A 288358-nucleotide genomic window follows, 5' to 3' on the forward strand; every position below is an offset into this window, starting at 1 on the left:
CAGTTACTGTTAACTGCAAATTCTAATGATGTTTGATTTATTACTGCTTCATTTTATGTGGTTTATTAGATGAAGTATGTTTGCAGATAGTGAAGACGATTTTGGCTGCGCTAGTCAGGTAGATCTCACTTATAATGACAGTTGAAATAAAAAGGGTTAATAAACATTCCATTTGTATGGATTTTTCAGAACCTTTTCTTCCATGAATATAAGATATAGCACAGCGTAATCTAGTTCTTTATATAAATAATGCAATTGTCTTGAGCAAAGATTTACAAATTCTTCTGTAATACACGACATCTAAGATTGGCATTGCAGTTTTGCCAAAATACTTCAGCCTGTCCTAAATTTACATTTAATATCTGTGGGGGAGGAGGACAGAGCACTGCTTCCTTCACTGGTAGCTGAATTGTAGAACACTTGAATCTTTACTCAGGGAATAGGTAAGCAAAAGGATCTCCACTGCCTCTGATCAGGAATCCTTAACTGTAGGATTCTCACTGTAGACACCTTCAGTGTCTCCTGGAATTCAATGAAACTTTACAAGTTTATGCTTGTAAGTGGGTCCTAATTCTGTGGTCTGAGCTGGCAGACTCAGTGTTCTGTAGGTAGCTAGGTCCTGCTCTGGATGGATAATGTTCTAAGAGAGCACAAAACAAGTGCAAACAGGTGTGCAGACATGTAAAAAGGCATAGATCAGCAAATAGAGTCTTCAGTATTACTGTTCTAAATCTTCCAAACATACTGTCTTTCCTAAGTTGGTTCCTTACACAGGACTACCTTTGGTTTATGGCTTCATTGTTGAAATATGTATGGAAAAACCATGTAGTGCCTGTGTATGCTAATGAAAGCACTGGTCTCTGTATATTGTGCTGTCCTATTGCCCATACTCTTTGCACATCTTAAAGTATCTTGACCTCTGGCAATCATTTGGAAGTGACTTTCATTGTGCAGTGCTATTTGATCTGAAGGGATGCTTAAGTAGCTGAGTAACTGGATAAACAGGAACTGAGCTGCTTGAACTAAACTTCCTTGCAGAGAAAACGGATGTGGCAGTGAAAACAGAAGTTCACAGAAATTCATTAGCTCTACCACTCTGGAAAAAAAAAAAAAAAAAAGAAAAAAAATTCAAGAAAAAAGAAAGAAAGAAAGAAAGAAAGAAAGAAAGAAAGAAAGAAAGAAAGAAAGTCTACTAACCTGAATACTATTTTGAATAATTAGGTACTGTTTGTTACTGATATTTGACTGCTCTAAAGTAAATATAAAGTTGTTGCTTATCATGCTTGTATTTAATTTTTGTACTTGATAGTATAAATGCTGATGCCAGCCCATACTCATATTTATGCTCATCACTATTCTCTCTAAAACAGTAGGAAGGCTTATGTAAAGGCAGAACAATGTTGCCAGGTATTTCTGCAAAACCTCATGCATTGTTTCAAGGACAGTGTTTCTAGTCAACTTCCACTTTTCAGAGATCAGCAAGTCACTGGTTTTCTTAGAACATTTTAGCAGGATAAGAAAATCAAGAGATACTTAAGTGTATCTCCAAAATGGGTACTGTACATGACTAGAGAAATAAATCAACTTCGGTTTATTCATAAGTGTCTTTACTGCACAGCTGCTATCAGATTTTCATTTAGAGATAAATGTTAAATCAGTTTAATTTTGGTGCTAATAAGCAGTTTGCGTACTTGTTCTTGAGTAATAAAAATACAACCCTTTATATGTGATTCTAACTACTTTTAGATACCTCATTCATATGCAGAAAAAACTTGAAATTGAAAGATTTATTATCAGTGATGCAACTGCTTATGAAATGATGTCTTTTATTTGACTGTTTAACTAGAAATTTATGAGGAGGCTTTGAAATAGAAGCTGGCACTCAGGATTTCCCCTTTTGGAATCGCTCCTTCTGGTGCTCCCTCCCTCTGACTGCATGAATTCCTGCACTGCACCTTGTGCAACTTGTGGTCTGAAGAAACACTTCATATGCAAAGGCAAAGCCAGTTTATTGTTAGCCTAATTAAAGCCTTGATAGTCTAATCAAAGAGTTATTATTAGCCTAAGTATTTCAGAGAGAGTACTGTTGTAGGAAAAATCTAAGTCATTATATACTTAAACTTATTATTCCATGCACCCTTGTATCTACTCCTTTTTCCCTGCTTTTTTATTTGCCACCCTTCTGTGTCCCAAGGTCAACAGGTGCAGCTTTCCTTGACAAGGAATGGGAGGGAAGTGACAGCCTGGCAACATTTCACAAGAATGAAGCTGATCCTGATGATGCTGGTTTTGTCTTCTTTGTAGAACCCTCTTGGGGCTAATCCTGTTTTTAGTGCATGCTTACTCCTTCATCCTTCTTCATGTGTCTGGAATTCCACATTACAGCTGAATTTCCCAAAAGTAATAAATACTGCATAAATATGTATATTGGATGCTTATTCTTTGGTTTTTTGTCATATCTAGTTTTGCCCAGCTCTGAAACTTGCATGCATTTAAGGACCAGTAATCAACTATTCATGAGCTGAATGTGGTTGAGATGTCTTTTAATTTCCTGTGCTTGTACTTGCAAGCCCTTTATCTTCTTGTGCCTGAGTTACTCTATACTACATTGTTATTCTAGGGTTGTAAATAGTTTATTCTAGAATGCATAACTACCTGTTATTATGCTACATTAATTGGAGGAATATCTTGCAGTTACTATAAACAATAGGTCTTAGACCACACAACTGCACAAAGCTAAGCTGTAACTAAAACCAGCAGTAGCACCTTCCTGTTTGATCTCCAGACAGACCAAGACAAGTCCAGACCTCTCCTGAGGCTGGAAAGGATGGGTTCATAAGAAGCCTGTTTTCTCTGGCTGGCAGTGGCAATATCGTGTTGGTTTTGCTGCAGGCCAGCAGAATCTTGCTGAATATTGTTTTGAGTTCAGCTCAGCCTCTGGCCTGGCACAGAGCTGCCCCCATGGCAGTGGGAGGTGTGGGCTTCATCCTGACAGCTCCAGTTTGCTGAGTGACTGCTCTGGGGGTGCTTTCCCCTGCCTGTCTGGGGTGGTTGGAGACAACCAAAATTTAAAGGGAGGCTGATTCCAGTTTTCCTGTATATCTCAATAACAGAACCCCTCCCCCAGCCTCAAATCCTCAGGCTCAAACACAAACCCCTGAGACTCAGTATGGAGTGTGCCAGTACATTTTGTAGTGTCAGATGCAGAAGACAATAAAAGTACCTTTTCCCTTAAAGTATGCAGAGAAGGAACAGTCCATAAATAGTTTTTGCATCTTCTTGTTTATGCTTTTTGTTTTCTTGACATCTCTGTTCTGATCTCCCTATTAATTTAATCTGGACATGCTAGGAGCTTTTTGAAATACAATTGTGATTCTTCTGTGTTTTCCTTTCTTGAGAGCTTGTTCAGAGATGCAAAAAAAGGGATCTCAATTTTAGGAAAAGTCTGAATATTTTATTTTTCATATCTCATTAAAAAAATGCCAACCACTCTTGAAGACCTTGGCAATCCTTTTGATACAAAGTTAATTATATCCTTTCTTAATGTGCTGTGAGAAGAGAATAATGCTTTAATGTTTATGGAAGAACTGCAGATACTGTCTAAAAAACTGGTAGTGAGGCAGTTTTCCAAAAATGTTTCACACTAGAGCTCGGTGTTTGTAATAGGCTATTATAATAAAGGATAAACTACTTTACAGGATTTAAAACTGTAATTAGTAAGTGTGCTGCTGAGGATTTGGTCAGCTAAATGAGTGAAGTGGGTATTAAAATTCCTGTTGTGCTTACAGGTCAGTGAAAAACTGACTGCCTGCCAGCCTCCTTGACTCATCTTAATGCCTCAGAATTAAAATAAAGCAGTTAGTTTATAGATGAACTTGCTGCTCAAAGATTGAAGCTAAAGATGAGGTGATTGATGGGAGGCTGGACTGGAGTTTTGTGGTGTAAAAAGAATTGCAAGGAATAACAAGTTAATGTTTTCTAGAAGGAAACAGTGGCTGCTTGGATTATTTGAAGGTATGTCAGGAGGGTTTAGTTGTGATAATGTACTTCAGATCATGGGAGCAGTAGAGATGCTTTAATTTATCAATGAAATCACCTTAGAAATTTTCTTCTATCCATTTTCTTTTCTGAGCAGAGGAGTTCAAAGCCTTCAGACATTGATTTTCAGTGGTTTTTTGATGCTTGGAAATCATTCAAAATATTGAGGGTTCTGGTTTTGGCCATTTTTTTTTCAATTACTACATTCTTTGCCTGGGTTTTGATTTTGCTACGAAAAAGTAAATTTATTGACAGTGATTGTGGAGTTAACCATTGTGACAGAAATTCTCTTGAGATGAAATAAGCATTGAGGCTTTACTATTGCATAATTTGTAATGTCTTTATTGAGGGTTCTGTACTCCAGATTCCAGAAGTTGATGTAGCATGTGCCATCACTGTAGCTTTTTAACTCTGGCTACACTATGTAGCATCAGTTGTTGGAAGCTCACTAGAACATCTGGAGGTTTTTTTAAGGCCTTTTCCCACTTTTTAAAATAACCACCAGTGTTAAGAAAATTTACTTTATCCAAGAAAAGGAAATCAAATTTCCAAAATGTGTGTGGTGTACCTTTTTCCACAGGCAACAGGGCTACTTTTATGGCATTTGCACAAGGCTCTAGAGTTCCTTTGAAGTGTGGGTTTGTGGGTACAGGGACAAGAGGAGGAGGAACATGTTTGTGAAGGATGTTGATTTTTACCCCTTACTAAAGATAACTGAAAGTGCAATTCATTAAATGTTTATTTTAACGTGTCTGATATTATGTGCCTTTTCATACCAATATAAAGCATCTGATTAAAATACAAAAATTCATTGGTTTTACATCTCATGCATGGCTCAAATGCTTCAGATGAGACTGTAGTTTCTGACATGCTTCTTAAAGGTCTTGGTAAAACATTTGGAAGAAGGTCACTTTATAATTACATACTTAAATGTGAAAAATAGCTAAGCTGTAACTAGCAACAGAATGAAGCATGTGGAATAAAGTAATGCACAGTAGAGAGAGGCAAGTTACTAAATTTAGACAGGCTTTCAAATTTGAGGGCCTAGCCAAAAATATAAATTATTACTTAATTTCTTAGACTCTGCATGATTTTATAATCAGGGTCTCTTGAATATCAGTGTTCTTAACTGATGTGAGTCCAAGCTTTGTGAATAACTTGAGTAAGCACTGGTGGAAATCTTCACTGTTCCTTTTATTGAAATAGGTGAATATCAAAATTCCAAACCCAAGCAATATCCAACTCCCACCCTGGGCTGAAAAAAAAGAAAAAAAAAAATCACAAATCTAATAATGACCCAAATAAGGTATGGCCTGAAAAATACATAAAATTTTGTTTTGTAGAAAGGCTGTATAGAAAGCTTAAGGTGTCACATTTCAGTTGTTACTTAGGTGAAATCTATATTGAATTTGAGAAGTAGCTCTGATTTGAAATACTCACTTCTACTGCCTTACATTGTACATAGCAAAAATAGAAACACTACTAAGTGGTGTTCCTAATATTTTTTGGTCTGGATGGGTATGAAATAGAGATTTGTGCTCAGGTGTCTCTTGCTTTATCAGTTACTGCAGAGCTTGACTGTAGAACCTGTAATATTCATGAACCTTTTACAGAGATTTTGCTTTATTGGTACCTCTGCATAAAGGTAAGTGCATCCAAGTGAGAGGAGAAGTCAGCTAGGGAGTAAAATCCTTGGGCAATGCAAATTAATTCCCTCTTGCTTTATTACTTGTCCTGTGAATAAAATAGAGAAAGTGCCCATTAGTCAGTGGCAGTTTACTGTGTGTGTCCCTTGCATTGCACAGAAGCAATGTAAATCCAGCTGCAGAATGGGCTGTGGTGTGAATCATGTAATGCTCAGCACCACCATTCACTGAAGGTCATCATCCTTCTTTCATTCTAAAACATAATTTCAGCTGTGGCCATTAGGACAGGATATTAAATGTAGGTTGGAAATTCTTTTAAATTAATTTAGAAAAGCTAAAGAAATCATTGAAAATGAACTCATTCAGAGCTGGAAAGTAAACCTTTGAAAATGCTTTATCTATGTTGTAGTGATGAATAAGTGTTAATTAAAATAGTTCATTATACCTGTCTCCTAACTGCTTTAGTGGTAAATAAATGTTTTCTAGTGCTGCTTTATCAGTACTGGACCAGGAATGTGTATAGCAGTCCCAGTTACCTGAACTGACTGCTAACTGTGACATTCATGCTCTGCAGTTATGAAAATCTGAGCATTTAAATTTTCAATATAATTATTAGTAAATGTGGAGACGCAAGTTGGGTTTTTTTTTGTAATAGAACAGGAACATTTTTCCTTTTGTAAATGACTCTATTAAAGGGAAAGCACTTACTCTTTGCTCAAACAATTAAGCAGAAAAATCAAGCTCATGTTTTGTAATATAAGGTATTACTATTGATCTTGGCCAGATTCCTTGCAGGTTGCAGGGCATTAGTCTGTGACTCTGTGTTGGTCTAATGCCATTGCTGGTGGCATGAATGAATGTATGCTGGCTCTTTTTAAACTTAGTTAGTCTCAGGAGGTTTAGTTGCATTGTCACTTAATTTTGCATGGAATTGGGCTGATAGCCCAGCTGATGACAGAAATGACTTTGGTTTTAAGTGTGTGGCAGATTTGTCTGAGGGCAACTTGTGATGCAAAATGCAAATATGGAAATAGTAATCTGCAGCTCGTTTGATGTATTTATAATTATTTGTATATTAACTTTATAAATATGTCCTAGAAAATAAATTTCTACTTAAGAAAATTCATAAAATGCATGTAACAAATAGATGCAGTACATAGGACATTGACGAGGAAGGCAAGAGTGGGATTATAGGGAGACTTGCATGAGTCATTAGTGAAGACTAAATTCTTCCTGACTGTATGGGCTGTGAAGAATGTGGATTTTGATTATTCCCTCCTAGATCCTCCTTTTTTCTTCTCTTTTCAATTTATAGTTCTCTGTTAGTATAGCAAGACAGGAAGCTTTCTCATTTTGCATAACTTGATTCCAGACTTTGATACTTTTTTTCATGTTCTGCATGGAGATAAACCATTTTCTTCCAGAGCTCTGAAACTGGGAGCCAGGCTCTGCAACATTGTGTAAATTGAAGCTTTGAGTCAGAGGTTTTGTATTTTAGGTCAGTACTGTAAAAGTGCTTTCTTTTTTGGGCCATTTACTCTTTCTGATTAGAAATTTGGAAATGTGGATTATGTTTGGGTTTTATTTTTTAAATTAGAGCTGGTATTCCATGTGGAAATACTTATTTTCCAGAAGAGCTGCCTTTTGAGAAATTTCTGGTATGTTCTTTCTGTTATCAAGTGAGAAGGGTAGGTAGATACTGAGAAAGCCTGGGAGAAGAAAACAAACCAAAAGCAACATGAAGCTGGTTAGCTCATAATGAAAACATGTTAGGGAGTTTGAAAGAAATGCATTTAAAGTAAACAAAGCAAAAAGATGATGTTTGAGTGGGAGGTGAGAAGATGCTTGAAGTAGGGTGGATGGGTTTTGAGGTTGTAAATCTTGAGAGGGAGGAGTTATTTCATCCAGATCTGCAAAAAAAGGTGTGAGTGGTTGGAATAAAAGAAATTAAAAAAGATAGAAATGGCTTTTGGCAGGTAGTGCTGACTGCCTGCATTGTGAAAGAATATTACTTCTTGGCTTTTGGGCAATGCAGCTGTGGGACAAGCCCAGCTGAAACACTTTATTGAAGTGTTCAGTGGCAGAAATCTCTTCTGCTCCTGCAATTGCCTGTGCTCAGTGGATTTCATGTGCTCTTATGCTGATTGTTCACAAATGTCACAAAGACATGGATGAGTTGTTTGGAACGGAATAAACGATGAAATCCTGGGAGAGCAGGTTGCCTCACCAGCTTGTTTGTGTCCACAACAGAAGGCCACAGTTGCCTTTGGCAGGTCCACCAGAAATTATCCATCTTTTTACCCTAAACGGTGGCTCCTATGGGTTTTTCAGACGGAATGAATTCATTGGCCAGAGTCACTCTCCAATTTATTCTTTTTTTACCAATGACATTTTCTGACTTAAAATTTTAAACAACAAAGCAAGTCACTTTTAGTAGAATAAATATTCATACTTGAAGGATAAGCAGCAGTTTAATAGTGATTTCAGTGCAATTACCAGAAGGAGAAATAAAATGAAAATAAAATAACCCCATCCCCCTAGTGTGAATTCCCTCAGAGTATGTTTAATTTGGGAGATGAACAGTTTTCAGTCAAGTGAATGGATGGTACATGTTGGCTGCTTGTATTGAAGCTGGAGTGACAGAATATGTGTTGTCTTGGAAAGGAAAAAGTTTTATTGTTTAATTGTGCTCATCCTTTTTATCCTTATCCATAATGAACATGATGAAAGTAGAAAAGAACAGAGGCACTTCTAGTGCATTGCCAGGAAGCAGGTGTCCCTACTCGGTTATTTATAGACCAGGAGAATGCATTGCATGGAAATGGCTGTGAATGGCCAGTGACCCATCTGTTTTATCTGCTGGGTATTGGGACTGAGTGTGTGGAAACTGACTTTTTTTAGCTGATGAAATTTGTGCTTCTGAACGAACCATTAGATGAGTGGCTTTCTGCTATCCTGTTCTGAAAATTAGTCGTATGTTGTTTAGGTTTTTTAAACAAGAGGTTCTTGCTGTAGACCTTTTCTCATTCCTGCTGAGCAAAGAGATTTCTTCTGGCCCTGAATGCAGCATTCTGGATTTTAGCTATTTAGTACAGCTGATTTACTGGTTTTGCCTGTTTTTTCATTACAAGTCTAGTGGTTTTTGTGTTTGCTCGTTGTCCCTTTTGGTTTCAGATTAGCTGGAAGAAATATCATTACCTATTTCCCAATACTTTTCTCCCTTCTCTGCATTAATCTAAGCTTGTGTCCCAGAATTGTGGCTGTCACTGAGAATATGTGAGCTCTGGATGCTTGCTTAGAAATATCCATTTTTTAGGATCTAGGTCAAAAGCTGATTCAAATGCAATAATTTATAATAATGAAACTAGGGCAAAACAAACAAACAAAAAGCCCTAAATGCAGCTTTTCAAGTATGGAGGGGGGAATAATCCTTTACAAACAGAATAGCCAACACCTCAGGAGTTGAAAACAAATTACTGTTCTTTACCAAATGAAGCTGTACATACCTTCTCAAGCAGCTTTAAGCACTGGTAGTTCCTTATGGCTCAGTCTTGCATTTTCAATTTGTGCAGGATGGTGACATCTACAACTACTGTTACAAACATGGCAAAGAGAAACTGTCTGACCTCCTTCAGTTTGTATTGGTCCATTGTAGTGTCACTATAGAAAATGAAAATCTGCTCATTGGTAGATGAATTTCTTGTGATTATACATCACAACAATTGAAAATATTCATTTGTGTTGTCAGTATCCATGATAATCTTATAAATAAACTGATCTTGTGCCCCCTCTGTAAATATGAGGTTATTGCATCTTAGAGTTGCTGGTATTATTAGGTCTCTATTAAAAGTGTATATATGCTGATTAAAAAAAAAAAAAAGCTGAATTTCTTTTCCCTTTGTTAACTTGCTTCAAAATTTGAACTTGCTATGGTGACATTGCTCCTGTTGCTCTGAGGTTTTTACATGGAGCTCATTGTGTATTGAAATTCTGTACAAATTGTGCCTTCTCTCCCTGGGACATAGGATCTGTCATATTAATTCAAACTGGATTTATTGGGGAATATTTTTATGATTTAAACTAAGTTCCTTATACATTTATAAGTGCAATTTTGTTTATTCCTACTCTCTGATATCAGAGGTAGTGGTTAACATTCCCAACAATATATTGATGTAGAAAGGTATTTAAGAGTCAGTGCATAGAAATTGCCCTCCCAGGTGGTAAGGCTTGTAAGATAAATGCTATGGTGTACTTTCAGTGGTTAACACAGTTAATCCTCTCTCTGATCTCTCCAAAATACTCAATGAGGAAGGCAGAGGAGCCTTCTCTGGAGGTGCTGGGATCCTACAGGATCTGCACTTTCCTTGAGAAGTCAGGACAGTAAAAGGGGTACATAAAAAGTTTTTAATGTGTTCTACTTATGAGTAGAACTAGGACATACTTTTTTTTCTGGCCACTTATTTATTCAGTAGATACAGATTTGGGTCAGCCAAAGGTATTATATTGCTATTTAATCCTATTTAAATTGTCCAGTTGTGACATAAATAATTTTCACCCAATGCTTTTGAAACAATTTTATCTTGCTTAGATAGCCATTTAAAGGTTAACATCCCAGCATTTCCTTCAAAGTCAAGTTTTGGTTTAAAGTGTACAAAATTGTTTTCCTGTCTTGCATTAACCACTGAACTGAAAATATCCTTCATTTACACAGCAATATTTGCAATGCTTCTTTTGGGGGAAGCTACAAACAATTCAAAGCTTCAAAGTAAATCTGCTTTAATGTGTTTAAAAACATGCAAGATATTCCTTGATGGGAAATAGAACACTTCTATATTATTATGTAATATTATGTAAGGATAAAGAAGCTGAGGAAAAAAGGAGACTGACTCATCACCAAGAAAGCTGATGGAAAAACATTTGCTCCTTTTCTCCATCCCAGGAGTTTTGTGGATAACTGTATTAAGAGACTGTGAGATGCTGAAATACAACAAGTGGGGAACATATCCCTATTTGGAGAAAATTCCACACATAATTTTTTTCTTTTCATCATCCTGACTTTTGCACAGAGCTCACTTTGCTTCTCTGAGCCATAAATTTAAAATGTTTTTGTAAAGGCAGGGTAAATTGGGTTCACACTGATTGCACATGCAGAAATGCTCATCTGCTGGAAGAGAAGGAAGTGATGTGGAAGAGTTAGAAGTTATAGCCAGGTTAGGTTCTGGGCATGTGCTGCCTTCCCTTCCACTCAGTGCCTTTTCACCTATTTAAAGTGATGGCAATTTTCAGGACTGAGGAGCAAATTCAAACCCATTGAAGTTAATCCATGGTCCCAGTGCTGAGGCAGTGGCATAAAAGCGATTGGTAAAAAGATTCTTCTGTTTGTGTTGTCATACAAGGAGTTGGTTCATCACAAGCAATTCCTTTTCAAGCCTTTCTTCAAAATCTCATACAGGAAAAAATCACATGAATTTAAAACTTATATAGGAGAATGAAATTACAAACTCAGGTATGACTTTGGGAATGGCAGCCAAAACCTGAACAACCTTATTTGAGCTCTGTGTGGAGAGGAAAGGAGAGGGACATTCTTTCTGTACCTGCTTTCTCTGCTTTGTTTTTACTTCCCTCCAGAAATTTGGAGGCAGGCTGTGACAGTGATGTAATTGTAAACTTTTAAAGACCAAAACAATACAACTCTACTTACAAACTTAGAATGCTCTTAAGTAGATGATAAGGGTCAGAGAATATGCCCACAGCTCTCACAAACTGGTTAGAAAAGCATCAGGAGAAATAAAGCAATCCCAGTGCTGCATTTGACAAAGCAAAACACTTCACAACTCCAGGCAGTGAACTGAAATGTTGGTCTCTATTCAGAAAGGGTTTGAGATGTAGTTTTTCACCAGGGTAAGGGGAGGAGGGAAGCATCATGTGTTGTGTGTTTTGCTTGTGTGTGCACTTCAGAGCACTTGAAGGCAGTTCATGTGCACATATGCTGTGACTGCATGGCTGTTATGTTCTATAAATGTCCCCATGCCCCAGCAGATTAGTCTGGTAAAGACCTAAATAAGGGGATTTCTTCAGTGCTATCTATGTTCTGCCTTAATTTATGTTTGCTGCTTATTGTGACTGTCTCTGAAGGGTTAAATGTGCTATTCTTAGCTCTGTTTCTTTCCCTGCTTGTTCTACCTCTGATGCAATGCAGTGCTGGAACGGTAATGCATTGTCAGTTTACATCACATTACACCAGTAACAATTTTTAAATCAGCACGAGGTAATGTGATTTGTTTTCCCTTCCTGTGGTTAGATGCCTACTAAGTAATCAAGGCTGCATGCTAATGACTCAAGAGTAGTTACAGATCATACCTTGACAAAGTAATTTGATGTGGACACTATGTAGATAGCTTCTCAAATAGTTTTTGTGTAAACAATATAAATATATCTGTGCACTGGAAATCTTCAACCCAGTTTTGAATGTAGTTTCCATGCAGAATCAAACTAAAATAACTTGCTTATGCTTAATGTAGCTTTGGACTTTTTCATGTAGGATAGATTTTATTTTTCAAAATAATGCAGTTGACTAGAATAATCTGTTTTCCTTGATGTTCTATCCAACTGACTCTCTCAAAATATTAGTACAGATGGGGGGAATTTTTCTATATAGTGGCTAGAATTTTTCTCTGAGGACAAATATGTCCCAGTCATATGTTTGGTATCATTCTGAACTTGCTTTTTTGACAGTTGGACAGAACCACAGAATTTTTTTTCCTTAGTTCATGCAACAGGATTTAAAATGAAATGTCCAGGCAGGAAATATTATAGATGAGTGTTCTAGATCCAACTGAGAAACTGCAGTACAGTTGCAGGCCTGGATTTTAAACTTAGCCTGAGACAATGTTAAGTGCTTGATTTGAGCGCAATTTAAGGTCTCAGTGAATCATTTCACTGCTGCCTACAGAAGTGTAAGAGACTTGAAGAGTGGCATTTACACCACATAGGAACGGAAGGATTCTCACTGTGTGGAATTAGTTCCAATGAATCTATAAGCAACCTGTATGGAAAGGCAATTTTAACGAGCTTAGTCATCCCTGTGCTGCAGTTGGAAGGCATGGTAACTGCTGAAATAGCTGGCTGGAGTCGAGTTTACTTCTCCTATGGAACAAGGTACAGCATGCAGTTGCTCTCTGCTTATGCAAGACTGCTGTTCTTGAGTGACATGCAGCATTTGTTAGGTAATTACCATGCAAGGCAATGTATGGAGCTGCTTTTAACAGTAGTTTTAACATCCATTGACTTTTAGACCGTCTTCCCATCCATTTTAGGGAGTGGATTATATCCCGCTGTTCCCTTTCCTTTTCTCCGAGGGAGGTCGAACGCTGGGATGCTGTTCAGCTTGATAAGAGTAGTCATAGAGGAATTTTGGGATTTAGCCAGAGCTTTAACTATTCAGAAGCTCTTGTGAATGAAGTAAATTATCCTGAGCATATGACACTTCAAGAGGAGCATTTTACACAGTGACGTGCTGGATGCTAAGAATAGCCATGACTTCATGGAGTTAGATTAACAATCCCGTGCTCCAGAGGTGATGGATGTACAGCCCTTCAGGGTGCACGTCCTTCTGGAGGATGTGCTGGGTTCTCTGCATTCCCTGGAGTCACTGGAATGTATCTGTGTGTGACAATTGTTAGTGTGTTTATTTACCTGCTGCAAGGCATGGTTTGAGACGTGGCTTTGTAGGTTGAGTCTGCATCTTGGTCTAAGTGAACAACTGTCAAATCAGAGCTTATTTTAAATCAGATTGCAATGACCCGTGCCCTTTTCTGCAGGAATACACAAAAAGTAATTTCAGTATGAGAAATATAAGGGAAACAACTGCTTTCTGCAGTAAACCTCTTGGTGCAGTTTATCACTAAAGTATCTACTGAGTTTATAGATGATGAATCATTTGGCTTTTAAAGAAAAGATTTATTACCTTTTTAGTCTTTCTTTTAGAAATTGAATGCTTCATACTATAATGTTTATAAGTTCAGTTAGAATTTTGACTTAATGTTCTGTCTTATTATAAGCTAGTGTCTTTTATGGATCTATATATAAAATCAAAGGCTCCACATCTGTGCTGATTTGTCAGATCTAGTGTGTGTTTATTCCTCACATTTATAAAATTAACTTATTTGGAAAACAATCTGAGAAAATACTATTCACTTATCCCTAGAAACTGAGCTTATTCCTGCTTATGCTTTCCTCTCTCAGCAGTCTAAGTGTCTTAATTGATCATCTTGATATGACGTTTAACTCAGCAGTCAATTGAACTTCAGGGAGTGAAATACACTTTTGTTTACTCAACTGCTGTTGTGCTGGTGAAGACATTGGACCTGCCAGTGCTCTACTGCATTGAGTTAACAATTCACAGACAAAACACAGGTATAGAAGGTAAAATGAAGATTATCTCAAAGATTCTAAGATAAATATGAAGATTCTTGGAGGACATTTCTCTTGGGGGTCTCTCTATCCTCCTGTAGTCTCTTCAGTAATACTGAAGTCAGAAGTGCTTGTGTAAGTGATGATGGTGATGTTTTAATGACTCTAAATCAAGAGGAACTGGCTATGCTAAACAGCAAAGGATTGTCAGCATCAGGGAATTTTGTCTTTTTCAAATACTATAGTGTTTGTCAGGACATGGATCTGGAGTAAGTGAAACAGATGTTCTAGATGAGCTAAGATGAACATCTGGAAGTGTCCTTATGCAGCTGTATACACTGATGACTGGTGGAGTTGATAAAGGTTTGCAGAAGGTAAGGCACCAACAGAACCCTTGTAAATTATAGGAAGATGTTTTCAAAATAATGAAGGGATAAAATGACCTGCTTAAACTCCATGCCTCCCGTCTGAAAACTGACACAAATCTTAGTTCAGAGCATTAAGATGTCCCTGTCCCATCCCCAAAATGAGACTATTTAGAAAAAAAATTCACGCCTTTCCACCTTATAACTTACTCCTGGAGTAAACAGCAGTGTAGGAATTAATGTTATTAAAACACATTTTGTTCAGCTGGGGTAAGAATGAAAGCTGAAAATTCTGCAAAGAGTAAACACCGAGTCTATTTTTCATTTTGTTTTTGAACCTTGAAATGTTTAGGATGAACAGCTCTGTTCAAGGATGAATGTTGATAACCAGCACAGATGAGAAGTCATTTGGTAAAAAATATGATGTTTCAAGTTTTCAGACTTGCGTCAAGGAAAATTTGGAACCATGAAGCAAATCTGTGAGCTAGGACGACAGTGAGATCACTAAGGTTAAGTGGTTAGTACTTTAACACTGGGAGTGAATATAAACCCAGCGTGTTTTGAAATTTTTAGAAGAATATAAATATTGTATTCAGTATCTGCTCCTTGGGATACTGCGGAAGAAAATGCTGTTTGTCCTGCAAATGCTAACAATTTTTGGATTTTGATAGGAGAGTCTGCTTAAAGGTGAAGGCAATACAAGGTAAACACAGATGGAGTAGCTCCTGAACCCTTGTCCTGTGTTGTGTACCTTGGAACAGGGCATTTGTTCTCCACTCAGAAAGGCAGTCTAAAAGGAAAGTCTTATCTTTTTGGTTATCTTCCATCATTTTAGCTTTCTGGCTAAAATCAAGAAAGCAAGAAATCTGTCTGATCTTTGCAGATGAAAGATAAGATCTGGCAGGCTTTAAACTGGAGCAATATTCTTGTTCCTACATATATCACAGTTATTTTGGAATCTGTGTGATAGAAAGGACTGGTGGGAACAGAAATAGTTGTGTGAGGGTAGATAGCATACAGCCGTCTGCCGAGTGAGATTACAGTTAATTGCCTTATAAAAATTAAGCAATTGTGTATTAATCCCAGAAAGTGGCTCTGGGACTGATTTTTTTCAAAAAGTTGGTGAAACAACTTCAGATGTTTACATTTTTTAGTTTATTCTTATATATAATTGTTGCTTAAAAAACTCCAATCCTGCACGTGTTTGAATGTTGCTGAATGTTTGTACTGTATGTAGATGGTCAGGTAAAACAAAACTATATTTATAGTTCAAAATATATACTTGAGAATATACTTGACTGACTCATGAGTTTCAGAAGTTTAATACTTGTGTTGATATATCAGATCTGGTTTAGCAGATTGGTAATTAAAAAAGTAGTTGATCTCAATGCAAAGAATGTCATTAATGTAAGCAAAGATTTAATTTGTATCCATTTAAGTTGCTCTAATGAAGTCACATTTATGAAGTTATTCCAGGAAATCATAGAAGACTCTTTATTTGGATTTTTTTTTTTTTTTTTAATATTTCTTAATGGCTATTATGCAGTTCATCAGAGACGATGCACCAGTGTGCATAAAAATTTAAAATGCATTTAGGTATCTATATTCAAATACCAAAACAACACAAATCTTAGTGCAAGTTACTTATGTCACTGAATGTGAGTGGAACTGTCTTGAATGTTGACCCAGCCTGGAACAATGAGAGAGCAGCAACTCTGCCAGCCAGGTCTGCAATCAGCATCCTCTTCCCAGGTGTAACTGAGGCTCCCACCCATAGGATCCACTTAATCTCAGCCTCTGAACTCCAATTCTTTCTCAAAGCAATTTTGAATATATTCTGTGTCACCTGGAGAACCAGGAGCTTCCCAGTCCTTGACCTCTCTTTGCAGAATTCATACAGGACTTATTTTCTTTTGTCCCATTAGGAGAAAAGGGAAGAATAGGATTCTTGACATAATGTTTTTGGGGAAAAGACCTCTTTAAACATCTATATTTTGACTGTAAAGAAACCACCACAAACAAAAGCCTTGTTTCCTCCTAAGGATTAACTCCATGAGTAAGCTTGCAAGTAGAGAAGAGAGCAGACAACTCCTGTGCAACCTCAAAAAACCCCCTTGAATCCTTCCTTATTCCATCCAATTTGACTTTCCCTGCCCTAAAAAACAGAAGCCAGTTCTTTTAGGTTTCAGAGCTACCCATTAGTCAGACAAGAGTTTAGAGGTAGGTGAAATAGCATTTTCTTTTCTGGGGAAGACATTTCAGAACTATGGTAATTGATTTGGATATCAGTTCCTAGAAATGTGGTCATCTGGGTAAGCTAAGCCTGCATTTTAGGTAGGAGACAAATGTGTTTTAATATGTAATCTTATTTTAAAAGCCCTTTTGACTTGCTCATTGTTTCCACCAGTGAGACTAAGTCAAGGTTTGAAAATACAATCGAATGAAACTAATTAGATCTGCTAGTAATCACAGTTGTGATTATTATCACTGCAGCCTGGAATTCTCCTTGGGGAGGGAAAAGCAAAAGGCACTCTTTCTACATAAAGCAAAAAATGGGGTTCCTTTGGAGCAAGAGCAGATAAAATGCAGGACCAAGAATCACCATGATAATTGCACTTTAAAGAAAACTCATACTCAAGTGGCTCAATAGCATTTCTGTATATGAACAAAAGCCATGTAGCCTGTATAGCAGAAAGAGATGACAGAAGGCTCTGACTCATCATGTGGAACTGTAATTTAAGTTCAAGGGGGATTTTTCTATCTTGGATCTATTCCTACTGGCTCAGATGTCTCATAAGCCTTTAGCACCTAGTTTTAATAGAGCCAGTGCCTTCAATTGAGAGATGGGTTGGATGCAGGGAGCAAAATACTATTCCTCTTAAAAATATCTTCCAGCTAGAGCTGAGGTAACTTTGCGCTGATCAGAAGCTTCCACTGACCTTTACTAAATTTGATTTTCTAGATTTAGAAAAGTCTCAACTCCCAAAGAATTTGCTTAGTGAAGCACTGAGAAGCAGATGCAGTGTAGGCATCTTGGTGCTTCCCACTCAGTACAACTTTCTTTTAGCAAACAAGTTCTGCCAATGAACAATGTGTGAGGGGTCACTACTGGCTCTTATCAGTCATAAGGAGTAATTTTTTTCATGTTAAAACAAATTTTATATAAAATAACATAATATTCCATGAAAGTTTGTTTTACAAATAATACTAATATTGGTAAAGAAAAGTAGCTCACCTGTCTTAAAGATTCATAGGCTATTTTTCTAATTATTATTTTCAAACTTAAAAAGTCTGTCCAGCCCCTTGAATACCTAATACATGAATATTGTTTCATCTAAAGATCAAAATTATAGTAATCTCTAACTTCAACTAATTTTTTGTAAATTTTTAAAAATATACATCAAATATATATTGACACAGGGGTCTTTTAGGTATATATAATCTATATAAAGGTAGATAAAGGTAGACCACCTCAAATGTGGGGGCACATAAGACATTCCAAGTGAGGCAAGAGCAAAATTACTGTTGTCATTATACACTTCCAAAATCTGAGCATCCTTTAGGTATCCTGATACAAGGCAGTAACTGCTTGTCTGGGAGGCTCATCACACTCTCCATAACAGATACATGAGGGAGATTTGTATGGCTTAGGGTGACTGAAGAGGAGGCTTCAAATGGTATTTTAAAAAAATCTGGTTTGTAAAGGCTTACTGCTTTAGTTACTAAATTCAGTGAGGGTTAGGAGATCATATTTTGGCCCTAAATAAATAGTGGCAATTTTTGACTGTTCCTTTTCTGCTGTAGGCACTAATGAATAAACTGTACTGGCCGTGCAGTGGTCAGGTGTTTCCTTGGGTGTTCCTAGAAAATTTTATTAGAAATACACTAACATTTCCCAATTTTTGATGGGGGAATGCGGTGGGGGCAGAAGAGAGGTAGTTTTAAACCAGTATTTACCTGAATCAGTTCCCTGAAGCCCAGGCCTTGTGCAGGCAGTTCAGTGTGTAACAGGACTGGTACTGACACAGTCTTCACAGGGCTGCTTTGCTGTGACACAGATCTTTGTTAATAGAGCTGCCTTAATTAAAAAGTACAGAGTTCATTATGAAATTCTGGTTTGACCCTTAGAGTTAGATTTGACTAAAAAATAATTTCTCTTGGGAGCTGCATAGAAGAGGTTGGAAATACATCAACTTGATATTTAATATCAATTTGATATCAATTAATTTGATATGGGAAACTGATTACAAAAGAGGCAGAGACACAATCCTGGTGAATCCTGAGTAGCTCTGATAATCAGAGGTGAGGTGGAAAGGGGCAATTCTGGCTGAGCAGTCCCTGGGGTGTTCCCTCCTTGCTGGGGGTTGTTTGCAGAGAAGCTGAAGTGCTGTAACAGCCTCAAGCTCCACTCAGTGATGTTGCCTCCTCTTTTTTTCCATGGCAGCTAGCTCATGTCCTTTGCAAAACTGAGAGTAGCTTAAGGCCATCATTTCATGCATGACTTGGTAAATTGTGCAAGAAAGAGCATTGCCAAATGAGGAGCTATGCCAGTTTTCAATAAGAGGGCCATCTGTGACAAAATGTTTTAGCAACTTTGAAAACAATTGAGTTCTTTCCCATTTTTACTTTGATTTCATTTAGCATGTAAGTAACTTTGCAGCCTCCCAAGATTAAATTTATGTTACTGTATCCTTGTTTTCTGTGCATTAAGGTTTTTTTTTGAGTCAAGTGGTTTCATTTCAGACCTGATCCTGCGTGGTACTGAAAAATGACTTTGCATCAATGTCAATTTTGATTCCTGTTGGACACATTTGTCAGGGTAGGTGAAATTCAGATATTGATGGATGATAAGAAGCATATAAATAAATTGTTAGTAGCTACAGCAATAGTACCTAAAAGTAAAAGTACTTTTTGGTGAAATTAAAACATTTTTAAATTTAGAAAGAATTCCAAGTGAGCTTCTCTCCCTTAGCCTAGTCTATAATATCTCATTACCATTTTGTTTCATTAAACTTAGGAAGTTGTTGTAATGGAGTTTTCACATAGCAAGGATTATTGAGGAAATCTGCCATTTGAGAGATCTCTCAAATTGTCTTAAACTAGAAGACTACCTCTATTGATAGTAGACTGGCAATAATGGGACCTTTAATATAGTATTTTTAAACTAATTTTTGTGTAATTTCATTATAAGAGTTTTGGTTTTTTAAAGAGCATGCTCATACTTAGCTTACTTACCTGCACTTTCTGAAAGTAAGAGGAAAATTATAGAATTGTTTTCTGGAACCTAGAGGTTTAATTTGACATTTAATTTAGCTGTCTAACATCCTGAGGTTAAGCATCTTTCAGCTGGTATAGTAAAGCAAATAAAGAGCAAGTTAGTGTCACTCACTAAGGAGAGAGAGACAGAAATCTGCCTTGTGCCCATCAGACCCTGCTTTGGAAACTCTGATTGTGCCTGATAATTTGGCTGCTTGTTTCTCTTGGCAAGTGCTCTCTGCAACAGGTCATTTTCAGAAAGAGGAAACCTTTTTGTAATTTCACATTATTTTAGAAGGAACAGAGTATGAAGAAAGTTCCTGACCTTTAAATACGTGTTTATGTAGGATGCAGGCCTGATAGGGAAAACTTCAGGTGGAATATATCTTCAGAATGCATGATTCCAAATTTCTTGAACATGTGTTGTAGCTGCTTTTAGACAAGTGCAGAGCTGCCCATGTGGAGAGGGCAATCATTTAGGGATAAATCCACCTGCCTTCCAGAATAAATGTTGCCCATGAAGATGCTCAATGCTCCATGTGCAGGGATATTAGTGTTTCTTACAGAACTTTTGAAATAAGTGTCCCCCTTACAAAACAGAAAATTTACAAGAGTTAGACACTTAAATGCAGATTTTGTTTTCTTGTTTTTGCTTAGTGAAGTTGACTTCTTATCACGTTTGCAGCTCTTTAATTTAAAACTGCAAATATACCTAGAGATGGAGTGTGAATGTCTATTAAAGCAGCAGTCCTAACTCTGCAGCATTTGGTCAATTCTGTAGGCAGTAATCTGCTTGAATTTGGCGAAGCTTTTGGGAAGGCTGTGTATGTACTGCCAAGATTAATCCCACTGTGTTTGCACAAACTTTTAATATGTTTTATTCTAATTCTAATTTGAAAATTTGGACTGTTTTATTGTGATATTTCACAAAATTTTATGAGAGTAATTGAGGAAAAATATTTGGAAATAACACTAAACTCTTTCTAAATTTAGATTAATTAAAATCATATAGCCCTGAAGTTAGAAAATGTGGGTATTTCTTGTATTGGTCTTTTACACCATTAGACTCAGTGTAGTGTACACAGTATGTTGTATACCAAGTATTTCTCCAAACCACCATGTCCCTTTTCATATTTTAAACATAGATTAATGTTAGAGCTGCAATTTTTCCCCACTGTGAATTTCACTTGCATTTGAGGATTTTTAATCTGTTTTTGCTGCTGTTCCAGTAATTCTTCTGAATGATAACACTGAAATAACCCTTACACAAAGATGGAACTGCAACCTCATCTCCAGCAACCGTGACAAACATCACTGTAATATTTACAGGGGGAAAATGTTCAGCCAGGGTGAAATGCAGAGATGCATTAAAACATCAAACATTAAAAAAAAAAAAAAGGCAGTTGAAGCTGCTTAATTGCTTTGCTTAGAAAGACTAATGTAATGTCTGAGGAAGTAATCCCTAAATAAGTTAGGAGGTGAGATCTTTCAAAGGAGGAAAAAAACCCAGGCACAGACCTATCAGGGAATTCAATGATGAGACTGTCAAGAGCAGTAAAGCTGATGTGTTGTTAAATGTCTTTGAGAGAGATTTCCTGGTGCTCTGTGTCTTAATGCAGTGAAAAGCAACCTTCAGAGGGTGAACACTTGGCATTATCCTATTGGAACCCAAAAGTTTCCTCTGGCATAGGAGTGGGGGGTCTGTCAAAATGTGTGACTCTGAAGTATTCCGTGTAGGAAGGAAGGTGGCTGTGAAGGATGGAGCAGGAGGAGGCCATCCCTCTGTGGTACTGAGCTGGCACATTCATTGGTGCAAAACCAAATCTGTTGTGGCAGCTGGAGCAGGATGGTGGAAAGGAAAAAGCAGGAGAGCAATGGAGTGAGGGATGGAGGGAAGGCACAGTCATGTGTGGTGAGGGAGGTTTAGGCGGGCTCTGGTGTGGGCAAAGAGGCAAGAATTGCCCTAAGGGCAGGTGGGTCTGATACCAGAGCTGGGAGAGGGGAATGGGAGATGGGGAAACAGGCTCCAGGCTTTGAAATGGCAAGGAGGATGGAACAGCAGGGATACCCAGATGGAGCCAACTTCGACAGAGCTTTTTTGTGATATTTGGCTGCTGTCTGGAGCTTTTAGGGCTGCTTTTAGTGTGTAAGCTGCTGCTCCACATTCATTCCCCTGAGCCCCACGGCAGGGATTTCTGGCTGACAGCGCCTGCATCAAGGCAAAGGAGAACACTCTGGGGTTTCCCGGGCTACCAACCTTTCCCTGGGGATGTCACCGCGGGGAGAGCGCTGGAGTTCGCCTCTCCCGTGCCCCAAGCCCGGCGCTCTCGCCGCTCCCCCAGCTTCGACACCCCCTCCCCCGGCTGCCCGCGTCTGACTCATCCGCGGTGCTTGTGCAAGCGCAGCGGGGCGGGGGCTGGGATGGGGGAGAAGCCTTCAAAGTACCGGCGGCTGCTCTGGGTTTGACAGGGCGGCCCCTGCAAGGGCGGCGGTGCCGGGGGCGGCGGAGCGGAGCGGGCCGGGCTGGGCTGAGCGGGGCTGAGCTGAACTGAGCCGAGCTGGGCTGAGCTGAGCTGGGCTGAGCCGAGCTGAGCTGAGCCCGCAGCGCCGCGCAGGCGGCCCCGGGTGGAGCCACCGCACCTCGGGACTCCGCACCGCCAGTGCCCGCCGCGTCCAGGAGCCGGGAGCAGCGCGGGGGCTCCGTGCCTGGGGAACTGCCGCGGCAAGATCGCAATTTAAAATTAAAATAAAAAAAAATTAAAAAAAAAATAAAAAAAAAAAAGAAAGAGGAAAAAAAAAATTGAAAAAAAAAAAGGGGAAAAAAAAAAAAAAAAAAAAGAGAGAGAGAAGATGAAGACGCTTAAATGCCTCCTGCCAAAAGTAAAGAGCGAACCTCAGTTGCAATGGCTCCGCTAAAACTTGACCATGCGGGATTTCAGGCGATAAAGAGCTGCCGGGCTGCTGCTGCTGTTCACCGCCGCGGGAACAAGTTGCAGGATGAAATCCAGGCGTTAAGGGACCTGTTTTCCACTTGGCTGTTTGCAGAGGAATCTACTGAAATGACTTTGAGCATCTTTAAACTGGAACTATGTGGAGGGAGAATGCAGTAAGTATGGCCTGGGGGGAGCCCGGGGGGCTCCGGGGCAGGGGCGGGGAGCCCCCGGGACCGCTCGAGGCTTTGGGTCCCGCTCCGGGCTCTGGGTCCCCCCCGGTACCCGGGTCCAGTCCGGGGATGCCGCCTGGGCTGCTTTGCCCGTGTCCTACATACAGCCGGGGCTGCTTGAAATGCCTTCGTGCATATTTGCTGGGAATTGTGAATGAAAAAAGCAAAGCAATCGGGGTTTCCCGTGGCGGCTCCGCTGTAGTGTCTCCCCGGGTTTGTTTATGGTAAATTGGGGATGAAGCGGTTCCGTTTCAGGAGGGGAAAGATCTTTAGCCCAGCAGCGCTCCAGGTTCTGCTTTGCTCTGAACCTGCCGAGAAAACTCTTGCCCTTGCTGATGTTAATGAATTAGTTCGCTTTGAGCTGCGCTGTCCGGGCTGGATGTCTCTCCCCTCAGAGCCCAAACCCGTCCATCTCACTGGGAGGCAAAGGGGCAGTGGGGATTTTCCTGACCTGGATAAGATGAGGGATGTGCCCGGACCGCTGTGGGCTGTCAGAGCTGCTCTTAGCCGAGAGCTGAGATCTGCTCCTCAGTGCTGGGGGGAACTTTGAGCGCAGTCACTTTATTTCCGTCCACACACCACACGGGACTGAATGTGTATGATCTGCCACCCAACCTGCCCCCGACTAACGCCTTCTCCTGGTCTCCTCCTGTCCCCCCGCTGTCCCTCCCCGTGTCCAGCCCCCCCTTGCCTGTCTCCCTGTCCCCGTAGCCTTCCCGGGATGCGATGTGGCTCGCAGGCTGCGGCGGGGACCACCGGCCCTGAGCCCGGGCAGCGAGGGGCGCGACATGCCCGCGGTGGCGACATGTCCTGCAGCGACACCGGCACCGACAGCACCGGCCCCTCCGGCAGCCGCCGCCGCTCCGTCTCCTGAGGCGCTGGGTACGTGCGGCCCCGCCGCCGCCGCTGGGGGGCGCCCTCGCGCCGCGCCCGGCCCGGCGATGCGCGTTCCCGCGGCGCGCTCCCGCTGCTCTGAGAGCCGTGCCCGCGGGGGGATCGGCCACGGGGAGGGGGGTCGGGGGAGCCTTGAGCCTTCCTCTGGCTCGGCTCAAGCCGGGGCGCCTCGGTTTGCTGTCCCACCCCTGGCCCGCAGCACAAGGCGCGCTGATGTGCGGTTCAGTGCTCTGCCCGGTGCTCGCCCCCAAAGGAGGTGGTGGTGCTGCAAGCCCGTGTCCGGCTGGGTGTTCCAGCAGCGGACGGCTCTCACTGAGGATGGGGATGGGGCTGGCGGGATGAGAGGGGAGATCTGTAAAATGCCACCCCTGATTGGACAGCCCCGCTTGTGTGTTCTGTGTGACGCTTTGCAACAAGCCCGGCTTGATGTGGCACAGGGACTCCCTTCCTGCAGCCAGCACAGAGCCAGCTATGGGGGTGGAAATCCCTCCGGGCACAGAAATAGGGGGAGATCTTGCAGAGTCAGACCCGCTCTCCTTCGCCCTCCTTCAGATAGTTCAGATCCCTTCTGTGGCTCATCTCTCTCCCCATCCTACTCCGTCTGTATTCAGCCCCTACAGAGGTTCAGTGAGACATGAGGTAACCAATGCAGTGATGCTCATTTATGGAACACCCTCCCCTTCAGCACCAGGGACAACTCTGTGCCCGAGATCAGCACTTCTGAGATGCTGCATGAGAGGACAGGAAAGAATTGAGATAGAATATTGTGCTTTTGAATCTGTTCCAGAAATGCAGTAGGATCCCTTAAGCAGCGGCTGCCTAGGAGAGATCTTCAGAAATAAACCAGCATGGGTTTGGGATGCTGTGAGATGTACAGAGGACGTGGACTGGGGTTTCCAGCAGACCTCTGGCTCACTTCTCTCATTTTGAGCTAAAATACCTCTCTCTGCTAGACTGTGACTAAAGTTTAAATAGATGTCCAGGACGAAGGAAAATATCCCGGATGGAAAAAGATTTCTTTTACCTATTTTAGCACAGCAGGGTTAAAGAGAAGGATGATCATGTCTTTTTTTAAAATGATGAAAGTTGTTTTAATTTTGTTGGCTATCCAGGAAGAATGTTAATGGGTCTTTTCTCTGAACTTCTACAGTTTTTGCCTTGCTCATGGAAGACCAGCTGTAATACTGTCATTATCATACCAAGTTTTTGATAGGATATAAGAAGCTTGACTTGGAACTAAGGTGAAGGATGTATTATAAAAAGCTGCTAAAGTTTGCATTATGCCCAGAAGCTTTCTGTTTAAAACCTTCTTTGAAGATATACAGTATATATATTTTTCTCTATGTTCTTCTTATACATTGTGATCACTTTTACAGGGGATAAAGCTGGCAAAGATGAGGAAAATTGGCTGTGCTCTCCTGGTACTCCAAGCTCTTCTGGCACCTTTGGATCTTGTTCGTGGAGCAGAGAAAAATTATCCCATCCTGAACATTGCAGTGATTCTGGGAAGGACCAAGTATATAACAGAGAGAGATATCAGAGCTCTCTGGACCAGGGAAATGTCAGCAGACCTGGCTGTTGATATCAATGTAGTGACCCTTCTTGTGAACCAGACTGACCCTAAGAGCATCATAACACATGTTTGTGACTTGATGTCAGGCACCAAGATCCATGGAGTGGTTTTTGGAGATGACACTGATCAGGAGGCAGTAGCTCAGATTTTGGATTTTATTTCATCTCAGACTTCTATTCCAATTCTTGGAATTCATGGCGGGGCCTCCATGATAATGGCAGATAAGGTAGGAAAATTTATTAAGAGGTGTTGCTATTCTAATGTACTTCATTGTGTTGGTCTCTATCATGAATAATTGCTACAAGCAGCTCTTAATTATCTTTCTGTACTTAAAAAAAAAAAGAAAAAAGTATGCATAGTGGTGTTTTTCTTGATGGCTCATCAAATATTCAGAAATATTTTGGGACTTGTGCCTGAAACTCAACTTTTTTACACTATAAAAGCAGCCCTAATGAGATATTACTCCCCAGCACATGGAATGATGGTTAAAAAACTTTAATAGCTAATATGATCAATAAATGTAAAAGCAGCCTCATAACAGTAAGTTCATAAAATGCTTTTGAGGATAAGATGTAAAACTATAAGCAGATGTTCTGTGGTGCTTATAAGAAATAGCAAGTAATAGACCTGAATGTATTTGGGTGCAACAGCAATAACAGGACAATAATAAGCCAGACTTTAGTGATCCACTACAGTGTCTGAATTAAGCAGTCTCTCACACTTGAACCAACTGCATTCCATAGATTTATTGAATTAGATTTTTGCTAATTGGATACTTGTACTTTTCTACTGCAGTTCATGAAAATCCAGTAAGGGGTTATCTGAAATCTGGAGATAATGACAAATGGTTTTGTTGGAAAACATATTTTTATATAATCTTTTGTGAGACTGGAAGAGCAGAAGTGACTCATGTCTCAAGTTCCTTAATCCTGTAACAATGTTTAAGAACTCCTGGCTGGCACTGCAGCATTGGTGTGGTGAGGGGATCGCTGCTGGTTCTGGAACAGGCACTTAGTGCAGGGCTGAGCTCTGCTGGGGACTCTGCCTCCCACTCTGGTGTGAGAGAGGAGAGCTCAAAGAGGAAGTGCAGATGTGGGAAGTCACTGGTTTGCCAGCACATGAGGATCTTTAATGTTAATTGTGACTTATTTCCTGATATTTCCATACTTTAGTGATCTTTATTCATTGACTGTTATTTCTTATGAGTGACTTTTGAATAGTCAAGGGCTCTCTGAACTCATCTGAAAAGGAAGTGGTCCAGATACATTATTTTGTGAAGTAAGGGGGAAATAGCAGCAGCATTAGTTATGATTGAGAAATCAGCTTTGAACTTTGGAAACTTCTTACCTTTGGAAAAGACTTTTTTCCATTTGGGTAAGAGCTCTGTTTCTCTTGGCATTTTCAATGATCTTCCTTTAGAACGTGTCATACAAGGGGAGGACAATAAGTGCTGTCTCTGATAGCAGAGATCCTATAATAATGGCTTTGACATCTTGATTTATACAGAAAGATCATTACAGTCAATGCTGCTATCTTAAATGCAATTGCAGTGACCAAATTACAGAGGCAGTTATTTCATGTGCTTTTAAATTACAGTGCAGATTTACTTGTCTTTTAAAGCTGGGTTTATATGTACTTAGTGCTTCTATTTGATATATATTTCACTTAACTGTCTCTGCCAGTGTAAGAACACTTGAAGATCCCAGCCAGGGCTAAGTGATGACACACTGGAAGAATTCCTTACAGAATCATCTTCACTGTCAGTAGCAGATGCGAGATGTCACTGATACAGATGTATTTTTACTTTTATATAAGAGCCTCTAGAAAATGAAACAGTCTAATTTTTTTGCCTCAGATAATACTGCTAATATTATAATTACTGTATCACTGTCTTTTGTTTTAGGGATTATCAAACTTCCTGCTGAAATTTAGCTTCTTAGATTTCCATTTGGGAAATCAAAATTGTCTTTTGTGTGTTAAAACAATCTAAGAGCAGCCTTCAGTAGCTTGAATTGGCTGAAGGAATTGTTTGTTCATGTAACTAATATTGCCTTAATTTTTAACATGACCTTTCCAATGTGCAATGTCTTGCAATGGGGTTTGGAGCATCACAATAATGAGACTTGCCTGTGTCACTCAATTAACCACTTATTTAGGAATGAATTCCTGGGAGATGAAATTGAAATTCACAGTGCTGTCATAAAGGCAGAGAGATGAAATCTGAGGGAGAAGGATTGCAAATACAAAATCTTTCAAGTCACTGTCAGGATTTTATCTGGCACACATAGGTGTTGCCTGACTTGTGAAGATTATTGTAAGTCTCCTGCTTTGTCTCATGCATTGAGATGCCTGGTTATGCAAAAGGTGCTTGGTCCCACTCCTGCTTGTGGGTGTAGTGCTCTGGGTCTCTAATAACGCCATTTCATCTATGTCCTTATCATATGAGTTCTTAGCCAGGTGGTTGTTATGTGATGCTGAACTCAACTAAACTGAGGGCACAGGAATGAGAACTCATCTATAATGCTCTATAGTGCTGAAGGTTTCACTGAATGACTCAGAGGAGATAAGCTGCCATATTCTCTGTGGCTAATAAATATTATGTCAATGTGAATCTTGACTGAAGAGCCATATCTATAAAAAAACCCCAACAACTTGTTCTGTATTTCTAAGGATGAGGTATGGCCACATTTTGAGTTTGCAGTGATTAATGCAGGACATACAACTTTTGAAGCTCTGAGTCCTTGTCTGAACATCTGGGGTGAGTGGTGTGTTGTCTAGACTGCCTCCTTTGCCAGCCCAGCCCTGCTTCAGTTTGCTCAGAGTTTGCCTGCACCATCTGAGGAGAGATTTTGCATGATTCAGACATGGAAAATAGACAGGCATGTGAAGCCAACCAGACTGGAATGTTTTTTGAACCTCACTGATCTATTTTCACCTGACATCGGCTGTCCAAACCCCACCAACAAACCAATGGGACACCTGGAGGTGTTTTACACTTACCTGATCCCAACTGTGCTGCAGAGATACCCTTTAGACAGTGCCACATGCTCTGCTCTAGATGATTTTATCACCTGCTCTTGGCAGGAGCTCTCCTGCCAATGAACTGCTCCTTGGCTGTGGTCCCCAGTTCTGCCACACACTTCAGACATACTCAGATGTAGGATGGTCTACTGAAACAAGATGAGAATTGTCTGGGGCATCTGTGCCAGCCTGCTGTGCATCACCATCCCTTGGAGGATGCTGAAAACAGGCTGGCTGTCTATTCATCTTGTATCTCTTGACATTTGAGACATCTCTATACAAACATTACTTAGGAACTGTTTTCTGACTTGAGCATTTGGTTTCAAACATAGTTACCTTTGTTTCACCACATGCTGTGATTATGATAGTATTTGTGATACTTTTTTTTAAAAACAGAACGTCATGGTTAGTTCTGTGTCAATGCTAAAAGACTTGCTTCTTCACGTGTGGGAAAAAATATCTCTACATATTGTAAATACATCCAGGAATATTTAGTGTCTTTGAACCATACTGCTTTTGCCTATTGCAAACCTAAATCGTTCTAGAAGTCTTTCTGAAAGACATAATTTGAGGCATTTTACTGTTGTGGAAGCATTGACAGTTATAACATAGTCAAGAAGTGTTACAGGTGAGGGTAATATTACAGAAGGGTTATCACAAAGTGATGCTTCTTGAAACAGATGTGGAAATGTTATGTAAAATAACTAACTGCTTTTCCAACAGACAAGTACTATATATTATTGCATAATGATTCTGTGAGAGCCCTGGAGGTTAGAGTGGGTTGCTGGAGGTTGTCTAACCCAGCCCTGGCTCTGTGATGAGCTAATATCGAAATCAGATCATCCAGTCAAGTTTTGAATATCTCCCTGGAAGTAGATACCACAGCCTCTCTGGGCAATCTGTTCCAGTAATTAACCTCTCTCACCATGCAAATATTTTCCTTTTATGTCATTAGAATTTCCCTTGATGCCACAGGCCTTTGTTCTTTCGCTGTGACTCTGAGTCCAGCTCTGTCTCAGTGCAGTTGTGGGCTGCAGTTACCGTGCTCCTTACCTGTCGCTCTCCTGGGGTGGAGGTTCCTTCAGCCCTTGCACTTGCAGTGCTTTGGACTTGCTTGGATATGTTGGTGTCCTGTATGGGGAGAGCCCAGACAGGACAGGGGAGTGCAGATATGGCCTCCTGAGTGCTGTGAGGAGAACATCCCTCTCCCTGGAGCAGCTGCTGTGCTGCTGCTGCTGCCGCAGCCTCGTTTGGCGGTGCCACCGAAAGGGAGCACTGCTGACTCATGTTCAGCCCATCCCATGGGCCCCCCTTGCCCTGGAGCACTGCCGGGGTAGCGCATGAATAAGGCATCTAATTGCTAGTAAGCACTGAGTGAAACTGTACCTTGAAATCTTTCATTTTTTTGGTGGTGATTTTTTAGGTGCTTTAGTGAAATACTTGCAGATGTTTGCATTACTTGCCATTTTCGTCTCATTAGAAAGTATAGCTGGAATTGCTTTGTTTTAGCTCATTTGAAAGGCAAAAAAGTATGCTGCACTTGTGCAAACCAGAGCTCTAAGCAGCTGTGATCAGAGCCCACCACGACTCCTGGCTCTGGGGCATTTATGCTCCCTTATCTGTACGTGACTTTGTTGACGATCCTAAAGTCCCTCTACACATCCTCCAGTTCTTTGCCAAATGTCTCAATGGCACAGTGATTCTCTAAAGGACCAAAAGGGTTCAAGAGCCACACTTAACTTTTGTACTATGTGTGAGTGTGCTTCAACTCTTAATGCTTTCAGAATTGTCTGATGGATTGCAGGGGGTTGTATTTGGTTTTTTATTGTAGAATCTTTTCTGGAGGTCACACTACATGGATGTGCTCAAATTCATATGTCTGCCATATGCATATGCAGATTTCTGTCCAGCCTCTTTAATTGGCTTGTAAAAGCAGTTTTGTATTTCATTCTAGAAAATGGTAAATTTTAGATTTTTCTATAACAGCAACTTTTCTGATGGCTGATGTGTATGGCACTATGTGTCTGAGCATATTTACTTTGGCTTTGTTACTGTAGAAGACTGGAAGATTAAACCATAGGTTGATAAATACTTTAGTGCAAAAATAGCAGTATTCATATAACTGCTGTTTCAGGTCTAGACATAGTAGCTTGCACTACTACATAGTCTGTTGCACACAGTATTTCCAGCTTCTGACTCATTTAAAGAAGCAATTGAATTTGATTTTCTTTCCTTCTAGCTGTATGAAGGCCCCTATGGGAAGAATAACCTTCAGATATTCTAATTTTTATTTTGAGCTGCAATAGAAATGTAGCACTGACCTCCTTGCAAATACTTTACTTGTTTACTTGTTCATATCCATGAGAGCCAATCTATATGTTCTTTTAAGAAAGTCTTGCACATCCATGAGATTTTTAGACCTAGAATGTAATCTGTGGTAGTACCTTTTGCACACCATGCATAGCATGCTGTGATCAGTGGTATTAAATGATTAAAAACGTGCCTGAGATTTGTCCTGCTGAGGTGAATGGAGTGAGTGGATACAATATCCCTGCTTTTCCTCCTCAGGAGGCAGTGCTGTGCCAGGGTGAGGTGGTTGGGGTAGAGCCTGCTGCTTTAGGCATTGCTGTTCCTGTTACTGGCATGGCTGGGAGTGTTTCCTGCTTTCAGCTGGGTCTTGCAACTCAGAGGAGCATTTTATTAATGATGTGAGCTTTGCTTTCTTGCCCTCTTTCTCCCACTCCTTTTTCTAAAGGCTTTTCCTAGCAGTTTCTCAGGTGATTATGTTATTCCTCATTCTCTTGTCCACGTAAGTGTATCCCTCTTAATTCAGTGAAGGAAAAAATGGATGAACTTCTGGAATACTGCAAGAGTAGACTTGAACTGTCACTCTTATGGAGCTCAAGGGAGGGATATTTAGTTTCATTTTCCAAAGTAGGAGGAAGGTAGTTTTGAAAAGATTAGGAATTTTGGTAAGTAATGAGCAGGTTATAGAAAATGGAAGTCACCTTGAGTTTTCTTGATTTTTCATGCAGTTTAGGTGTTGGTAATTTCCTGATGTTTTAGTTTGCTTAAATTTCCAGCTACAGCTGAGCTGAGGGTGCAGCATTGGTTTCTACACACCACTCATTCAGGAGAGAGGAGTGTTTGGCTTCACTCTAGTCTTTGCTATGTATTTTCATCTCAAAGGTACTATTTTCTTTCTCTTCAGACTGTTCTTGCAATTCTTGAAAATAGAAATCGTTAAGTATCTTTGTTTTGGGCAACAGCATCTTAAAACTGCTGTTTTAAGTCCCTGTTGTAGAACACCCATGCAATCTCTCCAAACTATTGCCTGCCTATGGGTAATTACAACACAGCAAACTCCTGGGCTGTGAAAGTAGGACACAAGACCTTCAGCATGATTTTCTGCTTGCAGAAATTCCTGGTGGCATCTCTGGAATTTTTCCCCCCCCAAGAACATTCTCAGATACAAAATGAAAAATGATTCCTTTTAAGCTATAAAATAATTATAGATGATTACAAAATACATAGCAGGTTTCTGGCAATTAGAATACATCCAGAGAATGCACCTGTAAGTATAAAATTATGCAGTGTACAGAACAGAAGGGCTTTGATATAATGTCAAACACATTCTTTGTGTTTCATCTATTAATTATTTTTGAGGATGCTTAGATTATATGAATAGACAGTTCATTAGTGTGTTTTGTCACTTATTTGAACTAACAATTTAATTTGATAATAATATTTTTTTTTGATCTTGCTTGGAAGACTCTGGGATAGATCTGCCTAAATGATGATGGTGCAAAGGGCTTTATATGGATGCACAGAAAAACTTTGTGGGCTGTAGCTTTTAATTTTTACAAATCTGTGGTCATCTGGTTTGTGTGTACTCTTTCTCTTCCCCTCTTCCCCCCTCCTTGCTCGTCTGCCTCTACTCTTCCCTGGAGCTATGAAGTTGTGTGGATTTTACTGAGGGAGCCCAGCCTGGATTGTCTCCATACCATCTGTCACCATATTGTTTGTTTAAATCCTGGAGATATTTTCTTCTGTGCTTCACTGAAATAAATACATAAACCTGCAGCAGCATCATTGGCTATTTATATTAGATTTAGACTTAATGTCCTTAGGAGAAAACCCCTGTGCTTGCAATTGAGGTGCATAAGCTGGAGGCACAGTTTGTAAAATTGCACGTGGTTTAATTCTCTGAGTGCAGAGCTCCAGTCCTGCAGTGTGTTCACTGCCCAGTCCAGGTCTCCTCTGGCTTCTCAAGGGGAAAACCCAGCTGGGGCTCTCATGGCCCTGGGAGACAGTGCTGCTCATGGGGTATGCTCTGGTCTCCCCACTCTTTCAAGGAAAACACTTTGTGCCTTTTGGTAACTGCAGGATGTATCTTCCTCTGTCCTGAGACTTGATATTCCGAGTCAGGAAAAAGGTACAACTTGCAGGCTCTGTAAAACCAGAGCTGGAGATAAGATTGGTTAGTTAGAAGGGGGGATGTTTTGGAGAGAAATTGAAGCATGCAGAAGAACTGTAGTACAAAAGCTGAACAACCAACAGGAAAATGAGTTTTGCTGATACACAAATGTGATAACCCAGGTTGCTGATGGGGGTTGGTTGGTGCCCAGCAGCTGTAAGTCTATGATATGCAGTTAACATTGACTCCTTTCCCTACAGCAGTTTTTCCTGTACATTCCATCCACATGAAGCTTAAGTGATCAAAAAGCCTCAGTATTTGAAGGCAGGTTCCACGTGTACAAGTTGTCTCTTATTTGGGGAAGAGGAAAATTTCTCTGGAGAAATTCCTCTGTCTGTCCTTTCTGGGACTCAGCCATGAGGGCTCCTGGGTTGAGGGGTAAATGGAGTTCCCTGAACAACCTTTGTGAATGATTTAAACCTCTTGAAAAAGGAACAGTTTCTAGTCCAAATTTGTGACTAAGATTTTTTTTTGCATACTGATTCTTCCAGCTTCATTTGCAGATTAAAGAAATCATTCATAAATGTACATATGTAGATGGTTTGTGTAATCCATTTTTCTTTCTCCTCTTCTACAGCTACAGAGACTGAACTAAAATCAGGAAATCCAACAGCATATCTGAGGTCAGACTGGTCATAAACTCCTAGAGTATGGCAGTAACTCCATTTGGTTGTGTATTAGTCAATATTGCTTAGCAAGATTAATATGTTTTTGGACAGGGGCAAATTCAAAGCCAGGGTACACTTCCTTCTGGCTCTAACACACTGAGAAACACATCAAAGGGCTCTGGATGAGATTTGACTGAAACACTGTAATATTCTGCATACAGCCCCAAAACAATCTCCATTTCTTTTGTATGACATCTTTTGTTTCATATTTGGGTGTGATCAGACCTAAGAAATCAAGGTCTGTTTTTTTGGTGTACAGGCAAGTCCTTCTCCCTGCTTTCTTCTGGATTCCCTTGCTGAAGGTGGAGAAGGAAGAGTGAGAGAAAAACAGGTGGCAATCTTCATGCTTTTAATATTTTTCCAGGACATTGATATACCTCCTCCTGGGGATGGAGCCTGTGGTCAGTGGTGCTTTGCTGTGCTGCATTGGCTAACAGTAGTGTAATTTCCCAGCAGGATCACATCCAGCCATTTTGGAGTAGCTTGGATAAAGTAGATTTTTTTTCAGACCAAGATCATGTGTCTCTCAACTTTGTGCATCCCTTGATTTGGGTTTTGAGTAAGCTCTCTTGGAGAGGTGCTTCATTACCAGATGACTCCTCAGTCAGTGTTTTGGGCTTCCTGCCCCCATCGTAGGTTTAGGAAAGTAATTTCCTTCTGGGCTTTTAATGAAGATAGGCTGAATGATTTCCTTGTCACAAATTCCTTGCTGCAGCATGACTGAGAGCACCAGTGCTGGTCTTGCTCCACAGCCTCTGCTCAGTGTTTGTGACTATTTATAACCTGCCTTTTGTGCATGTTGCAGCAAGACATTTCCATAAACATGTTTCATTCAAAGGATTGCCTGGTGGAAAGCTGCTTATCTTTTTTTTTTTTTTCTTTTCCTTTTTCCTTTTCTTGACAGTGGTGGTTTGTTCTTTGTGTCCTAACTTTTGGTTCAAGATTTCTGTAATTTTATTGATGGAAAGTTTTGTCTGTTTGTGCTGAGCAGTTTCCCTTCCCACGTGACTAAATTAGCAATAGGACTGCTTTGTTTTCACTGCATTGATTTTGTGTCTAGTGGAAACACACTCTGTGTGTAGAACTACTGAGAAAGAAGAAAGGGCAGGGATTTTATAGCCACCTTTCAGCTCGACAAAATTTGCAACACAATTAGGTATGACAGGAAATAGAATTAAGGTAATCTGTTCTAAGTAACAAGTTGCTTTTAGGAGTTACAGAAACATATAATTACCAGACAAATTGCATGTTATTTTTTGTGTGTGAGGCTAATTAAGAGTTCTGAGTAAATTGTGTTGGCATAGGCATCAGAGCTATATGAAGTACCTAATTGGGATGAGATAAGGCTTGTGAATTCATCATAAGAAAACAGATGCCAGAATTATGAGAAGTGTCTGTATTCTAGTCAAGTACCATTTAGGATGGTCTGGTTTATTTTCAGCAGTCACATTATTTTTGTAAGAAACAAACTAACCCTGGCCTTTATTTTGCTTTGATCTGTTTGCCATCTTCTCCTCTCTCCTTTATCTGCATTTAACTACTGTTATCTGCAAAAAGGCTGACATTTCCTTTTGTGGAATCTGGGTTCCAGAGAAAGATGTGGATGGCTCAGCTGCTGAGCATGTGAAACTTTAAGCTCTGTCCCTTAACTGTGTAAGAGCAAACTGGTACAGAAGTTGTAAAAAGAAATATTTGCTGTCTTCACCCTCTTTTAGACTGGATTTTTCCTTACCCAGTCCATTGTCTGCCAACCTCCTTCACCCACGAGCTGCTTCCAAAAACCCTCCTCTGATGGAGCCTTCAGCTGCCCCCCATCCATTTGCTATTCCACTTTATACTTGACTGTCGTGGTAGATAGGATGGCTTTTCTTTTTCCATTTATTGCCTTTGTTCACTTCTAGCAGAAGCAAAGGTGGGTAGGAGGGAATACACCTTTCTGCTTAAAATTCTGTATCCCTGAATTTGAGGAATACTCTTTCCTAAAGTTGGAACTCTTTCAGTGTGCACAGAGCACAGAAGACAGTTGCTAAAATCATCTTAATTGGAGCAAATAAAAATTCCCAAGGGGTCTCAAGAACAAAGTAAAAGGTATGAATTCAAGCCAAACATATTCCTATTTAATAAGCAGGAAATAGAGGAAAGGAATATAAACTGATCCAGGTGAGCAAGGGCAGTGTTGCTGGGGAATTGAGGTGGTGATAAAACAGAAATAAAAATTACTGATGGAAGTGACCTTTTGTGAAGAAAGTATGAGAAAGCCAGAATTATTCAAAATTCTGAACAGTTTCCATCTCTATCTCTTCAGGGTTCCTGACCTTGGGATTTTGGGCAATCCTTTTCAATCCTAATTCATTCCTTCTGCATTCATTGACAGCTTTACATCCTTGTACAGGGAGGTGCTTGCTTTTCCTCTTGCAGTGTGGGGAGTCTGGGCTGTAGTTAACCATCTGGAAATGGATGTATTGGAGAGTCTACTTGTATCCATTCTAATGCAGTTTAAAATTCCCCTACTGCTCTTGGTTTTTTCCTTTAGTATAACCTCTGAGACAGGGAGTCTATTATAGGCTTTCCTGAAATAAAATCCTCCCCTTTGCACTTGGCTGGCTACTGATGCTGCTCTGTGTAAGCATTCATTTCTATAAAAATGGAATTCTATAAAACTTCTCTGATTTGTAGTAATACAAGTACTTTTTTCTATGCATCAGTGTTCACTCTGTTCAGGTGCTTTGTGGGAGTGCCTACTATCTTGCATTTTTTATGAACTGGAGTCTCAAAATTCATAATTTCCTTTTATAATTTAATTCAATTCTGAATTTTGCATCTCCCTTTAGAGTACTTGTGGAGAGGACAGACTGACAGGAAAGAAATATGAAAGCAAATTTCTTCCCACTGTATTAGGTGATGGCTAATTTTGCAGTCTCCCCCTGTATGTGAATGTGTTGTGCTGTTACTTTAAAAATACTGTTGTGAGAACTCAGGTTCACTGGCCCTTAGTACCTAAATTGTTATTATGTGCACTGAACAAAGTTCTGGGTCCTGAATGACATGAATCCTGATGTTGTCTAAGTGACTAGTTGGATCATGAGGATGAAAATGAGCATTGCCTGCAGAGATCAGAGCACAGGGAAGAGCCAGGCAAGGACAGCCTTGGTGAGATCACTTGTGGAGGGGAAAATACAAGTTACATGATCCCCTCCACGCTTTGGGTTAGGTAAAACCAAAAATGATCTTCAAGGATTCATTTCCAGATATACTTGTGCTTTAATTTTTACCAGTAATGTCACACCTTTTCTGACTTTTCTCAGGCTTCAGGCTTGCAATCTCTTGTATTCCTGTTTTCTTTACTATCCATCACTATTTTATACTGTAAGAGTCACTGAAATATTTCCAATGATCAGTGGAAAAATTGCACTATATAGATGACTTAGAACAGGTGCAAATAATAAAAGAAAAATCGTGTTATAATGTCCTGAACTGTGTATCTTCTCACTATATACAGATATTTTCAGATTCCCAGTTTCTCATAAAAACACTTCCCATGATCTCTGAATAAAAAAATTAATTTTAAAATTTAAAAATGCATGTACAGGAAGTTTATGTGGACCCAGCTGTCACCTGCAGTATGTGTGTCATTGAAGCCTTACCAATCTTTAGTGTGCTTGTTTAAATTGTTTTAAGTTGTTCTTTCTGGTTCCTTCCTGGTATGGGATGACTCCTGAGCTTCCTTAAGAGAAGCTGGTTTTTGATTTACCTTTTTTACAGTATGAGGCAGAGATCTTAAAATAGGGGGAGATTTCAGGCAATAATTAAATGTAACAGTCCACCTCAGCAATCCTTATTCCAGTGTGGGTCCTATTGATTTGTACAGCAGCAGTGGAGCCCTCAGTGGACACTGCCACAGTGGGAAACCTAAGCTAAAATAACAACAAACTTTGCTCATTTCCCACACCCTACTGCATTTCTTAACTGTATAAAGTAGGTTATAGGCATGTAAAGCCTTAGTTTTAAATAAGTTATGCAGAAAAAAGCTCTCTAGGTCAGCAAAGACATTTCTAAAAGCTGGGCAGAAACTGCCACTAGGAAAAGAGTGCAGGGCATATACAAGTCCACGAGGAAAGCAAAATTCCTGCTTGTGGCTCTTGACTTTGGTGTGATTGATTTCATTGGGAAGTAAAGGACGAAGAGCAAGTGCAAAGTAAGTAAATGCTTTAAATAATTAGTCCTTTAATGCTTATTTAAGTGCTTTTCCTGATTTGAATGCTGCCATGTAAAGAGATAATGAAGGAGGTTTTTCCTTTCTAATGAGGGGCTTAATATGTTCTTTATGTAACAGCCATAAAAGATGCAGACATAGTCTTGTAATGTCTGAGATGGGAAGGCCAAGCACACAATAGACTTACAGCATGTTCTGCTTAGAAGAGCAATCTCTAGTTAAAGGAACAATTTGGTTTGTTAAAGGTTGCACTTGGGGTGTTTTCTCTCGTGATATACTGAATTGGTGGTGAATGACCCTGTTGGCAAGCTGGTTGGTTTTATTTGAGTTAAACCCGATCACTTATTTTAACTTCATTTTGATAGTTAGGTTTCTGCCTCACTGGGTCATTGTGAGGTTTCATTTGCATATTCCACTCAGTTAAAAATTCTGGTATTTAAACAGCTTTTCTAATTCAGCTCAGATGGTGGAATATTTTCCTTCTTAACAAGCATTCTAGTTTGTATTAAAAAAAAAAGAATGTCCTTCCCTTAGTTTCTTTTTAAATCAAGTATGTACAGTAAGCTTGGCTCCCTATTGAGCTGGTTTAATCATTTGTTTTTTCCATCTGCAGAGAGCCAGTTCCCAAAGTAACTTCAAAGAGCCTTGCCTGAGTAAAAGCTTCCAGCTTTGGAGCAACAAAGATTACAGAAATATGCTTATGCAACTGCTTCAAACCTCTGGCTATCCTGACATGGAGAAAACAACTGAATATTTCCCTCTATTATTCTGTTACCGTAGATCTTAAATATTTGTAACTGAGAGTTTTGCTGCCACTTTGCTCTTGCCTCCCGTGGTGCCTGCACAGTGTGATGTGTTACACAAGTGCACAGACGTGGCATTTGTAGGCTCAAGGGGATCACTGGTGTTCTGGGGCTTGGAGTGATCTCGTATGTAACTCCAACAAGAAAACAGCCATAAAATTCAGCCTTGACGTAAATTGTCTATAGACAAGTCTGAAGACTTGCAGCAGCAGCAGCAGCAAATGCAGGCTATTTGTAATGTTTTAGATTTGTGCAGGCTTTAATCAAATGATGAAGAGGCTTCAAGTGAAATGGCTCCTGGGAGACTGGTAACCTCTGTTCTTCATTTTTAAAATTTCCTGTGTTGACGTGTGTAATCTCTCAGTTTGCTGAAAATAAAGTCAGTCCCCTGTCCAATACAGGTAGATAGATACAGGATGCATATTTTATATCTAAGGGATATGTCATGTTTTTGAGTGCAGTAACAAACTTAAAGTAGTTGCAATTTCCAGCATTGGTAAGAATCTGCTTCATGTTAAGGTCAATATAAGTAATTGTCTTTATTTCCATGGACTTCCTCATTGTGAACTGTGTTCCTTATTCATGACAGTCCGATCCAGTGATTGTTGTCATCACTTTGGAAAAAGGCTGATTTTTTTTTCCCCCCCCTTTTTTTTTTTTTTTTTTTTTTTTTTTTTTTTTTTTTTTTTGACAAAATGATCTGAAAATCAGTGTGTCTGGGATTTGTCCCAAATTAATTTCCTGTGGAGAGAAGAGTTATGAGTTTGGTCTCAGTACAACGACTCTTCTGGATTATAATATCTGTCAGTGGAAATGCACTACTTTGGTTTTAACTGAAGGTATTTCAGATCTTAATTTTTGGCTTAATCAAATCCTTAGCACAAGCAAATCTAATTCTGGCATACTATTTCAATTGCACAGACTTTCATTTCTGACTAAGGATTGGAAGGATTAACCCAGATTTTAGCAGTTCTCTCCATGACTGGGTGGATAGGATTAAAATCTCTGCTGCTCACTGTGGCTTTTTTATTCTAGTTTTTGATTAGTTATGTCTGCTGACCAGGGTGGGAAATGTTCTGAGGTTAAGACTACAGCTAAAAGAAGTATGGTGAATTCAATGGATTGCATTGTATTTTGCGTAAAAATACAGCCCAAACATGCTTTGCCTGTTTACAGGACCACAATTTATACTTTAGTGTATTCTAGATTAACTTTCTAGTTTGAAGTATTTATATATATATATAAATTTATCATCTTTGAGGCTGCAGAAATACATATTTTAGGAAAATATAATTGGATAAACCAGGATCCAACTGTAACATCTTGTTAAGGACTGCCTGAATGCAGCAAAAGTTTTTGGGCCAGAAGCTGGAAGGATGTTCTTGTATTTAATTTTTATCAGTGCAGCTATTAGAAATAGAGATGATTTCACTATGCAGGAAATAGAGAAATTTCTGGAATACTGTCTGCAATTAGTCTCCCAACTTCTAAAAAGCCCTGATCCTGTAATGAGCTTAGAAATTAGTTACTTCAGTGACCAGGGAATGAAAGTCTCACCTCCAGGAGGTGAGATGAGTTGGTTTTGTTTAATCCAGTAAAATGGAGCCTGGGAGGAGGATATGGTGGCTGCATGCAGGAAGAAGAAAACTGATTAAACAACATAAAATGACTCAGACTATTGAAACTTAGGTGGGAAGTTGAAAGTGGTGAATGGTATTTAGATGGAAAATGAAGAAGCTCAGGAATAGCAAGAAGCTGGCTGGTGTTGTGATGGAAACTGGTCAATGAAGAAGGATGAGCATGTTCCTTCAGCGTGTTCTTTCTAATTCTATATTCTTTACAGAAAGCTTGAGATTGAGAAAACCATGCAACACTATAATAACATTGCCTCCAAATCCAGTCAGGCTTATATAAATGTTAGATTTGGTAAAGGTGAAGTGGGAGGAGTAGGATCCTGATGTACTCCTTATCAGACAGGCAAAGACTGTGCTCATCATCCTTGGAAAAATACTGGCCTTGGGATTCCTGTTGGAATATGGCAAACTATGCTCTAAAATTTTTTAAAGCCTGATTTCCTTGAAAAGAACATAACATTTTCCCAGAAATTAGAAGTATCTTTACATTTTTATATGAAGCAGGAGAACTTGACTTTCCTTCGGGTATTTCTGCCTTTTTGTATTTTGCTCTTTTGTGCCTCAGGCAGCAACAGAATTCTCAAGAGAGATGTGATGAAGATGTACTCTCCACTTGGAAAAACGATGCTGTTTTCTGCTTGTCATCCTGGTCTGTTAAGGAGAGAACCCATTTCCAGCCCTGTAGCTACGTGGTGGGAAGGTTGCAGTATCCATAACAGAACCCTTGTGTGGTCTAGTCTCAGCCTAAGCTGGGAGTGATGATGTCTGCGTGTCAGACAGGCTGTGCAGTGCTTTATAGGACCTAAATTTGTGGCCAGTCTGGGTTGCACTTGCAGCTGGACACCCAGAACATTCCAGGATTTTTATGGCTGTGCTGGATGTTCATTGCCATTGCGTGGTGGTATTTCTGTCTGTAAATAATCAGGTGTTCTAGACCAACCAACTTTTTGATACTGAAAAATGTCTTGGTCAATATTCAGACTCTCATTTAAAACTTTGCTTCATGGACTAAAATATTTTTAAGATTCTTTCTTTTGCTCTGGAGAAAGGGTTCCTTGTGATTGCCATAACACACAGGGGAGTGTGCCATGGGCTAATACATATGTAGTGAATATAACAAGGTGATGAAAATGTGATTATTGCAAGTAATCTGCTCAAGGGAGTGGAAATTGCTATATAAGTACAATATTTTCTTTTCAGTACTGTCCTGATGATCTCAGGTGCCTGTTCACAGAGCTTGTAGAGTCTTCAGCTTTGAGGTTTTCTTCAGAGACAACACACTTTATCTGGTCTTGTTGAGCAACTGGAAATGAGTGTCACTATCGCTGAGAATTTGATTTTATTATTGAAGAGCTCTTTAAAAAGGCTACAGAAGGCAATGCATTTCAGCATCTGTAATTATTGTGCAGATTCAAGCTGTGGAAGGGTGGACTGTCAGTACCTGAGAGAAGCTCTAGGTGATGATATACAGCAGAACATTAGGAAAGGAAGACTGTAAAACTTTAGTTATGCTGCATTATTTTCTTGCCATTTTCTGTGGCTGTGTTTAAAGAATTAAAACTATGTCCTTGCAAGAATGGAATATTCTTCCTAAAACACTTTAATGAGGTGGGCAAAATCTTTTTTCTGATGATTTGCTGTGGCTGAAGAGGAAGGTTAAAATGATGTGCTAATGAATGCTACATATGGTCTACAACACATGGTTAGAACTGTTTGCATTTTTTTCCTCCAAAAAAGGTTGAACAGCAAATTGGATAAAATTCTGTTTCAAAATGACCAAGCCTGTTTCTTCCCTGAAGCAAGTCACACTTTTTCCAGACTTCATTAATACTGGAATTCTAATCTCTTTAGCTCTTACAGCTGTTTCATTTTCAGGGATCTTCAGAGGCCAATTACTTTGTTAAAAAATGCTTGTTAATGAAAATATGTTACCATGTAGAAAAAAAAGGCCAATGCGGGTAAAAAAAAAAAGAAGTGCTTCAGAAAGTTTAAGGCTGTTCTAGCTGTGCTTTTGGGAGAGCAGAAGAAAAGAAATTGAAATAGCATACTTCATTTTAGTGTTTTGAGTGTTTCCGTGATGGCCATTTTTTACTTTTTTTTATTTTATTTTTTTTTTTTTTTTTTTGTAGGACTGATGAAAACAGGATACATCTGTTTCTTGTACTTTTGTCATTAAACAAGGAGGTATTAAACCAGGAGGTGCTGGAAAAAGTTAGTGTAGCTTTGTGAGTCCCTTGCCTGGCAGCAGTTTGTTTTTGAAGCTCATGCCTTAACCTCTGGGTTAGCAAAGGCATTATCACTCAGTGTTCCTGTTCTCACTGGATTACTGATGAGACCAGGTGCAGTCATGAAACAAAGTTGTGTTCTACCACAGCCAAAACTCCTGGAACTGCTTCAATGTCCACCAACAAAGCCACATTTGGATTTGTTCTCCTCTTGTTTCTTTTACTGACTGACTTGCAATATTTGATTCTGACAGGACCACCACCTACTTTCAGCTTTATGTTTGTCAAGTTGTGTCTCGATTCCCCTGATGCCTCCCCTGTGCTGCCACTCTCCCTGTTCTGGACCTACTTTGCTGGGAGAGCTTTGGAAGAGTATTCTGAGTTTAAGTTGTCTCTTCCATTTCTTTGCTCTTTTGCTGCATCTGATCTAGTCTGACTGGCACACAGGAGCCCTCAGGGCCTGAGGAGTTGCCTATGCTTTGCCTCAGCTTTAAAAGTTGACTTGGCCTCCTGCCTCAGTTTCGTTGGAAATGCCTTGGAATGGCAGCTGTGCTTTGTCTGCTGTTTTGGACAGAAAACTTGCAGAATTTGCCCCGTGTTTTTTCCAAAGTGAAGATCAACATGCTGCAAAGAGAGCAAAACATTAAGAAACATCTAGCAAATCAAGAAATGAGCAGTCTGGTCTCTTATGTTCAATGGCGCTTTTGAAAAGACCTCCATGCATTCATAATTGCTAATTTTAGTCCAAGTTAAACATGATCTCAAAATAAGACCCTGATTTTCAAAATTACCTGTTCTCTGGAGGCCTGTAAGTTCATAAGTAACTGTCTGAATGGACAGGCAGGAAAATTTGTAGTCCTTAAAGGACTTAAGTACAATACAAGGCAGATAAAAGTGTGTGAATAGCTCTTGCTCATATAGGAACAATTGCTACATCAGTTGCTTTCTTTGGTGTCATCTTCTATTGAATACTTCTATTGAAGTATTTATTTTATGCTCTTGTCTTTAAGAGGTGATCAATGAGCCTGAAAGGGATAAATTTACTCAAAAATTTATTTTTGAGTGTTGCTGGTGATATCAAGGCATTTCTGTGACAGGGAGGAATTTGAAAGGTTCCAGGTGACTCCTAGAGAAGGATTATGTGGCGCAGGTTCCTTCACTCCTCCGGGTACCAGGAGATCTGAAGTTCAGGCTGGGACTTTGTCCAGGGGATAAATCAGGTAAATCTGCTTTTCCAAACTTTATGTGAGGCTTGGGAATTACAGCAGTTTTTACTTTATCATTATTTCAGACATGGATGACAGAACTGTGCTGCAGTGTTGCCTTATTCCATGTACTCTCTGCTCAGACACAATTTTTGTGTATACTGGTAATTTTTTAGGGTTGAAACAGCAGACATTAGAAGACACACAGATTTGGAAGAAGAGACCAGCTAAAGAGTTATGACAAAATGGAGCAGAGGATGCTATTACTCAGGCTGTCAGAAAAATAGTTTCTGTAAATTATATGATTTTAGTCTTTTCAGGGGATGAGGGGAAAAGAATAAATGACCTAACATATTCCCCCTCTAGCACTTAGCAACTTTGCCCATTTTCTTTGGGTGCAGTGACTAGTCTGTTATTTACCCTACCAGGTATATCAAAATCTGTATTTTCCTCTGGCGTGTTGCCATGTTGATTAAAATCCCACTGATCTCATTCTCTTTGGGAAGTGCCTTGATTGAAGTTTGATGAACTGTGAACTGTCTTCCACTCAAAAAGTCTTATCAGGTAAATAAGTTAGAAATCCCCAATGAGAACAAATGCCCTAATAGGATACTGGGCTTGAATATTAATTTTGTTACCAACTATTCCCACTAGACTTGTAATCCACTGGCTGTTCAAGTAACCTAATTTTTCAGATCAGAATTCTCAGAATGGCAACAAGTACCTATAAAATAATGTGTGGGTAATGAAATCCTTCTCTAACTTTTATTCGCCTTTCATTGTGGATAATGTAAGACAAACACTAAACCAGATAATGTTTATTTCTCTTTAGTTTAATTCATCAAGTTCATAGTTGATTGTCCATTGAGAAGAAACTTAAAAAACTTATTTTCTCTGCAGGGATACACTTTACTGGGGTGGATCAGTTGAGCTGAAATGTATTGAAGTGATACCAGTATGGGTGCAAGCTATTCAGGAAGTGCATGCATGCTCCTCTGTGAAAGAGCTCTGGATGGTGCATTAATCCACTGCAAGTTCAGTTGTAACTGTGCATGTCATTCAGTAAAGCAGAATGCACCTGGAATCCTGAGTACCTGGAATCTTTTCTAAAAAGAAAAGATGCCACTGGCCTATGAAAGACTAGAAATAAATCTCATTTCGGATCTCCAGTTACTATCCTTGCATAATACCAGTTTACCAAATTGTTTAGGGGAAGTTAAGACATCTTGTGTCACACAAAGTGATATTAATCAGAAAATTTTGCATTGTCCAATGCAGTGCAACAACAATCACATCACTGGATTCTGTTCTTTAGTTTGAGAAGGGTGAGCAGAGCACAGGACAACCACTGGGCAAAACCCAGTGTGGGGAAAGATCACTGCTTTGAAACCTGAAACAAAGCAAACAGCCTTGGAAGGAGGCTTAACAAGCTGAAGTTGGCTGATGCAGCAGTGGCTGTGTGTGAAATTGAAAAGCAAACAGAGCTGGCCATATCTTTCAAGGAGAGAAAATTTGTGTTCCATCTGGGAATAATAACAGAGTGTGTCTGTAGAAGAAAGACAAGAAAGACAAAAGAAGAGACAGAAGAAAGACAAAACTGAGAATTTTTGCTGTGTGCCATTGTGCAAAGTAGATCCTGCGAGCAGTGTGCTATTGAATGAGTTGGTTTTAGTTCAGAAATATGTATCTTATTGCCTCTTTTTATTGGATGCATTATTTTCCCCTGTAAACTTGCTGTTTGTTATAAATGATAAAATTAATTTGCCCTGTAACATCAAAGTTTAAATGGCAGCATTGGTGAGACTAGGGGAAAATATTTGGTATTGGGGGGAAAAATGGATTTGTGAGGTACTGTTGAAGAGGGGGCAAAAGCACTGACATTTATTATATGCATATATGCATTTTCTGATTATCACATGAATGGCATAATTGCTAAGAGAAATGTATTTTATATAGTCCATGCTATGAAATCCATTATTTAATGTAGCTGCATGGTGTGTGTCTGTGCAAATGCACTGAAACCTAAGCAGCACTTTCCATTTTAAGGATATTTTCTTCTGGTCATGCTAAAACGTGAAAACAGACAATGTCTACATAAAAGAACATTCAACAACTACTTACCAAAGAAGTTCTTGAACAGGGATCTCAACTGATACCACTCCTGTTTGTGTCCTTGTGGAGGAAATTTAGGTCTTTATGAAAGATCCTTCTTGTCTGGGATACCCTTGAAGTGGTAGGTACAGTTAACTGTCCCTCTCATGGAATTTAGAATAATTTCTTCCTTAAAAGAGAGCAGAACAGTGCTTTGTTTCAAGATAACTCATAGCTTGCCTCTTCCAAATTGTGAATAATGTCAGGATCCTCATCTTGGCATGCACTCCTGAGCTATTTTCAGGAAAGTGCAAATAAAAGCTATAATTCCTCCTGGCACATCAGGGGTGTAATGGAGGTGTCTGGCAGCATTTCAGTAAAACAATTAGGTTTAGTGGAAAGGATTCCCTCTAGGCATGACTGTCAGTCAAAGTACAAACAGAGGGTGAGAATCCACTACCCAGCCTTGGTCTCTCCTGGACAGCAAGTTCCAAGCCCAGGTGATATGTGATCTTGTCCCAAGGCTTTTGGATTTACACCTTGCACACTGACAGGCAAGATGCTTGAAAATGAGACATGTTACAGTCTGTGAGGTGAGGCAGAACTTCAGGTATTTCAGTGTTCACAGTTTGTAACAAGGTACGTGGCAAGGGAAGGCAGCTGTGATGTGGTTAAATTTTGGGAAGAATTCTGAAATGGAACTATGTATTAGAAATAAGTTTTAGAAGGAGATTTGAAGCTCCATTTGGCTCTGGTTGCCCAGGAGTACAGTGACATGATGATTCATTTGCTTTGTTTAAGTGGACAATTGTCACTTGCACCTCCACAGCTCCCTGCAGGGAATGTAACCAATGACACAGAAACCAGTACTTGATGCTTCCTTGAAAAGATGTGACCAGGGACATTACAGAACCTGGCCAGTAGAAATTTGCTTTCAAAGGTTTCATAATAAAGTGTTCTTCTGCAAGCAGAGTGAAATTTGCTTTCTCAAACTTTTATTTCTGGCAATTCAAGTTGGTGAGATGTCAAAAGCACTCGTTACAGTGACATTAATGGTGACAGTTCCTTCAGAGTGATTGCCTTCTTTTATCAGAGAACACAGGCAGGGCTGGTCGACATGGAGCTTGCCTTGGGGGCACAAGCTGCTGCTTTATGCTGTGGATGGGTATCTGGAACTTTCCTTGCTTAATTATTTAAGATACGTAACAAAAAAAGGTGAGGATTATTATGTTCCTAATTGAACTTGTGAAACTTAATATGAGAATCCATCCTTTTGTATATGGGAGTTGGCTTTTTAGATAGGATGTATAAAACAGGACATGGAAATGGTGGGTTATTATTTTCTTCTTTTTGTGTTACAGTGACTTTCCTTAAAATTCTTCTGCATTTCTTGTTGCAGCATTAGAAATGTTTTCATTTTTGCTGCAAAATGGAGAGCCTCAGGGCTCTGTACTGCACCAAATTCCTTTGCCAAGGTGCATCAAAGTGGGGAAAATTCCAGTATTATTCCCTTGTGGTTAGAGTCCACCTTCATCTCAGCCTCCAGTGCTAAGTTTTGCTGCAGTTCTGGTAGTGCCCTACCTCCCAGTTACACCATAATGCATTTGAAGAGGTAATTTGGGCAAGAGATCTCTTCCAGTTGACTCCCATTTTACCCTCCTGCTCCAGTGACAGCTCTTGCTGGTGGAGATTTCCTGCAGCAACATCTCTGAAATTCCAGCTGATCTTCATGACTATGTAAATAATTGGTTAAAGCTGCGAGGTCCCAAATCCAGAATAGAACATGCTGTTTCATTCCAGGCAGTTGCCTGTAGATTGTGGAATATTTAGCTGATGGCTTGAAGACAGATTTTGTGGAAAAGCTCCTGCATGCTTTAGCTCTCTGCTGGAGATTACGGGGCGAGATTGCTTTAAGCGTGTTGTGTTCAAGCGTTTTACATAACGGGCAGTACAGGGGAGGCACGCAAGCATCAGCAAAGTAAAACTTTTGATGGCTGCTTTTCCTGGTTCCTGTTTCTTCAGGATTTCAAATTTTTTTTTTTTTTTTTTTTTTTTTTTTTTTTTTTTTTTTTTTTTTTTTTTTTTTTTTTCATTTCAGAAACACATTTTGGACCCGTGTGTCTGTGGTATATGGGACAATTTTTCTGGGCTGTTTGTTTTTTTGTGTGTGTGTTAAGATATGTAAATAAATCTTCTTTTTTTTTGCCATATGCAGCTACCCTGAAGATCAGCCAGACTTAGACTGTTCTGTGGCAGGTGTAGGGTTTAATTTTTAATGTGAATTAAGAATTTGGGTAAAAGTAGTTTAAGTTTTTCTTTCCACTAGTCCACACTATAAATTTTTCTAGCTGTGTTGTGTGCTATCTAGCCTGCTTTCTCCACTGTTATCTGTTTCCATATTTGGCTAAATGCTGGTATAAAGTGAAGAGATTGTATGCAGTCAAGGCTGGTTTTTATAAAATATGTGAGTTCCTTTTCAGATGTTCAAGGTTTTGGGCAGTGTATCAAGATGTGCTAACGTTTTCCTTCAAGTGGAGGGAGTGGATTTCTGCAAAAGATAATTCATGCTTTAGTTCAGAAGTATTTTTGGTTTAAAAAGCATTTTTCCTTTCTCATATTTAACAAGCAGCCTCTATACTTAAAAAGTGGAAATAGAAATTGAGGGTGTGGAAGAAGAACATCAAGAATAACTAAACATTGTGGATCAGTTATAGGTTTATTTTAAAACAGGGGGTTTAAAATTGAAAATAGATGTTACTTTACACTTGATGTCAAAACCTACCTCATATAAACTATTTTTGTAGGAATAAATCCCATTTATTTGATATTTTTAATAACTTTGGTTTCCTTTATGCTATAATTAATGTTCATGCATAACTGCACCACTGAAGAGATAACAAGTGAAATTGGAGGCTCCAGGAGTCATTTGGGAGATGACTTAAGCCGTGGGATAAACATAATAGTTGGGTATATTTGCTGGAATGATCCATAGTGGTTGGAAGTTACAATTTAGAAATGAGACCTGCACTTCCTAATGGTCCCTCTGAGATGAGAAATTCTGATTATCTGATCTCCTGAATATTCAGGAAGATGTGTAATATCATTTTACATCTGCTTGAAGTGTTTAAGGATGACTGTTGGTAGGTGTGATGCTAACCATAAAACTTCTTACAAAAATTGAAATCTGGGACTTGGCTTCAATATTTTGCAGGAAATAAATTTTGGGGGCAAAAGAGTTCCCCTTGCCAAGGGGATGTTTTGCATCCCTTTCTGTGCTGAAGGTGAACAAAACAAATCCCCTGGTTTGTTACACTGAGGACCCAATTTAGAGTTCATTCTTTTGCAGACTGCATGAGGTGTGTCAGAGGAGTGCTGTGCCTGTGCCTCCTGCTTCTAAAGATGATGACTTAGTAGCCATCATTTCTCTGCTGCAGCATCATTTGCTGCCTGCGTGAGGCTTCCAGCTGCAGACTTCAGGGACTGTCAGAACTGCTTGCCTCATGGAAAAACTAAAGTGCTCTCCAGCAGGAACATCTGAACCAGTCTGTCTCTGTGAAGTTGTTCCTACTGGAGCTGTGGCAGCTCAGGATGCTTCAGAGCCATGGGATGTTGGTTCTGTGCAGCTGATCCAGTTTGTGGGTCTCATCCTTGAGCTTAAATAAGACCAGAATGGAAGTCTCCAGGTGTGGGAGCTGCACTGGTACTGTTGGCACCAGATTTTCATGTTGGGGTCCCAGTGCTGGCAGCCCTGGGGTGTGTGTTGGGGCAGGAGCTCAGTCTCTGTCACAGTGCAATTACAAGGGAAACTCTTGTTGATCTGTTTATACCAAGTCTTGAGGGTCTCCTGGTTATTTCTAAAACTCTGTGATTCATAACTTCATCAGATCCATGCCCCCAGGAATTCTCTTGTGTGGGAGTGTGCGGAATAACCTTGGGAGGAATTGCAAAAGTTTTTTATTTTGGTCTGTTTAGAAGAATGCAATAAGAAAAAAAGGACTTGTAATTATGATGACAATTATGACCACTGGTTTGCTTCAGAATTTAGCAGCAGTAAGATGCATCACTTATATAGGGCAAGCTATGAGTTGTGAAATGACAATGCAGCTTTGGAAGTTCTAGGTCAGCATTGATGTGCATTGGATTTCAGGATCTATGAATGTCAGTCTGCCACATCATTTATATTTGGGTTTATTTTTAGTTTTTCTAGCTGAGTAAACTCCGAGTTTGTGGAGGTGCTATAGACTTCAAATGCCCAGGAGACAGAATTTCAGCAGTTGCAATCTTGTGCCTCACTAAAGAAGTAAATCTTCCTTGGCAGAGTGTCGTGACTGTATCAAATGCTTCTGCTCAGAATTTGTTGCTGATGAATGTTCTTTTGTCCTAAGACCACGAAGGCTGTTCCTGCAGAATATTACAACTTGCTGCTTGGTCCAGGCTACATGTGGACATCCCACTGATGGAGTGAGATTGTTCCTGAATGATGCCTGAGTGCAGGGGTTTTGTTCAGAAGGGGTTAACTCACTGAGTAAGCATCCCAAAATGCTCAGTCACTGGAATGCTTTGCCAAATGAGATATTGGATCCAAAAAAAAAAAAAACACAACCCAAAAAAACCCAAAAAACAAAAAAAAAAACCCCAAAAAACCAAACCAACACCAAACAAACAAACAAAACACCAAAAAAACCAAACCCAAGAGGTCAAATGTATCCATGTCAGGGTAAATCACAAATGCCATGAATCCAAGCTGGATTTCCTATCCCTAATCCTACCAAACCTGGGACATACCTGTTTCTCCAGTATTATATCAATTCTGCACATGTTTGGTTGCACAATCCCTCCTTAAAAACTTCCTGGCAACCTTGCAGGGGGCATGATATTTTACCTTGGGAAGGTGGGAGGCAAGACAAAGATCTGTGGGGGTTTTGGATTGGGTTTATTCTGCAGGCTGATTTGTGTGTGTGACAGCCTGCCTGGGGGCAGCCTCAGTTCTCCTCTGCTGAGGTAGGAGCCAGCTCAGGGAATGCTCTGTGTGAGCTGCAGTGAACCTCCCTGGGCACTGGCACTGGCAGAGGGAGCAGAAAGCTCCACTGCAAAGTTTTTGGGAGACTGGGCAATGAAGAAATGAAGGAATGTCTGCCAGTGGTTGGGACTGACACTTTTTTGGGGTGGAGTAGGGACCAGAGATGAGTAGTGTTGCTGTCTATGACAGGATTGTTGTCTGAGGCAGGCCACAGTCACACAGTGGAGTTACATGTACATATATGATGAAGGGAATGGGATGAGGAAGGAGAAGAGGGATGAGATTGTTTGGTTTTGTAAAAAAATAATTCCTATACTTCTAAGCAAATGCTTTTCTTTGGTCAGATCCATTGCAGTTCATGCCTAGAGCAGTTTTTTCCTCCCAGCTCATCTGTAGTTCTTCTCCTCAGTGCACCTTTTCCCATGAGAGGAGGGAGAGCAGCTTGCTGCTGCGGGAGGAGAGCATCTGTGAATAACTTATAGTCATGTTCCATTCTGAAAAATCAATACAGCTGGGAGATTTCAATCTGAGGCAGTATGCTTGTTTTCATCTACAGCTCACATGAAACCTAAAATTTATGTGCATATTTCTCTCAGAAGCTCCCATCTGTTACCTTAGAGCATGTTTTCATATGTATAAATAAGCTTAATTTGCAGTTGAGAGAACATAAAAAATTACCTATAGGGTCTGTAGGTATCTCAGGGATTGCCTTCTGCAGTAATGTGGTGAAATGAAGACTGTCCAAGAGTTAGTATTAATGACACAGTAACTCTTGTGACGAAGGATCAACTTAGGTTGAGATTTTATTTTACAGTTTAAATTAAGAAAGGAATTTTTAAGAACATCTTAGTAACTCTTGCTTTTGCTGAGAATTTGGAACTAGTGCAAACTTATCTTCCTTGTCTAGGACCCTAGTTCCTAAACTTTCTACCCCACAAATACATATTCCATTACTGTAATTTTACTTTTTGTGTGCAATTTATATTGCAGATGAAGAGGATCTATGCAGGTGAAGAGGGTCCATAGCTTTAAAGTACTTACTATGCAATTTCTCATGAGATCTTCAAGTTTTACGAACTCCAAACCAGAATCAAATGTCATGCAGGAGAAATCATCTCCTTTCAATTATCTTGTCACAAAGCTTTCCTGCAGTTTCCTAAAATCATCACAGTGTTCCTGTGTTAAATATCAGAGACTTCTGACCAATAGCCAGACACCTGTAATCAACTGAAGTCCAGGAAAGTGAATTGGTCACTAATTCTGTTTGTATTTCAGAAATGGGCATCAACTCCAGGCTGGGGGCAGAGATGGGTGGACTTGCAGAACACTCTCAGTGCCAATCTGCTTTGTGTAATCCTCTTGATTAGGAAGTTGGAGCCTTCCTGGAGAGAAAGCCTTGAGTTGGTAGATTGAAAGCCTTGTCTAGGATTGAGCAGGAACTGAATCCTAGTAGGGCAGAGAAAGCATGTCTGATTCTAGGAATTTCACCTCAGCTGAAGAAACAGCAAGAGAAAAGAAAAACTATCTGACTGCAGAAATACCACAGTGGAAGGAGGAAGGTTACTGACTGAAACCTGTCACTGAAGGGTTTTGCAGTAATAGTCCTCAAAGCCTCTTCTGTTCCTTTTGCATGGCTCAAAAACATCTTGTCTATAAAGAAATCCCCATTTTTCTCTGTTATTTAACAACAGCAGGTAGTATTTTCTCCAGTGATGCTCCAGTAAAGGAGAGACCCTGCTTTGCTCACTGCTCTGACTGGGGCTGTGCTGGGCAAGCCTCTGACTCCACTGGGCAGCATCCCAAACATTGCAGTGCCAACACCCACATCTGTCTGAGCTAGAAACTAGTTCATCTTGAAAACTTACTGGGATTGAGAAATGGTGGCCCATTTTGCATGAGAGAGCAAGTAATGAATGTTAATGTGCAGTGAATTTGTCAAAAAGCATTAATAGGAAAGGAGTGTGTGTTGGGAAGCAATTAAACCTGAGCTGATGGAGGAAGCTCACTGTACTGTGAGATTACCTGCCAAATATGCTTAGACAAACAAAATGTGCATTGTAAGTAACATTTCATGTCTTAGCTGTGACCTGAAGTGATATTTTAAAGGGGTATTTATTGATAAACCTCATGTTTTTGTGATAGTTATTCCTGAGTGGGCTTTGCAAGCTTTAAGAACTAATAGAGGACCAGCACAAACCAGGTTGAAAAAGTCTTTTTCCAATATATCACTGAATTTGTGGGGTTCTGTTATATAATGAGTGATCTAGATTAAAGTTGCTGACATTCAAATAAAGGCACCCAGTGAGAAAATCCCGGCAGTTCTCTCACTGGTTCTTCTCACACTTCTAGAATGTATTTTACACTTTCCTGAACAGATGAGACTGCGCTCTCTCATAGTGCTTTCTTTACTCTATAAAAAAGTGTGAAGCAGCCTTCTGTAGAGAAATAGGCTAGAGTCACTAGAGGTTCTCTGACACATTCTCAGTCATCTCAATTTTCGTGACTCTACAGCAAGAATGCCTGAGGCCCATTTTCATAAATACAAGCTATGCACTGTAATTTTAACTTAAGTAATGGTTCCTCATAGAGGAAATGTTCAAGTGACTTTATAAATATATCAGTGTTGGTTAAACATCCATTAAAATTGCCACGTGGTCCTGTCCAGTTTGTCACTGTAGATAGGAATAAAGCTCTGAAGACTGCTAACCTTGAGGCTGCTGCAACAGATATGGAACCCAGGGTGATTCTGATGATTTTTTCCTTAAACTCTTTGCAGTATAAGCTGCATATAAGATGATGGCAAAATGGTCAGGGATGAAAAGCCTATCCATTATCTCAAGAAACATTTAAAGCTAATTTTAATTTCATTCTTTTGGGGACAACTATCTGGATAGGAAAAAGCTCTAGACATGTTAGATATAAATTTTTATTGAGTTCCTTGAAACACTTTTCTTTTTCTCTCAACTCTTGTGTAAAAATAGACAGGATAGTAAGCCAAGTAATTTTTTATCTGAATCCAATTCCTTATGTTTGAGCTTTCAGTGCAAAATTTCAGCATGATCCTTTGAAGAGAGTGTTGGGCTACTGAACTTGTGCAATGACTGAGGAAAAAGAGTTGCTGACAAAGAAAGCCTCATATCTTTATAGCAAAGGAGCTTATGAAAGTCTATGTTGGAAATGAGTTTAGATCTTGCCTGTAAATAGAAACTGTATTTTTCAAATGAAATTTTGTTTGTTTCTGCCCTTTGCTCTCTACTTGTGAATAAGACATGAGTCAAGCATTAATCCACTTCTGCTTCTGAGTTATGAAGGTAAAAGAATGAGGGGATAATTTGAGTGATCCAAGGAAAATGATTTATTTTTCTATTAAGTCTGCTGCTAAAGGTAGTTTATTGTATTAGATCACCTCAGCTGGTGCACATGAAGTTCTAATTCCTGTCTACAAACTTCACCAGTGATGCTTAACTGCATCCATATAGCATGGCTTAACCAGCTCAGTAAATACTGCAGCCAGGCTGGCCTTGGCTGGATCCTGTGTGTTTAGATACAGATACATTTGGGAGTGTGGTGAGTAAGTCTCCCTTTCCAGTGTTATTGTCTGGAACTTGGCTGTGTCCAGAGAAACAGAATTCCCCAGTGTTTTGATCTTGGTAATACCAGCCATTTTTCTGATAAATCCTGTATGAAGAAAGGATCTTTTCATGCTTCTTGGAAGTCTTTCTTCTCCTTCTGTCTTACCACGCGTACTTATAATCTCTTCTAGTCTTTGTCCCCTAGGTTGGCTTTGTACTTGGAAATTCACATATCTGCACTATGAAAGAGATCTTGAAATAAAGTAAGCTTCAGGACTATGAATTTAAGGTCTAACGAATATTTTCAGTTTCTTTAGTTATTTTTCTTGTGCTTAAATTAAGAATTCCTGTTCCCTCAACAGCTATTGAAGAGCTGAAGGCCATTCAGTGGACCTAAGTCAGACTTGGTGCAGTATCTGGTGGAGATGTAACCACTTAAACTAGATGTTTATATCTTTCTTTCCTGATCCATTTCATAAGATAATGTACATATCCTTTCTACCTTGTATTGTGAGATCCTTTCTACCTTGTATTGTGAGTTAAATTTTTAATTCTGTAACTGCATTGAAATGCAAACCATTTCTTTTCAAATTCAAGTCCTTAAATGATGTTTTTCCAATTCAAATATCATGGTAAAATATATTCCCCCAAAGGTTTGGTACAGTGTGAGAATGTGCGAATAATGGATACATGTGCAGTGTACATCTTCCTACCAGATGGCAGTGCTCAAATTTATAGTGTGTTGCATAATTGCTTTAGAAGAGGCTGAATGAATTTGCTTAATTTTAAAATTTCTTTTGTAAATGTTGAAGGATTTTTCCTGCAATGTGTGATGCTAGTTCATTGCCAGTTTTGCCACACCACTGATCTAAAGCACAGACACCTGAGTTAAAAGAAGACACAATTCTATCTGTTACCAGTTGGAGGGCAAACAGTTTTTGATTTTTAAAGAACAAGTTTAGCTATTCATTCTGGCATATCAGTAAAAAAAGCCTTTTTACCTTTGGATCTGCAATTCATGTGAGTCAATGCATTGGTACTAGGAATGATTTTGGTTGATTATTATAAGAAAACTTGTAAAACTTCCTTGCTGCTTCCCTCAGGTTTCTGTTAGGACATTTATTGAATGTCCAGGCTGTGGTCTTGCACACCAGTAGCTGTTAGAGTACAGCATTTAGCTACTTGTAGTGTGCATATTTCCTAGTGAGTCAGAAATTCCTGTGCAAGCTGAGTGATGTTAGTGTTGGCTGGGGATGATATCTTAATGGAACATATACTCCTTCAAATGTGTTTAACAAATTTAGAAAAATTCTCATGTTTCTTAACATTGTGTAAATGCAAAGAAAACCAATAAAGCTGTCTGGGAGAGAATGCTTGCAAAAGTGTGCTGGGTGAGTCACTTTGTACAAGCAAACATCTTCACTGCTTAAAATGAAGAATACTTATAAAACATACACTCAGGGATGAATTATCAGCATCTGCCATTCTTGACCTTGCACAGAATTCTGTAGATGACTAACAATCCATTTACAAATATAATCTGTGCATGATTTCTGTTTAAGGGCAGTTTGCATTGGAGGAAGAAGGAAGCAAAGCTGAAACACTTGTGGTAAAATCAAAAGCTTTGTATTGATTTTCTGTGAAGCTCTTTCTGCCATTTTCTAGTGAAGTAGAATGGAATAAGATCTTGTTTTGTCACCTGTTTGTGTCCAGCATTTAATTCACTTTTGGTTTTGATAAGAACATTTGGATCCCTATAAGTCTGTGGGATCTGATTGGATCCACCCAAGAGTACTCAAGGAACTGGCTGAGGCCTCAGTGGCTTTTGAAAGGTCTCAGGAATCTGGAGAGGTACCGGTTTACTAGAAGCTGCCTAATGTCCAAATTTTCAAAAAGGGCAAGAGGGATAGTCCTGGCTACAGGCCTGATGATGTCACTTGGATGCCTAGTAAAGTTACAGAGATGATCATTCTGGGAGTTATTGAAAACCTGAAAGACAGGGCAGTCGTTTGTCACAGGGAGCACAGGTTCACGAGAGGGAAGTCCTGCTTGACATATTTAATTTCCTTTTCTAACGAGGTAACTCATCTAGTTGATCAAGGGAAGGCAGTTGATGTAATCTTTCTGGGTTTTGGTAAAGCTTTAAATACTGTCTCTCACAGGATCCTTCTGGACAAGAGGTCCAGCCCACACCTGGATAAACACATTGAGTGATGGGTGAGCAACTGGCTCATGGGTTGGGCAGAGGGTTACAGTGTCTGGGATGACCTCAAGCTGGTGACCTGTCACTAGTGGGGTACCACAGGGCTCCATCCTCAACTCTGTGCTCTTACCAAGCATAGTGAAATACTGGTTTGGTTTTTTTTTTTTAAATGAAAGTTCTCTGTCTTTTATTTGTATTTCAGGTTATTGTACAAAGCTTTTAATTTTTCACCCTTGTGTTTAATATGTCTTCCTCTCATTGAATTTGTGATTAATTTTTGTTTTGCTTTTCCATGAATTCTATTGCTGCCACCACTTGTCTGAAACTGAATGAGAACTGAGATGATCTATTTAAAATGCAAACAGAAAACTCTAATATTTGGGTATTATTAAATTACACTCATCTGGTTTGAAATCTTAAGTATAAAAGCCCTGAATAGTGCTTGACTAGCTGTCCAGTAATGTTGATTGCTGTGAATGTTCAGAGAGGCTGACAGCATCTTTGTAGTTTTTCTCTTTATAGATGAGAAAGAAATGTTTTGGTTGGTTTGGAAAACCTTGAAGTGTGGCCATACACTCAATACAACCTTGTTTCCAAGTGGGCTATGACTTACAGTGAGAGTACCTCTTTGCAAAGTTACCTCTTCACATTTTTACTTCAATACTTACCACCAAATTTTCTTTCCTGTTCACAAACTCCACTCAGCTTCCATCCCAAGAACTGCGTAACAAAATTCCTCTCATAAACTATGCAAATATTTCAATAAATACTGCTTGGTGCACACAGTATTTATTTGAAAAGGATGATGTGTGATACACTCTTTATTTTCATGGTTACAACCCTTTCACTGTTTTTGAGCCTCTTCAGGTCTCTCTCATACAGGCTGTGGCTCCATAGGCAGCACTCCTAAATACACTGTGGTATTGCTCCTCTGTCGTCGCAGGACACGAAAGATGAGAGACTCCAAATATTTCAGAAGGCAAAGAGCATAGAAAAAAGGCTTTATTGTCTAATTCTTACTACTTTTAATAAGGTGTTCTGATACAGATTAACATGGCTGGTGAATAGGAATGACACCTCTCTAATGCCATTGGTTAAACTGGAGAAACAGCAAAACACCACCTGGAGAAAGATTGTTTTGAGAAAGGAGAGTTGTTTGCCAAGATTTTTTTGAGAAGAAACTTTCTTGAGAATTTTTTCCTTGGGAAAAAGTTAGCAGCTGCTAGCAGGCTAAAAATCTCTCAGACCCAGAAATATCAGCCCCAAACTCCTCTTCCATCCTTTACACACAGCAGACAGGAGTGTCCCTGTCAGCCTTGGCTTTGCTTGGCTAAACCAGACTGTGGGGTGGGTTCTTAGAGTGCCTTGTTGTTCCTTTAACTTCTCTCCTATTGTTCCTGTGACCTCTCTCCTGTTGTTCCTGTAGCCTCTCTCTGTGCTTGTACAGTTTCAAGTATCTTTGCTGAGTGTGGGTGACAGGAATTGTACAAACCAGTGTTTCAGCTGTGTGTTCATTGGTGCTTTGTCCACCAGCACTAACATTTCTGCAGCTGAGCTGCAGATACGATCGACACATCCTGGGATGAACTTTTCACATCACATAATGATCAATGATTTAATTTAATTCATGCCAGGTTATACATCTTGGGAGTGAAATAGCACACTAGTTCAGTGATAGGTGAGGTATCTTAATATTATCGACCTTGTCTACCAATACACAATATTTATTTCTGCAATAAATGTTTACCGAGAACAGCTTTTATACCACTTAAAAAAGCATGATTTTTCAAGGTTAGATAGTGTTGAATCTACATTTATCTTCTGAATTCAACATGTCACCCAAGAAAATGCTCATTGTCAGAGACTCTGGATTCTTTTATGTGCTGGAAGCAAAGTGGGAGCCTGGTTCTGCTTCAGATTGTCCTCCTTTTTTTTTTTTTTTTTTTATAATGTTGTTCACATCCTTAATTTGATAAACCCAACAAAACAGCTTTCAATGGATTTTGAGTGGTATCCAGAAGATTGAATAAAGAAAGCCTTAGGTTGAGACATCGTGATGACCCCATTTAAAATACTGTAAATTCGTGGCACCTACATGGTTCTACCTGAACAGCTAGAATAAGATGATGGTTTAAAAGCACTAAATGTAAACCATTCAGTTTCCTTTAGAACAACGAAAGTTTGTCTGTTTCTTTTTATAACTTCTGAGAAGTTTCTGGGACATGCTCTTTTCCATAAGGTCTGTGGGTTTGTTCAAGGGGGATTTGTCAGGGCTATAAAATTAGCAGGATTGTGTCTGTCTAGATGATGAGATGTAAGTTCACATTATTTAAAAAAGCTGGTTAAGATGTATCAAGAAGAGGTGATTGCTTTGTTCATTAGAGAAATGACAAACTATTTTTAAGGCCATTGAAAACCAATTTAAACTTTATCAGTTTTAATTTCTTAGAAGGGAATCAAGATGAACCACTTTGGTTCTAAAATGTTGACACAAAAACACTACTGAAAGGGGCAGAATATAAATTACATTAAAAGCACAGTGGTGACAGCAGCCACTACCTTGCTGCAACTGATTTTATGTATTTTTAGTATAATAATTTCTTCTGTAAGATTCCCTAGAGAAATCTTGATATGTAAAAAAAAAAAAAACCAAACCAACAAACCACCAAACCCCAAATCTCTAGAACTGTGTAAAGGTTGCAAGAAAGAAATAAGAAAGAAATAATTATATAGCTGCTTTGATAAACTAGTGTTCACATTCTGGTCTAGACAAGATCTGTCAAATTAAACACTCATTAACACCAAATTAACCCTTATTTTGAGCAGTATCTCTCTTGGTCAAACTCTGTCATTGGAGGCCAAAATGCTGCTAAATGACTGTATACTGAGAATCCTGTGAGGACTACTTAAAACAATTCTGCATGTGCCAACACTTTCCAGCTTCCCATGATCTTCCTGGCATGCTGATAAGTGTATAATGACTGAAATGATACCTGTCATTCAATTTGTCTGTAATTTGGTAATTGCACAGCTTGCTGAACTTTGTTCTGAATCTGTAATTAGCTACTTCTAGCAGAAAAATGAGTTACTATTCTAGTCTACCCAAGACTCATAATTGACTAAATTTGGATCTTCCAGGAGTCAGTATGTCTGTCTGTGTTTTAGCCTCATTTATATCTTCATGGAAGACTAATCTTTGCTTTGTACTTCATGGCCCATTGTGCTCCATAAGGTTAAATGTAGCCTACTCTGTATAACTGTTTTATAGATCAAAAATAATATATTTGTTTTACTAATGGTTAACTTTTAAGACTTTCAGACATGCTTGCTCCTGAACTCCTGGCATATGGGTTTCAGACTAAAAGGTTTGTACTTAATTATATGGACTTTAATAAATCTAGCAATCAAGCCATGCAAAGTAGAATGAATGTGTTGGCAATGTAGCCAGACTGTCTAGAATTCAAAGTGATTTAGGGAGAAAAGCAGGACCTTGGACAGGGGAAGGCTGTGCTGTAACTTTTCAGCTTTCAGATGCAAGATTTATATATTCTTCTTTTCCTTTTCACTGGGGGGACAAAAGAATAATTTTATTATTAAAGTAAGAGGCAGTGGGTTTAGAGAAAATATTTTACAGCTGCACAAAAAGAGCAGGTTACATGCATTAGTTCTGCTAGTAACAATGCCATGCTGGATTTATATATGGCCCTAGATATTTGTGATAATTTATGCCAGAATTTCCTATCTGTAAAACAGATACTATGAAGGATAACTCTTTTAATGAATTTTTTTTCTGTGGTACTGGTTATTTTGTCTTCTCTGCTCAAGATTTTACTTAGCGGAGGGTCGTTGTGTATAACAGAACCTTCACTGAGTTTTATCTTTTGGAACATTACAAAATTTCCTTGTTACTCGGTACAGAAATACTTTAGTCCAATCTAGAAGCAATAAAAACAGAAGTCACAAGGAAAATCATGTCCTAAGGATGTGACAGTTGCCTTGAGAAGTAATTTCCCAGTGTAGGGAAGTTGTGCACTGTTTTGATGAGCTTTGTTCACAAGTCAAAGGATGTCTTGAAGTAGTAGAAAGAGGGCTTGGCACCATTTGTTCTTTCTTCCAGACGGTCCTGGTGACAATATAGGTTACATCTGTTTGTCTGGACATGTGATGCTGACTAGTGGTGACTTTTTGAAGTCTGGCATATGCGTCAAAGCAAAGTGATGAAGTGCTGAACAAGGCCAAACCATTTAAGGACTTTGGTGCAACCTGGAACAAGGCCTGGACTATTTTGGTTCTTGGCCTGAGTGAGATCTGCTGTGCACGTCTGCACCTCAATCAGCATTACCAAAGTGTGAGAGAGAGCCAAGAATAAATGAGTGAGAAACTGGTTTTTTTCCAAGGCTATGGGCAAAGCTACTTTGGTGGAGAAGCAGCTGGGACAGCTGTGGTGGAAGGAGCACTGTGGGCTGGGAGGGCACGTCCTGCTGGGCTCAGGCAGGTCCTGCTCCCCTCCCTCTGTTCAGCCTGAGCTCCATGTCTGGGGCTCTGGAATGGTTCCTGGAAGCTCGGCACGCTGCAGTCCCTGGCCGTTGCTGAACCTCTTTGTAGGGAAACAGTGAAGAAGGCAGAATGAAATGTTGCTGGAAAGTGTGTGAGTGTGTAAAAATCTGTATTTGTGTGTACACACCTGTGATTAAAAAAAAGGCATGACTTTGACATGACATCGACAAATGTGAATATTATGTATTTGGAGCTTCCCATTATGATTCTGCCAGATTTGCAGGGGGAATGTCCAAGTCAACCTGAGGCAGAAAAATCAAGAGCAGTGAGTTTCTGGCTCAGTGGAGCATATTTCACCTCCTCCCCAAGGGGAACTGTAGAACATTTCCTTATAATTCAGGTGTGTAAATGAGAAGCACTCCGGGTGCATTATATCAGTCTTTTCTCGTGGCTGCAGCTTACTTACAGAATCATTTTTTCAGTGATGGTATTTAATCTGTGGTCACTCTTCTTATAAAGTTAATTTGGTAGTTCTGATTCATTTACATCTGATTTAGATGTCAAATAAGAAATTTTGGTTATAGCTTGGTCATTTACATAGTTTTGTATACTTTAGCAGTGTGACCACCAGTGTATAAAAGATATTTTTGGAAAATATAATACTATCTATGAGTGTATTGTCTCTTTCTTTAGACTTCTGCCCTGTTCACTTAAATTAATGAAGATGCCTAATTTATTAGATAACAAAATATTGTTGATGCTTACATTTCTATAGAACCCTGTAAGGTATATAAAAAGTGAGTTTTGATCCAAGCTGAAATGACAGCACTGTCCTACCCATTTATTCATCAGATACTTTGAGGAAATAGCCTTTGACACATACGTCTCAGAACAAATGTATTTTACCCTATTATTGACAGGCTAACAGCCCTGTATAAATCAGTGTTTCCTGCAGTTCAGCTCTTAGCCTAATTTGCTCTAATAATAAGGTGCCCATGGGCTGAGGTTGCTGTGCAGGGGACTGATTCCTTCTTCTGGTCTCTTAAAATGGCCTTTACCAGTTGCAGTTTCATTATTCCAATACTGTTGCACCATTAACCAGGGAACACTCATGGGTATTGGGAGAGTTTCTTGGATCAGTGAAACAAAATCTCAGAATATGTTGGAAGGAACCTCTAGAGGCCACCTGGCCCAAACCCCAGGCTCAGGCAGGGTCACCTAGACCAGGACTGTGTCCAGACAGCTTCTGAATATCCCTGAGGATGGAGACTCCACAGCCTCCCTGGGTGACCTGTGCCACTGCTTGGTCACCCTCACAGTGAAAAAGTGTTCCCTGAGTCCAGAGAGAGCTTCCCATGTTTCAGTTGGTGCCCTTCTCTTCTGACCCTGGCCCTGGGCACCACTGAAAGGAGCCTGGCTCTGTCCTCTCTGCATCCTCCCTTCAGGAATAGCAGAGAGTGACAGCAAGGAAGGAAATTGGAAGGACAGAGGAAGCTGTCATAGCACTTGCAGCTAATTCAGAATTGATGTGGGAAAGTGTTCAGCTTTTCAGGTGAAAAAACATTGCCTGCCTTGAGGTGTTTGTCTGGATTTGTCTTTGTAGCTGGTACAGATGGCAATACCTTCCTTAGATTTTTAACATAAGAGCTGAGTGTATTTTTATGTTTCTGCTACTCTGTTTGTATTGAGATGATGATATGGGAATGATCAAGTGTTAGAGTTGTCCTGGTTTTCTTGTCCAAGCATTTTCAAGGATGATGGGCTTTCAATGAGAGACAACACAACAAAATGAGGATTGAAATATGGGGAGTGCTGTAAAGCAGAAAAGAAAAATCATGCAACTGCCTGGAATAAGGTATTTGCATTCACTTCCTACTCTTGCCTGAAACAAGACTTTTCTCCCTTTGCCTTTAAAACATTTTCTTTGAAAATGGTTTTATATAAACCAGGATTGCAAATACAGTGGATTCCAGGTGACTCTGATAAAGATTTTTGAGTCCTGGGGATATTTGCTTATTTATGTATTTAAATTTGAAGGTTTTTTAATACACTTTTCCCTTTTGAATTCTGAAGAACCTTAAATTGTCTGGAAAACTCTCCTTAAATTCAGAGTGCAAGAGAAATTTGCACTCTGAAGAGAAATTTGAAGTTAGATGTGACTTTTGTACAGTGATATAAACTGGGACTTATTTGCATATCTTGTGCCAAAAAGTGCAGAAATGCAGTACCACAGAAGAAGAGTTAATATTTTAAATATTTAGATACTAGAACATGAAATTAAAAAGGAAGAAAAGTAATGTGCAAGACAATCCCCTAAATCTGATATTTTACTAATAACTTAATCTAAGTATATTTTTGAATGGTAATCTTACAAATACTAGAAAAGTTTTGGATGAAGATGATACAATCTTTGAGGGGGTAAAAAAATTCCAAGAAACCACCTGCTTTTTAAAAGTAGCTTGGATCATCAAATTCCACTCATGTCAGCTTACTATTCCATCAGGCTCTGCAGGATATGCCAAGTGAAGATAGTCTGCATATATGTGAGTATCTGTTAACAGAAACAGTAAAGAAAACTCTGCTTCCTTTGTTTTACTCCATGGAGATCTTGAAATCCCTTTCTAGTATGGCACAAAAATTCTCGGATTTAGCTTCTGAACTTCCTTCCTTTCTCTCACTCCACTGATGTGGAAGTTTCCTAAACTGTAAAAAAACCATGGGCTCTGGATATACTTAATACAATTTTAATAATTTGGAAGGTGTGAAGAGGTAAATATATAAATAATCACAACCCCAAGCTGAACTCTAAATTTTTTGAAACAAGGGCACAGTATAATAGGAATTCAGCAACTGCAGGGTGTTACTGTACTTGATTACTGAAGCACAAAGAAAATCCAGTAATGTGCCAGAATCTAATTCAGTGTTTTAAAGTTTTATTAGCTGCTAGTTTGAATATGATTGCAGTGAAATTAATAGTGGGAGATTCATATTATCTTCTTTTCACTGTTTATGTTTAGAAATGCTTTTTTGTCTTCTCATTGTTCAATATGCAGCTTGAAATAATTTTTCTCTGATTATCCAGTATGGGTTTTTTCCTAATAGAAGGTTGCATTTTGTAGCTTTGATAATGATCAGAAAACACTCAGAGAAGCTCCATTTGGTTCTGCAGTGTAGTACATGAAACACACTGAGATACAAAAAGCAGTTAATCAAATTTTAGTTCCCCCTTGGCCTTTTTATTATCTACAGAAATGTAAAAGTGCTTCTTCAATATATTCATCATAATTCAATTTCTTTAGTCATTTAGGTAATTTTCTGTTCTTTAAGTGTCCCTTTTTGTCTGACTCTTGTACCAGTGTTTTGAAATTGCAGACAGTTTTATAGGTGAAGTCTTAGTGGTGCCTCACAGAGATTGTCTTGATTTGTGCCAAATCTATAAAAGTGGCACAAAATTATAATGGCTTTCTCCTACCTTTGGTGCATTCTTTTATAGCTGGTTGAAAAACAGAAAGCTGCTAAAGTAAGAACTTTTCTCTGACTGTCATTAATATTCAGATAATTCATTTTTTTATGCTTTCAGCGGTAATTTTCTGATGGGCCACTGTTTAAAATGGCTTGCACTTGCTTGCTTTGCCAATCCTGCTGCCCATTGAGTTGCTCATTGCCCATTGAATTTTATGTTTTAATCTCACTGCTGGACTGCCCTGGAGCTGTTGTCCAGCCTCTGCTGTTCTGTTCCTGTCTGTCAGATCTCCAGTCAGGTGTCTTGACTTGTGCAAAGGTAATGCTTGGGGTGATACTGTTGGCTTTGGGTCTAACATGAAACAGCTACTAAAACAGTCCAGTTTTCCCAAAGCTAGAGTTTAGTCTTTACACAGTGTTGAGAAAGCAAGAGTTTCATTGCACAGCTGTTGGCCTGATAATCAGTGTGAACATTGGAGTCCTAGACCCCAAACAAAAGGCACATCTGTTCTCTCTGTGGAACTTTTTAACATCTCTCATTGACCATTCAGTAGACTTATCTGTCTTGTTGGCCAAAACCAATAATGACGTCTATGAAAATGTTTCAGTGGCACAAATCTGAACAACCCTTTACTTGAGCCAGGCCACCTTCTATAGCCCACAAGCTACCTCAAAGCTTTTGAGGTTAGGAATACATCAAAAGGTCTTTGGTCAGAGATGAAGGTTAAAAAAAAGCTTCATTAAAAATTCACTTAAAATAGGTAAGAAAATAATGAGACACCTGACTAAACTCATTATAAAAATACTCCTTTTTTGTTAAGGCCAGTATCCAGAGCTTGTTCTAGCACTGAAAAAACATATGTGAATGCACATTTTGGATGTAGTGTAGCATTTGCTTTTGTCACAGGCTGCAGAAATAGTGGCTGATATACATCCACAGCTGAAAGAAGTCAGACCTCTGGATGGTCTTCCAGGATATTTATTATTTATTCACGTCCAACGTGAAAACTCAATAATCAGCAGTCAAAACCCCTCTCAGTTCTAGTAACTCAAAAATTTGCTATTCATTTTAGAGAATTTATGTAAGTCTGTTTCCTAGTGTCGGTATTCCCATGATTCTGCAGTGTTCTCATTTAACTTACAAGTTTACAACCTGCCAAAGATTAATCTCTCTGTGCCAAAGGTAGCAACATCTGCCAGGATTTATATCAAGAACTGGGAGAAAATTCCAAGTGTAGAGGTGTTATAGATTTCTCACAGAAAGGACAACCATCACCCGTACCCAAGCACGTACACTGGTGCACATGCAGCCAGTTGTGCACAAGTAAGGCTCCATTTGTGAAGATGCCATTTCCAAAGCACTTGACAATGCAATTTCACTTAATCTTTAAGCTGTCTCTTGGAATTAAAACATTTAACCTCTAAAGCTGCTTCTGTGAGGAGCAATCCCAGAGATTTGCCTAATTGTTCACAAATGTTAGTCATTGTTTTTATCTTTAAAGATAAGTAAAAGGACACAAATTATTCTGAAGGAGATGCAGCTTTTCTACCATCCTTTTCTTCTGAAAAATTCTTACTTTTTCAAAACTTTCCCTGAAAGCTTTGGTTTTACCAAAGAGAATCCGTATGGGAAGTATTTTCCTCTTAGAGATGTATCCATTGATATTTTTTAAGTGCTATCCTTGTTTATGGTACCTGGGCAAGGCATTCCAATTTACATGACAAAGGAATACAGCTGCTGTGTGCCTAAAACCCCTGCCACAGATCGAAGACTTCTGGGTGCACCTAGTGAGAGGTCGAATCATACATTTATCATACATTCATACAGTACAGCTTTTAGAGAGATCTCTGACCCTTCCAGAGAGAGACATTGCTGCAGTGTCTCCTGACAAGGGAGGAGTGTGGTTCAAGATGTTTGCAGCTCTAAGGAAATCCAGTAGTACTTCAAGTAATGATAAATGAAATATGATATATAAAATATGAAATAGAATCAATTCCAATTCGTATTTCAATTGGAAGATCCACAGGCTGTAACCTGGGGTCTGTTTACAGCACACAGACAACAGGGTGGGATAGATGTGGTCCGTGGTGAGAGACATGGGAGATGTGATCCTTTCTGTGATCCTTTCTGGGTGGATGTGAATGTACCTTCTATTGCAGAATGCATCTTTTCAGTCACATTGGTGGCTCATAGTAACCTTGTTGATAAACCCTGTGTGATGGGCTGTATGCTCTATATGCTGTGTTGGCCATCCATACAAAAGCTCTTGGTGCAGAAGGACATTTGCGCAACGCTTGACTGTTGATTGAGAAGGAGAAAGTGAAAGGGTGAAAGGGTTCTCTCTGCTTCTGCCATGTGACAACCTTGTGACTCTTGTGCTGGACTGGCCTGAGGTTGAGGGGCTTCAAGAGGCCTGGGGGTTACAAGCTCTTGTAGCAGTGTCTGCTCATTCCTCTGTGAAGTGAAAAGGAGGGACCAGGATTCTTTCTCTTCAAGTCCGTAAGACAGCAGGCAGCTGTTGCTGTAAGCAGACAAGCCTTTTCTGAAAGACATAGGCTGCTCTCTGGTTTTGCTTTTCTTTTCTGGTCACACTACTTTTTCCACCCCTTGTCCCTTATGCCTTTGAGTGTCCAGTACAGCTTGAGTTAGAAATAATCACAAATCAAAGGCTTAGCATTTGATTAACAGACAAAAAAAAGGAGATGTTTAAGACTAAAGGGTTTTGCAGGTCTTGAGCCTAGTTCAGGAATTCAGTGGTGGAATTTTTATTTTAAGGCTGAAGAGTAGGGACAGACATACATTATTCTGAACCTGTTTCCTGCCTGGGCAGTAGAGGCAGGTGGTTAAGCCTCATCCTCAGTTCTAACTTGTGGTGTTCTGCCACCCACTGTGTTAATACTCAGTGCACGCTCTCAGTGATGAAATATGAAAACATTTTGATGGTACTTAGGAACAGGACACAGCCATAAAATGTGCTTTCCACTGTGCTGTCTGACTGCTGTCTCCTGAGCAGCATATGCCAGTGCTTTGCTTGTTTGCTTCATCACTGCCTGTGTGTCGGGCAAACAGGTTGTCACAGGTAAACCTGCAGATGGTTTTCTTAGCTTTGATCCAATTTGTCTAATTTGTAGGTTCCTTGTGACTTCCTGCTTCTCCCTGAACTGTGAGACATTGCAGTATTGGAGCCACATGAAAACACTACGCGGCTCATTTTCAACTAAATTACCCCGAGCATGTAATTATAGCAATTAGTAAAGATCCCTCTGTCTTTCAGCCTTCTCCAGAAAACACCCTCCTCATGCCAGTTGAGTAAAATGCCCCAGGTCAGTATCTACACAGACAAGTCATTTAAGAATTGTCTTGATGTGACCACGATAGGGTTTACTGCGTGTAATAAAACAATATATCAGCTTGGCAAAAGATGTGTAATGTTTTTGTTGTTTGGGATTTGGAACTGGAAAAAAACAAACTCTTTCTTTTACAGTTTTTATAGTTACCTTTTTGCAGCGTCCTCATCCATTTCAGTACTGAGGAAAGTCATAAACACCATTGGAGACCATTTGGGATGTTACTGAAAGTATCTCTGAAGACAGCATAATTCCAGGGATATGGTTACTTGTCTACTTCATGCTTTGAAATATAAACATCTTTTGTTTGGTTTTTTTTTTCTTTATTGGTAGTTTTTGTGGTGTGGATTTTTTTTTTTTTGTTTGCTTGTTTTCATTTTTTTTTTTTTAACATTTTTATTTTAGATTTAATTTAATTTCATTTATCTGCAAAAGCGGAACACTAAAATGGTTAAATACACAAACCACTGGGGTTTAAATTTTGTAAGGAAACAAAATGTATTTTTATGGCTGATTCCATAATGTGGTGTGATCCTTCTTCCCTGTTGGCTTAGCTGACAGTCAGAGTTCAGCACTGTTGAGAGTTGGCTTAATTTAGGATTTTTGAGGAAAAGACCATTCTGTGCCCCAGGAAAAATCTGTCCAGCACTATGGAGAAAACTGAGAACACCGAAAAATGCAACCATATAAATTACTACAATTCAAGACCTGTGTTATTTTCAACATTATCTCTATCATGACTTGGTTCAACTATTTTATTGCTTTAAACTCTTTTGGACCAGTTATCTTATCTGTGGGTTTTGTGGAGGGCTGGTGAAGAGGGTGCTCCATGGTGTTCTTCTAGAGTAAATCAGAGATTTGTGAGTGTTGCAAGAGGTTACTGGATAGAGAATTGGAGACTGCCTCTCATATTTGTATCCTGCCTGTTTGTGTATATATATATATATATGTATGTATAACTTTTTTCAAAGGGATTTAAAGCAAAGTTTAGTACTGCAGCATATTTCTTGCAAACTCTTGGCTTTCTTTGTGTGTCTTTGCATGAGATGATAGGGAGTGGGCAATTTTCTCCAGCAGGATATTTATATAGATGCCAGCTCTTGTGGCATGTAAGCTCGTGTATATTAGTTCCTTCTTTTTATAGACTGGTGATCTGAAATAGAAGTGACTGGCAAAGAGAAATGTCTTGAGGCACTTGAGCATCTTCACAGAATACAAAATAGTCCGTAATATATATTTACCTACCTAAACAACAAACTTTTTTCATGAGTCCTCTCTGAGGCTTAAGTGGAATTGTTAATGATTCTCACTGATTTTCTGTCTCCAGATTTTATTTATCGCATCACCTTTGCTTACAAGTTTATTCAAGACGATCATTGCATAGCACAGGTCTTTTGGTATATCCAGCATGTCAAGAAGTGTTTATGTAATCTGCCAGGCAGTGTGTCATCCTATGCACCTGGCCTGGTGTTTTTTTACGAATCTCACCTTTTGAACTCAAGCTTGTAATAGAAATGTGCTTGTCTCTGAAGGTGCAGAAGTTCATTTCCCTCAGTGGTAGCAGAGGGATGGTCATTGTAGAGCACTTGCCACCTGAAATATGGTATGGAATGTGAGCATGTGGTTTTTCTGCAGGGGGTTCTTTCTGTAGTTTAAAGACCCAGAACAGGCTATCAAGCAGAAAATAGAAGCAGCTACCCAGGTTGAAAACAAAAAAATTAGTTTGTTTAGCAGGTAGGAAAAGGCTTGCCATGCTCTGTCAATGCAAAAAAGAAAAAAATTATGTGCAAGGAATTTAATCAAAGTTTGTAGTTTGCAGAACAGTGAATAGCTTTTCTGCAGCACTGCACTTGCTCCATATTTGCTCCTATTCCAAAGTGCTGGCCTGAACCTGGGGGTTTTTTACTTGTGTGCTTGATTGCCAGTCTTCAGAGCATCTTGTGTATCCATAAATACTGTTTTTATTCCTTATATCCTTTGCATGATTTGATGTACATGGGAGCTTTATCTGTCCTAAAGTCCAGGATAGGATGGTGCATGCAGAAACCTCACAGGTAAAGGATAAATTAATGCTAATGATTGAATTTATAATGTAATTTGGAAACATTCTTGTTCAGTTTTTTTTTTTTTTGACAAATGAACCTATTTTTACAACTTCCTTCATCATCTTCTCTTTGTCCTTGCTCCATTGTTTCTTTTTTCTCCAAAGAGAAACAAGTCACATATTTTAGCAGTTTTCTCCTGACCTTTCCTGCTCAGCTCCTCAGCAATTGTGTGTTTTGATGTGTTTATTCAACCAAATCTCTAAACAGCCTTATGACTTAGAAGAAATATATTGTCTAATTACCTCTGTGAGCCATAGGCAATTGAGAATACTTACTTGGGTACGTAAGTGGCCAAAATATTTTATAAGCATCCCTTATTTCTTGTGCTGAGCTTCACTACAACAAGATAGAATCTAAATGTTGTAAATAAGTCATTAAAACAATGACATTCATTACATTTATAAAACAGATAACTCAGTTTGCGTCTGCTTTTGCAGCAAAGCTTGACTTGCTGAACTGGTTGCATCACATATTCAAGCCACACACAGCTTTCTTGCCATAAAAAGTATGAACAGCATCTTTCCAAACCATCTTTCTTTCTCTAAGGTTGGTCTCTGAGGTATCTGCAGGGGAGGCCTGTAGCAATGTGTCTGTATAACAGGCCATTCTGATGCACCAGCCAAAATAGTTGTGAGTAATATTATCAAACCACCTGCAGTTTTGTTGTTAGAGCTCTCAGGAATCCATCAAGGTTACTGAGAAAACAACAGGATCAAAAATAAGAAGAGAGCCTGAGAAACTGTCTGCAAAAAATGTAAACCCTGGATAGGGGAAACAATGTGAGGATGGACATTGACCAATTGGATGTCCTGGAGGATGTGTGCCTGCCTCATGGAGAAGCAGCTTGGCCAACCCAGAGGTGTGTGCTCATGTGGACAGTAGACCTCGAATCTGTATCTGCCATGTAAAGTAAACAATAAAGGGCTTCTGTTGGAATCATATTGATTCTGTTATTCAGTGGCCCATTTCCCCCTGCAGAGGCCCCTCCTGTGCTGAAGGCAGCAGCAGAATTGCTCCTTTCCCAGGCTGCCTGTGCTGGGTTTGACCCCAGGGTGTGGTTTGCCCTCCAGGCTGCCAGGACACACTGCTGACTCCTCTGAGACCTGCTGCCCACCAGCACCCCCAGACCCCTTTTTCTGGGAGCTTTTAATTGTCTGGGTTCTGAGAAACCATATGGTAAATGCCTGAGTGATCTCAGAGCTCTGTCCTCCTGTGCCCAGGCATGGCCACTCACCCTGGCTGTCAATGGAGCTTTCTTTGCCTGTGGATTGTTCCTTGACCTTGAATGAGAATTGTGCCTGTGCTGTCACCATGAATAGCTGTGAGGGGGTGCACACAACCTTTTCATCAGCAAACTTGACCACAGGCAGATGCTTCTTCAATGTAAACCTTAGTGACCTCAGCAGGTCTCTGTCGTTTTGAATTCTATTCACAGTGGTTGTTTTGGTCTCTTTTAAGGTCCTCTGTACCAAAATAATAGTAGGATCAAACTAGTCAGCAGCTGCAGTGTACTTGTGTTATTCAGATAGATGGGAAATGTGCAGAGAGCTGTGCAAAGTGTGCACAGAATCTACTGGAAGTAATTATCAGGAGATTCTTGGTCCAAAGCCACCATAATTATTATTTTATTTTCCACTATCAGGATTTAAGCTGTGTATATTGTGCTGAGCAGGTGGAAATTTTTGGTTTTAAAAAAAGGAACTTAAGAACAACAAGAGTTAGTTCTTGATGTTGTCATCACCTACTTTTCCAAGTCCTCTGGCTTTGTTACATGTATATCAGCCACTGAAAAAAATTTTTTTTAAAAAAATAGAGTTATGCCAGGGCCAGTTGTAGTCTGGTCAGAATCTATCTGCGGCAAAATATAACTAAAGTATTTGGTTCAGTAAAGAATTCTTTCTATAGCTGGTCACTTCTGTTGTTGCTGTCCTCTTGAAAGGAGTTTCTGTTCTGAAATGTGGGTTTCCATGTAGGGCTGCAGCAAAGTTTTCCTGCTCAGGATAATGATATGACAAACCACTAGTGGAATGATGCTGTTGGGTTTTTTAATGCAAATTTGCTGGTGTGATCTCTGCGAGAAGATCAAAACTAATCATGCTGTGTTTGATAAGCTGCAAATGTAGTGAGCAATCATAACTGTATGTTTTCTTACTTCAAAAAAAAAAAGGTTGCTATTACAAATATAATTGACTGGGTTTTGAGACTCCAGATCTCTAAGATCAAGTCTTCAGGATTACACAAAGGTTTTGCTCCATTTTGTCACCTGATAGAGATAAGAGACACCTTTCTATTGATGTATCAGTTTGTGTGTGTAGGGCAAAATGTACATCCATAATTAGGCCTACTGTATATGGGGTTTTCAATGGCTTTTTTTAATACGTAAATCTTGCTGGAATTGAAGCCTCTGGGATGTTTGCCTAGGCCACCTGGAAATCCTTGGTATATCCACTGAATTGTGCAGATGACCTGCTCCTATACACTAAAATAATCATGTTTTGATGTGTTGGATTTCCTGTCCCAGTGGATAACCTATATATCACGTGTACAAGTTTGGGAAATTCTAGAATATCCTGTGCTCTCCACATTAAGAAGCTAATATAGAAAGGTCAGTTGGGTATTATCTCTTTTTGCTGAACTGGGAGATGACAATTTCATTTCAAAGCTTGTTTTTCTGCATGTTTGTAGTTAATTCTCACATTGTCTGAAAGACATTAAAGATCTGTTCAAACAACAGCACAGATAAAAAAGCAGGAGAATGATTATAGAAACTACATATGCCACACAAATGTATGGTGTATAAATGTTATGCAAAGAGAGGTATTAAATCTTTTATTTTCAAGGAGTTCACGCAACGGTGAAATGTAGAAAGTTTCCTAAAAGTCAACACTTTAAATGAGGTGATTTTTTTATTCAGTAAGCCATAGCTATTAATTATATAGCAGTTCTAGTAACCTTGAAAGTTGTGTGGAATGTTTTTCTTTGTGGGTTGGTTGGTTGTTTTGGGCTTTTTTTTTTTTTTTTTTTTTTTTTTTTTTTTTTTTTTTTTTGAGGAGGGGGGCTTTTCTTTCTCCTTATGACAGAAAGATAGAGAACATGGTTATCTCAGGAAAAAAGAAATGATTAGACAAGCATGATTGGAGATGAGGGAACACCCAAGGGACAACTTCACAAGCCTTTGCTCAGTCAACCGTGCAATGAAGTGCAACCTTGTGGAAGTAAAGGCACCCCAGAGGCACAGGCAAGGCATGGCCCAGAGTCCACAGTCCCTAAGTCTTCTGTAGGTGCAGCTTCATGCTAAAATACTTTAAAAGTACTCTAGATACAAACTGTGATTTGTTGCTGAGCTTGCCAAAGCATATATATATTCTGCTTGAAATCAAATGCAGAAAGATGAAAGTATATACAATTAAGATTATTGAGTTTCATTGCTCTGGCAAATTAAAGCAAGGAAGGCCTGGTCACTAGACTGAGCTAAATCTAACACTTTACAAGGATCACTTTATATGGTAAAAAATGAAACAGTTTCTAACAGAAGATGTCCCATTTCATATTTCCTTTATTTCTTTAACTAACATATAAGGAGTTGCAGACTAGATCAAGTAATTTTTTTTTTTTTAGTGTGTCACATAAACCCCCTCAAACTATTTTCTCATTAGAAAGACTATTTATACTGCATCTATTTTAAATAAAAGACATTGATATCATCTACCAGGAAAATGATTTGTTGAAACTTGGCTGGATTCTAGCAAGTGTATTTTTATATTCTTTGAGGAAGTGGGCAATGTGAATGTGACAGTGACTTGGAGGAGTGGTGGTTCAGTGAGTGCTGGTGGGATCAGTGTGAGGCAAGTGTTTGGTAGATCTTGGGTATGCAAAAGGCTGTTTGCTCACTGTGTTTTCCATGTGGGCAGTGATCCCACAGTGAGTCCCTTCTTGTGTGCCGATGTTTTGGGACCTTTGAGGGAGCTGCAAAAGAGTGGGAAGGATTTGGCCTTACTCAAGTGGTGGGCAGTGATCCCACAGTCCAGAGCAGAACTGAGATACATCCAGCTCCAAGGAGAGGCTTCAGCAGTGTCAGCAGTGAAAGTCCATCATTCTGCAGCGATGCTGCTGTGCATAGTTGGCTACGACTGAACAATTATAGGAGTTTCACACTGGATGTCACACTGAATCCAGCAGTCAGCCTGAAATGGCTGTAAGTAGCCAGATTCCCACTAAAACAGGTTTGATGTTACCCAGGGAGCTCCAGAGGCTGCTCTGCACCTGGCATCCCACGCGTGCCGAGGGACTGGAGCGCCTCGTCATGCTGCGTGCTCACCTCGTTGTGCATTGGGGCATCAGCCATGTCTGTGCAAACTTTATCTCTGCAGGCAGATGGTAGCTCAGCAATGTCACAGAATTCGTTCATTAATTGGTGCTGATGCTCAGTTTCCTGAAAAAAAATGAGCATTTAAATTTTTATTTTCAGAAAGAGTTAGATGCAGGTTTTCAGTACCTGCTTGAGATGTCATGGGCTGTTTTGATGTTATTTATATTCCACATAGGTTTGGGGTTTTGGAAAGGTTTAATAATTTTAATTGAATTTTTTTAATGTCTTCTCCTGTATCCTGCATTGACTAGTGCACCCAAAACTTAATTGGAAATTCAGCGAATGCTTGGGAGGTGGATCAGAAGTAGCATTCAGTAAAACACAGAAATCCAAAACTGGTGGTTTTGCTCCAGACTTCCAGCAAAAAGATCTGCTTTTGCAGCTTCCTTCACAATTATAGTCTGATATACAGATGGAACAAAATGATTTCACTTTTGCTGTTGGTAACTATTTAAATTCCTGTGCTCTAAGCCTTTTAAAGGTTAAGAAAGATTGCACATGTACTTGTGTGGGGAAGTCTGTGTTTGCTCCGAGGGATGAGCTGCCAAAGGCCATCCTTTGCTGTGAAATTCAGCAAATGAGTATAAGAATGGCTGGCTCACTCTTGTAGTGGTTTGTATAGTTAGAGCTATTTTTGTTTTTCCTTTGTGGTTGAAGATAAGAAAAGGGAAATATTCCTTCTTATTGAGCTGTTTTACATAAAATAATTCCCCAATGGCTTTCATTAGACGTTCACATTTTTAACAGTTTTGCAGGAAGCAAGTAAGTAAAAACACAAGGAAAAGTTGAGGTTTTTGACCAACAACAAAGGTGAGGTCAGTTTTTACTAAGAGATTTTCTCTAGCAATGTCTGTTGTATATATAATGTTTGATTAAAGAATTAGCAGCCATGCCTTTTTCAAACACCTGCTCCTTTGATCCATGTCACGTCTCCATGTCAGTTGAAAAGTTCTGGCAGCTTTTCTTCTTACATAATTTTTTGGACAGGTACTTGCTGTCTACAAGAACTTGCTGGTGAAAACTGTCTAATTAAAGTGTATCCTCTGTGCTGGTAATTTCAGAGCTGGCCTAGCCAATTCTGCTTTCAACAGATTTTGTATTTTCAGGCTCAAGATAGGCTGCCTAAATCTTTGGCTTGTAGATAACTGTCGTCTTAAAAATAAAACTAAAGTATTTGAAATTCATATGAAGCTAGAATAGAAACAGCTTCTCCCCAAACTATGAGTTGTACAAAACTTCATAGATAAAATTAAAGCAAATGCATTTGAGCTTGCTGACATGTTTCCTACATGGTGCCTGGTACGTGCTTAAGGGAGAACATGTTCTGCACTCCACTGTGGCTTGTGCTCTCACATCCTTCTATCTCATGGCACAGCAGGAATGCAGGGACATGGGCTAGAAATGGAGGTTGAAAGGGACTTTATCTTGCATTTCTTGTTCCATGTTTTCTGTAAAAAATGGGCAAATGGTTAAAATCTGTTCAGCACCTGTTCAGTTCTGTGGTGAGGTGGAGATCCAGCTCTGTGTGCCAGCTGGGTTGGTGTTTGTTTGCCTGCACCGTGTTCTGCAGAAGCACCTCTCACACAGGCCTGGGTATGTAGTGCTGCAGCCAAATGGTAGAAAAATTCACCTGATAGACAGTGTAAGTTTTCTTTTTGCTAGAAACAGTGGGCAGATATCAATGTCCAGTGGCTCAGAGTGTGTGACAGCAGCATTAGGTTTTGGTGTGTGGGAGTACCTCAGGTCCCTGCCCTATGCCAAGGTCTCATTGCTGTACAAAAGTGACTGGAATATTGCTGCCCAGTGGCTGAAATTTGTGAATTACTGAGCACGAGCTTTGAAACTATATAGCTGTCATTGTCACTCTTTTTGTTGTCAGGTTCTACTCTTGACTGTCATTTTCTGGAAACGCTGGCCACTGAGAGGGCAAGTGTGTGCCTGTAAAACCACTGCCTGCCTGCTGGGTTCACTTATATTGTGCATTGTAGGGGCTCTGCCAACATTTCCATAAACTCTTTCAGCTTCTGAGGTACATGTGCTCCCTGCAGCACCCTGCTGACTTCCCTCTTAGAATGGATTGATGTGGAAAATCGGGGGCATTGCTGTGTAGGCAGTTAAATCTAGAGGTACATTTGCAAGGGATGCTCACTATTAGCTGTCAGCTCATTGTCTGCTTAAAATGCCGGGTCAGCAGGGGAATGTGAACTTGCTGCTATTAAAAGACCCAGTATTGGGTGAGGAGTGGGCATGGTGCCCAGAACTCAGATGAGATTTTTGGCAGATCCTGCATGGTCCCGTGACAAAGCATCATCATGACCGTGTTACATCTTGAATACCAGAGTCCCTCATGGTGGCAGTGCAGAGATGGTTGTCCTGAGAAGGTCTGTGAGGAAGATCAAGAGCTGGAAAAGGCAGGGCCCTTTTTTTGGAGGGATCCCCTGGGCAGGTGTAGTAGCTGCTGGTGGAGAGGACAGAGCCAGGAGAGCCACTGGGGGTGCAGGAGCTGTGGAAACAGCACCGAGCTCTTGTGGCTGTGCTCTCCCAGCAGCATTCAAAAATGTTTTATTGCAAAGGCTTCGTTTTCTTTCCTGGTTCGTAACCTGCTCTGGCAATGTGCACAGCTTGAATAGCCAAATACACATTATCAGGAATTTCAGACAGAAGGAAATGAGCCCTTTCTGCATTCAGTTGCCATTTCTGTAACGGACTGGCAAGGTGTTGGAGCAGGGCCAGCTCTCTCTGCCAGAACAAACAACATTTCTGGGGCTGTGGAGCTACCCTGGCACTGTGTATTTAGTTAAGGGTTTAGCACTGGTAATGCATGAACAATTAAGACTTCATTTCCTAAATGGAGTGCATTTTGTGATTACAGAAGAGAACACACCAGTTGGGATTTAGTGTATTTGGGGCTGAAAAATGGTCTTACACTGTGAAACCTGCTGTTTACGGTAGAGCTGACTGAAGACAAGATAAAGCAAAGTTTTCCCCGATAATTGTAGTTACAAGAGTGAGATTTATCTGTATTAAAAGAAGTTGCAAATTTTGTAGCAAATGTAATTCAGAACATGCTTTCAAATTATAAAGGTTATTGCCTCCGTTGTAGAGCAAGACACAATGTTGCTGTAGAGATAATTTTATCTACTTTCATGTGCCTTTTTTTTTTTTTTGTCATACTCTTCACTTAGATTTTTCTATAGAGAGATTTCCTTATCCCTTCTAAAGCTGATAATTATGACATCAAACAGTTGTAGTGGTGGATGAAATACAGAATGTTTCATTTTAAGATGGAATGCATTTATCACAATGAATTATTTATTTTAATCGTATCTTTATTTACTTTTGTGAGGAAACAAAAGAAAGGTTAAAATCATTCTGAATACACAGAAGGCTTTTTTTAGTTTTATTTCAGCTGTTTACGTGCCAATCTTTCACTGTTCTCTCTTGATTTTTATCTTCCCTGTAAAGTGCTGAAGGGAATGGTGCATTACTACTGCAGGTGACATTAGCCACAGCAGTGTGAGCAGATGTATCTCTGAAACTGTTTGGATATCACTGTTATCCTCTGGCTATTCCCCCTGCCCCCCTCCCACAGGCTATAACTCTGTTTGGAACTGCTGCAGAGAGGAACTGAGGTGGAGAATATTTGGATTCTGAGCAGTTTATTATGCAAAACCTCAAGGTCTTTATCTTCCTAAGAGTGCGAGTCCTTCAGCTCTGGAGCAGTGCTCTGTAGATGGCAGCATTGATAGGGCTGGCTTCCCTCTGCTCTCCAGTGCAGAGCACACAGTGGGTAACTGCAGGCGTGTTCTCTGCTTCTCTACACAAATATAGAAGTAGCTCTTGGTATTTTACTTACGTAATAAATTGAGGTTGCTTCAAAGTCCAGTGACTTAGGGCTCAGTTCCAGGCTATACAAGTGTGCAGAGATGTTTTTTGATAATTTATACTTTCCCTTTTAGTGGGCCACAGTTTTTTTTTTTTTTTTTTTTTTTTCAACCTGTGCTCATTAAGCTTTATTTGTGAGACTGGAAGCAGGAGTTAACTAGACCAGTTATCAGTTCTCTTATTTGGTCAAATATGTATTTTGTGGCTTAGATTCCTTACATGTAAGCCACATTCCCTAAATGCTCGATACAACATGAACAGAGACATCACTATTGCTGTGTCCTGCTGAATTACTTTATACCTGGTGTTTTCTGGCATTCACACTTCCAAATTTTTTTTTTTGGTAAGCAACAGTAAAACTCATTCTAAAAGCCTGGACCTTCAAGATGCTGTCCCTATACCTTGATTAGGATATTTTTTTCTTGCTAGGGATCAAATAAGCTTTACTAGGAGAAGAGAATTCTTACTTAGTAATGTAGAATATTAACTCAGAAGCCTCAAATAATGTACTTTGAAATGATAGGTCCTTGCAGTAATTTTAGTTTTCTCACTCCTTGTTTGTCTGCTCTGAGCCTTGGTTTCTGTCTGTGCTGGTCCTTCCTGAAGCAGCCACAGGACTTTGTTAAGGGCATTAGGAAAGTCAGACTCCAAGGTTAAAATATGTTGACTGAAGAGATATTCACTTAAGAGGTCCATGGCACTGTAAGTTGCATGACCCTGTGAGAAGTCCTCTTTATATAAGTATTATTAACCTTTTCATTTCTCTTGAAATCCATACTCAGGGCTCTGTTTGGCTGTAATGGCAGGGAGGCACCCAGCATTTAGTGGAGGCAGTGATGAATAGTTCACTGCAGACTGAAGTCAGTCAATTTTCCTGTCCTTTGTAAGAAACTGTTACATTCTTGCATGGTATCATCTGTCTATAGAGTAGGGAATCATGATTTGATGGTTTTGAGTCACCTGAGCACTTTTTCTTAGCATTACTTTTAAACTTAATGGGGTCATCAAAAACTATAGCTGCTTCTGTTCTTTTGAGTGCTTATGACTCCAAAAAGCTGCACCTTTAGGTGTGTGTTGGAGAAAATACAAATGATGAAAAGATGAAATTAGTTTTTTTTTTCCTAGTTTCAAGCTTCTAATTTTGCATCTGCTTCTAGCCACACAATTCTCTTTTCAAGGGAGGATCTTAATTATTGTGCATTGGCAGTTACCTGCTCTGAAGTACCAGAGTGAGAATGCTAATGAAATAACACTTAATGGAGTTGGAGGTAGGAAAGTGCTCAGAGTTTTGTGATTAAAAATTGTCACTTAGCTGTGCATTTGTAATTAGTTAGATTGTTTTCCTTGGTAATTTCTGATTTTTGGTGCATGAATTAAGATGTGTAGGTTGTGGTACCCAGAATTGTGGACAATATGCAAATCCTGAATTGTAGCTGGAAGTTAATTACTGTCAGTTCTTGGGGTCTGCAGTCTGGATTTGGGTCAGTTGGAACATGACTGCATTTTGCTGACCACATTGCTTTTACCCCCTGAAACAAAGATATTTCTGACCTTGCAGGGTACTGAGAATTAATTTGTGTGTATCAGTAAATTGCTTTCAAACTCTAGACAGAAGAGTCAAGAGATTGTCAGCAAATTGAAAAGTATTAATTGTTATTGCCATATCAGCTTTAATTCTTTAATAACTGATGAATATGCTTAGAGCAGGAGTGTGACTCCCTGAGAATGGAGTAAAAATGTTCCTGGCTTTCTAGGATGTTAACATGCTGAACAGTCTGCACATCACTCCATTTATAAGTAAAACAGTCTAGATATTTGCTTCAATTAACCATAAACTAGTTTTGATGGCTTTTCAATCAATAAGACAAAATAAAGATATGAAGGTAAAATCAATGGAGCAGCAGCTGCTGTGCCCCAGCACCACAGAATGGACTGAGCAGCAGTGATGTACAGATTAAAAATGAAAAGCCTCTTCAGATATGTAGAAATAACTACTACAAAAGGTGTTAATGAACTTGTATTAAATAATAAAACAGGACTTAGGGTTCATCCTAGTACTGCTTTGATGCCTACATGGGCTTTCTGACAGTAATGCTGAGGAAAGATTTAACTTAGAGTGACTTTTTTTTTTTGGGAAATTAGATTTAACATGATTTGGTAAGTCATAATATCTTCCAGTTCAGAGCAGATATTGGATGGATACTTCATTTGCTGTTCCATTTCTATCAGCTGCAATGAAGTCATATTATAGACTCTGCTTAGTTTCTGCTGTTAGTTTCTGCATTATGCAAACTACTAAAAAGCCATATGAATTAGGAAAGAGCCTTTTATGCACAGTTGAAGTGACAGAAATGCACCGTCTAAAAATAAATGAACTTCAGTTGCCTATTATCATGTTAACTTTTAATTTTTACATGCTAAAGTCTGAAATGTTTTATTAATTGTAATAGGCCCTGGTTTTTGCTGATCTGTGGTGTTCATTTTCCTGACTTGGAGAGCAAAGGTCTTTTTAGGTGACTCTGTATATGCTGATGCAGAAATTCACACTTTTGGCCTTTTCCTCTAATGTTCCATTTTAATTCAAGTAAATTTTGGAAAATAAGTTGGGATCTGGATTTTTCAAACTAAAAATAAAGGAGCCTCACTTACTCTGCATCCTGGGATACTGAGGTAGAGGAGACATCCAGAGGCCATGCTTTCTCATCCAACTTGGTGTATTTTCCTGAAGTCTGACCTGTAAGGCCCTTTGCTAAAACTTCTCAGATAATAGAACCTCTGGAACCTATTGGAAAACCTCTGGAATAGTTTTGCAACTTGAATCTCCTCGTGAGACCTGCTCAGGCCAAGGGATGAGGTGCTTGGAAGCACATTGAGATCTTCAGAATGTTCCAGTGGAAAGTTCTGGTTTAATTGTCATCAACAAAAATGTTTTATGTTTTGTCCAGTGAGCTTGTGATTGCCTTTGTCTAAGACAGTTTTTATAGTGTGGCTGAAGTATTTTAAATATTATAGGCTCTCTTAAAGCAAGTGTTGCTCCTTTTACATACCTTGCATGATTTTAAGGCAAAAGAGGGACCTGCTAATATTAGCACAGCTAATTACTTCAATCAATTAGCATGGGATTTCCTAAAATAGAAAATTACATGAACGTGATTAGTACTACTTTCTTTAGGCACTGACAGCTTTCTGCCATTGTTTCCTCAGTGCTGGATCAGTGTTTTTGCATAAAAATGAAGAGCTTTTTCACAGTGGTGATGCTTGTGCTCTGTGGTGAAGGGAAGGTGCAGAGGCTGTGGATCACTGTGTCCCATGGGGCAGCCTGGCTTTCACAGGGCCACAGTTTGTCTCTCCTGACATGGACTTGCATTATCTCTTTTTTTTTTTTTTTTGTATTTCCTTTCTAATCTTTTTACTCTGACCACGTTTCACATCAAGCTTGTTACTTTAAATATTTTACCATCACAGTGGTTCAATGAACTGCAGAGGGCACCAAGACTAGGAGGCATTACTCTAAGTGACAGACCATTAGAATTTGATATGACCATTAGAATTTGGATCTAGATTTTTAGCTCCATACTCGGTCTTTTGAGTCACTACTTGATCTTGAAATATGGCTTAAAATAGCTGTCAAATGAGGAACAAGACAGTAAATGGAGATATTTAAAGCTCCTTTGACAAGGAGAAGAAAGGAAATCGGGGCTCTTGGAAGGTGTGTCACTCAGTGTGACACATTTTCCTTGGCTGAGTGTGACACAGAAGGGCTGCTGAAGCCCCAGTGGCAGACCAGGCAGTGACAGGGCCTGTGAACACCATGACAAAAGCAAAGGTTTTGTCCATCTGTTTCTTGCTGTCTCTGAAAAAAACTTGGAAAATTAAGGATTTTTACACATGATAGGAAAATTGGTATGAGAAAAGCTAATTTTTTGTCTATGGTGATATACTCTTTGTCGCAGCACAAGGGAGGATTTTTATGCCAGAAGGAGCTAGACACAGCCTCTTCTCAGACTACACAGCTTCCCTTGATATAAAATGATGCATGAAAATGTTATATCCTGATAATAGACTCTACTTCAATGTGAAATGTGTCCTTGGAGCTCATTTTTACAGTGTTGCACTCTTTTTTTGCAAGAAATCCTCTTGTAAAACAGCTCAGACTTCCATTAGTGCTTCTGAACCTTCTCTTCTGGAACAGTTTTTGTCACACATTAGTCATGACTTCCGTGGGATGACAGAGATGAGATGTGGGATACCTTCGCTTTTAAGTACATGCCATAACACACTGCCTTGAGTTTAGAGGCTGGCTTGGGTTTAAGCTGTTTTATATCCTGAGCTCTACTTATTGGCATCTCTGGGGAAAAAAAACCCTGAAATAAGCATTTTTTCCATTTGAACAGCTCATTTAGGAGGGCAGCCATTGCCATGCTTATTCCACAGCACAGTAAATTGAAAGATTTTGTATGAAGGTCTCACTCTTTCATAGGTCCTTTAGAACAAATGCTCTAAAAATTACATCTCATAAGGAAGGGATCGTTTAATGTGATTTAATAAGTTGATAATGGTGAATATTTTTAGTTCTTAGTTTTCATCATCTTTTTCTGTTCAGTTGGACAGCAGTCCTGCTCATTATGGGTTGTCACAGAGGCTGCTGAAGTTCATTTGGTTGGAAAGGTCTCATTTTATTTTGCTTACTTTGGCTACATCCTTGATAGCCACACTCAACACTAAGGCTCTTTAATTAGTTTGTCAAGTTGGTGAAGTTCTCATTACTCATAGCAGTGCAAAGAAGTAGGTCAGGGTTTGCATGACCTGACAAATGTGTTAATTATATCTTCATTAAGAGAATTAAACTTTTGGTGGGTATTACTCAGTAGGAAATGGAGAGTTGAGTTGATATGAGTCTTAGCTTGCAGATTGCATGGAGTAAGTTGGAAAGAACAGAGAACCTCTGAGGACTGAAGGAGCTGAGGTTTGGATCTTATTCTTCTTCTGGATCCTCCCAGCACCACAGAGGTGATTTAGCCAGCCTTTGTAGTTTGGTGTGCTTGCAAAAGGATGTTTGAATGCAGCAGTGGGAAGGAAATAGTGACACAGTGGCTGGATTGTGTTCTGCTGGTGACTCCAGACCATTCTCCAATGAACAATTGCTCTACAGGGCCAGAAAATGAAACACTTCTTGGTGTCACTACTCTCCTTTCACATCAGTGAGTCCTGAGAAGACTCCGGCTACAGAGCTGACGCTGCTGAATCGCTTCCAATTAGAGCTGATATGATGTTAATTAGCCTGATGCTGCTTGGTAAGCAGTTTAGCACTTTAGTCTCACCTATAATATGTGCTAAGGGAACTGTAGCTTTCCTTTGAGTGAGGCAGTGGATTTCTCGAAGTAGGAGACTGCCTTGAGGGTCTTAGTGTGTTTATGTGACAACTGATTTCAGAAGGGAAAAATTTCTCCTCCTTGGGTATTTTGCTTGTGAAGCCCTGTGATCCATAGCAAAATGATCCTTTGTTTATAATCTAAGTGGAAAGTCTCAGTGAAACTGTTCACAAAACACTAATGTATTTACCTATGTGTTTAATCAAGAAAAAAAAATGAACGTGGAACTCTGCAAGCAAAGCAGCTGAATTAATGATGTTTTCATTCCACATTTCCTGTGCTTTTAGCTAAGTGAGTTCAATACAGCTTTAATTGCTATGTGTGTTTTGCATATATTCCTCCTTACGGAGATGTTGGGTATCTTGGAGTTAATGATGTTGTTACCTGCTGAAGAAATGTCAAGTGCTTGAATATTAAACCTTTATATAGTGCAGGGTTTTATGGCAAATAAACTACCAAACACTAGCAAGTGTTCTTGTCCAACTAGTTACCTGTGAGTCATGGGCCAGGCGTTGATGGGCCATTAGCAGAAGACACCCCAAAGGCAGGGGCTTGGGAAAACACTGCCCCACCTGGTTTCAAAAGTTCATGAAGATGGTGATAGAATAAATACTTTGTGTACATCCTACACTGCAACCCAGGACAATTTCACAAAGTTGTCATATCAGAGGAAATGTGGTTTAAATATTGTAAAGCTCTTTCTGGTCATCACTGAAATCAGTACAATTGTATTTTTAATAGATGGATACATGAAATTAAGGAGTCCCAGGTGATTTGTTAATTGATATCAGTTTGTATATTTGCATGTAATTTGAAAAAGTTTGGTAACATGTTAATGGAAATGCCTCAATAGCTAAAAGTGGTGGAAGCAGCATCCTCAGCACATAGTGCAATGGATGTAGTGGTTTCTATTTAATTAGCTTTAAAATATCTGTCCCTCGAGGGAGCTGTGCAAGAACCAATAAAAATATATATACTTGATAAATTAATAGAGCTCATGAATTTTGAATGAAAAGGCATTGATCCTAAGGTGCCTTTTTTTCTTAAAAAGCTTTTTTAAATGCTCAGGAATGGTTTGTTAGCACTGACAAAGTAATTTGGTCTGTTTATGCTCCGTAGGTATTTTTGTTGGTTTGGCATGTCCCTTAGTTTGGGCCTGTCACAGAATTGCCTGGTGAAAATGGGAACTGACATTTTACGTGACCACAGTAAAACAATTATTTTGGCATTTCCTCCTTTCAATAAAAAAATGTTACTAATAAAAAACCTCCACCACTCTAAAAACTTACAGAAACTCTTCCTCAGTTGAAGGGCATAGTTTACACAATCATTGATGCTGATGAATAAAATTTTTGAATTGCAAGAATCCTGGAGAAAAAGCAGCTGTAATGATTGTCTGTTGTGGTGATGCTGTTCATTTGAGCTTCTGAGAATGTCCAAATAGGATGTTTGTTTCTGTTTTGTAAGAGATAAATTTTATAGAATTTCATTGTCTCCTTGGTTTTGAGAAAATGGAACACTCCAGGTGATGAGGGCACAGTCAAAACTCCTCCCTGAGCTCCAGCCTGGGTACTGTTGGCCTGGCAGCTGCCTTGACTGCTGCTTGTTTGTGGTACTGAGAACTGATGCATTTCCAGGTGGAGACCTCATCAGAAAAGGATCAGGAAGTCAGGAAAGCAATCTGAAGGGCATTACTCTTGAATATTTGAGAATCTGCAGATAAAACACAGGAGCTCTAAAACTTAGTGGTGTGGTAACAGCTACATGTGTTGCATGCCTGTGTTGAAGATGGGCTCTCAGCCTTGGAGCTTTATCAAAGCCTGTGCACCAGGGAATGCTGACTTCTCGTGGCAGCTCTGGTGGTGTAAAGAGCCATCCAGCCTGGTGCACAGAGTGGTGAGAAAATGTGGCTCCTCAGGGAACTTCCCTTTTCAAATGATCTTTGTTGGCTGGACAATCCTCTAACCAGCATGGCAGGTTTTAGTAGCAGAGTAGAAAGTGAGATTTGTATAATATCAAGTCACATCAGGCTCTCCTTGTCAGACAAAGCTGGGGAAGGCTCCAGCATGACAGGTGTTGCAGGGATTTTATCAGGTTCTCAGTATTAAGTAAATTGGGATTTGCTGGTAGAGAGAGACAAGCAATAAATAAAGACAGTGAATGCCCAGAGATATTCCTATCAAATTCAAGTGAAGTGAGCAGTATTTGCTAACTGAAGAACTGAGTGGAAAAGGAGGAAAGGTGTTTGAATCTCTCCTTTTCACTCTCTGGGGAAGTTGCATGGCTCTGCATGTTTCCTGCTGCTGAGTGTCCAACACCTCTGTGGAGCCTGGAGAGCAGGAGCTGCTGTGGTCATGGGGACAGGCAAGGCTGAGAGTGGCAGAGAGGGAAATGAGATTGGAACATAAAAGGCTCTTTTTGATAATTTGCATCGGAAATATTGTCTGGTTTTCATCTGTCTGCAGCCAGAGCGTGTGTCTCTTCAGTGCACTGGGGAATTTTTGTGAGGACTTGTTAATGCTACACAAGTTGGGTAAAAGGCATGGGGTTTGTTTTTCTTCTGTTTATTTGTTTCTTTTGTGCTTTGTTTGTTGTTTTGTTTTTTTTCCCATTTAATGCTTGAGTGAGTTTGGATTTAATTTCTCTTTCAATCCTATTCTTCTTCTTTTATATATTAAAGAGTTTCAAAGTCAGTGTCTGATTGTTGTATACTGGAGGTTTGCCAAAACAGATTCATTTCAGTGTCTCCAAGACTTTTTAATTACAGTAAGACATTCAGATACCTTTTATTACAGCATGTAGCCAAGGCTTTTTTTTTTCTTTTTGTGAATTAATTCTTATCTTTCTGGAGACAATTAAATGTGTAATTAGCTGAACTTGGCTTACAGGCGCTGTACAAGAACTGTGCACCAAAATAACTCGTTAGGATTAGGGAGTTTGGTCTATTTTCTATATTAGGGGGAAAAAAGTATGTCTTTTCTTTGGGGAGCTGTGAATGGCAGTAGCTGAAGGTGGAAAAAACCCAAGCACCTTATCCTTTCCCTCCTTAATAAGGTCTTCCATGAAGGGACTCTGTGTTTATTCATCCTGCCTTCTGTAGCTGATTTTGATTTACTCTTACAATTGCTGTGGTAATTGCAGTTAAAAAGGTACAGAATATTTTAGGTCTTCTGTCGTTAGGAATCAAACACTTGGTTTTCAAGAGATGTTTATTCTCTTAGAGGCTTGATGTTACTTACGTGTATTTTTGCATAAAATAGATAAGAAGTTAAAGCCTGAAGTTTTCATAAAGCTGCAGTCAGTCAACACAGTGAGGAAATTATCAATAGAGAATAAAGTGCGTTTTATGTAAATAATGCATTTTATGCTTGAGGGTGCAGAATAATTAAATAAGAGCATAAAGTTTGATTACTGAAAAAGTGCTTTCACTGTCTGAATCTATCAAAGGTCCAATTATATCTAACTAGCACCTGGAGCAAAGCAAGGCAGTGGAAGCTTTCTGCCATTTGACAGTCCAAAAATCCTGTGCCATATTCCCATGAATATTTTAAAGCAGTGAAATAGTTTATGTAGGAGGTAGAACCCTGGTCATGAGGATTTTGTTAATGTATATCAATTACATCTGTAAGTGAAATTCCTTCTTAGTTTTTCTTAGGACCAGTGCATTTACTGGCTACAATCAGTTGCTTATTGATAAAGGAGATCCCATGGTGGACTTTGCTTCCAAGAGGTCCACCTGCATTTAATTTCTGCTTTTGGACATTGAAGCATTTAAAAAAAATGAAAATAAAACTACAACAGTCTAACTTTTGGGTTGAAAAACAAATGATTTGTATTAAACCTTCTGCTTGAGCTGATGGCTATGTAGATTCTTTCTTTCATTTAGCATGTCACTGTAGGTGGGCTGGGGAAGTGGGTGTGTTTCTTTGTTCTCCTCCAGAATGTCTTTTCTCTCTTCAAGTCAGCAGTCTGTATCAGTAATAGACAGATTTAAACCATAGCTGATTAACAGTCTATTTACCATTATATGTAAATACTTCTGAGGGACTAGACTAAGTCAGCCATGTCTTTTCATGCTGGAAAAATCCACAGCAGCCAAACCATTCCCTGAGGTGCTATTACACCCTGTGAACTGGGCATGTTGAGGGCAGCAAGATGGACGCTTTTCAATGGCTTTTATCCACAGAAACTTGTATTTGAGATGATCAGATGTTGTGGTTAACCCTACATTTTAAGTAATTGAACAGAAGAAGACTGATAAAAAAGCATGTCATATAAATCTCAGTAAAGTCAAAATAGGTTATGAGTAAAATTGTAGTATTTCAGGGGCACTCTTCTGTCTGAAACTTGAGACATGACAGCAATGAGAAATGGTAGAATTACTCAGAAATTCTGGCTTTGATTTTGAAAAATAATTAAGTGAACTCATTCATACGATTAAATACTTACCAACAGCTATTCATGAGCTGCATAACATTTACCAAAAGAAGATGTAAAAATTATCTATCTGATACCTGAGAAATGGGCAAAGAGTTCTCAGTGGTGTTCAAGCTGAGGGTTTTTTTGGGTGTGGTTTATTTTTCCTTGATTTTCTGTTTGGGCTTTTAAAATGAATTGTGGAGCACAAAATATGTATCAAGGAAGCAAAAAAAATGACCTGGGGATTTTTCCCATAAGCCTTCCTTTGCTTCCAGGTAAAATAGAAGAACAGCTGATATGTGACTAAATTGATAGAAAATTAGGAAAGTGACATAATTAGTGTCAAAGTGAAAAATTAGCTGCTTTTGATTTGTGATTAGATTAGAAGTAATAATATTGATGAAATATATTTCTGGAAGGTGTTTAATTTGCTTATGCTTGATGAGTTTTTGTGAAGTTTACACAGCAACCAACAGTCATATGTTCAATTGATGTAACAGCATTGATATCCTACAGATTCCCATAAAAATATATATATTTCCACATGGAAATCAGTGTTCAGTAGTTGTACTTCTGGCAGGCTTGGGGTTAATATTAAGCTTGATATCTTCAACAAAATTATAGGTACAAGTTCAGAGTCTTTGACTCCCAAGAGAGTTCACTGATTATCCAGCCATGAGAATCTCCAATGTTTTGAGTGAAAGAGCAAATATAGTCTTTCTACTGGTGGGGAAATTCTCAGTTGGAAGAGTGAAGCTGTTCTGGCCAAGGGAAGTTGCTCTAGGAACTAAATGTCCAGTTCTGGTGAGGGTCATAAAGAAATCTATTGGGCAGGTGGACACCAGCCAACATGTTTCTCTCCCACAAGGAGACTTACAAAAATTAGAGACAATCCTTTAACAAGAAATTAAGATATTTGATTATTTTGCCATGATAAAGTCAGACACTGTCTTGACCACAGTATGTAATTAAATGGACAACAGAGCCTTCTCTTCAGTTGAGTAGCAAAGACCTGAGATTAAATCTATTTGAGCTTAAATTTACAGAAGACAAGCAAGTCTTTAAGTCATATTAATTACCAGAAGAATTTAAGAATGTTGTGGATAGGCTGAGATGGATACTCCTTTGTGGACAACGTGAGGATCTAGGTTTGTCTCCTTCCAAGTTATGTAATGTAGTTCAAATAGGAATAAATTCAAGGAAGGACCATGTCTGCCAGACAAAGCCTGTTAGGTAGCAGTGGCCTTTTCTGGGTTTCAGAGATGTCTTTACGAAACAAAACCAGGACATTCTTTGGTCCAGTCTTTGACTAGAAGGAACCTTGTTTAATATCAGTGTTATGTAATGGATTTGTATTCAAATAATTTCTTATGTGCAGTCCTGTCAAAGTTTTTGGTGTGATGCTTAAGGCAGTGCTTATACTCCTGTCTGTAATGATAGGAGAGCATTTAGATCCCCTCCCTCCCTTTTTTTTAGTGTAGATTCTTTTGATGTAAGCTACAATAGGAAATATTCTTAATTGCAAGTTTGCTATATTTGGACAATGGACTTTACAGATAATGGAAGATCCTAGAGAACTTTTGCTTCTTTTTGCCTGTATGGTGTTGGGATTTTTTGTTGGGACTTCATCTCGGGTTTATTTGTATGTTGTTTTATAGAGAGGCTATGGCTTCATGGTGAGTTGTTTTTGATAGCAAAACAACATGAAGCATGCCTGTTTCCTCACCTTCCCCCAGACATCTGTTGTGCCAGCACGTTTCTGCAGCTCTGCCCTGAACCAGAGCAAGGAACTGATCTGGCTTTCAAAGCAGCATTGCCAAGTCTGTATGATATATGGCCTCTTTCCAAAATGTGAATGAGTTTGCGATGACAACAACTGTGGGAAGATGTGCCCATACAGGTATTTCCTGTGCAGGACATGAACTTGTTTCATGATCAGACTGAAAGCAGAGGATCTTCCCTTCCAGAGCATTTCAGTTCTCTGCCTTCACATGCTTGGGAGAATTGGTGAGGCTTGGATGAGGATACAACTGTCAAGGAATCCATTCACTTCTTCTACATGAAGAGTCCAGATGATGTTGGGACGACAACAGCGAGGATGATCCACCCCATCGTTTTGAGGAAATTTTTTGGAAAATGTTATGCTCACAAAAGTAAAGGCTTATAAAATGCTGCAATGCCAAACCCCACTGATGTCACAGGGTACTGCCAGTTCCAAAATTGTGTGTGCAGAAAATAGTTTAATTTTAGATCTTTGAGTGTGTTGGTGGATTTTGACCCTCCCCTGAGTTCCTTGATCAAAGATATTACAGAACCAATAACCATTTCTTGGTTTGAGGCCTTTTGTATAGAGTGTGGCACAGGCATGAAGTTGGATTTTTTCTGGTTGTTTAGGGTTGTTTCTTTTGTTGTTGTTTAATACCTAGCTATTATGGGAATTGATCATAGACACAATGCAATACTCTTAAGAATGCAGTTCGTAATTTATCAGAATATGCTGGAGGCATTCCCTCAGTTCCTCATCTATTTAAGTTTTCACTTATTTTCCAGTGTGGATATATTCTTTGTAAGAAACATGGGAGTCCTTAGGTGTCCTCCCACACACCTAAAGCTGCGTTTGGCAGACTCAAAACACTTTGACAGCTGGCTTTTTGGGTCAATTAAAAATAATGCTACATAACTAATGATAATTTTCTCTTTACCATGCCTGGTAAGATCCAGCAATCCTGAGGGAGCTGATGTCTGAATGCTGTGTTCAGTTTTTCATAGTAGATTGATAGATACCATCACAAATCAAATTTATTTTGTGTATTTGATCCAGCCCACATTTTATTCATTATAAAAAATACTATTTTATTACCACTTCCTTTTCTACCACTGACTCTCCTCAACATGGTTAAAGCTTTGCTCACTTGTAGCTCTTTACCAGAGACAGTCAGTCTCCTGTAGTCCAAAAACACCTGCTTAAAATTAGGCAGGCAGTTTCTGGTGTCCACAACTGCTCTGCTCCTCACTGGAAAGAGTGTAAAAGCAGCAGCTGGAGACTTCTGTTTTCAAGCACAGATTTTTTAGGTTGACTTCAGTCCAAGGAACAGCCTTTGGCCGTGCTTTTGGCTGCCCAGGTTCACTGGACTGAGTGGTTTAATCTTCTGAGCTGGATGGGGTGAGGCTGAGTTTAAGGACGTGTCACTGAAACATTGTTCACTCATGTACAACTCGTGTGGGTAAAATCCTCTCAGAGGGGATCTCAAATGCCTCAGATTTTCACTGCTTTGATTCTGTGTTTCTCTGTCTCTGTGTATGAGTATGTTAAGGAGAGTAATTATTTTTGGGCATGATTACTTGATACTGATACAACGTTTGCAGCAGTTAAAGACTGTCTTTGCAGGACTAAGAGACGTCTTTTGATACATTTTGGGTTCTCAGCTAAGGTGCTGGGTTTGGTGTTTCTTTTGTCTTATGATACCTATCTCAGGTACAGTTGTATTTTTCCTTCCAGTGATTTTTGGATGGGTGTTAAGCCATTTATATAGTCTGTTGATGAGTTGAGTACTGTGGGCTCAATATCACACAAAGGTTAGTAAGTATTTATACATTTCATTGCTTTCCTGGGGAGTTCAGCAGTCACTTTCACTATAATTTCTCGACTTCTTAAGTAATTCTCCTGAGCTCAAAACTAATTGTGACCTAGGCTGGAAGCTGTGGAGGCACATTGTATCCCTGTTTTTTTTTCCTGAGATGGTTTGGTTTTCTAAGATTCCTTTCTCAGGAATCTTAGAAGATTCTTCCCAAGAATAAAGGAGTAATTTTCAGCCTTCTAAAATCGGAGTCTTTGTGTCGTTGTGGTGTACTACAGTATCAGCACATAGCTGTAAAAACTGCATGAAGAAATCCAGTATTTTTCAGCCAAAAAAGATAGCTTTAGGCTATAGGGAGTTATCATATTTGGGGCTCCATAGTGTGTTGGCAGTGCAGATGGTTGCTGTATCACTGGGAACTGAACACCAGCCTCCTGACCTGGGGAGCCTTGTGTGGCACCTCAGGGACAGGAAGTTTTTGCAGAGGGCTTGCACCCAACTATAATTTTAATTGAAATTCCCATGTGCTGAAAAGGCTTCCACAAATCTAAGTCGACAAACTAGCTCAACGATTAGGAGTTATGGATGATGCACCACTTCTTGGTGATATATGCTCCCTTTATAAAAATAATTAGAAATGCTGAAGTAACAGAACGACTGCTTGGGATGCATTTTTGAAGTTCATCATGAACTGATTTTTCTTGTGCCATCCTCTGAACACGTCTGTGTCAGCACAACTGAGCCTTCTTCAGTGATGTAAATGTAAAACTGCTGCAGGTGTCAGAGTAGTACTGTAATATTTTGAAGCAGAGTACTGTGATGGCTCAAGACATTTGGGTATAAGCATCAAAATTTAACGAAGTGTTGTTAGTCACAAAGGGTTCCTTAGTCATTGGATAAAGTCTGTGAATATGTAGATTGAACAATCAAAATAAAACTCAGCTTCCCAATGGCCTCTGGATGTCTGGTGTCTGATAAAGCAATGCTGACTCTGGAGACTGAATGCTTTGCAGCCATACATGGCTTTAGTCTTTTACCAAGTTTTCTTCTTATTTTCTCCATCTAGGTACTTACCAAGGCTGTACTTCCCTGTAAATGTGAGAGTCCCTGCAATCTGTCCATAGCTCTCACTGCAGTGAACTCAGTGTTGTGACATTTTCCCCTTTTGCGTAAACCAGAATGTCGAGGCTAAATTGTTTAAGATAATTAGCAGGATAAACACCTCTGCTCCAAGCATCCAACTGTTGGAAAGACAGATATTGGGCAGATTGATTTTGTGAAACATGTAATATCAACTATTTATTCCACTGCAAGATGGTCTATTTAAGTTTATAATCACAATTGCTCTATGCACAATTTATCTCAATAAAGATAATTGAATTTAATATCTTGAAATGTATATGAATAGAGGTGAATTTTATACCTTGTGGAGTCAGCAAACATTTATACCCCGCATGACAGTAAATCAAATGCATCACACTGTTTCCTTCTTTCCTGGCAAGTTATGAAGAAACAGCTCAAGAAGTGTTGGCAGCTAGCACAGCCTTTTAGGCCTAGATAGCTGGGAATACTCTCCCTGGTTTGTTCAGTTCTTGCCAGGGAAAGGATTGAAGATTTGGAGCTGTATCTGATGTGTGCTGATTTAAGTTCTCTGGTTTCTGCTGAGGGAGCAGAATCTCCTCGTTGCTGTCCATGCTGCAGCCTGGGAGCAGCTCCAGCCTCCAGTCTGAGACTTGAACCTTTGGTCCTGCTCTAAGTATCAAACGTTAACCTCCTGGTGTGCCTGCTTGGGAAAATACCAATTATCTATATTAACATAGCCATATAGCCCCAGAACCCGCTGAATTTTGTCTCTAACAAAAGTCAAGCAGAGATGAAGTGAATGAAGTTTGTTCAGGTCATTTCTGCCATGCAGCTTCTGGGCAATCCTGCATCTGACTTTTCAGACATGTATTACCCTCTGCTTAGAGCAGGAGCCCTTAAGTGGCAGGTTCAAGGGTTCAAGGTATTTTTTCCCTCTACCATGTGCTGTTTTAGTGGTGACAAGTGGGAGTGAGGAAATACACCTTTGTTTCTGTGTTAGAAAATGCTTTAGTTTGGAGTGTTATGGACTCTTATTTCTTATAAGTCCTGGGTGTTCTGGTTTGGGATAGCAAAAAGAATCAGAAAATCCAAGAAACAGGACACACAGATGATACACTCTTTGGTATCTCTTGTCTCTTTAAGGCTTCAGGGAATTGGGATGACATAATAAAACTTCAAGTTGTTAATATTGCATTCAGAGGAATTGTTTTGTCTGGTTGGAAAGGTTATAATTTAAAGATCTGCTTTGTGGTCCTGGCTATTTAGTCTATAATGTATATTTCTCTGCCTCCCAAGGAGTATACTCAAAAAGTTTTTGTAATTATTAAGTTAGTAATTTCTGAACTTTTGAGGTTTATTCCAGGCCTTCCCTAGGGTTGATCAGCACAGAGGCTGGGGGAAGAAGGATGAGGCTATAAATAGAGATGCTGAGGACTGGTTAAAGGGATGGACTGTGAGAGAGGTACCTCAGCACATTTAAGATACAGATCTGTGGCAGTGGTACCTGAGGAGACTAAACAACTATTTTCCAGAAGCACGAACTGATATTAAGGTTCAGAAGCCTGAGATTTCTCTTTGTTGGAAAAATGTCCAAATGTTTAGCTGTGTGCTTTGCTTACAGAACTGCATTCAATGACATCAAATGCTTAAAGTAGGTTTGAAAACTTAACGTTTCTGGTGTCTCTTCTCTCTCTTCCTTTTTTTTTTTTAAACTCTTCTACTCCCCCACAAACTCCTGTACTTTTTGTATATGTTAGTGATACTTTTTCTATAGAGTTTTTATGGTAATCTTTTGAAAGTTGCTTGGCAACTACTAATTCTCATTTAGGAGGAGCATGCCTACAACAATCCTGGGCTTTAAAGTGTTTATAACAATCTTAGAAGAGATTTGTGTTCAGAAAGAATCCTGCCTTTCATACCAGGAGGCTTCTGTTCTGCTTAGAAAAGTTTTTCTGTGAGGACTCACATTAGCCCTGTTGACCAACATAGTTCTTCCCAAGACAAAGATGCATTTTCAGTGTTTAAAATGGTTGCAGTTGAATCAAAGGAGCCAGTGGGACTCCATGCACCATACAGGGAGTGCTGGATTTCTGCTCTCTCACTCTTCAGCCCTGTGGCACAAGGAAATGATTGGGATTTGGCCCATATAGCCACGGCTCCAGCTTTTGTTCACTAAGAGCTTTGCTGACTGAAGAGACTGTGCCTTGCCTCTGGCTCGATTCTGAACCATTTCTCCCCATGGATGGCCCTTGTGCTGACTGTATTCCCATAAAAGAAAGAAATGCTATTTCCTTCTTGTTTTAACAGTGAAGGATTTAACATGAATTCAGTCTTGACATCAAAAGAGCATAATTTCAGTTTTCTTGGTGGAGGTAGGAGGTATTGGTACCTCAGTGGTCTGTCCATCTTTATGCCCTTCCCTCCAGTTGGTCTGACTTACACCCAAGTTGGCAATGGTGAACTGGGATGTTCCCCTCTTTGGTGATACCTGCAGAACCCCACAATGTTGTTTGCCTTCTCTATATGCTGGTTAACTGTGTCATCTCATGGTTTCTATCATTCTTAGCTTGTGCTTCCATAACTTGTAGCCGACTCTGTCATATTTCAAACTGGTGTGAAAACTCTTTGGGGCAGTATGAAAACACCAAGCATTTAGTGTGTGCTCAGTAGGTAAATGACAACATGTGGCTTTGCTTGGCACTCCTAAGGTTGTCATGATCCTTGAACCTGCACGTATCACAGGGTGACAGTAAACAATTAGAAGGGATTTCCAAAGCAGCCTACAGATCGTGGATTTGCTTATACCCACGCCTCTTCTGAAGTTTCCAAGGACATCAAGGCTCTGCAGTTGTCATTTGGCAACTTTCAGAAGTGCTGTCTCCTCTCAAAAGCAGCCAGCTGTGGGATTTGCATGTGATCTGTGGCCTTGGTACCCTTAACTCTCTGCCTGCTGCAGTGTAATCCATAGGATGCACGAGTCTGGCAGCTCCTGTTTTTGTTGGTTCTGTTGAACGAGTACATGTAGCTGATGTTGGATAACTGTGATAGTTCTCTCAGAGCAATGCCAACAGCTATTAAACACAGAGCCCTGCTTTAAAGTATGGGATGTGTTAGCAATAAACTAATGCCTGGATCCCAAAAGAATTTGGGCTCTGATAACCCTTTGAACTGGACTGGGCATCTACCTGGATATCTCCAAGAATATGAACCTTAAGCCCATAGGACATTTTAGTCCTGCAGTGCACGTGGCCTTGGGACCATCATTCAGCTTTCAGAAGATCTTTTCTCCTGTAGAATGAATTAAGCCAAATAATGTTTTATTCTTGTAAGAGACTTTTTTTTTCCCCCCTGAAGGAGAGGGAATTTAAAGCCTTTAGCAGTGCTAAGCATTAGAAGAGTTAGAAGTATCAAAGGAGATAGATAAGGATAGATGGTTCCTTTGACAGTTTTGTCTCTCTGCTGTGCCAAGTGACAGTCAACATCTTATTTTAGAGGAAAGTTTTCCATGCTGAAAATTGTGGCACAGGAATTCTTTCCTTTGGCCTCATTCAAATGCAGCTGATCCTGGTGATGCTTCATGCTGATGGCAATTTAGAGTATTCTGCATCCTAAGGTAAATTTCATTCAAGGCCCATCATAACCAAGTGGGGCCAATGGGAAAAGTTAGATTCAGATTTAGAAAAGCACAGCATAAAGAACTCTTAATGAGATTAATTCTCTGGTCTCATCTGGCTGTGTATCTGGCAAAACTGCTAAATTCAGCATTTAGTCATGGGAGTGTAAATTATTCTAATTTAATTTATTGATTGAAGCAATGTTAGGTTAAACTAATATCATATTAAATTCTTGCACCGTTCAGCATTGATGTAGCATTTTGCAAAAGCACAAATAAATATGTATGTGTCTTCTGAAAATCTGAGAGATCAATTTTGAGACTGTTTTACAGACCTTGCCAAATTAATTAGTGTGGTCATAAAAAATGTTTGCAGAGGCACTTTTCATTAGGACTATCAATGAAGGGTCTAAGGCTATAAAAGGACACTCACTACATCATGTGTCATTAGATATTTTTCACAAAGAGGGCAATGCACACAAAGAAGGATTCTGTATGTAAGTACAGAATAAATGCTTTGCAGTAGGCAGTTTTTACTGGTGGACAATTAGAAAAGTCCATGGTTGAGTACCCTGACTGTCACCCTGAGAAAGAAATTGAGGGTTTTATGGAACAGCTTTTCCCCATGTCAAAAGCTCTCCAACTGGGCTTGAATAAAGGAGCATCAATACATGTTGTCATAATGAAAGTTTGATGCAACCTAATTGGTTTTGTGTGCTTGTGTTTCCAACTCGTTTTTTGAGATGATGTAAAGAATCTGGAATGTTAAATGGAGAGAGCAGTTTGGTCACAGTTTTGGAGTGACAGATGCATTCCGAAAATCATGTTTTTGTTGTTGAATGGATTTTGCTAAGTGGCAACATTTCCTTATTTACTTGGAAAACCATTTATGAATACATGAAAAATTGGGAACTCCCCCAACCACGAAACTGACCAGCAAACCCTAAAACTTGAGGAATTTTTTATGCTTGTATCTTTTCCACGACAACAGAAAGCAGCAGGGAACTAAAGAGGCCAATGACCAAAAAGTAGAATGCCAGCATGGGAACAGAATTGCAAATTTTTCTTTGCCAGAATTCCCTTCTATTCTGCCTTCAGACCTGACTCCTCAAGCATTGAGCATGAGTTTCTTTTGGCTTGACTTGTCAGCTTGAAGCCTTATATTGAATTATTGGACAGCCAAATCAAAGGTGTGATGATATAGTAACACTGGAGTTAAAGCTCAGTACACAGCAAAGGAAGCAAATCACACTGATTGGTGCTATTATTAATAGTAATTTAATAATAAATAAAACATTATCATTACTATTTTAGTACTATGCTAAATAATATAATATGTAAAGTAAATATTAATAAAAAGTTTTAATAGTACACATTTATTAAAATAGCAGACATTTTTCCTTGGTACATTAGTGATAAATCTGGCTGATGCTCAATTTGCTGAGGACTTTCTCTTGAATTTAAATAAGACTTGGAGTTGAAACCTCACTAACTCCTATTTAGCTCCCATAAAACTAAAAGTCAGGTTTTCAGTCTATGATTTAGATCAGCCAACATGTTTATTTTAAAACTAAAATTAAGGAACAATAATATTAAAGAAAGAAGTAAAAGAAAATAAAATACAGAAATAAAAGAAAAAGAAATAAAAGAAATAAAAACTGGGGTGCAGTTGTCAGAATTGTCTTCACTAGAGTTGTGCTGAGGCTGCTGCAGCCAGAGGCCTGTGGTGAGGAGCAGAAGGGGCTGGCTCTGAAGGAGCCCTGCAGTCCTGGTGTGCTCTGTGCTCCCTCTGCTCCCTGCTTTGCAGTCACAGCACTGCCTGGAGCAGCTTGGACATGTGCGTTCTGAATTTAAACACCTGCTTAATGAGGAGTGCTAGGAGTGGGACTTGCTCAGCTTTAATTGTGGACCCGTTTTGTCTTTTCCTTGATCCATCAGACAGCCTGGCTCGCCCTGGAGTGGGCTCATCCAGACAGGCTGGCACAATAAATCCTGAGGAGAGAGTTTTCCATGGATGTGAGACAAGCACTGCGTCTCTGCCTGAGCCACTTTGTAATCACTGCTATCTAATCAGTGCTGCTCCTCTAAGCTAAAAACCGAGGTTTCCTGTTTGCTACAATATTAGCAATTCCAGTCAGGCATTTTATCTTAAGTTACAAGGAACAGATAACAGCATGTGGTGGTTTTTGGTCAAGTAAAAGTAATCACAAAATTTGTTATGTGGTGTGGGGTCCCATTTGTGCTGTTCCTAAGGTGGGTGTGCTTAGCTAAACCTTCTCCTGTGCAATGAGCTTCCCCCAAAGCTCCAATGGCTTTAAACTCTATTCTGGTGAGTAGAGGTCTTTAAAAATGTGTTAAGCAGCAAAAATTGGAAACATTCCAAAGAGAGGACAGAATCAGGAAAGGTTTATATGGTAATTTCCCAGGAATCACTTTTCTAAGATGTGATTTCTCTGTCTGCTTTGCTTTCCTTCAGCAGGATAATTACAGACAGACGTGTTGGGATAAACTCCTCTATGTTTAGGAATCACTGAAACACTCTAATGCTATGTTTATGGAAAGCCTGTAAATTAGCTGTGAGCACTGCAAAAATCATCAGTGTGGCTCAGCACACATGGGGTTCAACACCCACAAACAGGCGTCTCTTTGCTGAAAACGACATTTTTGTTTGTCTCAAATGTACTATGGGTCACTTGGGAGCTATGTCTCCCTTCTACTTCTAATTAAAACAACTCCTGTAAAACAGGAGGAATTTAATTTTCTCTTAATTATTTTTAAAAACCCCAAAAGTGGTTTCTGTCGCAGCCTTTTAATGACAGAAGAAAATGCCTTCCACAAAACATCGAGGCTCTTAATTCAAGAAAGCATTGTGCCAGGAGATTTTTAAAGGAGTCCTTCACAGATCTGGAAATTAGAGATCCACCTTTTTTAAAATGAAAAGAAAGAGGTTTGCACCCTTTTTGTTCCAAGGAAACGGATTCTTGCTTTCTTTTAGCAAAAACGAATGTTTTCTATTACTGGGTATTAAACAGCCAAGCACACAGGTACTGCAAGGCTTTAAATTTAAATTCAGAATGTCAGAATTTTCAAATCTGAGATTTGTCATGTATGGAAAGCAGGGCATGCCAGATCTGCATAGATGATGAGAAAGTGTTAAGTTTTTAGGTTTTTGTTTACCACTTTCCAAGGCTGGTAAAAAACTGAAAAAAAGGAGAAAGGTTGGATGTCATTTCATTTAATAAATGAACCATCATAAGGTATTTGCTATTCAAGAAACCCTAGAATGTGGTTGGGTTCTGTTTGGAAGTTGCTATGATCATATGCCAGTTCAGGTATTATGTTATCACTAAACTCCAGTAGTCCCCACCCTCACCACTTCCTCATGACAGTACCTGGATTTTTGTATCAATTTTTTCCTCAGCCAGGTTTGAATAGTTGAACACCACTGAGACTGTTAATGGTGATGAATGTGATATACTGATCATAAGAAAAAGACCTCTGTGTTTTGGAGAAACATACTCCTAACGTGATAACGACTCTACTGGGATCCTGCATAGATGTAGAAATAAAGAAGTTGTTTAGGTTAAAATATTATGAGGAAAGCTGTAATTTGTCACAGATACTAAGATGGGTATTTGCTTTCCTTTAGTTATGAGTGCAGGTTTTGCAGGCATGGATACTGACCAGCTGGAAAATAATTTCAGATTTTGGATCAGGTCTTTACTATTTTGGGATTTTCCTTATGAAAAACTGCTTGAGATATTATTCTGGAAATTGACAAAATCTAAAGGAAAGAACATCCCTGCAATCTCTGTATGCTTGATCTGCATGATGTGTTCTGAAATTTGCTACTCCTTTCTGCCTGTGTGGAAGTGTAGTAAAGCTAAGTTAAATTTCTTTGGGTACACAGAGTATTACTGACATGAAAGACAAGCATGAAAGTGCTGTGGAAGAATTGTAGCCTGAAGAGAATTTCAGCCTTCATTAACTTTAAATGGCCTTGGCAAGTCTGAGGTGTAATCCAGAGAGAAACTTGGAAGGCAGGAGGGCTGCAGAAAGGGAACTGGGATGTGAAGAGGAATTGTGACCTTGGTTGGAGAGGGAATACACACAGAGCTCAGAACGTGACCTGGGTTCTGAACAAAACAAGCAACAAAATGCTTCATCCCACTTACCTTCAATACGAGTCTGCAAAACTTTCATCCAGATTAGTGTTGCTATTCCAGTGCTTAATTTGGCTGATGGGTAAATTATAGGTTACGTTCTTCTGGTTTTAATGAGCTAGAAATCACTGTTCTTACCCTCTTCTGAAAACTACTGAAATAGTTTTGGCAGTATGAAACTTGATTAAAATCAAGTCTGATGCTTCAGCTTTTAATGACTAAAGTAGTAAATGTCTCTTTTTCTGTAGTGGTTCCATAGTTTCTTCAAATTATTCATAAACTCTTAAATCATCACTATGTATGGAGTGAGTGTGACAGGAGGAATATGTTGTTGCTGTGTGTATATAAACATGTAGGTATTTTGGGTATCAGTGGGGATTCTTACTGTGTATTGTGTGAATTATACATGTTATTGTTAATGTTTTTTATATGCAGTAGGTGTATCATGCAACAAACAGAGGTCACAAATTTGTTCTAAACCAGGTTTTTATTACATGGGATGGAACCTGGGAATGTATAATGATGTGCCTTGGAAAAGACAGAGTATCTGCAGGGAACTGGACAGCTTTATGACCTCCTAGAATATAGAACTTGGGTGAGAAGAGGTTATTCCAGAGGTTTTTGTAGTTGCAGTCATTACTTTTAATCCTGTAACTCCAGTCAGTTGGTGTCACCTACCCATAACACTCAGACTAACTGGGTTGTGGTGAGCAGGCTGTTATGCAAGAAGGAAGTATGCCAATCATGCATAATGAACTTCATGATCTTATGGTTGGAAAGAGTAAGCATTTTGTCATCTGTTTTGATGGAAATTACATTTTATTCTCTTGGCTTATTCCCTTGATGTAGTTGTACTCAGTATGTTCAGTTGATTTCACTGATTAATTGGTTGCATCACTAGTATTTGGTTTTAAATGTCCACTTTTCATATTTTTATGCAAAGACACGTAAGAAAACCCCCAACTAAACAACCAAAACCAAAAGAAAAAATCAAAACAACAAGGTACTTTTGATCCTGGCCTGCACAGCCAAGAGAGAAATACCAAGGGATAGTCAGAGAGCTCTGTTTTCTAGTGTAGAAGCATTACATGGACTGCCTTCTCAAAATATGGAAAAAAAAGTCATGTCTTTATGCTGGGCAGGAAAACCAAAGATGAAATAATGAATTAATCTGTTTTTTCTGATTTTGGCAGGAATTCATCCTAAGCGTTGAAGCTACTGCTTGGTGAGGGCGGGAAGAGGTCTGAGTGTAACGTGTTAAGAAACTGTGGAAATGTTTAAATACTTTGGGAAATTCCCTCATATTCATTCGTATGAAGGCATGGGCTTCATCATGTACCTGTGTGCATTTAGCAGTTTTCTGAAAGAAACAGAAGAGGTGACAAATCTCTCTCAAATTCCCAGATAGTGATGTTAGCAATCAGGCCCAATTTGTAGTTCTTCTGCTTGGGTGTTGAAAAAACAAGAACATTTTTAACATTGTCTTCTCAAATTCCTCTCCTTGTTGCATTGCAATTGATACCAATGAGTTGATGAGAATATCCTTTATTATTTATATCCCCTTAATTTCCACAGGGACCAAGGTATGTACAAATATAATTGCTCAGCTGAGTGCTCATTTTGATTTGGTAGTCTCATTTTCAAGCAATAATTCGAGTCCTTCTTTATGAAGAGGCAATACTTTTCCATATATGCTAATTTCTGTTAGAGCCCCAGGCATCTGTATATTACTTTAATTACGTGATGTTTATTTATACCTGATTCTGTGCTTTCTGCTGAATTTTGCTCATGTATAGTTTATACAATCTGTTCTTTCTCAGGGGTTTAGGTGAGGTTGTAAGAAATAACAATTGTTCATAGAAGAAACAAATGGGACATTTTAACTGATCACCACAAGCTGTTTGATATTTTCATAGAGAGCAAAAACATGTTAGTATGTCTTGTTTCTATGGAGTGTCTGTATAATAATAAATCTAACTCCTTAATGAGGTTGGCTGGGCAAAAAAATATAAGGAAAATGAGCTTCTTAATGTTCTGGAGGGGGATGAAACTGTGCAGAAGACTTTTGGTGTAAATAATTCTACACATATAGTGTAAAATTTAGTATGCAGAACATAGTTTATTTTGCAGGCTTGAATTTTTTATCAGATGTTAATAGAATTTACAGTTCTTTCAGCCTTAATTTTTATTCCACAATCAGATTGTGTTATCAATTGGGACACTAAGATAATTTAAGTCAAGTTATACTGTATTTTAGTTATATCCTGTATTATGGGCATGAATAGCAACACATTATTATCCATATGTAGTAAAAAAACCTCTTTTAGTAAAAAACTCACATTTGGACCAGACTTATGTTCACTTGAAAGAGATTAGAAACTGTTTCTGTGTGGATGTGCTTAACACACTTCATGAGATGTGGCATTGTGACATGATTTGTGCTAAACTATTCCATCTATTGTTGGGGATAAGCAAATCTTCCAGGAGGAAATATTTACAAAGATATACATTATTCTGTCTCACTCTAAGACTAGGCTCACTCCTTATTACAAAGGAAACCTGTTATATCTTGGAAACTGAGAGCTGTTGAAAAGTGGCTTTTGTGAAAATCTGTTTTTATGATCCAGTCATTTTATAAATGCAGTCTCAAGTGACAGACATTAGTGCTGGCTAAGCTACATTATGGAGAGTAATCGACAATTATTGCTGTAATTGAGTGAGTTAAACTTTTATTGCCCCTCACTAATTTTAAATCATGTTATTCTTAGTATTTGTTTATTAATAAGGGTGATTAACTTGAAGAAATGGGCTTTTGTAAATGGCATTCCTTAACTGTTTGTGATTTGTGTCTGGTCACCTGTCACATTGCATTACTTCTGCTCTGTGCTTTTCTATATTTGCTGAAAAAGAGCACAAATTCAAATTACAGGATTTCCTACTACCTGTTTGTGTTTTCAAATGAAAGTGCTTCATTTAGAATTGGATAAAACTTTCATGTTTAATGTTTTTATTGTGAACCAGTGTTTGTCCAAATTTTTACTAATAATAATCCACAAAGAGTGAAAGGAAATATTTGCTGCTACCGGTGAGGGTGTTAATTTGTTTTGCACTGTTCATCTGTTTCCAGCATGTTGGATGTTTATCTCTGGTTCTGTGCCAGCTCTGGACAGTGGAACTGGTGTAAGATGTGCTGGACATGGCTGAGCTGTCACCAGAAATGGCTTTTAGAGGCAATGTTCCAGATGAAATTTAATCTTGTGGGACACCTGGTAGGGGGTCAGTGGGAGCTCACCTGGCTCCTTCTCTCTTGTGGTGCTGTCTAACACCTGCCCTTCTTGTCCAGGCCAATAATGGGGAACTGCTGCCTTTCCAGTGGGTGGAGTTTTGCTCCTCACCTCCACTCTTGTTATCCAAGATCCTTTGAGTGGCTCAGGGATTCTGAATCCCTTGCCAGTGATTCTGCAGTCTGTGCCAGGCAGGCTGAGAGGAGAAGATCCCTGCTGTAGGATGTTGGTCCACTCCCTGCAGCATGTGTTTGGTAACAAAAACCTGGTCATTTGTTCTGTGCATGGTTTATAGGGATGCTTTTGTTCTGAGTACCCTGCTCCTGACCTGATCTTTAGCAACCCAGTTTACTCCCGTGGTGAGGCAGGATCAGAAGGGAGCTTTCCTCTACATTTCTGCTTCTTTCTCTGAGGTTTCTAATGGACTGACAGACTGTTGGCATCTACCAGCAAATGTCCATCCACCAGGAGAAATGGCAGGTCTCATGGGATTATCCAGGTGTCCATCTCCTGAAGGGCTTCACTTGGGTTCCATCCCAAGTTCATCAGTTTTCTTTGGGATGGAACATATCAAGCAATGGCAAAGATTTTACATCTCAGGTTTCTTTTCTTTCTCAATTTTCAATGCATTCTGTGTCTTATTTAGTAGGGATTTGAAAAATCAACACTTTTCTCTCTAATATGAGCTGGATCTGCCCCTGAACACAGAACAATCACTACTTGCTCCAGAAGACTGTCTTCCTTGACAGGAAAAGAAGACTTTTCCTCCAGAAAAGGTGGAGATTTGGTACAGCTTAATTATGTGGGGTTTTAAAATTATCTGTTAATGTAACATGAAGTATTATTATCTGACAAACTTGAAATCACATTGCTTATATACAGAGAATTAGGAGTCATTAAGAGGAAGGTCAGAACTGCCTAGTGGGAGCTGAGCAGTGAAGTCTTCCCTGTTCTTCCACATTTCACCTGTATTTCAGGAGTTCTTGTGGGATATATAACAATATACTGCAAGGAATCAGGTCATAGCTTTTTTTCTTTTCCTTTCTGGTATGACAACACAGTAATTCGTTGTGAAGGTCAATCCTTAATTAATTAATGACATGTTTAACAATAGTGAAGTAATACTGCTGCTGTGAACATCAGGTATGGGATGGAAATACTGGGATGCTGCTTTCAAGCCAGTAATTTTCAGACTGGATTTTGGACACCAGAACGTCCATGGGTTATTTCTAAAGGACCAGCAAAAGAAAAGCAGTCTTCGTACTTTGTAAACTTAACTTTACTGTTCCAGAGTATGGCACTGGGGGGCACAGAGGCAAAAGGAGATGGAACAGTTTCAGGGGAAGCAGATTCCCTTGTGCCCCTCACACCGAAATCTGAACTGCAACTTCCTGAACAAGCTTTGTTACATAAGGTCCCCGAAATGTAACAAATACTCATCTTTTATGTGTGGAACTGAAGGCTTTTAACAACTTGTAAGAACAGGTGTTTTGTTTATTAGTCATCCCACACAAAAGGGTTTTTTTTGTTTCAAAGGAACCCAAAGGGTTGGCATCTAAATCCCTTTGTTCTGTTAATGAAAATGAACAAGAACTCCCACTTTGTGCTTGTAGAGAAACTATTTCAGTTAACTGAGCATGAAACTCTTTTCTGAGGACACGCAGAGTTGCAAAAATAAAACGGGCATGGATGAACTCTCACATTTGTGCAGATGCTCCTTTCTGCTTAAGCAAATCCACCCCTGAAGACTTTTGGGCACCCTGAGCTCCCATGGAACTTTGATGTGGTGGCATTTGCAATTTAATTGCACTATGGATACTCGAAAAAATCTAACAATTGTAGCATATACCACGATTAGCTACAAATCGTTTTTGCTTCATACCTAGGTTGGAAAAACTCAAAAGTATAATTTCGTATTTTCATAGGAATCCATAGAAGTAATTTATTATTTGGTGTTGTACTGCACGCTTTGTGCTGTCAAATGCAACTCATAAAAATTTCTGACCTTAAAAACCATCAACCCATAGAATAAGTTCTGTTACTTATTTGTGTTCAGTAGGAGGATTATGATGTTTCTCTCTTCGAAGATGTTGTGCAGGTTAAGGAAGATGTCTTCAGTCCTCTTCACATTGAACAAACATGGGGTTTTTTTATAGCTGGAAATGAGATACTCAGTTTGCTGTAGCACTGCAGCATTTACAGTGTGTGATATGACTGTTAAATCTATAATAATTTCTAGAAAGAATTACCATGCCTTGTAAGGAGATAAATAGTCTTTTGAACGTTTCCTTTCTTGATGTTATGTTTTCTCTCTGATATTTACTATAAATCAGAGCCATGCTTAAAGACATTTTGCCTCTGCATAACTAAGGCAAAGTAACAAGCAAAGCTATTTCACAGAAGAAATAGTTTTACTGCCCATGTAAAGTCTCAGTAATTTGAATATATGTTGGTAAAGCTTTCCTGCCTGGAGTATTATTTGCTTATGGGAATAATGCTTGGGAAATCTCTTGATGTGTGATATTCTTGCAACTAAATAATTTGATGCATGCTTAAACAGAATGCCAAAAAGAAAATGTAGATTTAAGTCAAATGTGTGGAACAGTGTGGGTAGAGTCAGAAAAAGTAGAGGCACTGGAGTTTTTTGTCTGCACATTTCTGTTACATTACCTCACCCTCCATCACAGAATGCAATGAATGCTTATGTCCTTATCTGGATTGTTGGATGTGCCTGCAGCTTTCCACAGCCTTCCTGGGTTCCTTCTGGTGTGGATGCAGTAGCTCAGCACTGGAGCCCTTGCAACTGCTTTAACACAAATGTGCTTTGTTTTGTGACTGTTCAAGGGCTCTGCAGTGAGTGCCAGTGAAATACCGTTCATTGTGGGTGTATTTTGTGCTTATCAGTAGGATTAATTCTAGGATAAGCAGTTAGTCACGCTCTGCTCTTGAGCTGGGGTGATATGTAAGTACGGATTTAGATCACATATCAGAAATTTTGTAACTGAACTTGCTTCTGACCTGCTGCTCTTAACTGTACAGTGGAAAAGGAAATTCATTTCTAGATTGATAGGCTGATCCTTCGCTCAAAGAAAGAGTGTAATGCCTATTAGCATAACACAGGAGCAGGTGCAGGTTTGCCCAGAGGCCGAGGATGGTGCCTGAAGAGGAGAATATAAAGGATAAGCATAAATGGAATTTCCCCTGAGTACGGTCCCTTCTTCAGATCTGCTGATTGTACCTCAGCTCAGAGTGAGCATTGTGAAACACTTCCTCCGAGGAGAATTTAAAGGCAGTATATGTGCTTTGGGTTTTGTCACTTTGCCTTCCCAAGGCAGGTGAGTCAGGCTTGCACCTCTTCTTGTTTAGCACCCAGACTACCTGGGGAACCAAAATCCCTCACTTCTTGACGAGATCAAGAGTCTTCAGTCTCTTATCTTCCTCTGATACTTAAATTTATCCTACAAATCTCTGTTGCCATGGAAAGCTGCTTGGAATGGCTCCCTTGAACTCTGCTCAGCCTTCCTCTTAAAAAATTCCCTTCCCATCTGTGTGTTTGCCCTCTCCAGCTTGTCTCTGGCTCTTGGGTTTCTCTCTTTGGTCCAGTGCTGCCAGGTTCACAGAGGTGCTGCTCCAAGACTTCTGGCTCATCAAGGAAAAGCCCATAGTTATGAGCACACGGTGGAAAATTAAATTTGCTTTATATTTCTTTTATTTGCCTAATGTTTTATACTCACCATTTGGTGAAAGGGGGTGGAGGAGGAGGTTGTTTGTTACCTTCTTTTTCACTTGTTAAGTGGAGATGTATGGAAATGACTTAGTTAATGGTTTTCTGGCTTCTCATCCCCAACACAAGTGAGAAGTGTTTTAGCATTCAGTCGAGGCCAAATGTTTTCAGATGAGGAGATGATGTCTTAAGGCATTTTTATTGATATTCAATTATGCTTATCTTTCTATATATTGTATGGCATTTATGCACACGTGCAATACATACTATAAGTAAACAGCCTATTTGGCTTAATTCAGCTCTTATTAAATTGTTGGAAGGATTAAATTGTTACTGATTTTGGATTTAATGCTGAATTCTTGGCCATAGTATCTTTAAGTGTTATTGTGGGTATGTAAGGTTTTGATTCTGTTTTACAGGATTAATAAAATTGGATGGTGTTATTTTAAAAGCTCCTAATGGAAAAAGCTGTAAATTTTTGTAAATTTTCTTGATGTGTGAAGTGTTAGTGGTTTGATATTGCAGGTTTTTCTTGTGCAATACATGTACTAGATAAGAGATTTGAGTAGAGAATTATACTTATCCTCAACCACCCTAAATCCTCATTCTAAGCAACTTTTCCTATAGATTGGGGTATACAATGCATATAAAAATGACACTATGAAGTCATATAATTATGCAAAATGCTTAGTGTGTTGCATACTAAATACCTGCAATAAAAATTTGTCTAGAGAAGAATTAATGCATAACATTGATTCTTGAAAGTTTCCATAAGCTGTTCAGACAACTTATAATCTTGATTGCACAGTAATAGTAATATAAACACATCAAATTTTACTTAGTTAAAATATTACCACTACATACTTTAATTTAGCAGATACCCAAGAAGATGTCAAGTAAATTGGATTCTATCATGTTCTGTGGATGGGTTACAGTAACTCCAGTGCATGTTTAAACTTATGGCTGTGGAAGAGCAAAGTCAATATGGGTGACTGATTCTGAAAAGAAAATTAGACTGGTGCTGTAAAAAACTGTTAATCAGACAAAACGTGGCCACTGTGCTTTTTAAAGAATTACAATATAATCCTTTGGGGCAGTAAAGTATGTAAGTCTTAATTATTACGATAAAATTTTATTTACTGAAAATCCAAAAAATATGAATCAGCAAGCTTTATTTTTTATTTAAAGAGAGAGCTAAAGCACTGTTTATTTATTTCTTTCTTTTTGGAGTTGCTTGGAAATTTTAGAATCTTCCTTTGTTTCTGAGATCCATCTGCCTTTACCAAAACTTGGCTATCTGGGATTCATTTTGAAACTGGTTACACCCCATGCACGGACTTGATTTCAGGAAGCATAGCCATTATCAGCAGGATTGTTTTCAAGATTTACAATTAGACCTGGCTGTCTGCTCCAAGAAATAATATAACTCACTGTAACCTAAATGCTTGGCTTTTATATCCATTGAAGTTCCCCAAAATGCCCATGAATCAAGAGAAGCTCCCCCATGATGGCATTATGGGAGCAGATTCCAAGTGAATGAACTAATTGGTTTGATAGATAATTCTCCACAGTCACAGAGTGCAATTGGAGGAAGGTGAGGTATTCCCCGTAGCCCAGTAATGTTGTTTTGGTAGTAAAAAGCTGAGTGTCTCAATACTAATGTGAAACAAAAGGAACATTGGTAAATAAAGCCCCAGTGGAAGATGAGAGATAGTGGGGATGGACAGTCTGCATACAAAGATTTTTATTTATTTTCCAGAGATCTGGCTGGCTTATTTGGTTGGTATCCTTCATACATCCTGTATCTTTATGGTATTTCATTTCAAGAGATGAATTATGTGAGTTACAAGGAACTACCAGTACTAGGAGAGGAAAGTTACCTAAATGACTCCTTTCCTAAAATGCCTGTGTGTATCCCTGCTGGATTTCCTTTCACTGGGCTAATTCAAAAGCTCAGTGATGCTCTCCTAATGCTTTTTTATTTCTGATACCTGATGAATAGCCCTTCTGTGAGGCTAAAAAATGTTTTTTTGCTTCTGAAAAAGCACCCAGGCTTTCTGCCTTCCAACAAGTGCATTTTGAGAGCTTTGCAGTAGGATCATGGTTTGAGGTTGGGTTGCATCATTTCATTGTTTCTTTTTCTCAGCCAAATAGGTAACCTGTATAGAAAAGTCACTGTCACTGTGGTCTAAACTTTCTCATGTTGCCACGGGGAGAGCTGGAACAGGACTCCATGTTTTTTTCCTAATGCTGTCAACCAAAACTTTGTTTTGGTGTCTCAGATGTGAATTGTTGGCAGATGAACGTTCCCACACAGGAGAAAACCAGTTACTTTCACCAATAATACTGGAGTAACTTCACAGCAATTGCCTTTCCTGTCTTTGGAAAGTCCTTAATTTTCCTGATTGCTCTCCCGTCATTCATGAGAACTGCTCGAAGAGGTTTCACTGAAAGGACAGACTCAAGAGCTCTCCATGTGAACTCCGGTGTTCCTTGAGGTGAAAGATGTGCTCCATGGCTCATTTAAAGTCATTTTCCTATGGAAAATGAGGTCTCCTTGGGCTCTTCAAGAGACTATTTACTTACATCAGTTTAGTGATGACTAATTACATGAATAAAGCAGAAGGATTATGCTTAAACAAACCATGAAAAAAAAATCAAAATTTAAAATATGGCAAAGCATTTATGTGCAGTCATTGCAAAGGGTATAAGGGAAATGATACTCAGCTGTAATTTGTACTCCTTGATACCCAATATATTAGGTCAAACACATTTTTCAATATTTATTTTCTGGGTGAAGTACTGACAGGAAATGAAAGTTACCTACAAATCCCATAGAGGTAAAATATTTTAGGATAATGCTGATTACACTGATGTACAGAACCACATGACCCAGCGTGGGTTAAAGAGTCAATGATTTGTATTCAAGAAATATTTTTGAACATACAAAAGAAATTTTTTTTTTTTTTGAAAATACTTTTTATCCTCCCTTTAATTCTTTGAGGCATCAGTACTCTGCTTCTTATGTTGGGATTCTTCTTGACCCCAAAAGCTCCACAATAACTGTTACTTATTCAAATAGCAAAGTAGTTCCATATTGATGTTTTGTAAACCTGCAGTTTTGGCCTTCCTCATTGAAATATTCATGGTGTAAAACGTTTCTGTAACTGTGGAAATGAAAGTCTATCTGGAAAGGAGGCATCTTGTTAATAAACTTTAATAAACCATTGAATGACCACCCCCAAATCCCTGCTGATTCATGTGAATCTCCTCAGGATTTCCCTGCCTGCTCACAGGCTTGTTAGCTCATTTCAGCCCTTGAAAGCTTTTTTCACCTGTCTGTGCTGGTTGATCAGGAGCTCACACTGAGCCATCACAATTTCCATTGTTTGAAGAGTCTGTGAAAGAAAACCCAGATGTTTTGAAAACGCAGATGGTGAGTGAGCTCCAGCCCAGGAATGGCTCGTGGGCTCTGTGCAAAACTAGTCATCTTCCATAATTGGGTTATTTCACTGTAATCACATATTGAGTTACTTTTCACTAGACGTGACACTCTATTGTATGAAAATGTAAGGGATCAAACCCAGGTGACTCTGCAATGATCTCTAGAAACCCTGTTCTCATTCCTTTCTCTTTGTTTATTTGCTATTCTGGAACCAAATAATAATAAAAAAATAAAAAAAATAGTGAGAAACTTCAGCTCTTGTAACAGGCCTAGATAAGCCAAACAGGTAGTATAACATTAAAGGGATATATTAAAAAGGTTTTTTTTACCCACAAAACCTGTTTTCTAGCAAAATTCTTAGGATGAAGCCATGACCTAAAAATACAGAAGTCTTTGCGAAATGAATTCCTGCAGACTCCCTCTGGAAATGGGAAAGAACATGCTTGATTAAGCCAGTGCTAACCTTTTGAAATCATGTTTCTCTGATATTTATTCCATGAAATAATAAAAGGGGACATGTCAGATGTTGGAAAGCCGTAATGTACTTCTTTGCTTTCTACTGCCCTTTTCTAACTCCAATGTTCCTCTCCTAGAGCAGATTTTTAAAATAAAAAGTGAGGCCTCTGTTTGTCCTTTTAGTTGACCTTTATACATTTTGTGGCTGTGCATTTGCATAAGTTAAATTACAGCGTAAGAAAATTTCCACCTGTTTTCTGGCTCTGGTTTCACTATGTGTGAGGCCAGAGCAGTGACAGGTCCTTGGGATACAAGTATTTTCTGCTTTTTGTAAGAGTGAGTGAATTATTTCCACCCTCACATGTTGCTCTGCTTTGTATGAAAGTACAAAATTTTTGTATCATCTCCCTGAAATTGCTCCCATGGTGATAATGGAGGAGTTTTCTCCCTGGGCACCTCAGTGAACTGTTTGTGTTGGGAATTGTGTGTTCTGTCTCTTAATGAATAGAGGCGGAATTTAATAACTTAAGAATTCAAAAATATGCAGGGTGTCTTGGAGGAAAGATTTTCCTTTCAGCTCTTCCAGTTCAGTGCTTGCATTTACTGAAGGTTTGGCATGGGTCTGTGCCCTTCTGCAAAGGAAAACCCTGTGGCTGGGGCCTGGATATTCATGGCAGAGAAATGCAATTCACTTTATGTTTACCAGCACCATTTCAGGTGCTCCAAGAAAAATGGTACCAAGTTAACACCCCTACAAGATGCTTTTATTTATTTTTTTTTACCTACATTTGAGATCAGCACAAATAATTTTATTCAGTAAATTTTTGGTGTGATGCTAAGTTATTCAGTTGAATTCGTGACTAACCTCTGGCTTTCATTTTTTCCAGTCTTTATGAAAGTTACAAATAACTACTGTATTTCATTAAACAGGGAGCAGCTTGCACTGTGTATGGAGACCTGGCACCACATGCCATAAATCTTTATGAGAATGGAATGTCTGTTTACAGTGGTGTAAAATCAGAGAACAATTATTTTTGCTGCTCTCTGTGAAAGAAAGCAAGAATGAAGCAATTAAGATCACTTTAAAGTCCTTCTTGTAGTCCTGTCATGATAATCTTGTTGCTATTTGAATAAATCATCCTCTGGATTGCTTTTTAAACTCTCTTTCATACTGGTTTTTCCTTCCTGTCATAATATTGTCTTACCAGTGAAGTGACTGTCCCTTGCTATGTTGGTGGAGTGGAAAATTGATTTGGTCCTGTGTTGACCCCAGTTTTGTTCTGGTTTAGAGCTTAATTTTCATTTATTTTCATTAAAGCTACACTAGTTTAGATAACAAATATTTTTTTCCTCTAGCGACCAATTCCTGCAGCCTTTTCCCTGGCAGGTACAAAGTACCACCAGGGCTTCCCTCAGCTGTTACAGCAGCTGGGAGTGGCCCCTGCTGAGCTCCTGGAAAAGCTGGAGCTGGTAAACGAAGATGTCATGAAAATAGCTGAGGACGAGGTTTCCAGAAAAATATTCCTGTAATTTGCTGGACTTGGGAAGTGAAATGTGTAATTGTGACAGCAGTGACAGACTTATAGAGTCAGTACACTAATTAAAACCAACTTTACTCTAATATATTAATCTACAAAAGGACAGCAGCAGGAAGAGCTGGGTGCTTTGTGCACAAGCGTGGGAACGTTGCAGTGCCCTTCCCCTGCAATGACAGAGTTTTGTCACATACAGAATTCAGGAATAAGGTTAAGCAAGAAACAAACCGAAGGATTACTTCATTCTGCTGTGGAACATATGGGGAGATGTTTTGCTGTAAACTGTACACTCATGTGCAAGACAGAAAGAAACAAAGTTTTCATTTGCCCTTTAGATTCTCTTTTCATTGCTGTTTTTTGTTTACATGGATGTGGGATCTAGCTAAGGAGTTGGAAGAGAAAACTGCTTCTTCCAACTAAACTTTTACTCATACCAAGGGTAACATCTTGGGATTGTCATGCTTTGAGATTTATCTGAGAAATTCCTCTGTAAAAATTTTCTTGCCCTGGATAAATTGTATTCCTTCCTTGCAACCCCCACCAGTAATCCCAATAGTTGGGGACGTAGAGGAATGAAGAAAAAATATTTCTGGTATGCATTTAATGCACCTCTGATATTACATCTGTATTCCTACTTCAGCAATGATTTAGATGAATGTCTCAATACATGACAAGAAGACAGTTAAGTGGAAATAACTGAATAATTCAGGTTTTTTACAAACATCATTCCAGTTTGCATTTGAATATAGAAAATTGGAGCTTAGTATTTTGTTACACATACGGAATTTAAGTCTGTGTAAAGCAGAGGGATCATAATGCTTTCTGAAAAGATGTAAAGCTTAAAACCCCCCAAAATGAAAAGCTCTGTAGATGTTTAAGATTACAGTAGTTGAATCTGTTACAGGTTTATTTATTTACTTGCTGTTTCTTCACTAAACTTCACCCTTCCCCCCGAAGTTTAATGGATATGTCCTTGAATATTCTCCTTATAGTCATTTAAGTATCTGCTGAAGTTCCTAAGGCTGCAATTTCCTTGTAATCTTCCATCTGTTTCAAATGCATTGTAAATACAGAGTCAGACCTTCAGCTCTATAAAAGCATCCAGTGAAGTCGATGCAGTTACATGGAATTTCTTCAGATGAGAATCTCACTTGTGATGTTCATGTGTCCATTTTTCCTGAACCCAAACTTCTTTACACTGTGTAGTTACAGGTTTTTTCAGCATTCTAATCACAAATTGGTTATGATTGCCTGATTTTGACTAGACTTTGCATTCACAATTATAGGAAAGGGGTTCTTGTAATAGGGGTATGACCTTTACAAAAATGTCTAAAACTCCTTTCACAAACTGTTTTTCTAACAATATTTACAAAAGGAAAAGATTTACTTTTATTACTTCTCTTTTGTTGTCAGCCTGCTGCAATGGTGACACAGAGCATTGTGCTCAAGATTGTTCTTAATTGCCAGGGAAGGTGCCAAGGACTGCTCCAGGTTAAAATTCTGTATTTACTAGTTAGAAAGGTCACACTTGAAAATGTCTATGTGATTGTTTTTTGCCCTTAAGTAGTTCAGTTGCTTCATTGTAGAAGCTCCTTGTGATGCACAAAGGAACAAGGTGTATGTATTGTTTGAAAGAATAATTCCATTGCTATAAAACACATAGAGAAATGGGGAAGAGTGAAAGGATATGGATATAATCGGCTTAATCTACTGTAAATTATTTTACTTTTTATTTTAATTTAGTATAATCATAAGTGGAAACCAAGATAAGAACTGGAGAAGAAAACTGAAGTGATTTGCTTTGCATTGGAATGTTTTTTATGCTCAGTTAGGAGCTGCAGTTGGATTCATGGCACTGTCTCTAGAGATCTACTTTACTTTGTAGTAGTAAATCATTACATGCTGAATCTGAGCAGCCTTTCTGTAATGCTGGGTTCCTTTAGCTGTGAGAGTCCCTACATGAAAACCTTGTTTGCTGGTTTTGAAGTATCTAGTGCAGGACACCAAGAAATAGCTCCTAGAAGAATTCAGCAATGAAATATCCCTTATTCAATTCTTCCCCAAAACACACTTTATAACATTTGTAATTAACCCAAAACATTTCAAATCTGTTTCTGGCATTGAGAATGTCATCACTGAGGTACCAAAGAAGCCATGGCAAATGATTTCATTACCACCAACAGTGTGTATTTTATATCTTCAATATCAGTCTTCAAGGCCTGACACAAGTTGTAAGACTTTTACTGCTGTCAAGCTACATAAAATCCTGGTGTCAGCTTCTTAACACTTGGAAAGTAATAACACTCCTCATCTTCTATTAAAAAAAGTACAGACTGTTTTCCTGGAATAGATTTGCAGAGCTTGCAGAGCTGAGCTATCATTCTCACTAATATTTGTATGTTTAACACCACCCTGCCATGAAACCCAAATCAATTAATCTGTTTCTGTTCCCTGCAAGTGTAAAATAAGATAGCAGTTTGTGACCATGATCATAAAACTCTTTAAATTAAAAGCACCATATGTGTCTTCTTTTCAGAAGCCTGCATAAGAAATCTTGAATGATTTATGTCTTATTTTTAAATCATAAGCTTTTGTTTCACCGGGAGTTCATGCTTTCTGTGTCTGAAAATGATGCAAATAAGTTGCCTCTACTGGTCAAGACTAAATACTGAAGTAAAATAAAAATAAAGAATTATATGGCTTCCCGTGTATAGCTTTGGCAATCTAATTATTGTATGTAAATTCAGAATGTAAAATTAAAAAACAAATTTAGATCTTACAGCAGCTTAGTAAAGATAGACCACTGAAAGTGTTTGGAGATTTAGTGCCAACAAAATTAGTTGTGCTGCCTATTTCTGATGATGTTAAAATAAGCAGCACCTGCCCTTATGCTCTATAAAATATTGTGAATTCTGTAAATCATAAGACATATATTGGAAACAAATCTGTGTTGGGCAACATTATAGAGCAATTCCAGACTCTGAGGCCATTGTTTGAAGTTATTTCCATTTAAGTCCTTTAATGAGGACACTGACAGATTGCTGGTTGTCCTTGGAGTCCCATCCTGGTAATTCTCTATCAGGCATCAATGGGCCATGTGCTTTGAATGGAGCAGGACCAGGAGTGAACTCAGTCCCTGGGGACAGAAAAGCCACTTCTGCAGAGTCTGAAAGCTTCCACCAAGTCTAGTGAAGCTTGGAAATGAAGTCCCCCTCAGACATTATGTGTGGAAGTAGAGCTCCTCCAGCATGTGCATTGCAGTTTATTTCCATTGTAACTACAAATTGGTGTGAGTTTGCTGGGTTGGATTCATACATGTACAGGAATGTAAAACTTCCTGCTGGGGAATTGTTTAACTGTGGGTGGCTGTCCCCAGGGAACTTCCTCAGTAGCTGCTGATTTGAGTTGTTGTCTTCAAGTGATCCAGCACTTGGAAATTTCCTGTGTAAATATTGGTTTGGTACTTTTTGGGAAATATTTGGATTAGCTGTAAGTACCTATGATCAGTGTTGCTTACTGATGATCTGAGAATGATAAACCACAGGGAGTTACTGGAATGCACTGGAAGTTTGGCAGCTCTGGTAGAACAGAAAACAGAAGAATTAGAGTTGTACCAAGTTACTTTGGGGTTGTACCAAGTTACTAATCTTTTGCTGTGTTTGGTTTTCTAGGATGTCATGTCCACGTTCTTCCAGTTTGGGGCTTCCATCCAGCAAGAAGCCATTATCATGCTGAAGATCATGCAGGATTATGACTGGCACGTGTTCTCTCTGGTGACCACCACTTTCCCTGGATATCGAGATTTTATCAATGTCATTAAGACCACTGTGGAAAACAGTTTTGTGGGCTGGGACATGCAAAACGTCATCATACTCGATACTGCCTTTGGAGATGCCAAGACCCAAATCCAGCTGAAGAAAATCCACTCCTCTGTCATCCTGCTGTATTGTTCCAAGGATGAAGCTGTCTACATCCTGGATGAGGCTCGGTCCCTGGGCCTTACTGGCTATGATTTCTTTTGGATAGTTCCCAGCCTGGTTAGTGGTAACACAGAAATCACTCCCAAGGAGTTTCCTTCAGGACTCATCTCAGCAGCTTATGATGAGTGGGACTACAGTTTAGAGGCTCGGGTACGGGATGGTCTCGGGGTTATTGCCACTGCTGCCTCAGCCATGCTGGAAAAGTACTCCTTCATTCCTGAAGCAAGAACCAGCTGCTATGGACAACTGGAGAAAAATGACCGGCCCTCTCAAACCTTGCACAAGTAAGGATGGTTGCTTTGGGTTATTTTAACCTGTGTCGTGTTGACAGTTTTCTATTGCCACTGTGTGTTTCCTCTCAAACCTTGCACAAGTGAGGATGGTTGCTTTGGGTTGTTTTAATCTGTGTAGCCTTGACAGTTTTCTCTTCTATTGCCACTGTATGTTTCTTGAAGGAGAATATTGTTGTTTTGCTAATCCCACTGAGCCCTTTTTAAGCAGTGGTTTTCAGATGTTCCAGGAGAATGTGCAAGAGGACTTGCTGCACTGATAGCTGTGCTCCTGGAGATGATGTGTGCTGTGGAGAATAAACACTGCTCTGAATCTAGTGTAGAAGATGACAGAAATTGGTCTTGGAGGGTATGAAGCTGAGTTAACAAAATTGGACTGTTGTGTGTTTAAACTATGAGGTAAAATTGCCAAAAATGCTCTGGAGGCTGTGCCTGTATCACTTGCATCAGCAGGAACCTGGTAATATTTTAGGAGACAAGTAATGTGGAGCATTAAAGCACTGTCCCTGGAAATTATAGAAGTATTAGATTAGTTAGGCAGCTTTTATCACATAAGAACTGAAATCTGTCCCCTTTACTTGTAAGGGTATATTTTTGCCACCTCTAATAGAATAACTGTAAAACTTAATCTGCATTAATCCAAACTGATATAGAGGTTTTCTCCAAACAGTTTGTCAGGTGGGAACTGCCAAGGTTTAAATCAGGATTCTCTTACTATTATTATTATTATTATCATCTTCCTTTAAATTATCCCATTTAGACATGATACTCCTGATTACTTCTATCCAAAATGCTGCATGGTAATTTATCTCTTTATCTGGTCTGTGAGAGGAAGTTGTGTATCTTGTGTATTTTTTAATAGCTCTTGACAAGCAACTAAGCAGTATTTATGACATTTTTTCTGACCAAATAGTGCAGATGAAGCTCTTTCTACAGAAAAGCAGGGTAGAATTGGTACAGGAAGGAAAGTTGGTACTGATTTCAGAAAGGAGATTTTGAAGCAGTTTTAATCTTGAGATGTATGTGCATATTTAGATTAGGAGTTGATTACCACACGATGTCCTGGAACAGTTGTTTTCCATGAAAACAGCATCTTTGCACACAGCATTCTTCAGAAGCTTTCTCAAAAGCCAAATGCAACCAAGTAAACAGATTTTAACATTTCCTTAGTGAGAACTTGCCTTTAGTATGACACTTGCAGGGGTTTTTTTGTGCTCCCTTTCCTATTTTTGAGCCTCTGCCTCTAAAACTACGAATTCCCTGGAGACCCCCTTGCAGAGACCCCCAATTCTTTTTCTGCTGCCCTGTTTCCCCCTGGGAGTGTCTCTGTGGCCCAGCAGGGCTCTGGTGTGTCCCTGGTGTGTCCCTGGTGTCAGGGCAGAGCAGTGGGAGGCACTGCTGGGGGACTGTCTCACCTGCACTCAGCATCCCCATGCTGGTTCTTCATGGATGTGCTGACAGTGCCAGGAACAATGGAAACATCCTGTTAACCAAACCCTGTGCCTTTACAGTAGGACCTGACCTACAAACAAAGCAGTCCACTATTAATAATTGAACTCCAGTTTCTGTGAAAGTCAAGTCGTATTCTGTCATAAGTGTGGGGGTTTAAAATGCTCCTGGAAGGGGCACTTGAACCTGTTTTGAAAAAGGCTTCTACCCTATTGTTTGGCTAATACAAGTGTAGGCTTGAATGAAGTAGTCAGTACTCAGCATAAGCTATGTTTCTTTAAAAAAGTATTTTCTCATTAAACCTGCATGAGTACAAGAATGGGGCTTGTGAGTGCTAGGGCAGTGAGATTAGACTTCACCGGGAGATTCTGCATTGTGCAGTGCATGATGCACCCAGGAATTATTAATAGGAGAAGCTGTGGTTAAAAAAAGTCACTTCCTGATGTGAAACACTGAGCTATGAAGTAAAAATATGTTTTCTGTACTGGAGATTCTTTGAGCTTCTCCAACACAACAAGAACAAGAAGCAGGCTGTTTTTAATTTAGAAATGTCAGAATTATACTAAAATGAATAAACTTTAAATAGTCTTTCTTATGTAATAACTCCCCAAGACTATTCCTGTCACATATAATCTGCTAGCAAGGCAAGTATATACAAGCATTTACCAGTATTAAGTAATCTCAGGGAGCTGACCAGTCTCTCCATGCCAAGGTGAATTACATAAATTCATTTTACTTTCTCATCCTCATCACTAAATTGTACTTTTCTGCTTTACATGACAAATCAATGCCTGAATTGGGGTGTTACTGTGAAGTGGAATCATCACAGTTTCAGGTCCCAGAAAGTGCAGTTTCATATTGTAAACTACAAGATAAATGTGTATGTGCTGTATTAAGAAACTTACCTGAAGAAAAAATTTTGGAGCACATTCCCAATGTGGGAAAGGATTTTGGAGCACATTCCCAATGGAAAGGGCTGAAGTAATTGTAAATAGCTGATGGCCCTGGGATCTGCTGTGCTCTGTCCCCCTGTCCATCTGGGAATCAATGCTGGGGAATTAGGGTTGAACAAGAGGACACTGCTGCAAGCTCAGAACTCAGTGGAAGTCAGGGAAGAGGCTGTGTAAGGGGGATGCCTGAGCAAAACAAAGCTCAAAATAGAGAAAAACCCCAGGATTTTTAGGCTCCATCTATTGTAATGACAGTCTAATTCAGCTTTAAACCCAGGATAGTATTCTGAGGCTATGCTATAATAGCTAATTTGCTTGTAAATGGAAGTTAGTAATGCTTTATGTGTGACTTCCCACATCTAGATAGCAATTTTATCTCTGTTTGTGAAGAAATTCTATGTAAAGAAAGCCATGAAGTAAAAGCTCCTCCTCCCTCTTAAATCCTTTGAGTATTAAATTGGTTTGAAGATATATTTGTTTTGAAGCACACAATTTATCTTTCCCCTATCACTGCAATTCTGAGATGCATTTATTTGCTTCCTAGACTCAGAAAACAATCACGTTTGCTTTAGTTTGTGGAATAATCTGATCAATGTTCATTTCTGGTACACATGGGAAGGCTGGTTTTTCCCTATGAATAAAGGATTTATAATAAAATACGGGGCTCATTTTCAATGCATTAAACCCACAGATATATATGTATATTTGTATCTGTATTGATTCAGATAATTTTCTATCTGTATAAGACCCAGATCTCCCAAGGCAGAAAACCACTATTGTGTGCAATACTGGCACAGCAGGATAAATAGAATTAGCACCTCATTAATGCCAAGTCAGTTGAACAAACTCTTGTTCTCTCTCTGAAAAAAGGAAAACATGGAAGCAAACAAACAGCAAAACACAATAACCCTGCCAGTCATGGAAAATGCTGCTGCTTTGTGCATTGAAATGGTGCTTTGTTTACAACAGTACTCATGGTGTGTATGAAAGTCATGACCCTGGGAGAGGCATTTCACTGCACCATTTCCAACCATGCTGATCCTTTCAGGGATGGGTGAGGATGGTAAAGCTGTTGCCATTATCCTGCAGAGAAAAAGGATGTTTCTGTCCAAGGGCACTCAGGTGTTTGCCATGTGGTGCTGACATTTAGTGAGAGTCTGTTCTGAAACACAGCCAAGCTATAGGCAGGATTTAGAGACCCATCCTTCAGCGCTGAAAGTGTAGGTCCGGGAAGTATCCTACCCTTCCTGAGCACAGTTTCCTTTATTTGTCATCACTGAACCAGGAGCAGGAGCAGTGGGCAGTCCATAAGGCTGGGGACAAGAGCTTAGTTGTCCTTGTTGCTGCACTGCTGTTATCCTTCAGCACAGCACCTTCTTCAGAGGGAGAGGGTTTGCTGTCCCCCTTGTCCTGATAGTCATTCACCAAATACAATATTTTGATTCCAGCTTTTATCATGACAGATAAATTTGCCTCCTTTGCCTCCTTTGAGTGAAATCAAAGGGATTAAAGGGACACAATGTTTTGATGAATAATCCAGCAAATCTGTTTAATCTTTTCCCGCATACATCAACAGCCAATTTGTAGAGGATTTGTTCATTTAAGTCCAAAGACTTGGGAACAATAGGTATCATCTTCTTTTCTGGATGATTGAAGGTGTATAAATATTTAACTAATTATATAGGAGTCCAAAATAAAACTGAACTTCACGGGCAACAAAAGAGGGGAATACACTGTGGTTTACTGACAAAGTGATTCAAGAAATTACTGAAAACCTGTATTAGAATTTTCTCCTATGTTAGAGGCCAGCTTAGGAAGCAGAAAGTACCAAACAGTTGCTGTATTAGAACATTACCTCGTTATTGTGATGATTAAAATAATTTAAAACAAGAGAACGAGCATGGCCTCTGGCAGTTGAGTGGAGGGCTGAAGGCAGGGCTCAGCAATCAATGTATCAGTGAACATTCTTGGAGCTGCTGCATCCATCCCTCTTGCAGGAAGCCAGGCACATATCATGGGGAAGAGTTTGGGATGCTTCTGATCAAATTAGGGCTTTTTTTGAAATAGCATTAACTTGCTAAACATTCTGGTGTTTAGTTACACTCACCTGTGGCACATCCCAGGGAGTTGAGCCCTTTCTGACTTTGCTCCCTCCCTTTGCCCCCCTTTCATACAGGTTCCCCAAGAGTTTTGTTGTTTGTCTGCAGAGTTGGGGCAAGATGACTTTTTCAGAGCCAGTGGCAGTGAATGCTTTAAGGAGCAGCTGGCAGGAGGTCCCAGAAGCTGGCATTCCTTTTGCAGAGTCACTGAGCAAACTCCCAAAGTTTTACTCATCTGTGCTGGCTCAAGGCCTAGGGAGACACAGCCCCGAAGCAAGGTACCCTTGTGGAGGAGCAAGGGCTGGGAGGGGGAGAGGAGGAGGATGCACAAAGAGGAAGAAGTGATTCTTCATCACTGCAAAGGATTTGAATTTAGGAAAAAAAATCCTACATAGTGAAAGATATAGAATTGGCTTTAAGAAAATGCATCAGTACCTTGTTTAATAGGGTTCTACTGCAGATGTATTTCTATATGTACTTCACTCATTATATATTCTACATTTAGCATTTTTTTTTATTTAATTTTATGGAGGAAATCTGTTTCTTAATGATAAATAATGTGTCTTGGGGTTTGTACTGATAATTATCATTCAAATGTCATGGTTGAATCATAGTAAGGAAGTTCAGAAGTTCAGAGCCTCAACAAGATAGAGAAGAAAAGACAAAATCTGGATTCACTCCTGCTTTTTTAGGTGTGAGGCTGAGTGAATGCCAAGCCCAGACAGACTGGCTGTCTAGGTTATTAAAATGGTTGGGTTTATACTATTTGCAGAAAAGATAAATATCACCAGATAACTTGTTGGTTTTGAGGCATTTAATCTGCTTTAAATCTCAGTTTGGAAATTCCTTTTTTTTGGGAGAGAAGAGGGAGATTTCTCTTATCCAATGTCTTTTTCCCCAAGTCTCTGCTGCTTCTTTCTCTTCATTGCCTGCAGTTGTCAGAGATGTGAAACATTGCCCCACCATGAAGAAGACAGTAAATAAAAAATGATAGTCCCTGATGATGGCACCTGGGGAGTTTATCAAGTTCGATTATCTCCTCTGAGGGCAGGAAATGTAGATCTGAGCTCATGGGAGAGAGGAGTCCTGTGGTCTTTCTGCTCCCTGCCCAGTCAGGCTCTGTGCTTTGTTTTACAGGTCTGGGGACTAAGTTCTCTCCTTAGAAGTGACACATTTTCATTAATGCCTCTGCCTTACCCATTCTACTTTTCCCAGCTGCTGGTGTGTTTGGGAGCTGCATTCCAGGTGAATTTCACACTAATTATAAACAAGGCTGTTACTGCAGAGCTGCCTTGTGTTCCTGAGCACTCCTGGAGGGTCTCGTGGGACACAGGTGGGTGGGCAGGAGGGTGTCCATGCTGGGGAGGTGAATTGTTGTGAGGATGCTCCTCCCTGGCATCCCAGAGAGAGCACGGGGAGGGTGCAGAGGCTCCACAGGTGGCATCACAGCTGCCTCTGTGTAATGGATGGTTCTGCTTTGTTTCCATCCTGTCCTCGTTGGCTTTCTCACATTGCTCTGAGTCTCCAAAACCAGGGCTAGGGTTGATCTTTGGAACAAAGTGACCTTAATAATTTACGTAAGGTTGTGTTCTTTTCCTTAAAATAATGCCCAACACAGAATCCACTAAGCCTTCTTGGCTTTGTTCTCAAATCCTTGGGTTTGTTCGGAGAACTCTTGTGTATCTTGCATAGACATATATATGGTAACCTCAAAAGAAATGCCATAGCCTGCAAACACTGCTTTTTATACCATAGAAGTAGAAAACCTCCAAGATTCTGCTCCAGGATTTCAACTGTTTTCATCCAATATAGGAAATCCTTAACAAGCACTCAGGGATAGGGAAGTCCATGTCTCCTGTGAGGAGTCTGGCCAGAAAGGGGCCTCTGTGTCAGCAGTATTGTATCCAAGGAAATGGTGTTCTGAAAACTGAGCTCTGATCCCTTTGGCAAAGTCTTCACCCATTTGTTAATGAAATTAGAGTCAATGAAGTTGTGATACTGTTATTAGAGGGTAAGAAACCCCAGCTTTTTCAGTGTGTTCTGGCTTCCTGGATAAAGTTAGAATTTTGGAAGAGATAAATATTGTGGTTTTGGTATTAATCTGAAGCTCTGTGTGAACTACTTGATCTTTCTGAGTCTTATAAAAATAAAGTTGGGAACCTTGAGAGAAGTTTGTAACCTGGGTGCTTCAAAGGCTCGCTGTGAATATGACAGCAAAAGTGTTCTGCAGTGGTGTTCCAACACTTCTCAGTTTTGTTGAGGAAGGTGACAAGCAAAAAAGAATTGTATAAATGTTTAAAAGTGTTTAAAAAAATGTAGTTAAAGTTTGATTCTTTGCATGATAAAAAACCAGTTTTGGATTCCATGTGAGACTAGCTTAACTTCTGTCAGAAAAAAAGGTGCCATTTTGATGTATGTATCACCTGGGGAATCTTACAAATTTCAGTTTGTAAAAGTTAATTAAGACTTCAGTGTCATAAGACCATCACAAGGCCTTGTGCTATCGTGCCTTTGCAAAGGCTGTAGCATTAATGAGGAATGAAAACAGATTAACTACAAATCCAAGGTGTGTTGCTAGCTGCCCTCTCAAAGTAACGAGTTCAAATAACTAAACACCTCATTTAGTTAAGAACAGCAATTTGCATTTCCAAAACCACTTCAGAAATATATTTTATCCAATTCAGAAGCCAAAGACCTCTTGCACAGAATTAACCTTGGGTAAACTTAAAACTCTATAAGAATAACATAATATAAATTCTTCACAGCGTTATTCCTAACCAGGTACAGACAAGCACTTGGTTGTTTTTTGTAGGACAAGCAGTTTGGGATTGTGGCCAGTAAAAGCAGAGCAGGACTTCTGTCCTTTGCAGAGGAAAAATGACAATTCAAAAGTTGAGTGTAGGTTGTAGGCATTGATTTCTGGAGAACACAGGCAGCTGATGAATTTTGTACAGAAGAATGTGCTTGGGGAAACAAGAATCTCTTTGAAGTTCTTTTTTATTGCTGCAGTGTGAGAATCTGGAGTAGCTCAGAGTGCGTCACTCATGGATACCTCTGTATCCGGAGCAGAGAATACAATTTAAAGAGACTTTTCAGATCAGGGAATTAAAAAAAAAAAACAAACAAAACAAAAACCAAACCACAATTAAAAGGAAAAAAAAAAACCTTGCAAAATGTGTTTCTTTACTTAATGGCTGGTAAATTCACATGATTTAAAAATATACACCAGGTTTAATTTTTCACTTTAGAGTTGTGGTTCATATTAGTCTTTTTGGAACACTTGAGCTTCAGCACTGCATCTTGTGATGGCCGTTGACTAGCTTCCAGGCTGGGACATTTGCATATTAATCCCAAAATATGATGAGGAGTGTTTGAAGCTGGGGGTGGTGATCGTACAGAACTCCATTAAGGAAGAGTTCAGCTCCAGTCCAGTCACCATTTGCTGTGTGGTTGAAAACCCAGGTGAGCACAGAAGCCTGATGGAGCACAGGTGTGTGTTTGGGCTCCAGCCCTTAGGAGGGGACACAAGGCTTGGCTTTCAGTGAAATGAGGTGGTTTCTGCCTGGCCTTGCCAGGTGATGTGTTCATTTTGAGGGATGTGAATTGGGAGAGGGTGCAGAAATGCAAATGCAAGTATTGCCTCTTTTCACAGCACATCCTTGATTTCCCCTTGTGCTCACTTCCTGGGCATTTCACTCCCTGGGTCACAGTGGTTTTCAGCACTGAGTGAATGTTGTGCTGGTTCCTTACATGTGTGCACAAGTAAATCCTGTTTGGTGCTTTGCTGCCTCTCAAGGTGGCAAACGAGGTTTTTCTTCCTGAGCAAGATCTTTCACTGTTGGATGAAAAATGGAATATATGGGAAAACAGTTCAACTGAACAGCAAAGTTCTGTCAAGGGGAAAATTTTCACACTGGAAGTCTGTCATGAAATGTGAGTTACTACGATGGGTGAATTTACAAATTGCTGTCAAACTGGTGCTGAATGATGTTACTATGGCTGTTCAGGGTAGTGCACATTTAATTAATAACTGTTATGATACAATGCCATTATTTCTTCTGGGTCTATGTATGTTTATTTAGTGTGCTCCTGCTACTGGGATTTTCAGGCAGCTGTGTCAGTACAGAGCCTTCTCCTTTGGATCTGGAGCTGAGGAATTTTGTCTATGTCACATTCCCCAGGAGATTGTGCTGCTGCTAGTGGATGGACATCTGCACTCCTGTCTGCATCACTCTTGGGCTGAATTTCTTTCAATTAAGTACACTGAGAATTCAGAGCAATTCAATGTGAATAACTTCAGACCACAGAGATGGGCTGGGGGGTGTATTGTCTTCTTCCCAAGACTTTGAATTGCAGTTGTACCTCTTACTGTGGTGTAGCTCTGTCAGCTTTACACTAACAGTGTGGAGTTTTGATTCTTTTCAACAAAATATTAAAATTTCTCATTCTTTTGTGTTTTATTTTGTGTTCCTCTATTTTTTCCTTATTAAAAATGCTAATTAATTCATATATCTTTTGAAAACTGTTGAAAATTAAGCTAAATACAAAAGAATAAAAACATAAATCCTTTTTCTTTTGAAATTACTGAACTGAATATTTACCAACACCTTCAAAGCTTTTATGTCTGGTTTTGGCATTAGTGGAATTCATCCTCTTGTCACAAAAACTGTGTGTAGCTACAGGTTTGGGAAGAGCTGACAGCACTCCTGGAGGTCTGAACAAGGGAAGACAGATCAGAAACACTTTGCTCTGACTCAGTGGCACAATAGTACAGTGTTACACACAGAGGTGATGTGGGTTTGTTTAAAATGTTCCTCCTGGTGAGTTTGTGCAAAGCGCCAAAGGTTATTCAGGGAGGGGAGAGATAAATCATATATAATGTGAAAGCTATTAAAAATGATGTTGGCATTATAATTCATACACCAACAATATTTTCCTTTGTCTTGAGCCATGAACTGCCTTGAAATGCTCTGAGTCCCCATGCTGGAAGCACAGGCCTCCCACAGCACTGGGGGTTTGGTGCACGGATTTAATCAGCGGTTCTGGTGGCTGCACTCGCTGCTCATTAACTGCTGGACAGCCCATTAATTTTTCAATGAACTTTTCCTTCCTTGCCTTCCAGGTTTATGATGAATGTGACGTGGGAAGGCAGAGATTTGTCCTTCACAGCAGATGGTTACCAGGCACACCCCAGGCTGGTGGTGATCGTGCTGAACAACGAGCGGGAGTGGGAGAAGGTGAGCGCGGCTCCAGCGGGTGCTGGGGACCAGGGGGGATTAATGTCACCTCTCAGTGGTTCTGCTTTGTCACAGCTCCTCAGAAGAGACAGTTTCACACCATCCTGAGTATATCTGATGAGTTTTTAGCAGATCAGCGAAGAAAAGCCACGTGGATTTCAGATTTCTGTGAAACGCACCTTGCGTTTCCAGTTCTTCTTAACATTTCATAAAGTAAAATGGAATAACTGAAAAATGTCCAAAAGCTTGGCTCTCAGCTGCTTGAATTTGGATGGATTTTTATATCTTGACAATTCCAATCCTTTTATTTGCTTGATTTTCTCTTTTTTGGCAGATTTTAGCACACTTAAAAAAACCCTGAAACTGTGAAGTTCCTGTTAAATTGGAGAATAATTCTGTAAATGTTTGCCTAAAAAATTCAGAATTTTGACTAGTCCAGGTATACAAGTGATCCCCATACACTTCTATACAGACTAGAAGGAAAAATGTCTTAACATCAGTGTTAATCATATATGCAAGTAATAAATGAAAAAGTTTATCACAAGCATCTTTTCTTTAAAACTCCAGTCCCAGCCTGTGATTGTTTTGGCTCTGAATTTTGCAGGCTTTGCCCCTATGTTTTAAAAACTTGTTTTAAGTAACTGTTTTTAATGTAAGACTGTAGGAAAACATACATCTATATCATCCACCAGTTTTATTTTAAATTCATGGAACGTGATTCTGCATTATCTAAATTGCTGCTGAAATTTATGTACTCTTTTCGTTATAGTTTTAAAAAACGCGTTAAATCAACTTAAAACTCCAGTTTCTAAGACTACAAGACTCTACATGATGATGAATAATAATGACAAAATCAGAATTACTGAAGGACATCTCAATAAATATGCTAGTCATGCAGAAACACAGAGAGTAGTCCTAGATTATGCTGTGTATTTCGTTATGTTCATTTGATGCAAATTTAATTCTCTGGATAAATTTAATCCTCTCCAAATGTGTCAATCTGAATCTTTGGAGGAATCATTTGCTCACTAACTGTTATGAAAATTTCTTACCCTATTTTAAAATTCTTCAACAGTCTGCATATCATATATAATGTTCTGGAAAAAATGTTATACTGCTGGGGGAGTATTATTAGTATGAGGTGCCAAAGGAAGAAAATGCTCAAAGAGGCAGCCAACAATGCTTATGCTAAAATAATTGCATACATTTTGTACCTTGAAACTTCTCTAAAGAGACCATTCAAAGGACGAGGAGAGAGGGGTTTAATGTTTTTAAAAAATGAGCTAACACCAGCAAAGAAATACTGGATATATGAGCCAACATTCTTCCTAAGAAATAACTGGAGCCTGTTGTAACAGGAAGGAGGGTTTGGGGTGGGTTATGCTGTGCCTGCCCGTGGTTATGGGGCAGCAGTGCCCACTCCACCTGCAGTGCTGGGCTGAGGGCTCTCTCAGGCTGATCCTTTGTCTGTGTAAATCCCTTCCTGCTCATGGTCAGGTTCGAGGGGCTTCTAGGAGAAGAACAGAACAGAAGTGTGTGTATGTGATGGTGTGTGGCTCTGCTCTGGAGCCCTGCTGGCAGCAGTGAGGTGAGCTGTGAGGGCAGGGCAGCTCTGGTGGCTGCTGCTCCAGCACTGGTCTATGGGAAGGGGGCCAGGTTTAATTAGGAATTATGTCAGGGGGGAGAAGGGGAAGGCGGCCAAGAACGCTCTGTCACCACCAGACTGACTCTCCTGACCACAGGCTGATCCCTGCCTCTGTGGATGAGGACAAATAAACTGACTAATCAATTATCCTGGCAAGCTGGACGTAGCTCTGGGCTGTCTGGGGACACCCCACATCTCTCCAGCAGAGTGTCACTGTGCACTTCAGCTCCATTGACTTGGAGATTGAGAAGGCCCTTCCTTTCCACATGGTTTATTTGAGCAGCTCTCCAGTGTCTCTCCATGTTCTCTCCAAGTTGCACGTTTTACCCCTTCTCTCTTAGGCAATTTCTTTCCTCTTGTTTCTTTCTCCTTGAGCTGTTTTGCTCAGTTTCAAAACTGTCAAAGTTACTCATCTGAGATCTAACATTTGCTGCTCTGAGTTTCCAGACAGGCACGTGCTTCTCCTTTCTCTTACAGTGTAGCAGGGACTATCACAGAATGGTTTTATCGAAATCTTATTAAATATCCTCAATCCTAGATGGAAAAAGTCAAGTCTTAGTATCTAATTAAATAATTTACTCATGTGAAAAAATGACAATGCAACAGCCTGTTAATCCTCATAATGTAACTAATGTACATACTGCAAGTAGCTACTTCATTATTTATGTGGAAAGTGTAATTGTGGTTTATGTGAAAATTTTTTTACCTAGTATTCTCCTGAAAATTTAAGATTTATTATTAAAACCAATTTTTTTTTGGTTTTAATATGTTTTTATTCAAATACAATTTTTCCTTGCTTTCAGAATTGATATCTGAAATTGATACTTCACTGAAAGCTCGAGGTTATACACAAGTCATTCAGCCATAGCTGGAGAGCATATATCTCACCCCTTGGAAATGAAGTTATTTTTTCTTTCCAAGTGACTCAGTATTGAAACTCTGAGGTGCTAACTTCACATGTAAATGGGGTTGACTGAGGGGTTTGTCCCATATCAGATGCTGAAGAAAGCTTGAAGTAACGATAATAGTTTGAAGACTGAAAAATCACTTTTTGGGCATGTTTCACAGGCATCCAGCAAGATATTTTGACAGATCCTAAAGCAGCTACTCAAACTTCTGACACCAACATTCATATTCTTGCTGCTGAACTTGACAGGCAAAGGGGATGCTGTTCTCAAGCAGGAGATTTTTAAGAAGACAAGCTTAATGTGCTTGTTAAAGTGAAACTTGATAAATTTACCAGAGCTAACTGTGTTGTCCAAATATCACCAAAGTGCTGCAGTATCACTGTGCTGGTGTTCAACAACCCTCAGAGGTTCAGCAGCCTCAGCTGCAGCTCCCCTGTTCATGTTACCTCAGAGAGGTGGGACCTGCATGTCTCACCTGGCCCATCAACTTCACTGAGCTGCCAGCTTCACAGTCTGCTAGTCTGGCTTTTTGCTTTTTTTTTTTTTTTTTGGAATATATTTTTTAATGTGGAAATAAACCAATCCAATATTAAACTCATATACTAAAATGTGATTAGCAGTGGCAAAAGTAGTCAGTTTAATTAGCAGTGCGTATTGCATATTTTAGGTGAGGTGGGGAAGACTTATTTAAAGATGAGTGTGTGAGTGACATGTGTAAAGATGACTTCCAGGGTAAAAACAATTTTTGCTGATGCTCCAGCTAGCTACAGATAAAATTACCATGGTGGTCTGTATTCTGGGTGAGTTTGTGTACTACCTGGCACAATTGCTAATGAAACACCACTGCAAGAACTATTACTTACAGCCAGGTTTATTCTCAACAGAGCCTGTCATCTTTAACTTTCTACTGATGCAGGATTTAATGCAGTATTTGATTTTTCTCTGATGAAGTAGCATATGCCAGGCTTACAAGCTCTGTGTGGGGTTGTACACATTTGTATCTAAGTAGGAAGGAGTGGGCAGAGGGTGCATGATTCCTGCCTGGAATAAATGAACCAAGGTCTTCACGGAGAGCTCCATCTGGCTACCAACATCCACCATCACGTAGCCCAGAAAAGAGCTCCTGGATCTCACTGTGGAGATGACTTCACTGGGCAGGAGCTGAGAAACCCAATGCTCAGGCAGATCTCTGACAGAGCTTTTTGTCAGTACTGTGGGGATAAAAAAATCAGTGAGGTGCTCCCTGGTAATTTCTTGTGAAATCTCAACTGATTTTAGCGAGGGTCGTGACAGCTGAGGGATCCTCGTGTCTCATGATAGATGTTCCCTAACACTTGTGAGGAAATGCAGATATTTTAACTGGAACAGATGAAATTGCCTGAGCTAATCATCTGTTTGCTGGGGTATCTTTTGTCAGTAGCTCTGTGTTGTAATGTGATATATTATTTTTGCCCACAGCAGAAGCAGCAGCGTGCTCTTCAACATCTGTTGGGTTGTCATTCCCTGTATTCCATCCTTGTTGTTTTGTGTATTTAGTCTTCCTGTAAATATGCCTATCCTGACACTTACTGTCAGCTGAAAATTGCATATTGTTTCTGTTTCAGTGAGCTTTTGCCTAGCCTAAAGGCCTTTCCTTTGACCTTTACTCTGCTGAATTGTTTGAATTGTACCAACTATTATGCACCATTTCTTAAATCATGTATTCCCAAGGAGCATCCCACCTCTCTGCTGCTGTAAAGGAATCATGACTCCCATGGCAAGCAGAGGTGGCGTGTTTTGCCCCTGTTCTTCACACCTATATATTGGGGAACAGGAAGACTCTGAGGGCAGCTCTCCCTCTCTGAAGGTAAAGGTATGTCTGGGCATTTCTGCAGAGCTGTAAGGTCTTCACTGAGTGCAGAGGTGACAAAAAAATCTTCCCCCACTGGGAGGTGGAAGGAGCTGTCAATTTGTTCAGCTCCCTTCCTTTTTAATGACATAATCACCTCTTAAAATGGCTTCTCTGGCATGAGTCTGAACTCTGGCACTGCAACAGAGTTATCTGGGATGTTGCTCAGAACCAAAACTGTACCAACCCCTGAGGATTTGGTGACTGCTAATTAATAATTCCATATTGAAAAATGAGGCTGCAGGAGGTGGTAGCTTTTCTTTCTCCTCCTGGGTCCTGTGTTTTCCTTGGAGCCCTGCTGGTCACAGGGCTGGTGCCTTCCTGATGGCGTCAGCAGCAGCCATGAGGGAAGAGCAGGACATTTGCATTCCCCATATGAGATTTTGCAGCAAATTTTGAAAAACTTCAAAGTCTTCAAATGGATGTCTTCAAAGCATTCAGGACTGTAAAACACTTCTTATTAATAAGACATGGAGCTGCTCACATCATATTTTGTCATTTAAATTTAGAGCGCCCTTGTGAAATATGGACCTTCAGAAACATTAAAGTGACACAAAGGTTTGCAGCAGGGGGTGTACAGCAGATGCTGTGTCTGGAGGAAGGGTTTTGCTCTTGTGCTTTGTTCTGCAGCTGTTATTGCTAACCTGACAAACTCTATTTTAGCTTTTTAGTTATTGATTTAAAGCTTGCCATAGCAGCTCTTCCTTTTAAGTGGAAAAGTGTAATGAAAAAATAGTAGTAAATAGTTTTTCAATAAAGCAAGATGGGCTAGATTTTGTATTTGCTCAGCACTATTTTCTTAACTGGGACAGCTGAAAAAGTATGTTTTACAGTCTATGTGTGTTAAATGTAAAAGGAACATCCTTGAAAATCTTTCTCTTTTGAAAGGTTTGGCTGGGTAGTCCTGGGAGTGCATTTAGTATCCATGTTGTCATGTAACATTTTTTCTTACAAAGGGATGATGAGTGTGTGCTCTGTGCAGTTCCCATCTGCTGGGAGGAGGGTGACAGGGCCAAGGTATTTGTTTGTTTTTGGTGAGATATGCTGGTGTGACAGACTCTCTGTGCCAACACTGGCACACAGGGAGGCTCTGCTCAGGATCTGGCCTTGCTCTTTTTCTCTGGCTTGATGGCCTCTGTGAGGGTGTGTGAGCAGGATTGTGTCAATCATCCTTACATTGTTTGGAGACTCTTTAGGATGCAGCAGGAGGGGACTCTGGGGTACAGCAATGTGTAACTGTGCAGGTCTCTGGCTGCCTTTGGCTGCCACACAGAAACACACCAAAGTCTTCATTATCACTCTCCTTGGCTGCAGCCTTCCAAAGATAACGAGGCTTGCATGAGGTGGTCAAAGCACATGTGCCAGAGCCAGATGTGGGGTGCTTTAGGCAACAGTGGATGGGATGGGATGGGATGAGCACTCTGTGACTGCTAACTCAGTCTGACTTCAAACAAGCTCTTTCATGCTCTCAGCTATTTCCCCTTCCCTTCCTGCATCCTGTAGAGATTAAACCAAAGGGAATATTCTGGACTGCATATGAAGTGGGAGAAGATAGGAAAGAATGTGCAAGGTCAAAAGAAATACAGTGGTTATATGTACCATTGCATGTCTTTACTTGAAGAGGAGTTTTGCACCTACAATAGTGAATCAATGGTTTGATGGGGTAAACCCCATATTTTTAATGTAATTTCCATTCTTTTGGCTGTAAGTGAGGATTTCTATGGTTTGAGACACAATCTGTCCCAACAATGTTTCTACTGCCCTTTTTTCAAGTGAAGGCCACTTTCTGTATTTCTCTGGGATCAAACCCATATTTATTATCAGTATAACTAGGAATGAAAGAAATTTTTCGTAAGTCTTTTGATATTTTGTGGCATTTGTATATGTATATAATACTAATACTAATATAATGGTAAATGTATATGCATACACTTTTTCACAGTTCTGTAAGGGAGCATGTCTGCATTTTTAGTGTGTTACCCTCAGCTTGAATTTTCTTTTTAAAAAAATATTTGGTTTACAGATGCGTACTACCGTGCTTATTACCTCACCACAGCAGTTTCATAGATGCAACTCTCAAAAGAAATTAGCATTTCCCCAGATCCAAGTATTTAAGCATTCTTCCAGATCCAGGTATTTAAATGTGTCTGGTTATATTCTCCTCAGAGCAGTAAAACGGAGTTGCTCCCATTGAAGTAGAAAGAATATCAGAAATGATAATATCAGAATATCATCAACTTTGGTGTTGTTCTTCTGTTAATAACAGCAAAGCAATTCCTGTGCTCTTGACAGGACCTCATTGGGGTGGTTCCTGTTGCTCCCTGTGACAGGGATGCAGATGCTGGGGGTGGCTGGCACAGGGATGTCCCTTTGGGATTAGGGGTGGTTGGCACAGGGATGTCCTTTGGGATCAGGGGTGGCTGGCACAGGGATTTCCCTCAGGATCAGGGGTGGCTGGCACAGGGATGTGCCTCGGGATCAGGGGTGGTTGGCACAGTGATATGCCTTGGGATCAGGGCTGGTTGGCACAGGGATGTCCCTTGGGATCAGAGGTGGCTGGCAAAGGGATGTGCCTTGGGATCTGGAGTGGCTGGCACAGGGATGTCTCTCAGGATCAGGGGTGGTAGGCACAGGGATGTGCCTCAGGATCAGGCTCTGCCTCCTCCCAGCATCCTGCACCAAGTGGTTTGGGAAGGCAGGGCTGCCTCCTGACCACACAAACACCATCACGTTTCCTTCCGATGCTTGGAACAGGCAGACGGTTGGGCACGTTTTCCACTTCTGAAATCCCTCGTATTCCTTGGCACGTTTGCTGTTTGTCTGAGGTCCTGGGCTGGCTGGAATCCTCCCCATCCCAGATGGCCCCTTCCATGTTGTACTCAGGGCTGTGATGACACCGTGTGAGCTCACGTAAGCCAGCACACGCTGCTGTACTGCCACTACACACCATACCTTGACAATTAAACTGGGTTATTTATGGAAACAATAGATTGTTTCCCTCTGTCTCAACTAGCTTCTCTCCGCAAGGCTTTGTCCACTGTGTGTTGGCTAAATTTCGTACTGGAAATGTATATACACAGTAATCATGTATACAATTCCCATTGATTTAAGAATTCCTACTTCCCATGATATTTTGAATTTCCTAATTTAAGTGAGTAGAGATTTGACATTTCTGCCTCCTACATTAAAGTTCAGTAAAACATCTTGACTTATAAACAGCATGGAAAGGAAACTGCAAAGGTCATGTGCTTACAGGCTTCCCTAAATAGAAATGGATCTAAATCATGTTCTTTGGGAATTTTTGTGATTAACTTTCAAGTTTTTAGAAGACTGAACATAGTTTTAATTTCTTTTTCTTAAGGACCTGAGTCTCTTATTGTACTGCTAATTCCCACCATTTTCCTTGCAAAAGAAATATTTTAACAGTCTTATGATTATGTTGTCATTTGTTTAGCTTAAGCAACTCAAGAATTATTAAAATGCATTAGGTTATAAATTATGTGGATTGCTAGCTCATTTATATTATCTGTCATCAGATAAAACATGTAATTAGATTTCTGGATAGAAAGTAGTTAAACAATCTGAGGAGGAAAACACTAGACTCAAAAATATTTAAATCATAAACCTCCTTCTGGTGATCTGGAAATGGAAAGAAATGTGGGTTAATTTAGAAGGGATATTTTATAATAGTAAATAAGCTGGCAATTTTCATGTGCAGTGGGGTTTGCTTTCTTAAATGTACCCAACAGTTGGCAGGATAAAATAGTTATTTCTAATGAGAACTATTTCTAATGGAAATTCTTACTAAATACATGGTTTGGTCTGGCTCCAGTGGAAGCCTGGGTAAAAGCCTTTACAATGGCTTTTCAATGTATAAGAACAGAAGAGTCTTCTCTTTGGGAGGGTACAGACATTGTGATATTTTGGTTATTGGGCAGATGTGTAGATGTGAGTGTGCATTATTAGGGTTTTTGTTTGGGGTTTGTGGGGTTTGGTTGGTTGGTTGATTTTTTTTTTTTTTTAAATAATTTCTTATTACTTCAAAAGGGTTCTGATTACAAACAGAGTATCTGGTTGCTGTTCTGGCTCAAATAGAACGACTAGAATAGAATACAATTGAAAATAGAATTGGCTGAATGTCAAATTTCAGTGCAGGTAACACCAGGTGATAGATCCTGTTAACTGATGATATCCAGTCTGTATAAAACAGTTATCTATTGAAATAATGTTACCTTATTTGTCTTTACCACTGTGCATTTTCTCATTTCATGCAATTACTAATACATTTTAGAGTAATTTTAATAACAAAACCCTAAAACAGCTGTCCTGGCTGTGTAATTCCATGTACCTGTGTCCCAGTCCATTTAACACCGGCTGCCCTTTGTCAAACACCAGCAAGCAGCTCTCAGCAGCCTGTGGCTCTTGGCCTTGCAGGTGGGGAAGTGGGAGAACAACTCCCTGAGCCTGAAGTACTCAGTGTGGCCGAGGTACAGCTCCTTCGCCGACAGCGACCCCGACGACAACCACCTGAGCATTGTCACCCTGGAGGAGGCTCCCTTTGTCATTGTGGAGGATGTGGATCCTCTCATGGAAAGCTGCCAAAAAAACACCGTGCCATGCCGGAAATTTGTCAAGCTTAAGTGAGTAAATACAGAGCATTCCCTTATCTTTTCCTGACTGCAAAATATAGTACTACATTTTCTCACTAATTATTTCTTCCCTTCCCTTCCCTTCCCTTCCCTTCCCTTCCCTTCCCTTCCCTTCCCTTCCCTTCCCTTCCCTTCCCTTCCCTTCCCTTCCCTTCCCTTCCCTTCCCTTCCCTTCCCTTCCCTTCCCTTCCCTTCCCTTCCCTTCCCTTCCCTTCCCTTCCCTTCCCTTCCCTTCCCTTCCCTTCCCTTCCCTTCCCTTCCCTTCCCTTCCCTTCCCTTCCCTTCCCTTCCCTTCCCTTCCCTTCCCTTCCCTTCCCTTCCCTTCCCTTCCCTTCCCTTCCCTTCCCTTCCCTTCCCTTCCCTTCCCTTCCCTTCCCTTCCTCTCCATATCTTTGCCATTCCTTTAGTATTTTGCTTCCTCTTTCCTTTTCCCTTTCCCACATGCACATCCTCCTTTTTAAAAAGTTGAGAGTTTCTGGTTATACACGTGTAAGTCACATTGAGTTATTAACAAGATAGCAAGTTTATAGTAAATTCAAAGTCAATGAGAATCAGCCCTTTTCAGTCACATGGAAGAAGATTGTGTTCCAAAATGGGACTGTTTTAATGAATCCTCTTTGAATTGTTTCCAGTTATGTTGAGATACGCCTGCTTTCATTAGTCTGTAACAATTTGAAAATGTCTCCTAATTAAAATGTAACTTTGTGCTGAAAATTGGTATAGAATAACCTACTCCAGCATAAGATACCACTGTGACTTATCTTCAAGAGAAAAGTCCCCTTCTTTCAGTGCTCCATAACTTTGGAGCAGTCATTAAAAATCAGTGGGAGAGTTTCCACATTTGTCAGTCATGTTTCACCTGCTCCATGCCTTGATCTGTGTATTTATGAACTGAATATTAACAGGAGTTTTACTGAGTAGGTGTGAGGGAATAGGATGCATGTTTCTGAAGATTTCCAGAGGCTGCTAAATGGTTGTGCACATGCTTCCTGGAGTCCAGAGAAATTTTACTGTTTTTACATAACTCTATTTAGTTAAGTTCTAAACTAGTTTTATTTTAATTTTGAATTCTTCCAAAGGCTGTAAGATTTTGCCTTGCCTTCTGAAGATGCTTATACTGAAAGGTTCTAGAGGTCACAAAATGAACATTTCAGAAAGAAAAGATGAAAAGAAAACTTGCATCCTTGCACTTAGAGGCAGCCTGAAGTTCACCTTCTCCAAGTGGAGGGAACGGTGCACTTTGAGAAGATGCATCCATTTCCAGCACGGTGAACTGCTGTGCCTTTTTACAGCTTACATGTTCTTTACTTACTCAATGACATGTAGTCTGATGTCTTGAGAGTAAAAGTAATAAAAATTTAATCTAATCCTAAGAGAGAGATTAGTAAGAGCAGGCAGTGTGTCTTGATGGAGCAGTGCAGTGCGTGAGGCTGGATCCTGGAGTAGAAGGATGTCGTGTGAGGTAACGTTATCTCTGTGTTACGATTAGCAGGAGCTGCAAACACCATACAGCTATAAAAGCATCCTGTGGGTTTTTTTCTCTTGATTCAGAAAAAACGTGGTCACTCAAAAGAGTGGCAAAACATTGTTTCACAGTGTGCTGTATATTGCTGTTGTGCTTCCTCTGTTTTTCCCAGTGGGAATATTTATGTGTGTCTTCTCTGTTGACAGCAACAAAACTAATGAGGGAACTAACGTAAAGAAATGCTGCAAAGGATTCTGCATCGATATCTTGAAGAAGTTGTCTAAAACTGTCAAGTTCACATATGACCTGTACTTGGTGACAAATGGGAAGCATGGCAAAAAAGTCAATAACGTGTGGAATGGAATGATTGGTGAAGTAAGTTCTCTTGTTAGGTGGAAGAGTTCCTAAGTAAGAGCTCGGTGATGTGTGCTGGAGCTCTTCTGGAGGAAGGAGGTGTTCTGTGCTGATCTGTGGGGTGTTCTCCCTGTGATCAGGTGGTGTATCACCGGGCAGTGATGGCTGTGGGCTCTCTCACCATCAACGAGGAGCGCTCGGAGGTCGTTGACTTTTCAGTGCCGTTTGTGGAGACTGGGATCAGTGTCATGGTGTCACGGAGCAACGGCACCGTTTCACCATCTGCTTTTCTAGGTATGAGCTCCAACCCCTCCAGATAACCTCACTGCATTTCTGTAGCGTTTGGTAGATTTAATTGTCTGTTAAGACATGAAGTACATAGACACGTTTCTGTTAAGCTTTGAATTTTACATTAAGAAGTTTGTGCTGTGTTGATGTGCTGGTTAACATGATCATTAACACATGGACACAGTGCTGTTGGTTTTGGATGCTGAAAGTGAAAACCAATGTCAGCATTTTCAGTATGAAAAAAAAATCCTCTAAAATGTTCAGTTAGGAAAATTACACCCTCAGCCCAGGTTCCTTACAAACTAACTTAAGCATGTTAAGCCCATCATAAATTATTAAATATTTTTTTAATATTCACAAAATAATTGAAAAACCCATTGTAGAATCGAAGAGCAACTTCCTTATCTTTAGATATAGTTTCAAGCTAGTTTGGTATCAGCTACCTCTGGCTCCTGAACACCACACTACTGCACTGGAGAGCTGAGTGTTTTTCCCATTGAACAGTGGAGATACAGCAAAGAAATGAAAGGCTGGGCAGAGAGGAGGTGGGATATAAAGAAATAAAGACTCTGGGCTTCTTTCCTTGCATGCTTCTTGTTTCAGTTGTGCATTTTTCCTTCTGTTACTTCCCTCTCCTCTTGTAGGATTTATAGTTTCTTTTAGTGTTTGGCCTGAATTTACCTGAAGCCGAAAAGAGAATGAGCCATGAGGTTATTCAAAAGTGCCCAGTATGCTGTTATGTTCTTCAAAATGTATTTGGTTCCACTGTTTTTAAAGATATCTTGTACTGGAATAGTGACACTAAAACAATTAAGTGGAAAAATAAAAGATCAGCATATTCCAGATATCTTAGGGCACAGTTTAGAATGTTCAAGCCCATTGGGTCAGCAGTGAGGCAAGTTCTAAATTGCCAAGTTGAAGTTCTTCACTCCCCTTGAAGTTGCTCACGGATGTTGAAGAGCAGATTAGTGGTGTAGTATCAGATAGAAACAGGCAAATAATTGAATTTTCTTACACAAGAATCATCATTTAACCACAGAGATTATTTCTCATATCTGTTCCCTAAAAGCACATTACAGGGATGATGCAAGTAAATATGACACAGTGAGTAATCAAATAATTTCCCAAATGTGGTGATAATCTAAGTAGATTTTGTTGATGTTTGATATGAACGAAAGACTTTAAAGTGAAATTGCAAGAAACTGCACTTGCAATGAAAATATTCAGAGAGTATCTTTTAATTTCTTTGAGTCATTGAGTTGTAAAGTTAATTTTTGGATTGCAGTTGGAGCACGTTGAAATGACCATTGGAAATAAGAATTGGGATGTTTTCTAAAGTGCAAGTGCAGTTGATTTTTTACTTATCTCTTAAAAACCTGTTTACAGCTACCATCAAAAGAGAAGCTGCTTTTGCATTTTCCACAAGCAACAGAGTTATTAGATTTCTAAAATGCATTTAATGTTACTCGTTTAGTTGGATGTGTATATAATTCAAAAGAAACAAAAATAGCCCCTTCTCATAAAGCTCTCTAAAATAGCTCTGCTTTTGAAGAAATCTGATTTACTGCACCAATAAATCAAGTCTATGCTCTCAGAAGTGTGCTCTGTTCTTTTCAGGCATAGATGAAGCTGCCAGTTTGCTGGAATTGACTGTGTATTTTGATGAGGTGTGCGTAGTAGTAAAATGTTTTGCCTTGCAAAATACTATCAGGCAGATAACTGAATTTATTCACTGACTGATTTTGTTTCAATTAAGTGAATGTCTGAGAATGGAGTCATCTTACGTAAGTCTTTTAAAAGATTTTTTAAAAATCTGTCAAATACAATATTATTTTTAAAGAATAGCAGTTGATTACAGTTCCTGAAATATCTGGGTTTGTGAATTATTTCTATGAATGTGGACAAGTACAGGATTTTGTGTGACTAGATTTTTCCAGTCAGTTGTTGTGTCCAATAGATCTGAGTAACTGATGGGCTGTGACAGTAAAACTTGGTTATCTGCTGTGTTCTCGTTCTGATTTGTCTCCTTCAAATGAGAATTTTATCCACCTTAAAACATTTTCGCATTGTACTAGAAATCATATGTACTAGATCTACAAATACTGGTTTTAATGTTTCTGTAGAGTTTTGGTTCAACTTCATTTAAACAACTAAATGAAAAAAGGGAAACCTTAAATCTCCATTTCTATATTTTTCAGAGGGAGGGTTCATAGGTGAGGGCAGTTTTCTTTTCTGGAGGCACTGATGGAAGAGCAAATTTATGCCCCTCTTTATTTAATGTATTCCTTAAGTATTGGTTTTGTTGGTGGGAGGTAGGACTCTAAGACATCTTTTTCCTTGCTTGATACTCTCTGTTGTCAGTCATTTGGAATATACACCAACAAGTCATATATTAGTTTTTTTCTGCTATATTATAGCTTTACTGAAAATTCCTTTAGAACCTGCTGCTTGCCTGAGGGAAGTTCCCTCTGTGTCCTTAGAGAATCAAAGCACAGTGCTGAATGTGTAATTGGATCTCTGATATGACAGGAAGATCGACTTTGTTATTCAGTTGATTTTGTACTTGTTCAATTCTACTGCTTGCTATTCCAAATAGCTTTTTGTTTTCCTGTTGCTTCTATTAATTCTCCACCTCATTACCAGGCTCCTTAAATTATTAAAGAGAATTCTGCTTAAACTCTTGTTTATAGCTCACTTTTGTATATTGGCTTGTTTTGCCCTTTGCCTTAGATTTTGACAAATTACCATTGCTGTTTGTATACTGTTGCTTTTGATAAGGGTTTTATCAGCCTTGCTTCCTTCTGTGAGAATGCTGTCAAAATTTTATAGTAGTTCTACATGAATTCCAATTTAATCCAGTAACTAACTGAATTCAGAAAATATTTTTTAGACTGTCATTGGCTGTATAATGTGCCTTCCCTGTCTGCATCTACATAGATATTTCTCTGCTTCCTGTTATTTTCCTAACTTAACTCTCCCAAATAAATAATTATAGGACTTGAAAGAATTTCATATCCTGTCTTAAAAATAAAATAATCAATTGAAAAAATGCTGTTCCTTTGCAAGAGGAAAACAGTTTGGTTTAAAATGTCCCTGCTTTGCCTTTTTAGTTACCATCCAAAATCACCAGTTTGGGGCTATTTGTTATTTGGTCTTGTCTAAGTTCCAGATTTTGAAGAAATCATAGCAAGGACAGAAGATCTCAAGAGTTTTTTTATGCTTGGGTACAAATTATTAAATTTAATTCTATTCTGGGTAGTCATCTGAACTTGGGCAGGGCTCAGGTTGGGCTGTTGGGCTCAGCACACCTCAGCTCTCAGTCATTGTCATTTCCTGCAACGAGGGAAGAGGTTTCAGCGTTTCTAATCTTAAATTCAAAGAATGAAAAAGCTACAAGAGAGGAACTTCTTGGGCTTTCAGAAACAGGCAAAGCACTTCAATACACTTAATTTTCTGTGATTTCAAGTGTGTCTTGAGCCTGTCCTACTTAGAAATAGTATACTAGATTTGTTTTCTCACACTTCGGAGCACACTCACACTTGCTTTATTTGCACAAGTTATGAGTAAAGTGCCCCAAATAAGTTGGCCTGATAAAGAGATATTACTTTGCCATACTAATCTTTCTTAGAAATATCCTTGTACCAAGGCAGCGACCACAGGGACTCCTGAAATGACAGAGAATATGTGGTTGGGAAAGATGATATTTGATATTGATATTGAGTCCTTTCAAAAAGTTGGTGCTTAGTCTGGTATTTGAAACTGCCCTTAGTTTTATGCTCCAGCCTACTTCTTTTATTAATTATGGTTCTTCTCTCTTTCAAACTGACATCCAATTTTCCATAAACCCTTTTGAGTTCAGTAATTTGCTCCCAGATGAGAATGAGACATTCAAAAGGATATGTTTGCAATTGATAAAAATATCATCTTCATTGCAGGTAGATGAAAGTAAACACAGAGAGAAAAGAATCCTGAAACAAAAGTGTTTGGTTTGAATGCACGTATTTATCTTTCCTCCTCTAACACTTTTTGTTGGATAGAAGACAAGAGAGAAGTCTACTTCCCTGAATTACCAAATGTATTTAACATATGCTTAATTGCTTTTGCTTTGCAGAAACACAGTCATAGTGGTTGGACCATTCTGCTGATAAATTTGTACAATACAGGATGAATAGACACAGCAACCTGATTGTGGGCTGAATAAGCAGCGAGTCAAAGCAATTATGTGCCACTCAGTGTCAAAGAAAAGTGTGCAGCCTTTTGTTTTTAATTGCAGCTTACACTTAAGCTTTTGACTTAATGGATTTTGTCTATGTATACTAACAGCAGTTCATTATATATTGCTTAGTTATTTGCTAGCATTTTTTTTGGGAAAAGCTAATGTAGAAGATGCTGCTGGGCTTGCCTAGGCGAGGACATTAGGATGCTTGTGCTGTGACTGGTTTAATGAACTGTGTTTCTGTTTCTCCTGTCTGTTTTCCTGCAGAGCCTTTTAGTGCTTCTGTCTGGGTGATGATGTTTGTGATGCTTCTCATCGTGTCTGCCATGGCTGTCTTTATATTTGAGTACTTTAGTCCTGTAGGATACAACAGGAACTTAGCACAAGGGAGAGGTAAGATTTGCATTTTACTCAACTCCATGTCTATTAAAAAATCATGTATTTCCCGTCCCTGGCTCTCCATCTTTTCAAATAAACATAACGTAGGAATAAACCAGTGAAACTAGCTACAAAACTGTTTATGTTCTTCACTTAAAGTATGATTTCTTGAAGGATTATATGCTCATGTTTATAATTCCAACTCAATGGAATAAAGACAGGGAGCAGAGTATGTGGTATCAGAGTTTTATTCAGACAGTGTTTGGTTACTACACAGCATCAGTTGTAAAGTGTCAGCGTCAAAAAGCAGTGAAATATGTTCTACTCCTGACTACTACCAATTCGTGACCAGTTCAGAGAAAGTTACCTAAAATCCCGTGGTCTGCTGGACAGTTTGAAAAATAGCAGTTCCATTGGCCATAGTTTAGTATAGTCCCTGTAAAAAGTCAGATGAACTCCTAGCCTTGAAATGAGGCCCCTGCCAGAACAGCATCACTCCTTCCTCGATTATAGAAACTTCATTTTCAAAACAGACCAGCTCTGTATTAACTCTTTCTCAGTCAAAGTTGCCTTTTGACTCAAAGGATTCCATGTGTCATCATGCCCTCATCCTCACATTTCTTAATTGACATTTGAAAGTGCCGCTTTTTTTAAAAAATTCTAAATCATTCTTGCCTTGTTTCATAACAAGAGATCTTCCAGCTTGGTGAACACAGTTCTGGGCACTATTAAAAGCAAATGATTTTTTTTTTCTAGACAATGGCTGGCGCATTCCCTGGAAAAGTGGATTATTGTAATGTTCAGATGATGTTATCATTTTAATAAGATGGTAAATGTGTAACCTCTGTCAGAAATAAACACTGTGTTAAGAGACGGGAAATCAAAGGTGAATGTAGACACTGGGGATCCAGGGGCTTGGCTGTTCTTTTCTGTGCCACCTCACATGCCTGAATTGATTATTTAGTGTACTTACAGCTGCAAAGACATGTTATGGCACTCAAGCATCCCAATTTAGCTCTAAAGACTTGCCACAAATCCAGCTGCCATTAATTTATAACCCAGACTATTTTGTTTTTAAAAAAATTATTTATCTTCTCTCATTTCCCTAGGCATTTTTTGCAGGATGAAGCTCAGTGGTAATACAATCTCCAGTGGCATAAAGAGAATTTTAGATTGCTCCCTTGGCATATAATTTCTGTAGCACTGTTGCTCAGAAAAACACATTTTCCCTGTATCAGCTCAGTCCTTAATGTGTCTAGAAGGTAGTTTCATAAACCAAAAGTCAGCTCCATTGTTTTTATTTTATTGCACTCTATTTTCTTAGTGCTGCTGCAGAGTAGGATCATAATCTAGGATGTAGAGCTTGACTGCATTGTGAAATATTTGCACTGAACTAGAGAGCATTGCTACTGAAATAAGAATATGCACTGAGTATACACACTTAGGATTATATTATTTTAAGAATCATTGAATTATTATTAAAATAAATTATAGTTAAATGAGTATCTAAATCTATATTTGTAATGTGCATCCCCTTGGATAAAGGGACAGGGCAGGGAAGGAGGTGAAGTTACAGATTTCTGCATCAGAAATTATTGACTAAATTGCAATTGAACTGCAAAAAGGATAATTATAAGTAGGCCAAATGAGTCACAGTCAGGGGAGGCCTGTTTCTCTCCACTGAGGGTACAGGGAGTCTGGTTGATGAGCAATGTGTGATTGCATGGTACTCACCTACAGCTGGGGGAGAATAACTGCCCTTGATTCTCCCAAACCAGGCCTTGGGAGTGGATAATGACATTGCTAATCCACTTCTGCCCCCTGTGAGCCTGGGGGCAGCCTGCTGGCCACTTCCAGCTTTGGGGTGAATGAAAAGATGACTGAAAATAGAAATAACAAAAAATTACAGAATGGCTTAGCTGGGACAGAATTTTACCTGTAATGTCAACACATTTGGAGCCACAGAACTGACTCTGAACATGTGAGGCAGCCAGAGCCTGGCTTGATCTAAATTCTGTGTCTATACAGGTAGCTCCTTTGTTCTGTCTTTCTGATTCATGCTCTGAGTACAAAGGTGCTTAAAAGTAGGTGACACATTCACACACTTTGATCTTAAAAACGCTTACATAATGTTCAAAAAGCATAATGTTGGATGACTGGAAATGATAAAAATAATTTGGGTAAGAAAAGTACTAGAATTGGATCATTAAGACTTAAACCTCCAGTTTTCCATTTCACATGTCTGCTGGCACAGAAGACTGACAGGGCAACACTGTGGCACATTTCTTCCTGCAGGAGCCATACCAGCCTGCTTCTCCTCCAAACCTGTGCTTTCTAGTTTCATCTTAAAAATTTTGAACCATATGCCACGTAGAAAAGTGTTGAATTATGTTTTAAAAATGTGGAAATTGTTGCCATTGCAATGGAGGTAAATCCTGTGATTATATTGGGAGTACAATGAATATATACTGAAATATTTTCTAACCATGTGTCTGGAATTAATGGGTTGTCCTTTCCCAGTATATTGGCAAGGCTTAATTTAACTGCAGCTGAACTAACTGCTCTTTGCACTTGCAGATCCCCATGGGCCATCCTTCACCATTGGAAAGGCAGTGTGGTTACTGTGGGGCTTGGTCTTCAACAACTCTGTGCCTGTGCAAAACCCCAAGGGGACGACGAGTAAAATCATGGTGTCGGTCTGGGCTTTCTTTGCTGTCATCTTCCTGGCCAGTTACACTGCTAACTTGGCTGCCTTCATGATTCAAGAGGAGTTTGTTGACCAAGTGACTGGGCTGAGTGATAAAAAGGTGGGTATTCAGCTCAAAAGAGGTCAGTGTCCATTCTCCATAATCCTTCTACAAATTTGTACTTTGTGATAAAAACTCTGAGCAGGATAATGAACTGAAACTGGATGATTTCCTTCTGAGTGCAAGTGCAAACTTTACTAAGAAACCTAAGACCCAAAGCATGAAAATATCAGTCTGTTTCAAAATCTCTGAGTTGCCTATTCAAAAGTAGCTGCATTAACTGAAAATTACCTTTATTTTATGATAGAAGTCAATTAGTGTTTGGTTAAAAAGAATGCCTCACCAATATAAGAAGCTCAAAAAATTCAGTGGGATATTAGTAATATATTAATAGAAAAAAAAGCCCAGAGATTTTAGTAATATATTAATAGAAAAAAGCCCATTTGCAAAATTACTGTGATGGATATGCACAAGATACTTGAAGGATATCCTTTTGTTGAGTCTGTGCCCTGTTGTTTGAAAATGAAACAAAATATTGACATTAAGAAGAAATATTTAAGTACAGTATAGCCCAGGGGACAACTTCACAAAGGGTTTTCTCAAAGGACAGAAAATAAAGAAATTGTTACTAAAAACAAACCAAACAGGCATCATCTCAGCCTTGTCTGTTTTTTTGTTTTAACTGCATTTTATAACCAGCCTTTGATTGATTGCCTGGTATATCAAAGCAAGCATGGCTAGGGGAAAGATAAAAAGAAACAAAAAATGATAATAGTTTTGTTTTCATTAAATTGCGTTGTCACACAACCTTTGAAAGAGCATGAAGATTGTTAAATATCCCTCTATTTTAAGATAACATTCTTAGAAGAGACAGATAAATGGCATTCTCTCATGGGGATAAAAAAACAAAGGAGATTTGAGAAATGTCTGTCTGCTGTTGGGGAGAGGGAACAGAGTGTTTTCCTGGGTTTTGGGAGGGTGTGCCTTGCCCCTGGCACAGCAGTGGGGCTCAGCTCTGACCCTGCACCCTGTTGTGGTTTGAAAGCACAATGAATGAGAGGCTGCAAGTCAGAGATATAATTTAATAAGAAGAAAGGTAAAAAGGTAAAAGTAAAATAAAATAAATGCAATGACACAAAGGATCACTGACAGAGTCAGAATACAACCTGAGCAGGATGGTGGAAGCAGTCCAGGTGAAGTGCTCTTCCTGAAGCAGTGATCCTGTAGAAAGGTCTGGTAGCTCTGCTCCTCTGGGAATCCAGTGGGTAAGGGCTGCTTGCACTGTCCCACATCCCAGCTTATATCCGTGTGAGAATGCTTGGCTCCTCCCCCTGGGCAGAGCATCTCACAATAGCATGAGAAGTGTGAAGTGGGTCCTTGATGGCCCATTAACAGAGATAACCCCTGGAGGGAGTTACCTGTGACTCATAGGCCAGGCGTTAATGGGCCATTAGCAGAAGACACTCCAAAGGCCATTAGCAGAAGAGGCAGGGGGCCTGGGAAAACACTAGCCCACCTGGTTCCAACAGTTCATGAAGATGGTGATAGAATAAATACTTTGTGTACATCCTACACTGCAACCCAGGACACACCCTCACCTTCCCCTCCTCACTGGCTCTGCCACGGGACTGGAAATGTCAACTCCTGTTCTGTGCCTTTTGGCTAAGACCTCCCTTAGTTTTGTCATTTTTCTATTCTGACTGCTAAGTGGGATTTCATTTCCACAAAAAGCAAAATAAAAATAGAAAAATACTTGAATCAGAAAATACCATCTGTTCTTGTGTGGTCTGCTGATCATTTATTTGATCTGCCACCTTTGTTTCTATTTTTCGGTTCTTCAAACTTTGCTTGAAGCACATAGAGATAAGTCAGGGAGGCCATGCCTTTTCTGATTAAATTAAACAAGTTAGAAGTCCAGAAGAGCAATGAGCTATTTCAGAACATTCTTCTTGTCATGCATAGGTTTTACCTCCTCCACAATCCTGTGGTTTCTTGGATTTTAAAAAAATCAAAAATTTGGGATAATTTATGGGAATCTAATCTGATTGATGTTAAATTATTTTCTCCCCTCTTTGCTATTTTTTTTTTACAGTTCAGTAGAGAACTGTGACCCTTGCAGGAAGCAGAGCAGTCATAGGCAAGGGCCAGAAATGTGGGTATAATCAATTTTAAATAATTAATACCTAAAAGTTCACTAAATTTTTTTTTAAAAACATTAAAAACCCAAACCCCATTTCTGGGCTGGCAAATCAGTTTGTTATTCTTCTCTCCCACTTTTGCCACTGCCACACCTGAGGAGGCAAGCTCTTCTGTCAATGCTGCACTGCCAGAGCAATAAAGTATTTCCAATTCGAGATACTGAGGCATCCCCATGTGATGGAAAAATCAGGAAAAATCAGGAAAAAACCCTCTCTCTGAGCAGCCATCCCTGACCCTCAGCATTCAGTGCTGTCCCAATCAGGAAGTATGTTGCACTCTATCAGCTGGTTCACCAGATTTCCTGATGTGATGATGTTACTTACCCCTCGGTGCTTTAAGACCTCTTTATAGGGATGAGGATCCCTTGCAATGTTGCTGATGAATTCGTGAATGCCACGTCATCAGTGTCACCCAGAAATACATGGCACAGGGTGTACTGGAGTTGGGAGGGGTGGGTGTTCATAAACTCAAGTGATTCAGCAAATGAGAAGAAAATTATATTTTGACATTCTTGTGTATGTAATAGATATTCAAAAGCTTCATTTTCATAAAAAGGTACAGAAAATGAGTCCAAAGTATCCAGCAAAGACTGAAATTTGAGACTTATTTCATGCAATGAAAGAGGAAAAAAAATTTTCTAGAGGAAGGTAGTTGGCCATGCACAGAACTGTCAGAGGGTTGCAGAGGGTTGATGTGCCACAGATAAGAATTGCCTCATGTTCACATGGTCCAGGAGCTTCTCTTCAAACCTTACCAGGAAACCTTAATGATGCCACTTACAGGCTCCTTATTTCTGCAAGATTCCCAGTGTTCTTGCAGCCTTGGGTCTCTGTCCCTGTGCCCTGGGATGGCACAAGCTGTGCAGGGCTGTGCCTGTGTGGCAGCAGAGCAGCAGAGAGGCACAGGCAGTGAGGGTGGGCAGGGAGGGAGAGCCTCTGAGCCCACCCCCTCTCAGCACTGCCCTGTGTCAAACCCTTCCTGGGGGTGGGCAGCCACAGATTTATCCCTGCATTTTTTTATCTCTGCATTGCAGTAACTGATGCTCATAAGAGCAGTCTTGGAGTGACTGAAGCTGTATCTTGTAGGAGCACAACTCAGAATGCCAGGTTCCCATCTGGTAAAGGAGGAAAGGAAAGGGTTCAAATGTTGCCCTGGTTTCATGCCTGAGGTGTTTTGGTTTTCTGAAATTCTCTTCCCAGGGAATTTTCTGTAAACAAGAGACATGTTTTTGTAACTGTGACTTTGTTTTCATTCTTTTCTCTAGGAGGGACTTCTTCTTGATGTCCCTCTGGTCTGACCAATGTGAGTGAAGAGGTTTGTCTTTGTTTCATCAATCAAATTGGTCTGTGTAAAATGGTATAAAAAGAACACACATCCCAAAAATAAAGGAGTCATTTTCAGACTTCTGAACCTCAGAGTCTGTGTTGTTGTGGTGTAAAACAGCATCGGTTCAAATATCAGTGTTCTTCTCTCACTCCAAAGGAGTTGTAACTCCTGCTATCAGCAGCAGATTATTTACAGTTTTCTACTATTTTAGTAATGTTTCCCAAGGTTTCTTAAAAGCTCCAGAATAATAACAAACAGCTGCTCTCAACACCAGCCTTTTCAGGCAGGCAGGGAAATCTTTAAATTAAATCACTATGTAATGTTTCTGAAAGATCACTTTGCTGACTTAATGAAATTGCCAGTTTTATTAAGGCAAGTAGAAAAAATAAAAGAAGACTGGAGTTGTGTTGTATGTGCTGCGGTTCTGTCGGGTGGCAGAGCAGGGGGAGACAAGAACAAATTTGTCACTCTTTAGAATAGCAGTAGATCTCTTCCACTAGGACTCAGACAAGGGGCTTGTGCATTCAGTTCAAGAATTCTGTCCATGATTTAAAAGATTAACATTCCATGAAATGTCTAGGAAGAAAATTATTTCCTAGCAAACATGATATATTTTGTTTCTCATCATGGGACTACAGGGAAAATGAATGTGTGGAGAGTCTTGATTTTTTTTTTTCTTTTCTCTTGTCTGCCACATAGATCTTTGCTGCAGTCGCAGTGACAGTCCTGTGTGCTTTTCCAGAGGTGGCAGTTCATGGAATATAAGTTTAATATTATTGATGAAAACTTCATTCACCTCAGATATGAGTGCAGTGTTAGTAAAAAGATTGAAACCTCTTTCTTCTCTACAAAGAGCCTGTGAACAGGCAGTAGTAGCAGATGATGGTTTCAAAAAATAATCCCCTTGTGAGTGATAAAATTTGTTGGTTATTGCCAAGAAATTCAGTCTGTGGATGGGGTTTGGAACTATTAATCTGCTTTTTAACTCTGTGACTTTTGAATGAACTTGAGCTTTTTATTCATCCTTCTCTTCTGCAGAAATATTTTTGTCTTCCATGAATGTTCAATTTGAACAGATGCGTTAATTCTTTCAACTATTCCTATGAGAGGAAATGCCTCCCAACATCCTAGATTCGTATGAATCTTCTTGAAAAGTGAGACTACTTAAAACCAAAATCCATTTTGAAAATACCAGAATACTCCACCATAACGTCCCTGTTCCCCCAATTCCCCTGCCATTCCCCCAGTTACTCAGCCATACTGGGAACTGAGCTTGCAGAATGCTCACTACAGCCGAATTTCCAAAAATCTCCAGCAATATAAGGAGCAGCAAGTCTTATAGGTCCTGAATTTGAATTCTGACAGGAATTTGTTGTTGAAATTGTTTCTTTAATAATTTTTTCCAGTTCCATTGACTGGCAAATTTAGAGGACACACATGAAGCCATCTCAATACATCAGAGATACATTATCTCTAGATATAAATAAAGTTGAAAGCAAGCTACATTTATATCAGTAGAATCTCTGGACATATATTTAAAAGCAGGGTTTGTTTCAGTGCTGCATAATAAACTCAGAAAGGGAGGTAGCAAATATAGACTAAGAATCATGAGTAGTGTACAGTGTAATTTTGGTACATGGGTCAATTACTATGTGTAAAAGTAGTAGCAAAGTTATAATTTAAACAGTAAAGCTGAAAAGGGAAAATGAGGAAAGTAAGACATCTGTTAGCTAAACAAATAGAGAAAAATAGAGTTCATTCCTTTATGCTTTGTCAAAATATGCTTAATTAAAATGAAGCATTTAATTGTAGTTCTGTAACAAGAAAATGGTGTTGCAGCAGTAATTTCATGGTCAAGGTTTGATGGAATTGAAAATACTCCCAGTTTTTGCATAAACCCATTTGTGTTCTCTCTGCAAATTGGCACTGGATCTTGGGAATTCTTGATACCCTGAGACCAAATGTTAAAAAGAGAAATATTTCATATGGAACCCCAAACGAATCAGCATCTGTATAAATATTAGCCATCTCCTGCAGCACAGGATATATAGATTACTCTTCTAACTTCAACAATAAAACCAGAGTGCATTTTACTGTGGAATTTATGGGTGACTGCTTTTATCAATGCTCAATTCAATTTCCTCGTTAGTCAATAGTTCCCCTAATCTAAGTGACCTTTTCCATTTGTTTTTTTTTTTTTTTAAATTTTATTCCTAAATTGTCATTTGGGCTTTAAAGAAAGATGTTGAAGAGGTGCATTTAAAATTTTCAGGTCTGTTAGCAAAGAGTTTATGTGAGATTATTTGAAGGATTGCCAAGTGTGAAACCTGACTGTGCCCTGAGCTATTGCCATTCCTTTGCAGATACCCCCTGGCTGGTTCATCTATGCTAATGCAATAGTGGGAAAGAGAGTAAAATTGTAGAATAAACCTCTATGCCCTCAAGGAAATGGTTGGTAGTTTTAAATGGTAGAGATGAACAGGGACTGGGATTATAGGTGTGAGAGCTCCAGAAACCCTTCTCATACCAAGCTGTGCGGTTGCTGAGCCCCTGTGGAATCTGCAGGAGCTTTGATTTCTCTCCAGTCAGGGGTGGAAGGAAACACCCTCACCCTGCCTGTCCCTGGCACAGCCTCCTGCAATCCCTGGCACCCTCCAGGACTGGGGCATTGGGCTCCCTGCCAAGTACTGTGGATGATCCTTTTCCATCACAATGTCCCAGCTGAGATGGAAGAGTGAAATCACTATCAAGAAAATCCTCTTTTCCTGTGGTTGCAGTTAACCAGAGTGTTTGGGTTCCCTAGAGAGATGTTGGCAGATGAGGATCTGCTCCAGTTTCTGCTGTCCTGCCATGGTGCAAAGCATGGCAGAGAGTCACATTTGAGTGGCAGAATGAGCTGGTTTTACTCTGGATGTAGATTACGTTCAGTTAGTGTGGAGACAGTTTCTGGTATAATAGACCTGAATTAACCCACAGGATTTGTCTAGAAGAGATTTAAGGCAACTTAACACAAATTCTGTCTTTTTCAACCTGAAATTGCCCTTCTTCACACTTTGGGTGCCTGAAACACTTTGCTTATCCCCTTTCTCTCTAGTTTCAAAGGCCACACGATTATTCTCCTCCTTTTCGCTTTGGAACGGTCCCGAATGGAAGCACTGAGAGGAATATCCGAAACAACTACCCTGATATGCACCTTTACATGACCAAGTTTAACCAGAAAGGAGTCGAGGATGCCTTGGTCAGCTTGAAAACTGGGTGAGTTTTTTCCCGTGGTTTTTAAAGAATGCTGTAGGATTTTCAGAAACAGAGAATTATTGATCTGTACTAACTGTGACACTGAACAGACTCATGTCAGGCTGTGTAGTACATGCTGCTTATTTTTTTTTTTTTTCAACTGCACTGTACAGTTATCAAGAAGGAAAAAATGATTGATTGTGCTTTCTATGGTTGTTTTAAAATTACATGGTAGCTTCAATGTCCTGTGAGAAGTACTTTCAAAGCAGAATTAATGTTTCTTCTAAATTTGAAGACAACACAGTCTCTTGATATCTTTGCAGTGCTGCCAAATCCTGCTTCTGGCAATCTTGGTAAATATTCTGGTAAATATTATTGTCCTTCTTTCTTAAGATCTGAGATTTAGACTAGAGTGCCATCCATCCTTTTTTCTCTGAAATATCCCAATCTGCCTGGTTGGACAAAGATACAAATTTCCATTCTAAATCCTCCAAAGGTATCAGAATGACTCATTGCTCTATCATTATTCATCTGGGTGACAGAGATCTGCTACCTCTAAACATTTAGGCTTTATAGCAACATGATGATATTTTTTAATAATACAGTAATAATGGTAATTTCTCAATATAGGTTTTTTAGGTTTTGTTTTGAAGTGAGAAGTTACTTTAGTGGGTTTTAATATATATATATATATATATATATATATATATATATACACTCTAGGGGCTGTTTCAAGGAGCATCTCTCCTGCTGTTATTTGTGGTGAACACAGAAAACATTTCTTCCTATACTAAAATACACTGTTACTTTTGATTGTTTTTGGGAACTGTTTATTCTTTTAATTTTTACTCCCCTTCTGCCAAACCTGTATGGGAGTGTATTACTTAAGCAAAACACCTTGAAATCCCCAAATCTTTCCTTAGAGTGAAGATTCCCTTTTTTAAAAAGCTATCCTTCCATCTGTTTCCTTCTCTTGTGTCTCCTTGCTGCTGTCTGGACTCTGTCTGCCCTCATCTCCCCAGGCATTCTCAGCTGGCACTTCCCAGGCCTGGTTTGTCCCATCCCAGGACAGATGTGTAACGTTGTGTGAGATCAGCCTTGCCCAGGGGCTCCCAAACTGCAGCTCCTGCTCTGACCTGGGCCTGTGCAAGTTCCATTTCCTGGGTGACAGCTGAGTTATGCATTAGAGACAGACAGCTGGATCCTACCGTTCCCCATGGGAATTCCTGAAGGAGGAGATGTCCTGATTTCAGCCATTTGTAGCACTTGTTCTGTTGGATGGACAGTTTATTTAGGGGATGTACACTGCCTGTACTTTTCACCAACCATTTGTGCTACTGAAAGCCCTGAAAAGCTGCTGTTAGCTTGAAAATCAGGCCACTTAAGTGTGAAAATGGGGGGGGCAACCTGACTCCAGGTTGTTCAGGATGTTCAGTCAAACTCAGGCTGGCTGCTCCTGGGCCAGCTGATGGTCGTCCCCAAAAGCTTTGCTCCTTTTGACAGCATCAACTATTCATTTTTGACAGGTTCCTTTTCCCCTGCTGAAGTTTCTTTCCTGTTCTAAGTTATTTCTCTGTGTGGACATCCCCAGGTGTCTGCCTTGCTCCCCTTGACTGATATTTCTGTAGCAGATGGTACAAATAAACTTCTGGGTCAGTACAAGTCACTGCTGTCTCCAGCTGTGCTCCTTGGGATTTTGTCTGGTGGCACCTGCAGGAGGATTGAACAGCAGGGTGTCAGCTGCTTTCAGACTCATATTCTTCAAAAACAGGTTTTCATTTTTTTCCACCAAATTTTCTATTCTTCAGCATACAGAATTGTATTTTCTTTCTCTCCCCCTCATGATTTCATTGACCAAATTCTTTCTCTCTTTCATGTAAAATTTGTCCTTTCATCTTTAACTAGACTTGATGAAGGCTGGTTGAGACATCTTTAACTTCCTTCCCTCCCTGATTCACTGGATTCCATGATATTTAGTACATCTGGAGTCTGTGTTTCAATGGCTCTTTTGAGGATGACTCATCTCTTCTTCCTCAAACTGCTTCTGCTTCCAAACAAATACATAATTTCTATTTTTCCTCTTCAGTGTGTGTGTGTTCTGTCCACCTTATTACAGTTAATTTGTCTCTTTTCATCTTTGTCTCTTTCCAAAACTATTCATCTTTGTCTATTTCCAAAACTATTCCTGTACTTTTATCTTCTTTTTTTTTTTTTTTTTCATTCTCATCCTTGGGGATACAACAGGCAACTTTCCTTATGTATGGTAAGACTTGCTACTTCTGCACAGTTCATCTTTTTGAAGATGAACTATCTGATAATTTTAGTCATAGTCTGTAGATTTAGAAGAACTTGCAAAGAATCTGGTTAATAATTGCTGCTGCAAGTTAAAATAAATGTGAACTGTGTTATCCCTGAAGAGTATTTGTATAACCTGTACTTCCAATCTCACTTTAAAAACTACTTTTGCCTAATTGAAGATGTGAAGTTTAGTCCCTTTTAATTACTTTCATATAATGTTTGATTCTAACTTCAAGATGGAGCAAAAAATACCAGCAATGAAGCAATGCTTAATGACTGAATAATGCCATACATGTGGCCCTTGTGATCTGAAGAGAATGAAATGATAAAGTAGCATCTTGTCACAGTTCAGTCTGGTTTTACTGTATCTCAAAGTCTTTTGATCAACTTTAATTAGCATTAACATCTTGAGATGTATTGGAAATATCTTGATCTTTGAGACCATTGTGTTTAATACATAATGTTACTGAGTTGAACTGGAAGGAGAAAGCTGGAAGAAAAGAAACATAAAATTTCAGATGCCCAGATTTCTGAAAACAAATCCCAAACTGCTATATTTTTTTTTTTTTCTTTTAATCTTGCTTTCTTTCAAGAAATGGGAAATCAGCTGCTTCAGTCCACTTGCTAATGTGGCCAGAAAAATCCTTGCAGGGGAAATAAATATGGATAGAAATATGTATAAAATAAATTGTATTCCTGCCTTTATTTCTTGGCCAGGTGTAAGGGTTAGATAAGACTTGTGTTGGAGTATTGCTGTACCTGCAGAGGTGAGTGTGCTCACATCTGTGTCTGGGAAGCCTTGAAAGCACACCCAGCCCCTTTCTGGTTTTATCTTTGAGAGGTGAAGCTGCTGCTGTTTCAGAAATCAACGGACAAGGAAAGCATCTGCCTTTGTTTGTTTTAATTAGAACAAGCAACTTCACTGCATGGGCAATAGGCTTGGACCTATCTTGTTCAATTAACATCAAAAATGTTTGAGATCATCACCTGGGAAATGCTGCAAATCAAAGTGGAACTGAGATTTTTGTGTTAGTCTGACATTGACATGATACCTGCTCCCTCAGGTGAATCCCCATAGGGGGTTCCCTGCAGCTTATTCATGGAGGCTTGTTGCCATTAGGGATGAAGGCAAAGTTATCAGCTTTATTGGTTTTTCCTCTTTGATACAAAATCAACCTTAGTTTCTGAAAAGATCTTTAAAAAAATATGTAAAGACTTGGTAATATCCATGTCTTGTCACTGGGGTCTCATTTCTGAGATTCACAGATGTATTTCTCAGGAAGCTGCTGAAGCACCATTTGAACAACAGCAGAACTTTATTAATTAAATGTGTCAGTTTGCAACCAGGCCTGTTAAAAAGGAAGATCTTGTTATTGAAGTACTACTTAAAAATTTTCAAAATAGTAAAATACTGTCCCTTCTTCAGCGCAGTTCACTACTGAAAGTAATCTTGATTTTATAAGCTTGTCAAAAAGTGTACTCGTGTTTTTCACTAAATTTCATGCATTTAAAAGATCAAGTGGTTCAAATGTGCTGTGCTACGTGCGGAGCTTGGGATTGTTCCTGAGGCAGGACCAGCTCAGGGCTTCTGTGGGGTTTTGTTCCTTAATGAGAGCAGAGATGGCAGTTGTTGCCCTGAGCATCACTCCGAAGAGCAGAGTCTGTAAGGCATTAGTTAATGTGTTCTCTGCCAGAGCTGTGGAGGCTCCTCTGAGCTCTTGAGATGCTTATTGATCAAATACAGCCTTGAAAACACATCACAAGCATTTCTGTCCATGCTGCATGTAATTGATATGCATTTCTAGAGCCCCTCTGTACCAGGGAGACAGATCCTATTGACTGTGCTTCTTGAAGAGAAAATAAGTTCCTGAATAGGAAGTCGTTAATTATTGTGTTACATTTGCAGTGGCTCTTTGGGTGTGCTTCCTTCTGTTTGCCTGGCTATATTTTTCCTGAAGAGGTTATAGTTAAGGAATAACATCTTTTTGCAGGCAAAGCAACCTTCCAGTTGCAGTTTTCTGGTGTGGGTTGTATGAGCTCGTAGCTCTTGAGTTTGCATGAAGTGTTTCTATTTGTGGCTGTAAAGCTGTCAAGAGGAGAAATTGCAATGGCAATAAACTGGAAATGCATCTCACGTTTGTCACCTTTGCCCCAGCACATCTAGAGTGGCATATAGTCTGGGATTTAACTGCTAATGCCTGAAATGAGAACATTTAATTGGGAGAGACTCTTTTTACTGTAGGGATATAATGGGAAATGTTTGCTTGCCTGTTGCCCATCACTTCCTTTCAGGGGAGCTGCAGGAATGAATCCCTGGTGTTCCCCAGGCAAGCAGCCCCATGTGCAGCTGCACATCCCCTGCCTGTCGTGAGACTTTACAGCTTTTATTGCCAGCCACAGCTGTGACTGTGTGCTCAGGGATTTGATGCTGAAGTTTACTTGGGACTTCATCTGCCTTCCTGTTAAAGACAGCAGTGCTTGTGTTGATACACATCAGTTGAATACCTTATTGCCACGTCCTCTCTGACGTGCTGATGGAATCACAGAGCTGCTTGGAAAGGTGGCAGCGTGTCTGCACTGCCACAGCCACAGCTGGAAATGGCCTCAGCTGTGCTGGGTTATCAGATGTGAAGAGTTACATCCCCATGATTTATGAGCTGCCCCTGAGGAGCTGCTCTCAGCCTGCAGGCTGTCCTGGGCTGTCACTTTGACAGGGACACGTGGTGGTTGTATCCTCAGCATCCTTTAATGACAAGTTGTAATGCCAGCAGAAACACCTGGAAGCATCCAGCTGAGCAGTGCAAGTGGCATGAGGAGCTGTTTCCTCCCTGCAAGCCCAGTCTCCATGTGAAAAGAGCATGATTATTAATGTGTTTTATAGAATCTCACTGCACCAAGCAGAGAGAGTGCAGGAGAAGACCTCAGAAGGCCCCAATGGCCTTTTAACCCCATCTGTGAGTTTATTGGCCTGAATTGGATTTTTGTTGTTCTCACAGTGATTATAAATTATCCAATTCACAGCTTTACACACTCTGTTATTTGTTGAACAAATACAACCAGGTCAGAGGCTGAGCTGGCAGCCTTTGCAGTGTGGCCCAGGCATAACCAGGAGGCAAACATCCCTGCTTCCCTCAGCTGCAGCACAGTTGGGATTGTGCCCAGCAGGTCCTACTGCTAATTAGGACTGCCAATTAAAGCACTGATGTGCCTAAAGTTAAAATCAAGCCCAACTTGTCTTTTAGGCAGCCAGCTGACATCTCTCCACTTCAATGCAAACCCAATTTCAATATTTTCATTTTATTTTTACAGAAAAAATGTCATCAAAATTTGCACCAGAGGAAAAACTTCCTGGTTTTTGTTCTTTCTGTGGCTCATACCTTTTCACCTCAAAAGAGGAGGGCAAGCTGTGAGAGAAGTCGGTTTGAAAGAAAAATTATGTATTTTAATTTTTTATTTAAAACACAAAATTTCATTGTTCTCATGGGGATACAATAGCACCTTACAACCAGAACTCAGAGAAATGTCCAAATTTTTTTGAATTTAACAGGGATGGTTAGGTCTGAAGAGTGTTTGAGGGAGACAGGAAAAGGCCTCTAGACAGCATTAGATATCTGTAGTCTTAATAACTGTAACCCTCCAGGACAGCTGTTCTGATAGATGAAGAGAGGGCACCATTAGGGGTGCTCTCATCATATAAACACAGGGGAAACATCTAATTCAGAGAGCACTGGACAAAGATCCCAAACTACCTGGGAGAGCAGATGTTTGCAGTGCTCCAGGGTGTCTTATCACTATCAATTTTGACAGTAAGCACTGAATTATTGTAAAAATACAAATACACTTCCCTTAAAACTGTCTGAAGGAGCTAAAATGTGAATACCAGTTTCCTTCCTGACCTTCTGTAAAAAAATATCTCTGCTAAACAGTTTGGCCCGTTCAGGATTTTCTGTCCTGGCTGACCAAGTTCAGACAACTTCTGCAATCAATAACTTCATTTAATTTGGCATCAAATGGCTGGGGTAACTTAATTTCAATTTACATTATGCCACTTTCTGTGGTGCTTTAATCTAATATGTGTTTGAGTGTTCACTCTAATGTTCACTTTGGCATTGTGCTCTGCAGGGAATGATTTCCAATGGATGTTCCAGCTGTAGCCACACAAGCTAAGACCTGGAAAGCTGGTTTGCAACTGGGCAACTGCTGTCTGTGCCAGAGGGCTGCAGAGATGTGAAAACATTTAAATTTAATTGTTCCTAAATCTAGGAATCTAGATTTTAAAAAATCTTTAAAAATAAAATAAAAAAAAGTCTTAAAAATCTTTAAAATTCTAAAAAATTTAAATCTAGGAACGTTTTTCAGAGGGATCTCTTCACTCCAGTATCAATTCTGAAATCTAGTATCTTAAAAGAAATGTGTGGTTGAATGAGCACAGCTCTCCTGCTTTTACTGCTGAAGTGAGCACTACTCACTACAGCATTTCAGCACTACAAGCTGCCAGCACAGACATAAAGACTCCTGTGGTATTTCCACTCATGGCAGGATTTTCTGGCCTCAGTTTTTCTGATGGTTGAATCCTGTATCCCCATCACTTGCTGTTCTTTCAGGAAATGCAGTTATTCTCATATTCTTGTAATTCTTACATGTTTGGGAATTTCTTCCTGGCCAGAAGATTGCTTCTCTTGCAATTTTTTTTTCAAAGAAAGAAAAACTAACAACCCTGTTTGTCCTGTTCACCTGATGCATAGAAACTTGCCTCTAGGAAAAAAACCAATAATTTATACCAATTTATTTCCAATTCTCTTACTCAGTACTTAAGTGCTCTTCTAGGGTTTTTTGAATAGTTGAATAGCTTTTATTCCTTTTTTTTTTTTTTTTTTTTTTTTTTAAGGTTACTTCTTTTGACTGCATTATAACTTTTTTAGGTAATGCTGTTGTCTAATATCTCTAAATATTAGACAACAAATTCAAATAGCCTGGAAATCAAATGAACTGGTGGAAGTAGCTGTGTGCCATCTAACCCCTATTCTTTTTAGAAACTATTCTGAGTTTTAGTCTTCATTTCATTTGGGGTTTGAGATCAGGTACTTGGTGAGCCGTGCTGAATTTATCCTTCATTATGCTATTGTAACTGGGACAAAACCTTTAATCTAAAAATATATTCCCCCCACTCAGCTCTTCAAATTTTATGTTTTGATAAACTGATGCGTTGCAAAAACTTCTTGGCTTGGCTTCTGAGATGTGAAGTGGGACAATCTTCCATTGTATAAATTAATCATAAAGGCACACTAAATTTTCCATTATTTTGTTGCTAAGGGAGATGTTACAGGGACTGGGAAGGTGTGTGGGCAGAGGGGTGGTGGATGGGAGTTCCTGTGTCCATTCAGGTGACCACAGCCAAGGGAGGTTCTCAGTGGATCTTCTGGCAGCTGGGATTGCCCTGACAGGCAAGGTGAAGCCTCCACAACCTCTCATGGTGATGTTAATGTCTGTCAGAACCTGCTCTTTTGAATTTTGTGTCTCTGTGTCCTGTGTGGAGATTGAAGTGAGGATAGTCTGAGCTGGGAGAAAGCTGAAAGCTCGTTCTGTGCTCATGAGCTCATCATTTAACTGGGTTATGCTTTGCTGACCTGTGTTGTTGCAGGGGGTGGTTGTTCAATTTTCCCCTAATGAATTGGCAATACCAAGATATCAGGAAATCCACTCAGCGTGTGTGAAGTTCAGATCTGTGAGGAGCCATTTGAATATGTACCGAAAGATAAAGTCACTGCTGGCGATGAAGTGCATCAGATAAGATGAAATCCATTTTAGTCAAAACTGTGTCAGAGAAATCAACAGTCCTTCATGTTAAAGGTTAAATATCTGCTTCTGCTCCAGCAGTATCAAAGTGGCACTTTAGAGACTTTCATGGAAGCCTCATCTTCAGAGCAGCGTTCTTTCCCTTTGATTGCTGGGTCATTCCATAGTGACCTTTCAGCACTGGATCCCCAGGACACAGAGAGACACAAATGATGCTGTTCCTCATATTGTTCACTCTTGACATACTTTCTTTTATCTCTTCTGTGAAGAAAGAAGGGATGAAATCAAAGTTTGTGATGTAAATCCATCAGATCTTACAGATAGTAAGTTTGTACTTGTTGCCTTCCCAACACTATTGATGATCTCTAAGAAGATATGTTTAGATTTAATCCAGTCTTAAGTGGACACCTTTTTATTTTATTTTATTTATTTTTTTTTGCCTAATATCATTGTGGCTCCAGACCTACTGAGCAGATTGGCATTTTAGATTTTTACTTCTCATTCCATCAAGAGAACAAAGTCATTGAAGGATCATGTACTTGGTTAAGGAAGCAAAGGAACATTTTTCGATTGTGTTATATTTCTATTATTAAGGAAGAAGTGACTAATAAAGGAGAATTTGCCTTGTCTTCCTTTTCAGTTTCCATCATAGGAATTTTATGAAAAGCTGTGCCAATAATAAAGATGGGGAAAATTATAGGGAAACATTTTCAACTTTCCAGAAATTGCTTTTCTGTACCTTTTTCTCGAACTTAAATTTATTTTCTCCATGCAGGCAATTTTGCATGTGTGCAACAATGATTGAGAATGAGCTTTTGCAATATCTATTCTGATTTTTCAGCTCTTATCCTTCTTGATGAATCATAAATGTTTAGTTATGGGACTGTCCACACTTATTTTTCACATATCTCCCACTTCAAATTATTACATCCAGTAATGCTCACTTGGGTTTTTCTAGAACTATTCCAATTCATGATTTCATAACACCGGATGTTCTCTGATGCTGTGAGATAAAATTCTCCCCACCCCCTTTCCCCTTGGTGCTTGCTCGGTGATGAAGGACATTTGCCTTTGTAGTCACTGTTATATAAATACTCCAAACTGTTTATTTTTCCTTCTAGCCAGGATTATTGCAGCAGTTCTGAGGGAGTTTGCAGACCTGCCCGTTGCTGAGATGAGTCAGAGCTCTGTAGTTCTGCTCCCCTGCCCTGGCTGGAGGTGCCTGGCCCATTTGACCAGTTCATGGCAGCTCTGAACCTTCTCTCAAAGCTATTCCAGCTTTGATACTTCTCTCTCAGCTCTCTAATATTTCTTACCAGTTTATTTAAACCTTCACAACGTGACAAAGCTTTTCACTCCCTGGTGGCTGCACTGAGCTGACAAGTAAATTGTTCATTTGTAGGTGACTGAGGCTTGCAGGAGGCTCTGAGCCTCTCTGGGATCATGGTCTGTGCTGGTGTGTGGAGGCCGTTCTGCACTGAGGGTGGAACCTCAGCAGCAGCCTGCTCAGAGCACTGCAGTTCTGCAGCCACAAGAATCAAGACCTGGGGCTTGCCAGTCTCTGTGGGATGAACAGGGAGAGCTGGAAGTCCAGGCTTCCCAGTCCTGTCTGGAGAATGAGGCAAGGATAGGCTTCTGTGTCCAGTACCCAGCCTGGCTTTTCCATCAGAGCCCAGCAAAACAGCACCTGTGGCTTTCCCATGCAGACATGGTAGGGAGGAAAGCCCTCTCAGCTGTGGCTTTCCTGACACAGACATGGCAGGGAGGAAAGCCCTCTCAGTTGTGGCTTTCCCCACACAGACATGGCAGGGAGAAAAGCCCTCTGTGTTCCCTTCTGGCCTGCACAACATCCCTGCCTTGCCTTCCTCCAGGGCTGATCTCCCTGCCAGCTTTGCAAACAGCTCAGAAAGGGTCACATTTTTGGACTAGCCCAGATTTTGCTGTCTCCATTTTTGGAAACACTAATTGAGAAGTGTTTGTAGTTATCTGAAAGTTCTTAAAAATTTGGAATGCCAGAAATTCACCTCCTAAGTGATGGAAGAGTTGGGTGCCCTAAAATCTGAGAGCTTCACTTGGGGCTTGTTCCTCCCTGCCCACGCTGCAGGGGCACAGTGTGTTCTGCAGCTTTGCAGGAACAGTACTTCTGTAATCAGCACACGATGAAGAGATGATTAAGCCTTGAGGGGTTATAAGAGTTATGTTGGAAATGCAGAAAATATATTCTGAATATAAGTTTGTATTCGTGGACCAAGAGTTTTTCAGGGCAATCAATTTTTGATTTACAGTTAAGGCATTGGGCAGTGACTGACAGCAGAACCTTCAGCTCTCAGCATCTGTCAGGAAAGTACCTCATGTTTTTAAATTGATTTGTGTAATGGGATTTGTTGTGACCTTATAGAAGTAGTTTAGAAAAAGTCCTCAAAAGTAAAGCCTTCTGCATCCTCAGAACCTGCTCCATGTGTGAGCTCTGCACTGATCCCAGACTCCTGGGAAACTGGGGAGGTGCTTCCACAGTGAGTGAGTGAAACTCTTATTGTGCTTTGTCTTTCTGTCTCAAGGTTTTAGTACAGTGCTCAGTAACTAAGGAGGCAAGCCACATGTGAAGAGTGTAATTTCTGAGGTAGCACAAGGCTTTTGCCCTGGGGTCTTTAGCAAAGAGATCTTTCTCCTTTGTATTTCTGACTGAGACTGTTTTGACAGAAGAATAGCTGACTCTTTATATTTTCTCTGTGTTCAACAGCATGTGTTTTATGTGCTTGCATTGCAAAACTGTAAATCCCAGAATAAACAGACGACAGATTCCAGAGTGTGTTTTAAGTTGTCTGGTTGCAGCAGTGTCTGCACCTCCCAATCCCTGAGCCTTGAGCATCCTCTGAGAGGGGAAGAGTCCTTCCTTCCCCACAGATAACTGCAGATGTCACTGTGTGAGGCTGGGCTCTATTGATTTTGGTAATTGTCTGCTGTACATCAGAAAAGCTACAATATCCTGAGGGTACAGCAAGCAGGTTTGTGGAGGTTTTTTTCCACTGTAAGCCTACATAAAGGACATAGATTTTTGTTTTTGCTCTCTATACAGACAAATATTGTTTCTGAAGTGCTGCATCAAAGGCCATCATTTAGAAAATTCTGATCTTATGTTGAGGGCTGCAGGCTTGGGCAGTGCCTCAGCACCCTCTTGGCTCATTCCAATTTAATTACCCCCAGTGCCAGGTAGCCATCCATGTTTTATTTATGGATTGAATTTGTGACATCACCTACCAGATGTTTAGTGATTTTCTGCATATTAAATTATCCATTTAAAGAAAGGAGGAAACCAGATTTTGAGCACTGGTAGAGCTAATCTGAATTTTAAACTGAAGGTTGAACCAACTGAGTTTTAGGGAAGAAGAGAAGAGTGAAAGAACTGATGCCCCAACTATTTTTTTTAATGGTTGCCTGAACCATCTCTATTCTAAATTAGCCACTTCATTAAAATTCAATTAGATTACTTGAATGGTGACTATTGGGATAAATATCCTTGAAAGAAAGAAATAAAGAACAATAATTAGTGACAGGAACGTCACTTTTTCATGAGAGCAGACAAAATCCAACAACTTCATTCTCTCCTGGTATTCACTTAGTTTAATGTGAGATAGACACAGGTTTCTTTAGTGCCACAGTTTTGGTATCTTATTTAGAGTTCTGAAAAAGTTAAGGCTCTGTTGACTGATTATTTGTGAATAAAATTTGAGTTATGATATGCATGAAAACTTGTTGGGGCTTTTTTTTTTTCTCTCAGTAGTCAAAATGTGATATTATGTCTAGATCTTGCTCCATTCTGTGGGTATAAATGAAAGGCTTTATCAGCGTAAACTGATTTAAGCTTAGTACCAAGTGTGACTCCAAAACTTCGCAGCCACAGAATTCACAACTGGTGCAATCCTGATATAATGTAATTGAAGCTGATGCTGTTGGACCTGTTTGTGCCACAATACGTTTATTTTTATAGCTGCCTTTCCATGGAGACAGCCCCCAACTGTTGGTGGGCAGAGCTGTGTCAGCTGCAGCCCATCAGATCCTCTCAGTGGTGCTGCACAGATGCTCCGAGCTCTGCAGAGGCTCAGCAGGCAGGGCTGGCAGTGCCTGGGGCTGCACAGCCCCTGGGGGTGGCAGGATGGACCTCCCCACACCACCCAGCAAAGCCAAGGGAGTGGCTGTGTCCTTCCTGTTCCTCTGACTTCCCACGGGATGCACAGAGATGCTGGGGAGGGAGGATATGTTATTGAATGGAGTGGATTTGGTTTCCTGTGGCATTCAAGTCAGATTGGAGCTGAGACTCCAGCAGCTTTGTCCTCTTGCTGCTTGTTGTAGGCTGCTGCTCTTGTGCAAGTAGCAAAAATCTTAAAAGGTTTTAGCTGCAGATGAGGGCAGAAATGCAAAATAAAGTTTTATCTGTTTCTTTTTGATGTTTGCATATGAATTTCTGGCAGTATAAGAATGACTTTTCTTTGACAGGGATCTGGTGCTGTCAAGTGATTGTCCTTCCAAATGGCCTCCTCTTCTTGTATGTGCATTTTCATTTGTGAAACATCCATGCACCTGCCTTCTAACTTGCTTTACAGTGATTCTGAGAAGGGATCCCTGGAGGACATTGCTTCTTTTCCTCTCTCTACTGAATTTGTTTCCTACTCCTTTTTTGTTCCCTGTATTCTTTAAAGAATGGATTATCCCATTCTTCCATTTTTAGGTAGACGGGGTAAAAGGCTTAAACTTTTTCACAAGTTCCTTTCCTCCTGCTGTGCTCCAGATACACAAATAATATGTTTGGAAGTTTCAATGGCAAAGAAACATTTTCTATCCTATTTAAGTGGGATTTAGGTAGCTCTAGGAGATATGCTCCAGTATCTTCCTTTGTCTTGTAAGGACTTAACCTCCACCTTCACCGTTTATTTTTGGAAAGAGAAGTAAAACAAGGGTGTGTATGTAAAACTGGTGAACATTTTCAATCTCCTTCAATATTTTAAATAAAATAATTGTCTATTGTTGTTTCATATCTGTTGGTTTTGGAGATCATTTCATATCTCAAGGTATTTATTATCCATACCGAGAGCAAAGATACAAAGATATCAGGGCAAGACATTTTGTAGATTGGTTTCTCCTGCTCAGTATTTTTTTAACAGCATTCCTTAAAACAGAAATGCAAAACTATGTGTCCTACTTTCCCCTCACTAAAATAGATGCCTTTTGTTAATTTTAGATACAGCAGAGCAGGATATGTAATTAATGATATCAAAGAATCCATATGATATTCAACAGGGTCCTAACATCAAGGACAAAAGAAGTCTGACAACAGCTGTCCCTAATGATTTGGTTTGTAAAATGCTTTATTTCAGGAAGTTGGACGCTTTCATCTACGATGCAGCGGTGCTGAATTACAAGGCTGGGAGAGATGAAGGCTGCAAACTTGTCACAATAGGCAGCGGGTACATCTTTGCCACCACTGGCTATGGGATTGCTCTCCAGAAAGGATCACCTTGGAAGAGACAAATTGATCTCGCCCTCCTGCAGTTTGTGGGAGACGGTAGGGACCAAGATTTTTTTCCCTTTCTTTTCTTCCTCTGTGTGTGAGCAGTTAATTCAGTTTTAGGAGCTCTGAGCCTGCTGGTACTGTTCTCTTGAAGGCTTTAAAATAAAAAAAAAAAGAAGGTAAAACAAAGTAAAATTACTTCTTGGCGCTGAGACAGGAGTTCTCTTCCACTCCATTCTAACTCACCTCACTGCCAAGGGCATTGGCCTCTATTTTCAGAAAATGTTTTCATATACATCACAAAGTAAAGCTGGCCTAAGTGTTAGAGAGCATTTATACATTTATTTATTTCCTTTATTTTTGTCTCTGAGCAATTTCTTGGTAGATGAGTTATCTTTCAGCATGACTGTTCTGCTATTAAAAAGTGTTTAGCTCAGTTCTGAACTGTGGGTGATCTCTAATCTGGGATGGATTCATTTAAACTCCTGGTAAAAGAATGCCTGTGAAATCGAATTAGGGTGACTTGCTTCATTGTACTTCAAACAAATATTTTTCATTCTAATGCAAACTAGAAGAACTCTAGGTCCTCTTGGCACTTCTGCCCTGCAGGAGAAAACTTGCTGCACATCTCTGATATATTTGAAAACAGCAATGATGACTCAGTCTCCACATAGGGTATGAACTCCTTTTTGATTCTAGAAAGCTTCATGTTTCATCTGTGCAAGCAAATAGAAATATGGTAATTAAAAATTTTCTGTGGTATGACTGATTAAATCCTCTATCAGATTGGAATAGGGTATGTATTACATAACTTTTATTTTGTTGGGTTTTTTTTTACATACATGTGTGTTTACTTTGCATTTCTCTATCAGTGAAAGAGAGGGCTTTATCAAAAGATAAATACGGGTTTAATGTCACCAGTAACAAGCAATTGAGGGTAAGAATGGTGAATTTCAGTGTAACAGGAATGGCAAAGAGCAGGACTTAGCATAGTCTCCTGTTCCATAAACCCCAGGACATTAATTTTCATGAGGCAGACAATGAGTGTGTTAGTCTTCCAGCACATGGATTTTACTCCTATTAGAACACTAAACAACTGGAAGAGGTGTCATCATCACAAATGATGAATTTTGTCTGGAGTACATATGGAAATAATAATGCCATCATATCCATCTGTTGGATTTAGAGAGGCTCATGGAAGAAACCTCACTTACCTGGGTGAAGGAATGACTAGGGGACCTACAATGGCTGCTTTTCAAACATTCACATATTCTTGAGTAATATTTTCTGTTTGTGTAATGCTGTTAAGAATTATTAGATACTATAACTCTGACTCATTTTTAAAAGGGGAATTTGAATCAGAGAAGTTAAATTATTGATCCCATACTAAAGAAGAAAAAGCTTCTGCAGCCTGAAGGAGGATTGGAGTTGTCTTTCTCAGTGCAGGCTAACCCCTCTAGATGTAGCCAGAGCAACACTTGGGTTTTCATTCCTTTCACTTCCCATTTCCTTCATGCTCACTCCTTCAGCATTTTTGATACTTCTCATCCAACACAAAAAATTATATCACAGAGAAAGAATATAAATTAAATAGAAGGGAAAGCACTTGAAGCTATTAAAGAAAAAGCTCATCAAAATACTGAAGGTGCTTCATTTTTATGCTTCATTTTGAATATCAGGTACAAAACAAAGTGGCAGCAAGTGTGAAAAGTCTTCCCCTGTGTTTACACTTTGCCCTGTGGACTTACATAGCCTACAAATGCTTATACCTTTAACTCATTTTTAGTTGCTTAAAATAATACAAATGAATTGTCTACAAAACTCAATATTGTAACTTCCAGAATAGCAGTAGATACAGGGAACACCCAGGTGAATGAAACCTCATTATGAAATGTCTGTGCCCTTATCTTGCCCAGAAGATAAACAAACATTTTGAATGCACAAACCATGGGAAATTGTGAATACATTTATGGCTTTTTTTCATTACCATTAGAAGTTACTCTGAACAACCCAGGAATGCTAAAACATTTATTTTCTCTTGTGAAGGTTCCCTGAATTTGTTCAGAAAATGGTGTGGGCTCTAGTAAAGAATAGTAGTTGGACATACATGATGTGTATAAATTATTGTAGTTATGTTTCTTTTAGTCCCAGAACTCTTGATACATTTTCTCACTTTATTGTCTCACAGATCTAAATTATGATTTTCAGGCAAAAAGCCCCCAGATAGCATTGCATTTCCACCAAATGTGAGGAAAAAAAAAGAAAAAAAAATCAACAAAAAGGCCCTAATAATGAAATTTCTTCTACTGAGTTACAAAGTACATTGCAGGTGAACTGGAACTAAACACCAAGAAATTAAATGTAAAGAGTAATTGCCCAGAACTAGCTCGACCTGATTTTGTAATCCATGTCTAACTTCAGTAGTTCGATGGATAATCTTTTTAGCTGTGAACTTACATAACTCTGTTTTGGTGAACTAGAAGGGATGAACCCAGAGTTCAGACCAACACCACTCTGCTGTATCACTAAAAATCTCTTTGAAGTTCTCTAGACTAAAAGCAAGTGTGGTTGGGGGGAAAGTCTCATCCTAAGAGAGTACTCCTGGGAAAGCCTCAGTGGAGCCTGAATGAGGCTGTTTAAATAAATAGGCAAACACAAACGAAGGCAGAAATCTTCTTTCTCATGTATCACTTCTGTAGAATATATTATTCTCAAAGACTAAGCCTGTTAAACAGCAGAGCCCCAAGAAGTATTGAATTATTCTTCAGTGTGTGTAATAGGGCATTCATCAGGGTATGGAATAATTTCAGTGAATGATTGTAAACCTAATGAGTTCCATAACTATGAGGAAAAAAACCTTCTAATGAGTTCAACAAACACAATTTTTTAATATGAATAATATGTTAATAAGAGGAAAAACGTTTTTGGATTATAATACATACTTGGATAAGACCAAGTAATTTGTGTAAAAGTATATCTGATTGCATATACAAAAAGCCATGATCTCATCTCTTTTTTACATTTACCCAGCACTGAAATGGCCTTTTGAAATGCATTTTACTGCTTCCAATTTCCTCTGCACGTGTCTTTCTCCTGTGATTTTTCTCATTTGATTTTTTCCTTGCTGCTTCTATATCATTCTCCTGTCTAAGCCAGTTCACTTACACATTGAAATGAATTTTTTGTGCAGTGGATAGGAACCTCTTCCCTCTTCCTTGCTGATGTAAAACTGAAGAATTAAGTGGTTGTTCATGCAGGGGCATCTTTTCATACTTCTCAAAGCATGATGCTGTTTCTGCATTAAAGCCAATGACTTTGAACCCTCTTTTTAATCTTGTTGGCTCTGGAGAAAAAAGTTAACTAAATACAGAGGGATATAGGCTTGCATTAGGGATAACTTCTGGCTCTGAGTGTGGTTTATCTATATGTTTCTACATGAATAGGGTTCCCATCCTGGGTGGACCAATTACACTGACAATTATCAACCACACCATGAGCACAGCTCTGAAGTCTCAGTGTAAGGAAGCAGGCTACAAGATGCCAGATTTGTTACTCTAACAAAGAGGAAAAGAGACAGAGGAAAGAAGGGTGGGAATGAGTTGCTGAGGAGTTTAAAGAAGAGTTACTTAATTGTCTCAAAAGTATAATTATGCTGAAAAGGTTTCATCCCTTGGTCTGTGAAAGTTCACATAGGTAGCCCTGCTCAGGGGAAGTTGAGATAAATAAGCAGTTGTTAGTATAAGATTAATTGCTTTGGAACTCTGAATCTTTTTAACAGAAAGAGTTTGGAGTTGCTTTTTCCTGTGTAAGAGAGATGAGTGAAGTGCACTGCGAGTGAATTTCTGGCTTTATTCATCTTGCTATGTGTACAGCACATCTCATTATCTGCAAAAGCTTTGAGTTGATGATTAGCATCTGCAGCTTTGTTTAAGACAGTTGATCACTGGGATGACTCTCTAAAGCTCAGTGGTGCTTGTGCGGCTTTTTTTGTCTTGCCGTGGTCACAAGATAAAACTTCCATTGTTTTTTAACAGAGAAGTAAAAATGTTTCCACTGAGACACAGAATCTCAATCTTCTGTTGAGAAATAGAAGCACCCAGGAGTTGAGAAGCAACTAAAATGATATGGCTGCTAAGAAACAGCACCATCATTTTGTTTGGATCTTCCTCCCACGGCCACAGGGATGTGTCAGAACAGAAACGCCGTGTGCTGAGGCATCGCGTGGTCCCTGCTTTCATTTCTTCTCTGAACCTCTGTAGGAGCAGCCGGGCAGGCTGAGGCCCCCAGCAGTGTGTGGTACCTGGATGTTGTCACTGCTGTGGGCACACAGCTCTGTCAGCAGTGGGCTCAGGGCTCAGGCACAGCCTGCGGGGCTCACCACCTCTGGGCACAGCTTTTGGGAAGGCACAAGTGTTCCTCCAGCTCCCAGAGCAGGAACTTGAAGGCAGCTGTCTACAGGCCCAGGGGTTGCTGATACTCCTCTGGCTTGGGCTGCACATGCTAGTTACAGAGTTGTACTTTTTCTAAAATTATCCCACAAAATCTGTGGTACTTCTGAGCTTGTTTCTCGGCTAGCTCTGCTCTTCAGATACCATATAAACAAGTTATTCCTTTGGGTCCAGATTTCAGACAGAGACGCGATCTTGCTTGGGAGAAGGAGTGGCTCACACTTGGTGGTAATTAGGAAGGTGTTTATTCGTCAGTGTCAGTGTGAGTCCTGATTTGGGCTCTTACTTCCCCTTAAGTACAGGGGGGTTACTGATGGAAATGAGGGGGAGTGACTTAGATACAGAGGGCGTTGACATTGGCACTGGCATTTTGGGGCACGAAGGTTGGAGGGATACTTGAAGCCTTGGCTGAACCATCTGGCTTTGTCAGGGCCATCAAGTACCAGGGAGTGTCCATAGATAAGGTACAATGGAAGGTACAATACAATGGGAGAGGGTATTGAGGGGGTACAATGGAGAGGGCGGGGCCTATCAAGGAGATAGACAGGGATTAAGGAAAGGGGGGTGGATGAACTCAATAATAAAAATCATACAGAAACTCAATAATAAAAATCATACAGAACTTTAGAAAACCCAAAATGCATACTGCAACAAAAATCATTTGGGAGACATTGTTTCTGAGACCCAAAGCACTATCTCTTTGGGATTTGGTGCAGAACCACTGGTGCATAGAAAGTGAGGAGAATTTAGCTTTCTCTTTCTTTTTTTTTCTTTCAGTCTTTCTCCCATCTCTCTCTTTTTTTTTTTTTTTTTTTTTTTTTTTTTTTTTTTTTTTTTTAAATTGTGAGAAGATGAGATTATTGAACTACAAATGACAAAGCTGCTTCAGAATTAAGAGGGTAAGAGGAGTTCTGAGTGTGAATGGGATGGAGAGAAAGACAGCAAGGAGCCTTTAGCCATGAGGGATGCAGCAGAATAGAGGGATAAAATACTCATGGCAGCAGAAATGGTCAGATACAAGGAACAGAAAAAGCTGAGTAAAGAGAGTAAATTTGGGGAGGAGTGGAGAATACCGACCAGCTGACCAGGTTATACATCCGCTCATCTGAGGTATTTGTAATGTATTGCACTACCTGCAGATTAAGAGCTCAATTCAAAAGACAGTGTGGGAGGAGATCTCCAGGAAGAGGGCAGATGGTGTAGTTGTATTAAGCCCTTAACCCTTGAAGCTGAAAACTTTAAAGCAATTAGAGATTCAGAGACATAAAGAAGAAAACTGGTTCTGGTCTGAGTTTCAACAGAGTCTGTTATCCCTTCTTAATAACTTTCAGTTCTGGTTAATCTTCATGTGCTTTTAGGGCAGCTTAGTACACTAAGAATTGTTTTCCTGGGTGGATAATTGCTTCCCAGTCCTTACGGGTAATAGGTAACTGTGAAAATGAGATTTGCCCCCTTACATCTGGAAGGGGAAAGCTCTTTGCCAATTTTTTTTTTTTTCATATTTTAGCATAAGCTTTCCAAATCACTGTCTAGATTATAAGGAAGTGTAGCAGTGTGACTCACACGGGCTGTTAAAGCCCAAGAAGGAAATACGTATGTGATTATAAGGACATATTTTCAGTGTGTGCTGCTCAGGCAGAATACACCCACAATCACAGTGATTTTCTGTTTATATATTTAGTGTCCTCCTTAAGCAGTGGGTGGAACAAATGTGACTGAAGAGTGTGAGTGTATAAGTGGAGGGCGTTTGTGTAGCTGAACAAGAGTTAGAGGGATTGTAATATTGAGAGTCGTGCTTAGCAGTTCTGTTAATTCATCCTTAACTAATGGGGACATGCAGAGTGAAGTCATTAGCTCACAGTAAGTTTATTGCTGTCAGTCATCTGTGTTCCTCTTGCTATTTTTACAGGGGGAAATAACTCAGAAAATAAGAGTAAGAAAGATTGTTTTGGGGGATCCAGGCTGAATTTGAAATGTTGCTGTGCTTTTATATAATCTCTTCTCTGAACCATTCCGTATGGATCATATAACTGGGTCAAACTGGAATTGATGAGCCTATTCAACCAAATGCACATCAACCCATTTGGCTGCTGACCCCACTATTCAGGGGAAACACCCTTTTATTTTAGAGTCTCCAAGTGGTGGGGTGCTATCCTTCTCTTCCGTCACTTAGGGGGAGTTCTACCAGAGTAAACATGGTCTGTCCCTAAATTTGAAAACTACATTTTGTCCGTCCTCAACAAGCAGGTGATTCTGTTAGTGCCTCCAGGGTCTTTTGGAGATGATGCCCAACATCTGACCAGTGTGAGTGTACACATTTAACCCTCCTGTTCATCATCTCTACTCAGTACATGCCAGTTTGCTGTGTTGACTGCTCAGGCTGAGCCTCAGGGTAGCGCTTTGCACGGGGGCCACCGCCCCTGACACTGTCACCAGCAGCCAGCTCCTTTGGCACCTTCTGCTGTCACACATGCACTGAGATCTCCTGCTGGTGACCTGGCCCGTGCCTTATGCAAGTCCCAGGGAAGTGCTGACACCAGAGGTCTGCTGTTCTTAACCAGCAAAGCACCAAGGATGCTGGGCTGCAGCTCTGCTTTCCCCACTGGCACAGGGCATCCTTTCCTTGGGCCCAGGCACTCTCCTGTCCTGCAGGATGTGCAGGTTGCACAGAGCAGGGATGGTTGCAATGCACAACACAACACAATATAGGGGAGAATTAATTTTATCCAGACAACTCTCATTGATGCAAGGCAATGTTTTTTGGAGTCAGGGTGGGTGACTGCCCATACTGGGGGTTCCAGTGCTCAGGTGGTTGCGGGTGCCTGTGTGCCACTGAAACAAAAGGAATCTGGAGAGACCAGTAAGTCCCCTAAAAGAGTCCTGGAGAGCTGGCACATCTCAGGAGCCAGTGACAGGCTGCAGAGGGGCAGTGTGTGTGTCAGCTGGGCACCAGGGGGAGGTGGCACAGCCTGCAAAGCCTGCTAAGGGCCCTGAGGAGGAAAAGCATGTAATTCTACCCTTTAGACTGTATAATTTCTCTGTCTGGATAATGAAGTTTTTATTGTGACAAAATTGTTTGTGGGGACACAGTGGACAAGTTATCAGTGCTTCCCAGGGTGATAACGTGTGAAATAGGCCAGAGGAGTTTATGTAGAAGGAAAGGCCCTTGTGGGATATTCAGGCCTAATGGCCAACTGGCACGTTTCTGTGCAAATAGCAGCCAGAGCAGAGAGCTGCACAGCCACAGGAACAAACCCAGGAGGAGCACAAGGGATCTGTTTGCACTGTAACCTAAACCCACTGTAAATAGTGCTGAATTACCAGGGAGAGAGCTGGAATGTTGCAATTTATTGGAGAGTGTTTTGAATGAATGAATGCTGCAGACATGCAACATTGCTTGAGCTATGGATTTTTAAAGCACTTGCTTATAAATGAAGCAGATCTTTTATGATACAGTGCTATAGAATTTTTAAATATCTCTTAGCATAGGAATCATGTAGTCATTTGTGAGCTTTTCAGGTTAAATAGATTGTGGATGTGTTCAGCAGAGAAGAAACGCTGTATATATATATATATATATTTTTTTTTTTTTTTTTTTTTTTTTTTTTTAATTTTTATTTTTTATTTTTTTTTGTCAAATACACTGTGACTCTTCCTTTTCTGGTCTTGTGCTAGTGTCACGATGTACTTAGCTGCTGAGATCTGCAGCTGTTCATTTACACCTTAATCTAGTCCACACATGAATGAAGGTAGGAAATGATAGTGGCATTACTTTCCTTTAGTGAGTGCCTGAAGTGAAAACAAAACCCTTAAAATAAGTCTGACGAATATTTATGAGTAACTTGAGACCCCCCCTATTAGGTGCAGACTTGAACTCCATTAACACTCAGTTCAGTGATGCCTGGCATTTATGGATATTGAAGTTGCTGACTTAGATTCCAAGGTCTGTTTTATGAAATATTTGGAGCTCCCACTTGCTAATAAGTATTATGCACACACAGGGATGACTGAACTCTCCAGTGTCTGGTAATCACAAATTGCTGGCCTCTCAATTGCCAAGTGAAATGTATTGCTATAGGTGTCATCACCCTACACATTCAGCTCACAAGTCAGACCACCCAAAAGGATTTGAAAGACAGCATCCCTCCAAATGGACTTAGTTCTTTTAAATTAATTTATTTTCTGAATCATATTATAACTAGTCTCAAAGTTCAATGTTTTGAATTCAAACTCCAGGCCAAGTTTGGAAGTGACAGATTTTAATAAGGAATGAATTGACACCACAGATAAAAAAGTTTCTTATGCCTGAGGATTTTGTAATAAAAATGTTATGGCTTCTGGTTTAAAGTGTAATGGACAGGAAAAGCAATAAGAAGATTGAGCATTTTTGCCAGTTTTATAGGGTCAGCTCTGCTGAAGGGTTATTACAGTTAAATTATTACCAGTTTTGTCTGTGTTTCTGTGTGTACACACACACGTACACACACATATAAATAAATATACATGTGTATAAAATATATGCTGGAAATGGTAACTGCTTTTATATGGAGAGACCAGAATTATCAGCCTAATATGCCCATTCCCAGATAGCATCATTCCATAGATATGACAATCCAGTGATTCACAGTGCTTTGCTATCTATAAAAATGTGGATTCCTTTGGGGCATTAATTAATAGTGCTTGCTGTCATTGTCAGATATTATGGAAGGGATATTGCAATAGCAGGATCTGCAGGGCTCTGGGATGCTTTGTTCTTCTTTACTTGCCAGGGCACTGTCATTTATCTTGACTCAAAAAAGCTTAGTTCATTTCTGTCGGGATGTTTTTGGAAAGGTTGCTGGATTATCAATAGTTACTTCAGATGTACATGCCAAAGGGAAAGGAACGCAGAGGAAACAGTAATGAAAAAGAGGTTTAAATTCCTTCGTGAATTTTGTTATGAATAGTGAAAGGGCACAGCAGTCGAATCAAATTGATGTCTGACAATCATGGGAGATGTGAATTTTCCTGTGGGAAGTAATGAGATCTGATTGGCAGAGATTCAGCTACTGATGCACAAACCAGAAATATTGCTCTCTCTTTGGACTTGGTTCTTTTCCCTTCTATAGCCTCTGTGAGTTTTATTCATAGACCTTGGGGAGGACTTGAAAGAGAGATGAGGGAAACAGTCCACTGAGGTTTAGCAGAACAAAAGAAATCCAAATGTTCTAAGATATGGAAATGCAATAATGAACTCCAATTATCTATGTGTGCAATATCTATACTGTTACAATTAATAATTTATTGTCCCAATGTCCTGGATTAGAAGATTTTTAAAGATTCATTAGGATTGACTTTCTTCTTTGGGATGCTCTTAGGTATTTTGAAGATTGAGCACTGTAATTTGGGAGAAGACACATTGCCTTTTGCAGATGTAGAGGTTCAATTCATGCTTCAAGCACAAAATTAAACTCGGAATTAGCTAGAGACCGAATAATCCCTCTTACAAATTTGTGAAATGCCCTTGCTAAAGTGCATCAGACCTGTCCTTTTGACTTCAGTTTTTCATTCACATTCTCTGAGAAGCAATTTCTCCATCTCAGTCTTGTGTTCCATTTCCAACTGGAACTCACATCCAAATTATCTGTGGGCAGCAGCTTTTCCTGGTGCCCTGGCACTCTATCCTGCAAAATGCTTTTGCACAGCAGGTCATTGATCTTCTAGTCTAGCTTGAAGGTAGCTGAAATGTCAATATAGCTTCTAGCCATTTTTTTCTGTTCTTTTTTTTTTTTTTTTTTTTTTTTTTTCCAGTGGTGTATGGATTATGATGCTGAAAATGTACTTCCTAATCTCTGGCTAAGGATTAGGGATTTGTACCATGGAAATTCTTCCCCCATATTGAAGCCATATTGTGAACTGGAAAACACACCAAGAGAGCTAATACTGTCCTTTTTGGCCCTTTACGTTGCCTGCTGTATTTTCTAGAAACAATGAAGTTTATGACATTAAAAATTATACTGTAATTATATCCCAAGAGAGTAAAAAGGCCTGTAAGCCCATGCAGTGCTTCACTAAGAACAACACTAAATGTTTAAAAATTAGTACATCATGCAAAATAAAAAAACCTAATTTTGGCAGGAACAATTGCAGTTTCTTGCCCACCTCTGTCCACGTTGGCAGTAGCAACCACTGCTAGGTGACAGTGTCCTTCATCCGAGGCCAAATCTCATCAGTGAAGTAGGGATTGAAAGTTAAGAATACACAAGAGAGGGAGGGAGTGGATTTGTTTTATTAGCTTTAAGTAAATGAAGTGTTTTAATGGCAGTAAGGATGTGGCACAGGCAGAAATGCTCCTTTTTGAGCACGTGATGAGATCATTTGTGTTCCTGTTGCTGCCCAGGGGGCTGGAATGGCAGCAGCAAAAGGGAATAGATACCAGAGATGAATGCAGAGACCAGATATGTCAGGAGAGCTTCAGCCACAACATGGCAGCTTATTTGAAAGGAAGAAGTAAGGTTATCATGGGTCAGATGGGAGGGAACAAACTTCTCATGGCACATTCTATAAGAATGGCAAGAATTTGTGAAATTTGTCTTGTGATGTTAAAGGGAAGGGCCAAAGGGAGGGGTCAGAGTGGATCAGGGAGGTCAAGTGTAGTCAGTGGAGAGGAGGGGGCATGAAGGGGTCTGCTTGACTTGTCAGGATGCTTCTCTGATGAGTTCTCTGTCTGATCACTACAGCCTGTCCCAGCTCTTTCCTAACTCGTTCCCATCTCTATAACAAGTGCTAATAGTTACAGCAAGCAGAAGAAAGTTCTGTCTAAACCACAGATCTTGCTTTCTAGAGCATCCAGCTTCCCACGTAATTTATGAAATCTGAGGACATCTGAAACTAGGGTGCTGTGAGTTGAAATCTGCTATATTTGCAATCCTGGCTAGATAAGTCTGCAGTGCTCCACAAATGAAGCATTAAATGGTGCTGTATTTTTAAACTTGCAAAGGCTTTCGAATACTGTGAGCAGTGATTTTTGCATTTTAACTGGTTTGACTCCTTGCTCTCCCTAGGGGAAATGGAAGAGTTAGAAACCCTGTGGCTGACTGGTATTTGTCACAACGAGAAGAATGAAGTCATGAGCAGCCAGCTGGACATCGACAACATGGCAGGAGTGTTTTACATGCTTGCAGCAGCCATGGCACTCAGCTTAATAACCTTTGTCTGGGAGCACTTATTTTACTGGAAACTTAGATTCTGCTTCACTGGAGTCTGCTCAGATAGGCCGGGATTGCTGTTCTCAATCAGCAGGGTCAGTACTATTTTAATTTTTCCCCTTTAGTTAATAACAACAAAAAAATAAACACTGCCTCCCTAAAACATTATCCTTCTTTTTATTCCCACCTGGACATTTAAAATATATGCTAGAGCAGCAGTGTGGTGCTCTGCAGTAGTCAATGGGTTTAGGATGTACTTGCAGTCCTTAGGAAGTCCTAATCCATTGGACTATTTAGGGTATGCATTATCATATGCCAAGATAATCAGTAATCCAATGCTGAAAAAAACATAGTAAGGGGAAATTTCAATGAGGAAATGGTAGATCCAGGAAATGTATTAATTTCCAAATTAAAAATCCAAACAAAATAAATACTATTTTGATAAGAGACATTAGCTCTTAGCTTTGTGCATTTCTTAAGCAAGGAAATTTTAAGTTACAAAAATACAGTGGAATATTTTTGTAAGCCTTTCTTGACAGCAAACTTGAATAAACTGTATGAGAAAAGGTCAAACACAGGTATCATTTATGTCTGGTTAGACACTAAGGCAAGTTTTAATGATAACTTTACCAGACTCAAAGGGGATTTATCTGCAAGAAACTGATACTTGAAAAAAAAAATATGGAAATGTGGGCTTATTATTGTATTTTTAACAAATCGGTTGGGTTTTTTCTTTATGTATTTTTAAAACAAATGGAACTTTCATTAGGTAATTGATTTTTCTAGATTTTTTAATATAGCTGAGGAGAACTGAAAATGATACTAAAATGGCTAATTGCTTTAAAGTGTGCTGCAATTATCCTGTTGAGTAGATTGGACCATTTTGGAACTGCATTAAAAATAGTCTGCACTACCCTGTTGGGGATTGTCTAGAAACCACATGCACCTTAACCTCCACATTTTATATTTAAACTTTATATTTCTGGCCTTTTTTATATGAAATTCTTCTATGAAATGCAGAGGAAAAGAAGTACTTATGTCAAAGGTAAATGTCTGAGAAATGCTAGTTCACAGGGTTGGAAATGTCAATTGGGCTCACAGGAGTGACCAAAGAGGTTGAAGTGAAAAAATGAGCTTCAGCCCTTTGCTGAAAATTAACTCAGATTCAGCTTTAGAAAGAGCTGGATTTTTTCATATGTACTGGGACAGGGATCAGAAGAGCTAAAATACGATGACTAGAAGCTTTTATATTTCAATACACATGAAGAGTACCTTAATCTCCAATAAAATAGTCCCACTACAGGCTTGTTTAGAGGGGAAACTTAATCACTGCTTTAAAATAAAAGAGTATCTATTTCTGAAGGTTAGTTTCATTTTGTGACAAGATTAGGGAACCCTGTGGGGTACCTTCTAATCTTGTATTCTGGAATAAGCTGGGGAAGCCAAGACAGACCAATGGTTTGTGAAATACTGGCAGTTTTTCTCCTTCGTAGTTCTAACAGATATAGCAGAAAATATTCCTCAATTTCAATGCAAGGAAATGATAAAAAGTTAGAAAGGTACTTTTAATCTTTCCAGTAATTAGATAAGAAATGTTTAATTTTTCTTTATTGCTAATTAAAACTAAAATGGAAGTATAAAAAAGTTCTACCTAGTGATTTAATTTGTTTTATATTACTCATATTACAGGGTATTTACAGTTGCATTCATGGAGTACACATTGAAGAGAAGAAGAAGTCTCCTGACTTTTCTTTGACCAATTCACAAACCAATATGTTAAAACTGCTGCGAACAGCGAAAAACATGACCAATATCAACCCTTCAAGAATTGACTCCCCCAAAAGAACAACTGATTTTATTCAGAGGGGTTCTTTGCTTATGGACATGGTCATGGATAAGGGAAACTTGATATTTTCTGATAACAGATCCTTTCAGACAAAGGACAACTTTTTTGGTGACAACATAAGTGAACTGCAGACGCTTCCTGGCAACCGACACAAGGACAATCTGAACAACTATGTTTTCCAAGGGCAGCATCCTCTCACACTGAATGAGTCCAATCCAAATACAGTTGAGGTTGCAGTAACAACAGAAGCAAAAGTGAACTCCAGACCCAGGCAGCTTTGGAGGAAATCTGTTGAATCTTTACGCCAAGATTCTGTACGTCAGGGCCAAGGTCCCCAGAGGGAAAATGGATCAGAGGAAAACAGGCAGCTTTCCTTGAAAAGCCCAAGATACCTTCCTGAAGAGATTGTCCATTCAGATGTATCAGAGACATCAAGCAGAGCTACTTGCCACATGGAAGCTGAAAACAACAACAAGCACCACAAAACCAAGGACAATTTTAAAAAAAGGACAGGAGCATCAAAATACCCAAAAGACTGTAGTGAAGTGGAACTGACATATCTGAAAACCAAACAGGGCTCTCCACGGGATAAAATCTACACAATTGATGCTGACAAGGAGCCAGGATTCCGCTTGGACACACCTCAGTACATCGAAAACATTGTCCTTCCAGAACCTGTGGAGCTTCCTGATGTTTACCAAGATCACAACGACAACTACAGGAAAGCCGAACAAGCTAACAGGACTCCATCCCATAACGAAGACAGTCTTCCAAATAATGACCAGTATAAACTTTTTAAGCACTACACTCTCAAAGAAAAAAATGCTACCCTAGGTGACTTGAACGATAGGTACAGACAGAATTCCACCCACTGCAGGAGCTGTCTCTCCAACATGCCCACGTACGCGGGGCACTACTCGACCAGATCTCCCTATAAATGTGACGCGTGCTTGCGGATGGGGAACCTCTATGATATTGAGGAAGATCAGATGCTGCAGGACACAACGAACTTATCACTTCCTGAAGAAATATATGAGCGTACTTGGTCACAAAGTAGTGCTCTGCAATATCATAAAAAGAATAAACTGAGGATTAGCAGGCAACACTCTTTTGATAATATCGCCGATAAGTCCAGGGAAATTGATATTGGAAGACCTTCTCGTAGTATAAGCTTGAAAGAAAGAGAGAAATTTCTTCAAAGTAGTCCATATGCAAGCATGTTTAGTGTTCCCTCAAGCAAACTGTTGAGCAACAAGGCCTCACTTGTGACTCATGCTCTGGAGGACAGTAAGCGGAGCAAGTCCCTGTACGCTGTTCACTCGGATGATAACCCCTTCCTGCACACCTATCGTGATGACCAGCATTTATCTCTTAGGCGAAGTCCAGCTGATCTTTATAAACATTCATTGCCAACAAGAGGAAGAAATGATAATTATTTAAGGTCATCCATACAGTCTACAGCATCATACTCTTCCAGGGATGGTCGGATCCATAATGACATGTACATTTCAGAGCATGTTTTGCCTTACGTTGCAAATAGGAATAGCTTGTACTCAACTCCAAGGGTTTTAAATTCCTGTAGCAATACACGTGTGTATAAGAAAAGGCCTAGCATTGAATCAGATGTTTAAATTTTCCATGAACACTTTATCTATAGGGAAAGAATAGTTGCCACCATCTTAGAGGGAGAATTTTTCCTTTTAACAGTATCCTGCTCTGGTAAATGATACGTAAACCTCTCCCTTTCCCAATGTACTTTTGTACATGAATAGGTAAACTGGTATGCTCTGAACTATCCTTTTAAAATATGTCTTGTTGAAAAGGATAAAAAAATAGCCATTTATGTATGCTTTATATATAAATGGCAAGTTGTACTGAAATAGCCCCAATATATGTTGGCAACTATGCTGTTTTGTACCTAATTATTTTACTATTTCGGTTATTCTAATTTATGTTGCTAAGTATCATTCAATGTACTTTTGTCCTTAGAAATGTTTAATGATTTTCTAGTACTGGATAAGCAATATGGTATGCATGTAGTATGACACAGACAAGAAATAGGGATGCATTTGCACAGATTCAAAAGTAAGATTCTAAAAGAGAACAGAAAGCTAAGACTTCCAAAAATATATTTTAGCTTCATAATCATTTTCAAAACCAAATAAGAATTAAAAAGAAAAATCCCCAAACCCCAGGACCTTAGTAAAATACAGTGTGTTAGCACAAAATTAGTATGTTCCTTCTAGACTGACAGACAGTAGATGGGAAGGCAGTAACCCCAAACATGTGAACTGCTGTGTACCAAAAGGGAGCCCCATGGATATTGGTTAATGTTCATGTACAAATGCTTTTCTTATATTGCACATGCACTTACCATTACAAAGTAAGTTCATTTAAAAGTTTGCAGTAATCGTGTCAGAAATTTCACAGCTGCCTAATCCAGAGTATATATTTTTAGATATCACTATATGGCACTTACTATGGAGCTGTGGACTTTATTAGTAACCTTGAGGCCTAATGTGTACGTAAGTTTGCATTTGCCCCTTACTGGTGATTACTCAGGGCTGTATAGTATTTCTTTTATTCTTTCACTTCCCAAACCAAATCCCAACCCACTGTAGTTCTTTGTTCATAGTGTATTAGTGACAACTAATTAATTGTATATTAATAGTATTAAAGCTGTTAATACAGTATCAAACACCGACAGCCATAAGTTCAGTGTGATCCGTGAGGAGCGTGGTACCATTTATTTGCATACACAGAGAAGGATTAACACCTTTGGAAGGATTTCTTCCTTCCACAGTGTTGTGCATATTTGTTGAACATCAGACCATTTTTCTAACCTTTCCAATCAACTCTGTTATATAAAAGTGAATATATGCACACAAAACTAAGAAACAGTATCTTTATTATCACTTATTGATACACAAAGGTATTCACATAACAGGGATGCATTGCTATATGACTTTTCCTTCTATAGATGTCAATCAGATTATTTCACAAATAAAATGTCTGCTACACACTCCTCCTTACCCTCACTGGAAGAAAAAAACCACTAGATTTTAACCATAAGGGAGCGTGAAAGGGAAGAGAGGAAGACTTTCAGGAGAAGAGTGTACATTTAATTTCAACTAAAGAAATAAATATAATTTCTAATACATTTAACTACTGAAAGTGTTCCAGAGGTGGTGCTCTCCCATTTTCCTGCTACTCTGAGAATCGCTTTAGGATTTTTGTGTAGAGAAAATTTAGATTATTTGAGCATTATTCCCTCCATTTCACTGAAGAACAGTGAGCAGGGAAACCATTACCACTGTGAATTGGAAAATGTGAATATTATCCTAACTTTTCTCTAAACTGAAACTCTTTTCAGCAGAATTGTGCCTGTCAGCTGTAATTGAAGCATCTGCATGCCAGAGGTGCAGTATGCAGTGTGTTTAATTTAGAGCAGCATACTGCAGAGCAGAGTTGCAAACAGGAGATAACATAAATGATATGTAGGTAAAATAAAACTAAAGCTTCTTGAATTTTGTTTACAGCTTTTTTTTTTTTTTTTTTTTTTTTTTTTAATGAAACAGATTTAAACTGGCTTTGGCTATCGAAGTCCAGAATGAATTCTTGGTATTTGCAAATGTGTTTGTACCTTCACTGTGATGGTGAAGGATATTTTTAAAGGAATGAAATGTAATGAGATTTGGGCTTCCGAGTCTCTTTCCAGCTTCCAAAAATCTCAGTATACTTTATTATAAGTATGATCAGAAAGCATATCTATGGGTATCTCTATGCTTTTCAGATAAAAAATATATTTTGGGTATTCTTTATTCAACATTTGGTCATAATTATTGGCCTTGATTCACATGGGATGCTTTCTGGTTCCTCACTGGAGGGAGTTTTTATAAACAGAAGTTCCTTACCTGCCCTTAGAGAGACTCAGATGTGTGAGCTAAGCAGGGTTAGGATGTCTGTGGGATGAACACTACTTGGCATGAACCCAAACCTTTTCCCAAAGACACAAATATGCTTTGCTCTTAAGTCTACAGGAAGGCAAATGCACTGAAGGCATAATGTTGTAATGATGATAATAAAAATATTTCAGGCAAATTTTAATATCCAATCCAAATTGTAGTTCATTAACTAAAATACAAAGTATTTTCAACTCTCTGGTGTGTTTCAGCAGATATGATATTTGCTGATGTCAGGCCAAATCCTTTCATGAATGTTGCTGAGCATTTTACCAAGTAAATCATAAAAGTCAGTGGTGGCTCTTGTCTTTCACCTCATCATAAAACTCTCAAGTATCTGTTGATCACTCCAAGTCTTTTGTATCATCATCTCTATCTAACCAGACACACGATTCAATATTTATGCAAGTACTGTATGTGAAGTTATGGGAAAGAAAAATTCCCATTTACATTTTCTCTCTTGAGATTCAGTTGTAAACATCCTCAACCCAGGTGGATTTATCTTTCTGTGAAATGTACAAGCAAATTAGCTACAACAAAATATATTGCAGTGTTTGCTTTTTCTGACTTGAGCAGATTTCTGGTGACTGTAGAGATTTATTATTATTATCTGCAATATGCAATACAACCACCTGCCCTAAACCAAAATAAAGAGACCAAGGGAAGTCTTGATAAAGTTGCACAGCAGTTGTTCACATGGAAATATAAGATGCTGCCTTAAAGAGGGAACAAACCCCACCAGAATACTGAAAGTAGAGGGAGTAAGAGTCTGCATGCATTTGTTGTTTTGATGCTGGCATAAATCTGAGTGATGAAGGGGGAAGGAGAGCTGAGGCAGGGCTGTGGGCAGTAGCTGGTGAGGTTGCAGATGTGCTCGTGTAAAGAAGAAGCATCTGAGAAGTTGAAGAAAAATCTTCAACAGAGCCACAAGCCACGGCTTGTGAGGCTCAGCCGTAGAGCGCGTGGAGTTCTGAGTTTTGCCTGAGCTTTGTTGATATATTTGCACTGACTTTCAATCAAACCAAGATCAAGACTTTCTGTATTTCCCTCTCTCTCACTCTAGCTGCTGCTATACTTGAAGAGGAGAAAAGAATCTTCCTGCATAAGTGGCCATCCTTTCTGTACCTTTCTGGATGGTGCTGGTGACTTGTTACATTTTCCTGATTACAGCTCTAGCAGTTTGTTGGTCATTCCTATCACCAAGATTTCCTGTGACTCCAGCTGGAACTGAATCAGGCTGTAAATGATTTGGGCCATTCTTGGTAGCATGTCCTGTAGTGTTACACTGCTCCTGGACGACACCTTTTATGGAGGCAGGATATTGAATTGCTGAGGAATGCAGTAGGTACATGGAGGTAAAAAAATCAGTTACATAGACATACCTGCCTCTTGCTTTTTTTCCTCTTTTAAAGATATTGTAGAGTTTCTTCATGTTTTTTGTCTTTCCCTTTTCACTACAGTAAATTTTCCTTTTTTCTCTCCAATAGATTTTGTGTTCTGCTTGTGTTTCTTAGAACAGTGTAGCCACCCACTAATTTAAAAGCATGGAAATAAGATATTTTAATATATAAGATAAAATTAAGGAAAATTAAGAGATTTTGCATTTCTGGAAAATTTAATTTAATGTTTTTGCAGCTTTTGCTCAGAATTCATTACTCTGCTGTTTAAGAAGCGTGGCTAGGAGAAAGAGTGCTGTGGACAAACAGAAATGAAATCACCACCAGCTCACCGTGTTTTGGCAGCATCTCATAAATACATGTCTCTTTATGGTCTTTCAGGAACACTTAAGAGGTGAAATAAGGCTCACAAGGGAAATCAGGTGTGGTTTATTTTTCCTGTTGAAAGCAAATAATTTTATACAGTTTTAAAGGAAGCAAAGACTAGAACTGTGTGAGTAGCTTAGGGTTTCTGTGCTGGAAGGCGAAGCTCTTTCTTTTACCAGTGGGAAGAGAGAGAGAGAGAGAGAAAGCAAGACAAGGCAAGCTCCCTCTGTATGGATGTTCAGAGGACTGAAAGCTCTGGAGCAGTTATGTGTGGGATGTGTCCAGAAATATATTACCTCTCTCTGTTGACTTCTTAGAAAGTATAGGCTCCTAACTCAGATATGTCAGTTAGGTGGGCTTAGAAAAGCAATGGTCTGTTTATCCCCAGCCTCAAAAATCTGCCAGGTAAATCTGCCAGGTTCAGCCTTGGAGGTGTTACAGGTTCCTCTGCTCATGCAAATAGGGTTTTTTGTAGGGTTTCCAGTACCCCTTGGGTAGTTGGCATAACCATTTGTTTTATACCGTGTGACTACCCGGCATGGGAGAAAAGTGCCAGGATCTGTTCCTTATGGAATAATTTATTATTTTCATATTTCTGCAGTGTAGCATATGCACCTTAGAGATGGGGAAGATTTTGGTACTGTTCCCTCCCTTGCTGGGTTTGTCAATGTAGAACAGAAATTGTGTCACAAATCTAAGGGTCTGAGAATCTGCCTGGATTTAGGAAGAATTCAAGAGGTGATTTTTTTGTTGTTGTTTTACTTCGCATTTAAAATGTATAAAACCTAGTGAAAACAAAATTTTTATGAAAAAATCCTATCCTATTTAATATAAAAGAATAACTATCCTGTGGCTTGGCTAGATTGTGTCAAGTGTTAATCATCATATCGTGTGCTTCTTTTGAGATGAATGTCATACACTCCCTTGCTAAACTTTCCCAGCCCTGGTCCTATCTTAGCTCAAAAGTCCTTTTAAAGCAGTCCTTTTCCTGTGTAGGGAAGCCTGGTTTGCAGCATAAAAACAGTTTTCCAGGGATAGAATTAAATTATTTTCTTACCAATGATTTTTTTTTGATTGTTAATCTAAACTTCCTTTCTATTGAGAGCTGAGCCTTCCAAACTTAGCAGTGCTGAAGGAACTTCTGAAAGAACATAAAGGCCTTTCAAAGTGTGACTTACAATACGAGCCATTTCCCTGCCCAAACCCACCTGTGCTGTCTTATTTAAATGTGTTACCAACGTGTCAGCATTTGAGGGAGCTCAGTTTAATCACAGCTATGTATTTGTTTGATATGGGTATAAGTACAGACAGGAACATGGTGTGATAGAGGAAAAGCTCTGGCTGGAGTCACCTGTGAAGCTGTGGTTAAATGGGAGTAGCCTCACAATTGTCCTGTCTCTTCCATGTTTCTGGTCATGCAGAGTGTCTGTCTGATGTGCCCATGGTGTACATGGTGTGAAAATCCTGTCGAGCCGCTCAGCTGTCCTGGTGGAGCTGTTCCCATGCTCACACCCATTCCCGTGTCACAGCAGTGTCTGTCAGAGGGGAGGTGGCTGCTTGTGCTCTATTTGCCCGACTCAAGGGGAGCTGCAATCCTGCCCTGCTTCTCCCTGCTCTGCTGGGGAGGGGTCCTGCACTCTCTGTAAATAAGCTCTTCATTTATTTCCCTCACTCAAGCTTTAACTTTTTTTTTTTTTTTTTCCCTTGCTTCTCTCGACCTGTGTACAGAGTATGTGCTCTAAAAATAAGTGCTCTTCCAAAGTCCCGCCACTTTGGAAGCCAGGAATACAGGTGTGCATCACCCTGCAATGCAGTGAAAATGCACTTGGTTCTCCTCGTTGGGATCATGAGCTTTTCTGTTCCATACTGCAGAATGTATCTGCCATGGTTGAAACTGTTCTTTTTTATTATTTTTTTTTTTTTATTTCTACCATTCTAACAGCTGTAAGAATCCACTGCTGATTTTGTGATGATTTTGTCATATCTATAATTTAAGAACCAGAAATAATGTAAGTAAAAATAAGTTACCTCACTATTTACCAGGTTTTTGTTGTTTTGCGCTTAAATGACAATTTTTACTCCTTTTGCTTAATTCTTTACCTGTATTGAAAACAAGGCTAAATTAGTAGAGAATATAGCCATGCTGTAACATTGTCATGCAATACCTTTATTAATAGATAACCACACTAAATATAGTATTACATATTTAAAAGAGAGATGGTTTCGACTCTCCAACTCTTAAAAAGTAGTGGTGATAAACAGTTATACTCCTAGATGTTCTGTCCTTTCCCTTTTGTATTAGTATTTGTTTTCACTAATATATTTCAAAAATTATATTTCTGTGCACGTTAGAAAACTGTGAAAATAAATACCAATAAATATTGTGATACTTATTCAATGCACTGTAAAGTTCCAAGTGACATGACACTTTGCTTGGGAATTGATGAAAGTTTCCTCACTTCTCAGAAATGGTACTAAGCTTTAATGTGGGAAAATGGTAATATTTACAGTGACATGAAATTTTAATGGAGAATGTCTTGGTTTGCACTTCTGGTACTATTAGAAGAAATGATATGTTTTTCTCAGCAAATGCATTATGAGATTACGTTTTTAAATTTGTTTTGTGCATTGCAGTACATAAGAATAACTGCTTTGAAGAGATTCGTGTTACTTCATTGCTACAGCATTCTTTTGTCTGATAATTTGTTTTTTTTTTTCCTGAGCCCATTTAATAATGGTGTTTAATGGCAAAAAACCTTTTTTGGGAATGTGTTTTGGCTTCTGTCTCACATTGCAAGCCCTGACCTTGGACTCGTAGTGATGCAGTCGAAGGGCCTGACGAGGCTGCTCTGCCTTTCCGCACTCCTGGGGACGGGGACCTTCCTTGTTCCCAGCTGGGACCAGATTAGAGGAGTCCAGAACACTTTTGGAGGATGTGCTGTGCAACAATAGAAGTGTAAATGATCTTCAAAGGTGAAAATAAAAATAAATTGGAGGTTCACAGTTAGCCACACTAGTAGGGGTGTGGGGGGGTCTGTGACAGGGGTCTGCAGTTTCTAGAGGAGATGATAATTTTTTAACTGAAGTAATTTGAATTTTACTTAAGTTTCTGAAAGTAACTAAAAAAGCATGAGTTTTCTTTTTCTTTTAAAGCCAAAGTCTTCACATTTTCATACGAGGTTTCACAGGAAAATGGGCCAAAGAATATAATTAAATATGCAAATGGTTAATCCTATGGAAAAGGGTATCCTGTTATCCTGATATGCACAAGCATATTAATGGTAACAGGAACAATGTGTGTAATTTTCCTGTATATTGCTATGTAGGTTGCACTATTTTGAATGACACAAGCCTGATATTTTAATTACCAAATACCATAAGATGCTGTTTATTATTAGTTTAAACTTGTTAACCTAAATATATATACAGTATACACAGGCGTGCGTGCATACACCTTCCAACCAGTCATGCGTGAGTAATTTCCCAAAGCCGTGGGACACATTTCAGCAGGGCTTTATTTTCAGTGGTTCTCTCCTTTCCAAACCTCCCACATCTAGAAATCTTCTAGCAGCATTTATTGTAGTGTTTGATAATGGGTACAGAAGGGGCTGGAGGACTCGTTTGGGTCAGGATTGCTTTGTGCTAAGACACATGAAAGCATTCAGAGAGTTCCTGTCCCAGAGAGCTGAGATTGATGCTTGGTGTAATACCCAAGCCACAGGAAAAGGATGGCTTTTCATGCTGGTTCAGAAACCTTGGCCAGAGAGGCTCTGTTGGCTTGGTGACTGACCTTAAACCCAGTGTCAGCTCAGGTGATCCGCATCTGGTCCTTTAGGCAGCTGAGGAAGGATCCTCCAGAACAAAATTCCCAGGGAGGAGCAGCTGGTGTGTGCACCAGAGGCCACCTGTGTGTTCTCCCGTGCAGACTGGGCAGGGTCCAAAATGGTTTTGGCATGCCAGGCAGGATTTAGCAGTGGTGGGTAAGGCACAATCACTTCTCTCCATGCACAGGCCTTTGTGCTTGCTAGTACTGGTGGTGTGGAGATTTCCACCAAGGAATGGGTGTGGTATTCAGCTTCTTTTCTAAATTTATACTGCTCTAACTAAAACTTAAAAAAATATCTTGGAATTGTTCGTTGGAAGTAATTCCTGAGCTGTTTTTGAAAGTGAGAGTTGTTTAATTACCAATTTTTTCACCTAAACCAAGAAACAATAAATTCTGTAGGGCCAGGTTTTGTCTACTGCTCCTTGCAAGTGTGCTTTGGAGCAGAACTTGATTTCAGGAATATTTTTGCTTAGCTTATTGTTACCTGGTCTAGGTTTGGATTCCAAATATGGATGAAACACCTTTTGACTTAAATAGGGGTATGTGAGGGAGTGATGGGAGAGCAGATCCTTAGTGCAGTTCACGCTCAGATTTTAAAAATCCCCATGATTTAAAACCTCATTTTGCAAAGGTTTGCAAATCGCATCATGTAAAATTGTGTGCAGCTAGGGAGGAAACCAGTGCAATTCCAGTAAGAGCTGTTAGCAGTTCATACTTGATATCAGGTGTAATATTTTGGAATAGTCCTGCTGATCTCAGAATGTCTATTTTGCACCGATGGAGAACAGCCTGATCTCTGTCTTCACACCTCACACCCACATGCACAGTGGATCCCGTGCCTTCCCTGCTGAAACCAGGAGGCACAAACAGAATTCATTAATATGTTGGGCAAACTCCTACCTGATTCTTAACTCATCACTGCATTTTTATGCAAAATTTACATCCATGCATGTCAGGGTCTCACAAGCACTTCACCTGTGTGTTAATAATGTTGATTTTAATTCAGCAGATTCAAATTCACACTAAACCTGAAGGGCATTTTGTGCTTCCTTTCATCCTGTTTAAGGATATTTGTGGGCTTAGATGAAACACTAATATTTCTGTGCTGCTAAATAAAACCCACCAGAAATATTTTAAAATCTCAAATTACACTTTGAAGAACATTTTTTTACCTGTTTACTTGAATAGTGTCAATTTAATGTGTTGTCTTGATCAGTTTTTGTACATATACATGTGTATATATAAGTTATATATAAATATGTATATGTATAAAGTTTTTGGGGAGAATGAGGGGCAAGACAGAAATCTAGTGTTGTGAAAAAGATTCTACATTTATTAATAGTTTCGAGTAATGTATTGTTGTTTTGAGTTTGATTAGAAGTTATTTGCAGTTGAACTATGAAAAATGAAATGCAACTGAGAAAAAGAGAATTCACAATTTTAATTAAGGATTTTTTTTTTCACAAAAAAAAATAGTTACTAGTACAGTTGGAAGAATACTCTTTTTTTTTGATGGGGAAAAGAACTCCAGGTGTAATAGTTTGTATCAGTTACACGGAGCACTAACCTACATTGCACTAAGAGAAATTTGCATGCCAAAAATAAAATTTTACCAGAAATCTTGGAACCATTCAATTCCATACACAGTAAACTAAAAAGCCTGTCACATCTGTTATTTACTAGTGCAGTTTCCTGTAACACTCTCAGAAGTGTCCTACTTCAAACCAAAGGGTAAGTCACAAATTTCCAATTACTAGCAAGGAATAGTAGAGATTTGAAGAGCTCAAAACCTGGGGAAATAAATCAGGATTTAGAGTAGAAATAAAAGAATATTGGTGAAGTGGAATCAACCACAAAATAATTTTTTTTTTTTGATAATCCAGAATTTCGTTATAAAATTCACAGTCTAATAGATTCTTCAAAAGAAAAGGGTTTGGGGAAAAAGAGAAGATTTAAAAATCTAGTTTTGACATTCCAATTACTGCCTGTTTCATTAGCTAGGTTTAGCAAAGTGGAATGAATCGGAGCACACGCAGTTTCAGCTGCTGTGTGGCTCAGACACGTGAGCCCCCAGCTCCCCCTGCACCCTCTGCCCCTTCCCCTGAGATCTGGGGGAGGCTGGAGCTGCCCCAGAGCAGCTGGGGGAGTTGGGAGCCTCACACCTCTCTCCTGTGTTCACATCCTGTCTCACTGCAGTTCACCCTGACCATATTCTAACCCAGTGCATGACTGAGTGCTAATACTGTATAAATATTTTGAAACATATCTTTAAATAAAAATAAAAATGTTTGCTTCAAACTTTTTATGATAGAGAAATATATAATTATTATGGTTGTCTTACAAATTGTATTGTGTTCTTTTTTTTTTTTTTTTTTTTTGTTAAATATGTAGAAAAACATTAAGGGAATGGGGGACTTGAATGTCTGTGTGTACTGAAATGTATATAACTATTTGGGAGAACACATGTGCCAAGTATAACATGATGTAAAAATTGTAAATATATGAAAAATTCATTTTTCTAATAAAGATAATTTCTGCCAATTAATATGAAAAGGAACAATGGTATCATTCTTGTCTGTCTTCCTTGTTAAATGGGACAAGATGAGGCATCACCTACAAAGAAGGTTTACATTTGTATTTTTCCTTAGCCATTGATGTGATTTGAAGGGTGTTAACAGCCACATGTTTTGAGACATCCTTTGCTGTTAGAAATTATCTAAAGGTGAAGATGCCTGAAGCTAAAGCTGACAGTATGTGCTTGGCGATCCCAATTTAATCAAATTCACAAAGAGGATTGAGACAATTAACTTACGCAAAATCCCTTTGTTGTGAGAATGATGCTTTGAGAGGTGTCTGATGCACGAGGCACGGTGGGTCTGCAGGAGGAAATCACCTCGGGTACAGAAGGGCAGGAGCTCTTTGGGCCCCCATGCAGGGAGCATCCAGCCTGAGAAGGAAGTGTCCTGCCAGGAATGACACCAGCCCTGAGAAGAGCTGGAGCTGTGGAGCTCAGCCAGGTGAGGATGGAGGGGAGCAAAGCAGGGGGTGAGGAAACAGCAGCCATGTCTCACATCTGCCATGACTTTTGGTTCCCACAAACTTGTTTAATGTTCTGGTTAATCAAAATGTAAATCAAAATAGAGGTTTTAGTGGAGCATTTAAAATTAATTCTAAAGTTTGACTGTTTGCCACAGGAGCTAAAGAAGTGAGGTTCACACTGTGCTCTGAAGTGGTTCTCTAGGACCTCGTTTTCCATGTTGTCTCATCAGCTAATTAAAATCTTAGAATCCACAAAATGGGCAGAAACAAACCTTTGGCAATTAGAATAATGTTCTTTGAGGCAGTGGGAGGAAAGTCATTATAAAAATCCAAAGTGTCCTTTTGATAAAGGAGCCCTGTGCTGAATGTAAAAATAACAATGGAGGTGAAAGGTGGCTCACGGATTTCTCACCGCAGAACAGTCCCATCTATTTGTTCCCAAGATGAACACAACTGCATAGATAATATGAGAGCTATAAAATTGGACTTCTGTCCTTAATGAGGTTTTTAATGAGGAAAAACCTGCTGGGCTTATGGTCTTCTGCTAGAAGATTCTTTCAAAGGGACCCTGCCCTACTTTAATCTAAACATCTCCATTTCATGAAGCACCATGAGGTGTGCCCAAGTTACTGAATCATTATGTGAGCTTGAATCTTTGTTTGTATGTGATAATGGTGTTTGTATCCAGGCTGGTGTTGGCCTGGATCAGGGATTTGCTCCTCCCAGCTCTACCTGCCAGCTGAGCTGATTCTCTCTGTGCATCTGAGTCAGCTCAGCCTCAGCTTTGATTCCCTTTGGGATCTGGTTCAAAGACACTCACATTCCCCCAGATCGTTCTTTGGAGTCTTTGCTGATGTGTCTATGGCAACTACTAGTCTTCTAAGACTTTGCTTGCTAAAAAAAAAATGAAGTTTAAGTGGTGACTGGGAAATGGAAGCTTTTTAAGTGTGACATACATTGTGCATGGCACTGCCAGCAGCATTCCCAGAGAACTGAGCAATGCACCTGGTACCAACACAAGTTTCTGCCTGCAATTTGGACTCAAAACCACCTGTTCTAAGGCCAACTGCTGAAGTCTGCTCATGCCTATATGCAGAAACACAATTCAGCCTTCTTCTCGTGGTGAGTTTTCCCACTGATCATTCTAGCTGCTTGTTTCTCTGCTTCTTCCAGCAGTTTACAAACAGCATTAGCTTCCCCTTGCAGATTTGTTGCAGTACAAAAACCAAACCATGGCTTCCACAAATTGCATTATTGATCTATCCTATGATCCTCTGTCACGCTGTGCTTCTCCCACTTCAGCAGGCAACTCTGGTGTGCAGCACTCTGGTGCTGTTTTCCAGTGAAGAAGGGAATTTTCACAAGCTAAAGGGGTCTCTGCATTGATTTCTCTCTAGATGTTCCCAAAAAAAGCTTTCAGGTGGGAGGGAGGGTGGGACTCTGTGTGTGTAGTTTATTGATTTGTTTGCCACTAGTTAGCTGGCACAGGATGATCATTGCAGATATTGACTGCATTCTGTTCAAATCAACACACTGGAATCTTTTTAGAGATAATGTGTGTCTATAATGCAAACAATGATTGTTCCTAAACTGTGGCAGTAATGATTTTAATGCACTGAGGCTTCTCAGCTTTGCAGTAGGCAATAGGGGATGGTAATGCAGAATATAATAGTGATTAGCATTGTTTAGACAAGGTTACTGCAAGGTCAAAGACATTTTCCAGGGGTCTCCGTGTGGCTCCTGGTGTAATTTAATAGCAATAATCCTTAAAGAACTATTGCAAAAGCACATGGTGTTTTTAGAGTAGACCTCAGCCTGCTAGTTAGATGTGACCCACCTCATGAGATCATCGAACCCTTTTATAATCCAAGACTGCATAATGTTTACACTGTCTGTAAAGAACTATGAAAGATACAAAAAGCAGAAAATCTGAACACAAAACTCCAGAGACACAAAATACAATATTAACCAGGTTTGAAAGTCTCAGGCCCTCTTGTTATAGAATTGTGTAGTTCCACTAATTACTTTGGGGACTGAAGCTGTTTGGCATTTCAGAGGCTTGGATGTGAGCAGCTGTCTCCTTCCATCCTGCCTGGGGAAAAGCCAATTGAGTAGGAACTGTAACGAGCATTTCTCTCTGTGCTCAAGGAAAAGCAGAGACCTTGGCCAGGTTTTACTCCCCATTCCTGGGATGGTGCAGTTTTATCAGTTAAGAGGCCATCTTAAGAAAAAGCTTGTTCAGTGTTATCCCAATAGCACAATGCTGATTTTACCCTCCTCTTTCCCAGCAAGAGAAATGTGGCAAATTACATAGTTCTCCTGATAGCTGAAATGCCTCTAAGTCTCTTTTCTGCAGTTATAAAAGAAGAACCATTTGTATACCTTGGAGAAGATAAAAGTAGTAGGAGTGAGGATGACTAGAATAGCTGATTTTCCTCCAAGAACAAAACTGCTGTTGCATTGATTTGGCCACGGTGAGTGTTTCCCAATATGGGCTTTGAAAGCTGCAGAGCATGTTAATTCCTGTTACCCTTTTTATTCTATACGTAAATGTGTGTGAAGAGCTTATGTTTAAAAATAGGGGTGGGGAGGATGCTGAGGGTTTTTTGCCATGGGGGAAACTTTCAAATAGGACTAGACAACTCTAAGTATCCTGCAAAAAAATCCTGCAAATCTCTTTGAATATGCCTCTCACAGTAAGAACTTCAAGCAGTAGCTCTTAACTAACCAAGAACATAATTTATTTTTAATGAAACATCAAATCTCAAATAGTTAGTCCATTTAGATTTTTACTTTAAGTTGAAATGCTGAAATGATGTTCAGGTCCTATTTTCCTCACTTTTAAACCCACTGCTGTTTTTTTCCATGGATGCACTGTTATCTCAGCAAATGGGGGCAGCCAATGTGACCTTAATTGTATTTGTACTTCTCTGAACTAAACAGCTGGGATCTTACCACCTTCCTTCTTATTCCCCATTCCTTCCATCTACTCCTAACAGTTTTCTTTATTTCTGTCCCCGTTAGATTGTAGAAGTGTGAGCTGCACCTTGAGCCAGGCCTGCATGGTCAGCACATTTCCATGTGTCACAAGGATTGTAATCTCCATGTTCTTTTCTATTCCTGTCTTTATAAAAAATAACATTTTGTTTATTTCTCAACTGCCACTCTGCAACAAGATGATTTCAGTATTCAGAGCATAATGGCATCCACAACCTTCTTTTTCGGATGTTGCTTTTGCACTTGAAACATTTGGATAGGTTGAACTATATGTCCTTGCATGTGTTTATTTTTATGACATTTCTAAATACTAACATACTTTTTTTCCCTAAATATTTGAGTCTGACAGGCCATTTCAAATGTCCTTCAAATTTGTTGAGCTTGGAACAGCAAAGAAATGACAGGACGTTTACAGACCAGGGCTAGAGCAATGAGTTGTGTGTTGCAAGGGATGCTGGAGAGATTTACAGACCTCTGTGGCCTGAGTGCCTTCGTGTTGTGGTGTTGCATCCTGTGTGCTGTGGATTTTCTGAAATAATGTTTAGCATTTAAAAAAGGTCGATTATGTAATGTGATGTGCTGGGCTAGACCATGAAATGCTTTGAAGTCACAGAATGAGAAACCCACAATTTAGGTGATCAGGAAAGTTATTAAATATTGATACATTGAGAAAATGGGCATGTGTCTTCAATTCTTTCTTCATTGCAATCTAAATAGATCACGAATTTATTCCTTTGGGGAGCTGGATGCAGGTAGCAGAACCAGTTTTATAGAGAGAAATTGAGGCAATGGTGAATATAGCCCTATTTAATCATGGTATTTTACATATTTTTCAGAGCCGTGGGTGGGTACATTTGAGTGTATAAGAACCAGAGTTGCCAGCTCGTTGTTCACATCAGTGTATTCCCCAGCTGGTTCTGCATATTTCTCTTCTTCCTGAGGCTGGCAGGGAAGGTGAGATGTGAGGTGTCGTGGTTTGAAAGCAAAATGAGTGAGAGGCTCCAAGTCAGAAATACAATTTAATAAGAAGAAAGGTAAAAGGGTAAAAAGAAAATAAAATAAATGCAATAACACAAAGGACCACTGACAGAGTCAGAATACAGCCTGAGCAGGATGGTGGAAGCAGTCCAGGTGAGAGGCTCTTCCTGAAGCAGTGATCCCACAGAAAGGTCTGGGAGCTCTGCTCCTCTGGGAATCCAGTAGTTAAGTGCTGCTTGTACTGTCCTAAGTCCCAGATTATATCCAGGTGGGAATGCTTGGCTCCTCCCCCTGGGCGGAGCATCTCCCAATGGGATGAGGAGTCGTGCAGTGGCTCCTTGATGGCCCATTAAACAGAGATAACTCCTGGAGGGAGTTCCCTGTGAGTCCTGGGCAAGGCATTGATGGGCCATGAGCAGAAGAGCCCAAAGGCAGGGGGCTTGGGAACACTAGAACGCTGCCCTACTTGGTTTAACAGTTCATGAGGATGGTGATAGAATAAATACTTTGTGTACATTCTACACTGCAACACAAGACAGAGGTTAGCTGCAGCATGATGCTTGTACCCTCTTGCTGTCTGTGGGCTACAGCTTCACATTGGTTTGACAGCCAGACTCGAAATCTTGACGGCTTTTTCCAACCATCATCATTTTATAATTCTATAACTGTAAAGCCTCAGTACTGGAACAACAAAAGCCTGTGATTTTAGACAGAAAGCTGAGAGGTAGTTATTTACACACAGGCAGCCCAAGAGGAATTAACTGCAAATGAACTCCAGTGAGCTGCAGTCTCTTACCCCGTGTGCCAGCAGTGGCTGTGGCTCGGCAGCCCGTGCATGAACAGCTGTGCTGATGTGCACAAAGACCAATTACCATCCTGCTAATTGCAAAGTGCTCCCACAGGCTTCATTGTGCTGATGTAACCCGGGGAAAGCTTGGTTCTGGATTCTTAGTCTCCACCAGGCACTGCAGGGCTTGAGCAGACAGGGCATGGGGCTGTTACATCAGGGCTGCTGTTGTTTCAGTGTGTTTGTGTGTGCACACCTGTGCATGTGTGTGCCTGCTTTAAACAAACAGCTCCTCAAGTCCTCTCCAAAATGACTGCAATGCTCTGATCACAGACCCTTATTTGCTGATTTTAGCAGCAATGAATAATTTTTAGGGTGATGGATGAACCAGTGGTTGTTAAGGCCAGAGAAACCCTGACAATGTGTGCCAAAGAGCCCCTGGTAGTGCTGTGTGCTGAGGACAGCCTGTGGTGTGTGATTGCCGTGTCCTGGGAGGATGGAAAACCTTGGCCCTGCTTGAAATAGGATTCTGTGAAAGTCCTGCTTCATTCTTGGTAGGGATCAAAGCAGATTGCTGGACTGGGAATCTCAGGGTGGTTTCTAATGCTGGCCTAGCATTACCATGGCATGGGATTTGTGAGCCCTGGTTTCCCTCCAGCCTCTTCAGTTTGTAAGTCAGGCCTTTGCTGGAGTTACTGTCTCTTGCCATTATCTGATACGGAGCAGGCACCAAAGTCTTGGCAGGGACTTACTGGCTTTGCAGCAATGAAATAGTTAATAATACTAATTCACTAATTGTTCTCCTAACCTGCAGTCTGTAACTTCACCATATCTGTCCCTTTGTCAGCAGAAGCCTAAAGGTGTAAACAAGCAGAGGCTCTCACTGAGCCACCAATATTTAAGATGAAGTATAACAATGAAGGTAAGCCTCCAAAATGGTCTTATTCCACAATTGCCAGCAAGGCAAACTATAAATCCTTAACAGGACTGACGCCATGTTGCTCTTCATGCTGTGGAGACACATTTGCAGTGTGAGCACACAAAGTACTGCTTTTAAAGCTGTGGACATGAAATTAATAACAACTCAAGGAAAATGCTGGGATTTTTGACCTTTGTGGGATGCTTTGTCCTGAGCTTACACAGAAACTTCTTTTTCTTTTAACCTTATATAAGTTATGCTGTTAGATCATGTTTTTAAAGACTTTTCCTCATGATATTTTCAGTGGACACACTTGTGACATTTGCTGTTCGTATGACCCCTGTGAACTCACTGAAGTGCCCTCAGGGAGTCATGAATATGAAAGTGTTTCCTTTTTTGGCTTCATTTTTCACTGTTTTTGCAGGCTGGTTGGTTGTGTACAGTGCAGAGCAGCTGTCCTGAATGTTATTGTTCTGTCCTCCTTACAAGGGGCACAAAGGAAAAACCTTCTGGAGAAAGCAGCTTTGTTTCCCCTCAAGAACTTCAACATGAGAAAAATGACAGAAAAAAGAGGAACTTAATGAAAGAACTTGAACTATTACAAGAGGGATCAAAATATCTTTTTAATGAGATAGGTTATAAAAAGAAAAGTAATGTAATAATGGTTTTGGAAGTTTAATCAGAAGAGTTGATTCATATTCCAAAAATTATCTTTGTGCTGGAGTTGCATCTTCATTAAGAGCCTGCATTTTAAAGGTCCACCAATAAAACCAAAAATCTCTTTGTGGATATAAGATGGTGACAGTCCTATTTTAATATTGTGCTGCCTTTTAATTGCCTTCCCTGCACAGTCTGTGCCCAAACCCCACCACATCTGTCCATGGAGCTCTTTGTTAAACTGGCAGGTGAGGGAGAGGGACAGGAGGGACAGTGTCACTGGGTAACTCGGTATAATGGCCCAAGTGTCCATCCACTGGCAGAAAATAAAGTATCAAATGTCTTTTTCAAAGGAAAAAAAAATCCCAGTAGAAACTTTGCTTCAGGAGAGCTGAAACTGTGAGTAAGAGGCTGTATTTGCAATTGAGACTTGTTTGCCAGTGCAGAAAGAGGCAGAGTGAGAGAGTGGCAGTGTTGGGGATGGGATGGAACAGCCACATGGCAGCTGCACCAAATGTAGCAGTGCCCCACTCAAATTTCCCCATTAAATAAGGAAAATAGTATTCAGCCCATATAACCAGCAGAAGAAATCCCTCCTTATGCTGATAAATGCTACCAACTGCTGAATAAAAATTTTATATTTTGAATAAGTGATGCAGCAGAATATTCAGGACAGCAATTTTGATTTAGGGCCTGAGCACTGGGAGGTGCAGTGCTGTCCTGCTATGTCCCAATGAATTCAACAGTGTCGCCACCTGCTTCAAATGAATCTCCTGAGTGTAAGCAAGACAGTTTTCCATTCCCTGACATGCTGGTGTAAGCGTTACACTTCCCAAAAGTGATATAATGCCCCCCAATATTTGGTTGATTCATTTTACTTCTTGTATTTATTTACATTTTAATTGCTATAGATAGAATAAATCCTCTACTTTGAAGTTTTATGCTATTAATGAAGTTGTCCTATTGTAGCCTAACTAATTTTAGAAACTCTTTTCGGCCTTCCCAGTTCTGTGAAAAAGAATTTTGAGTAAAACACAATGAAGCCTGAGTAAGTTGTTCAAGACACGGCACCTTGATATCCTCAGAAGTACAGAGGGGAAGAAAAAGATGTGTTTTAAATTTCATAGTCAGCAAGAATGCTAGCCCTTAATAAAACTGAATGTGATGTTTTGGGATTTTTTAAAGAACAACATTTATAATTAATTACACTTATTTTTTTCTTTCAATCCTTTTTTTTTTTTTTTTTTTTTTTTTTTTTTTTTTGGTTTGGTTTGGTTTTGTTAATTTTTCCCAGTACCTTTTTTCCTGTGATTTGTTCCCTTTTCCTAGAAATAAGCACTGACAGACAGAGACAGCAGCATGGTTTTAAGAGCTCTGTGTATGTACTGGACTCTGACAGAGTTGCCCTCAGGTATGTCATAGCCCTCTATGTTTGCACCCATTTTCAAATACATTTTTCTGTTGTGTGAAACCTCCAACAAGAACTAATGAAATGTCCTCATCTGGTGAAGTAGTGAGTGGGAGTGCGGGAGCCCTTTGGGGTTTGTGCACAGATGACCTGACACTGAATTTCAGTCCTGTAAAAGGGACACAGCCCTCACCTGTGACTGTCCTGGTGGCACCAGGTTGCCCTAGTTGCAGCTGAGTGTCAGAAGAATAGGTTTCTGTTCAGCCATCCTTGATGGTATGTCCTTTCATACCTGTGAGAGAAACTGTCTACGCAGGTGCTGTGCAGAAATACATCAGTTGAGCTGTGAACAATGAACTACATTCTTTCTTCTAACACTGAATTCAGATCTTGTTAAAAAAAAAAAAAAAAAAGAAAAAATAGGACAGATTACATAGGGAACAAGAACTTTCAGTTCAGACCATGGCAGGGGAGGTAGTGAGTGGTGGGTCTGAAATGCCTTGTCAGGTTTGTGTTCAGCTGGTGTGTGCAGTGTTGTAAGGAGCAGAATTGGCTGTATTGTACAGGCAGGTACTGAGGATGCTGCCAATTCCTCTCACTCCTGTGTCAGCCTGAGTAACTTTGAAAATCACTTCCCCAGTGTGGATGTCTTATCTGTTGAGTGTACCATGTACTAGATGTTTTAAAATCCTTGTATTTTCCCACATGACTTCTTTTGGAATAAAGTGCAGCTGCAAATGGATTTCCACTCTCTAATTTCCTTCCCTTGCAATGTGGCAACTTGAAGCTTGGCAAATGCAGTTTTTATAACCTATGACAAATGTGTTCATAACCTTGTACTTTAACATCAGCTGCTCACCATTCTTGCCTTAATCTGAAAAGCTTGATAATAAACATTCAGGCAGGAAAAACTATTGAGACTGTTGAGTGGCTGTTATAATAACTCTGATTCAGTACCTTGAAGGGCTAAAATGAAATTGAACCTGATAAAATCAGTTCTGTGCAACGTGTCTTTTCTACCATTTTAATCATTTTTCATAACAACTCTTCATTAACACCCTATCCTGGAAACTCATTCCTCTGTTGTTCTCTGGTAAATACCAGAGGACAAAAAAATTCCATGTTTTGCTTTTCTAAATAATATTTCTTGCTCTCATTCATCTGTGCTCTCTACATATCACCAGGTAGATTTGATGGATTTCTCATCCTGAAAGCCATCTGCTCAGTTATGTTAGATAACATAAACTCATCCACCAAAATTCAGCTTTGATAGAAGTTCCTGCTAAACCAAAGCACTCATTTATGATCCTTCTTTCCAACACTTGCCTCCTGGCCAGGCCTTCCCAATTAAAACCTTTCAGACCGTTCTGGGGACATATTTTGGCCATGGTAAGAGTTCCTGGGGACTGCCTGGAGAGGCTGAGTGCATGGAAACAGGTGGATGAAGTGTCCTAAAAGGCAAGGAGTCATACACCTGTAGTAGGTTATATTGCCCAAAACAGAAGATGGATGAAACTGGGAGGACAGAATTCAGAGAAAGTAGGGTAAACAGTGTGTCCTTGGAGCCCGGGGGTTGGGTGACCCTGAAGAAGAGCAGCAGCAGGATAAGAGGCTCTGTTCTGATCCAGGGAAGTTCAGCTCCTGCTCTTCTGGCACACACCTTTGTGAAGGCCATCACAGGACTGGGTATGACGGTAAAGATCTTCACAAAGGGAAAAAAACCCCAAACCAACTAAATAAAACTATTTATTTTTTTTAACCAGGCCTTTTTTTGCCCTGCACTTGCAAGGTGGAGAGCTGCTTGTGCACAGGACCATGTCTGGGGCTGTGGCCTGTCCTCTGGGCTGTTGGATGGAAAATGCATCTGCCATCAAGACTTCAAGCTGTGGTAAAAGCCTGAAGGGCTCTGAGACATTCAATCAAGTTTGTAAGAGCAATATGTGGGTCTGTCATGCTCATGACTGAACAGTTGTATTTCTGCTGTGTTTTGACTGAAGAGATTTTCTGTTTGACCTGCCCATGTACAGAAGCATTCTGGCATGAACTACATGAGATGTAGTCAGGCTAAAAAGGAAGTATTTTTTACTTTTGCTCAGATATTTCTTATCCCAGTCAGTTAGAGCTGCTGAGGTCACTGGCAGGCAGTACAGGGGTATGTGCCAGGGCAGCCCAAGCAGTGGGTCAGGCAAAGGAGATTTTTGATCAGGGTGATGGGTGTCACCCTCAGGTGCCCATGGGGGTGGCACAGCCATGAGCACCTGGAACCCAGTTTTTCTCAGCCTGAAAAGACTCCGTGGTGTTATACAGAGCCCAACTGCTGCTGACTGCATCCAGCTGCATGAAAAAGTGTCTACAGAGTTTGTGGCTTCTGAAACATGCAAGTTGTGCTATGTGTAATTTTCACCACTTCCCACCATGGGAGAGGTGGGATTTCTCACTCAGAGGGATGCATGTTGTACTGACTCTGGAGAATGAATATCTGCCTCCAAGTGGAATTTCACAGCCTAGCCCTCCTCCTCAGAGCTCACAGGGCTTCTGGTTTCCTTTGGCAGGAGGTATGCCATGGAGGAAGTTACTTCTGGATGGACTGAGTATTTCTTGGGCTAATTACCTTGCATTGTTTGCAATCCTTGAAGCATCTAAGTTCCTATGCTGAGTGCAATAAGGGGAAAGTGGCTAGGACCTGTAATGTAGCTTAATGAAAACTAATGCAAGTTTAAATAACAAGAAGCAAACAAGTCCCTAGTGACATACCTGAGCTACAGTTCCACAAAATTTAATTAATCTTTCCTTTGTATTAAACATTATGATGCAGGGAAGAATCTGTGCTGAGGACAGCAGTGACTAATTTCACAGCAAGGAGTAAACTTTTGTGTGTGATTTTGTCTCACCACATGCCTGGAAGCGAGTACAAAGGAATAACAACTGAGGACCTCAGGTACAGAGACAGCTGCTGGATGGGCCAGGTCACGAGCTGACAACATCATTTAAATATAGGCAGGAGGTGTTTGGTCTTTTTCAATCAAGAAGTAAAGGGAAATATTTTTAGTGCATGTTTGAAACACCTCTGCTGCTACAGATGGTGTGTCACTGGTCTGGGCTCTGACCTCAGCCACTGATAAAGTTTGTTTCTACATTGCACTGGCCACAGGCTTGCAAATCTTGGGCCAAATGTCCCAGGAACACCAGGTATATAGAGTTAAAATTTTAAATCTCACATGTTAACCACAAAAACCTTCCCAGAGGTTTAACACAACCATTTGCAGGGCAAGAACATTTAGTATGTCCTCACAACAGGCAGAAGTTCCTCCTGGGAAGCCCCTACCCACAGCCATGTTGCAGATATATATATATTATGTTATATAAAATGACTAGAGAGGTAAATATTTTCTCAGGAGATCCATACCAATATCTATGAACTGGGTGAAGGTCTGCATTTCCCTTAGCCAGGATCCTGTTTACTGCCCTGATTTCAGACCTCCTGCCATAGCCTTAGAGAGAGCAAATATGCCTGGGATTCACTGAATTCTGTTTTTTCTGTACCTCTGACCCTGGAATCAGCTTCCTGTGCTGGCAGGAGCACCTTCACAGGAGGAGGCAGCTCCTCAGTCCTGAGGAGAAGGGCTTTGGTCAGAGAGCAGCTGGGGGATGGGGGCAGCTGCACCAGCTGCTGCTGCAGACTTGCTCTGCAGGATTTCCTTCTGACAGCAGTCAAGGCTCTCTTTCATCTTAAAAAAAAAAATAAAAATCCATCCCACTGCTGAATGAATGGATTCCCTGTCCTGGAAAGTAGAACAACTCAGTATGAGTCCTACCCCTAGTGCAGGAATTGTAGAGGTGGCGTGAAAGGCTGGAAGGTGATGCCCCAGCCCCACCTCGGTCAGGTCATTCATTGCTGGTGTGGAGCAGCCCCAACAAGCTGGAAGGGCTCCTGCCTCCCAGAGTTACAAGGTTTGGAGGGCACCATCTCACACACTTTGACAGTGCTGGGAGATCAGCAGTTTACAGACTCTTTCCACTGACACCTCATCTGCTGTTTCTAACCTTAACCACTTTTGGTTATACCAGTAGTGTTTCTACCCTTGAATATGTTCCACAAATCACTACAATCATTAAATATTCAGCTGGTGATGGACACTGTCTCCCAGAGCTGGTGGTCAGCCAAAAGAGCTGGATTTGCTCTGGGGAGTCAATATTTGTAGAGCTAAAGACCCAAAATAAGAATGAGGAAATGATGTGGCAGATTTCGTGAGAGAAGTGTCTGAACATCTGTGATGAGTTTATTTTGCCACTCTGTGATGAGATTCTAACCTGACAAAAAGCAGGTGGTTGATGAAGTGTCACAGTCATCTCCATGGCACTGCTGATCCCAGGGAGGACACTCTGACAGGTAAAAGGAGCTGTGTTTCATCCTCTGCATGTCTTGCATGTAATTTGTTGCACGGGCTGACGGCGCTGTGAGAGATGAGCAGCTCATCACTCCTTGGGTCTCTCCCTTGCCTTTCCCATCAGACATTTAATGTACAGTGTGTACTCCTGACCACTGCAGTGCCAGGAAGTCTCTTGCCATAGAATTTTGATTGAGTTTACGTTTTTTGCATGTTTTGTTGAAAATATGGCTTCACAAGAAATGCAGCCTTGCTGCAGAGCTTTGGTTATCTGTTGGTGCACAACACGAAATTAGAATCCTGACAGAAAAACCTGAAAATATTAACACAGGAAAATTAGCAAATATATTTGTAAGTTAATCCAGAGAAAAATACTCATAGTGGTATGTTAGGTTTTTCTAATGGAGATGAAAAAGCAGAAGAGCTGTCAATATTATTTTATGCCAAATGAGTGATGATAACAGGGTCAGTCTTTTTTAACGCCCTCTTTCCTCTGTTTGACTTATACTTGACTTATCGAAGCCAAAGATCTGCATTATTTCATAAATGCATTGGGCACAAATGCACTGATGGGGGAGAAGTTAATTAGGATGGAGAGGGAAACTGCTTTCCAGGTGCAGGAGCCATTAGTATTCTTCTGCTCTAGTTCCCTGAACTGCTGCATTTATTAACCTTTAGCCAGATCAGAGCCGATTTCTCCTGTTTCTTACATAATGTTGGAATTATAATTGACAGCACTGATGAAAGGGAAAAGTCTCTCTGCAACTCAAATTCTTCTTGCTTTCATGTAGAGAGTTTTAGAACAAGAGTCTTATCAGCTGTGAATAATTGCATCTCATTAGCTGTGTACTGGAGTTATATGTATATGCATATTGGAGTCGTGTATATATTTGGCTGGGAAATGTTATGGCTTGCTTCAAGTGGCACTGGGGATGTGAAATTCAGTGTGCATGGCATGTTTATGTAACTGAGTGACATTGCTGAAGAGGCAGGAGATGATGGTTGCACATTTGGGTGTTTGCGATGGTTTTCTCCGGTACCTCAATGGGTTTTGCTCTTCTAGGAAAATTTAGTTCTGTGCTGATCTTGCAAATCCAAATTCACAGAAAGTTTTGGAGTCTCTAATAGACAGAGAAAGCTGCCAAAGAAGTAACTTGTATGAGAATGCTAAGTTGTCTTAGCTCTCAAATCCTTTAGAACATTAGGAAAATCAAATAATCCATTTACAATCTTTTGATTGCACCCTTTAGTTTGATCCCCACCCCCCATATGGCTAGAAGAGGGTTCTTTTTAATAAAATGAGGTGGTTTGTTCCCAAGAGGACAGGTCTCTTCTCCTTAAAGTAGCTAAACAGTTACCCAGAGATGATTTTCCATTGCTGCCACGTGGCTCTATGATAGGGGCTCCCAGCCCTGGGAATAACCTGGCTGCAGAGCAATCATTAATTCCTTTCTGGTGCAAGGACTATCTTGTTATTGCTCATAGTTCAGAGACAATTCAACTCACACACAAATATATTGGCATGAAGAAAATGCCAACTGCTCTTCTTTCCAGCAAAACAGTGACATAATTGTCAAGCTGATGGAAAACAAAAGCTTCCTCCTAATTTATTTGTTATTAAACAAAGAAAAAAAAATCTGCTGTTTAACTAAGGAATGCTTTCCACATTTGCAGGAAAAAATGCTAAAATTTAATGCTGGGACAGTTCCAATGATGAAGTTGTTGAAATATGAGTGTCATATAAATCCTCATGGATTCTTTCTTTCCAAAATGCAAACTGCTGATTTCTTCTTGATCCTATTGGATTAAAGATATTTAACCTAAGCAGAGCTTTTATGTAGAGTTCATTCTATATTATTGTTTTCTCAAAATTATAATTACAGGTCCCTTTATATCCAGCATAACATCAAATTATAGGAATATTTCTTACTTTAGGCTACTTTATGCCTTCTCTTAAAGAAGAAAATAAAATATCTTCTTTTTTTTTCCCTTAAGATAACTTATGTTTGACAACTTTGTCTTTTTTTCAAGCAGAGGATTTCAGTACCTGACCAGAAGATCTGGGAATCAAATTCCCAGTGCTGCCCAGCATAGTGCTCAGCAAGGAGATAAGAGTCCAGAAATCACATTTCCACTTGTGTCGAAATGAACGTTTGAAGGACAGGATTGCTGCTGAGTGCAAATAGTGGAGCCTGCAGGACTTTTTCCAGAAACAAATTGAAGTATGTTCAGCAATATATTAATTAGCAGCTGGAAAGGAATATTGGGAGGGTTGTGGTAGTGATTAATTGTTTAGCTTATTAAATTATTTTCCTACCATATGATTTTTTTTCCACAGAAATAAATTACTTTGTGTATTATAGCTCGTGCTTATGTGAGGAAAGAAGAAGGTATTTTTTCTAAGACAGCAGAAGGATTTTCTCCTGTATTTCTAAGGAAAGTAATGGTGAAGATCCATCAACACTTGAGAACTGCCTGGAAGATAATAGATAATTATAGACTTCATTATGCTTTCAAACAGGCATGCAAAATTTTAAATCAGACCTTTAAAACCACAGGAGTGCAGGGAAAAAATTGTGAGGAGCACCAATTTTCTGATCAATCAACACTTGCAATGAAAAAATCAGCATTATGTTCTTAGAGGCTTAATGAATATTTTCCCATCAAACTTAGGATTTTAATAAAGCAGAGATGGAATTCCACGCATGAAACCTTCCAAACCATCAGTCACAACCAAACTCCAGGCTGGACATAAAACTGAGAAATTACATAAAACTGAGGCATGAAGATGAGCAAAGAAAGGAAACCAGACTGCATGAAACTGCAATTAATCCAAAGATTGGCTTCCAAACAATATAAGCCCCTTTCCAATTAATATAAGTCCCCCAGACTGTTTCTAGCACCAGGCAACCTCTCCAAGGGAGTCACTTCCTCAGGTGGTCACAGAATTCACATGTGCAAAGGGAACTCTGTCCCTTAGAGGTTTTTCTAATGCTTGGTACACGTTTCATCACATGTTAAAGTTTCACCTGGCCTGGGAATACCAATGCAATTAATGCTTTCTCAGTAATCAGGACATAAAGGCTCTCCTGGTGAAGCAGGTCATATTATGAGCATTTAGCTTTTCATTGGGAAGATTTCAGTGTATCCTGTCCTTTTCAACTTTCTGATTTAGCAGGAGGAATAGACTAGCTGGAACAACTTGCCACCTTCAGCTGTTATCACCTTCAAACTCCCAAATACATTCCTACCACGGGGGACATCCTGCAGCTTTGCAAAGCCCACATTACTGATTATTTTTATCTTCCTGAGCTTGGTAATGTGGCCATAGTGACTTGGGAACCTGCCTCTCCTTGACCCAGGTGCAAGGATGGGTCCTGGTCATGCTCTTGGCTCTTTAATCCCTGCAGCTGTTTTCCCTTTAATCTGTATGGAGGAAGAGTGACCCTCTTTTCGAGATGTGCTAAGAAATAATCATAACTTGGCTGAAGAGCACTATAAAAAGCAATAATGTTTGGGCTTGCTGAGCTGGGCAGAAGAGCTCAGCACTACTGCAGCTTCATTTTGGAGCCCAGGACACCCAGAGGGATTGAGAGGGGTGAGTCAGTGTCTGTGCAGGGTGTTAAAGCCTTATAGAGTGCTGAGTAAGGAACTCCTGCTGAAATGGAGATGCAGGAAAAGCAACTGGGTTGGTTCAGCATTAGCTACAACACACAACAGCTCTGGCAGAACACTTTTTAGACATGCTGTTTTATAATCCTGCTGAGCCCTGCTATTGCCAACATTAGTCCATGCTTGCACTCTTCTGCTGTTGCTGCACTGAAAGGTGGAATATTACCTTTGAGCTTCAATGAGGATAGAAAATCAGGGTAACTCATCTGATGGGAACCCTCCACCTGCTCACCTCTCCATGGGTGAAGCATTAGAGAAGACTGTTCTTCCTCCAATGATGTAATTTAGATATCATTTAGAGTGTCCTTTTATTAAATCAATGAAAGATAGGCCAAGCAAAAAAGCATCTAAAATATGTTCACGCAGGTGGTGATATTGGTATATATATTATATATTATATAATTATATACTATTATATAATATTATATATTATATAATTATATATATTAGCAGTTGCTTTTGTGCCCATGTAGACAAACTTAGAAGAACAGGTCTTAATCAAAGATGAACTTAGATGACAGTTTAAGTGATCAGATTCATGCTTTTTAAAAATACGTGTCTAAAACAGGTATGTTGTTTCTGTTTTGGTCCTCTTTAGTGCCATCTATAATCATGCCCCTATTAAAATGATACTTTTAGGGACTATTTATTTGATAGACTCTCAAGTATTCATTATCTTAATTACCCACTATAAATTACCCATGATACTCCATCCTTGTTTGGTGCAAAAATAATGACTTGTTTTCATTCAGGTGCTAATCACCAAATCTTAATCCTTTGCTAGTGTATTATGGATTTTCAGAGGAAAAATTAAAGGAGAATCTTAAATATGTCTGTTCCCTATCTTGTCTTTTAACAGCAGCACATCCATTCTGCCTCTGGAGAACAGCTGGACTGGCTGCTGGCTGCTCACCCTCCCCTGGCACTCTGTGCCTGCTGAAACTGCTGGGTGTTGCTGGTGCAGGGGGGAATGGAGCCATGGTTGTGTTTGTCCCTGTGCTTTCTGACGAAGTATGAAATGGAATCTGTGAAGCTGAGGAGGACTGAGATGCCCAGGTTTGCTCCATGGAGATAAGGAAGCACCCCAGAGTGACTCTGGCTGTGCTCTGCAGGGAAGGTGGCATTGACGAGAGGTGTTGCCCATCTCTAGTCATGAAAAAGGAATAGCCTGTGACAGGCAATCTTCTACAGGCCTGGCTGGGTCAGTGGTGTCCACAGCCAAGGCAGGACTGCAGAGCAAGTGCTTGGAGCATGAGCCTTCCAAGGCCCTGAATCTGGAAGGTCTGTGGGCAGGAAAGTGAGCACTCAGAAGCAGAAACTTTTCTTCAGAACATCTGTCTTCTGATTGCAGAGAACCTGTGTGGGCAGAGTAGAATAACTGTACACTTATGAGTTGGAAGAGCACCTTATTCTTGCTTAGATTTTTCTGTGGAGACCCTGCAAGTGTAGTTACAGCAGGGGATAACAGTGACTCTCTAGTCCCAGTCTGTCTCCAGCCAGAAGGTCACACTCGGTCCTGGCACTACAAAATCTGCCCATTGCTGATGCCACGTGTCCCTCACAATTGCAATCCCTGAGCTCTTCTTAGCCAGCCCATCTCAACCCAAACTCATTTAGAACAGGGGTAGTATAAAAGGCCCTGTTGTTGCAAATGATTGCAAAGAATTTTCTTAAGGTCACCTATGAAATGCATCAAAGAGCAGAAATGAGCATCATTCAAATTTTGGTCCTATGCTGCAGTCACTAGGCTGCAGTGCTTCACCTGCAGTACTTCACCTCCACCAAAACTCTACAGTTAATCAAATTCTAAAGATATGGTGAAGATCAATAGCATAAAAATATGGAGAAGTTTCTCCATAGCTTGTTAGAATAGTGGAGGTTGTAGTGTCTATAGATGGTGCACTGTAATCTAGCAGTTTGCCACGTGCCAAAAGAAGCCCACAGCATTCTATTTCAGTAGTGTTATCACTGCAATTATTTATTAATGTTCCAGTCTTACTCTAGTGGAAGAGTGTCTTTTTATTAAATCAGGTTTAAGATATTTGTATCAGTGCTATTTCCACCTGACATGATTTTTCATGGAAATTGGGTAAGCAAACAATTACACAGTATGATGTTGAGGGTCTGTAAAGTTTCATATATGCCACGTTGTCTATAATGCTCAAAATAATCCTGATCAAAAGATGGTGTGAATTGTGTGGGAATTAATATTATCATACAAATGTATTTAAGTGTTAATTCTCTTTGATGTGACCATGTATAAAAGCCTTAGGCATCAGTGAATATTAGGGGAAAACTGACTATTTCTGGTTACTTGCTCATAATAATACAGACAGATTGTCTGTGCTAAATTGCTAAACCACTTTACCAGGCTTTACAATGTATTTTTTTTCTTGGCCCCCTTTTTTTTAAACTTGTTTTATTCATATTTGCCTATCAAAATATTGGGAAGAAGAGAAAGTTGTCAAGGGAAATATATTTTATTATTACTATATGTAAACAGCACTTGATGTTGGACTCAGATTTGAATTTCCTTCTTCTAGAAATGTTAAAGAATTTTTATAGTCAGTGGGTGAAGGGAAGGAAAGCTCTGCATTAGAGCTCATTGGTCTTTATACCTGTAGAAGTCTCAAACTCCTGACTTCTACATGCCTCCAAGGAGCCCCTGCATGAGCAGGTCTTTTACTTCTAAAAACCTTCTGGCTGAAAGAGACAATTTCCCATTTCATACCTGCCAGTAAGGCTTGGCATTGAGCCTGTTGTAAACTGACTAATATGTGTTTGGGTTTATGCCATTCTATATGCTTTAGAAGAAATTAGCTTGAAGTATTTCCAGTTTGTCACTGAAAAAAATGGAACTAATTTCAGGATAAAACTGAAATATATGATAGTAAAATGCTGATTGTCATAAATGCCAGTTGAACACCTGATTTACATAATAACCTGAGTTTTATGGCACTTGGCCAAATGTGAATGTAACTGATGGTACAGACAGGCTTTTGTCTGAATTTCATTGTTTGGCTGATGTGGCAGGACAAAACTGAAATAGTAGTGAAGAAGAAAAGTAACTTGTTGCATACATTTGCAAATGCCTTTTGATGATATAGGCAAATATTCTCTGATTAACTCCTTTGATTCCATGAGTTGAGTCTGTTTGTTTCCTTCCCTTAGGAACCTCACATGCAACAGGGGTCTGCACTTGAAAACCTGCCTACTCTTCCTAGTGGAAACTTGAGATTTTTACACTATGAGAACACTTTCAAACCAGTGCACCTGCTCTTCATGGTACACTATTCACTTCCTTGCAGCAGTCAGTCATTTTACTGATATTTGTTGCTATGTGCCTTCAAAATTGGTAGTGCTGCTGTTTAAATATGAATACTACTAAAATTACATATTAACTAGCAAGCTGTTGGAATCTCTGTTACCAATAACTGCCAGGAAAAATAATTTCACACCATAAACTTAATTTGGAATTCACTATGGGCCAAGAATTACTTGTATCTGTCAGGGTTTCCCAACAGAAGACTCAGGAATAAAGTAAGTATTGTTTAAAATTAAACTTCTTTGAATAAGTTTCTGTACTGATGTTTTGTATGTTGGCTGTCTGGCAAGAAATAAAATTTTAATGTATTAAAAAACACTGCAAACTGGATTTGCTAATGATTACTCCATGGTGCATTGGACTGTGATGGAAGACCTGGATAGGGAGGCCCTACTTGGGCTCCATCCATATAATAAATTTCCTTTATTCCAGGAAGAGAAATTTCTCATAGATAGTCCTTGTTTCTTGCAAATTAAATTAAATGAAATGGAGTGGGTTTCTCTGGCAGCAGCACTTGCCGGGGCCTGCAGGAGGAGCAGAGCAGCCCTGCCCCACACCTGAGCTGCACCTGAGCTGTTCGTGCTGGGCTCTTGTACCTTCACCTGAGAGAGTGGGCATGAGTGACACTGATGGCTATGCTGCCAACTGCTGCACGTTTGTCTTTTATAGAGCATCCCCCTTTCTGTGGTCAGGCCCAGAAAACTGAATTCCTATAAACTGTCTAAAATATCATGGCTTTATTAAAATAAACAGCAGACAGTGAAGGAAGCACTTGAAGCTCCAAGTGCATTGAGCTCTGTTGTGGGCACTGCTGAAGGCAGGAGACTGAGTTAAATGGACTCTAAATCTGAAAAAGTGCAATATCCTCACATGTTTCTTAATTTCCAGCTGTCTATTGTGCTTAAATGACTTAGTGTAATTCAGTTAATGGATTTTTTTTCACTATTTGCTGCATTTCTGTGAGCCTGGAAAAGGCTTCAATGCGTGGAGCTCATGCAGTGGGTTTGGCTACTGATGTTGTTGCCTTCTGGTTGTATGAATGATTACAGGAGACCAGAAAAAATTGGAAAGTTCAATGATTTTGGTTACAGTAAATGTGACACTGAATCACTGCTCGTGAGGGGACACAGAAGGTTTTGTTCACATTTCTAGTCATTCCTACAGTGCTCTATGTGTGCCCACTTGTGTGATCATATATTGTGTGGCTACTGTGTGCAAGTTCTTAGATAAATCTTTTACTGGTAAGCAAATGCTGAGACATTATTTTACCAGGGAAAAAGAGGTTTTACTTTCTCATTTTCTAATAATTTTGTGTTGTTTCTTTTTCAAAATGAAAGGGAAAAGCAGTGAAACCCTCTGTGTTGTGCTCTCAGAAGTGGGGAAAGAAAAATTACATTCAATATGCACAGGTATTATTTTATCAGTGTTCCCATATTATCTGAGCAACACACAACTTAGCACCTATTTTGCAAACTTTATGCAGTTTAGGAAAGACTTAGAAACTAAAGCTTCTAAAAAGAATCTGATAGCCTGAGGTGCAAGGCCAATGAAATAAGGGTAAGTTTGAGGCCACTCAGCTAAATTGCAAGTTTAACTTGCTAAAGGAAGTATTAGAAAATTAGAAGGACAATCTTGAGGCTGCTTAGCCCCAGCTTCTGGCCCTGGTTTTCTGGTTTGCCTAAGTATATTTGTGAATCCATCACTGGATAATGTGTATTGTCACTACATTTGCAGCTGTCAACATTTCTCTAGTTTCAAACGTGAAGAAATTCCCTTAGATGACCTATTTGTGTCTTCTACGTTTCATTCCTTCAGGGCATATTTTCCATGGGGTTACCAAAGATTTTTATTATCCTTTCATGAGAGCAAAGCATTTTAGTCTTAAAATGTGCTCTGGAATGAAATTCTGCTAGAAAGAATAGTTTTTTCCTTTGTCCTTTAATTCTGTTGTTGTAGCAAAGCAGAAAATGCTGCAGACAGTGCCATAAAATTTAAATAATTAATGTAAAAAATCTTTTCCCAGCTGTGACAGGGCAATATCAGAATGTTCTGAATTGCTTATCTGTTTCCTAATGAGAAATAAGGAGTATTCTAAATATTAAGAGATTCCCTAGGGCAAATGTGTTTGAGGACTGTGTACTGAAAGCACCTAATGTTTAATAAATACAAACTAGCAATGTAGAATGATTTCAGAGTGCTTAAAATATTTTTATTCATGACTTTTGGTGGGGTTTTGTCCCAGATTTTCTTTCAATAATGAACACAAATGCATGACACCTTTGCAATTCATATCTGCTCCTGTATGAAATTCATGTTCCCATTGAGAGGCCAGTTCCTATTTGGGAAAGGCTCTTGCACACAGGGAGGGAAGTTGATTGTGTCCCCTCGTGCCTGCAGAAAGCAAACAGAGAAACCTCTGTGCTAAGCTAAGGCTGATTTTAATGGATTGGGTTGAAATGCTGGCAGAAGGCTCATGCTCCAAGAGCCACCAAAAATGGTTAATTGGCTGTGAGTTTTGGAGCCAGAACATTAATTGGGAGACACAATACTTATTTCCACAGAGCTACAATCCTTATTTCCAAGGAAAGCAGAAAGATGTTTGTCTGTGTGGCTGGGAGGAATGGCAAGGGAAAGGCACAGGGACAGTGGCACTGGAACACTGGTGTCTTTGCCACAAGGGGTAAACACAATAATGCTGTTAGCTACAGCTCTTATTGATTCTCCAGTCAAAAAGAAACAAAAAACCAAATCAAAATTCAAAGAAAAAGAAAAAAAAAGAGCAAACTCCTGTAATCATTTTTGTGAGGGAGTTTTCATTTGAAGTTTTAAGCACAAGTTGTTGCATTTCAGGAGCAGGGGTTGTGCCAGCTTTACTGAAGTTGTACTTTTAGTGGCTAAATTATCATTCGATTACAGGAGTGTGTTTGCCTTAAAGGGGATTCAACTACACTTTAAAGGAAGTTAATAAATAATACTGGCAGCAGTTGGCTTTGCTGCTTCTTTAGAGTCCTGTCACACCCCTTCCTGGGAGAGAAGTTAATGCTCCCTTTATTTTTCTCTTGTCCTTGACACAAAACTGACTGAGCGTGGAATCAAATGCTTGAGTTATGAGTACAAGTTTGTCTTCTCAATGTGCTGGGACTGGATTGTTTGGCAGTCCCTCCTTTCTTTAGATGGGCTAGTCTTGAGCTTCTGAAAAATGCTTGTAATAAAAATAATTGTAATTTCAGGAGAATAAATGTGCTCAGGCTGCTGTAGATTTTAAAGTGATGTGTGAAAATGGAGCAATGTATTCTGTAGCTGGAAATAACAGGTGGATTTCAGCATTTTGGAGGAGCTTTCCTTTGTTTGGCAAAGAACAAAGCTCCTGCCTGGATGACTGGTCTGGAAATTGCTTATTGCAAATCAGTGCTGTGGCTTTGAATGGAGGTAAGCCCTGTAACAGCCACTGCTGTGGCCTCTTCCAGCTCCCACTGCCTGGTCCTGGCACAGGAATGGTTTTCTCCATGGTTTTGACCTTCCCCAGTGCTGTGCTGGATCTCAGCTCCTTCAGGGAAGAAGGTTCCAGGGCTCTTGCCCCATCTGCCCAGTGGCCCCTTGTCTCACTGCAAGCTCAAACCAAAGGTGGAGGAGAAAAAAAACTCTGGTTGCCTCTAAAGGAATTCAGTAGTTAGTTCAATGCCTATTAAATTTAATAAAATCCAATTAGGCACTCATCTTAAAGAGCCAGTCCAATACTTTACATAAATCTTAATTTGTTTACCACAGTTGCTTTAAAAACAAACAAAAACCCCAACACATCAGAATAGACACAACCCCTGCTAATTAGACCTGAAAGTACATAGAGATAACTTTGGAGAGATGTGCCAATATTTTATTATGCCAGTTTTTGGCAAACATATTCTTTAATGTCTGTAGGCCTGATAAACTGCAGGTTTTAAGTTTTTGGTTTACTAGACAGCGTCAATAGGAGTTAGAAAGGCTGGCATGCAGTATGCTTTTTTTCACAAGCAAGAAGCAATAAACTCCTGGGACCTGAAAAAACCAGTTCTTCCTTCAGTTTGGCAGAATGATATCTGTACTAAACTGATACGTTAATTGAGTCTGGCAGCCTCCATTTAATTGTGACTCATTGCAAATGATCGAGTTAGTCAGCTCCTCAGTTGCAGCTCTGTTTTTGTCATGAGAATAAAAGAAAATAGGTAGCATGCATAGTTTTACTTTCTCTTTGTTCCTAAAAAGCTCTCCAATTTAAAATATTTAAAGATTTGTGAGGTTCTTGGGTTTCTTTTTTGTCATTCTACTTCACACATTTTTGACCATGATAATTTTAGGCTATACCTGTGAAATTCCACCTCACAATTTATTAGCTGTTATCACAACCATTCCAGATTTAAATGTGAAATGGGAAACAGTTAAACAGAACTAAACTTATTTGACACAGTTACACTATAACAACAATAATGCCAGTAAATTTCAGTACTGGTTAGTAAAAAAGGAAAATGCTTGTGAAAATGAGTAGCCCCAACATCTGGAATCAGATTCACCTCACTGTGCCTCACATGTGGCTGTGGTTGGGTTAGAACATAAACAAGTGCTAACAACATCCTTAAACAAAGACACAACTGTAGATCAACCTAATGAGAAACATCCATCCTCTAAACATTTTTAGTCTAAGGAAAGGTGGTAGAAAATAAGAAAATAATAAAGGAGATTACTTGCCTTACCTGCCTGTAAAAAGTAATTGCTTGTTTTTATCTTCTGATTGGTATTATGCTTGCTGTAAAGAAAACTTAAGCTGGTCTGAAGACTTATTTTGCTAGGAGTCAACACTTAATTTAATTGTACCCATATCAAAAAGGCTTTGAGTCCAAAGTAACCAAGATGAGAAAAAAGAGCATGGAAGGGAAAAGAGGGACAAATGAATAATGATGCCTGCAAGTTTTTTGCAGAAATAGAATAGTTCTGGATCCATTTGGTTATTACCAATTACTTGCAGACCTAAAGAGCTGTTCTTGCACACCAATTTGCCACTGTAGTGTGGTTTATAAATGTTAAGTTATAAAATGACTTGGTTAAATACTCCAAAGTATTTAACATTTAGAAGATTCTTCCTGACTTTTGTAAACTAGAGTCCTAATCTAGGTGTGAAATTCTGACCAAGGACTAGAAACTCTTCTAATAACTACATAATAAAATTCAATGATTTTAAAATGCTTTCCAAGAAGAGGGTAGAATATATATTTTTTTAAAATTTCAAAAAGGAATGGGGGAGAAATTGGTGTCAGATATGAGTTCACAGAACTCTGCATTGGTGTGCTAAACTTTTGGAAGAGGCCTGTTACAGCCTCTGTTGTAATGGTCAGGGATTGAGTCTCAGAGCTTCTGATGGTGAGCAGAATGTTTGGAATCGCTGTTTTGTGTGTGTGTTCTTATATTAACAGACTATAAAAATGCATAAATAAATAATAATTCAGGTTTCAGATAAAAATAACTCAATATAAATCAGCTTAAAAAATGACAGTATAAATTGGTATTGATGTGCAATGCTGGTAATTAAAAGTCTGCTACTCCCACAAATATGAGGGGGGGGAAAGTGAATTATCTCCATCTACATAATAGCTCATCTCAGAAATGTAGTTTAGAAGGACCTGATCCTTTATCAGAGATTAAAAGTTTAGTTCTTACATTTTGACATCAAATGGAGAAGCTGAAGCTTCCCTTTTCTCTGGGGTAAGACATTGCAATCACTAGGCCTTTATATGTGAGGGAGCTGTGTATAACTCATGTACTTCCAATGATTAATGTTGTAGTTATTTCTATTGTGCTAATTCATAATGCTTCTTGCATTTGCTTTTGTGGGACAAACCTCCATCCATCAGGGGTGTGTTATCTTGCCAGTTTCTCCACTATTTTTATTTAGTTAATTCAACCATTGCATTACTTAAAAGGATCTAATTAATCATTATGTTAGCAATCTTGGCTTTTATTGAGACCACAGTTAGTTAAGTTTACAAATTGACATGGCAAAGTTTGATGCAGACAAATTACATCGGAAGAGGATTTGTATCAATAAAAATCTCTGAACTGATATATTGTTGTGCACTTTTCCAGCTGGTGACAAAGATCTGTCCCGGGCCAGGGAGGGCTCCTGAGTGCAGCCACGCAGTGATGCAGATGTGCTGAAAATATCTCTGCAAATGAGAAGTTGGAGATGTCATGAGCTCTTTGAAAACATTCTGTAGTGAAAGTAGTGAGAAGGAGCTGATCTTCAAGGCTTCAATCCTAAGCCTAAGTCAGGGGCTTCTCTGAGTCTAATGTGGCACTGCTGAGATAATGGGAATGAGAAGGAGTTTTCCCTGCATTTCCCTGGGAATTGTTCAGCTCTGCCAGGGATGGGCACCTCCATCTATCAGAGCTGTGGGTGCTGAGGGCTGAGGATGGGGAGCACAGGCAGAGCCGGGGCTGTGCTTGGGGAGCAGCCAGAGCTGAGGGAGCCACAGAGGGGAGACAGGGCCTGGCAGGATATTCATCCATGGAAATTCAGGGAGGCAGTGCCTGGCTCTTGTGGAAGGCAGCTCCTTTCCCCAGCAACTGCAGAACGGGCTGAGTGCCCCAGGAGCTGCTGAGAGGAGAATTCTGTCTGCAGAGCCCTGGAGCTGCACCCCAACACCCCCTGTGTAGGGAGGGCTGGTGGGGCAGAGTCCCCCAGGGCCCCAACCTGCTCCAGTGGGTGTGGAGATGATTCTTTGGGGCCAAGGGTGCTGGGGAGAGGCTTCATGTCTGGCCTGGGGCTGTTCCCCACTGCTTGTCCCCATGAGCATCAATGGCAGGGCTGGAGGGGCCTGGGCAGGAGCCCTGGAGGGGTCTCCTCCTGATGGGATCCACATGGAAACAGTGGGGGCAAGGCCCTGTTTTCCAGCTGCTGAGGAGAGATTGGAACTTGGGAGTGGTGAGGGAGGCCACAGGGGCTCACTGAATCAAGTTAGCTGTAAAACACCTCTGAGATCATCGAGTCCCACCTGTGACCCAACACCAGCTTGTCAACCAGACCATGGCACTGAGTGCCACATCCAGTCCTTCCCTAAACACCGCCGGGGCTAATGACTCCATCACCATCACTCATCAATGTCTACACACCCTCTTTGTGAAGAAGTTCTTCCTAATGCCCAACCTAAACCTCCCCTGGCACACCTCAAGACTATGACCTCTTGTCCTACACCTGGGAGAAGATGCTGAGCCCCAAAGTGAGACAGTGGTGGACAGGACTGAAAGGATGTGGTGATAGGGACAGGGAAAATTTCAGGAATAACAAAACAGAGATGCCCATGGTGTGTGCCTGCATAAACATGAGAAGGATGCTTGGAGTCACAGAGTCCAGGCTGGCCAGCTCAGGTGCCTGGAGCGCTGCCATGGAAGAGCAGGCAGGGAAGGGGAGGAGGGGGAGCAGGAGCCATGAAGGAGCAAGTTGAATGCCCATTGTCTTTGAGGAGTTGTCTTTGAGAGACTCTAGGGCAGGGCTGGAGAAGAGGCATTTGTGGTTGGGGTTTGTTCCTCTGGTCCCCAAACAGTTCAGTCCTGGTGTCTCCAGAGTCACGGGTCAAAGGAATAATTTGGTGATTTTGTGTGTGAGGTGATTGGGAATACATTAATAACGCAGTTAGAAATACATTAAGAATGCTGGACATTATTTATGGAGAAATAAACCCATGTGTAAAAGTTGTAATTTACTGGATCTCTATTTTTTTTTTTCCCAATACAATCAATGATGAATATATTTAGAAGTGTTTTCCCTGCACTATCTGCGGGCTGTGCCAATTAGATACAACAACTCATTTAAAGTCTATTGTCCTTTGCAGAGGCTGGATCAAGCACTGCAGGGGTTTTGTGTATTTACTGTGATACTCTTTGTTCCATTCCCATTGTTATCTTGAAGCATTTATTCATACTCATTCTTCACCTTGCTGCCTGCTCTTGTGGAGCTCAGAGATGGCTCTGACCACTCCTTGAAGGGCTCTGAGAGTCCTGAGGTAGCTTTAAACCCCATTGCTGTTCTTGTGGCTGCAGAATAAATGGGTATGGGATAGACAGATGTCTGTGCTCCTGTTCAGCTTGCTGCTAGGTGGTCTTGGATGCCATCAGACCAAAGCTGTGAAGGGCAGGATGTTTGATGTGTTCTGAGGCAGAAATGTATCTTTTGGGTCTGTTTGAACATTTTAGTACAGGATGGCTGAGGGAAAGGCTGAGTAGTTTCCTGAATGACACAATGGTTCTGGAATAATTGATGAGATGGTTTCTTTGAACGGCAGACAAGTGAGTGAATGAAGAAATTCAGGCAATGCCCACTGAAATGTTTTGTGCTGTTTTGCTGATCTCTAGCAGTATTTAAGAAAGGGTGGGGGAATAAGAATACTCCAGTGTTTTATGCTTTAAAGAATCTTAAAATATTACTATATTGATTTTCCTTTTAATGATAGAAGTCTCCTAAGAACTTTGATTCTTAGTTTTTATGTATTTTGGTCTCCATCCCTAATTAAATGTTGAAAGAACTTAATGGGAAGTAACTTACTGTTTTATTCTGTGTCAAGTGCTGTTTGAATCAGGCTCATCTAAAATAAATTGTCTTTGCGTTTTATTATTTTCTAGCTGCCTGCCCAGCAAACTGGAATATTGCTGATTCACCCAGCTTTTATTTTCAACTCTGTGCCAGGAATATTTATACATGTAAGTACTTAAAAAAAAAAATCCTTAAACATTAGATATTTTTCCACTTAGTATGAAAATGGTTTTGAGAAAGAATTCTGAATTTAGATCTATTGTTATCTTTTGCTAATTTTGAAAACAATAATAGGCAATAATGAGCTTGCTTTTTCAACATTAGTTATTGTGATATTTCAGTAGAGGAGAGACCTCTGTGGTTATATTCTTCAGAGTAATGTGCCATTACTGGAACTAAATTATTCATCTGAAAAGGATGATTGATCAAACAAAAGCTAGTATAATGTGAGGGCTAGAACAAAGTCAAACTTATTTTACAGGTGTAAAGTAACTCATAAAATCAGTAAATTGGACATGCAGACAAATATTTGAATCCATGAATATAATTGTTCTCATTCTTATACTTTATTGTCTGTTTTTCTCCTCTGCCTTTCTCATAGACTGCAGTGTACGTTTATTCATCCTGGCTTGTAAGCACTTTACAAAATCCGTTTTAATGGCAATTGTAAACCGCCATCCTCAGTTAGATATACACTCCTGTATCACAGAAAAATTGATGTAAACTCCCTGCAGTCTCTTGACATGTCAAGTAAAGATTACACTGGTTCAGTGATCTCTCCCCCAAGTACAAGCACTCTGTCCTCAGAGGTGGGTAATTCACAAAAAAATCCAAAGCCAGCAGAATAATAATCATGAGTAGTTTATCTGGTGAATTTCCTAATCAGTTGTGATATAAATAATTGATATGTGAATTTCAACATTGAGTGCATTACTGTTCCTAAACAGTGATTATATCTCGTTGGAGGTTCTTTGGACACCAACTATTAAATAAAGCAAATACAATTTAGGACAGGTCAGATAACTCTATTCACCATGAGAGAACAGAGGGACAGCATCATCTCCCTCCTGGTGCCCTGTTCTCTGCCCAGGGATTGCAGACCCAGCCTATAAACTCTGATGGAGAAAGGGGCAGGGGAAAACCACTTGGTTCAAAGTCAGCAAAGCCAGGTGTCCATCCCTGGGGAGGGTAGAATGCTGAAGTATCTCCTGAACTGCTGCTATTTTGGGAATCAAGCCAATAGAGTAAATAATATGGACAATAAACCCAGTAAATGTTACAGTAAATATTATGGGCAGGAAATAATATGGGCAGTATAGAGGGGTGGCTCTTGGTGGAGCCTAGACTGGTATTAGCTAGGAGGGAGCGGGAAACAATCACAGACCATTAGCTTTTAGGTGAAGGGAATCTTTTAGTAAAGACAACTTCTTAGCCTGACCTCAGTCATCAATGTTAGTAGTTTTACCACCACAGTCCGAATTTAAATCACACACACAGCAGGGAAAAAACCCAAAAAACAATTAAGTGCTGTAAAGAGTGGATTGACACGGTATCATGCAACTGCCCTGACCCCTCACATGGGCAGCACTGCTTCAGTAATTAGAGGAAAAATTAATTATCTACACTAAAATCAACAGCAAAGAAGAGCAAATATGAGAAATATGTTTATATCTGACTCCTCCTGTGAGTTCATCCTTGAAACCAGGGGCCAGCCCTATGTGTCATTTATCTGCAACACATGGTCTATCAGTTGCTTGCAATTGCAAATCGATAACCTTTTTCAGGAATGTAGAAGTTGTGGGATTTCTTCCCATTGTCTGAACTCAGAAAAATAGAAGAGTATTTTGAGACAACAGGTCAGATCAGCTGTGGGCAGTGTGCAGAAACTGTCTAGAAGCAACCAGAAGTGACTTATTTAGTTTTATTGCAGTAAAGTTCTGTTCATATTAAACTGAGGGGGTTATGTCTTCTCTATTTCAATTTTTAGTCCTTGATTATATTACTATAGCATGGGGTGAATTCTTCCTGTTGATTGATTTTCTTCGAATCTTAAAGAATCTTAAGAAAATTTTTACTTCAGGTTTCAAACCATTGACTTGTCTCTAGTCAGCTGCAGCTACAGTTTAGATTTTACCACAACTTAGAAAAAAAATTGGTTGCTGTAACATCTGTGTTGAATTCAATTTACTGTCCATTATCTGAGACATGGCTGAGAATATGACTTGATTTAATTTTTTAAAAAAATTTTTGGTGAATATTTTTATCAATCTCCCATTATTTTAGTCACATAATAGGTCACTAAATTAATATTTTAATTCTACATTTTAAACTCTGCACTTCTCATTTCCTTATTTTACTCATTTTTAGATCTTTTCATCAATGTACAGGGGCCTGATACACTTTCTTATGCTTACTGTCAAACAATATGATTAAAAATAAAGGGAATTTGTAAAGCAAATGAATTCATAACATGATAATTGAACTAAATGAAGGGTAACAAATTGTGAATATTTACAAAACTGAATTATGTTTTATATCACGTATTTCTAGAAAAATTAGGAATGATTGTGACTTGAAATTTCAGCCTATTCAGTGTTCACTATGATTAGTGCATGGCAGTCTCCAGTTCTGGATGTAGGGGAAAGAATTCACATCCAAAAAATTAGGGTGCAATAACCAGTGGAATGCCAATTGTGCTATTTTAAGATGTAAATTATCTATAAAAAATGAATATACTATGCTGAAATGGCTCTATTTGGGCAGCACCAATCTTCACAGTGTCAAGTTTAAAACACTGTTTTACCCCTGTTTTACTTGGAATAGCAGTTGGATATTCTGAACACCTGTGAGAGAAGCAATGCCATGAAAATTATTTTGTTTGAACACAGGTACTTTTTCTGACTGATTTCTTCTCACTAACCCAGGGAGCAGTTGGGTTGGGATTGTTCCCTTGGAGTGAGTGAATAAGGCTCCATGTTCAGTATTTCATTATTTGAGACCCAGCTAAAATATACTTCATCACATAATTTCACTGCTCACATTTTTGGTGTATTTAAATAGAACTGAACAGGATGTTTTAGAAGAACATGCTTCATCTAGAAATGCCAATTTGTCAAAACCGGAATTGTGTGGGAAAGGGCTGATTCGATCCTTTTTTTTTTTTTTTTTTTTTTTTTTTTTTTTTTTTTTTTTTTTCTGTGTAGAAAAAGCTTTAAGAAACAGATTTCAACTGCTCAGAGCATCTCATTTCAACGTTTTCAACATGCAAGTGGCAGTTTTCTTGGCTGGGAGAAATATTTAAACTATAATTAAACGCTATAAGAATAAAAAAATGCAGAGAATTTTAAGCAAATGAAATAATTCTAGTAAAGTAAATCAGACTTTAAGCACTTAAGACTTTAATTAGACTTTATGTCTCTGCATCCACATTGTGTTCAGTATCCCTGTGCTTAATGAAGTCAGCTCATTTTTTTTAATTTTGCACGATGTAGCCTTGGCCTGCTGCTGCTTCCGTTTGTACTGAAAGGAAATCTGCTCTGGGATGAGGTGGGTTGGACTCTTGAGAAGCCAATCTTGGGTTCTCTGCTGATTTGCCCCATCCAGAAGTTGGGTAATGACTCAAGAGCTGCACTGCCATGAGCTGCCAATCTTATAACAACCCCCAAATAAAACTAAAGTAAGTAAATAAAACTAAAAATCTCTTAAACTACAATCTCACTAGGAAGATTGGAACACATTACAATGTAATTTTGTGTGATGTTTGAGAATGTTTGAGTTATCATATGATTAATGCAAAATTTTTTGCACCATTAGTTATGAGAAGAGTTGGTGTTAGGAAATCCCACTTACCATTTCTTGGAAGCACACCACAAGAGTTAAACCCAACAGGTTTCAGTAGAAATAACCCTGAAATCAGTAAGTTATTAGAATCACTTTGATTTTCAATTGGCAGAGAGAATATTGTGCACATTAAAAAAACCCCAACCCCAAAAATCAACATAGCCTTTTTATTTGGTGCCATTATATTATTATATATCCTCTTTTTTGTGTGTTTTCTTAACAAAAATGAGATCAAGCTATTGAAAAGTCACTGCTTTTGTTAAATTATACAGTGTTTAAAGGCTTGAGAATATTAAATAAACATTATCGGTATAATTTGGTTAAAGGAGAGCTCAGGGAATATAAGATTTTATTTTTTCACGCTGTGATTGACTGGAATGATTTTCCTTTTGGCCAGCTAAGTATCGTTAGAATTGATGTTGTCATGTAAAATGCTGCTTTGCTAGACTTTAAAGGTTCCTCAGTGGACCTGTAGAGAAAACAGCTGTGAAAGGTTATTTGTTCTTTTATCCCATGATCAACCCTTTTCTTATTCCAGAGCAATTATAAGAAGGAAAGGGTTGTTTAGGGCAATCATCAGCCTCACTATCATTAACTGAATTACAAGAGTTCTTATTATAATGTAAACCTCAAAATACTGAGTCACTGGTTTTAGAACCTTGGGCTAAATGTGGATGTAATGCATGGTAGAAAAATAATAATGCATCAATGCCTGCATAATAATGAGCTGTACACTCAGAGAGATTTTGACATATTGCTAATTCTGTGAATATATCAATCCTGAGCTGCCTGGTAGTCAAAATGTAAATACAGTCTTAGAAATTATTTTGTGAACTTGAACACAAGTTTCATTCTGTTTCTTTTTGAATCATTCATACAGATATAGATTCATGTGTGGAATGCAACACGTTTTTCTGATTCTCATCACCTCACAAAACAGAAGGAGAAAAGAGGGATGGTGTATCTGGGATGAAAGAGATGGAGTGGCTTTTATGTGTGGGTAAAATAAAGGGATTCTGAATAGAATTTTGAACAGGTCTTTGAAAGGATTGTGTATCTGTGTAAATTATAGTTGCCTCTGAAACCAGTAATGGTGAATTGAACTGAGAACAAAGTTTAAAGAAAAAAACCCTCTTTCTCCATCTAATGCAAAATAGAAATCACGGAATCACTTATTGCAAAGTACTCTGAAGGCAAATACAGATGGATTCACAGTGGATTAGAGAATTCCATGTTTAAGTGTATCAGGGGCTGTTGAATAAGAGGTTTAGAAGAAATTTGTGGGTTGCAATACCTGAGTCAATCCAAACCAGGAAAGCCTGTCCTCTGCCTTGTGAGAGGGCAGAAACCATTTGAATTACGGAGAAAGCTTTTAAGATCATATTGGGTGTAGCATTCACACCTCTGTGTGCACAAGGTTAAAGCTGTGAATACACAACTTTAGCAGCTTCTGGTATTTGTGAGTGTGTACAGAGAGAGAGCTCTGTCTGTCTGGGCACACCTGGGGGAATGCACATATACCGAATTTCTTTGCTCATCACATACTTCTAGGTATTATTCTCCAGGTGTTACAGGTTGTCCTGCACTTGTTGGTTATTGTCACTGTAAAACCATGAGGTCTCTTCCTGGTCTGTATTAAGTGGAAGATTTTCTTTCCTCTCATTTTTGCTGTCATCTGTTAGAACTTGGCTTTGAATCCTATTTGCTGTGGAGGACAGGATCATAACAGCTTAACTACTCACTTGGATGGGAAGTGCAGTTTAGAAATAACATCTGTGCAGCTGCTGGGACATTCACAGCCCTGCCAGGCCCTCCCTGTGATTGCAGCTATGTGAGGGTTGCATGTTTTCTGCTGGTTTCCTGCACTAAAATTTGGGAGTGTAAATCCTGGATTCTCCCTGTAATAAAGATCCTTATTTGATTTGAGTTTGACTTGAGCTTTCAGGAGTTGGGTGTATCACAGGGGCTGAACATGCCCATGGGGAAGGAGTGCTGTGTTGGTAATCTCTCTGTGATGCCAAGCACTGGTGTGCAGGGTGCAGAGACCTGCAGTTCCTGTCTGGAGAGTGCTGGGGTCACAGTGATGCCAGGATGGGGAATTGATTATGAAATATTAACCAGCACAAGTAGCAGGAGTGATTACACTGCCCCAGAGCAAGCTGAAAACCACATATTTAGCTTTAAATGTAGACTGTGGTTTCAGAATTTGTGATTCTTTTTCAGGGTGTCATGTACTTGGTTTTATATGGCCAGCTGAAATTAATGTCATAAAAGACTTGCAAGCTTAGAAAGGCTTTCATATATGTGTAATATAACAAAATACAGGAAGATGCATTTGGAACATTAAAAAAGAAAAAAAAAAAGCTGTTTCACACAAGGGATGGTTTTTTAACATATTTAGGATGTTCTCTCTGACCAGTTTATGGGGAGGGAAAATGCACTGGGGCGTAAATGGAGAGAAAGAAATGGACTTTTTTGAAATAAATTTCTGCTTTGTGACTTAGAGATGGGAACAAAATTAACTTTTGTAGATTAGAGGTGGGGAGCCTTGAAATTAGATAAATTAAAATCATTTACACTTGAAGGACTTTTAGCAAGGGAAGGATCTTTCTATAGCCAGGCCTAAAAAGGTCTTTAAGGCTTGCAGACCCAGGCTCTGTCTGTGAGCCCTGTGCCCAAAGACATGCAAGGCTTGGAGTCCTCCTGTACCACAACTGCAGGGTATTGACCAGAGAGGCTCTGCCCTCCTTATTCTGGGGTGAAGAATTTGGAAGGGGGCACAGAATGACCCCAAGCCACCAGCACACATTGCTCAGCCTCACTGTTGGGTCTCTGCAATCACAGCAGCACCACAGGCATGGCCAGGGCTCTGAAAACTCATGCCTAGGTTTGGATAAAAAGAGTCAGACTCAATCTGCAGTCTGATTACAAATAAAAAGAAAGTGCATGTTGGAAAAACAAACTCTTAATCTGGTCTTGAATAGCAATTATGATGCATTTAGCATAAAATAATAGTTACGGGAAAAATAGGTTTTGTTTTCCATTTGCAACAATGTGGTTCCCTGTGAGATTTAATTAATGGCTCTCATTTATTCTTATTTCTCCCTATTCTGTGAGTGCTGAGTATAAAAGAGCACATTTAATTTGCCTTCTAGGCAGCAAACAAGTTCATTTAATGTTGATATAGAAGCATCTCTGGATTTTAGAGGGAAAAGGGAGGAAGGGCCATGGAGGGGAAATGTGATTAGTACCATTGATATCATAGACAGCTTGAATGGCTTTAGCAATCAGGGGGATTTTTTTCTGAAAAACGAGTTTATATTACTGCACAACAATTGAGAGAATGGGGAATTATCTACCACAGCACATTAGATAAATGGAGTCTGGGAGTTACAACCCACTTAATCTGGATGCAAGATTTTGTCTTTTGAGGGATGTAGGATAGGTTAGAGACACACACCTATGCTCTCTTTTATCTTTTCCAATGAAGAAAATAAAATTTCCCTTGGATAATGTTATCTTGGGGAATATATTTCAAGTTAAGCAAATCTTCCTATTGGATAAGGCCATACAACACATTTAAATGTGATATGGAAAGGGTCAGTGGCCAATCTGCAAAGTTCCTCCCAGAGACATAGAAACCAGAGTGTGGGGTGGGGTTTGAGCAAGTCAGCTAGAGGAGGAGTGTATTCCTTAAACTGAGGGAAGCTTTGTTACCAATTTGCATTTATTTCAAGATCAAGGTTCAGGCTTTCATTTCTACCAAGCAGAGCCACTGGCATCCAGAACAGAAACCCAGTCCTATAAACTCTCACCTGATTCTTTTAGAAAGAAGAAAGAGAAAGGCTGTTCCTTGACTTCTTTTCGAGAGGGTGTGGTTTGCAGAAGAGGCTGGAACTGAAAGGAGCAGCCTATGGTTTCACCTGGCAATTATTTCCTGTTTCTGTTTGCTTCACAGGCTCTGGAAAGATAATCAATGTGAAAAGGTTTTGTTCCTATCTTGTGATAGCAAAAGAGAGAATAAAAAGAATGATAAAGCCATGGAAGCATACCTTAGGGGTAAAAATTGCTGAGGATCCTTTGCAAAGGGCATCAGTAGGCAAGAGGGAATGCTGAGGAGGACATGATACCTAAAAGCAGGAACATTTCACTTTCCTGGCTGTACATAACGTGAAGTTTGAATCCTGCTCAGCCGTGTCTAACATCATCTGCTCTTGACGCAGATCTGCCAGTATGGAAGCACAGGTATCTCTGCTTCTGATGACATGACTAATTTGTTAAAAAGATTTGGAATGGGCAATAGGGATTTATATTTTGTCTGCTGTAGTTGTGTCATTCATCAACTTCTTTTTTGCCTCTGGCAATGGACATATTGTCCTCTGGCACAGTACTCATTTTAGTTCATTTGGACTCAGTTTAATGGGGATTTTTTTCATATTTGTTACAACGTGAAGACATGGGACTCATAGAATTTATGCATGCCATAGGCTTGGGCTGTTTATCCCCTCCCTTCCCTGTTCCCTTCAAAAAATCTCCTTTATTATGTTTTCTGATGGAGTTATAAAAGCCAACAGTATTGGCAGGAGTGGCTGGCAGAGCTGAGTAGCCAAGGGCCTTTTGGCCTTTGTGCAGATCTCTGTGCCCTGTGATGCTGTGCAATTTTCACCACTCATTCTTCTCACCAAATGTCCTCCCTGGTCTCCCTCCCAGCTCTGGGAAATGCAAAATAGCAGCACATTTGTTCACCAGATGTTCTCCTCACTGGTCTTAGAAATAGCTTATAATATTTGAGTCCTGTATCACCAGTGATTTGTCATTTCCCACCAGCTTGGGTCTTGAGTGCTCTTTGTACTGGTGGGACTAATCTGGAGTATGAGAGAAATTGGGGAGCTTTACAGGTAATTTTTGAGAGTATGAGACATGAAACAGGACATGATTTGACCTGCACCATGAAAGGCAATGACTGCTGCTATTGACTCCTGAGCAATCAGCTTTGTAAATAAAATGGCTCAAGAAAGCAACATTCTGGGCCTCAACATTTTGTGCTCAGTTCTGTTATACAAAGGAAGTCAGAAAAAAGAAAATTAGAGTGAGAATAAACAGCTCCCTTCATGCATTTGTGTGCTGGATTCATGAGACACCTTGCCTTGGAAGCACTTTGGATAGAACACTGTAGATGTGCTTTATTCATTGTGGTTTATGAACTGCATTTCGAGAGTATTATTAGGATCAGAGAAGTTCTTTTTATTTTGTTCCCTGACACAGTTCTCAGTTTTATTCCCGATTGGTTGAGTTATCTGACCTGGTACAATTTATTTTTTTTTTTCCCAAGGCAAAAGCACAGAGTTGCAATGATTTGCATTGGCTTTCAGATTCCTTTGGCTTGGTAGAAAGTGCCTAATACAAAATCAAAGCAACAGATGCTCCTCGCTGGCTTTCTCTAAAGCTCACACACCTGCAAGTGCTTGCCATAAACTTGCTATAGGGGCTGCTCTTGGCCATCCTTCTGTTTTTTTAATGTCACTGTCCTTTGGCAATACATAGATCTCAGTGAAACAAGATGTTTTTTTCTCTCCAAGCTGTACGCGTGTTTTTTTTCCGCAGTCTGCTGTGTATCTTAGGCAGGCTGTGAGCTAATGATAAGATTGCTGAGGTGAATTCCCAGATCACCATGTTTTCTGCCAGAGATGAAAGGCCATGTAAATATGCTTTTCTGGCTCCTTTCTCAGATATAATTTCCCTGTTCTCTCTTTTTCCTGTGCACTCTACTGGCAATAGGGAATTGTAATACCTCTGTTTGCTTGCATGACCTCCTGCTCAGTGTTATCAGGGTGCAATTATTAATTAAGCATTACATATTTTCACCAAAATTCCAATTTGTAGTTAAAACTTTACTCCAATTTGTATTTATATTTCAATTTGTGCAAAATACTTCAAAATGTTATAATAAAATTAATTTCCAAAAGCGTTAGATAATGCCACTTACAGAAGAAAAATATCTGTTTTGAAGGAACTAAGTCAGATATTTTAGAATTTGCTATATCCTCAACCCAGCAAGGGCAGCCAAACTAACCTTACAAATAGGGAAAAGTACTGAGAGCTCTATTTTGAGCTGGGGATTCCAAGACTGCCAAGGCTTCTGTTCTACAGCTGGAAAACTAGAAGCTTAGGACAGAAACAATTTGTTTTGAATGTCTGCAGTCCCATGTGAGAGCTGCTCTGTGGGACCTGGTGGTGCCATTAGGGAATTTCTGATCATCTGTCCCATAAACCCCAGATGTGTCAGGAATCTTACCACCTTAGAGAATACAAATTCCTACCAGGAAAAATATACCTCAGCCCATTTGATGGCAATAGAAGTCTTGAATTTAAACAATTTCCTCATTGAATAGGGATATTTAATTAGGCACGTAGGGCATGTAGGCAGAAAGGGGATGTTGTTCATACATTAGTTTTAAGGAACAATACAATTCCTTGGCATTCAACTGCAAATGCAAGTTTATGCAAGATCTGCAGCACACATCCAAAGGCAAAACTTGAGGTCCATTTGAAAATTTTAATCTAGTTTATCTTTTTTCTGCAAACTCTTTTGTTGGGGTTAAGTTGTAGAAAGAGCAATTTAACCCTTCTTGGTCCATATGTGGTCAGTCATGTTAATGATCCTATTATTTTGGCAAATATTGAGAATATGTGTGACATACACAGAACTGTGGCATGCCCTCACAGTAGGTCCTCAGGCACTGAAAGAGCTGGTGACATTTTATAAAATGCTGTTATGTAAAGCATTGCTGGAGGCAAGACTGTGAAGCTAAAGCTTTACTGTTTCCAAAGCAGAAAAAAGTTTTAATGTGTTTATCTTGTCTCAATTGTAATCAAAACTAGCCTAGGCTTATTAGTTACAGTTAACTGAAGGAGTCTTCAGTTCAGCAACAACTGAAGCTATTTCTTAATTAGTGGAACAGGGATGCAAAACTATTCTTCTTATTTAAAGTTGGTTATACTCATTCATAGCTTATTGAACTAATTAGAATCCCCAGACAACCTCTTATTTTTATCTAAAATAATAATGTTCCACATCTCATCACTGATTTAGTATTTCTTTTAAATTGAAATGCTGTGGAATCTAAATTTAGAAGGGAACTCTGAACAGGGACAGTTTTGGCATAGCTTACCAATGAATTGCTCATGCATCATCCCACGACAGATTTGGATGAGTAATGTATTTTTGTAATGAGCAGTACATACATCTTTGTCAATCTTCAGGTCTAATTGGGAATACACTCAACTCTCTCTAGTGCCACATGTAATACAGTTTTGGGGTCCTGAGTGATTAAAATGGGAATTACAGATGTCAGTGACATTTCACCAGTATTAACACTGGGAGCTGGAAAATAGCAGGTGTAAGCAAGAAGGGGAAGTATCTCCTTGCTATGATCGCTTCCTAAAGGTGCACTGAATTTTTGCAATTTGAATAATTCCTGTTTAAATTTGGTAAAGTTAGTTGAACTTGATCAATGAAGGGCAGAAGTAGATGTTGTCATTTGTCTTATTGATAACTTTTAAAATGTTTTCTGGTCCTAATGCTTCTCTTGGTAACCCTGTTAGCTACGGTCAATTCTATGGTCAATACCCTCAATTCCTGTGAGGGTACTAAGGTTGCAAGTGCATTCACCTGCTCAAGAATTAGGACTCTAATGGCTGGCCTGCTCATTTTTGTTTGCTTATTTTTTTAGGGGAAGATTCTCAATGGCAGGCTGCAGAAAGCCTGGGATTAGGTTTTATTTGCTTTTGCTGACAAACCATGGAGGTGATTTGTTTTGACCATTTAGTTTGCAGTCTGTGTACCTCAAGGTGTGCAAATATTCTTTGAAAGCTACAGTAGATTCATGCTTGGAAATTGTTACAGCAGTTAATGAGTGACTAAGGCAGAGCAGAGAAGAAAATTATGAGCCAAACAAATGGATTGTGACAAGCAGCCTTTGTGTAAATTACTGTACATAACTGCACAGTATTTCCTGCAAATTGTGCTCTACAAGTTGAAGATGTAATTAATGAAGTACTATAACAGATTAGTATTTGAGTAATTTTTCTTATTAGTGATCCCTAGTGTCAGCTAGGAAAATTTTATTACCTTGCCTGGGTTTGGAGATTTATTTATGTGGTCACAGACTAGTAGAGGTTTTGTGAGTGGGGTTTTTTTATTTTTTGTTTTTTTTTCACACTTCAGTCCAAAGTTATTATTGGTTAGGATTTCTGTGAAATACCAACTTTTTTTTTTTCTAGGTCATTCTAGTACTTGGAAATTTCTAGGCTTGAAATAACATCTGCAGATACACACAAACACACACACACGTATCTATCAGATATTTTATTTCCAGCAGAAACCCCTTGGAAAACCAAACTGGGAAATGGCCACTGGCACATAAAGACAACCACATCTCACATTGGGTACAGCAACCTTGGGTTCATCTGGATGAAGAAGTCAGGGACACAGATCAATTACACAGTACTTGGGAAACTTTCTTCACACTTCTGCCTGCAGCCATGAACTGGTTCATGTACCAGAACATGACATTACAAGCTAAAGGGGTGTATTCAGATACATGAAAGTATATGAATGTATCCTTTGATTTCTACTATTCCTGAAATTCTGTTCCAACACCCATGAAGTGAAGCAGTCTGCAGCAGCTTGAGTTTTGTGCTGGATCTCAAACATGCTACAAACCCATGGGGTACAATACCAATGCTGCAGCTGAGCATGGATTGATTTTAACAGGACTTGGTGATTTATTGCATCAGGTGGAACAGCAGGGTACAAGGTAGCAGGCTATGATTAGATTTAAGCAACATAACTCAATGTGATGGCTGAAATGTCAAGAGGGGAAGGCATTCATTTTTCTGGCCAGCCAGTATTAATCCCCCTACCTGATGTCCAGCATTATTTTTTAAAGCATCAGAAGAATGAGGGAAAGTTTACAAGGGGACATATATGTAGTTTTTCTGAACATCATGAACATGAATGATTTATAATAGAGGGATAACAATCTAAGTTTTTATCGGGCTGTTTTAGCTGTAACTAGCAGTTAGATGGAATCCTTCAAGACCAAATCATCCTTAAACCCTGTTCAGAGCTTCTGTTCTTACGGCCCATCTGTTCACATGACAAATTCGTCAAATTTCAGAAGACTGTTGCTCTGTAATTTTACCATACCCCAAAGCGCTGCTGCATAAATAAACCAAAGTGAAAACTGAAGAACTTTGGCTTGGGATAGAATATTTTGCCCATTATATCTTCAGATTTTTATTTTTTTTAATTCTCAATTATTTAATTATAATTTTGATGTATTTATTTTTGTCTCTGGTAAGGAAGACTCATTAATTTACTAATTTTTTTTCTCACCATATCTTTTTGTTCAAAACCATTTGCATGAGATTTTGTTAGCCTGTGCCCAGTTAGCACCTGTCCCATGAAATGCACGGTTCTACTCAAGCAATTTTTGGCTTATTTCGTGCAGTGGTCTGTAATCTTGTTGGAGTCCAGGGCATCCCTCTGGGCGCCCTGGGAAGTCACAGACCTCGGTAGAGAGGCCTGGGACCCAAAAAAGAGGGTCTGGGGTCTGTGCAGGGGGATTTGCCTGGCACAGAGCCCAGGAAGACACAGGCTTTGATTTTGGTCCATGAGAAAAACATCTAACACAGAGAAGAATTGCAAGTCACAAAGGTGTTACTGAGAGTAGTGTAGTTATCACTGTGCAGAAGATTTTGTAGTTATGGATTTTTAGAATGTAGATGCAAAGGGACAAGATGGAGATTTTAGGGTGGAGCCCTGGGTTCTTCTTCTTCTCCCTTGGCATCCATCTTCTGTAGTGACGTGGGCACAAAATAGTTTCAGTGGATTGGATCAAAGTAGACACGACCCTGTTAGTATAGGTGATAGACATTGGCATAGAATTGTAAACAATGGGTACGTAGTTATCTGTATAAGAGGTAGCGACCTCCCATCACAGGGGGGAGTCGCCTTGTGTCCGAGCTGCAGTGGACATCATGGCAGGACACAGGGGAAGGGGAGTCACCTCGTGTCCAGGCTGCTGTGAACACCATGGCCGGACACAGAGAATTGTAAGATAAGAACTAATAAACAACGCGAGAAACCAGAAAAGCAAGACCTTGAGACTCCCTTCATTCTCGCGCCGAACACCGAGCACCGAGCTCAGCACAGAACACAGGGACACAGAGTCAGACAGCAGACCTAAATCCTTCAGAGGTCAAGAGGGAAAATCACTCCCTTCGTGCCCACACGAACCACCAGCCAGCCTTGGAATCTCGGGTGAGGAAACAACCGGATTTAAACCCCGAGAATTGGCGTCCCTGGGTGGGCACACGAGTGGGCACATGGATGGGCATGAACGGGCACGAATGGACACAGGTGTGGGCAGAATCGGTGCTTTCCAGTGGACACAGCAAGACCTCTGAAGGAAGGAAGACAAGCTGAGAAGACGGGAAGAAATCTCTAACCAGAGACGGCAGCTGATTGCAAATTCACCTCGGACCGACGAGTTCCAAGGGCCCAGGACTCGTCTCCTGAAATCTGCAGGTCGGTGATCAGGAAACCTCCGAACTGAATTTGAGAACACCTGCACTGCATTCTTCGATTTTGGTAAGAACAGTTAAATTTAGAACACGGGAGGAGACCCTCTCCCGGGAAAAATAAGGGAAAACCTTCTCCGTGCAGCAGCAGAGTAGCGGGGAGGGAGGAAGAAACACCTTACCCGCTGGCCTGCAGCCAGCACCGGGTTTGTCTGTTGCCAGCCGCGAGCAGCGGGTTCTTTTGCTGGCCGGCAGCCAGGCAGGTCCTGTCGTCTGTTATCAGCAGACGGGTCTCATACACCTCTTACAGGAGGTGGGGAAGGGGAGAGCCATCAGCCTCCTCTGGGATTTAATAGGAAAGGGGAGATATCAGCACCCTCAGGATTACCGCAGGGAGGTAAAAAAAACCCCTCGAGACAGGAGAGTCAGCAGGTCTCCTTGAGTTTAGCACAGGGGAGACACCAACTTTCCTTGGGTTTGCCACAGTCCTCAGGAATTCAGTCCCAGAAATTCGTCTCGGGAAAGTCAAAACTTCTAATCCATCCCAAGATAAGAACATGCTTGTTTTCGAGGCATGTTCCGTGAGCACGGGACACTTGCCGCAGCAGTGGGGGAGGGAGAAGTGAGACAAAGTGCATCCAGGAGTCTTTTCAGCCCCCCTCAGACACAGCGCGTTCAGACACAGCCTGAAAGTTTTCCACTGCCCTTTCCCCTTCAGCGCAGGGACAGACAGAGAGAGGGGGGAAGGGGGAGTGGAGGAGACACCAGGAAAACAGGGAAAACAAGCCCAGATCGCGTCAGTGGTGAGAGATAACACTGCGGCGTGTGCGCGCGAAAGCGATCGCGACTGGGGGCGGCCGGGGAGTGCCCCGTGTCGGGACAGCGCGGGCTGCGGGGGCGGCGCGGGCGGAGCAGGGCCTGTGTCGCGGAGCGCGAGTGAGGAGCCGGAACAGGCAGAGAAAGTACAGAGTTGGAAACTACAAACCCCAGAAAGCCTTGCGGTTGGTGCATGCGCAGTGACAGAAACAAGATGGACGGCGCAAGTGCAAAGCAGGAAACTACAAATCCCAGAAAGCCTTGCGGCAGGCAGGGAGCAAGTAGGATGCAGCTCGAGGATCACGATCGCTCCAGGCGGGAGAAACCCCAACAGAGAGCAAGACGGGGAGCCCCGGGGGGCGGGTTGAGAGAAGACACTCCTGCGGGCAGTGCCGAGGCAGGCGGTGCCAGCGCAGGCAGGACCGGGGCAGGCAAAAGCAGAGCAGGCAGGGAGGAGGCGTGGCCAGGGCGGAGAGTTTCTCCAAGGCGCCACCCCCTCAGAGCGAGCGCTGTGAGCCTGACCCCGCCCACAAGCGGCACTTGGACATTGTCAGTCCAGTTCCCTCAAGTTTTCCTTTCAGCAAAAGGTAGCCAAGTTTCCCTTGAATCCACTGCACACACCCTTTCTTCATTTATCCTTCGGCTACATGCTGGGTTTACCCTTTTCTTAGAGTTTTAAAGTCTCCACTCCTCATCCAGGAGAGGGAAGGGTTTTTCTTAAGCAGTGCTGCACAGGGATTATGTGCAGCAACAAGAGTTTTAAAGTCTCCACTCCTCATCCAGGAGAGGGAGGGATGCCAGGGAAGGCAGTAACCCTCGGGTTTAGGAGGGGCTGCATTCAGGCAAAATAATAATTCAATTAAAGTTACAGGTTTTCTGAATTCAGAAGCAGAGATCCGGAAATCATTGGATGTTTCCAAAGCAGCTCATGATCAGAAGCAAAAGACTTATTGTCATGACATGGAAAAGGATTTTTGATTATAGTGTTGATGTATTTGGATCCAAGTTGATTTGTGTTTTAGTATTGTATTGACATTAGAAGTGATTTCTATGTGGTTTTAAGTTTAAACCTTGTTAAGTATAAGCTTAAGATTTGTTAAGTAAGTAAAGTTGAATTTAAGATAAGGATTGATAAAGTTTAAGTGATAGATTTATATTTTATAAATTTAAAGTTTTATTGTATGTAAATTTTAAATGTATTTTATATTAAGCTAAATAAGTTTTAAGATAAAAAAGTTAAGAGAATAAGTTTTAAGATAAGTTAAGTTTTAAGTTAAGTAAGTTAAAGTTAAGATAATAAATAAGTTAAAATAATAAGGTAATAAGTAAGATAAGTTGGTAAAATAAGATAAGTTTAAGATAATAAGTTTTAAGTAATAAGTATTGTTAATTGTATCATGATACATTTCAAAATTCTTCTTTATGTTCTTTAGTTGTTTAAGCATTTCATGATTGTTGTTATTAAGAGCTTTGTTCTAAAAATGTATTAAAGGATATTACTCTAGATAAGGCCAGGGTTTTGGCCACACCTTGACTTTAACTAGAGGAGAGATGTGTTCATCAACAAGCATAGATGTTGCATGTGAAACTTTTCCTGATGGATTTCAGGTTTTAACAAGAGTTGTGCATTTTCCATCAAAGTACAGTTTTAACTAACCTATGGCAAAGAAGTAGCTTTTGTTTCTGCAGATACAGAACATAAGTGAATTTCTGCAAAGAGTGTGGAAATCATGTCAAGCACAGAAGCTCTGATGGCTTCAAGAGTGGAGAGGAAAGCAGACCAATGTGAACCAGTGTCAAGACTGCAGACATCTTTCATTCTGCGTGCAAGGAGTTATGGCTTGGGTTTTCTTTTCATTCTGTATTGCATGAATTTGTCAGATGGTTCAGAATCAATTCACGAGAGCACAGAGCGGTTGGGAAATGGAGTGAACAAACTCAGAGAAGAAACCAGATCACGGATGAATGGCATGTTTGATTTCTTCAACCTTTCACGGTTGTGGAAGAAAATTTTGAAAACAATTGTATGTATTTTATTGAGACTTGTAATTCTTCTCATGATCAAGTCGTGTTTGCTTTAATGCATATGGCAGAGCAGCCAAAGAGGTGTTTTTTGTGAAAACAAAGGGGGGAGATGTTGGAGTCCAGGGCATCCCTCTGGGCGCCCTGGGAAGTCACAGACCTCGGTAGAGAGGCCTGGGACCCAAAAAAGAGGGTCTGGGGTCTGTGCAGGGGGATTTGCCTGGCACAGAGCCCAGGAAGACACAGGCTTTGATTTTGGTCCATGAGAAAAACATCTAACACAGAGAAGAATTGCAAGTCACAAAGGTGTTACTGAGAGTAGTGTAGTTATCACTGTGCAGAAGATTTTGTAGTTATGGATTTTTAGAATGTAGATGCAAAGGGACAAGATGGAGATTTTAGGGTGGAGCCCTGGGTTCTTCTTCTTCTCCCTTGGCATCCATCTTCTGTAGTGACGTGGGCACAAAATAGTTTCAGTGGATTGGATCAAAGTAGACACGACCCTGTTAGTATAGGTGATAGACATTGGCATAGAATTGTAAACAATGGGTACGTAGTTATCTGTATAAGAGGTAGCGACCTCCCATCACAGGGGGGAGTCGCCTTGTGTCCGAGCTGCAGTGGACATCATGGCAGGACACAGGGGAAGGGGAGTCACCTCGTGTCCAGGCTGCTGTGAACACCATGGCCGGACACAGAGAATTGTAAGATAAGAACTAATAAACAACGCGAGAAACCAGAAAAGCAAGACCTTGAGACTCCCTTCATTCTCGCGCCGAACACCGAGCACCGAGCTCAGCACAGAACACAGAGACACAGAGTCAGACAGCAGACCTAAATCCTTCAGAGGTCAAGAGGGAAAATCACTCCCTTCGTGCCCACACGAACCACCAGCCAGCCTTGGAATCTCGGGTGAGGAAACAACCGGATTTAAACCCCGAGATAATCTGAAGTGACTCCTTGCTTTGTGTGCTAAAAATACCCACGGCCTCAGGGTGTGCAGGTGTTCCAGGTGCTGTTTGCAGTGTCTCTCTCTGTGGGATGCTGAAGCAGCAGGTGGCCTGTGCTCCACCTGCCCAGAGGGTTCAGGTGTCTCTGGCATTGCCACCAACCAGCTGGGCTTTCTTCTACCAGAACTTGATCTTTACATGTTAATGCAGCACCATGACCTTAATTCCTGCACCATGATTGTATTTGTAGAAAATCTTGAGTCTGTTCCTCTTTTGTCCCTCTCTCCCCCTCCTGCTGCTGTTTCTATTTCTATTTTCCTGCTCCCTCGAAAGGAGTTCTAATGCATATTGTCCACAAGAAGGAAAATCTAAGAGCTATTTCTCTGACAACCGGTGAAAAGTAGAAGCAGTGTGTGTTAACTGGCTATTGTTGGGTGGAAAAAAACTCCAATTAACTTCCAAAAGTTTGGCTCCAAGAGAGATTTGACCTTTGTGTCTTAGGATGACTATATCAGCTAAACCTTGAGACAAAATCCTAGAAGTGGCCTAATTTCTACTATTACCATGATGAGATACAATCTCTATGGAGCAGAATGGGGTCCAGTGTTCGCCACAGGCATTTTTCTGACTCTGCAATTGAACTGTCTGTTGATAAACTTTGGCACATTAGTTAATCACAGTGATTTGATGGCAAGAAAATTGCACTTTATAGATTTTATGGTTATTGTTTACTAAGTCATTCTTAGTTTAGTATTTTCTTGTTCAGATCTTGACTGACTACCTGGATCAATGAAAATATTTAATGTTTGTTCATTTACTGTTTAAATAAAACACAGGTTTGAATAAAGCCACATCAGCTTTTAGCTGGCAAAGTGATATTGTTCAGAGATGTCATGTTATGCCATTCTGTCAAGAGAAGTTCTTAAAAAGAACGCAAAATTGCTGTGGCAGAAATGTGTTCTTATAACTAAATTGTTCTGTTTGTGTGTAGTTCACTGGAACACCAGCATGAAACCGAACTCTGATAGCACAAGTATCTGTCAGTATTTCATTGTTACAGCAAATGCTGGTTTTTTTTCTTTAATTTTTTTTCCCCCTCTAGAAACCATGGCAAAATCATTTTGAATGGATTTATGACTCATTTTTCTTCTGTGGGCATTCTTATGGCAGCAATATGGTCTCAGCACAGTGTTAAAATGCCCATATTGAAAGAAGGAGACATAAAAACACCACTTGCAAAAGCAGATTCATGTGAAAGAAGTGAAGAATAATCCTGATTTCCAGGGGGGTTGAAGCTCAAAACTTCCTGCTCAAAACTTTTGAAGCTCAAAACTTTTTTTTTAAAAAGACAGACCTCCCACTGTTTTTCCTTCTTCTCATTTCTTTGTACTTGAGCTTTCTTTCCAGGGGCTACTCTAGGCCAAGGAAGAGAGAGGTATTTAGAAAACAGGCTTCTAAATTATCCCTCTTTTTAATAATCTCTTTAATTACCATGACTGTTTATACATTTTAGCTGCAAACTGCACCAAGTAATTTGGCTTTTTCGTCACGCTGGCTGATATTGACTTGGAGAAGTTTATGGCAAAGGACAGTCATTAACCTGTCAGTGAGGAACAGCCTCATGTATAAATGTAAATATATAAACTCAACACACCTCCAGCTCTGCTTTCAAATGCTCCACTGGAATAATGTCTGAAAAACTAACAAAAGTGTTTGGCCATGAATAAATTCTGATGTATGGATCTTCTATCAGCCTGTTTGTGTTTTTTTGAAATGAAGTTATTATGTAAAAAAATGGTACTAGGTAAATGGATTCTTTTATTTAGGAATTTCTTATTGATTTTGCTAAGACTTTCTGTCATCTGGAAGAAGCTGAGGCTCTTCTTTTGGCAAATATGAACATTTTATTAAAGAAAAAGAAACCACTAATGTGGGTGCACTTCCAGTCATCTGCCAACACTGACAAATTGAGCCAATATTATCAAAAATAGCACTTCTCTCTCTCTCTCTTTTTTTTTTTTTTTTTTTTTTTTTTCCCAGATGCTCTAAAGCAATTACTCTGAAAGCTCTTCTTGGTAATGAACATTATCCCTGTTTCAGAAATGAAGAAATCAAAGTTACAGTAAAATCTAACCAAGGACAGAAATTAAATATCAAAAATCAGAGAAAAAAAATCTCATGGTTATTGAAGATTTTTGGTTGCCTCACCAGAACAGTGCATGTCTGGATGCTCTTGAATAAAATTAAATAAGCCTTTAATGAATACTGTAGCAGTGTCAGTCTCTACTCTTACTTCACCTGCTTAAAAATTATACTGGTTTCCCTCTCCAAACAGTCTGGGGATGTGAGAGATCTGTGTTCTCTTTGCCAGTGTTAAATTAGGGCTTGACTGGAAAGATGTACACAGCATTTCTCAGGGGAGAGTGCATGTCTTCAAGTCCCACAGAGGTTAGTGAAGTGTGTTTAAGTGTTGGACTGCTGGTACCTTGATTCCCACCTTCACCTCTTGCCTTAAGCACTTTGGTGGGGGTAGGAAAGTCAAAGGTTTCAATGTGAGCATCTTGCGAGGATTTCTTCAGGGATTTGGATTCATGTTTGGATTGTTCCTCACAGGGTGTTGTGGGTTTTCAGACAGAAGCTCATCCAGCTATTACCTTGGCAAAGCAGAAACAAACCAATCATTAATAGACTATAAATCAATATGTAATGACTTAATTCAATGCAAGAACAGGGGTTCACCATCTCTTGAAACTGTTGAAAGTGCTGCTGCAGCTGAGCCACCTGCAACTGCTGGGTGCTACATGTTTCAGGATTTCAGCTTAGATATAAGCATATTCCAGATCTCCACAAACAGAGAAACCTGGCATTCACCTGGGTCCCTGAATTGAAAATGTGTCTATTGTGGGTCAGTTTCTCACTGTTTTGCTTCACAACGTTTCTTAGTTTAGTATACCTGTGCTGTAACTCACAGAAGGGATGAGATACCCTCTCATAATGTGCCCAAACAAAGAATAGAAAAACAGCCTATGCCCCCAGGAGACTGGATTCTGTGTGGAAATCAAGGGAAAACAGGTAGGGAAGGAAGCTCAGGGGAGCAAAGGAGTTAACACTGGTCAGACTGAGAGGGAGTGCTATTGGCAGTGGCTGAACAGTTGTTGTCTTTATTTGTGTATTAAGCTTGAAATGAAAAAAAATTATTTGGAAAAGAAAGAGGGATTATTGATGCTGTCTGGCCTTTGTTTTTCATTATCTCTGTGAAAATATTTTCAAAAATATTTTTAGTAAACAGAAAAACCCTTTGGAGCAGATTGCTGCAGATGGTTTTGCTTAACAAGCTGCATCTGTCTGAAGCTTACTAGTACTATTAAGTTGCCCTTTATTCAGCTGATCTTTTGAGATGGAAACCCATGTGTGGTAATATTGACATATGTTGATATTAATAAGTTATCATCAATATAAATAGTCAGAATTGTTCCCGTGCCTAAGAAAAGCAGCAGCACATTTGAGCAGCTCACACAGGCAGGGATTTTAGCCAAGGTCCAGTGGAGTCAGTGCATTGGGTCAGGGGGTGGTGCCTTGCCCCAGGAGGTGTCTGCCTGCACATCCTCAGCAAATGTCACTTCCCAGCGTGGCTCACAGCCAGGCCTTGTCCCTGTGTGTCCCTTGGGGAGGCTGACCTGGGACAGAGACTGCACAGAGCTGGAGAATAAAGTAGGGATTTATTGAAAGGCCTCGAGGATACATCTTGGGCAGGACAGGGCCTGGCCAGGGCTACACCCAAGGTGGTCTTAGAACAGTCACAAAATAGCTGACCAGTCACAAAGTCTGATATTTTTATAAGTTTTGGGCCATTTGTATATTGGGGTTTAATTGTCCAATTCCAGCTCCAGGTTGTGAGGTCTCATCCTTCTTGTTCCTTCCTTCATCCCCCCGCTGTTTGTGCTGTTGGGCTGAAAGTTGTCCTTAGTCTTCAGCAGGGAAAGGATTTGTTTTGTCTCCCTGCTCTGTGAAGAGCTCGCCAGCACTTAAAAGGCTCAGAACTACAACCCTGGGCAGCGCAGAATCTGAAAAATACAAAAGCTAAAACCTAAGGCATCACCTGCCCCTGATTCTCCAGGAGCTGCTGAGGAAACTCCTGAGCTGCTTTCACTCTGCTTGCTCATGACTGTTGATGGAGGTCTCCCCTCTGGTGGTGTTCAGTCCCCTTTTTTGCTCTGTTTTCTTTTTCTCTGCATCTCTCTGAGTTTCACAACACAGGTGATAGAGCTGCAATAGAGCTATTATTTCTGTCAATATAGCATGGTTTTTACAACAGCTTTTAGTGACTAATACACCAAACCCCTGACAGATTAAAAGAAAAAGTGGGTTTCTTTCCTCAGTAAATTTCTTTATAGATTTTATTATATATCTAAGAAGGTCTCTGGAATTTAAACTTTAAATACAGAGGTTTTTTTTATAGGGCAATATCATTATTTTGAATGTTGCTTGCCTGCTCAAGATTGTGTTTCATATGTAGTAAAACACAGGGTAAAAGCTCAGTGATAGCCACAAAAGGGCGAACATTATAGAAAATATTTTATTAGGGAGGGAAATTCACCATTAAACCAATTCATTTAAAGATATGGTGGATTTTATCCCCATTGCTAGTAAATTAGTACTATAAAGTAAAAAAAAAGAAGGTTGATGCAAAAATCACTGGTTGAAGGTTTACAGTCTGTTTCCTTGTAAGTGACCAGAATAGATTCTGATTAATAGATGTTAATCACTCAAGTTTTTAAAATTAGTGGTTTTAAGTTTGAATCAGAGTGGTAAAATTTGCAAATTTAATTTCAAAGATGGATTGTTGAGACTTGTTGAGGCATATTGGAAATCTGTCTGCCTTCTGGCATTACCCTTGGGCAGATCTATTTCATAAAATCTTTTTAGCCTACTGACTTATTTTAAAAGCAGAGACACAGAAAGGGTCAAGAGAAATAGAAGAAAGAGTCCCTTAACTAAGTTAGTTGGATTTATATAATAAAGATGAAACTGAAAAGCTTTTCCAGGTAGACAGACTCCTGAGGGGTGTAAAATACTTGCAGGTTGCTGCTCTGCTGGCAGTGCCTTGTGTCGAGGCAGTTACTGCCCCTGTGAGCACAAACTGAACAACCACACTCCTGGTAAGGTCACCTCGAGGCCCAATATTTCTGATGTTGCAGCAGCTTTTCACAGGGGATGACTCAGAGGATTAAAGCAGTCCACATTTTTATTCCACTTCCAGACTGAGGGGCATTATCAGATGTACAAGCCAGTTGTCTTTCAGTGAATTAAAATGCTGCTTTAGAAGAAGTGGCTGGGCCATGCTAACCCTGCTTGGTTAAGGACACCTGCTTTGAGTAACAGAATCAGAGTATTTGGAGGATCTTCCTGTGTGCAGGAACTGCTAAAAAAGACAAAAGACTACTTTGTGTTTCCTTGAGTCACCCTTCCCTGCAGGAATGTTCAGAAGTCTCCTGAAAAGAGTTATCTGGAGGTAATAGAAAGTGCTAGAAAGGTTCAAGCAGTAGAATTGCAATATCCAAGCTCTGTCAGGGTTCACTGTGGGATTTGGCCAGTGAGGTGTCCTCCATCTCAGCCCACCCCTCTGCAAAGAACTACTCATTCTCCATCACAAACTTCTAGGACATCCTCATACTAAACAAAGAAAAGCTAAATATTTATTTCCAACTTTCTTTCTCACTTAGAGCTCGTGTAAGAGAGAGTATAGTGCTTGTTTTGTGATGGACATATCTGGAACTGTAGACTATTGGGTGAAACTAGAAAGGATTAACTTTTTCAACAGCTTTGCAAAATGGTTCTTTAAGTGGATATTTTAAACCAGTGGGGAAAAAATAATGTGATATATTTAATATGTTTAATATATTTATTTTATTTAAGTATATACCCCAGAAAGGTGTGGCTTTGCTGGCTGCAGTGAAGCACTCAGGGCTCATCAACTCAGTCTTGGTTGGTAGCAAAGCCATTCTCTCCCAGAAGAGTGGAGCAGTACCTTTAGAGTCCCTGAAGAGAGGGTATGACAGCAAGAAGTAACAGAAATACGTGCTGCTCAGCATTGATAGTATAATGGAGATATTTCTAGGCTAAAGGTCTTTAATTCATGGAGGCTTAAAGAAAAGTCCTGACCGTATTGCAATCAGTGTTTTTCAAATTAGGATGGTTTTAAAATTTGAAACAAGAAAAGGAACAAAACTCCACCAAACCAGTTCAAATTAAATTATTCCCATATAAAACTGCCACTGCTGTCTTCGGATCCTGGCTGATTCTTAATGCAAGGACTGTGTAGCATTTTGAATAGGGTGAGTGCCTTTGCAGACGATATCACTGTAGATGGTTTTTGAGGTGCTGCATTTCCTCTGTAGTCCTTGGGCAGATTTCAGCAGACATAAGTCCTTTTTATGGTTTATGTATGTTGGTATTCTTTATATTCAGGAAACAAGTAGCTGAGAGAGAATCTTTGTCCACTCTACAATTGGTTCTTATAATCTGTTCCCATGCTGAACATTGCAACATCAATCAAATGAAAAATAAAAATCGTTTTTTCCCTGAGCTGTTAACAAGTGCCATGAAGATGGATGTACAGATACAGATTTGAACATGACTGGCATGGAAATCTTCAGGGGGAAGCATCACAGGTCAGAGGATTGGCAATGCCAGGAGCAGCCTCAGTTCAGAAATGAGGAAGACCTATATTCTGCTTTTTAAAGGGAAAAAAAAAATCCATAGTGAGAGCAAACAATTGTGGAAGCCTTTTCTGTGAAACAGTGAAAATTTGTGTTACTTTGTGAGAGCTCCTTAGAAAGGGGCCTGCTGAGACTGTGACTGCAAGAGGGGGTTGAGTTGTTACGTTATGCTGAGCTGGTTCATTGATTAACAATTAGATACTTTTCTTGATGAGGAATCTGGAAAAAGAAACCCTCAGGTTTGTTGCACTGCACGTGAGAGGGCACCTGGATCTTGCTGCTCAGCCAGCAGGAGATATTAATGTGCCAAAATACTGGTGAGACAGGGGCAGTGTAGCAGAGACACAGTAATGATTGCATCTCAGGATTCCCAAAATATACTTTTGTGTTTTGTTGCTGCCCAGAAACATCCAAGATCAAATTATTTAGGTGACTAAGTGGAGCAAAAGAATGCTGAAGTTGGCATGGAACCAGGCTGTTCACGAGCAAGAGGGAATTAAGGCATTAATATAATCAGCATGGGACACCTGGCAGTGCTACCAAATAGTCTTTTTTTTCCCCCTTCAGTTGCAAACTTTCTGTTCCTCTTTATAATGGCCACAGCAAAACCTCAAAGCAGTGCTGAGAACAGTTGATGTTTTTTCACTCTTTCTACCTAGTGAGTATTTATTAGTTTGTATAAGAGAAACATATTTGGCATTAAACAGGTAAGGAAGAAGACTGGACTTTCAACTGGTAGTGTATGGAAAATGTGTAACTACAGAAACCTCTGTGATGTCAGATACTATTTGAATACTGAAGCATGTTTTAATTTGAAATCCATACTAAAATTTTCTTCCTCACTTCTGCTAAGCAAATATTTGTGGTGTATCCAGCACTGGATATGGATACAACATGTGGAAATAGCACATTTTTATGAGAACATATTTTGGTTTCTCCTGACTCTTACATTATTTTTTAAAACCGAGGGAGCAGAAAAGTCCTCTTGAAAATGTGTTTGTGCTTGAGCCTAGCAAGAATAAATCAGGTTCATGCAGCTCTAGATTGACTATTTAGTATTAGACTCACTGGAATGCTTTGCATCAACTTTGATGGAGCATGTTCCATAAAGTGCATTGCTTGAATGGTTGTCAGCTCTTTCATGGCAGCTTGATGTCAGTCATTATCACTTGTATTGCCAAAAATGGACTTTAATTTTAATATCACTGCCATGAAAGCGAGAAAAATATTAATGTATCACAGTAATTAATGCTTGGCATCATTTATCTGTAGAAAAGAGCTGAAATGTTTATCTATGGAAATAGTTTTGATCTACACTTTTCTAGTGTCATCACTTACCACTTTTCCTTTGCTGACAGATTCCTATGGTCTCATTGGGGGTTGTCAGTGGTGGGAGTTTTGGTCCAAGAGTTTGAATGTGTAGCAGAGAACACAATTTGACCAGGTGAATTTTAAAACTCGTGTTTTTTGGAGGAATTATCTTAAATAGGCTTACCCCCTTGAGATTTTTCTTATATGACATCTATAAAAGAAAACCTGGTGTAGTTATATAGTTTCCAGCATCCAGTGTTGTATTTGTCATTTCAGAGCTAAAGGTTTCTGAAAGGACTCTCTGAAACTTACCTTGGCTTCGGATTTCCTATAATTTGATGTTTCATATCTAAAAATTTAGGCTTTTTTGCTTTAGCAATTAGAGGCACTCTGCTGTCATCTTGGATATGGTTGCCTGTACCTGATATAGGAACAAGATTTCATTACCTAAAATATTATTTCAGGAGTTACTTCATATTCGCTTCAGAGTAACTGAGAAGAAATTTGGTTTGTGAACCTTAAAATTAGGGGAAGGAAAAGGACCAAGGGTCCAATCAGAAACTGCAGATTCTATTCAGAGGCATATTCACAACTTACCTGTATACAGTAATTATCATCACAACATTTTAACTAATCTTAACTTTAAGAAATTTGTTTTTATAGTGACCCTATAATTAAGACAGTTTTTTTTTTATGTAAACCTAAAATGAAATTGTGTATTAGAGCAGACAGGTCACTGCTCTTTGGAGCCACCTAAATCTCTGATTTGTACTGAATTCAAAAGGCTGCTGACCAAGATCATGCACAGTCTGTAGAGGGGTAGATAAATTCCAGTTCCAGCTCCTGCGGTGTCCATATTCATCTGCCTCTAGAGATTGGGATATTGCTGAATGCTGTTTCAAATGCATATGCAAATTGAAATGAAATGGAATCAGCTTTTAGAAACTGAAATTCTTAAATTAAATGGTTGGAAAAACACATGTATTCATCTGGTTCTTAGAAATAGCTTGTAAATTTAAGGTTATTGAACAATCTTATATAATCTTTGACCTTTGGTGATAAAGAGATTGTGGCAATGCTTAATAATTTCAAGGATACATCTGAATTTGCATTTATTTTGAGTCTTTTCAGCTCATGGCCCCTTTTTGTGGAGCCACCTCACCTGAAAATACACCTTTTCAAGGTGACCAATGCAAATTTAGCAGCAGTGTATTTTGATAAGCTGATCTTTCTTCTTTCCTTCAGTTTTTTCCCCCTTTCTTTTCTTCACACTATTTCTCTTGTGGGTTTTGTGGCCAGTACTTATCTTGTCATTTTCAGCACAACCACTTTTGGCTGTCTGGACATTTTTGTTTAACTTTGTACTACTCTCCTGTGCATGTAAATTGATACATCATAAATAAATCAGGCTGTGATGTGAGTATGAATAAGATTTAAGTTGACTATAGAGTCAATGTCATTGCAAATGATAAAGGAAACAACCTGTAATTATATTCTGCATATGGATTCTTAAAACATTGGTAAATGATAAAGAAATAAACCAAAGACAGTTTCTATTATATACCTTTGTTATTTATATACACATTCATATTACTAAAATATTTATAGAATGAAATGGGAAAATGTCTTTGCTGCTCATCTTTCATAAGAACAAACTATCAATAAAAGAAAACACAAAGAAATTTAAAAAGTGCATAAAAATGAAATAGCTTGGAGAAATTTTGTCCCTTCTAGGTAATTTATCAGGCAGGCTGAGCAGAGCTTCATCCCAAGTTTCAAGCATTCAAAATGTACCTGTTTAGTGGGAGGGAATTTCTCAGTGTGTGCCTGATCTGCTCATGTTCACACAGGAGAGAATCAGAACAGAATGTGGAGGGCTGAAAAGCTTTGTGCTGAGGTGTGTGTGCCCAGGGCTGTGCCAGCCTGAGCAGCACTGCTCACCCCTGCCCCAGGCTGGGAGTTCAGGGGAATATCTTCCTAAACCTGCTTTTCTTCCTGCCACACGAGCAGGTTTAACTGATTTTTTTTTTATTCTATTGTAGAGAAAGCTGCTCCTTATCTTCTGACTGAGCTGTGTGATTAGCACTGAGGCACTGCCTGGGGGACACTCCTTCAATCCAAAGGGCTGAGGTGGCTCAGAGCTCAGCTCCTGCTGCTCACCAAAGCTGCCTCACATCACTGCAAACCTCCTGTGCTGGCAGAAAGAATGGAATGGGCTGGAAGCAGGAAGGAGGTTTGGCATTGTGTAAAGGCTGCTGGGCAAGGGGAATATTGTATTGAGTGGATGGGAAAAGGATGATGTTTCTGTGTGGAATGCTGTGTCTGCCCCATGGTTAATACTGGGAAACTGTTGCAGTACTTTGAAGACTGTATTGCTTTTTAAGTCTTTGAAATTGGTTATGTGCTGTAGGCAACAGGCAGTTTGGTGCCTTTTTCATGGCAAGGCCCATGAGAAGGGAATTGGTGTCTTAGCAAACCTAAATCAAAGTTGTAGAAAGAATTAGCTGGAAGGCAGGGCACATAGTGTGGGATTTGGTTGTTTCTAATTGGCAGAAACAGATTTTTTATCATCCCATGATTCCTTCCGGAAATTGTTGGTAAAACAAGTGTAAAAATAATCATTCTGGAATATGGGTACCTTGGATTAAATGGAATGATTTTCTGCTGAAACAAAAGACAACCAACTGACAAAACAAGTTGATGTCTAGAACAGAAAAGTGGTTTCCAAATTTTCTTTGAGGCATTTCACTCATTGACTCTGTCAGCTGAGGGGAAAGATGAAGCAGGTGCACACAGTATGTGCTACTCATTCATATCCTGGAATCCAGTGTGTCCTAACCAAGTGGGCAAGTCAGTGTGCTAAAAGCCACACCCAAACTCTTTAGATAGAAGTTCAATGCTGAAAAAAGGCATCTGTGAGTCTGGGGAGGTTGAACATCAACAGCTGAACCAAGTATATATTATCTAAGCAGATTCTCCACGATAAAACACCACAGAGTTGACACAGCAAGCTCTGGGTTTGTGTCTTTCACTGAGAAAAAGAGCTAAACTTTTTCTGCTGGCCCTTGTAGGTTACTGCTTCTCAATAGACCATGGTGCAGCAATTTGATTTCTAGTAATTTGTTCCTTCACGGGATTTAGATAGAAACTGAAATTCTAATAACGGGGACCATGTTATCACCACGGTAATGAAATATCTTGTCTCAACTTGTGAGTTGTTGTTTATCATTAAGAATTTCATTGCTTTATAGGGAACAGCAGGTGAATTTGCTTGTACAGCTAAAAAGAGAACAAGGGCTGCTTTTTACATAATTCACTACAGATGTTATCTGGAATTTGCTTCAGAATACATTAATATTGCTTTTGTAAGCAGTCTTATAATTGGCAATATGTTTCAAATGCTTTGGATGTTTAACCTGGGCAGGAGAGGAAAAGCGGCAGCACCGTTTGCTTTGTAAATTCATTCTGTGGTCAGACTTTGCACACCCATAACTTTCAGGAAAAATAAATTAGAAAATGCAGTCCAGCACTTTTCTGTGAAAGGTTGTAAGAGGCAGTTCAGGAAAATCACTGCACTGAATGCAGCAAGGCTTGAGATCGAGAGAGAAGGACAGAGGCAGTAAGAGGTGGCTTTGGTGTTTCAGGGAAATCTTGTTTTCTGGCAGACCCTTTTGAAAATAAGGGATGCATGCAGGAGCTGATGGGTGGCTTCGGGTGTTATGAGTTTTCTTCAAGATGGACACAGTTGGTTACAAGTGGGAGAGGGTAACAAAGCCATGACGAGTCCCAGATGAATGAGACAAGAGCACCCCTGTGATCACCCCAGACACCCTGTACTGCACACTGTGGAACCCCACCTGGTGATTCATGCTAAAATTAGTGTCTCATTTAGAAAGATGCTCAGTATTGAGTGAGAAAGTTCAATAATTGTGGAAATGCTTTAACAGGTAGGGTAGGGTAGCACAGCAGAAGAAGTTAGAACTAAATTGAACTATTGAGTTTAGGATTCACAACAATTCTGAACAGAAAAACTGAAAGAAAAAAAAAAGCCCAAAACCCAAAAAGAAAGCCAAAGTGTTTAGCCATGAATATTATTTTTAAAATCCTGAGTTTTTAAAACCTCTTTTTTTTACTATCAGACACACTATGTGTGTCTGAATTTGATGTTTTAAGTCCTAAGGAAAGAAATTCTGAGACAGTAATTGTTTGCAAAGGGGTATGGCCAACCCCTCAGCTTAACCTCAGCTCCAGGAGAATCTACAATTTAAAGAAGGACCTAACATAAATGGTATTAGGAGGAAGTAATGATCATCTTTGTGAGAGGTGATATTTCAAAAAATATCCATGAAATTATAAAATTAATCATTAACTCTCCAATGGCAGTTGATAATAGCATTACCTTCAATGGGCAAATTATGAAGATCTGCAAGAAGGAGATTTAATATATATTACACAATTTCTAGCAGGTTAAAGGCTGCCTGAAAACCTTTTAATTATTAGAAATAATCTAGGCAAGCAACACCTCCTCCTCCCCATTTGTAGCACTGCTCAAGTGCCTACACAGTCCTATTCTTTTCTAGCCATTATGGACGTATTAGGTAAAGGTACACTTCAGAAATAGGAAGCTATATTTAAGGAATCGTGTCTCATTTCCCAGCTCTCTGTAGGTTTTCAAAGACAGCATTGCTTATATTTAGTAGCAGTTTTACTGAGAGAAAAGAAATACTTCTTTCAAGAGAGGATGCCTTTTCAAAATGTTTTTCAAAGTAATTTTCAGTCTTCAGGAAGATAGGCTAAGAATCCATGGCAGTGCCCTTGTAAATGAATAGATGGTGCCTGGAAGGGGCCAAAGGCTAAGGCAGGTCAGGGAGTGAATTTTTTATGAAGTTTTATTCTGTATTTAAACTGGAGATGACCTGATTGAAGCAATTGCACCAGTTCCTTGGCTGGTGGGAATTTGTACTGTTGTACTGAGCATTAAGGGGCTACTGGTGTCTGTGTACAGGCAGGCAGCTTTTCTCTAGGGACACCCTCTAGGGAGGCAGCCCAAATATTATATAAGCTGCCTGTGTCTCTCCCACAGCAAGAACTGCAGGCAGAAAGCAGGAGGTGATGGTCTAATTATTTGTCTGTGAGTTGAATCATGTGTGACACCAGCAGGAGCTAACAGGAGGGTCCATCTGGTTCCCAAAACCCCAGCCCTGGCTGATGGCAGCACAGACCTCTGAGCACAGCCCTAAGAATGGGGAAGAGGAGTGATGGAGATGCTCAGGGACTGCAGGATTGCATTGGCAAGGAGCTGAGGGCCCAAATATGAAGTGGAAAGGAAATCAAGTAAAAATACTAAGGGCTCTGTGCAGCTGGTGGAGACACAGGCACAAGCTCATTGCTGTTTGTTTTTGGCTGCACACAAACAGTGCAGTGATTTGGAACTGTGGGCAGATCTGCTTTTAAGAGAAATGTAGAAATTCATTTTCTGGTTGTTGTTTTGGGTTTTATTTAATGTTGCTGAATTTATTTATTTCCTAACTTGAGCAATCCACCAAAGGCCACATTACAAATACTATTTTTAGAAGTTCTTTCTGAGAATTGCCTTTTAGAACGTTTTGCCTTTCACTTGCAAAAAATGAGGGAAATATGGACTTGGAGCACTTAGAATTCCTTACATAATCATGTCATGATTATATAGTCATGAGCCTTTGGATATATAGTAAATATATTTGTACAATGAGCCTGCAATAGATATACACACAGCACCATGGAGAAAATGCTCAATCTGTGAAACACTCCTATTTGAAGTCTACATGTAAGATGTACTTGAGATTTCATTAACACAAGGCAAATAGTATTAATTTAAATTAATATTATATTCCAAGGATGAAAGCAATGAAATTAACTCACAACATTATAACTTGGCATTGTAGTTCCTTCCTGAGGCTGCCAAGGAAGTGATCCATCTTCTTGTTATTGCTGCAAGATAGAAATACTGTCAGCTTTACATATGATAGTTAACACCTGGTGTGGAGGAATGCACAAGTCCTGCATTCTGATCATGTGAGAAAGTGATGATATTGGTATTCAGGAATATTCTCTGGAGTGGGTTTTTGTTACAGGCACATTTTCATGTTGCAGTATTTAATCATTTATGGTATATGATTTCTTACACCATTGTTCTTTTCTTTTAAGCTATGAAAGATAATTGTATCTCAAAGAAGGGACTTATCTCTCTTTATCTAGTCCTCTTTACTCTTCAAGCAAAATTATAATGTGGATTTCTGATGGCTGGTTTCAGGCAATAGATTATTTTAAATCCTAAATAGAGAAAGAGATTTTAATTTCATTGCAAGAGCAGTCAGGATAAATTAGTTGGGAGGGGAAAACCTCGATAAATGACATTTTTTTTTTTCCAAGGGTAATTATCTTTGAGAATATCCAGGATAAGCAAAGACTTATTGACTGAGCAGAATGATATTGCTCTGGGGTTTGGGATTTTTTTAAACAAAAATATTTCTAAATTGGATATCTGTGAACATCTTTAAGACATCTATTCCTGTTAACAGAGTAATAATTTAAACTGTCTTTCACTCTGCCCTAAAATTGCCCCTGAAGCAGCTCCATCTTTCACTGGCTAAACTCCCAAGCAGCCCCCTCCCTGCTGCCTGGCTGGGGGAAGCTGAGCAAGCTGACAGCAAGCGCCCACCACTGCACCCTGCAACTCCTCAGCACTGCACAAACCCCCCACGGAACAGAAGAGAGGCACAGAATCCTAAAGTGACAGCATGGACAGTTGTCTGGGTGCCATAGAAACTGCCACTGCAAGGAAGAGCTTTCCCTTCCTCGACTTTGCCATTCAAATACTGAGAATGAAGAGACTTTATAGAAAAAAATAAAAGTGCCCATGTGTTGTTTCCATGTCAGGTCATTGTCCATTCGCTGCAGTTTTAATTTGCTTTTTGTGTGTGATCAGCTTTGTGCAGTTAACTGTAATGTCCAAAACTTGTGTCTCTGTTCTCTCTTTCATGGGATGAAATTTCCTCTCAGAACCTCTCACAGTATTCTCCTCCCCAGAGCTGGCCTGCAGGTGGTAGATGCCTTGACCTCCATGGCTTTTCTGGTCCTGGGGGGCAATGGGAGCTGCCTCCCTGCCTCCCTGCAGTGCCCGTGGGCTCTGTGCCCTCCTCTCTGCTGGGCCCTGGTGGGTTTTGCACTGGCAGGGGCAGGGAGGTCTCAGACGATGTGAGACCATCCCCTGGCTCCTGGCCCAAAGCTCTGGGTGCAGTGGGACAACCAGCAAAGCCCCTCAACAACCTGGGAGCTGTAACCCTCAGCAGGAATCTCTCAGTATGGGTGCAGGGAAGGCAGGAATGGCCCCAGGCTGCTGAAATAGTTGTTGTGTGCGGTGAGTGTGTTTTATATGGGAAGGATTCCCTGGCCAGCTGTCCACAGTGTGCTCCTACACCTGGGCTGAGAGGGACATGGGAGAATCCAGGACACACTTCATGGCAAACAGCTTCCCAAAAAGAAACCACTGGGTTTTGCTTCAGGTCAGCAAGCTCATGCTCGGGTGGGGAAATCTTTAATTTGTTCTAGAACTGCCATATAAATGACAGGCTTGTTGGACTTTGCCTTTGCCTGATTTCCCCAGGCTATTTGAATTAACCTACTCAGTGTTGGATGAGGGGTCACCAAGGAATGCTTTTTGCTGCAGTTGGTGGCTTTCCAGCTAAAAGCCTCCAGCAGTGGAGTTAATATGCAGTTGCTATATCAGGATGCTGGGGGGAGATGGACTGATCAACTCATGAAACATCTCAGATCTTGTTCTTTCAACGACTTGTTGTAATTTCCACAATGTGCAGAATTTTTAAACTGAATATCCTAAGCTAATTTTGAAAGGAAAGTTCTGCCTTTCTAGATATCCTCCCACATTTCATTTAAATAAGTTATTCTTCACCTTTTGTTCCAGGCTGCTGTGCTCTGTTAAATGCTACTTCAGAAATGACTGCCTTTTACTGATGGGTGAAATAATCTCTGTGCAAAGTCTGGAAATTATTTTCAGTCAGGGAGGTATTTTAAGCTGCTTTGAAGAGAGAAGTGCAGGATAAGGGGGATAGGCAGTGTGTGGGACTATGAAGTATTATGAGTTTATTGGCTCCTGATATTTTCTACTTCATGGAGTATTGAGAATGTCACTTACTTTCTTATTATTGCCTGTTTTCCTCAAAAGATGTCACATTATTTTGCCACAAAACCTGAAAGAGGTTGAATGGAACAAATATGGTCATGGAATTGCAAGCCTATTTTTCATTAGCTCTGTGGGACAGGCATGGGCTGTTCCCTGTGTGATTTCTTTTGAACACACATCTCCTCAGATAAACCTAACAGGTTAAATTGGAGTAATGAGCAGACTATACTAACATCCCTCTCAGACACCAAGATGTCTCAGACATATGGATGTGAAAATAGTGTTTCTGTTTGTGCTGGTCAGGCAGTGCCATGTCTTTGAATGATGCAAACATCTGATTCCCCAAATGATGAGTGTGTTTTCTTCCTTTTCCATATTAATCAGACTCTGGGCCTTGCTCTGGTGTGTGATTGACCCTGGTTGCTCCCCTGTGTGACACTCCCATGGCTGTGAAGGGGAGTGGGTGCCTCTGCCCAGGAGAGTGTTGGCTGCCCTGCAGGTCAGAGCTGTCCTGGCACCTGCATTCCTGCCAGGCTGCCAGGGAGAGCTGCCAGCTCTTCTCTGCTGCCTACAAGACCCTGTAGTTTCAGGGCTTACATGAAGAGTGACAGAAACAGTGATTTCTTAGCGCTGCTGGTTTCTGCTGTGTCTGCTTTGTGACAATCCTGCCCTGAGGACTGCTCCTGGGGCAATGGGGACAGGGGGAGGACAATCTGTGAGGAGTCACCGGGGTCTCAGCAGGTGCCACACAGCCCTGTGTGTCCTGGCCTTGGGAACTGCTCTCTCAGCTCCAGTGCCTGCTTCAGGCTGGTCCTGTTTTCTGAGGTGGAAATCACAGCAATTTATACATCCATGCTCGTGGAAAGTGATTTTGCAGTGTGTTTCATTTGCAGTTCATGTGTTATTAACTCTAATGCTGAGTGAAACACAGTGCAATTCACATGTTCCTGTAAAATCTACCCTGTACTTGCTCTGATCAGGGTGTTTGTTTCCTTATCTGGTTCAGACACGTGCTGAAAGAAATGCACAAAATTGGTCCCCTTGATAAAGCTGATGTTCACAGAATCCTAATAAAATTAAAATGTAATCTCAATTTCTCCTTAATGCTCCTGTAACCTGTATGCCTTTAGTCATCTGTACTGTTTACTGCCAGGTATAATAAGTGAGCCTATTGCTTTAATGTTTGGTACTGGCCTACTTTCAAAATCCCTTACACATGCAAGTTGTATACAATTTAAATAAGAAATGCTGTGTGGAGTCATCACCACTCTTATCTAGAGGAAGGGAATGCCATTCCCTTTATTTAGCCTACCAGCCTGTACCCCCTGGGTACAATTCTTGGAGTTAAAAGCAACAGTGATCCAGCTTGTAGACTGCTGTTGCTCGTTAGCTTTGCAAATATGTCATAATGCTGGGTCTCCAGTCTTGCTCTAAGTAGTCTTACTGCTGGTGTTAGTTTTAGCCAGAATGCATATTAAAAATAAAATAAAATTGGAGATTTGAGTGGTGCGTCAGTGTCGTTTTTACAGTACAGTGGACCGAATAACTGCCAGACCTTTCATTTTTTTTTCTTTTATTCTTTTTTCCTTTGAGTATTGTTACATATTTGTGCTGGAACAGAGGACATTTCTGTTTGATTCTGCTGCAAATATCTTGCATCTTTTCTTACTCTCCTGTAATTTCTGTGTTTCTGTTTTGTTTTGGGGCCTTGATTCTGTGTTTTAAGGTTTGACAACTTCTAAGCACTCAGCATGTTGTAATAGCCTGTAGAAAGAGCCTTTTTGATTCATGTGTATCAAAGTGCATGACTAAACCCTCACTGTATATTTTGCTGGTGTCTGGTATTAAACTTCTTTATGCTTTAGTCACACATTAAGAAGTGATGCATTTATTTTCATAACTGAATTCAGCTTTCTGACTCTGCACTTTTAGAAGGGAAGATAACGGAAGAAAGCAAACATTTCTATTGACTGGATGTGATATGTGATCTCCCAGCCAGAAGAATTTAGAGTTTTTTGTTTAGAAGAGGAATGTTCAGACAGAGGGAAAGAGAACTGCTGAAAACAAAAATTGCAGCTATTTGCTACTCATTTCAAATCTTTGTCCTGCCTGCTATGAAGCTTAGAGAGAAGATCTGCTCTGCATGCATTAAGTTGATTTAATGTGTGGATACATTATATTCTTGTCCTAGTTGTAAGCATCTTAATGTAATTTTAGGAGTTTTATTTAGGTAGAACTCTTGGATGAGTGTCTATTTCCTTGGGTTGTATTATTTCTTGCCTTTTATATTTTTATTTGGTACTGTATCACCAAATTTTGGTTAAGTTTTAGGCAGTGAAAATTATTCCCTTCATCCAGGGCTCTTGGAAACGCCCTTTAGAAATGCAGACAGTATTTTTTGCTGTTGTGAAGTCAGTGACTCATCATTAGTAGCTGACATATTGATTAATATCTACTAGTAAACCTTCTAAATACAGTTTTTGTTTCAGTGTGTAATTTGCTGAAAAGGAGTTCCAGGAGGTTCTGAACCAACATGCAAAGCTGAAGGGATGGGACAGTGCCCTTTACTCAGTTTACCAGTTTTTCTGGACATTCTCTAGGACTATCTCCCAGCATTTGAAAGCTTTTTAGCAAAACTCCTCAGACTCTTCTAGAGAAGAACTTTGACTTTTGAAGAGCAAATGGTAGCTCAGGAGCATCCCAGCTTTGGGGTCAGATGGAATAGTTTCTGCAGCAATGGGTTCTACTGTTGGATACACAAAAAAAGTGCCAGCAGGGAAACCAGAAACCTGAATTACCATGGAGATGAACACAAACTCGGTAGCAGCGCTTTCAGCAGAACTGCCTCCTTGGCAAATTCATCAAAATGAAAACTTTTTGTGGAAACATATCAGTTGACAGGAGGAAGATTTTGGAACAGATGCTACTTAGAGCCCAGGATTCAAACTGAACCATGAGGGAACCAGATTCATATCTTTACCCTGAATAACGTCTCCAAATCCTGCTCTTTTTGTCTTTGGCTTCCTTTTCCCCTAAGTAAAAATGTTGTAAGCTTTTGAAATCTTTACATTTGAGGTGGGGTTCATGTTTCTTGATACAGATTATTACCTTGGGGATAGTGACAGAAAAACCTCATTTTGTCAGTCTTTAGTTAAAGGAAGAAAGCCGTGTTTGCCATGTAACAGCAGGTAAATAATTCAATGCAGTTTCTTTGATTTTCATTATTGTTACCAATAATTGTTTTGGTCAGGCTTTTGTGGGGGTGGTGAAAAATCCAACTCTATCTGCTTAGAGGTTTTACCAATATTGCTTCCCTCTGAGGCAGAGGACAGGAAATTGTATTAAACACAAAAAGCAGAGTATCAAGGTTTGTTCTGGAAGTGAATATGAAACTTAGGAGTGGAAGAAGCTGTAGATTTGTCTTTGTTGCATAGCTCAGATGAAAGAAAACAGATGAGATGGAAAAGAAATTGTTTTGGTGTAGAAGAAAGAATACAGATGACCTTGTCCCCGATAAGTAATAGCTGGGTTAATTACCCAATACAGCCTCACACCTGATGAGTCTGAGCTATATCCAATAAAGATAAGTGTGATAAAAGGGAGTGGGTGAGCTGTTGTGGGAAGATCCTCATGGAGGACTATGAACATGAGGATCGTGAAGAAGAAGGATCCTGAGGGGAGAGAATCACTGCTGTGAGGTCAGTCTGGAGCTGCAGTCAGAACCTGTTGTTGGAACCTGCAGCCACAGTCTGGCTGGGTAAAAGCTGCAGTCACAGTCTGCACACTGATCCCTGCAGACACAGTCTGGCTGGGTAAAAGCCTGCAGTCACAGTCTGCACACCAATCCCTGCAGTCACAGTCTGCACACCAATCCCTGCAGTCACAGTCTGCACACTAATCCCTGCAGTCATAGTTTAGCAGGAAATACCCAGCAGTCAGAGGCTGCAAGGGAAACCTACAGTAGGAGCTGCTGCAGCCAGAGTGAGTGAATGGTTGGAGTCAGGATGGCTGAGCTGTAAAGAGGAATAAACCTCTTTTCATGCTGTAATAAACAAGAAGTCTGTGTCTTGGCTCATTTCTACCTTCTAACAAGAGGGCTGCTGCAAAGAAAAAGGTCTTGAAGAAGAAAAGCTAAACCTCATGGTTTGGTACAATCCTCAAAATGTTTTCAGTCTTTTGGGTGAGTAGTTGAAATTAACTGATTTTTTCAGAGGCTTTTCAGATTCAACTCATGCTATTGAAATGTTGGAGGAAGAGAAGAAAATTTGTTTTCACCCAGGAGGATAACTTTGAAAACTAGGAGAAAGCTCTTGCATTCATCCATCCTCAGAGAGCAACGGGCTGAACAAGTGCTGTAGAAATCCAGGGACAAAAATATTTACAACTTTGTGGACCTGAAGAAGCCTGCAATCTTAGAGAGCTCTGAGTGTCCCATCATCAGGTCCTTTTACAGCTCCTAGGAGTGCAGGGCTGCAGGAGTTCTGTGCTCTTGCCATGCTCCAGGAAGGCACAGGCTGGGGAAAAAAAAAAAAGAAAAAAATTCCTATGGCAGAGATAAAACAGGGATATAATCTGGGATATAATAGTGAAACAGTAGTGCTGGATACCAGATACAGACTCCTTTGGGATGGCAAATGGCTTTTCAATGTCCTTCCTGAAAGATGTCTTTGTGGAAGAAGTGGGCAGATGTCCTGCCAAGGGAGCCAGGGAAGTGCAGCTCAAGGTAAAGGCAGAAGGAACTAAACACCACCCTTGTATTCTTTGGCCTTGACTGCTTCTTGAGTATAGGCAGTGTACAGAGAGGAAATATTAACTGGAAATTGAATCTCCTAAGAAAATTTCTTCAATTTGTTCAGCTACATTACTGCACTGTTGGGTTGTTCCATAGAATGCTAAAGAGGAGACGGTTTTGTTCCAATTTTTTTTTTTTTTTTTTTTTTTTTAAGGAAGAGAAAATGCAGCAATCTGCAGGGCTTTAGACTGACTGCTAGCCAGGGTCAGGTGAATGAAAGTGAGCCTCTCCTCTGCTGAACACATGTCAATTAAATATTTCATTTCAAGAAAGCTGAAATCTTCCCCTAGGAAGAAATTCTTTATTTTCATACCTTTTAAATCTGGGTTTTGACTGTCACTTTGGAAATGGCATTTTTCAGTAGAATGTGAATAAATAATGAAAAAAAAATCAGAAGCTTTTTGTGACATCCTTCTTCAGAACAGAAAGACCCAACCAGAAATACATCAATTTGAAGTCAAAGAAGCATTTTTAGTTGAAAGTCAAATAATGCTGTTCTCTTTTTTTTTTTTTCCCAAATGAATATTATGGAAAATATTTTCAACCTTTTCCATATCTTTTCTTTTCTTTTCTTTTCTTTTCTTTTCTTTTCTTTTCTTTTCTTTTCTTTTCTTTTCTTTTCTTTTCTTTTCTTTTCTTTTCTTATGAACTGCCATGTAAAATAAATCAGCTCAATCAACTCTTGTTTCAAGTTTTATGGTTAACTGGGAGACATTTTATTGTCAAGACTATGCTCACTAAGTTCTTTGGAAATAGGCATTGATATTCTCATCGGACTGTATTGCTTCAGATATGCAGCACCATTCAAAATAAATAATCCCAGATAACTGAAAGGCAGAATTCATTGTATGCAAGGAAATAAAAAAGCAGCTATAAGATAAAGCATCCAGATTTGATGTGAGGTTTAATTCTTCTCTTTGTGGAAAAAGAGTTGAGGTCCGTTGGTTGCAGTGGGTTTTGTTGCAAAAAACAGCCCCTGGCATCTTCTGGGTTTGCTTTGGAGCTGGAGTTTGTGTGGATCCCTCAAGTCCTGGAAAGGCTGCTGCCCATGGCTCAGCATGTGGTGCAAGTGGGGCTCTCTCCTCCCCCCAGCCTTCTGCTTTGGCAATATTTGCAGAAATTCAGTGCCTTGAGACTTCTGGATTTGATGACATGAACAACTGGTTTCATATCAAGGGAAGCACACAACTTGTTTAAGAAAACAGGCAGCTACCTCTAAATTGAGGAATATTGATTTTGGAAAGTGGTAAATGTAAGTGCATGCTGAATAACGTGGGAGGTGAAAACTGTGCAGTTAAAAGGAAAAGAGCTCTGGGGCTGACCACCTCCAGGTAGAAATATAAGTCACTGTATTACTTTTAATCATTTTTTCAACAACTCTCTTTCTTCCTCTCTGCAAGATTCCCAGGTAGACTACTTTCCAGCTTTGACACTTATTGTTAGATGCATTAAATTAAGCAGTGTAAATCCACTCCTGAGAATTTACCATTTGTCTAGCTTTGTGCAGCAGGTGGAATTTCACTGGGTGGAATTGATGCCGGTTTTTCTTCCAGGACCTTTTTGAAATGTGTGCCTTTTCAGTCACCAGTGTTCCTGTTTTCCCCTTGGTGAGGCATATGTCTCACTAAAGAGCCTGTTAGGAGCTTGTTGGTTTAGACAGTTCTTTGCTTTTAGGTTTGTTTTTTTTTTACATACTTATCTGTCCTTTTTCAAAAAAACCCACTGAAATTCTGGGCTGAAGTCAAGGCTTTGCTTCCCTGGCATCCCCATCCAGGAGGAGATGAGCCTTTGAGGGAGCTGAGCACTGCAGATGTGATTGAAGCACTGGCAAGACTGCGGTGCATTTCCCTGGCTGCTCTTTGCCTAGAGAAGCCTACAGCAGTATCTCTATATTTATGTCCATGTGTGCATATGTTTGAGTGAGTGGTAGGAGGAAAAAATTCCCTAAGACTGCTCACATCCCTTCCCCTGGAGAGGAGTGATGGCAGATGTTCCTTATTTGTCCTACTAGAAGGGCTGAGCTGACTGTGGGCACGGAATCTTCTCATTGCCATGGTAATGAATGTCTTCTAGAAAATGTGATTTCTACCATATAGTTGGAGAGAGTGCCTTTTATTTAGATTTCCTGGAAAGGTTTTACTAATCAGATTATTCTGACACTTGCTTTTGCTGCTGTCTGTGTTACCACATCAAAGAACCATTCACCACGCTCTCCCCAAGGAAACAGCAGCACCTTTCATGGCCATGCACAGTTTATTTTAATTGCTTGCAGTGGCTGGTGTTCTCACTTAATTTCAGGACCACTTTCTTCAGGATAACATATTACTGAAGAGGTGCTGAATAATTTACAAGATTCACATCTAATTAATGTGAGAAAACACCAGGAATGTAAACCCATGGTACTTGCTATTCTTTTGTGTTTCATATTAGTCTGACAAGCGCTTGCAGAGCTTCCTCTCTGCTCTTCAAAGTTGAAAACATAATCTAAACACCATTCCTCAACTTCATGTATATTTTTCCACTAAAAAACCACTTCAGTTTATATTATGAAATTTATAAGTTATCATTAGCTGAAGATTGTTTAGGGGTTTTTTTGTGGTGTTTCTCACAGCTCAGATTATGAACGATATTACATTTTGCATTAATATCAGATTGTAAATATCTCCAGCTATTTACTTAATGATCACTTAATACAGAACACTGCCAGGGCCATCATCTTACAGCATATGAAATAAAGTAATTCCTTTTTTTCCCATTCTTAATCCTACCTGTTTTGGTAAATCCTTCTGGATCCAAGGTGTAAAATTGACCTTTTGGCATCAGACTGAGAACAAAAGTCACTTCTTGCTTTTGCTACAATTTCCTTTATGTGACTTGGACAAATCAGATAATTTTGGTGGGTTAACTCAGTTCACAGATAACATTGTATAATTTATCTTTTATGGTTTTTTAGTTAAAAATATTGTAACCTAGTGACTGTCTCATAAATATTTTTGAAAAGTTGAACCCCATGGAAATGCAATGCTTTTTGTCTTTATCATCAACTTCAAGCCTCCTCTTCTTTCACCTGTGTATACACACATCACTGGGATGCAATATGTGCTGAAATGTACAATGTGCTCTAAAATGTACCTGAAATATGGGTGCACTGGGTCAGGCTTTGATGAAAGGTGTCTCAGTAAAGTGGAACTGCTTTTCCCCTGCTCACTTCTCATGGCACAGCCAGAGATGATGGGTTTTTGTTCTGATTGCTGTCTTGTAGTTTAATAATGGAGGAAGATAACGAAAGAGTAAAATTTTTAAAAAACCCACATGGCACTGTTATTGCTGCTGTTCACAGAGTACTGGAGGGAATTCAAAAATACTATTGGTGCTATATAAATAATTGATGTTCAATCTTCATGCCAGACATCCTTTCATGAAGTAGCAGTTCAGGGAGCGCTGTCACTTCGTGTCTTTGAGAACACAGGTTTGTACAAGATGTGTCAAGAGACACAGAATCACTGTGAGTTTGGGTGTGGAGCTGTGAAGTACCACTGGGGTCACTGCTGGCACAAAGATACCTCAGAGCGGGTGACAAAGAAATGCTCCAGTATTGTTCAGTTCACAGGGGTGGTAGAGAATGATTGTGAGATGTTGCCTAAAAGGAATAAGAGCAAAAGTCTCTGCAACACTGCTCTGATCTTCATGCACATCATCTGTGTGAAATTGCACTGAAGATCACAATGATCAATGGGACAGTACAAGATACATTGCCTTGCCAGAGCTGCACTCCCAAGGGGGCCTAGGCCAAGTTTTTAATTCTGCCTTTAAAGGGCTGGAAACACATTCTGCCTTAATGATGTACCATTGAGAGCAGAAAAAAAATATAGTAGTGGTAGTAGTTACGGCTCTAATTCTGCTCTGCTAAATTTGAGAATGATCCACTGTCCTTGACTACACAGAGCTCTTAAAACTCTCAGTTTTAAACTGTGCTGCATCCATGACACAAAGCAATCAAATCCAGAAAATGCAAACAAAATACTCTGTGAAAGAGTGAGAGCTGGATTTTCTGAGACAAACAAGTAACAGAAAACTGAGTTGTAGGAATACAAACAAATGACAGCTTTAGTATTGAAATCACCCAGCCTTTGCCAATCTCAAGCGCAGCTGTGCTATTTAGATTTGATTAGTTTAAAAGAAAAGAATTTCCTTGAACGCGGAGCTCTGCAGACATTGGAGTGGTGTAATAAATAAATAAATAAACAAGCCCAGGCAGGGAGCACAGATGCCACCTAATGTGGCAGTGTATTAAAGTTTACAGCTACTTCTTTTAGACTCTTCCCTGGGGTGCCATGTGTCAGCCTCCCGGAGAAGGAACTGCAAAGTCTGATTCACTGACGTATTAGAAGACATCTGTGCTTGCTGGCTTGGATTAGGGATCCTGAATCAAAAAGAGGTTGATCTGCCTTTCCAGCACTAAGCTGACACGAGGTTATACAGCTTTAGCTTGTTGGCTTTTTATCTGGTTGTGTCGGATGCTATGAGTCAGCACCGGGTGGCTTTTTTTGCTTGGGGATTGCCGCTTTCCTGGGCAGGGGAAGAGGTGTGAAATGGGTTTGGCCGTATCTGTGACCTGCAGGGGAAGAGCTCTGCATGTTCAGCTGAAGGAGAAATGCAGGGATAACTCACAGGTGGGAAAAGGTGGCAGCTTGTCAGGGCACCAGCTGCTTCATGGGGGGTTAGCTTGGGTATAATGGTAAGAAAGTTCCCTCTTAAGAGATCCTGCTGCCCTAAGTCCTGCTGGATCATTTTGTTTTCCAGCAGAGTCTCTGTATTAATCAGGAGCCACTGTGCCTGTCCAGCCCTGCTGCCAGTCTGTCATCACTGGAGCTGCTGATGGAACAGGCAGTCCAAAGGCTGCTGTCCTCTGCTGCAGGAAAAGGCATTTTTCATAGCAATTAATGTGCAAAAATACTGGGGACACGGGCTTGCTTTGGGTTAGCACCATGCTATTGCTTCATGTCCCATTCATTCTCCTCTGCCTGCACCTGACTCAACACAAAGGAGTAGCCAGGCTGAGTTACTCTCATCAGATAGAATAGTCCCACTCCTGTTCAGCCATTCTGATTTAATTCTCTTTCTGTGCCTGTTTTAGTGTCCAGCAAACTGCTCATGTGCTGGTTCTATCATTACAAAAACCTGTTATTTCTGCTTTTGAAATACATTACTAAAGTTTGAGATTGGGGGATAAATGAAAACTGATGTTTTTGTCAACCGGACGCAGGAGAAGAAAGCTACCAGACATCCATATTTTTGGCTGAGAGTATTCCACTGACGCGGTAGCTATCAAAATACAATCTGGTGCCCATCCTGACAGATACAGAGCATTTGTGTGACATAGGGAAATGTCAGCTTGGGGTTCACAGCCAAAACACATTTAGCTCACAGGAGCAGAAAGCTTAGTACTCTAACCCTTTATTCTTCAGCTAGAAATGCACTGGGCTGAGGGGAGAATGAATTACAGGGAAAGACAAAGACAGATACTGCTGTCACTGAAATTAGTGTGGCAGTGTGTGCACCCTGCTCTGCAGGACCCCTCACCTAAAGGAAACAGAGAACCTGCTCCAGGTGATGATGAAGACAGGATACAACATCACAGGCTTAACATTCAACTGTGATGGAAATGGAAATAGATCATGGGACAGGAGAGTTTTGCTGTAGCCAATGCATTGCTGGGCACTAGGGGACTGATGGAACACAAGCCAGAAAAAGCCATACATTTATTTACATAATAAATAAACCAAGGGACATAAGGGACTTTCAGGCCATTTGTGTGACTACTCACTTTTGCCTTATCCCAGTCTTATGGGTTTTGCTTCCTCTTTTAGAAGATAGGAAGCATGAGGAAAATCAGAAACCTCCAGATTAGAAATTTTGGGTTACTACCATCTGTCCTTGGAACACAGACCTGCCCTTGAGGACTTCACTGGATGCTGAGTGTGTGAAAAAAAGGGTTTGAATCATTGAAATTCTGTGTGAGCAAACACAGGCATAGCTATTGCTTTTTTCTTTTTAAGAAAGAGAGAAAGTCTAATTACACTACTGTGTCCTATTAAATTGACTATTATTTTAAAAGAACGATAGCCCTTCATTTTTTTGACAAACAAATGGGATGAAAACAACAGCAAATAGGTATTTAACTCCATGACAGCATCAACAAATCAAGTGTGATACATCTCAGTGCAGTTTCCTGCTGCATAAAACCTTGTCTGGGTCTCTGCCTACAAAAGATGAGAGGCAGGTAAGTGAGAGCTGCTTGAGCCTTCCCTAAAAGAAATGTTCCAGAGGAATGGAAATGCAGTAATGCACCAATCCCCAACCTGTGTGTGGTTCTCATCTTTGTAATTACCTGTGTGGAGGAATCTGGCATGTCCTGGCTGATTTCAGAGCTCTAGACTCACCTGACAGTGCAAATCCCAACAAACAGCAAGAGCTGCAGCTCCCCTGGCCAGGAGCCATCAGTAAGGTACATTAGCCAGGTATCAGGTACTTCTTGACACATTTTTAAGGTTCCTAAATTCAAAACAATTGAACATTTGAAGGGTAAATATAGAACTAATACTAATATTCATTTAAACTGTTTAAATAGGAAATTCTAGTGCTTTGTATTTTTTCAAACTTTTTTTTCACTTGGCATCATGGACAGAAACATTTGTTCCTCTTAGCAACAGAGCCTGAGACTAAAAGCTCTGCATTTCCCCTCACAGGCAGGGCCTGTCTCATTTCCTCTGCTTCTCAGGAAGCTCTTGTTCAAAACATCTAGAGCAGCTGGTGTCTCTTAGCACAGAGGACTGGCTTCTTGACTGTACATGACAGAGGCATAATCAGCTTTTTGTTTTCCTAATTTTTTTTCTGCAGAATACAAAAGCACGATTGAAAGAACTTTCCATTTCACTGGGAAATGTAGACTCTCATAGTGTGCCATATGTCTTCAAACAAACACCAGTGCAGCTATTATTTTTAGTGTTTTGTTTTTCTCTGATAATCCCTTGTGCTGTCAGGAGCTGAGAGGTCTGTTTGATACTTCTGTTCCTGCATCTGATTCAGCCCTATAACTAACAATGCCAGCATTTAGGAGGTCTCAAGATGACCTGGAAATGCAGAAGTACTTTACCACAGCCCACAGTGAGCTTTACAAGTCCTGCATGACCAAGAATGACAAGGGAGCATTTTGAAGAGCTTCGTGTTGGCCCCTTAGATGTGATTTACATCTACACAAAATTGTATAACTAGTATATCTGTTAAAGCATGTCTGTCCCAGCACTCAGTTGCTGCTTTTGAAATTGAAAAGCTTTTGCTTAGGGCCTGAATCTTGAGTCCATCATATTGATGTCATCAAGGTTACCAATAGAGAGTATTCAGTGTGAGCAGCAATGGTGGAATGCCACCCAGTCAGGAGATTTGTCTTGGAGGAATAATGGACACAAATTCTCACTCACATCACTCTAAATCAGGAGGGAATTCAGTTAAGTAGCAAGAATTATATCTGTGAAAATTACCATGAGAAGAGAATGAGATCTGCTTTATTTACTTTTGGAACAACTCAGTGTTTGAAATGGGCATTTATGGCTATATGTGCTCGAATAGGATTTTGAATTGTCAGAATTAGTTTAAATCACTGCTTTTACTATACATAGGACGTTTTTAATGGTGCACTTATTTACTTAGCGCCGTATGTTCCTCCTTTTAGAAAAACAAACAAAAAAATTTAAGCTCATCCAACCAGTTACTACGAAATGTGGCAGCTCCTATCTGTTTGTATATAAACATATATTGTGTAAGCCACAGAACAATAACAAGTCTTGGTAATCAGCCTAATATGAAAGTATTTGTTAATATACCATGAAAATCAGTGCTCTGTATCTCTGTCTCAGAATGGAAGGACAGATATTGCAAAATCTCTGGGGAGCAAAGTCATATCACTGAAACTATCATACTGAATTTTACCAGATCCTCTGCTCTTGTTGATAAAGGGTTTTTTTAATTCCCCACCCAGTCATCCTCTGCTTCACCTCCATAAAGTGTCCTGCAGGGAGTCAAGAGAGAAGTGCTTTTGTCAGAACAAACTTGTCCTTTCTCTAGAGATGTCACTGCCACAGGGATGCATTTTAGGCACTGGGGGGAAGGATGCAACACCCAGAGGACTTCAGTCAGTATCCCTGTATTTTCCCAGATGGAGAAATTGAGTTACTCAGATCAAAGACCAGCAGCTGTTTGTGATGAAGGTGTTAGAATTGGGCTGAATTACACCACAGTTCCACAATAAACATCAACCTACCTCTACTACCAATATGAATAAATTGCTGCTCAATCTGGGGCCAAGATGTTGCTGTGAATTCTTCCTGTACTTTTTAAGTTTTCTCTATTTCGTACCTGCAAAATAGGGGCTGAGAAGTGTCAGCAGTGGCTTTTCGATCCACTGAGGGATCCCTGGGGCCCCCAAGGCGGGGCTGGCACTGCCATCACCCCAGTGCCCCTCCATGGGGAGGTACCTGGGATCTGCTCTCCATGGAAGAATTCATGGCAGCAGGTAGGGAAAAGTCGGGCTGTATTCACTGAGAGTCTCTACTCTGTCAGGCAAATCCCAGGGAAGTCAGCTAAAGTTCTAATGTGCCCTTTGAGGATGTTATTTTATCTTTTTGCAGTCCACAGCAATAGAACAGATTTTACTTGGAATTCAGTCAGCTTTTCTATCAAGGTGTGCTCAGATAAAAGCAGGGTGTTAACTCTGGCTGCACTGGGGCAAGTGCTGCTTTGGATACTGGGACACCAGTAAGAAATAGAAATCCCCCTGGGAATGAGGAATGTGTTTCCAGCCTGTGAGAATTTTTTTTTTTTTTACAGCATTCTTAAAAGGTCTGTGTCTGAACCCTGCCTGTGTTTTTAGTGACCCTGCTCTGTTGTGATCTGTCATGTTCCCAGAGGTGGATGTGCTGTCACAGGCTTGAGGAACTGAGGAAATTGCTGTGGAGACACTTATTTTTGTCACATTTTTCTGAACAATATGCCTCTCAGTCTTCCTGTGTCATGTCCTAAATCTTTAAGGCCCAAAGTAGATGTCTAATAGAGAGACAATCTGAGTTGATATAGGATGTACTTTTTTCCCCCCTATTCTTCCATTAATAATGATAATAACCTGTCAGCACAAGGCATTTCACTGTTTTTGTCTTATTTCCTTTCCATTTTTCAAGTCTGTGGTTTCTTCCTTGAAACCACTTTTTTTTCAAACTATGAGCTACCCAAATTGACATGATAAGCAACACCTGTGCTACAAAGTAAAAAGAAATACTGAATTTATAGGGGTGAATGTCCATTTCATCAGTGTTTCTAGCACTGATCCTTTAAATTTATGCTGTGACTCCTGGATGAGAATATAATGGATCTAGGATACTTATTGGTAATTACAAGTAAAAAGCTGTATGGCCAGATGGTGCTCACCACAAATCCTAGAGCAAAGATGGTTTTCACTTGTCTCTAGTGGTAAAAAACCAAAAAAAAAACAAAACAAAGAGCGCAGCCTGAAGAGTTCTCTGCCCATCACTTGCCCAGTGGTTCTACTGTTGTTTCTCAGAGCTCACAAAGATTGTCTCTTGTCTCACTGAGCAATACCTGATTTGGCTGGTTTGGGTTCTGCTGCCTCATGCCAGCAGTTATTTCCTACAGTGTTTTGAGCAAGGGTAAGCCCAGATACATAAATATATAGATATATATACACACAGACTTGAAATCTGTCTTTCAGCTCTTTGGCATCTTGAGTTATATACACGAGTTGTGATCTATTTTGTTTTGTTGGGTCAACACAATTTTCCTTCTTTTTGCTGCGTGGTGGATTCCTCCAGCAACCACCTCAAGCCAACTCAGAAAAATACATTTCCTGGAATGCAGGGTGTTCACAGACCTGTGTGACAATGCTGAAACAGACCCTCAAACTCTGCAGCGCAGGCTCATTTCAAAAGAGGTGTGTGATGGAAAAAGAAAGTGACATTAACACTAATTTGTAGGCTTTTTTATTAAGCACTTTCCTGGCCTTGTCAGTGCTGCAAACAGAAAGCAAAAAAAGAACAATAAAAAAGAGTGATCTCTATAGTTATGTCTAGTGAACCCAAGGGTGCTATCTTAGTGGGAAAGAATATATTGTTTTATTTCCAACAATTTAAAATCCAGAGCTGTACAGGTGACATAGAGCCTTCCTTTATTTCACTTGGCTGTTCTCATTCAATATTGCTTTTAAAATTAACACTGACCTTTAGTGGCTGTGGAAGCATCAGTGTACAGAAGATTAAATAAAGAAATAAAAAAGGTGCATGGTAAATATGGTAAATAAGTACATGAAGATGTAACTGATAGATTAACTACCATATCCCTGTGAATAAAACTCAGAGCAGAATTTCCTGCTGGGGACTGGTTCCTCAGCACTCTGACCTTACTGCTGGATACAGCAGGTGTAGCTTGGTCTGTATGTTATCCATCATTCCCATGTGCACTTAGGAAAACTTGTCTCAAAAAAGACGCTTTAAAATTACTTTTTTTTTTTTTCCCTGCTAAAGCTTAAGTTATTCAGTGTATGAGGGTACAGCAAATAAAACTGAGTGGCTGGACAATAAAATGGCAGATGAAATTCAGTGTGAACAAACCTAAACATGGAAAAGAGCCACTACCTTTACTGTAAGATGCTTGTCTTGACTTCAGGATGTATCCGCTGGGGCTCTTCTCTCTGATCCAAACCTGTCCAGCCCTGGTAGAGGTATCTGCCAGCAATGGCAAGGGATTTGCATGTTCACAGAACAATGTAGGTACAGGCCTTTAGGCTGATTTTGATGAGTATTTTCAATGGTTAGAAATCAAAATGTCTTATTGGATACCTGAGGAGACACAAACAGTATTTTTAGATCTGCCATGTTCCATCTATGGGTGTTGCACAGTAGTTGAACTGCAGCTCAATGATTCCTCAAGGTAAATTTCAAAAAGGAAATTGCCCCAGTTCTTAATAGTTTAATACAAAAATTTTCAAATGCATGCATTTATGGATAAAAAATCCTGGATTCTGGAGGAAATGCCATTGGCATTACATGGATAAAATTATACTTCACTATGTCTTCATGGAGTTTCTACAATACTGTTTTCTGCTGTACCTTATGGCAGCTTTCAGTTTCACCATTGCATGAAATATCCTAAATAATATCAATCTTGGCTCTAAATGAAATATAGAGGGTTATATATGGACCTTTGGCACCTGAAATGTGAATTGAAGGAAGACTGAACAAAGAAAATAGAGAGAGCCCTTTTCCAGGAGAATGTATTTTCAGGTTTTCAAAGAACATAAATTTGAGTCTTAGAAATTCCTAAATGCCTGTACTCACTGGTGGATTTTAACTTACTTTTTTGTACTCATTCCATCAAAATTGCAGGTATAAAATGTGAGCTCTGAATTGCTGTGTGGAAATAATGAGCATTTCACACCTTCCCATGAGTCCTCAGCCAAGCATTTTCAGGAAGAGGGTTCAGTGATGTGCAGGGAGCCAGCCCAGCTTGGGCAGCTCCAAGGGGGAGATGCAGAGATGTGCCAGCGCTGCACTTGGAAAAGCTCATGGAAGCTGCCCAAAAATGCAGCACCTTTGGATTCAGCCTGACAGGTGTTCAGATAACAGGACTACAGAGCTGTGAAGGAAAATTGCAGAGGCTCATTGTAAAGTTAATTCATGTTCAAATCCAAGTGGATTTTATTTCATTTGTTTAAAAACCTTTTGTTTGGGGATAGAGATCAGACGCAGCTATTGTTTGAGAAGAATCTTTATGCTAGCAGAAATGATTCCTAATCATTCAAGGCAGATTAGGAATAAGCATCAAGTAAGATAATTCTCAGATGAGGAACTCTGAATCCATGGAATTGGATTGGTGGCTCTGCCTGTGATTTGAACCATGCCCTGATATCTCTACTTGCTTTTTGCTGCATTTCAGGCCCTGCTCTATTATAAAAGTAGCACATTCCCACTGCTTCTTTTCACTTGCTGACAGTTACTGGAATAGTCCAGAGCTGCTCTGAGCAAGGGACGCTTTTCTGAAGGAGTCTCTTTCTGTGGGAAGCTCCAGCAGGAGCTGAAGGCAGAATGTCCTTGTGTGGTTGCCCAGGATGAAGGCAGGGATGCTGCTCTGCCAAACACGCACAGTAATTCATGCACAAAACCCATCGCATGGATATTTTTGAAAACGTATGAAAAATATATGTGCAATATGTCTCTTTTCCAGGCGTGGTGCCAGCATACTGAGCTCTTCTGGGCTTTTGTCTTCTGCAGAACACCACGAATCAGAACAGCAAAGGCAGAACAACAGGAAAAAAAAAAAAGAGAAAACAAAATAGGAAAGGGAAAGGGAAAGGGAAAGGGAAGGGAAAGGGAAAGGGAAAGGGAAAGGGGAAGGGGAAGGGGAAGGGGAAGGGGAAGGGGAAGGGAAAGGGAAAGGGAAAGGGAAAGGGAAAGGGAAAGGGAAAGGGAAAGGGGAAGGGGAAGGGGAAGGGGAAGAGAAAGGAAAGGAAAGGAAAGGAAAGGAAAGGAAAGGAAAGGAAAGGAAAGGAAAGGAAAGGAAAGGAAAGGAAAGGAAAGGAAAGGAAAGGAAAGGAAAGGAAAGGAAAGGAAAGGAAAGGAAAGGAAAGGAAAGGAAAGGAAAGGAAAGGAAAGGAAAGGAAAGGAAAGGAAAGGAAAGGAAAGGAAAGGAAAGGAAAGGAAAGGAAAGGAAAGGAAAGGAAAGGAAAGGAAAGGAAAGGAAAGGAAAGGAAAGGAAAGGAAAGGAAAGGAAAGGAAAGGAAAGGAAAGGAAAGGAAAGGAGGATATATTTTCTTAATCTTATATATATCTTCAACTAAGGGTTTGACTTCTCAGGACTGCACTGTGCTCTTCCTTGGTGTGGAGTATGTGATCAAGCACTTTGCTAAGGATTCAAGTATGTGCAGCTGAATTGAATTCCCCTTCTTGTTGATTTTAATCTAATTACAGCCATGGTACATGTTAATTGCAACCTGCCTGCTGTGCCAGGTCTTGGCATGCTCTGCATGTGGGGACATCCAGCTGGAGATGGTTTTCATGGAGCTGATTTTCAGTCTGGACCTTTTTATTGCTCTGCAAGAGCACAGAACTGTTTGAGTGAAATGTAGAAACTTGCTCAGAAGTTTTTGGAGTGAAGTTAATATGTGCATAAAACATCCTGCTGACAGAGTTGTCCAGCCCTTTTCTAGTACAGAAGACTTTTTAAAATTTTTATAAACTATGTTAAATGTCTTTGACTTTCATAGAAGGAGTTTGATATTTAAGTGGAAGCCCCTGGGTTAACAGAAAAGCCACAGTTATTTCTCCCGTGCATTTCAGTTAACTGGGTTATAAACTCTTACAAGTTGCTGTTTCTCTTCCACATTCTTGTATTCCCCAAGAAAATTATGGTATCTACCCTAATTAATATGTGAATACAAAACTCTCTGAAGAGCTAAAACTCAATTTAGCCAAAGTAGCAGCAGTAGCCCTGCAGGGCTACATAAAACACACAGTGCAGAGCAGCAATCCCAGTGTGCAGGGACCTGCTGGGCTCCCATCCCACCCATCCTGTGCCCCCAACATCTGTGACATCCCCCAGTGGCACTGGGGACAGCTGAACTGAAGGAAATAGCTGGGGAAATAAAATTTTAATAGTGTTATCTGATGGTTTATTAATTTCTCCCAGTATTCCAAACTGAGAGCCAATGGATTTGCCATCTTGCCCTCCAAAATTAGAAGCTGTGAGCTTTAAAGTTTCCCACTGAACCTTAATTCTTCCCCCAGCACTTCTGGCCCAATTTCCATCTCCTCAGTGGTACCCTGGGTTTGTGGTGCTGCCCGCAGCAGAGAGTTACCCACAGAAATGACAGAGGGAATATTTCTCAGGCCTCTCTAATTCTGGCATTTGCTAACTTTCAATTGGGTGACTTTGCTGCGTCCTTTAACGTAGCTATTTTTGCGTGTGTGTGTGTATAAATTAAAAATAGCTCTATAGAAATAACTTTAAAACCCTGGAGTATTTAATAGCAAGCAATTCCTTTTTATAAAAAATTTATAACAACTTATAAAATGTAATCAACAGAGAATTGTGCCCCCGCTTTTGAATTCTTTAGATGGTTTTAAAAATAATACTTTAAGGATGTTGGAAATGGCAGCATGAAGTGTTTCTTTCCTGTTGAATAGCTACTAAAATAAATTATTCCAACTGTATTAAAAATATGAAAAGCCTACCACTGTTACATATACTTGAGCTGTGTGAAAGCACCTCTGTTTGATGGGATAATTGCTCTGGCATATATAAACATAATTTATTTTACTGAGATTTAAATATTAAACACCAAAATTCTTCAAAATGAGGTCCTAATGATGTAGTGCTTCACTATGCCTGCAGTCAGAGGTGTTCATCTCGAGTCAGTTAATGAGAAATGTTAAATATTAGGGGTTTATTTTATCTTTATTTGATGTTCCTTCTTATTTTCAGTAAGCAGTAAACACTATAGTAGAGGCTCAATGCAAAGAAGCTGTGAAAAAAAATTCTAAAGAACAAGATTTAAAAATCTATAAATTTGAAAAGGATGACAAGTTGTGGAATGCCATTTAAAATGCTCTTTAGGGAGTAGACAAAATACTAAGTCTGTTGTGTCCAGATAAAACTTGGTTTTAAAGAACTTTACATAATCACTGGAGGTGGTAAGAAATGTCAACTGGTTTTAATAGTTTTGGGAAAATTAGCTTATTTTCCCCCAACCAATATTTCCTAGGAAAATTGTGGATGGGGCTTTTTTGGAGATACCAAAAGGTAAAAGACACCATTTAGTTTTAATTTCTTCATAAGGAAGCATAAAAGTGATGGCCAGAATTAAAATAATTGTTGAAATATTTGAGGCCCCAAGCAATGTTTCAATCCGAGGCAAAAAATAAAAAATATAAATAAATAATCTCTTTTTGCTAAAATCTCTCTATTGAGCTCACGTCACACAAGCCTCATCCTTGTCAAACAGAGCAGTTGGGTAGAACAAATCCTGGCATTACACTCCTGAGTCTTTGTGGAGAGCCACAGGGTAAATCTGCAGCAATGGAACAGCTTCCCACAGCTGGGGTGTCTGATTATGTGCTGTGCTGCAAAAATTACAACCACACTGTGCTTAAATGTGCTAACAGGATAAAGCTGTAATAGAAAGCCAGACAGAGAAAACCAATACAAACACTCTGCCGTAATAAAATATTTGATTTCCCTTCACGTGTAAAAATGTCTTGCTTTTAGAACATGAGTATTTGTAAATAATGAATTTTAATGATGAATGCTAATTACTGTAGATCAAAACAAGACTCTGGAAGTTCAGGACTAGATTCTAAGTAGAGCGTGTTGGCTTTAATATAAGGGACATTTTATATAATATTCCTTGTCCAACTAATCTTCGCAGTACTACTGCCCTTCTCCTGCCATCTATTAATTCTCCTTAATTCTCTGTGCACTGAAGATGATTTACATCCTGGGTATATCTGATATGGGTTAGAAAAATATGTTCTGCAGTCTTGACCAGTGTAGGGTTCTGAGATAATGCCTTCTTTGGGCCATAACTAAATAGTTTAAAACTGAGATTTAAGAAACTGTTACTTTCTCCTCTTATACTTCTCTCTGGGAAGGGAAACTGTTTCAAGACAGTCTTTCCAAAGCTGGCTCTTCAAACTTGCTTTGTACGCATTAAAAAGACCCCAAATTCAATACAAAATTCCAAAGCCCCACCAAAGGTTAAAGAATAATCATGTTTTGTCTAGCATTGCTGTCACTTCAGCATTGCAGAGCACACTTTCCCCTTAAAACCAGTTTCACATTCCTTTTCCAGGCTGTTCTGACATGAATATATTGGGAAGGTTGTCCTGCTAAACTTTGTTGGAGCCCAGTCCTGCTCTCAGGGGTGTGACTGAGAGTCTGCCACAACTCTTAGAAGCAAACTCTCACAAATTCTGTATTTTCCTTAAATTGTTATGTGGTAACATACATATCTGTTTACCCCAGTCCTGCCAACTCCCTGCCCCCAAAATATGATAGAATGGGATTTTTCTGTTCTTTTCAGTTTGTGCTGTTTGCTCGTGGGTATCTCCTTCCATCTCCCATTCCAGCAGGCTGGTAGCACTGAGATCAGGAATTGTGCTACAGCTGTCCTTGGCCTTTGTTATCAGGCCAAAAATAACATCAGCACCATGTGGTGGTGCCAAGATTGTAGCAAGCTATAATGACATATGTTTTGTTGAGAAATTGATGCTGTGACTCCGAATAACAATAATAATAGTAATAATAGTAATAATAGTAATAATAGTAATAATAGTAATAATAATAACAGTTGTTTGGCTGGTGCTGGTGGTGATTGCATAGGAGAGGGCTACTCTGCATCCTTCACAACTCCCTGGGTGTAGAACGAGCTTGTTGGGATCTTGGTTTGCATTTAGAAATCTCCTTGTGAAATGCAAAAACTGGTATCAATGTTTGTAAATACAATCTAGGCCAGTTCCCAATGGGCACCATCACAGAGCCAAACCACGCTGGGAGAGCTGCTACAGATCAGCCTTTGGCCTGACTAGGGCTTCATGTGTGGTGGGGGAGCCTGAGAAACCTGGGGTACTTAACAATAATATAGAAATATTAAAAAAATAATTTCAAGCACTTCATTGCCCTGAAAAGATGCAGGTAAAGAGAATGAATTAAATAGGCTGGACTGATTTAAGTCACTGGAGACTGGTTTGTTGTGTGATGCTGTTTTACACCACAACGACACAGACCCTGAGCTTCAGAGGGCCAAAAATGACTCTTTTATTTTTGTGATGTGTCTCCCTTTTATACTATTTTACACAGAGCAATTTGATTGGTGAACAAAAGGTAAACCTCTTCAATCACATTGGTCAAACCAGAGGGACATCAAGAAGTCTCTCCTAGGGAAAGGAGGGATAGGAAAGGAATGAAGTACAGTTCACAAAAACACTTCTTTTGTTTACAGAAAATTCCCTGGGAAAAGAATTTCAGAAAACCAAAACATCTCAGGCACGAAACCAGGGCTACAGTTGTGTGTCAGAGGATGTTCCATGTCTGGACTGCTCCTCCAGTACAGTCCAGGGTTTGTTCTGTGCAACTGCCTGGTGTGGGTGAGCAGTTTCTGTCCTGACCTGAGGTAAACCTTGAGCACTGCTGCGGTCACCACTGTCACTGCTGTGGCAATGCTTGGAAAACCAGCAAAGTGCTCACTGGAGGGAGTTACCCACTGGACATGTTCACTGCCTGCCTCCTCACTGCACAGGGCAGACTTCTGGGGTTGCTCATCAAGCCCCTGCTATTTATACCAGCAAACACCTCTCCAGCAGTGCAGGAAGTTTGTAGTCTGCTGGTAAGCCACTTGCCATCCTGCCTGCTCAAAGCTAAGAGAAAAAAGGAAAAAAAAAAGTGTGAGGTGTTGACATCAGAGGGTATTTGTAATAATGAGTAATATGGTACAGAGCTGGTATAGCTTGGCTACCATCCCTCTCCTGCATTATTTTAGTGGCTGTCTAGCTGTCTACTCACTGTGACACATTTTTATGGTTTATCATAAAAATAAAAGTGTGTCTATTACCTCTAGCCAGAATCTGGATGATGCATAAAAGCTGAAGCAAGAAAGTTCATGTAAAGAGTCATACAAAAGCCATTTTCACTGTGCCATAAGCACTGCTCATGCAGCAGGGCCTCCTGCAAGCTGTGGCTTTCCATGTGCACAACCCCAAAGCTAAACCACCTCTGAGCTTCCCCAGGGAAGGGCAAGCTCTGGGCTGGGTAAAGCAGCAAACTGTTTGCAGATTGAGCGTTGCAAAAAGTGTTAATCACTTCTGGTAGGAACACTCATTCACCTGCTATCTAAATAAGTTGTGAATTTGTATTCTTTCTTCACTTCTCTGCATTCTTTACTTCTTCCTACTTTCATAACCAGTACAATCACTTGTATTTGACAATGAACAAACTTTCCAAGGAATATAAAATGCAAAATTTAAAAAAAAAAAAATCTTCAGTTACTTCTCTTCAAGTCATGATTAGCTTAAATGGGCTCTTCATACACTGAAGGAGTCCTAGAAGAATATTAATAGGAGGGGAAAGATGCTGGATAAAGCAGGTCAACTCAATTAGAAAGAAACTTTTTGGGTTTCATTTGTTACCTCTGTGTAACTCTTGTGGGAAGTGTATTAATGAAAACCAGGAACTTTCTGGCCTAGTAGAGTGGTGATACAGAAAAATAAATAATCCAGGAGACCCTCTGGGACTCTACCCTCAGCTGTGATATATTGGAATAGCTCTCTCAAAGTTGTTCTAAATTATAGCAGTTGAGGCTCTGCTCCTTAGCTCTTGCTTACTTAGTGCAGCAAAGTTTTGTCTTAGTTAAGTAACAAATAAGAAACTTATTAGTAAAATGAAGAACTATTTTTATGCTTATTTCCTCTGCAGTCAATGGACTAAAAAAAGTTGTGTCCAAAGTCACAAAACAGAATATGCAAGAAATTTTGATTCTTCTCAGAGAGAAGAAAAATGTCTTGTTAGCAGTTGTTCTCCTTTCCCTTTACTGTAGAAAAGGAAATATTACAGATATGATGCTGATGGGGGCCATAAAACTCCCAAACCAGGATGCTGACCTGGAAAAGCATCAGGCTTAGTGCTGCATAAATCCTGAAAGAATGTTGGTTGTGGGAAATGGTCCATCTAGACATAATGTTTTAATTTAAAACAAATAACTGATACAGGGAGAAGTGAACTTGAGGATATTGTAGGATCACTACATCCACAGTTCTACTTCTAAAGCTGCCAGACTTTTCTTAGGCACATTTCTGAAACACAAGGTACAGAGATGCTTTGCACAAATTCATGGCTTGCTTCCAAGGCAGATTACTTCTCCCAACATTTGTATCTTTCTTCTCATATAATGTAACAACAAAGCATTAATCATGCAAATATCAATATTTAATGATTATGTGGTTAATGCCTGCAAAGCACTTTAGAGATAAAAAGTGCTCTATAAATCCAAATGTAAGATATTTACTCCTTGCCTTATCTTATTTGGATACAGAAGAGCTGAGAACCAGTTCATGTTATCTGGAAAGGCAGGTGCCTGATGCTTCTGATACCAAGAGTAAAATATTCATTCTAAACCTACTGAGGTCTGTGACAGTCTTTTCTTTTTCTCCAACCTGCTTTTGAAGTTCGCACTATTAGAAACATTTGTATGTTAATGAGGATACTGCTCAAACCTCAAAATGTACTAATTAGGTAAAAAACCAGGACTGGGAACATTTGGCCAGCTAATTAAAATGTCACAGTTGGTGCTGCAGAAACCATTGTTACTTTGTACAATTATATAAATGAAGATCTGCTGTCTAATGAGGGGCTGAGAGAAGAGGATTATTGTAGAAAAGTAAGAAATTGAGTGCAAGCTTTCCCTGCAGGTCAGCAATGCTAAAACCCTCCTCAATATGGCCCTTTTTTAGTGATGGGTGAGTCACAGTCACCTTTCCTAAAACACCTCCTTTTTATTGAAGAGTTTCTTTTGGACAGGATAGCAAAAGTTAAATGGCAGCTTATGAAACCACTGCTGGAGGTTACAGAAGGTCGTGTACATGAGTGTTCTGCTGAGTTTGGCCATGAGCACTCACTGGGCGAGATGAACTCCTCAAACCAATATGTTGGCAAGTCTCCCTTGCTCCTTTTTACTTTCTGTGTCTGTGTTATGGGCAGTGCTCAGGTTTAAGTGGGAGATGAAACACACCAAATGTTGTTTCCTTAAGTGTAATATTTGCCAGCATCATTCTCATTTGTCTGTAGCAAATTTCTCAGCCATTAAAACATTTGAGGAGAAAATGTCCAGAATATTCATATATTCTTGGAGAAGGCTTATTTAGCAGGATTGTAGATTGTGGAAGGTAGAAGAGGTCATGTTCTCCTTAAAAGTCCCTGCTTAAAAACCTTTCCCTACCTGCAAACAATAATGAAACCTACTATACAAAATACTTAAAAGTGTTGACTTTTGAGTTTATGAGTAAATCTTCCCAAGTCATCTGAAAGTCTTGCTGAAGAGATATTGGGTGGTTTTTAAACCAGGCCTGTCAAAATTATGAAGTTTCTATTAAATACTGTGTGCAACAGGCCTCCTCCACATGAGGAGGCTTCATGAGAACACTGTGGCCATTTGTGTAGGGGTTTCAGACTCAAAGTTGCCTGGATGGGGGAATTTCTGGAGTCCTGGAAGTCCAAAATGGTAGAAGGGAAGATTACAGACACCAATAAGATCTGGCAGCTCAAAGCCAAAACTGGTAGGGGATATCCAGACACTGCAGAGCTCAGGGCTGGACAAATTGTGAGGCAGTTCAGTGAGGGAACAGCAGGGTGGCCTTGGAAGGCTGGAGAGCAGTTTGTGTCTCAGGTGGTGCCAACAGTGAACTCAAAATGTGGCTTTGCAGAGAGATCTGTCTTTGGTGGAGACTGATGCAAACCACTGCCACCATCGGAGCAAGACTGTGCACATTTGCCAACAGAAGGGTGACAGCACAGGAGACTATTCAGTCAAGGCTTCCATGAGTAGAAGCACAGATTTATTTTTAATTCTTTTTTTGTGTCCCAAGTGTGATTGGAAACAAAATTATCGTTTGATGAAACCATGTTGAGATTTCAACCTGACAAATAAGGGAATATAGCAGAGAAGGCAGGTAAGGTTTAGTTTATTTAAATTGGATTAAAAATAGGGTCTGAAATATGTTGAGTGACATAATTTCCTCATGGTTTGCAGACACCAGCTGGAGACTAGCTGGGAGAGTGGAGAAAACCTGTCAGGCACCTCAGTACAGGCAGCTAAAAGTCCTGCTGAAAGCAATGGGGAAGAATAACACCCAAATCAGAGAGTTCTCTCTCCATGTTTAACACTCAGTGTTTTGAAGGCAGGATACTGATTATTGTCTGGTACGACCCAGGGCTGTTGTCACTTGGTTATAATTAGCTTCAGGCTCTTCTCCGTGCTCAGAACTCAGTGCTCTGGGTGTGGGAAGCTATTTAAATCTATTTACATAATTTTGGTACGTTTTTCTTAAAATATTTCCGTGATTGAAGAACTCTTCCCTGGATTGTGCCTGGCTTGAGCTATATTGGCAATTTTAGTGGAAAAATAGATTTCAAGGGGAAAGGGAAGGCCCCCTGTGTGGCCCTGGGCTGGTGGAGGTTCCCAGGTGCCAACCTGAGTGGGAGCAGTACCAACCCACATCTCTCTCCATCACTGTCTCTCCATCCAACCTGAATATTCCTTGTGCCACAAAATTGTTTTGCCCTTGACCAGGGGAACTTTGAAAATGTCTGATTTTTTAAAAAGTCAGGCCCCTGTGGGAAAGACAGTCTGTCATTTAGTTATGTAAGAAGAGAGGAAAGGAATCTGGCACACACAAGGTGTGAGGCACAAAGAAACAATGAACAATTAAAAACCCCCACAGTAACTTTTGCTTGGATTTTCCCTCAAAATTCTGAGTAATTTGTCACATCTTTTAAACAGTCATGTGCATTAGCATACTGAAAAGAGTGTTACCCCATGTCTTCTTGATGCTTCTTGGAGTAAATTGCAATGGGCTGTGTTTAGAGACTTTAGGCTGGATGACTTTGGTTCATTCAGAGATATTTAAAAGTGGTCTTTGCTATGATTTTTGGTGTACTGTACTTCTAAACCAGCACTCTGAAAAATGTATGTTTCATAAGAGAAATAGTTTTGTTATAAGCTGACATTGGCTAAAAAGTAAAATTGGGGAGCTTGAGTGAGAGAGAAGAGTAAAAAAGATATATTTTTGTTCATCAGGGGATGTGCAGTTACGGGACAAAGGAGGACACATTTGGGATTCAATTCAGGCTCAGGGTTACAGACGCTCCCTTCTAATCAGAAGCATACAGGTGAGAGACATGCTTTGTGTCTTTTGTGCCTCCCATCAGAACAGATTCAGGTGCATGCATAATGCATGAGGCAAGTACCAGCACTGATGCAGAATAATCCATAAAATATGAAGCTGATGTTATGAATAATTAAAGCACAAACACGCTCAGAAACACCTGCATGCAGCTAATAGAGTGGGTTGGGCTTGGCCTATAAGTAAAGTAGAATTGAAGCTGTCCCTCCTCCTCCTCCTCAGTGTCCCTTGGGCTCTGTGAGGAGCTGCCACAGGGCACAGCTGGGGCTTCAGACCTCTTTTTGGGAAGGGGCTGAACACTGAATTTCCTTGGCTACAGCTGCAGAGAGGCCTGGTACCTGCTTTCTTTAGAGAGAAATCGCCAAAGTGTTTCCTTGTTATAATATTGAAAAGGCTGAACTTTCAGCCTCCTGGTAAGTAAATGCCAGTTTTGTTTAGAGACGGTGCAGAAAGATGAAATATTTAGCTTTTATCAATAATGTACCCTGTAAGTAACAGTGCCTACATCGACACATAATCTGTGACAAACTTCCACAGATCCCCTGATGCATTTGAGGCAAGCTCAAGGGTTTTTTTAACTTGTAAGGGATGAATAACTTCTGATGTTCCCTGCAGAGAAGGGAAAGAGCAGGGCAAGAACTAAGAGCTAAGAGTATCAGCAGCAGAGAAGGTCACATAAATTATTACTGCTTGTATGGCTTGTACAGATATACCCACTCAGGTGGGGTTGCTGTTCTTGCTTTATACTTTTATGATCTCAGTGGAGGTCCTGGGTCTGTTGGACAAGACACTGAGCACAGAGCAGAGCAAAACATCCAGGTCCTGAAGCATTTGTTTGATATAGAGGCAAAAAATTGTGAGATTTTTTCTGAAGTTAAATGGCCATTTTTTTTTTTTTTTTTTTTTTTTTTTTTTTTTTTTTTTTTTTTTTCTGAATGAGTAAAGCTGGGGAATATATAAAGATACCTAGCAGAGATTGATTTCACTTTTACCTGGAACAGGAGAAAAAGCTTCTCTCATCTTCGGCAGCTTCCAAAATATGGTTTAATTTATGCCTCTGTAAGAATTACTTGAATGTAATGGAAAATAATGTCTGGATTGTGGTTTACATTTTATGACTGTGCACAACTCACACTACAGCATATTTTAGTTTTTGTATTTATATCTGTAGGCTTTTATACTGCTGCTCTGATAAAGGAGTTCTAGCTGTGTGAACAGCAGTCTTACATCGTTGTTATTTAAAGTATCTTCTTCAGTCTGATGTGTTCAATCTAAGGAAAGTCCTTCTGTACTTTCATTTCTGAAGAGAGACTGCGTATGACTGAAGGCACAGAGCTTTCAAAGCAACAAAATCACAGTGCTCTGCCTGGGTCACACAGAGTGACGGCTGGAGGGATACAGTGCTCAGGGGATAGAGTGGAGAGAGGACAGATGAAACCAGAGGAGCTGGACCCATGGGTCTCTGAGTTTGAATCAGTTAAAGAGACAAAGCTCTAACAGTACCACAAACCCAGTCCTTACAGGGGCAGTTTGGATGGTGTTCCTGCCTACAATAGGAACAGCTTTCCTCAGGTATTGAAACAATGAATTAATTTCTAGTTTTGCCATAAGACTCATTGTCCAATGCTGTTGCATGTTTTGCATTCCCTGTTGTCGATTGATAGACCTGGAGTGTGTTCCTATTTAAATTAGGCTACAGGCATTAGACAAAAATAAGTCATTTTTCAGTTAATTCTAGAACTAGGACAACAGCCCCTTTGGAAAATGCTTCCTTTATGAAAATAGTACTCAAATGAGCCTGACAAAGCACAAAATGATTATGTGTGATTCTCTAGATTGTTTTACCAGCTTAGTTTGCAGAAGCAAAAGTTCTGAAATACTTTGTGGCTGGTGTCTTGCGTCAAACATCAAGAAATCACCATTTGTGTTTATCTCTTGAGGCTAGGCTAAGTGCTGAAATATTTTAACATGATTTGCTGCCAGTTTATATCCAAGGACTCTTCCCTTGCATCTAGAAGCCTTAGATCCTTGGATGCCTTGGGTTTTCCACTGACCTCAGATTTAATAAGGCAGAACTGCAGAAAACCTTCAGATACCATCAGTTCTCTGCTGTTTAAGGGAAAAACAAAACCCAACAAGCACCCTAAACCCAAACAACTCCGTATATTACTGAGGAGGAAGATGAATTCTTTCTATGTTCCTCCTCTGATTTTTCAGTTCAGTGCTATTTTCACTGTGGTAACTAAATATTCATATTCACAACACTTTTCTTTCCCTACTTCAGAACTGAAGGAGCTGCACTGGCACTGGGACATGGACAACACTAATTATTCATCCAGGATTTTTCCCACTGGCAGATTGAGGATTTTTGTGCCATTCATTGATTTTCAAATTATTTTTTTAGGCAGTGAATTTTCTGTTAATTCTGTCCTCCTGGCAGAAGGGAACAAATTTTAAAGTGCAGGTTCATAGAATATAGAACATCTTTCAACTTGGAGCTTTTAGGAAAGTGTTCCTTTGCCACAAGCCACCATAGACCTTCACATGCTTCCTGTGAGCTGAGCTGACAGGTAGGATGCTCTTCACATAAAGCTTATATTTTTCCTCAATAATTGATGAGTACTTGGGAAATAAATGACTATAAACAAAATAACAAAATATATTTACTGTCACCCAGTCACAGCAAAAGACTCTATGCAAGTGCACATCCTAGAAAGAATAAGGGCTTTTCTTAAAACTACTTTAGCCTTTTATTTTGTTTTTAATTATGGCTTTACATCAAATTCAAGAGTGTTTATGCTTCAAACCTGCTTTAAAAAAAGACCAAAGTGGGGCTGCTAAATTCTGCCATAAACACTTTAATACTGAAAAGTAATGGTGTATGTGTACAGCAGCTGCTGGAGGTGCAGGTAAAATAGGGATGTTTGTGAATTATTTTTTTCCTATTTAGCAAGGAATTGAAAAATGACACATTTCAGTCCTGTGACCTCTGAGAAAGTATCTGCAAGCAAAGTTGTGCATATTTTAACCTTCACAGCTGCACTTGCAAGATCCACATCAGACTCATTATGCAGTTGATGGTCTTGGTCACATTATGCCAATTTTATGGAGTGGCCTCAAAGCCACTGATGATACCTACAATTAACACCTGTGATGTAATAGATGGGTCTCTTGGTGAGTGGTTTTGTTTGAGGGACTCACAAACCTGCTGCAGTAGGAATCTTGTACAATGTATGCAGGCTGTTCTGCTGCTGATACTGTCCACATGGTTCCAAAATAGACCTTGCCAAATCATTAAATGGATCTTGCAGAGCACTGAATTTTAATTGCTCTGGGGATACTGAGAGAGAACAGTATTGATTGACTAACTTTATGTAAGTTTATTAAGAGTTGTTAATCTAATATCTAATTAAGGGATTTCGTTTTACTTTTTTTGCACGATATCTCTGTGATTTTATTAATGACATTTTAAATGTCCCTTCTCTAATAATTTACATGCACCAAAAGGGAATTAAAAGAATTATCTTGAACTGAAATATTTTCCCTCTAGGACCAACTTTTAAACATGGTAGTTTCAGACAGCTAAATTCAGAGTTAGCCACAAAGAAGTGGTGAGATGCAGAAGACCTGAAAGTGGGAGGCTGACTGTTCATGTCAAAGGTTACACTGTGAGAAGAGGTAGGATGAGGTGGCATTGAGCAGGATGGGGTTTTTTATCTGCTATAAGCTTTTCCCCAGAATATCCCCTTGCAGATGAAGGTAACCTAATGAAGGGACAAGCAAGCATGGAGTTGAGATGGTGGGATCCTCTGCTGAGAGCAGTTTGGGAGTGAGAAAGAGGCAAGAAGTATTTTGAAAATAACTGTGTCCTGCCAAAAGGACTTTCTGTCTTGCCGAACTTCCTCATTAAAGATTGTTATCCTGTGAAAAGGTGAATTTTAACATTAGTGTCAGTGGATCAGAACTGGTCATCTCCCCCTGTGTATATCCCTGTGGCTCCTATGGGGACAGAGCAGACTAGAGAAAATCCTGATGATTTCATCTTTGTTACTTGTGTGCCCCAAATCAGAACAGGATTGGTTAGTTTTGAATTTAATTTGCAAGGAGGCTGTGCAGACTAAGGGAATTTGTCTAGGAAAAGAAAGAGCTGATCAGGTAGTTTAACAGAGTATGTCCTCTAGCCCTGGAATTTTTCTACTGAAAAATGTGACATTATTGGATATTCTTGGAATACAAATTACTACTGATCTATATGTCATGGGTGGATACCGTGTTACACTGAGTCTACCAGCAGTTTTTAATGAAAAGGTATAAAATAAAATAAATTTCAGACCATGTTCCAGGGAGAATATTTTTTCCTGTGAAAATTGTAGTAAAGGACGTGGAAATGTCAGGAAGAGTGAATTTAAAGAGGGGGTGCAAAGCTACACAATCACTTCTGGCTCACATTACTGGGAAATGACATATTTTGCAAAGCCTATGGGACAAATAAAGTGTGAGGCTAAATCCCATGGGCAAAGTACAGGAGAGCCATTAATAAATGACCATTTCCATATAACACATGGCACAGCTGGCACAGAGCAAGTAACAAATGATGAGAAGGTTGGCATATCCAACTTAATTGTTATGAGAGAGTGAGCTAAGACATGTTTAGTACAAGATATATAGCTCTAACCTTTGGTTTGAAGGATTTAGTCTGTAAATAGCCAAACAAAAAATTCAACAGCTTCAAGTATTGCATTTCAAGTAGAGAATGGTGATCAGCAAAGGCAAACTCAGACTTTGTCTCAGTCACCTCATTGCATCAGTTGAGACTTTTGTAAATGTACAGAAAACACCCTGACATGACACCTTGGTGATCAGGACATTGATATGTGAAGGAAGAGATTGGAAAAATAACTTATTATTTGTATACCAATTATTTAAAACCAGTTTGAACTCAGCAAAATGTGTCGGTGAAAATACACCTACTTTTAAACCTGCTTGAAATAATAAATCTGAGGACTGGTATTAAGGGTATTGTCCTGTGCAAGTCTGATCAATTAAATATCTATAAGGGAAAAACCCCAGCTCTGAGTGCTGTTAGTGCCTAGGAAGGCTTGTCTCGTAGGGAGCTTTATTGAAATTCATACGGACACTGGCTCCCATCCTCAGGCTGCCTCCATGTGGCATTCAATTCCAAAACCTTTCTAGTTTGTCTCCACTAAGAAATGTCCCTGATGACCAGACATGCCAAGATTTAATAATCAGCCTTGGACAGAAATAAAGCAAATGCATAAATCCCTGAAAGAGCAAAGTGAATCTTGTGGTTCCTACCACAAGAGGCTTCCTACGGCAATTTCAAATTGTGTTTGTATGCAGAAGTGTTAGTTATTAGCTTTCCCTCTGATCTTTTAAGTCATCATGGTTTTTTTGATCACAGAATTCCAAACATGTTACTAGGCAGAAAATTTGGTCCCTTGCTTAATTAATGAAAGTAGATTAAAGCTTGTGCTGCAAGGATGGTGATAATGTCACAAGGAAAAAAAAAAAAAAAGATGTTATTTACATCATGTTTGCATCCTGGGTAAATAGGCAAAATGTAAAAAAACCAAGGATAGTTCCCACCATCTGCAAATTTGTGGAAAAAACGCTGATAATTAGCAGAGTGCAGTCTGAGCTGGGTACATCTGTGTTCATTTCTATTAAACATTCTAAAGGCTATTTCAATAAAATGCTTCAAATGACTGTTTATTTTCATGGTACACAAGTCTCAACAAACACCCAGAAGAGCAAATGAGTTTTTCAAAAGAAAGGTGCCATGCTCATTTAGCATGGATTTAATTTTTGTAGAAAAGAGATGAGCTTAGAAGCAGCAATTTCACCTACTGAATTGATAGCACTTAGGAAGTTTTAATTGTAGACCATAAAATTCCTCTTAGCTCCTGGCTCTGTTACTCTTGGATACAGCATTGCAGGGTACAGGGTCTGCTCCAACCACTCCTGCAAACTGTAATGAGGCAAAATGCATACAAATGATTCTGCTAGTTTAGCATATATCATGTTTTTTCCTGAAGAAAAAAAAAAAAAAAAAAAAAAAAAAAAAAAAAAAAAAAAATCCCCAACACCCTGGGCATTAAAACAGTTGTGGCATGAAATCAATTTTGTAAATGTCAAGACATCGGGCTGGAATTTTCCAGGGAGTCTAAGCGCATTAGCAGCTCAAATCCCATTGAAAACCTACCATATATACTCTGGACAAATTACAGAAACAGCAGATCTGTGAAAACAGCTGCCTGGCAATGTGGAGTGTTCTTTAGAGAGGAGCTGGGGTCAGATGCACGGTGGGGTTGCAGGGAGGGCACCTCGCTCCTCTCCAAATTGACTGGAGATTTTTTATGTGTCCTTCCCAGCAGTGCAGGATGTTGGAGGGATGTTGCCCTCCCTGCAGAGCTGGGTGTAGCTGCAGCCCCAATTCCAGCAGTTAGGTAGAAGTGGATTTAGAGAGAGAGAGATGTTTTGTACCCATTTAAAGCTTCCTGAGCAAATAGGCAGGATAAATATGAAAATATTTCTCTAAAAATAGCAGCACTGACCCTTCAGCTGACATTCACCCATGTTCTTCCAAAGCAGTTAAGTGAGGAGAGAATGGGCAATTCACACTGTTTGCCTTTCACTATTCTATCAGCAAAAACTTTTTTCCCTGGGATACTGCCTCTTCCCTTCAGCAGTATTTAAAATGTGGTCTGAGCAAAATCCCAGGATCCTCTTTTCCTCAAAAATGTATATTTGTATATATAAAAATGCACATAAGTCTATGTGAACATATACTTGTATAAAAAGAACTTCTTTTTGCCCCCCTGAAATCAATCATAAAATGATGATGATGATGCTTCGAATTTGTGTTTTACCACGAGCTGTAGCTGAAGTGTTTCCAACTCCAGTTTTTCCTTTAAACAAAGTTCTCACTTCTGGCTGCATCTGCTGTGTTTCATGGCACTGGCTGGTACCTGACATCAGAGAGAGCAGGACACACTTGAATAGTGCGCTTGCTTTATTCAGATATTGAAATTGATGCTTCTCTTCCACCTCCCAGGCACTTGGGGATTTCAGAAATGAGCTCATACACTTTGTAGGCAGCAACATAGCCTTGTTCAAATCCTTCCAGCCTTCAAGTTGCTCTGAAACAAAAGCTGATCAGCACTTTACTTTTACTTAAATCATACCAACATCTCAAGCAGTGTTTGGTAGTCTTTGACTATACTTCACTGATTACTGCTGAGAAAGAGTAATTGCAAATGGCAAGGAAATAAAGTTTCAGGCTTGCATTGCAGCTGATTTTAAACGTCAGCCTGAGAAGTGCAATGTTAGCTCTTTGTGTGGAGAATACTGCTAAAGGAAATGTTATTCTCTCCAGTTTTATTATTGCCTTAAATTTTTTCTCATTTCTCAGAAAAAAGAAGGCATAATTCTGATTTCAGTGGAATGCATCTGCTGAGGATGATTGTCTCTCAGATCTATTGCTCACTCAGGTTCCTGTTTATTATTGGATGGGTCCCAAAGAAACATGCTGTGCAATTTGTTTAATAACTTCATGAAGAAATTCTGTTTATGCAGGTTCTTATTTCATCTCCCTTTAGCATCTGAAGGCTGGACCTTTATTCCTGTTATG

General features: G+C 39.8%; 1 protein-coding gene across 2 annotated transcripts; it reads left to right on the forward strand.

Moving 5' to 3' along the window:
* Positions 1–25168: 25168 nt before the first annotated feature.
* Positions 25169–184677, forward strand: GRIN2A (glutamate ionotropic receptor NMDA type subunit 2A; the record flags this gene model as incomplete). Of its 2 annotated transcripts, XM_083872645.1 has the most annotated exons (13): positions 25249–25573; positions 116489–117081; positions 126708–126822; positions 135698–135903; positions 137584–137752; positions 137872–138025; positions 142503–142628; positions 145191–145420; positions 151980–152140; positions 165586–165773; positions 177211–177449; positions 179044–180701; positions 184226–184677. In XM_083872645.1, 13 exons carry the CDS (start codon positions 25334–25336, stop codon positions 184239–184241), a joined length of 4095 nt encoding a protein of 1364 aa, XP_083728771.1. In that variant the 3' UTR covers positions 184242–184677. The 2 variants fall into 2 exon arrangements, with proteins under 2 accessions (XP_083728770.1, XP_083728771.1); XM_083872644.1 differs by lacking the exon at positions 184226–184677 and having other exon boundaries at positions 25169–25573; positions 179044–180867.
* Between the last annotated feature and the right edge of the window lie 103681 nt (positions 184678–288358).

This window comes from Zosterops lateralis, assembly GCF_965231275.1.
Source record: "Zosterops lateralis genome assembly, chromosome: 15".
Lineage (NCBI taxonomy): Eukaryota > Metazoa > Chordata > Aves > Passeriformes > Zosteropidae > Zosterops > Zosterops lateralis.